The sequence below is a fragment of the Marmota flaviventris genome, chromosome 8 (assembly GCF_047511675.1).
Source record: "Marmota flaviventris isolate mMarFla1 chromosome 8, mMarFla1.hap1, whole genome shotgun sequence".
NCBI lineage: Eukaryota > Metazoa > Chordata > Mammalia > Rodentia > Sciuridae > Marmota > Marmota flaviventris.
Window position 1 is genome coordinate 53,858,890 of NC_092505.1, and position 212,580 is coordinate 54,071,469.

At 40.4% G+C, this 212,580-nt stretch overlaps 4 protein-coding genes, 2 long non-coding RNA genes, 1 other non-coding gene and 2 pseudogenes across 8 annotated transcripts; 2 read left to right on the forward strand and 7 right to left on the reverse strand.

Annotated features, from left to right (window-relative positions):
• The first annotated feature begins 14,763 nt into the window (after positions 1 to 14,763).
• LOC139706655 (palmitoyltransferase ZDHHC19-like) lies at positions 14,764 to 25,061 on the forward strand. Its single transcript, XM_071614899.1, is given in 9 exon segments — positions 14,764 to 14,942; positions 15,291 to 15,412; positions 15,958 to 16,097; positions 16,860 to 17,032; positions 17,483 to 17,590; positions 20,877 to 20,892; positions 20,970 to 21,037; positions 21,389 to 21,581; positions 24,948 to 25,061. Coding segments are annotated over 9 exon segments (1,113 nt in total).
• Positions 25,062 to 35,103: 10,042 nt separating this feature from the next.
• On the reverse strand, positions 35,104 to 100,836 carry Snx4 (sorting nexin 4). The gene is made up of 14 exons (XM_027936136.2): positions 100,652 to 100,836; positions 85,064 to 85,185; positions 80,666 to 80,801; positions 80,442 to 80,591; positions 74,125 to 74,172; positions 68,535 to 68,590; positions 60,697 to 60,769; positions 54,197 to 54,258; positions 49,904 to 49,969; positions 45,269 to 45,358; positions 43,382 to 43,481; positions 40,402 to 40,547; positions 38,288 to 38,402; positions 35,104 to 36,266 (listed from the first exon to the last, which is right to left on the reverse strand). Exons 1-14 carry the CDS (start codon positions 100,790 to 100,792, stop codon positions 36,219 to 36,221), a joined length of 1,353 nt encoding a protein of 450 aa, XP_027791937.1. The 5' UTR covers positions 100,793 to 100,836; the 3' UTR covers positions 35,104 to 36,218.
• Positions 72,634 to 72,740, reverse strand: LOC114093417 (U6 spliceosomal RNA). The gene has a single exon (XR_003582899.1). It is a non-coding gene; the product is annotated as a U6 spliceosomal RNA (small nuclear RNA).
• On the reverse strand, positions 81,883 to 83,049 carry LOC114093357 (poly(rC)-binding protein 2 pseudogene; annotated as a pseudogene).
• A 93-nt stretch (positions 100,837 to 100,929) lies between the features above and the next one.
• On the forward strand, positions 100,930 to 113,056 carry LOC139706715 (uncharacterized). 2 transcript variants are annotated; one of them, XR_011708345.1, is made up of 5 exons: positions 100,930 to 101,044; positions 104,858 to 105,007; positions 108,978 to 109,053; positions 111,851 to 111,923; positions 112,771 to 113,056. It is a non-coding gene; the product is annotated as an uncharacterized lncRNA (long non-coding RNA). The 2 variants fall into 2 exon arrangements; XR_011708344.1 differs by having other exon boundaries at positions 111,851 to 113,056.
• On the reverse strand, positions 106,676 to 106,882 carry LOC114093183 (guanine nucleotide-binding protein G(I)/G(S)/G(O) subunit gamma-5 pseudogene; annotated as a pseudogene).
• A 3,815-nt stretch (positions 113,057 to 116,871) lies between the features above and the next one.
• On the reverse strand, positions 116,872 to 127,167 carry LOC114093211 (palmitoyltransferase ZDHHC19-like). The gene is given in 8 exon segments (XM_027935918.2): positions 116,872 to 116,985; positions 120,350 to 120,542; positions 120,894 to 120,979; positions 124,367 to 124,437; positions 124,888 to 125,071; positions 125,834 to 125,973; positions 126,519 to 126,640; positions 126,989 to 127,167. Coding segments are annotated over 8 exon segments (1,089 nt in total).
• A 16,509-nt stretch (positions 127,168 to 143,676) lies between these two features.
• LOC139706656 (serine/threonine-protein kinase PAK 2-like) lies at positions 143,677 to 174,097 on the reverse strand. Its single transcript, XM_071614900.1, is given in 19 exon segments — positions 143,677 to 143,841; positions 144,269 to 144,406; positions 146,627 to 146,823; positions 148,541 to 148,640; positions 151,235 to 151,352; positions 152,694 to 152,806; positions 153,287 to 153,335; positions 154,868 to 154,931; positions 156,847 to 157,000; positions 158,570 to 158,674; positions 159,007 to 159,038; positions 161,187 to 161,334; positions 165,880 to 166,018; positions 166,372 to 166,442; positions 166,878 to 166,961; positions 171,751 to 171,867; positions 172,253 to 172,456; positions 173,221 to 173,360; positions 173,872 to 174,097. Coding segments are annotated over 19 exon segments (2,094 nt in total). The 5' UTR covers positions 173,906 to 174,097; the 3' UTR covers positions 143,677 to 143,754.
• A 9,703-nt stretch (positions 174,098 to 183,800) lies between these two features.
• LOC139706714 (uncharacterized) lies at positions 183,801 to 189,398 on the reverse strand. The gene is made up of 2 exons (XR_011708343.1): positions 188,657 to 189,398; positions 183,801 to 185,474 (listed from the first exon to the last, which is right to left on the reverse strand). It is a non-coding gene; the product is annotated as an uncharacterized lncRNA (long non-coding RNA).
• Between the last annotated feature and the right edge of the window lie 23,182 nt (positions 189,399 to 212,580).

Genomic DNA, 212,580 nt, shown 5'->3' on the forward strand with positions numbered 1-212,580 from the left:
TTTTCTGGATTCTTTAATTTTCAATCTGTATCTTTAGATTTTAAGCATATCTCTTGTAGACATGATTAGTTCTTGATTTTTTTTAACCCATTCTGATAATTCTGCCTTCTAACTGGGGTTTAATTCATTCTGTCCAATGTAATACTGATATATTTGGACTTAGGCCTCATAGTTTGCACTTTGTTTCCTGTTTGTATCATCTGACCTTTGCTCTTATTATTCCTTTTCTGTAATCTTAAATTTTAACCATCAACTTAGAGTTAATGTTTTTATTTAAAATGTAAAAAACTTCTAAGTCCATACTATTTTTTTATTTTTAATTTTTTTGGTACCAGGGGGGAACCCAGGGGCACTTAATTACTGAGCCACATCCCCAGCCCTTTTTTTTTTTTAAGTTTTTAGAGACAGGGTCTCAGTAGATTTCTTAGGGCCTTGCTAAGTTGCTGAAGCTGGCTTTGATACTCCTGCCTCAGCCTGAGTCACTGGGATTGCAGACACATGCCACCACACTCGCCCAGTCCATACTAACTTTAACCTCTTATTATATGCCACAGTTTTGACAAGAATTCCATTTCCATACCTGATAAATGCCACCATACAATGCTGTCATTTTTCTTTAAACTGTAGGATATTTTTTAAATGAATTAAGAGAAAAAGTGATAGTTTGAAACTATGATCCTGCATAATTTACATAGTTACCATTTCTGACACTCATATCTTTCTGAGGATCTGATCATCTACTGGTACCACTTCCTTTAGTCCAGAGACCTTCATTTAGTGTTTCTTGGAGTACAGGTCTGCTGGTGATGGGTTCGCCCAGCTTTATCAAAAATTGTCTCCATTTTCTCTTAATACTTTATATATGTATTTCAATATACAAAGTGTATGCACATATAAAGTATATACATATATACACACATAATATGTATTCATGTTAATGTAGTCATTTGGGTTTTTTTTTGGCTTGATATAGAATTCTGGTTTGAAAATTTTTCCTTTCAGCTCTTGTTTAAAAAAATAAACTTTTATTTTAGAACAGTTTTTATTTAAAGAAAAATTGCATGGATATAAAGACATAGTTCTCCTATGCTCTACACCCAGCTGGCCTTATTATGACACCTTTTGTTAGTATGGCACACTTATTCAAATTGATGAACCAGTATATTCTGGAAGAGATGATGGAGAAATCACCACTGAGGTCATTTATTTTTTCAAATTTTTCATAGAATTCACCAGCAAAGCCAAAGAAACCCGATGTTTTCTCTTTTAGAAGGTTGTTGGCTTTTCATTTATTTTCCTTAATAGAAACAAACCTGTTCACATTGTCTATTTCTCCTTGTGTGAGTTTGAGTAGTTTAGTTTTTCAAGTTAAATTATCAAATTTGTGGGCATAGAGTGGTTTGTAATAACTTTTCTATTGTTTTTAATTTTATTGATTTTTCCTTTTTTTTTTTTTTCTTTTTCCTTGCTTTAGGCTTAAATTGCTCTTTTGGCTTTGGCTTCTAAAAGCTAGATTACTGAGTTTAGCTCCCTCTTCTTTTGTCTGTGTCTTCAGTGCTATAAATTCCCCTAAGTGCACTAAATGCTTACACAGTTCATTGGATAAATTGTGTAATTTTGATAAATTGTAATTTCTTCTGTTTAAATCAAAATATTCAAAAATTACCCTTTAGACTATTTTTACTCATATGTTATTTACAAATGTATTATTGAATTCCCAAATATTTGGGGATTTTCAGTTCTCTTCTATTGGTGATTTTCAGATTAATTTCATTGTTATATAAGAAGATTTTTTTTTTAATTTCTAACCTCTTAAATTTATTGATGACTATTTTATGACACAGGACATGGTGTGCCTTTCTGAATTTTATGTAAACTTGAAAAGAATGTGTACTCTATTCCTTTGGGGTAGAGTATTTCTGAATTTCAATAAGATCAGGTTGATTGACAGTGCCATTCAGGGAACAATATCCTTATTGATTTTTTGCCTGCTTCATCTATCAAGCCCTGACAGAAGTGTTTGGAAGTTTCCAACTATAGTAGTGAATTTTCTCAATTTCTCCTTGAGTTATATCAGTTTTGGTGTCACATATTTAGATTTCTGTTGCTAAATGCTTACATATTTAGAATTCTGTGTCTTCTTGGAGTTTGTCCCTCTTTATCCCTGATAATTTTCCATATTCTGAAATGTACTTTATGTAAAATTAATATAGCTATTGCAGATTCCCATTGATTAGTTGGTATAGTGCATCTCTAATTGAATCTGGGTCTTCATAATCAAAGTAGCTTTCTTATAAACAATATATGGTGGAGTCTTGTTTCTTTATTCAGTTTGACACTTTTTGTTTTAATTGGCATATTTAGACTAGTCACATTTAAAGTGATTATTGGTAGAGCTGGAGTAGTATTTGTTGTATTTATAACTGCTTTCTCTATTTTACCTTTGTTCTTTACGTATTTTCCCATTTCTCTGGTTATATGAGCATTTTATATGATTTTGTTTTATCCCCTCTCTTAGAATATCAACTATCCTCCTTTATCAGACGTTTAGTGGTTGCCCCAGAGTTTGCAATGTACATCATAAGAATATAAGAACATCCTCAAATAATACTCCACCCTTTCACGTGTAGGGCAGGTACCCTATGATATTGCTCTCATTAATTTCACTTTTTCCTATGCTATAATCACCCAATATATGGTTACTGTTACTGCTCTAAACACATGGTTATCTTTTATATCAGGAATAAAATAAAGAAAAGATGGCATTTCACTTTTATTTCTTCTCCAGTGCTCTCCTTTTCTTTATGTAGATCCAGGGTTCTGATCTACATCATTTTTCTTCTCCTTGAAGAACTTGTTTGAACGTTTGCTCGGAGCAGGTTGCTGGTGATAAATTCCCTTTGTTTTTGTTTATGTGAGGAACTCTATTTCTGCTTCACTTTTGAAGAATAATTTCACAAGTCAGCTTTTGTATCACTGTGACCAAAATACCCAACAAGAAACAATTTAGAGGAGGAAAAATTTATTTTAGCTCACATTTTCAGAGGTTCAGTCCATGGTCAGCTGACTCCATAGTGCTGGGCTCAAGCTGAGTCAGAACATGAGGGCAGAAGGTGGCAGAGGAAAGCAGCTCAGAACATGACAGCCAGGAGAGAGAGAGAGAGAGAGAGAGAGAGAGAGAGAGAGAGAGAGAGAGCGCTTCAGTTCACCAGGAACAAAATACAAGCCCCAAAGGCATGCCCCTAGTTGACCCACCTGTCTACACATATCACTGGGTTAATCCTTAACAGTGGATTCATCTAATGATTAGGCTACCACTCTCACAATCCAACTGTTCCACCTTTGACATTCCTGCATGTCTCCCGCATGAGCTTTTGGGAGGACACACCATATCAAACCATGATACACTGGATAGAGGATTATAGGCTGGTGGGTTTTCCTTTCAACACTTCAAAATTTTACACAACTCTCTTTCTAGCACATTTTAGGAGAAGTCCACTAAGATTCTTATCTTGGCTCCTCTATGAGTAAGATTATCCATTTCTTTAAACACCATCTCTTTGGCTTTGATTTTCGGCAATTTGAAAGATGCTAGGTGTAGATTTTGGGTATTTGCCTTGTTTGATGTTCTCAGAACTCCCTGTATCTATTACTTCATAAAAGTTTTCCATCATTATTACTCGAAGTCTTTCCTCAACTCTGTTCTATTTTGCTTCTCCTCCTCCTATTCCAACTGCACGTGTGTTTATCTTTTGCAATTGCCCCGTTGTTCTTAAATTTTCTGTTTCAATTTTTCTTTTCTCATTGCAATTTTACCTAAGAAGTTTCTTCTAACCTACCTGCAAGTCCACTAATATTCTCCCCAGTCATGTCCAGGATACTGGTGAGCCCATCAAAGGTGTTAAGCATTCATCTTAGTCATTTTGATCTCCAGTCTTTCCTTTTTTTTCTTGTTTACCATTTCCATCATCAGCTTACATTATCTATCTTTTCTTTAATATTCTTGTTCAGCTATAACTCTCTATAACCCTTAGCATCTCAATCATAGTTGTTTCAGGTTCCCTATCTGATAATTCCCACAGCCTCATCATCTGAGGGTCTCTCATTCTAATGCTCGCTTTATGACCTTAGACTTTCTTTCTTCTTGCTTTTTAGTATGTATGCCTTATAATTATTTTTGATTGAAAGCTAGACATAGTGTACTGAATAATAGGAACTGAGGTAAATAGGCCATTTATTTGGTGAGATTTTGTGCTCATCTGTCTAGAAGTTCGGTCATGTTTAGTGTTTTCTGTCACCAAAGAGGCCAGAAACTTTCAGATTCCTAAAATGTGTTTATTTTCATTTCTTGCCCAGAAAGAATTTGTGTCTTCAACTCTTTCAGCTGTAATTCTCTAGAGTTGTGCTGGAGGCTTTTTGGTATAGTGGCACAGTAGAGAGGAAGGAAGGATTCTGTGGTCTATGATTAGATCATGGTGTTCAGTGAGCCTGCATTGCTGGAGTGTGACTTTCACTGTGTTTCCTCATTTTCCACCACCACTAGCACCTTGCATGAGACAAGAGCCTGGAGTAGGAGAAACACCTTCCCCCTCGAGGGACAAGGCTCTGGTGAAGTCCTTGTCCTTAGAGAGTAGGTTTCTGTTCTAGAGAATGGTTGCTCTTTTCACAATGGTTACCTTTCTCCAACCCCTGCCTGAGCCATGAGGGTGTCTTCATTGGCTCTTCAGCAAGAGAAGCTAGGTAAGGTTCCTGGAGGATGCCTGAGGGGCGGGGGCTCTCTAGTGCTGTGACCCAGGAGTTTCTCACTCTCACACTAATTTACCAGCAATTTATCCGAATTACCATTAGGTGTTCCTACCAGTTGATGGCTCCCGTGGCTTCTGCTTCAGGGGAACAGAGCTGTCCCATGACCCTGGATTCACCTCTTTCTCCAGGTTTCATGGTGGCAGTGTGCCCTGCTACCTCAGTTCCATGGTTGGGATGTAAAAGTTGCTGGTTTTCCATTTGTTCCTGTTATAAAGCTAGAAGTCACAACTTCCAAGCTCTTCACATGTTGGAACTGAAACCAGAAGTCTCTTTCAGCACTTTAAAGATCCCTCTCACTATCTTCTGACCTGTATGGCTTCTGGAAAAAATCCAACCATTATTATTTATATGTAATGTATCCTTTTTCTCTGGCTGCTTTCAAAAAATTTTGGTATTCAGTTTTTAGCCATTTGATTTGTATGCACTCAGGTCTGTTTTCTTTGTATATAGACTGTGTTGGGGGGCTATGTATATCTAGAATGTGTAAATTTATGTATTTTGCAAATTTTTGAACAAATCTCGTCCGTATTCTGTTAAATGTTCTTTTCCACTCCTGTTCCATTACATCTGTCTTCTCCTTCTGAGGTTAGGATTCCATGTATTTGGGGACTTTTGGATATAACCCTTCAGCTCACTAAGGCTCTGTTCATTTTATCCAAACATTTTCCTCTATGATGTTCATATCAGATGGTTTCTATTCTCTTCCTTCAACTTCACAGAACCTTTTCTCCTTTTTCTTTATTTTGAAACATCTCTGTCTTTGTGTGTTTACTATGTATTCAATCTTGAGTCATGTCTATGAGATTAGCGTGGAAGGTGAGCTGTATCTTTGATCCAATCATCTGTGATTCCTGAGAGGGAACAAATATATGCCTGACTCTTTAAAGAGGCTGGGCAGAGAGAGGCTCGGGAGTATGTGGAGGCTGGAGAACCAGGAGAGGCTCTCTCTAGGCTGGCCAGATGGGCCAGGTTGAATCAAAGAACATCTTCAAGCCAATGAGGATAATGCAGACCTCTAGACAAATGGGAGTCAGTGTTACAAACAACCAGCTGGTCACCGATGGTGGCAGCTTGAATACTTGTCTACCTGTTGTCCACAGCAGCTAGAATACATGTCCTGGTGTGTTTATGCCAGGGAAGTGCTTTGGATGAGAGTGAAATCCTATAAGGAATCCAAGGAGAATAGAAGAAATAAAGTTGACCTTATGATAGCTAGAAGCTAAAAGGTTTGTTCCTTCTAGTTATTATTATTTAGAATGTTCTCTCAATGGACTCTTTCCATACGCAGTAAGTCAGGAGAAACCTGGATGCCAACACTTTAACTTCTCAATGAAACCGCATCATGCTAACTGAATGATCAAAGTTCAACATTACCTGTACTGGACAACAGATGTTAAGTTTCCCAACCCCTACTCCATGAAATAAGTATCATCTGTCCAATTCTTGTAGAAAATGTTTTGCCTAAAACAGATCATGAGGAGGCAATCAGAAACATTCAAATTCTGCAAAACAACTATCCAGGACACTTCCACAATGTCAGTGTTGTATAAAAAACAAATGTCAGAAAACCATTATAGATTACAAGATTCTAAAGAAAAATGACAACAAAATGTAACATGTGATCCTTGATCATATCCTGTATATTTAAAAAATCCAGCTAAAATGGATTTAGGAAAATTTGAATATGGACTATATACCTGATAGTAGTTTCATATCAATATCAAATTTCCTCAAAGTGATATTAGTATGGTGGTACAAGATAATTACATAGCAAAATATTAAAATTGATGAATTTACCTGAATAATATATGGGTGTCATGCTAATCTTCATTTTTGCTTGACATCACATACATATAGAAAAGTATACAGATTATGGAGCACACAATATTGTACTGTTCTTGATTCTTTCCTATAGGATTGAACATTTTAACATAGCATTTTAGTGAAAAAAAAAAAAAAAAAAGCAGTGTTGAGAGGCAAAGTTCTGAGTTAGTTGCACATACCTAAGCACACAGACTCTAAAACTAATGTTGCTTCTACCAGATGGCTCTTCTACTTGGGGCAGTGCTCTGAGGTCAAGGTAAATTGCTTTCCCTCTTACTAGCCCTTGCCTCAAGCCTCAAAAATCTCTGGGAAGTAAAACATCACAGGTCCACTATGTCTTGTGAAAGCTTTCTACCATAGACAGAATTTTCCATAGTCAAGGAGAAGAGTTACACCTCTGATTGTTTACAGACTTGGAGATTTTCTTAGCCAGGTGTGTGTCCCTCCTGCACCCCACTGCCCTACCTGAGGGACAGGGATGGCAAATTTGCAGAGGCCAGGGAGCTCAAAAGCAATCCTGATTTCTTCCTTTTGAAAAGTCACATGTTGGAAGTTCTCTGGTGGGTTGAGATGACCAAGTGTGGGGTCAGCTGGCAGGAAAGCACCCCAAGTCGCTCCTTCCACCTCCCTACAAGCTCCCATAGAGAGGCCAGGAGAAGCAGCATATGCAGTCAGAAAACAAAAGGACCCCAGTCTTCCCCAAGCGTGGGCTCCCTGCACTGTTTGGTGTGAAAGACTGAGGGAAGCAGGGGGTCTCCTCAGGAAGGACCCTGTGGGTTTCTTCCTTCCTCTCTTTTGCCAGCACCAAGCTCCTAAAGGCAGAGAGAGCTGGAGAGAATTCTTGGGCAAACCCAGTGGGAAGTCCTGAAGGAAACAACATTTCCCATGAACTTGCCTGTGGGGTGGCATAGTGATTAGTTAGAACTTTACAAACAGATGCAGGCATATTTGTGTTCCAAACTGGTAAAGCAAGTTTTAGTGTAGCAGGGGTCAAAGTCATTTTCAAAGTCAAATGTTATCAGTCTATTCCCCATCTGCCAATCATACACCCATGCACACTTAAATCAAGGACATATGTTCAAATGCTCAGTTGCCTCCCTCCCTCCTCTCCCATCTCTCCATGCTTTGCCTTCCTCCCAGGTGGACAGGCAGTGGAAGTACTGACTGTGCCCAGTGAAAGATAGGAAGATGAGTCTCAAAGAACCTGGAGCTTGCTCTAATAACTTGGCTTCTCCTTCAAAGAGCCTTCTAAACTCCTCCACTCCTTTCCTCCCACTCAATGAGGAACAGTAGAGTTCAGATTCTGCATAAAATTCTTGTTCTATTAAAAGAAAAATCTGTCCTCTCTTATTCGTAAAGCAATCCAAGAGAAGGATTATGCATGTGCTTGAATTGGTTGGTTTTGAATCAGGTCTCTGAGTCAGGACAAACGTTTTAAGTGAAATCACACATTCAAATTTTGTATGTATAGGACAGTTTCACCTGGAAAAGTCAGAATGCTACTAAGAATATTTTTTTCCAACTTCAAAGTGGTGAAGTATTTGGAGGCCAGTACCCAGGGTTGTAATTCTGCCCTCAATTTCATTATTTCATTGTTTCATTTGAGCTTCTTTATTGCAATGTAAATATATGTATTTCAACATAGAAGATAATCCATCCAACAGTCCATCCCAGACAACAGCAAAATTGTATTCTTTTACTCTTGACAATATCTCTATAGCACTGACTAGAAAGGGTTTATGTTTACCCTGGGAAGAATATCAAAAGTAAAATGTTCTCAAAACTTTATACACTTAAGTTGGAGCTAAATAGCACAAGAGCTACCAACGTTCTTCCTGCGGCTAACATCATGGTTTCATTTTAAGACCAGGCACAGTATCTAGAAATAAATTTCAATACCCTGTTTGATGTTTTGCTGTAGGAAGGCTTAGTTGCATAATGGCAGGAAGACAGCCAAAGGCAGGTCCCTCTCTAACAACACTGCCTGCATTCCAGCTATGAGACTGCCCTGAGCAGCAGAGTGATAGAAGGGGATCTTGTCACTGCCCAAACCTCTTCCCATGCCAGGCTCCTTCAAGCAGGACCCTGAGGCAGCATATGTGGCCTGGATATATCAAAGGACCTTTCAAATGACCTGGAGCCCACATTGATCCTCCCACTGCCCACCCAGGACCTTAAACTGTCCCAGCTGTAACATCTGTGTGGAGGTGAGTGCTCCACCTCCCTGTCCAGTCACCAATCTATCCCTGGACACCTGGTCAGGACTAGGAAACTCACAGCATATGTGGGCCACAGGTGGGTATGAGACCATCTTCCCAGTCTCCTAAAAGTGGCTCCCAGACACTCTTGGTCACTTACATCTGTTATTGCCTCCAGTTCTGCACCTGTCCTGGGAGGCTGGCCTTGCTTGCACAGGTGCTGACATGCAAAGGGCATCCCCTCTGTGCTGAGCCTGGTGGAGTCAGGGGGAGGAAAGGCAGTGACTGTCCCCTCCCCTGGCTTGCTGATAGTAGATTCCCAGTCTTCAAGCTGACTGCTGCCCTGTCCTGGGGATCATTGCATGTCTTGGTCTGGGTGTCCCAGTTGGAGGGTTTCCTGGGTTCTGAGTGCGTTTGTCTGATGTGCCCACCCTGCTCGGGTTCACAAGGGCAGGCCGCTGGTTGGGCAAGAATGTTTTTTTCATCCTCATCCAGTATCTGAGAAAACGGAGGCCCAGAGTTGTTATATACTGCTCCAGGTGACACCAGGCAGGTCTTGTCTCTAAAGACCTCACTCGGGACAGGTGACCTGATGAGCCATGGGGTCCTAACTGTGCTCTAACCAAGGAAACATCAGGTTCTCCCTGAGATGGGAACCAGTGTGTAGGGCCAAGAGCAGGCAGCCTTGAGGGCTGCGTTGGAGGAGGCCTGAGCATTTAGGGGTGATGGAAGTCAGGTCAGATAGACCCTCGAGGTCTGCCTCTTCTCCCCTAGGAATTTGACCACCACTGTAGGCTGGTGAACAACAGCTTGGGGCATCTGAACATCTGGCTGTTCCTTCTGCTGCTTGTGTCCCTTTGTCTGTACCTGGGTGCCCTGCTGGTGATGTGAGTTGTCTTCCTTGTGCCCACCAGACAAAGCCTTGGACAAAGCCATGGCTATCCACACAGTCTCAAGGGCCCACACTGGGAACAGCAGTCCTACAGATTATTTATACATTCACCAATTGAAGGATTGTTCATTGTATCTAGTTTTTCCACAGTGTTTTTGTTTTGTTTTGTTTGTACCAGGGATTGAACCCAGGGGTGCTTAACCACTGAGCTGCATCCCTGATCCTTCTGCCCCCTTTATTGTTTCTTAAATGTCTTTTTTTTTCTTTTGAGTCATGATCTCATTGAATTACTTAGGAACTTGCTAATTTGCTGAGGCTGGCTTTGAACTTGCAATCCTCCAGTCTTAGCCTCCCAAATGTCTAGAATTTAGGCATGGGCCACTGTGCTTAGCTAGTTTTTCACAGCTATAAAGAAAGCTGCTACAAACATTGGTGTACAGGCATGCAAAATTAAGTTTTCATTTCTTTTGGGTAAATTCTTAGGGGTGGCATTGCTGAGTCATAAGATAAACTGTAGGTGGAACTTTGTAGAAAATTGCCAAATTTGTCTTTCAAAATCATTGCACCATTCCTAATTTCTACCAGCAAAGTATGAGAATTCCAGTTGTTCCACATGCTCACCAACATTTCACACTGTCATTTGTTCTTGTTTTGTTTTCTCTTTTTATTGTAGCCTTTCTAACAAATGAGTAGTGGCCTCTCATTTAAGGCTCTAAGTTGAGCAATGATGTTGAGCATATTTCATGTCTTCTTGCCCATTGGTAGGTCTTTGGCAAAGTGTTTGCTGCAATCTTTTTTTCTTTAAAAAAAAAGTTTTGTTTTCTTTCTTACTGAGTTTTAAGAGTTCTGTACACTGGGTTTTGCAAATCTTTTCATTCAATTTTCTTCATAGCATCTTCCAAGGAAGCAGAAGTTCTTAGTGGTGTTGTTTTTCCAGTTCTGGGGATTGAATCAGGGGTGCTCTGCCACTGAGTGTTTTTATTTATTCTACTTGGAAAATCATGTCCTCTGTGAGGAACAGTTTTATTACCTCCTTTCCAACATGTGTGTTTTTTATTTCTTTTTCTTTTTAATGTTGACTAGGAATGATAGGAGTGGGCATCTCTGCCATGAGATTCCTTTAGTATGGCAACCGCTTGACTAAAGGCTCTTTCAGGAAGACTGGTGGGCAGCATCAGTGGGGGAGGGCAAGCTGCAGACCCTGAGACGGCTGAACAGACAGAGGAGCCTGTCTGCTCATCACCTCCCATCCTTTTAGTCAGCACACACTACTGCCATATGTGGTTCCCTCCCACCTGTGACTCCTGTGCTTGGCCCTTATTCCTCAGCCCTATGGTCTGCCTGTCTCCTCCTCTCTCCAGCTTCTAGTATCATCATTGAGTTTGCCTTGCAGCTCTTCCCTCCCTCCATCCTGTGGTTCTTCTAGCCCCAGTTCAGGCCATAGGCTATCACCCTTCCTCCTCTGCTCAGAGTGAGGCCCTCCATGTCCAGGATCACTATTCTCAAGGGACCTAAATGTGGTCTGCCCTCTGGGATTCACCAATCAGGGCTCCTTTCCATTATTGGCAGCACCCATCTCAGGCACTGATCCCATGCTCCAATTTCTCCCTTTCTACTCTGCCCCCTGACTGCAACTCCTCCTGGAGTCACTTGCTTGTGATTGGTGGCAAGGACTCTGGAGCCAGACCTCATAAGTCCAAATCACAGCTCTACAACTGTCCAGCAGGGAGACCATGGGTAGCTACTTAGCCCCTGGTCAGTCAACTTCCCTATCTGTAAAACAGGGAATTGTGGGTTAATTCATGTAGACCACATAGAACAGTGGCTGTACCAGAAAGTGCCCTGGGTGCTGAATACAGACCACAATAAATGTTGATGAGGATGTGGGGGAAAAGGTACACTCATACACTGCTGGTGGGAGTGCAAATTGGTGCAACCCAATCTGGAAAGCAGTATGGAGATTCCTTAGAAAACTTGGAATAGAACCACCATTTGACCCAGCTATCCCTCTCCTAGGTCTATACCCAAAGGACTTAAAATCAGCATATTACAGAGACACAGCCACATCAATGTTTATAGCAGCTCAATTCACAATAGCTAAACTGTGGAAACAGCCTGGATGCCCGTCAATAGATGAATGGATAGAGAAACTGTGGTCTATGTACCTAATGGAATATTACTCAGCATTAAAAGAGAATAAAATTATGACATGTGCATGTAAATGAATAGAGTTAGAGAATATCATGCTAAATGAAGTAAGCCAATCCCCAAAATCCAAAGGCTGAATGTTCTCTCCGATAAGGAAAAATGGAGGAACTTTGATGGGGCAAAGGGGAGGCAGATGTGAGGAGGGGGCATGGGGGTAGGAAAGATTGTGGAATGAGATGGACATCATTACCCTAGGTACATGTATGAATGCACATATGGTGTGACGCTACATTGGATACAACCATAGAAATGTAAATTTGTGCTACGGTTGTGTACAATGAATTAAAATGCATGGTGCTGTCATATATACCTAATTAAAAATACCAAACAAAAAAAGAAACCCTAAGGCTAGCATGGTCTGCTCCAAAGCTCAATAGACCTGGTAGTTATGATTCTAGTACCACTCCTGACCTTTTTCCATGACCCAATGCATGTCATCCCTTCTTCCTGTGCTACAACAGAAATTGACATCAAATTTGGTGATAGACTGTGACCGAAACATTACTTCATTCTCAGTAGAAACACAACTGACCAAGAGAAATCTGAAAAAAATATTCAACATCACTAATCATTAGAGAAATGCACATTAAAATCATAATGGGATACCCTCTCACACCTATTAGAATGGCTATTATCAAAAAGACAAAAGAACCAGTGGCACATGCCTTCATCCCAGTAACTCAGGAGGCTGAGGCAAGAGGATTATAAATTCAAGGTAAACCTCAGCAACTTAGTGAGACCTGATGTCAAAATAAAATTAAAAAGGTCTCCAGATGGCTATCAGGGGGAAAGTCCCCCTGGGTTCAACCCCCATTATAAATAAAAGAAAAAGAAAGACAAAAGATATTAAGTACTGGTCAGGATGTGGAGAAAAGAGAATTCTTGTAGTATGTTCGGGGGAATGTAAATTAGTACAGTCATTATGGAAATCAGTATGGGAAGTTTCTTTAAAAATTAAAAATAGATGGGGCTGGGGATGTGGCTCAAGTGGTAGCACGCTTGCGTGGCATGCGTGCGGCCCGGGTTCGATCCTCAGCACCACATACAAACAAAGATGTTGTGTTCGCTGAAAACTAAAACAAATAAATAAATATTAAAATTCAAAAAAAAAAAAAAAAAAATAGAGGGGCTTGGGATGTGGCTCAAGCGGTAGCGTGCTCGCCTGGCATGCGTGCAGCCCAGGTTCGATCCTCAGCACCACATACAAACAAAGATGTTGTGCCCGCTGAAAACTAACTAAATAAATATTTTAAAATTCTCTCTCTCTCTCTATGTCTCTCTCTCTCTCTCTCTGTCTCTCACTCTCTCTTTAAAAAAAAAATTAAAAATCCAGCTCAGTTGGTAGAGTGCTTGCCTCGCATGGACAAGGCCCTGGGTTCAATCCCCAGCACCATAAAAAACAACAACAACAAAAACCTACCCTATGGTCCAGCCAATCTGTGGTGAATGGATACAGAAAATGTGGTTTAGAAATATAAGGGGACACTCTTTAGTCTTAAAAAAAAATAAGGAAATCCTGTCATTTATGACAAATGAATGAGGCCAAAGGACATTTTACTGGGGGAAATAAGCCACGCACAGGGCAACAATCACATGATCTCACCTACATGTGGAATCTATAAAAGTTGAACTCATAGAAACAGAGAGCAGAACGGTGACTGCCAGGGGCCCAGGAGTGGCTGGGCGGGGGATGGGGAAGATGCTGGTCCCAGGAGAACAAATTACACTTAGATGAGAGGGATGAGTTTAAGGGATCTATTGTGCAATATAATGACTACAGTTAATAATAACATACAACAGAATGATTACAGTTGATAATGTTATCTACACTAAAAATGACTCAGATTTTAAGGGTTCTCACCACAAATAATATGAAGTAATGTATATGTTAAAAAACTTGACTCAGACATTCTTCAATGTATACATGTTTCAAAATATGTTGTATGCCATAAATATGTACAAATTATTATTATTTTTTATTATCATCATCATCAGGGATTGAAACTAGGATTATTTAACCATTGAGTCACATCCCCAGCTCATTTTGAGAGAGAATTACGTCATAAAGCCCACCATGGAAGTGAGGGAAACTGGGAAGATATTTAGTTGGTAGATTTCTACCTCCTTCCCCAAACTGGAGCTCTGTTACAACAAAAAGGAAGAAGTGGAGCTAGGATGAGCAATGAGCACTGTTGACTCCAATTAGCACTGGGCCTGAAAGGGGAATAACCATCACCAAACTTCTCCCCATGCCATCTTCACGTATTTTATGGCCTCTGTATTAGCCTGCTTTCTGTTGCTCTAACAAAATACCCGAGAACAGATAATTTGTAAGGAGGTAAGGTTTATTTAACTCAGAATCCAAGATTTGGCAGCTCCTGCAAGTGATCTCTGGTGAGGGTGTTCACAACATGGTGAATGGCATCATGGTGGGAGGACATACAAGGAGTACAGAATGCATGGCCAGAAAACAGGGAGGGACCAATCTGGCTCTTTTTATAACAACCCCCTCTCACAGGAGCAAATGGGGGCCCATGAGAAGTCCATTACTCCCTTGAGAGGGCATCTTGCAGAGTGACTGAGTTACCTCCCACTAGGCCCACCTCTTTCAGGTTCTATCACCCCATCACTGAGGACCAACCCTCCAGCCTTTGAACCTTTGGGGACAAACCACATCACATCATCACAAGCTCCAACAAAGCTACCATCATAAGAGCAGGATGTCCCAGTCTACAACATGTGCGTATGTGGGGGTGGGGGAAGGTTGATCTCAGAAGTCACTGGAAGCAGCCAGAGCCCCCATTCCAGAACCTCTGTGATGTCACTTCTGTTGTCATGGCAGTCTGGGTGCCAACCCAGAAGAGTTCGTTGGTGGCTTCAGTCATGATCTCTTCACAGAGTATCACGCCCCCAAATGAACCTCCGATCGAATCCTCATGGCTGAAACCAAGCCTGTTTGCAGCTTTTAGTGCAATGCTTCTTATTACAATAAGTGGAATCTTTTTCGGCTTCCCGTGAGTCTCCCATGGAAGGTGTCAGTGTCTTAGACACAGAAGAGAAAATAGACAACGACAGTACAGAGGCAGGGAGGGAAGTGGAGAGAGAGGGTCAGCAGGAGAAGGAGGATATAGAGTTAGAGGGAGCCCAATGTGCAAGCACAGAGGTCTGGAGTGCCTGTCGCATTTAGGGAACTGTGAGAGACTGGTAATGCTGGTGGCATTTGGTGGAGTCTCCATGGTCTGTCTCTAACCTGGATATTTAGATCTGTCCTTAAGGCGAGTGAGTCCTACCTCAGGTGAACTAGGCCTCGTGGGGAGCTCTGGGTTTCCCCAGACTAGGTCTGAGTCTGGCTCTGGTTTCAGGTGCCGGTGGTTGGCTCAGCATGGGCAGTGGGAATTTGCTGTGGTTTCGGGCCTACTCTTTCTAGTGTCCTTCTGCAGCCTCATTTTCCTCAACGGGTCAGACCCAGGCATTTTACACAGAGGTAAGGCCTCAGACCCCTGGAGAAGGAGGTGCTACCCCAAGGGCTGATGCCTATAGGGGTGATTTCAAAAGTGCTAACCCCCGCTCAACCCCACCCCCCGCCCCCGTGGCCTCAGGATCCCTTCCCTCCATGTCATCATTACTTGGGCCCTGGCACTTCATTTCCCAAGCCACTGAAGTGTGAAAAAACAGAATCCTGGAGGTTTTCCAGATGCTTTAGAAGGGAGGACTGGGCAGGCTGGCAAGAGAGGCCAGCAGGCTCTTCCAAACCACGCAGTTCACTCCTCCTCTTTCCCATTTTACCCACCACTTCAAGCACTGATCACTATTCCAAAGGGGGAGCTCCATGTAGAGCTCCTGTGGCTGGACAGCCCTTTCTCTTTGACTGCCCACCCATCTGAGTGGTCAGCTTGCTCAACAGGGACCGGGATTCCCCTGCCCACCTCCTACCCACCTTCTTGATGCCCAATGATGCTATGGGGCTGCCCCAAGCAGTAGAGTGGTGGAAGGACCTCCTGCCACTGCCCAAATCTCTTCCCCTGCCAGGCTCCTTAGAAGAGGACCCCAACATTCAATACATAGCATGAGTGAACAATATGGCCTTCCGCCTGCAGTGGTGCTCAAAGTGTTCTTTCCATCGTCCACCCCGGAGCCACCACTGTCCCTTCTGTAATATCTGTGTGGAGGTAAGTACTCCTCCTTCCTGACCACTCACCAACCCATCCCAGGGCACCTGGCCAGGACCAGGAACCTCACATCATATGTGGTCCAGGGGTGGGTATGAGACCATCTTCCCACACTGCTACAAGTGGCTCTCAGCCACTCTTGGTCACTTATATATGTTATTGCCTCCAGTTTTGCACCTGTCCTGAAAGGCTCGCCTTGCTTGCACAGGTGCTAACATGCAAAGGGCACCATCTGTGCTAAGCCTGGTGGAGTCAAGGGGAGGAAAGGCAGTGACTGTCCCAACCCCTAGCTTGCTGATACTAGATACCCATAACTTTAGGCCAGCTGCTGCCCCGTTCTGGGTACCTTTGCCTGTCCACCTCTGGGTGTCCAATTGAGGGTTTCCTGGGTTCTGAGTGCTCTTCTCTCATGTGCACATCCTGCACGGGTTTCCAAGTACAGAAGGCTGGCTGGGCAAGGAATTCTTCTCATCCTTACCCAGTATCTGAAAAAATACAGCTTCAGAGTTTTTCTGTATCCTGCTCAAAGTGACACCAGGCAGGACTTGTCTCTAAAGACCTCACTCATGACAAATGACCTGATGAGCCATGGCGTCCTAACTGTGTTCTATCCATGGACGTGCTGGTTTCACCCTGGAGATGGGGGCTCACGTGCATGACCAAGAGCAGGAGGTCTAGGGGCTGGGTTGCGGGGGGGCCTCAAGATTTGGGGGTGTTGGGCTAAGCCAAATAGACCCTCAAGGTCTGCCTTCTCTCCCCTAGGACTTTGATCACCACTGCCTGTGGGTAAACAATTGTGTCGGTCAAAGAAATTTCCGCGTATTCGCGCTGCTGGTGGTGTCCCTGTGCCTTTATCTGGTTGTTGTTCTGGCTACCGTTTCGCTTTTCCTCATTCGTACAAGACACATGCCCTGGTCGCTGGACTCAGCCATGGCGTATCCACACAGTCCCAAGGGCCCATACTGGGAAGAGAATGGGTTGTGGGGAGGGGCGGACAGCCAAGGGGCAGGACAGCCAAGAGGCGGGGTTAACTGAGGGCAGGGCTGAGGTGTGAGCAGGGCTAAAGGGAGAAGCCACTTGGGAGGACCTGTGAAGGACAGGTTGAAGGCGAGTGGGGTCAGGTAGATGGGCCAGGTAGGATGGATTATGGAGTTAAGAATCTCGGGAGGCCAAGAAGTGGGGTAATAAAGGTTGAAAAGGGACAAGTGGGAGGACAGCATGGTGGGGTGAGGTTTCTCTTGGGTGTGCTGGATTAACTGTCCAGGCCAGGGAGGAACAAGTGGGTGGGCGGGGTAGCCGGGGCGGGGCTACTGAGGGCGTGTCGGTCGATGGGCGGGGCCAGGAGAGAACAGTTTGGCTGTTCTTCTTAGCTTGTGTGCGCACAGCATCACAGTAGCTGTACCGGTCTTGGTACTCCTGCTGCCTGTCATTCTGCTCCTGATGGTCCAGGCTGTGTCGGTGAGCAAGGTAAGCGAGTACTACAATACCAGACGGTGCGGAGGCATCTTGCATCTTTGGGCCTCAGGCACTTTCTGCTGATCTTCACTGCCCTTGGTCCTGATGGTGCCTCCTGAGTCCTTCCAGACCCACCCTTTAAGATGCAGCTCAGATCTTTCCTCCCCCTGGAGCTCAGTGGTCATTCTCCCTCCTGGGTGCATTGCATGGAGAGCCTGTTATTTGAGGGATGGGTACATCCTGCGCTTGTGTTGAGAAGAACCCTGCGATCAGTATAACACCAGCAGACGCCTAGGAAAACGCTTGAGACGGGGGTCGGTCCTGAGTGGTGTAGCAGCCTGGAAGAAACTGAGTTTGGCGAGGCCAGCATTGTAGAGGAAGGACGTGCCACTCTTCCTGTCCTAGGTGTGATTTTGCAAAGGTAGAAGACAGGAGGGTGTTGTCTGTGAGAGGCACACCTTTGCAAAAAGGCACAGAAACCCGAAAGTAGGATGTTAAGGAAATGAGGAGGAAACTATTCTAAATCAAACCCAAGGTGGCATGGGCAATGAAGTTGACCCCGTGGGAGTCAAGATTAAAAATCTCCTAAAAGTTGAGCGTGAAATTTAGTTTTGACAAAGTGGAAACCTGGGAGCCATGGTGGGATTAAAAAAAAAAACAAACTCATTTATTGAGGAATAAATTAAAACTGCAAAATTCACCATTTTAGTCTAGGATAAGGGATTTTGACAAATGGATACTGTCCTGCATTCTCCAGCATGATCAAGTTTAGGCAGTTTCTTTACTCCAGAATATCCTTTCATTCACCTGTTGTTGTCAGTCTCTCTCCCTATGTCCTTCTGGTTTTTCTTTTTTTCCAGGATCACATGTAAATGGAGTCATTGCCTTTTTTCTCTGGCTTTATTTATTTAGCACAATGTATTTGAGATTCATCCATCTTGTCGCTCATATCAGTATTTTATTTATTTTTATTGCTGTGTAGTAGCGTATGGATGCCCTACAGATTGTTTATACATTCACCAAACGAAGGATTTTTTACATTATATCTAGGTTTTGCCAGTATTTTTTTTTTCATACTAGAAATTGAAGCCGGGGATGTTTAATCTCTGAGCCACATTCCTAGCACCCCTTCCATTATGCTTTAAAATTTTATTTTTTTTTTAAATTTTGATACAGGGTCTCACTAAGTTGCTTAGTGCATCACTAAGTTGATTAGGCTGACTTTCAACTTGCCATCCTCTTGCTTCAGGCTCCCAAGCCTCTGGGATTACAGGTGTGGGCCACTATGCCCAGTTAGTTTGGGGTAGTTATAAATAAAGCTGCCCCAAACATTGATACACAGGCATGTGAACATAAGTTTTCATTTTTCTTAAATAAATTCTTAGGGGTGGCATTGCTGAGTCATAAGGTAAACACGTGTGGAACTTTGTAGGAAATTGCCAAGTTTGTCTTCCAAAACAACTGTAAGGTTCCTAAATTCTATCAGCAATGTTTGGGAGTTCCAGTTGCTTCACATCCTCACCAACATTTCACACTTTTTTTTTCAAATATCTTTTAGGTATCAGTTGACCTTTTATTTATTTATATGCAGTGCTAAGAATCGAATTCAGTGCCTCACACACACTAGGCAAGCATTCTACCACTGAGCCACAACCCCAGCCCCTCAAACTGTCCTTTGTTATTTTGTTTTGCCTTTTAATCATAACCTGTCTTATTAAATGAGTTGTAGTATTTCATTAAGGTTCCAGGTTGTGTTTTCCTAATGAGTAATGATGTTGAGCCTATTTTCATGTCTGTTTGGCCATCAGTAGGTCTTTGGTAAAGTGTTTAGTCCTGGCAGGGCACAGTGGCGCACACCTGTAATCCCAGCAGCTTGGGAGGCTGAGACAGGAGAATTCCGAGTTCAAAGCCAGCCTCAGCAAAGCGAGGCACTAAGCAACTCAGTGAGACCCTTTCTCTAATAAAATACAAAAAAATTGGACTGGGGATGTGGCTCAGTGGTTGAGTGCCCCTATATTCAATCCGTGGTACCCACTCCCCAAAAAGCGTTTACTCCAATCTTTTGCCCATTTGAAAAAACGGGTTGTTTTCTTATTGAGTTTTAAGAGTTTTCTACATGAGATTCAGATCTAGGTTTTGCAAATCTCTTCTTGCAATCGGTCACTTGTCATTCCATTTTCTTCATAGCATCTTCCCAAGAGCAGGAGTCCTTAGTGTTGTTTTTCTAGGACTAGGGGTTGAATCAGAGGTGCTCAACCACTGAGTTCTCCCCCAGCATTTTGTGGCTGTTGTACATTCTACATAGAAAATTGTCATCTGTGAAGAACAGTTTCATTACCTTCTTTCCAATCTGTGTATCTTTATTGCTTTTTCTTTTTAGTGTTGAATAGGAATGATAGGGGTGGGCATTTCTGCCATGGGATTCCTTTAGTATGGCAATCACTTGACTAATGGCTCTTTCAGGAAGACTGGTGGGCAGCATCAGTGGGGGAGGGGACGCTGCAGACCCCAAGACAGTGAACAGACAAAGGAGCCTCTCTGCTCATCACCTCCCATCCTTTTAGTCACCAGCCCACCACTGCCATATCTGGTCCCCCTCCCACCTGAGACTCTGTGCTTGGCCCTTATTCATCAGCCCTGTGGTCTGCCTTTACTTTGAGCTTGACCTTTACTGCTTTGTGTACTGAAGGCCTTCAGCCCAGATTTTCCTGGACCATGTGATTTTTGACTAGGAAACTATGATTGGGCCTCCCCACTGCCCCTGTCCTACCAGATAGTGAAATTCAATTAAGGCATAATTTTAGAAATAAATGAGAGGTGGGGAAATGAAGTGGGAGTGGGGTGGTGACATTGTTTTTGAGCAACTGAGCAGCACAAGGAAGAGTTTAAAAGGTATCTGAAAGAGGCTGGGGTTGTAGCTCAGTGGCAAAGAACTTGCCTAGCATGTGTGAGGCACTGAGTTCGATCCTCAGTACCCCATACAAATTAAAAAAATAATAAGGTCTATCAACAACTAAAAAATATTTTTAAAAAAAGGGGGGGGGGGTATATGGAAGGATGAGGTAAGAGGACAGGTGTAGCCAATGGAGACAGAACAAGGATCTTGCACAGGGAGGCACAAGATGATGAGGAGCCCTGAGAAGGCAGGAGAAGGGGGTGCAGTGTCAGCACTGTCTGGGGAGAGCTGCTCACAAGTGGGTCGAGGGAGGTCACTCTTCCTAGGAGCCTAGGAAGGCAGGAGGCCCTGGGTCATTCTTGGGCTCCCCTGCCCTTAGAATCTTGCTCCAGGCTTGGGTTGAGCCCTGGCTTAGTTGACTAACTTAGGAAGGATCACTGGGAGATGGCCTTGCCCAGTCCTGCTGTTTCTGAGCTCCTCTTCCCATCCCCATCTCCCTCCAGGGCAAATCATTCCGGAACAACAACCCCTTCGACCAGGGCTGTGCCAACAACTGGTATTTGACCATTTGTATGCCAGTGGGACCCAAGTGAGTTGGTTAACTGGGGGCTCAAGTGGTGGACCTGGGGCTGGTGGGAGTGGGGTGGGATAAAGCTGGGTCTTCTTCTCTGGTCCCTGACCCCAGCTCCCAGGCCCTGTCACCCATTGTCCTTTCCTTTGGGTTTTCTCCAGGGTACTTTGGGAGCCACTGGGAACGTCCCTATTCATTGCCCTTCTAGGTTCTTGCCCTAAGAAATGGGGTAGAGGGGAACTGCAGCCGGGATGAGACTCCTGGCTGGGAATCCTGGGCTCTGTGCTTTCCAAGCTGAGGGTGAGGGTGGTCAGGGGCACCAGGCCAAGGTGGGTAGTGACTCCCTGCATTTGGTCTGTCGCACCCCAGGTACATGTCTGCAGCTATTTGGATGCAGCAGGAGGAAGGCACGGAGTGGGACCCTGAGCAAGGGAACCCAGTGCACACACAGTTCTCGCCACAACATTCCCGTCAACACCGTCCCACAGAGCTCCCTGGGCCCACATCTCCAACACATAGGCAGGGCCCCCCAGGGAGTGGCGAGGCTGCAGCTTTACAGGAGGTGAGGAATAGTGGGTATGCATTGGGAGAGGGATGTCTGTGGGTCGCACATGTGTTGGGGGAGGCCCCTGAGGTCAGGCTGGCCCTGAAGCTGAAGCACATGGAGCTTAAGGAATGGAATTATGGACCTGAGTGTGCGGGGTCCAGGTTTCAGAGCACTCCCAGGTGTTGCTGAATAGACAAAGAGAAAAGACTGCACCACTAATTTGCTAGTTGGCCTTGGCCAGTCCCTTACCTTTCGAGGCCTCAGTTTCCTCAGTTATTAATGAGCACTGAGACTAGTAATCTATGTTTTAAAGGAGATTCTTTTTTGGGGGGGAGGGGGACAGGGAATTGAACTCAGGGCACTCGACCCCTGAGCCACATCCCCAGCCCTATTTTGTATTTTATTTAGAGACAGGTTCTCACTAAGTTGCTTAGTGCCTCAATTTGCTGAGGCTGGCTTTGAACTTGTGATCCTCCTGCCTCAGCCTCCCAGGCACTAGAATTATAGTCATGTGCCACTGCCTGGCTCTTTTTTTTTTTTTTTTTTTTAAATGGAAATTTGTACTTGAAATTCCATGTGAAACATATGAAGTGGAGCATTAGGAGTGCAATAGGGTAGATAACCCATGGTGCCCCCCACGGGCCCTTGCAGTACTTGAGGTACCAGCCCTCTCCTTTGTCCTGCCTCCTGGGGCCCAGGGCCATGACTGTGAACTGCAGGGTAGAGGCTAGAAAGAACCCCCATGTATTGACTTATGTGTTTAGATTTCCATCAGCCCGATGCCGCAGCAAAAAACCCACAGAGAAGGCTTGGCCTCCCATCCACGAGCCTCTCACTCACCCATTCACACTGCTGGATACCAGGATATCTGAACTTCACCTTCTGAGCCTCCATGTGGAGGCCTCTCGTAGCTGAGCCCTCAATCACTCCCCTACTGGGAGTGCTAAGACTTCCATTCCTGTTGTACATTTGTAAATAGTTTTTACTTCTTCCTATGGCTGCTCTGTCTGTTTGTTCTAGGTTTAGAGAAGCGGTGTTTCCTGGGGGTGTAGGGAGGCTCTGAGGGGTTCGAACAAAGCCCTGTTGGAAGGGAAGATCCTTGCTCTCTGGAGACCCAAGCTTGGGAACCAACATTGTCTAGCTCGTTGACCTTGAGCAAGACACTTAGCATTTCTCTCATCCTTAAAATGTGGCAACAGTAATAATCACAGTGACTGACCTGGCTGGCTTCCTGGCAAGGGCTGAAGATGAGAGGAGAGAAAACCCCCAGCTAGCACTGGAGAGAAAACCCCCAGCTAGCATCCCTGTCTGACTGCAGGGGGTGCCCGCTGCCCAGCCCTCTTGTGGGGGGTGAGCCAGCCTGAGGCAGTCTGGAGCCCCCTCCTGGCTGCCTCCTCCCCAGATGTGAAGGGTGGGGGCATTCATCCTGCATCTCTCCTGCAACTGTGTCCCACCCTGGTCCCTTCCTCCTGGGGTGCATCAGGTGCTGGTTCTGGTCCTGCCCCTGGGGTACACTCAGGTCTTTTGAGTCTGCAGGCCCCAGAGTGTGGGGCAGGGGGCACATCAAAACGGTGGGTATGTGGTATGTTAGTCTCCAGAGTGTGACCTTGGGACTGGGAATAATATCACCTTCATAGTAAGTTGTTGGAGGAGGAGGTGAGGTGTTTCATCTGGTGCACAGCAGGCAAGCAATGAATGCAGCTGGAATGATTTAGGGTTATTTTCTCCACTAGTTGGGCAACCTGACCATGTCAGAATTTAGAGAGTACTATTAGTGGTTGTGGGGCACTCTGAATTTGTATCAAGGACCCCATATCATCTTGCCACATGAAGCATCAGGACAGCCACAAACCATACTGCTTCTTTCCATACTTGTATCCGGGTGAAACCATCTTGTGTGATAAAGGTGGAGGCAAAAGGATGTCACCCAAGGGATCAGATACATGTCCCCTAGGGTGTGTGTGTGTGTGAGAGAGAGAGAGTATGCACATGTGTTGGTATGAGCTCATCCTCGGGGGTTTGTTCACCCAGCCCCTTATCCTTTCTGACCAACTTTAGGAGGTGGGTGACCTACGATGCAGGATGTGTCTCCAACTCTCCAGACTACAAAGTCCCACCACAAGACCGCTCTTCCCTCTTCCTTTCCTCCCCAACCTGTCCTGGGAAGCCCAGGCCCAGCCCCACCTGCCTGCCCTGGCTGGAACTCCAACTCTTCTCATCCCCTTTCCTTGTCCCAGTATCTATCCCCCTGGGCTCAAGTCCCTTTGGGGCTTAAGGCTTTTCTCAAATCTTATTCCTGCTCACTTCCTCTGTCTGGGAAGCCCAAGTTCATGGGCACATGGCAGAGAAGGAGGGGGAAGTCTTTTTGAGTCCCTGTGCCCAGGTTTTAGTGCCTGTGAACCTGTGTGTGCAGAAGGGATGGCTCAACCCTGCTGACCAACAGGGGGAAAGGCCGAGTGGGGAAGCCAGAGGCTCCCAAGCTCATTCCCAAAGGAGAGCCCTCCAGATAAACTGGATCTGGGTGAGGGAGGAGAGAGGTGGTCCAGGAGCCTGGGCCAAGGCCTGGATGTGCCTCATGGATACTGTCTGAATGGGAGAGTGCTGGGGAGAGTCCAGCTCCACGGGGGGCCAAGAAGGCCAGGCCCCAGTCTCTGGGGAGTTCATGTTGCCTCCTCCAGCCCCACTGGCTGTCCCCCTGCCATCCTGCCTATCCCCCTGCCATCCTGCCTGGTTCAGGTCTGCACTCATTGGCTCCTGCCTTCAGGTATACAGGGTCTCACTCAGTCTCAGGCAAGGGCCTTCCAAGTCCTAAGCTAGATGTGAGACATCTCCTTGACAATCTGGTCCTCAGTTTTCCCACTAGGGAAGGATGTAATTTCCCTCAGATTCTCAAAAGAGGACATGGCCTTTCCAAAGGCAAAGACTTCCTGCTCTGGGATGAAGATTTTATGTGTGTCCGCCCCCTGCCCCCAGCCTAGGATTCCTGGGATTTCCTTAAGAAAGACCCTTGGATCAGGCTCACTGCTTCTTGAGCGTTAAGTGGGACATAGAACATTCCTTCCTTTGATGTCCTCCACCATACCCTCTACCCTAAGCCTTGGGCCAGTCTTGTGACTCCTTGCTGCACCCCCTTCCCTTTTTGCCCCCTTCTTATTTCTGCTGAATGTGCCCTTGATTCTCAGATATTCCCCACCTAATCCTTGGCCTATGAATAAGGCAAGGGGTGTTATAGGGGGCCCAGTTATGGGGCCCACTGTCCACATACCCAGGAAACTCTGCCATCCCTGGGCCAGAGCCAAGAAATGGCCCCCACACCTGCAGGGCTACCAGGTGCCCACAAGCTCCTAGAACTGTAATGCCAGATTCGTGGGACCCCAATAGACCTCCAGGAGCCGAATCCAGTGCAATTACACAAGAGTCTTTATTGCAGGCTCGAGCCTGGACTCTCAACCGTTTCCAAAGCAGCGGTCCCGAGTAGTGAGTCCCAACCCTTAGTTCAGTGAGGATTTATAGGTTTTGGGGGGATACTCTATGCATCACAACATCACACAGCAAATCATTTTATACCGCGGGAAAATCAAACAATTCTTAACATTGATTAATACATTCACTGGCGGCAACAAGTTGGGTAAGGGTAGTTGGTGAGTTCAAATGGTGGATACATTTGAACTGATTGGTTTAGGCCGGGAGGGGTTGCAAGAGTGTATATGCCAAACTGCAGGGTGGCCTAATCATGTTATCAATCACCGAAACTACTGGGGGGTCACCTGACATTTCAGATATTTTTCCTGTCTCATGCTGATGGGTGGTTGCTAGGGGGGTCACTATGGGTCCTCACCTAGCATAACTGAGTCAGGGGCACCTAGTGCCGCAGATCCCTTCTGTTAAACAACTCAGCAGGGTGGATATGTGCCTAAGAGCCTTCTGTGGGTTTTTCCAAGGACAAGAGTCATGCCCCCTCCCTCTGGACAGGACTTGAGGTAGAAGCTGGTTTCTCAAAAATGGAGTCACATCAGTTTCTCAGAACCTGGGATGGAGAGCCTAGCATCTCCAGACCTTTCCTCTTGGGCCTCTTGGGAAGTCAGGGCATATAGGATGAGACTCAACCTAGTCACCCAGCTCTGCTGCCAACTAATGTGCCACAGGAGAATCTGTCTTCCCTTTGCTCAGACTTGGAGTCCTCAAGGTAATCACAGATACCACACTGAGGGTCACAGACTAAATCTTAAGTCTTTAGGGAGGGAAGGGACTCAGGGCTACCTCATCCAGCTGTCTGCCACCCCCAGTTTCACAGATGGGGCTCTGGGACCTGCAGAGGGAAGTGGTTGCCCAAGATGACCTGGTGGCATCAGCCTGATGGCTTTCTCCGGTTCCCAGGGGACCACTCCCATTCCTGCTTCCAGGGCCATTCCAGCAGGGGAAGGGCTTGGGCAGTGACCACAGGGCCCAACTCTCTAGGCAAACTTAGAGGTGGGCAGTGAAGTTCAGCACAGGGCTGTTTGCTGAGAAGGCAGCCAGTTTGAACCCCTCTCTAACCCTGCACTGTGCCCATAGTGCTCCTGCTGCCTCTGGCTCAGCCCTACCCTGCTCTGCCCTGACCGCCCCACCCAAGAAGGCCCTGCAAGTGGCTGAGGGTGAGGCAAGGCTAGGACCCCTGGGGCAGGGGAGCTGATTGTCTGAGGAAGTGGGTGTGTCCTGCCCTTTTTACACACTTTAGAATTCCTTTGTTCTCATGCCTTCTTTTCCCCACAACCTGCTTACTTGACCTAAAAGTTGGAGTGATCCAAGGGCCAGAAGGAAGCTGACCAGCAAGAAGGGAGCAGCCTAGGAGGCTTTCATTAACAGCCCCTACAACTCCCTGCAGGGAGGAACAATCCCTGGAGGCTGGTAACCTTGGCAACAGGTGGAAAAGGGGAAGTGCTCTAGAGGTATTAGCATTTTATTACTTTTCTTTTCAAACCAGCCCCCAACTTTCTGATCTGACCCGTTATTTATTACTTGCACTGTCCTTTTGCCCCCACCAACAACACTTTCTGAACATGTGTCCTATGAAGACAATGAAATTTGATTCCACGTGTACAGACCACTGATTACTTCAATTTTCCTTACCTCCAATCACCTCCCCCCCCCCACCTTAGACCTCCCTGCTTCTTTATCATAAATATCCCTAAACCTTATGGGGAGGGAGATCTGAGACTTGATCTGTCTTCTGGCTTGGCTGCCTCCTAAATAAACCTTTTCTCTTTTGCAAAACTGGTCATTTTGAGATAGTAATTTGAGAAGATAGGGAGACATACTAAGTGTCAAAAGAAGCACCATAAACCACTGAAATGTGAAAGGTTCCCTCCAACAGTTGCAACTTTGAGGGCAAAGTGCAAGTGAGGGTGTGAAATTGTGTAGCTCTACCCTGCCTCCACTTCTAGTCCAGCCCCTGTTAGACCACGACGCAAGAAAAGACCGCTGACTCCAATTAAAATCAAATTAAAGCAAGCTTATTATTTCGACCAGCCGGGCTGCCTTGCCCATCAAAATCGTGGGAGCCAAGGACAGTGGCGAGGCATCTTTGTGGCCCAGTTTTATAGCCCAAAACGTTACACAAAGGGGGGTTACAGATAACAATGTAAGGGTCCGGCGAACGTCGGAGGAAGAGACCACCAAGAGACCGCGGCTCATGCAACAGCAAAAGGGGTTTATTGAGGATCCAATCCAGCGCGCTGGGGCTCCGTGCTCACTCAGAAAGGAGAGCAGCCCAGAGCCCAGAGCAGGGGTTGTGCAATGCTTAAGTACACTTTTTGGGGAGGGCGGGGACTTTACATACATCACAGTCCTCTTTAACAAATCATCATACACCGCGGGAAAACCAAACAACAATTCCTAAACATGATTTGTTCATTCATTGGTGGGAACAGTTCGGGTGGGGGCGATAGGTCAGTTCTAAAGCAGGGTACACATTCAAACTGATTGGTTTAGGCCCTGCGATGCCTACGTGCAAGATCGCACAGGGCCCTAAGTTATTAAACAACCAGGCGGTCAGGGGGAATATTTACTGGGCAGTTCGAGTATTGTCTTAACAGCTACAGGAATTTCAGGTTTTGCGTGTAGCATAGGAACTTAACAATACCTGGTCCTTTACATTTTAACTCAGGCCTTGCAGCTTAGAAACTTTACAACGCCCAGTCTTTTACACTTTAACTTCAATTTCTTTTACCCTTACAACAACACTCTGAGGAGCATAACACAAGTTTACATTTTTGCTGGCCCCGGCATCAGAATTTATGGAGATCTTAGAGAATCAGAGAGGGTCGTTATCCGGCCAGGGAAGGCCAGAATTTATGAGGCGTCACTAAGGTTTAGGAAAGGGTTGTTATCTGGTCAGGGAAAACCAGACATGGGTGAGTTCAGGGCACAGGCAGGCATTCCAATCAGCTTTACAACATCAACTAATGGCCAGGCCATACAGACATCCTAATATTTTTACAGAAAACAGAAATGAATCCTTCATAACTTGTGACAAGCTGGCTTCTGATCTAATGAGAGAACTAGGCTAGGTATATCACCCCTAGCAATCCTCCCTCTGCAAATACTAACACCCCATACCAACAGGTTTCTGTCTGTCTCTCTGGAGATAGCCTGCTTTACCCCAAAGGGGTCTCTCTCTTAAGATAAGCCCCCATTCTTCCTTGAATATGTATCTACTTCATAAATAAACCTCTGTCTCTGCCTTTGACTGGTGCATGGTAAAATTCTTTTCTATCATGTCTGCAAGAACCCTGCTGGCCCTTGTAAGGGTAAAAGAAATTGAAGTTAAAGTGTAAAAGACCGGGCATTGTAAAGTTCCTAAGCTGCAAGGCCTGAGTTAAAAAGTGAAGGACTAGGTATTGTTAAGTTCCTATGCTACATGCAAAACCTGAAATTCCTGTAGCTGTTAAGACAATGCTTGGAACCGCCCAGTAAATATTTGTTGTTTAATAACTTAAGGGCCCTGTGCGATCTTGCACGTAGGCATTGCAGGGCCTGGACCAATCATTTTGAATGTAACCCCCTCCTTAGGAATGACCTATCACCCCCGCCTGACCTGTTCCCGCCAATGTATGTACTAATCAAGTCTAAGAATTGTTGTTTGACTTTCCCGCAGTGTATGATGATTTGTTAAAGGAGACTGTGATGTATGTAAAGTCCCCGCCCTCCCCAAGAAGTGTACTTAAGCAGTGCTCAGCCCCTGCTCTGGGCTCTGGGCTGTTCTCCCTTCTTGAGTGGGTACGGAGCCCCAGCATGCTGGAATGGATCCCCAATAAATAAACCCCCTTCTGCCAATTGCATGAGTGGTCTCTTGGTGGTCTCTTCCTCCGACGTTCGCTGGACCCTTACAGCCCTGAGTCAAGTTTCCCCTTTCTCTGGAAACTCCTCAGACCATTCTTCAGAGTAATATCTTCTCCTGTGACCGGTTCAGTGATTGGCATGCCATCTAAGGGAGGCGGGTGGCCAGGACCATGTCTAATTCAGTAACTGACTGTCATGGAGAAGAGATGTCTCCCAAGAAGGGTCCAAAGAGTTCCCAGAGGGAACTCAGGGCAGCAAAGAATTTCAGCATGAGTCTGGCAAAGGCAGAGACAAAGGTTTACTTAGAAAGTAGATACACATTTAAGGGAGAATGCCATCTGTCTCAGAGAGTGAGAAGCCCCTCCTTGAGTTGGAGGTCCAACATTTGTAGAAGGGCCATAGTCAGAGACAGGACTGGAGGTGGAGACAGGGTGGAGCTGCACAATTGTAAGCTCAGCTTTCCCTGAGTTTATGTATTTCCCTCATTTTACAAGGACACGAGCCAAGAGCCTGTCAAGATTTTAACACAGTGACTCCCACTGCTTGCCTTCCCCAAGCCTGTCTCTTTTGTCTAAAGAAAACAGAGACCAAGCTAGAATTCTCACAGGACCAAGCCCATGGGGAAAGGGCTGAGAAAGGAGTGCAGGTTTGGGGGTTGGGGAGGGAATACTGAGGAGATAGCTCTGGCTGTCTCCCTATTCATTCGTACCTACTCCCTTTCTTGCAGTTTTGGAGAGAATACAGGTATGGGGGGAAGGCTGCAAAAGGGGTGGGGGGAGGCTTTCTTTTCGCCCCAGTGGTATCTGAAGAGCCAAAGTGGGCAGCAGGCCAGAAGCTGACTCTCTTGCCTAGCTGACTTATTAAAATAAAACAACAGTTTTTATTATTTGATTGCTTGTTTTCTTTTGTCTGACTGTACCTACCCTCAATTTTGCCTAAACACACACACTGGCTCATTAATTTAGCAGGCATACGCTGAATACCCACCAGTGACAAGAGTAAGATATGACCCTGTGCTCATTGTTCACAGACCTAGAAAGGGAGATGGACACTTAAAGAGTTAGCAAAAAAGATGAAAAGTGCCAAAACAAGTAGGACTGTCTGTGAATGTATTAATCATACCTTTTTATTCTGCTTTTTGTTGTTGTTGTTGTAGTTTTAAATAAGGGACTGCTTCTTTGGGGTTAGCCAATTCCTGAAGACAGAAAAAAACTGCCTAAGGCTCACCTCTTATATGCATACCAACCACTCCAGGGCCTATACTCCTAACCTCTTCTTTTAGCAAGCTCTTAGTGTTCCCTTTACCTAATTGCCCCAGGGCCAGGTACCAGATTGCAATAGACACTCCTAAATGCTGCAGCCTGTTGGAGTTAGCCAAACCAAACAATTCAAAACTTAAGCTCCTTCACCCAGTCCGTCCCTTGGAAACCACAATAAAGGCTCTGACCTTGTTTTCTGACTGACCTGGTATTTCCCTGTGTGCTCCCCATTCACAGCCTGCAGTGCCTTCTGTTTGTAGGGATCAGTGGTATAAGTCCCTTCTTCCTTCATGACAGTACTTTCTTTGTCTATGTGACTTAACACACATTTCAAACAAATCCTGGGGTTGGGTATGATGGTGCATACCAGTAATCCCAGCAGCTCAGTAGGCTGAGACAGGAAAATAACAAGTTCAAAACCACCTTAGCAATTTAGCAAGACCCTGTCTCAAAATGAAAAATAAAAAAAAAAAGGCTGGGGATGTGACTCAATGATTAAGTGCCCTGGGCTCAATCCATGGTGTCAAAACAAACAAGGAAAAAAAAACAACAACCACCATTTCTGGTTACACTTAAAACAGTGAATGTACCTATATCTCCCCTACTATTTTATTTAGTATAAACAAACACAACTAGATAAGAGTTTGTTCCCCACATGAGTTCTGTTTTATCATTCTCAGAGCAAAGAGTCTACTTATTTGTTTATGAACTATCTTAGTATGCCTGGGATGCTAAAATAATAAACAATAAATTTACTCCTCACAGTTCTGGGGACTGGAAAATGTAAGGTCATGGTACCAGCTTTCCTGATTCATAAATAACTTCCTGCTGTGTCCTCACTTGCTGAAATGGGCAGATAAGCCCCCTTGGTTTATTTTGAAAAACACTATCCCATTTTTAAAGATAGTAATCTCTGGCAATAGGCATGCACTGTATACAGGTATATAGGGCTCTGCCCTCATGACTGCATCATCTTCCATAGGTCCCACTTCCTAATGCCATCACCTTGGAGGGTTAGAAATTCAACATATGAATTTGGGGGTTGGGAGTAGGGATACAAATATTCAGACCATAGTAAGAATTTTTGTTTAAGAAACTGGGTAGGGGCCTGGGGCTGTAGCTCAGAGGTAGAGCGCTTGCCTCACACGTGTGAGGCACTGGATTTGATCCTCAGCATCACATAAAAAATAAATTCATAAACAAAAATATTGTGTCCATCTACAACTAAAAAAACAAAAAAAGAAAGAGGGGCTGGGGATGTGGTTCAAGCAGTAGTGCACTCGCCTAGCATGCGCGCAGCCCTGGGTTCGATGCTCAGCACCACATACAAATAAAGATGTTGTGTCCGCCGGAAAAAAACTATAAAATAAATATTAAAAAATTCTCTCTCTCTCTCTCTCTCTCTCTCTTTAAAAAAAGAAAGAAACTGGGTGGGATTTGGAGGCGGTTGCTGGGGAAGTTTGAGGAATTAGGAATATCCCATATGTAATGAATTCTTAGTAAGTTTCAAACAAAAATCAGGTAGTCTGACATCTTCTGAATATCAAAGAAAACTATCCATTTCTAGAACTTCAATTGCCAGGCTCCTCTGTGTTTGCAAAGTATCTTTACAGTTAATCTGTCATTACTCACGTATGATAATAGTTGAGAGATGCTATAAGACTCACTTGGCTTGAAATACCTTGGCCAGTATGTAGTGGAGATTTCTTGGAAAGCTGGGAATGGAGCCACCATTTGACCCAGCTATTCCCCTTCTCGGTCTATTCCCTAAAGACCTAAAAAGAGCATGCTACAGGGACACTGCTACATCGATGTTCATAGCAGCACAATTCACAATAGCAAGACTGTGGAACCAACCTAGATGCCCTTCAATAGACGAATGGATAAAAAAAAATGTGGCATTTATACACAATGGAGTATTACTCTGCATTAAAAAATGACAAAATCATAGAATTTGCAGGGAAATGGATGGCATTAGAGCAGATTATGCTAAGTGAAGCTAGTCAATCCCTAAAATACAAATGCCAAATGTCTTCTTTGATATAAGGAGAGTAACTTATATAAGTAAGTAAGAACAGAGCAGGGACGAAGAGCATGAGAAGAAGATTAACATTAAACAGGGATGAGAGGTGGGAGGGAAAGGGAGAGAGAAGGGAAATTGCATGGAAATGGAAGGAGACCCTCAGGGTTATACAAAATTACATACAAGAGGAAGTGAGGGGAAAGGGAAAAATAATACAAGGGGGAGAAATGAATGACAGTAGAGGGGGTAGAGAGAGAAGAGGGGAGGGGAGGGGAGGGGAGGGGGGATAGTAGAGGATAGGAAAGGCAGCAGAATACAACAGACACTAGTATGGCAATATGTAAATCAATGGATGTGTAACTGATGTGATTCTGCAATCTGTATACGGGGTAAAAATGGGAGTTCATAACCCACTTGAATCAAAGTGTGAAATATATCAAGAACTATGTAATGTTTTGAACAACCAACAATAAAAATTTAAAAAAAAAAAGAATCTAAAGAATATTATAAGGATCTAAAAAGCCTCATACTCCTGTTACATAACTCTTGATATTTTCACTCCATCTCAAACTGGGTTTCATGTGTTTACTCTAAAGATGCTTGAATGTTAAGAATCCTTGGTTCTGGTTTTGAATGCTATGTTGTAATTTACCACTGACTCATTCATCTGTACTCAAGTTTTTGGATGTAAATTTAGGTTAAATATGACTTCAGTTAATTTTTTTAAAAATTTTAAATATTTTATTTTTAGTTGTAGTTGAACACAGTACCTTTGTTTCATTTATTTATTTTTATGTGGTGCCAAGGATTGAACCCAGGGCCTCCCATGTGGTAGGCAAGCGTGCTACTGCTGAGCCACAACCCCAGCCTATTTTAAAGGTTTAACTATAACATACCAACAGCAACACTAGTACATTCTCTAGATTAAATTCTCCTTTGTTATAAAGACTTACACTATTTTTTTTTTACTTTTAGTTTTGGTATCGGGGATTGAACTCAGGGGTACTCGCCCACAAAGCTACATCCCAGGTCCTATTTTTTATTTTTATTTATTTATTTTTTAATTAATTAATTTTACAGTAGAATGTATTTTGACATATAGTAAACAAATATTTTTTTTTAAAGAGAAAAGGAGAGAGAGAGAGACAGAATTTTTTTTTTTAAATATTCATTTTTTAGTTTTCGGCGGACACAACATCTTTGTTTTTATGTGGTGCTGAGGATGGAACCCGGGCCGCACGCATGCCAGGTGAGCGCACTACCGCTTGAGTCACACCCCCAGCCCACAAATATTTTTTTATTTTGTATTTCTCATTAGAAACAGGGTCTCACTGAGTTGCTTAGAACTTCATCATTGCTGAGGCTGGCTTTGAACGTCACTGGGATTACAGATGTGCATTACCGCATCCAGTCCCGCTTATACTAATTTAATGAGTCTTTTTTTTTTTTTTTTTTAGTGATTGCTTATATTTTTATATTTATCTTTGAGGACTAACTCCCTCGCTTTTTTAATAATTCATTTCAATTCCTGATTTTTAAATACTATAAAGTGTTATTGAAATAGCTTATTATTTTCTTTATACTTATCCTGGATACAAAAAATGGTTTTTATCATAAAATTCCTTCAAGAGTTCTTTTTATTTTTTAGTACTGGAAATTGAGCTTAGGGGAACTCGACCACTGAGCCACATCCCCTAACCTTTTTTTTGTATTTTATTTAGAAAAAGGGTCTCACTGAGTTGCTTAGTGCCCCACCGCTGCTGAGGCTGGCTTTGAACTCGCAATCCTCCTGTCACAGCCTCCCCAGCTGCTGGGATTAGCCAAGAATTCTTTTTAAAGGGGCTGGGATGGTGGCTCAGTGGTAAAGCACTTGCTTAGCATGTGTGAGGCACTGGGTTCCATTCTCAGCACCACATGTAAATAAATAAAAGTCCATCAACAACTGAAAAAAAAATTTTAAATTCTTAAAAAAAGAATTCTTTTTAAAGGAACAATATGCTATAAAATTAAACAATGATCAAAACCAACCAAGCATATTCCCAGTTAAATAAAGAAATAATCTTGTGTGTGTGTGTGTGTGTGTGTGTGTGTATGTGTATTAGAGAAGATAAAAAGAATGAAGTAGGAAAAGTATTCTGTTATTGTGTTTTTGATATGGGGCCTTGCTATATTGCTCAGGCTGGTCTCCAACTCCTGGGCTCAAGCAATCCTCCTGCCTTAGCCTCTAGAGTAGCTAAGGCTACAGGTGTATGCCACTGTACTCAGCTCTAATTTATCTTTTAAAAATATAGGTCAAATCAGGTCTGCTAACAGAAAAAAATCTAATACACTTTACGTTTAGTCTTAAGTTAGTTAGAAATGCTTAAACCCAGGACTTGTGTATGCTAGGAAAATAATGTACTACTGAGTTACATCCCTAGGTCCAGGCTTTTGATTTTTAAATGCCAAGTGGGAAGGTACGTCATTTCACTAGTCAAGAGATGATACAATTCAGTGGATTCAAAAGTATATACCTGCAGATGACTTTTGCTTCTACCAATTTTATTTAAAAAAGAGAAGTAAGCTGGGCATGATAATATAAATTTGTAATCCCAGAGTCTCAGGAGGCTGAGGCAGGAGGATTTAAAGTTTGAAGCAACTTAGCTGAGACCCTGTCTCAAAACAAAAAATAAAAAAGGTTGAATTTTGGGATGCTTTACATACATTAGTATGTAAAGCATCCCAAAATTCAATCCCCAGTACTGGGGAGGAAAAAACAAAATTTTTTTAAAATCAGATCTCATCACAGGATTTTTTTTTAAAAACAGCATTTGGGTATAAGACACATTTATACAATTAAATACTTTAAAGTATAACATGGCATATTATTTCCACAGATCATCACATATTAATGTATATGGATCATCTTTTTAAAATAACAAACAAACAAAAAACCTTTGAAACTCAGCACAATACTTCATTTATTTATTGTATAAGTTTGGCAACAGCACAAAAATCCAGCAACATTTTAAACATGTAAAAAAGTCAAATGTTGAATGGTATGGGGATTTTTTAAAACATCATTAGAAATAATGAGTACACATTTAAGATTCTGCAAAGCTACGAAAATGAGGGTGCTTGGCTTCTGAACATATACCACAAAACATACATAAAAAAAACAATATAATTTATCTTTACAAAAATTATAGCCAAGCAATAGAAACGAAGGCTGTTAATGATAAAGGTATGAGCTCATGTGTTGACCACATTTATCTTATACATGGAAATGCTACATCTTGTACCCTGAAATGCCATGTGCAGAGAGCCAAGCAAAGGAAATTGGGCTCATCACTGAGGTTAAGAATTGTTGAGAATACTACTACTCAATTAAAATTTTCTATATAGCAATTCCTGGACCAAAAGAATGTATTCCACTCTATATCTGAGAAGTTGAGACTTATTTGTTGGCAGTATAAAATTTCTGACCAGTATCAAAATTCTGGTAAAACACAAACTGAAGGCATTTTCTAGTGTATGATGTGTTACAGGGGCATCAACAAATGTGGAAGAAAAACCTAGATTTCACAATAAATTTCTGCTGAGCTTTGTCAAACCAAACAGCTCAACTATAAGGCAAGAGAAAATGCCCCCTTATGACAGGTTAGTGGGTCTCACCAAGTAAATATAGGAATTCAATCTTAGGAAAAGAACTTCCTGCATGAACAGATCTGAAAGAGTTGGCATTGAAAGGAGCGTCTAGAAATTAACTAACGCCTTAACATTCAATCATTGGTTCAGAAGCCTGATGAATAATCTGTTGGTATATATTATTAAATTAACTTTTTTTGGAATCAGCACCAGTCCCCAAAACCTCAAATTATAATATTTAATCTTGATTAAAATACATAATTTTTGTGCTATAGGAACACAACTATAATCAGTTAAAATAAAGCTGAACTGATTCAACTTATTGTATATTTTTAAGTATACAGGGTAGCAACTTAAATTTCTTTTATTTACTTGTGCTTTGTTTTGGGGCACTTTGATTGAAGAAAAAGTCATTTCATAGGATTACATCTTGCTAAAGCATTCCTTAGCATTGGTCCAAACTTGAATTCCCTTAAAAAAAAAAAAAAAAAAGTATCTTTAAAATGTGATTCTGGAAAGATTCTAAAATCCCACATATTTGGTTTAGTGGCATACTAAGTTTTGCTTTTTTAAGTTAACTAACAAGTCCAGTAAATAGCTAATATAAGGAAATATCTAATGCTTCTGAAAATGTAAGAGAATTTCTTAAATGAGCTTATCTCCAAAATAGAAAAAGAACTTCTGTAACTTGTAAATTGAGTTTTCAAGGTTCAACCATAAACTCTTACTCATGTCATGCTTATTATTTCTACTAGTAAACCAAACAAGTTTTCTGGCAGTTTTATTCAAAGTAATATTTAAACAAAAGTTTTATTATTGACAAAACTAATTTTTATAATTAAATAATTTAATGATTAAGTTAATTATTGACTAAAAACTGACTGTGTTCTAAATTATGAAATCCCTCTCATGGTTCTGGTACACTACTTAACACAAAGCTATAGATAATCCAAATATGCCTTAACAAAAAAAGCATGGTTATAAAGATATAATAGTAAAACCTAACTAAGAGATAAAAACAAAGGATTTTTTTTTCAATAAGATATCCTACAATAATTGATTTATGAGAGAGGAATGTTTTCTTCAATACTTAAGCATTAAAGTATATCAATATTCACCAAGGCTTCAAACAATAGAAAAAAAATTTAGTTTCATTCCTCCTTAATGGGATACAAAAGGCAAATAATAAAAACAAAACATCTTTAAAATGTCTCAGATTGGCTGGATAAGTAACTAGATATAATAGTATTCACTGTTAGAATAAGATAGATCTCATGTACTGTCAAAGTTAGATGTCCATCAGATATCAAATGAAAGAGAAAAACTATATGTATATAATACAAAAACTAATGTATATAATACAATCCTGTTTTTGCGTATATTTTCTTAAATAATTGTATATATATCCAAAAATATCTGGAAGAATACACATAAAGGGATTTGGGGGAGATAGGGGAGAATTTTTACCTAACATGCTTCTGAATTATTTGACATTTTTGCAATGGGCATGTGTTATTTTTATAATAATTAATTTTAAAACTCTATAAACTGAAAAATTGTTTTTTAAAGGCTTTAGCCTACTTCATTCAATAAACTGGACAGATTGCCAATGAAAAGATAGACAAAAAAACACTTAGAAGTTCTATTTACTTTTAAAATACTTCATTCAGTTTTTATTTCAGTTTATTACTACTACGACTCATCTGATTATATTCAAGTAACACTTGGATTATATTCAATTAACACTTTGAATAGCTGAAATTATAATGATGCCATATATATATACACACACACAAGTAAAATATATAAAATACAGACACTGATATTTATCCAAGAAAAACTGATGTTGATCTTGACTTGTGGCACTTAATTCTAAACAAAAGGACATTATTCATTTTCATATATAAAAATCTATTCTACTTAGGCAAGGAAATAAAACATGAGCCAGGCAAAGTGGCACACACCTGTCATCTCAGTGGCTTGGGAAGCTGAGGCAGGAGGATTGTGAGTTCAAAGCCAGCCTCAGCAAAAAATGAGACACTAAGCAACTCAGCAAGACCCTGTCTCTAAATAAAATACAAAATAGGGGTGGGGATGTGGCTCAGTGGTTGAGTGCCCCTGAGTTCAATCCCTGGTACCCCAAAAAAGAATAAAACAGAAAACATCCCTTCTTTTTTTTCTTTTGGTATTATTATTAGGAATGATATTTTACTGCACTGTCAAGAACATCATATAATCAAAGTTATACTGTCAGTACATATTTTCAGATACAAGTTATAAATGGGGCATATAGATTTGAGAGTTTATTTATAAAGTGGAAACACAATAACTGACCTTTTTAATTACAATCCTTCAAAATTAGGTAGAGAAAATTGGAAAAGTTTTAGAAAGGAAGAATGAAAAAAATATTTCTGGGGGCCAAACAAGAGAATTTATAGAAATGTGTAAGCACTTGTGAACGTATCCATTATTTTTGCAGAACTCAAACCTACCTTTTTACACATGCTGATCTGCATGACAGCATAACTTATGAGGGCCTCCTTTAGGTCACGGTTCTTTTGTTCTTTGAATCGTTCAATATCAGTCCACGCATTTTTCACAAATTCTCTGAAATAAAAGATAAAGTTATTAGTATTCTTAGTTAAATTAAATAGACATTGGATGGGATGTAGCTCAGTGATAGAGCACTTAACTGGTATACACAAAGTACTGTGTTCCATCTCCAGCACCACACAAAAAAAAATAATAATAAAATAAATAGACTGTACACTATAAATTCAACTAACCATTCTCTTCAGAGATGGTTTTTAATTGGCTACATCAAAACCAAAGCTATTGCTTGTATAAGACAGTTCTATTTTTCCTTTTCCTATAAATTACAGTGAGGGGAAAATGTCAGAGATATAACTCATCTACATTCTAATAACTACATTTTGTTCACAAATTATTCCTTTAAAACAGATGTAGGGGCTGGGGTTGTGGCTCAGTGGTAGAGTGCTTGCCTAGCACGCGCGAGGCCCTGGGTTTGATCCTCAACACCACATAAAAATAAATAAACAAAATAAAGGTATTGTGTAAAAAAACAGTTGTAAATTGGCTCCCTGAATCAGCTCACAAGTCCTACAGATGCCACAATGAAGTGCCTTCCTGGGTTCACTGGAAAAAATATACCTTTTTTTTTCTTCCACTGGAGACTAAACCTAGGGCATACTCATGCATGCTAGCCAAGAGCTTTACCACTGAGCTCCATCTGTAGTCCCACCACACATACTTTATTTTTGAGGCAGGGTCTCAATAAGTTGCCCAGGCTAGCCTTGAATTTGAAATCTTTCTAGCTCAGCCTCCTAAGTACTGGTATTATAAGTGTGTGCCACAGTGCTTGGCAAACATATACTCTTGAGATGGATTATGAAACACATTCAGCATGTACATGGTTTAAATAATGTCTAGGGTTTTAAAAATTCTAACTGTGTAGCCAGGTGCAGTGTCACACGCCTATAATCCCAGTGGCTTGGGAGGCAGCAGAAGCAGGAGGATTCCAAGTTCAAAGCCAGCCATCACAACTTAGCTAAGCTTAGGTAACTGAGTGAGACCCTGTCTCAAAATAAAAAGGGCTATGGGGCTGGGGTTGTGGCTCAAAGGTAGAGTGCTCACTTAGCATGCATGAAGCACTGGGTTCGATCCTCAGCACCACATAAAAATAAAATAAAGATATAGAAATAAAAAGGGCTAGGCATGTGACTCAGTAGTTAAGCACCCCTAGGTTCAATCCCCAGTACCAAAAATAAAAATAGTGCTGGGTACAGAGGTACACAGCTACCATCCAAGCTGTGTGGCCCAGGGGTTCATGACCATTTGGGCAACACAGTGAGACCCTGTCTGAAAAAAAATTTTAAATGCTCACAGGCACTTTCCTTTTCAGTTCAACTCATGAAAGTTCACTTTGACTTATTTGGTGTAAGCCAATAATACACTCTTGGACTGCCTTGGTACATTTTACTGACTGACTGTCAGATGAAAACAACAATAAAGAAAATGAACTAAACAGTGATAGCAGATCTGAGAACTGAATTTCTAGAAATATTTACAGATTAATTACATGAAAAGCACTATGCAAGGTATCGAAGAACAAAAAAATGTAAGACACAGTCCTTAACTTTGAAGTTATCCAGGGAGAGCTACACAGAACAACCAACCACCCAACACAGAACTGCCATGCTTCAACGTCAGGAATCAAGTGCTAAGATCGCCTGAGAAGATAAGGGAAGGCTTCACAGTGAAATAACCCTTAAGCTGGGTACTGAAGATGATCAGGCTTTTTGCTAAATGGGGCAAGAGGGCAGAGAGAATGTGCCAAGAATAGAAATTAGGAAGTCTACGAAAGTAATATTATGAACTTGAAACCCCATGTTTTCTTCCTTTTCCCCCCACACTAATATAAATGTTTCTATAACATGATTTTTTGATAACTTAAATTTCTTAGGAATGTAATGACTACATTTTAGAGGAACAGGCTATACCCAGAGGGGTCAATGAAGCTGGGAAATATTATTAAATAAATAAATAATCCAATGGTAGTCCAGGTTGAACTTCTCAGAATTTTTACCTGCCTTCCAAATTTTTAGACTTTAGCTGTTGTTCTCCTTCATTTATTTGTTCTTCTAACACCTTGATTCTGGCTTCTCTTTGCTCTGGAGTTTCTTGACCAAAGAGCTTGGTAGTCATTCCCTTCAAAGAGAATGTCCTCACAGTCTAAAAGAAAATAGAAACAGAAGAATAGATAGTGCGATATATATACCTGGTGGAATATTATTTAGCCTTAAAAAGGAAGGAAACTATCACATGTGCTACAACACAAATGAGCCTAGAGAACATTATGCTAAGTGAAATATGCCAGTCAAAGACAAATACTATGGGGCTGGGGTTGTGGCTCAGTGGCAGAATGCTTGCCTAGTATGTGTGAGGCTCTGGGTTCAATCCTTAGCACTGCATACGAAAATAAATAAAATAAAAGACAAATACTATATAATTCCACTTAAATTGATGTATCTAGAGTAGTCAAAATTATAGTGAAAGAAAGCAAATGTGGTTTCCAGGAATTACAGAGAAGTAGAAGAGGAGTTGATTAATGGGAACAGAGTTTTGCAAAATGAAAAGAGCTCTAGAGATGGGTTTGCACAACAATACGAAAATATTTAGTATTACTAAACTATACACTTTAAAAATGGTTAAGAATGATAAACTTGGGGCTGTGGTTATAGCTCAGTGGTAGAGCGCTTGCCTAGCATGTATGAGGCACTGGGTTTGATCCTTAGCACCACATAAAAATAAATAAAATAAAGGAATTTTGTCTATCTACAACTAAAAATGCATATAAAAATTGTAAATTTTATGTTATGTGTATTTCATAGCTCTCCACTCTCAGAAATAAAAAACACTGGCCATTTCTCCCTACTACTTTCGATAGAAGCACCATAATCTTTATAACCACAGGACTCCTAATATGATTTCTAATACCGGAATAATAAAGAATTGTCAAAAAGGAGGAAATTAGTGGCACAGATCTGTAATCCCAGCTACTAAGGAGGCTGAGGCAAGAGGATTACAAGTTCAAGGTCAGCCTGAGACTTGGCAAAACCCTCTCAAAAGAAAAAATAAAATTAAAAAGGGATATCTCAGTGGTAAAGTGCCTAGCATGCACAGACCCTGGGTTCCATCCCCAGTACCACATAAAATAAAAGATTACTCTGACAAAAATAAAACAAAACAAACAACAACAAAACAGATAAAATTCAACAAGCAACTATGCTTGGAAATAAACCAAACTAAAGAAATATATTTAAAATCTGCATATCTCACCCTGAAACTTAAGAATCTATTACTAGAACAGGATGCCTAAACCCAAGCATTACAGGGCAACCTCAAGCTTTGCTGTTTTACTATTTCCTTACTCACTGGAGTTTGTTAATGAAAGCACTTCCCGTCACATGAAGTAACAGAGAACCATGCTTACTGAAAATGTCTTGGGACTTCCTATGAGTTCAGGAATAAATCAAAGACCTAATCTAATGGCTTATGGTCAGAAATCTTTTCCTACACATATGTATTACTTTTCATAGATGTTACAAGTGAATAATCTATGTGAAAACCACTTTTAAAACTAAAGTACTAGGGGCTGGGAATGTGGCTCAAGTGGTAGTGCGCTCGCCCAACATGCGCTGGGCACTGGGTTTGATTCTCAGCACCACGTAGAAACAAAATAAAGATATTGTGTTCACCTAAAAAAATAAATATTAAACAAAAACCACTCAAGTACTAGTTAACCATGAAGTGACTGAGAAAACAGTGGCACTATCATTGCTTCACAAATACTTTCAAAATATGTCTCTCATCGTAGCAGCTAATGTATTTCAGTGAAGTAGCTGAACAGTACAGAGCTGATTATAAAAATGACCAAAGTATATGCAATTCGATATTGGGCCAGGTGTGGTGGCACATATCTATAATCCCAGCAACTCAGGAGGATTGAAAGTTGAAGGTCAGCTTTAACAACTTAAGGAGACCCTGTCTCAAAACAAAAAATAAAAAGGGCTGAGGATGTAGGTTAGTGAAAGAGTGCCCTGGGTTCAATTCCCAGTTTAAAAACAAAACACACACACACACGCACACACACACAGAAAAAGAAAAAAGATACAACATTTTCTTTACAAGTATGCATTGTAAGCATTAAAGAATAAAGTACACAAAAAGCTCCTTGTTAGGGGAGATAAATTGATTCTAATTGGATAAAATTTTTCAAAGTAAACTAAAACTTCTATAAAATACCTTTCCAAATTAAATTAAACCTGACCAATCCCCCCCCGCCCCCGCTTTTTTGGTACCAGGGATTGAATCCGGGGGTGCATTACCGCTGAACCACATCCCCAGCCCTTTTTATACTTTATTTAGAGACAGGGTCTGGCTGAGATACTTAGGGCCTCACTAAGTTGATGAGGCTGGCTTTGAACTTGTGATCCACCTGCCTCAGTCTCAAAAGCTGCTGGGATTACAGGTGTGTGCCACCATACCAGGCCTGACAAATTCTTATAATATCATACAGAACATGTTTTTTTTTTTTGGGGGGGGGGCGGGGGTGTACCAGGGATTGAACTCAGGCACTTGACTACTGAGCCACACCCCAACCCCTATTTTGTAATTTTATTTTATTTTATTTTTTTGATAGAGAATTGAACTCAGGGGCACTCGGCCACTGAGCCACATCCCCAGCCCTATTTTGAATCTTTATTTAGAGACAGGGCAACTTTATTTAGAGACAAGCAACTCACTGAGTTGCTTAGCGCCTCACCTTACAGAGATTGGCTTTGAACTTGTAATCCTCCTGTCTCAGACTCCCAAGACGCTGGGATCACAGGCGTGCACCACCGCACGGAGCCTGATATCTTCTTATATCAAGAAAACTAAATAATTAATACAGTTGCTTACAAATTATTCTGTAAAAGGTACAAGCATACTGTGTATTATAACTGTACCTGATTCCTCATGAGCCTTGCTATAATAATACCAAAGACCTAAAGAAAAATACTCACCCCAGTTGCAAGTTCTTCACACTGCTGCTTCTTGGAAGCTAGATCCTGGGCAGCCATCTCCAGGTCATACTGCATAAGTTCATGTTTCCTGCACACAGCCCTGGGGATGAAAATAGTGCTGCCATTTAACTTTTTCTGGCTTCTCCTTTAACATGTTAAGAAATTTTTTTTTTTTCAGGAGTGCAGGGAAGCATTCACAATTCCTTACTAGTTCTGACATTTACTAGAGGAAGAGAGAGAGTGAGAGAGAAAGAGATTCTAATACAGAAATGAACAACATCAAAATGTCAAGAATCCTCTTTCCCCCACTCCTACTATCCAGGCACAACTCATGTACAGCCTTCTAGAATTTCTTTTTTTTTGGTACCAGGGATTAAACCCATGGGTGATTAACCACTGAGTCACACCCCCAGCCCTTTTTTGTATTTTATTTAGAGATGGGGTCTCGCTGAGTTGCTGAGGGTCTCACTAAATTGCTGAGGCTGGCTTTGAACTTGAGATCCTCCTGCCTCAGCCTCTTGAGCTGCTGGGATTATAGGGGTGCGCCATCATGCCTGGCTTCCTTCTAGAATTTAGATAGGCATTTACAAAGTTCACACATTCCAAATGGTTCTACAACTTTTCTTACTTATATATGCCATGTCAATATACATTAATCATTATTTTTAGGAACTGCACAGAATCCACTGTATTCAGCAACTTTCTTTTCCTTGGTGACTTAAAGATACTTTGGTGAAACTGACTGCTACTGAAATCACTAAAGGAAAAAAGCTAACAATGTGCAAGTGTTTTAAACACAATTACTTAACAGTTATACTACTCTTCTGTTTTCCTAACAGAATTCTTATATTGCTTTTTTGCAATAGGGAAACTGATCAAAAGTCACCTCTTCCAGAAAAATGATTAATTTCCCTAAACTGAATAGAAAAAAAAAATACAGTAATTAAAAAAAAAAAAATCAAATAGGATTATCTAGCAGAGAATTCTGTTGCTTCCAAAGAAAATACCATAAAAACATGGGCTGGGGTTGTGGCTCAGTGGTAGAGCCCTCGCCTGGCATGTGCGAGGCCCTGGTTCAATCCTCAGTACCATAAATAAATAAACAAACAAACAAATAAATAAAATAAAGGTTATTGTGTCAATTACAACTAAAAAATATTTTTAAAAAATACCATAAAAACAGAAGCAATATCCTTGATATTAAAAAGTTTTAAAAGCTACTAAGCTAAGGGATACAAGTATGAGAAAAAATGCAGAATAAAAATGGCAATATACAGCTGGGGATGTGGCTCAAGCGGTAGCACGCTCGCCTGGCATGCGTGCGGCCCGGGTTCGATCCTCAGCACCACATACAAACAAAGATGTTGTGTCCGCCAAAAACTAAAAACTAACTAAATAAATAAATAAAAATTAAAAATGGCAATATACAACCCAGTGACAGTGCTACACAACACTCCATCTGTATTTTGCTCCCAATCTTCAAATTGGAGAAAGTAGAAAAAACAAATACGCCGATGAACATGCCTGAGACTGGCAGGTTTTATCGCTACGCAGTTTCAAGGACAGGCCTTCTCTTATAATTTTACACCTAGCACTCTGCAACACAGAGAATACAATAAGAACTCATTCACTATCTGAGGGAATGAATTTATTCATTTATTTATTTATTTTAGTTGTAGATGGACACAATACCTTTCTTTTTATGTGGTGCTGAGGATCAAACACCATGCCTCACACGTGATAGGCAAGCATTCCACCACTGACCTACAGCCCCAGTCCAAATTAATTCATTTAAAAAGCACCTTATTATCTGTACTCTACACAAACACAATGAAAGTATGAGGATCAATCACAGGACTGCATCTGGAACTTTCATTAATTACTCACCGTAGTGCTTCTGCATAAAAAAGGTATTCCTTTAACTGATCTGCATAATGTTCTTCATCTTCCAAAATATCATCAATAGAAGATGCATACCTGTTTTTAAAAACACTGCATTAAACGAGTAACTTTCACTGGGACACAAAGCATTAACATTCTAAAAAAGTGTTTTTCAAAGTATGATCCACAGACCACTGACTACCTGTCAGTGACAAATTAGGAAAAGTGAAAATTATCATAGGGGCTGGGGATGTGGCTCAAGCGGTAGCGCGCTAGCCTGGCATGCGTGCGGCCCGGGTTCGATCCTCAGCACCACATACAAACAAAGATGTTGTGTCCACCGAAAACTAAAAAATAAATATTAAAAAAATTCTCTCTCTCTCTCTCTCTCTCAAAAAAAGAACCATTTGTAAAAAAAAAAGAAAGAAAATTATCATTTAGAAACATTAATGGCAATTTGTAATTGGTATGCTAATTTTACTGAATTTTGCCAAACTACAAAGACTTAGAAATAAAACAAATAAAAAATAGTCCTTCTTAAAAAGAAAACCTGATCTACTGGAATCTTTTTTTTTTTTTTTTAATTTTTTAATCTTTTTTAGTTGTTGATGGACCTTTATTTATTTATTTGTATGTGGTGCTGAGAATCGAACCTAGTGCCTCACACATGCTAGGCAAGTGTTCTATCACTGAGCTAAAACTCCAGCCCTCTATTGGAATCTTTTGTTCAAAGAGATTATAAAATGGCTATAAAATCCATAAAAAGTATGAGTTTGGTATAATTGGTACACACGTTTTTGATTGCAACTATTTATAGTAATACCAAAAAGCTGCAAGAGGAAAAAGTAAATGAAAATAATAGAAAATAATAGAAATTGGGGCTGGGGCTTATTTCTGATCTCTTAATAACAATTTATAATTAAAATTTTATCAGAGTAATGTCTCACCTGCTGTTTTTATTTCTGATTACACTGTAAATTCTGCAAACACAAGGGCTATGTGTATATAGTGCTTCTCTGTCATTATAAGAGGCATCTTTCGAATTAATTCTAATCCCTTAGCATGAAAATAAAAAGTACATATAGTTTATGCTTCCAGGACTATTTCAGCTATACAAATAAACCACATTTACCAAAGTTGTAAAACAAAATAAAACTATGTTCAAGTTCATTTGAAAAGCAACATATTTGGGGGACTTATAAAAGCAGGTAACGTATATATTATGTAATTACAAACCTATATCTACAATTGTGAGGAATTTTATCTATGTAACTGACAAAGTCTTGATAACTACTGTTAAGAGCAGGAGAATCTTAGGGGCTAGCTCAGTGGTACAGTGCTTGTCACAAAGCCCTGGGTTTGATCCCCAGCAGAAGAAAAAAAGAAGAGCACTTGAAGAATTAAATAAATAAATAATTAAAAAGAGGAAAATCTGGCTTTAGTTCATAAATCTAAATCTATGCTTTTAGAAGAATTAATGTTAAGAAATGAACAAAAAAGGGGGACCCATAGGGCTGAGGGCTTGAAGATTAAAATTATAATGTAGGGATAATCTGTCATATCATATCCTCAGAGGAGAATAAATGGTAAAGACTTTAAGATATATATACTGAGAATAATTTTTAACATGTCAATAAATGATCCTGAATTCTTGCAAATACTGAAATGCTAAATTAACAGAATGCAGGAAAGCTTATGAAAAAAATAGCCAGTAAGCTTGAATATGGCCCTGAGGAAAGAAAGCCCTATTTATATAAAATATTTTTTTTGCCCCCACCATAGCTTTAAGATAGAAATGACTAAAACTATATGTAACTACAGTGTACAATGTGATGTTTTGATATAAGTACACACTGTGCCAGGATTAATTCAAGCTAATTAACATAGCAGTCACCTGACACACTTTTTTGTATGAAAAAATTTAAGATCTAGCCTCTCACACGCCAGGCAAGCGCTCTGCCACTGGGCTAAGGCCCCAGCCCACCCCCGGCTCTTTTACTTTTTATTTTGAGACAAGGTCTGGCTAAGTTGCCCAGGCTGATCTCCTACTAATCCTCCTCCTTGGTGGCCTGAGTCCTTGGAATTAAAGGCATGCACTGTTGACTCTAGCCCTTTGTAACAAATTGTAAATCTAGAGTTCAGTGGCATTAAATCCTTTCACATCACTATCAAGTATTCTGAACTTTTCATCTGTCCAACTGAAACTGTACTCCCCTCTCTTTTTTCCTTCCCCAAATGGACTTTTTTTTCCCCCCTGTATTGGGGACGGAGGGGACCCAAGGCCTCCCTAGCTGAGCTATATCCACAGGCCTTTTTATTTTATTTTCAGGTCTCACTAAGATGCTGAGGCTGGCCTTAAACTTGTGATCCTCCCGCTTCAGTCTACTGAGTAGCAGGGATTACAGCATGTACTCCTGGGCCCAGTTTGATATCTCTTTTGGTAAGCAGTAATTTCAAATTTTCATAAAGCCCAATTTAACATTATTTTTTTTTCTTTTAATGTCTCTTTAAGAGTCTTTGCTTATGCCAATGTGGCAACAAGATTCTCCAATATTTTCAACTAAAACCTAGAATTTTGGTTTTTAAACTTATATATATAATCCAAATTTAATTTGTATAAAATGTGATATATGTTTCAAGGTTCATGTCTCCCCACATAGACATCCAGTTTTTCTAGCATCATTATGTTGAAATGGTCTATAGAAGTATGGATCTAGGTTATATAGTTCAGTGGTAGAGTGTTTGCCTACCATGTGTGAAGCTCTGAGTTCCATCATCAGCACCAAAAAATAAATTTAAAAAAAAAATTGTGAATTTATTTCTGCAGTCAGTTGTGTTCTATTGCTCTGTTTATGCCAATACCCTACAATATAGCTTTATAGTAAATCTTAAAAATAGGTAATATATTCTAGTTTTTTTCTTTGTCAAAATTGTTTTGACTATTCTAGGTCCATAGAATTTCCATAGAAAAGTCACTGAAATTTTGACTAGGACCACAATTTGGGGAGAATGGATGTGTTAATCCATGAACATGATTATTTAGGTCTTCTTTAAGTTCTTCAGGCAATGTTTTATGTTCAGTGTAGAGGTCTTCCAACATCTTTCATTACATCAATCAATAAGTATTATGTTTTCATGCTATTATAAACCATATAGTTTTAAAATTTTTATTTTCTAATTGTGGTACCAGGGATTAAAACCAGGGGTGTTCTACAATGGAGCTATATACCCAGCACCCACTTTTTAAAAATTGTTCTTTTGAGACAGAGTCTCACTAAATTGCTGAATCCTGTCTTAAACTTGAAATCCTCCTGCCTCAGCCTCTGGAGTTGCTGGGATTACAGGTATGTACCACAGCGCCTGGCAAAACTATTGATTCTGATATATTAATCTGATATCCTGACCTATTAAAATTCAGTTTTTAGTTCCATAGGTTTTTGGTTGATTTATTGTGATTTTCTAAGTAAACAATCTTATTGTCTGCGAACAAAGAAAATTTTACTTTTTTCCAATATTTATGCTTTTTACTTAATTTTCTTGCCTCAATTCACTGAGTAGAACCTGCAGTAAAATGTTTATTAGGAATGGTGAGCACAGGAAACCATACCTTGTTCATGACCTTAGGAGAAAACGTCAGTATTTCACTCTTATTCATTTATTTATTCTGAGATAGGGTATCTCTATGTTGCCCACACTAGTTTCAAAACTCCTAGACTCAAGTGAGCTTTCCATTTCAGCCTCCTAAGTAGCTAGAACTATACCTAAGTACCACTGTGCCCACCTAATATAACACTAGACATGAATTTCAGACAGAAGAAATTCCCTTTTATTTCTAGTTTGATGAGAATTTTTATTATAAATGAGTGTTGAAATTTGTCAAATAAATATTTCTACATATATCAAAATGAGTATGCAGGTTTTTATCTTTATTCCTTTAATATATGAATGAGACTATTTTTTTTTTTTTTTGGCAGGGGTTGGGGAGAGACCAGGGATTGAACTCAGGGACACTCAACCACTGAGCCACATCCCCAGCTCTTTTTGTATCTTTTTTTAAAGACAGGGTCTCACTGAGTTGCTTAGTGCCTTGCTGTTGCTAAGGCTGGCTTTGAACCGGCAATCCTCCTGCCTCAGCCTCTTGTGCCACTGGAATTACAGGTATGCACCACCATGCCTAGCAAGACTAATTTTTTTTTTTAATATTTATTTTTTAGGTGTAGATGGACACAACACAATGCCTTTATTTTTTTATGTGGTGCTGAGGATCGAACCTGGGTCCTGCTCATGCTTGGCGAGCGCTCTACCACTGAGCCATAATCCCAGCCCATTTTTTTTTAAATTTATTTTTTAAGTTGTTGACGGACATTTATTTTATTCACTTATTTATATGTGGTGCTGAGAATCGAATCCAATTTCTCACACATGCAAGGTAAGTGTTTTACCACTGAGCTACAAGCCCAGCCCCACAAGACTAATTTTTAAATATTAAACTAATTGTGCATTTTGAGATTAAGTCAGATCTACACACACAAAACATAATATAAATTCCAGTAAACCTGATAAAAACAGAAGCCTAGAAGTCACTAACACTCCCCCACTCAAGTTCACCTCAGGTTTATGTTAAGTTCTCTAGGTACTCACACATCCATATGATGACCAGCACTCTGTAGCCCATCACCCATTTCTTTTTCTATGGCACTCCATTCACTGGAAGAAAGATAAAACCAGAAGCATCATGAACTAGAGACATGGAATATTATTAAATGGAATCCTTTACAAGATTCTTTTCTAGCTAGCTTTGAAATACTTTATAGTATCCATATTTGGATTTATTTTCTGTGACTCAAATATGCTGTTTTCCCCTTAAGTTTAATAATTAACTGTAAGTAAAGGCTTCAGAGTTGGTATCTGCTGCTTAAAGCAAGGTAAGTAACATAACAAAACAGCTTATACTTATAGGTAAAATTCTTTAATCCTAAAGATTTAAATCAATTGAGGAGTTTTTAAAAAAATGGGGTGTTACTTTTAACTACTTAATCGTCATCTCTGGGACATGTGTAGTTTTTTTTTTTTTTAGTTGTAGATGGACACAATACCTTTATTTTTTATTTTTATGTGGTGCTGGGGATCGAATTCAGTGCCTCACACATGCTAGGCAACACTCTACCACGGAACCAAAACCCTGGCCCAGTGTGTATTTTTAAATGCTCACTGGATGATATTGATGAACATGACATTGTTCTATAGCTAATAAAAAAAAGTACTGTACAGAAACATTAGGTGCATAGTAAAACTTTAGTAATAATTTGCATGCTGCATGAGAAGAAACACTGATCATTTTATTATTATTTCTGTGAAATATTTCTCATAAAAAATTCTTGTTATGAAACTTATATGTGATATTATAGTAAAGTGGAAAAACAAACCTATAATCCCAAATACATGTTGAGCACCTTTAATCTAAAAATCTAAAATGAAGGGGAGGAAGAGAAACAAATAAATAAAAATCGGAAACACTCCAACATTTGAAACTTCCGGAATGCTAACATGATGATGCAAATGGAAAACTGTATACATTACTTCATGTGGTAGGTCACAGTCAAAACACAGGTGTACTAAAAATATGGCATGATACTACCTTCAGACCATATGTAAAAGGTAAATATGAAACAAATTAATTTCGTGTTTAGATTTTGGTTCCATCCCCAAGATATATGATTATACATATGTGAAGATACCAAAATCCAAAACACTTCCAGTTCCAAGAATTTCAGGTAAGGGATACTTAATCTGTACTAAGATATGACATAATTTTAGTCCTTCTATGTTTTTATTTGTGTATTTTAATTTGGCTACAATTATATTGTATAAGCAATTTTGTGTTGTGTGTTTTCCCCATACCATTACATTTCCAACAATTTTTCTAAACACAGTTTCAAGTGGCAACCCACAATCTTTTCAACCATTTTCCTGCTCCTACAAGGCTGTTTGAGATTTTTGTTGTTGTTGTTAAAGAATGTATAATAAAAATGGTAAGAAACTGGGGTTGTAGCTCAGTGGTAGAACACTTGCCTAGCATGCATGAGGCACTGGGTTTGATCCTCAGCACCACATTAGATAAATAAAATAAAAAAGTAGGGCTGGGGTTGTGGCTCAGTGGTAGAGCGCTCACCTGGCATGTGCAAGGCCCTGGGTTGGATCCTCAGCACCACATATAAATAAAATAAAGGTATTGTGTCAGCTACAACTAAAAAATATTTAAAAATTAATAAAAATTAAAAAGTACTGTGTCCATCTACAACTAAAAAAATTTTTTTAAATGTTAAATACTGGAGCTGGGTTTGTGGCTCAGTGATAGAGTGCTTGCCTAGCATGTGTGAGGTACTGGGTTTGATCCTCGGCACCACATTAAAAAAAAAATAAGAATGATTAAAATATACATTTAAAAAAATGTTGAATACTGCTTTTTTTTTTTTTGTGGTATTGGGAATTGAACCCAGGGCATGTGAGGCAGGCACTCTACCAACTGAGCTATATCCCCAGTCCCAAATACTGCTACTCTTTTAATACGAAGTTTTTATATCATAATCTTGAAATATCAGATTGTATGCTTATACTACCAGAAGGAAAAAAAAATGGCTTTTAAATATCTATCTGTAGATCCAAAGCCACATTTCTATGCCCACAAGACAATTCTGCTTTAATGTACTTTTCTCACTTGAATCTTTTTTTGGTGGTGCTGAGAATCAAACCAAGTGCCTCACGCATATGAGGCAAACCCTCTACCACTGTGCTACAAACCTTTCATTTCAAATTCAACATATCTAAAACTTAGATTGATATTGTGAGATAATGCAATAAAGGTTAGAAGTGAAATAATTGGGTTATATGAGTCTTAACCGTGCTGGGGTTCTAGCTCAGTGGTAGAGCGCCTGACTTGCATGTGTGAGGCACTGGGTTCAATTCTCAGCACCGCATATAAACAAGTAAACAAAGGTCCATCAATAACTAATAAAATATATAAAAAAAAGAGTCTTAATCTAATCAGTGCATTAATTCTCTAATAGGGGTTAATTTGGTGTTAACTGTAGGCAAGTAGGGTGTAGCTGGACGACTTGGATCCCTGAGCTCCTTCCTGCCTTTGAGGTTTATATTTTGTAGTGGTAAAGAGAACTTGCTCACTCTTTCTCTCAGCTTTGTGGTACCATGTCCTAAGCTGCATTCCTCTACCACGCTTCCATCATGATGTTCTGCTTACCTTGGAACCACAGCAAAGTAGCTGGCTATCTATGGACTGAGACTTCTAAAATTATGAGCCCCCAATTAAACTTTTCTTCCTCCAATTGCTCTTATCAGGTCTTTTGGTCATAGCGATGAAAAACCTCACTGAAACACTACATCTTTTCAAGGAAAATAAAATCTGAGAGTTTGGGAAGACATCAAGTGCAACTAGCCGAATGTATACCATGGTGATCACATCAATGTAACCATTCAATCATGTTAATGGAAATAATGGACCATCCAGATGATTATCTACTGAATGTCCCATAGGTATTTATCTAATTTTTAGCATTTTGTTATTGGTACCACCTCAAGATGAACATAAAAGAATTTAATTCTTTTGATTCCTAAATAAGACTAAAACTTAGTGTGAGGAGGGCAAGACTTAGTTAAATTTTTTCTTATTCCTATTAAATAGTTTAGTGCTTGATAAATACTTAACATTTATAGTTGCAGGTAAAATGAACCAATTATGAACTAATACATTTGAGAAAAGAAATATTTACTAAGTTCTACATACAAACCTCTGGTAGGTATCAGAATGATCAAAATGAAGACTTTTCCCCTCAAGGTCTAGACCTTTGCTACTCAAACTGGTTTAGCAAAAAACTGGAAGTTTGCTAGAAACATAAAACCACAGGACTCACTCCAAATCTACTAAAGCAGAATGGGCATTTTACATTCTTGCCTCTCTAATACAAGTTCATCTATTAATTATAATAAATGTGCCACTTTTGAGATGGTCTGATCTTTTTTTAAAAAAATTTTGTTTTTTAGTTGTAGTTGGACACAATACCTTTATTTATTTATTTATTTATTTTTAATGCTCTGCTGAGGATTGAACCCAGGGCCTCACACGCACTGAACCACAACCCCAGCCCCTCAAGAGATCTTAATCGGCTGATTTTTATCTTTTTCAAATACTGAGTATTGAACCCAAAGGCACTCTTATCAATGAGCCACATCTCCAGCCCTTTCTTTTAATATTTTGTTTTGAGAAAGGGTCTTATTATATTTCCTAGGCTGGCCTCAAACTTGTAATCCTTTTGTTTCAACCTCCCAAGTAACTTGGATTACAGGTGTACAACACCATGCCCAGCCATCTGTTAGTTTTTAAATAACCACTGTTACCAGGCTTAACTGGAGTTATGGTTTGGAAATATAATAAAATCAGAAATGACTCATGTACCTAAATCTAAAAGCAATTGAGGAGGCTGAGTCAAAGGACCAGTCTCAGCAACTTAGTGAGGCCCTAAGCAACTTGGCAAGACCCTGTCTCAAAATGGCTCAACAGTTAAGAGCCCCTGGGTTCAATTCCCAGTACCAAAAACAAACCAAAAAAAGTTTATATTTTTACAATGCCAATAGCCTTTCTTCAATAAAATATGTCACACTGCTAGGTGTGGTGATGGATGTTTGTGATCCCAACAGTTTGGGAGGCTGAAGCAGGAGGATCAAAAATTCAAGGCCAGCCCCAGCAATTTAGCAAGAACCTGTTTCAAATAAAAAAGTTTTAATAAGGCCGGGGATATGACTCAGTGGTTAAGCAAAAAAAGGTCTACTTTCCAGACTCATAAAATCTTCAGATTTTACATCATAGATTTTTTTAGAAAAAGTATAACTGCTTATTTTAAATTTTTATATAATACTTACCTGAAAACTCGTCCATAATTCCCATGTACTTTATATACACCATAGAGTCGATCTGCTACTCTCTGAAACCAATATTTAACAGAAATTGCTATCAGGTCAAAGTTATACACAGTTCACTTTAATAAAAAAAAATCATCCTCAAAAAATCAAAAGCCCCCCCACAAAAAAACAACAAAAACTCTGTTTTGTATAATAAACTTGAAAAATAGAGAAAAAGAAACATATAATCTCAAAAAATCAATCATAAAAAACTCTAAAATAGAACTAGTGCTGCCCTACCATAATTATATTATGCCTCAGTAATTTATTTCTTTTTAATTTTTATTTTTTTGTTTCAGTTATAGATGGACCCAATACCTTTATTTTTTTTATTTTTATGTGGTGCTGAGGATTGAACCCAGTGCCTCATGTGTGCTAGGCAAGCGCTCTACCACTGAGCCACAACCCCAGCCCCTGCCTCAGTAATTCTTTATATTTGTATTGTATTGTATCTTTATATTTATATTGTGTAGTTTTTAATTGCTACCTTTAAATCTTCTATAGCAAGAGTGGTAATATTTTTATCTAGAAGGTTAACATTATTTTTAACAAATAACACTTGAAAGAGCTGCATAAAATTCCACTGAACAGTATATACAAACTTTCTTTTTTGGATAACCTTGTTGGGTATTTAGTTATCTGAATTTTTTTCAGAATTATAATGTTGTAATATGGGCTGGAGTAATGGTTCACTGGTAGAGCACTTGCCTGGCATGTGTGAGGCACAGGGTTGGAACCTCAGCGCCGCATCTAAATAAATAAAATAAAGGACCATTGACTACTAAAAATATTTTTTAAGATGTTGTAATAAGCATCTCTGAAAATAAGTGTTTTTCCTTTAGATTGTTTCCTTATGATAAAGTCCCCAAAGTGGAATCCTTAGGGAAACGAAATACATATGTTCAGTTCTACTGATCCACAGTTTTATACATAAATGCTGATATACTTCTATGAGGCTTTTGTCAAAAGATAACTTCCAACTGACAAACATATTAGATATTTTAATATCAACAGAATTACAATATAGATCACCAAGATGAAATGTACACTGCCTAGACAGTCACATAAATTTTACAAAAGACAAAACAAAATATCATGTGGTAAATGTTTCAGTTTATCATCTTCAAAAGTATTACACACATGAACTGGAAGACCAAATGGCAATCCTATATAAAATCCTAAAAAAAAAGTTTTGGTATATAGTTTCTTTTTTTTTTTTTTTTAATATTTATTTTTTGGTTTTCGGCGGACACAACATCTTCATTTGTATGTGGTGCTGAGGATCGAACCCGGGCCGCACGCATGCCAGGCGAGCGCGCTACCACTTGAGCCACATCCCCAGCCCCTATAGTTTCTAAATGTAAGTTCAGAGGATTAAGTGAGCTACTTGACTCCTTATTCAAACACAAGTAGTTTCAGAATTTAGTTATTAACTGTACAGCAGATCTTAACCATTTCAAGACTTCAGCTTAAAGTGAAAGAAACACCATTGTAAAATATAGGTGTAGGTGTTAAGAGGATCATAAAAGGTTTTGCTTCTGTACTTGGCCTGCTTTGAAGGACATACACCCACAGAGAAGGGGTCAACATGCTACAAGTCCACTGCTTATTTTTGTAAATCAAGTATTACTGCAATAGTCATGCTCACTCATGTTAGCACATCTATGGCTGCTTTCACAGCACAGCTGAAGAGATGTGATAAGGTGAAATAGCCAAGAAAGCCATAAATATTTACCAGCCTGTCTGCAAAATAAGTTTGCTGATCCCTACACTAGACTCAGCTTTCATGACAAAGCTCATACTCCTCATTCTACATGAAACACTTCGACATTGTCCTCAGATCTCAAAACTGATCTCTCTGAGATATCACATCCCAGTTTATTTTTTGGGTACTCTATATTGTTAAATCTGACTCTCTCCCTTCCCTTTTGAAGTGATTCCATCAGAAAGTAAGTTTGGGAAACACTGAGGTAATAAAGTAAAACAGGTTCTTTGCCTATAGGACTTTTCAGATTTTTTAAATTTTAAGATATATTTATTTGTAGATGGACATAATACCTTTATTTAATTTATTTATTTAAAATTTTTGTTTTAATTGTTGATGAACCTTCATTTTATTTATTTATATGTGGTGCTGAGAATTAAACCCAGTGTCTCACATGTGCTAGGCAAGCACTCTACCACTGAGCTACAACCCCAGCCCAACTTTTTACATCTTTAACATCATATATGAATAATGACTATACAAGACAGAGATGATTTGCTGTAGGGAACATCTTACAGTACTAATACTCCAAAGAATAAATGATAGATAATGCAATTTTACACCACTAACTTTTCTACATCTTTGCACTTTCAGACATTGAAGTATCTTCCTAAAAGCTGACAGTCATTCTGTCATTTCAAGATATTAAACATGGAAGAGAAAGAACTTTATAAATAGGTACTTTTAAGCAACCTAAGTAAGTGCACAGTGCAGATCCACAATAATGTTCAAAGAAAAATTTTGTGAATCCCAGGTGTGAATGGTTGTTTCTTAAAGTAAATCACTCCTGGAGCTGATGCAAAAGAAGGTTCTATCATGCAACTAGAGCTCTGTGTATACAGGTCCACAGGGTGTGACCCAAAGAGGAAAGTCTATCTACCTCAAAGATATGAGTGACCACTTATGTGGAAGCTACTCTACCCATGAACAAGGCAACAAACACTCTGCAGTTGTTATTGGACCAACAATGTTTCTGGTATGAATTCTTCAAAGATGGAAATAAATTGTTCTAGCCAACTAAAACATAAAGTGAATCTATAGATCATTAGGCATTAAGAAGATAAAACTAAGAAAAACTACAAACTTAAGACAAAAAAAATTATCAATTTTAGAGAAAAGGAAAGACAAAAATGTCCAAGAAGTAAAACATGAATGATTAAAACCTGAAACCGAACTGATTCAATGGTTGTTGATAATCAAAAAACTGGTGCTAGGGGAAATGATTTAATCCAGACTGCTCTTCAGATTAATTTTGTTGAAAAGTCTTTCTTTTAAAAAACTAATCATCAGAAAATTGTCAGGAGAGAAGTGACACATAGCAAATCCTGTGACAAAAGAAATATGACAGCTTCATCTGATTATCCTTCCTCAATTGGGAATACCTTCTTTGTCCTTCACTAAAGTTTAGTAGTAGGTGATTTAATATTCAAAAAGACAAAGCTTGGGGCTGGGATTGTGGCTAAGCGGTAGAACACTCCCCTAGCATGGGCGGGACCCGGGTTCGATTCTCAGCACCACATAAAAATAAAGACATTGTGTTGTATCCATCCACACTTAAAAAATAAATATTAAAAAAAAGACAAAGCTCTATGACATGTTAGTATATGATGTTACTTTAAAAATCTGAACACATATAGCTTTCTTCCCCCTTGATTCTCCTAAGAAGTTTAAGATTATGAAATTTATTTTTAAAAATTTATTTATTTATTTATTTATGCATTGCAATTCTTAATACACCTTTATACCACAATTTATCATATCTCTGATAAGGTATGTTGACCCAAAATTCGCATCTTCATATATGTATTTTGTATAATGATGAGAGTCTCCTTTCACCATCCATGCTATTCCCCTTCTCCCTCCTTTTCCCTCCCACCCCTATTCCTTATCTAGAGGTAATCTTCCTCACTTGCTCTCTCTCCCAAGATTATGAAATTTAAAGACTCCTGATACCTGCTGCCAAAACGGTTTCCAAAAGAGCTGTAACACTTTATATTTCCATCATCAGGAAGCATTTCAAAACATTAGATATTACCTTCTTTATAATTGGCTAAAAAGTAACATTAAATAGTATCTCAATGATTGTATCTTAAATTATGAAAATATTAGCAAAGTTAAACATCTCCCTCCCTTTTAAATTTGATTTCCCCTAAAGAGGTAGCACAGGGTAGCAAGAAATAAAAAACCTGGAGTCAGCCATATGCAAGTTCAACTTTGGAGAGTTTATTACAATACTCCAAGCCTCTGTATTTTATCTTCCTTTATGAGATGTGGAAATGACCTTCATCATTGACTTTATAAAGCTTAAATAATGTTTGTCAGGTTCTGGCAACAAGCAGATGACTCAATAGGTGTGAGTTCTCTTCTCTTATGCTACTTCAATTCACATCCTTGGTCAATATATTATTTGTCTAAATTCTGGTTCCATATGTATATTTACTGTGAGATATTGGGCAAGTTATTTAACTTCATTTGCCTCTTTCCTAATCTGTAAAATGGGAATAATAACAGTACTACCTTCCAAGGACTATTGGGAGAATTAAGTAAGGATATTATTATGCTTGAGTACCATGGCTTACGTACACAGTGATAAATGTTAGATATTGGTATTATTGTCCTTTTACTTTAGTTCATAAAGCACAGTTCTGACTTTTGCCTCCCAATTCTGTAAGGCATGTATTCAGGTAGCAAAAATTTAGTAGCTGCTATGCACCAGGCAGGTTTTATTCTCATTTTCCAGCAATGAGAACAAACTCTCAAAGGTTACTGGATTTGCCTACGGATACAGTAAATGGCAAAGACCAGTTTCAAATTCAGACCTTCTTAGTTCACGGTCAACTGACCTTTCTGGTTGTTCTATTTTGACTTCTTAAATATTTAACTCTGATCTATCTGTAACATATTTTTACCTGAGTTTCAAAAGATTTCTTGACCAAAAAAAGTAGTCAATAATTCTATTTTCTCTTCATCTATTACTAATTCATCTTCTATCTCATATACCATCAACACCTTCTTCTACACTTGACACTATGGCTCTTATGAAAAGGTCCTGGTGGTGCTTTCTGAATGGTGTGCAAGCTTCTGTCAGTGAAGGGCATTAATGTCCGTTTTTAACTTCATGTCATTTTTCTCTTATTGTCCATGTCTAAAAGTCCTTTCTCCAAATTTTGGAATACTGTGTTAAAACCTAAGCTATTTGGAAGGCATCATGTATTTTTCATTGATATTTCTCTCACTTATTAAAAAATCAAGTGCTGCCTTTCCTCTCAAGATCTCACACTGTCTTTCATGTCAATAGTTTCTGAAGCATGTTTTCTTAAAGTATAGGATAAATATATAAACCCAGAATTCTCTTACTTGCCTATTACAAACTCCTTGTGACAAAGTCACTTTGAAGGATCATATCACATATATATGACCAACCAGATCCTCTTGGTTAGTTAAAATTAAATATTTAAAAGCAACTTATTACTTTTTTTAGATCACATAAAATTGTCAGCCTACACATTTATATATTCATTCAGTATATTTTAAGTCTATGTGTCAGACAATATTCCAGGGATTTAGCAGTAAGAAAACAAAGTATCGGCTCTTATGGAATTCAAATACATTAGTGGGGAAAATCATTAACGATCATTAAAGTAATACAATGTCAGACAGTGTTGCCACAAGGACAATAGCAATAATAGAATGACAAGGAAATGATACTCTAAATGTTTTAACATTTGATCAGCCAATATGAGGATCTTCGGAAAGATATTCTGCCTTTAGTTTATTTTTCTATACTATTACAGAAACCTTTAAACATACAGAAAGTACAGAGTACAAAAGGATATAACTCCATTTCTCATAGAGAACAAAAGAATTTTCCTCCACTTTCTAACACTCAGCTTCAACAATTATGATATATATGATCAATCTAGTTTCATCTAAAAGTGCCCCCAACTCTCCACTCGTGAATCATCAGTGGACTCTGGTAAAGTAAATCCCAGACAATACATTTCATCTGAAGGGGAGTATAATCAGCACAGGATGACATCCTAGATCTGGTAACCACCCAGTCTCTTTCAAAGCCACTGACAGAATGAAGTTCTAAGATACCCTCTAGGTTACCCTAAGGACAAGAATGGATGACATAACATTTTCCAGGCATTTTAAAATACTGAAAAGCATTCTTCCCCATGTCTACTATAACCAAACTATATGGCTAAATACAATGATTATTCCTTAATTTCTAGTTTCTTTGTCATGGCGAACTACTGTCCCAATAAATGTATTTAGTAGAATTTAAGAGCCCAGACACAGGATAGTCTAACATCCATAAACTATTATATATATAAACCATATATATACTAGCCCTGACCTTCAAGAGGGGGGAAAAATACCTGGAAGCATAATTATATTATTATATATACATCTAAAATTCTACACTTAATTATATTCAACATGCACTGAAATGACAGGCCTTTTGACAAGATGTCAAAACAACTATACTATTCGAGGGCTGAAATTCTTCAAGTTGTTAATGACAGAAAACATTTTGCATTTCTTTAAAAAATGCAGCTTGCATAATGAATATACTACATAGGAATGTAAAAATCAGTTATTCATCAGAAATACCACCTATAACTTAAAAGATGATGATTAAATGACAAGGATCTTCCTTATAAATGGAAAAAGCTCTAGGTCCACTTACAGCTCTGACTCGAAGAAGATGTGAGATGACCGACTGTAGTTCATCACTGTAGTGTTTCAGTTCAGTAAATCTCCTAAAACAGGAAATAAATAAAACATCATTCTTCTCATGAAAACAAGCAGTCTAAGGCTGAAATATAAAATGGCAGTTCCTAAGAATAATAAAACTGGTTCTATATAACCATATATATACTAGCCCTGAACACTTACATAATAATATAAATACAAAAACTCTACAGTTAAATAACACTTTCTTTTGACAGTTTGAAAGCCAAGAAAAGATGCCATACTTTAGAATTTACATCAAGGGGTTGAGATTAAATTCGTCAGTAGAAAAAATAACTTAAAAAAAAAAAAGCAAAATATTTATGGTGATTAAAAAAAAAAAATCTTAAGACTTAACCATAGGGACTGGGGTTGTAGCTCAGTGGTAGAGCACTTGCCTGGCATGAGAGAGGCACTGGGTTCAATCCCCAGCACCACATAAAAAATAAATAAATAAAATAAAATAAAGGTATTGTGTCCGTCTACGACTAAAAAAAATTTGAAAAAAAGATAAGTAACCATAAATTGTGGTCTCTAATATCAAGCTTAAAATGCTTCTCAGTAACCCTTGTTTCCTTATTCTATTATCAGACATTCTCCATAAAGATCTGAAACTCTTTGATATACCACTTGTCACTTTCCAAACAACCAAGCTTCATAGATAAACTAGACATCATCAGATGGAACAGCTCCCACCTTCACCTCCTGCCAACTTTTTGAGAAAACTTTCTCAAATCTACATCAATTTTTCCTTTCATCTAGAATCTCTTCCTATCCTGCACTTGAGATTCTACTTCAGCTTGAAACAGGAAATGTTCCTATTTCCCAACTTCCTCTCTCTAGCACCGCTTTCTTCTCCTTAGCATGCCAATTAACTCAGATCTTCTTGGATTAAAATAAACACACACTCCTTGACCACACACCCAACTATTAACACCCTCTCAACATACACTGCTTTCTAGGTGAACTCTCAGCAAGCATCTCCCTAGCAATAACCACTACTTCCCTTCCCATTTACTTCTTGGTCTGTTAGAATATGGCTTTTCCGGGCTGGGGATGTGGCTCAAGCGGTAGCGCGCTCGCCTGGCATGTGTGCGGCCCAGGTTCGATCCTCAGCACCACATACAAACAAAGATGTTGTGTCCGCCGAAAACTAAAAAATAAATATTAAAAAAAAAAAACTCTCTCTCTCTGTCTCTCTCACTCTCTCTTTAAAAAAAAAAAAAAGAATATGGCTTTTCCCTTTAAAACTATAATATTCTTCACAAAGTCAACATGTATTGTCATGTTGTCAAAATTCAATGAAGCATTTCAGTCCCCTCTTACTTGATTCTCTTGGTCATATAACAACTGATATTACCTTCATCTTGAAAATTTGTTCCCTTGACAGCATTGCCATTTCCTCATGATTTTCCTCTTACTCCTGAAGTTTTTACTGTAGTACTCACTCTCTTTCACCCCTCTCTAACATCTTCAACTTCAGTGTGTGAAGAATTTCTAAAATGTATCTAAATTTATGTTGAGGTATTTTAGTTGGAGTGAGTATTACAACTGTACACTCAGGACTTGCTCTCACTTAGAGATCTGAGTTTATAACAAACCACCACTGGATTCAGATGCTGGTGACCCCTTATTTTGGAAAACACCCTTATGGTGTTGGCATTCTTTAGGGTCAAGCGCTAGGTTCTTAGCCATCTTCCACTCAATCTTTCAATCTACATATTTTTTTACATGACTTGTAATTCACTATGATCAACATACTGTTATATTCCAATTTCTTTTTTTAAAAAAACTTTATTTATTAGTTTATCTTTTTATGTGGTGCTGAGGATCGAACCTAGTGCCTCACACATGCTAGGCAAGGGCTCTACCACTGAGCCACAACCCCAACCACTAAATTCTAATTTCTATCTCCAGTCCAAATCTGTCTTCTACACATCTATTAAGCCAATTGATTAGCAGACCTGTTTGTACCTGCTTATACTGCTTATATGTCCAAAGCTCAACCTATTTTTTCCTATATCCTCAACTCTCTTCTATGTTCTAAAAGAGTGAGACCTGGGTTTCTTTCCCTCTGCTTCACCCAGGTTTTTACTAATCACCCAGTCTGTTAATTATACCTCCTAAATACTGTTCAAATCCACTCATATTGCTCTATTTTTTCCTGCCAATAACCTAGATTCAAATTAGCATCATCACTTCTCATCTGGAATTCTCATACTATCCTCCTGATTGGGATCCTAGGCTTCTCATAAACCACTCTGCTTGGATGGTAGTCCTAGAGTCCAAACCTACATACTCCTCCGCCTTTTAGCAGGTTTCTTTCTGCTGCAAAGATCAGCCATGATCCTGAAACAAAGCCCAAACTCCTTAATGTGGCTTTTCACTAACCTTGTGCATACAGTTAACTGTGGTTCATCTAAAAAAAGAGGCAGCCAGCAAAGTTAAGGATATTAGACAACACACTTCCACCACTTTTAACTTCTCTCAAGGCAGTGTACTTCAGCTAAGAAAATAATCCAAGAATAAAAGAGCTAGCAAGTTTGGGATTACAGGCTTGCACTATGGCACCTAGCTACACTTGCTTGCACTATGGCACCTAGTCTCTCTGAAATAGCCAGCTAGCCAGAGAGGGAAGTAACAGCATCATCAAGGGATCATATTGCAAGAAAGTCAGGGTTAAAATGTTGGTGACAGGGATAAAAATGTTGGTGACAGGGATGAAATGTGCATCTTTGGAAAAATCTCTCATTGGGAAATCAGAAGACCTAAAGTGAAAACTGAAAAATCCACTGACTTTAGATAACACTGTGTATTTAAGAAATAAAGGAATGGGCCAGGCACAGCTGCTTGGGGAGGCTCAGACAAAAGGATCCAAAGTTCAAGGCCAGCTCAAGAACTTAGATTTTGTCTCAAAATAAAAGATGAGAAGGGCTGGAGATGTAGCTCAGTGGTAGAGTGACAGACACTGGCCCTAACTCCAATACTGCTAGAAGAAAAAAGGAAAAAGAAATGAATTTCACAGAAAAGAGAGTTTAAGTTCTTTGCCAAAGTCAAAATTTAGCAGTGTCTGCTAGACTCTTCTACCCTAAATGATTAGCTGTTCTCAGAGAAAAATTAAGGAGTAAAAAGCATATATAATAATGTCAAAATGCTGTAATTTCCTTGGAAAGGAAGGAGTTAACAAAGAGTCCAGACTGGGGAGATGATGATATAAAACTTCCCTCCCAAAACACTAAATGTCTAAAATCCCTACCTGTAAGGCATGTAAAAATCAACAAGTAAATGCAGATTCTAGTAAGACTGTAAGTTTGAGGTTGTCTACACTTAATGTACCTCAAAGCCTCAACTAACCTTAGTTTCTCTTCTCTTCAAAACAGTTCCACCACAACTATAGGCTCTATATTTCCCTTTATTCTCCAAAGTCTGCTTTTACTTGCTTGTAGTCATCTCCCCATCTAAGCCTGGACAGGTGTCTCAAACAAATCTCATTCATTACTCAAGATTCACCTTAGAAATAACCTCCATCAAGGCTTTTTCTGAACACCACTCTTCAATTTCAAAGTTAGATGGTATAAATACAGTGCGGAGTCTAACTTGTCTACTTCATATTGCTTTCATATTTTCATATGGCTTTCATTTTTTCCACCCTACTCTACTGAAAGTACATCAAACCATACAGATTTTCTTACACGTCTTTACAACTTATACCATCAACTATTACATAAATCCCCAAAGAAAATGAACTCAATGAATTCTGAAAGTCTGAGTGACTATGAAAAACAATAAATTTGTCAGTCTCCTCCCACTTTTCCAGTTTCTGCACTTCCAGGTCCTGCCTTGCTGCCTATCTGTGGGAGTTCCTAATATGGTACCTTGAACCCCTTGAAAACTCACTAGATAAATTTCTTCCTGTATCCATCCTTCTTGCTCTCAAACTCAGCATAGGAAAGTGATCTATTCTGACAGTTTGAAACTCAAGGAATAAACCAAGCAAATTTTAACCTTAATTATGTTACTGCATGGCCTGGCTTTTTTTCTTTTGTGGTGGTGCTGGGGATTGAACCCAAGGCCTTGTGCATGCTATTTAAGTTTTCTACCACTGAGCTACATCCCCATCCTTTGGCTTTCTTCTAAAAGAAGAAAACTAATTTTATAAATTATTTCATTGGGGTCATATGGATTTTCTTTTATTAATTTTTAGCCAAGAAAAACTGGCAACTAAAGCTATAGTCAATGAAATTTCTACTGGGCATGGTAGCACATGACATGAGAGGTTACACTGCTTCTACAATAAACAGTAGATTTTTAAAACTATGTAAGCTGGGAATGGTGTCACATGCCTGTAATTCTAGCAACTAGGCAGGCTGAGATAGGAGGATCACTAGTTTGTGGCCAGCCTTAGAGATTCTGTGAGGCCCTGAGCAACTTAGTGAGACCCTATCTCAAAATAATAAATGAATAAATAATTAAAGGATGAATGAATACATAAATGGGTTGGGGATGTGGCTTACTGGTTAAGCACTCCTGCCCTGGGTTCAATCCCTGGTACCTAAATAAATAAACTAATTAATTAAACCAAAAAAAAACCTATATAAATGACATGTTACTTCTTTCATCTGGTTTGTCTGTCATCTGGATTTTGTTTTAATGGGTTTAGGTTATTTTCAACACAATATAAGAAACTCTAGAAGTGGACATAAAAATAAAACTTGGCCAGGAGCAGTGGCACATGCCTGTAATTCCAGCAGCTTGGGAGGCTAAGGCAGGAGGATTTTAAGTTCAAAGCCGGCCTCAGCAATGTAGTCAGGCCCTGAACAACTTAGTAAGACACTGTCTCAAAAACTAAAACAGGCTGGGGATGTGGCTCAGTGTTAAGCACCACTTGGTTCAATCCCCAGTACCAAAAACAGAAAAAACAAAAACAAACAAAAAAACTTGGATGCACTTCTTTATGCAATTGATGCAATCCAAGACACTGAGCTCTTAAGTCCACATACAAGTAGAAGGCCCCAGGTTCTCCTTCTCACTTTTCCTAACAATCTTGTTTGCGGAAACACAAACATGCAGGAAACAAGTACTAAAGAATCATTTTGGAAATAACTCTGTGAAACAATCATTCTGGTGTTCTAGATTTTATGAAAGGATAGAATAAAACTGTTTTGAAGACATATACTCTTCTAACAATAGCACCAATGATAATCTACTGTGTCAACTAGACCTAGAAAAGATATCTATATATTAAGAATGGTTATAACAACTACTGGGGTTGTGGTTCAGTGTTGGAGTGATTGCCTAGCATCAGTGAGGCACTGGGTTCAACTGTCAGCACCATATTGAAAAATAAATAAACTAAAGTCATTATATCCAACTACAGCTAAAGATATTTTTTTTAAAAAAGAATGGTTATAACAATAACTGATGTAGACAATTCTCCTATCTAGGATTTGAGGCCAATAAATTTTATTACTAATACACTGATTTTACACTTTAACAATATAGGAGCAAAAACTGCCTTGATAATACTGGTCATATTACATTTAAAATTCTACGTACAAAAGAGTAAAATTTAGCAATTCAGGTAACCTCAAAAAGAGAGAAGGGCTGGGTGCAGTATAGCACGCCTATAATCCCAATGGCTCGGGAGGCTGAGGCTGGAGGATCATGAGTTCAAGGCCAGCCTCAGCAAAAAGTGAGGCTCTAAATAACTCAGTGTAGACCCTGTCTCTAAATAAAATACAAAAAATAGGGCTGGGAATGTGGCTCAGTGGTCGAGTGCCTCAGAATTCAATCCCTGAAACACCCCCCAAAAAAAGAGAGAGACAGAAGGGATTGGGGTTATGGCTCAGTGGTAGAGCACTTGCCTAGCACATGTGAAGCACTGGGTTCGATCCTCAGCACCTCATAAAAAATAAACCATTAAAGTTTAGAAAATACTAATCAAAATATTAATATTATACTAACAAACAAGAAATAATATCAGCTACATGATTTTCTAATGAATGTACATCCACCAAACGTAGCTTAAGTTTTCCAAAACTTTTTTTTTTTGGGGGGGGGGGTGATTTATAATTTTAGTTCTTCGTTAAGAGGATACTTCTTATATACCATGCAAGTATTAAAAACTTCAGGGAACATTAAATGCATATTATTAAATCAAATAGGTCAATTTCAAATATGACATAAACATGCTGAAAAACAAAAATTATGAAAACTGTAAAAAGATCAATGGAGGCTCATGCTAGAGAAATAAAAGGAAGAACAGGGGTTGCACAGAGAATTTTCAAGACAATAAAACTATTTTGTATGATACTATAGTAGTGTCATCCCAAACTCCTAAAATGTATAACAGCAAATATACAACAGCAAATGTGAATCTTCACGTAAATGATGACTTCCAGTAATAATGCTGTGTCAATGTAGATTCATTTACTGTAATAAACATAGTTCTCTGGTGAGGGGGAGGTGCTGAGGATGTGCTTTCTGCTCAATTTTGCTGTAAATCTAAAATTGTTCTAAAAAATAAAAGTTTTATTAATTATTATTTTATTTATTTATTTATTTTTGGTACTGGGGATTAAACGCAGAGGCACTTAATCACTGAGCCACATCCCCAGCCCTATTTTGTATTTTATTAGAGACAAGGTCTCACTGAGTTGCTCAGCACCTCACTAAGTTGCTGAGGCTGGCTTTGAACTCACAATCTTCCTGCCTCAGCCTCCACAGTCACTGGGATTACAGGTGTATGCAACAACACAAGTTTTATTTTTAAATAAAGCAAAATAAAACAAAAAAACCTTCAGTGGTTACCACAACTTCCTAGTTACTAAAACTTTAAAAATATTTTTTTTAGGGCAAGAATGTGTAACACTAGAATATGTGATGCCATGAGTTCAAACCACAGCACTGCAAAAAATAATAATAATATTCATTTATATTTTATATTCAAAATTCATATTAAAAACCAGAGGCATTACTGTTAATGTCATGGTTTATAAAGCTGCATGACATATCATCAAAAAATGCAAAAAGACTTTTGCATATTTTTGATAAGAATTTATACTACAGGGAAATTAAAGCTGAAGGACTCTAAAGAAATTCTAACAGACTTCATAAACTTGGTTGCTGTAAATGGAAAGGCCTCATCTGTCTAGGCGTTTCTAACTGAAAAGCTCCTATAACTGAACCAAACTGCCAGGTAAAGGACCATATAATGAAGATCTTGAAATACCCACAAAATTTAGAGAATGAGCCAAACCAAAACCAAATCTAGGTCTTATCCTAAGAAGTCATTTCTGAATACACTGATTTCCTTTAATGTAGGAATACACTTACAAACTGATATTAATAAAGTCAAGTATTTATCAAATGAAAATCTGCATAAAATTATGCTAAAATGCATTTATCTATCAAATTTTCTTGGCATACAGTAGGTATTTTATTTTTAAATATACAACATAATTTTTTAAGCTCTGCATATTTGACAAGCAAAGTCATACAAAGAAAAATTATGAAATTAAAATCACTTTCATCATTTTTTGATACCTTCAACATTTAATAAATCTTTCTAGGAAAAAAGCAGTGGTTTAATTTTTTTAAACTTCAGTTATTTATAAGCTTAAATCCAATTAAGATACCAAATTTCAAAATCAGTTTTAGACTTAAAAAGAAATTTGTGAAGTACCACTAAGAATATTTGGCAAATGAAGTGCATACATTCAGAAATGAAAAATTAAATAGACGGATAGGCACCATTCAAAACAACATTTAATTGTTATTAAAACAAAACCTTACTTGTCTGGGTTTTTCACTCTGAATGTTGCATTAAGCGCTTTTAACCTGGAGTCTGCCTGGAAAAAATAATTTGTTCACTTAATACAATTACATTTCAGGGTATAAAATTCAAACAGTTTTACTTTCCCTTTAGAATTAGATGCTAAATACAGTTTTCTTCATATTAAATGTTGTAAACACATTAAGCATACCTAAAACAACAGCTTGGTAGTTACTTTTGAGAACACTTCAGAAACATAATAAATTAGACTAAGTACATGGTATTCAGTGATTCCAAAGTAAAACAAATGTAAACAATATATTAGTAGGCATACAGCTCTATATGACTACAAATCAGAATAAGTCATGTGAAAAAACTCATTATAGCTTTACACTAAGCCAAGAAAAGAAATGATCTGCATATGTAAAGTAAATAAAACTACCAAGGGTAGTTCTCAGATGGAATACAAAGGAACCTTGGGACTTCACACTATAATCATCAGTATTTAAGGAAAAGAAATACCTGTAATTAAATTAATACTGTAAGACGTAAAACAAGCTAGCGGAAAATATTATAAGACAACATATCTAGCCTGGTGTGGGTGCACATGCCTTTAATCCCAGCCACTTTGGAGGCTGGGGCAGGTGACCACCAAGTTCAAAGTCAGCCTTAGCAATTTAGGGACACTGTCTCAAAATAAATTTGAAAAGGCCCGAGGATGTAGCTCAGTGGTAAAGCACTCCTAGGTACAATCCCCATACCAAAAAACAGACAAAACATCTTTTTCACATCTTTATTTATTTCTAGATTAACTGCTCTCAAAGGAGACAGAGATAAACACTAAATAATAAGTTCATTGCATGAAATGAATTCTTTTTTAGGATTTTTAAAAATTTGTTCTAATTAGTTATACATGACAATATGAAATGTATCCTTAACATCTCCAAATCCTATCCTAAATTCTCACTTTTAAAAAAGAAAGGAAAAAGAAAGTCAAATACTTTTCTGTCCAAGATATAGAAACTACAGCATTCATCGTAAAAGATAGCTGTATTAGGAATCATTTTCAAATTATGGTTTGGTTTTGAAGACCTCAACAGTTTGATAATTTTGTTATTTCAACTTACAACTCACAACTACAAATACTCTCAATTAACAAAACAAATGAAGAAAGCAATTCAAAAATATTATTAGGGCTTCCCAGATTACTTGACTAAGAAAATAAAAACAAATGCAACAAATATGTCACTCAAAAACTCATCCTGCTGGAGCTCCAGACCCCCCAAAATTCACAGCTACCTGAAGAATATAAAATATAACACCGAGCGCAATGGCACATTCCTATAATCCCAGAGGCTCAGGATGCTAAGGCTGGAGGATCACCAGTTAAAAGCCAGTCTCAGCAATAGTGAGGTGCTAAGCAACTCAATGAGAACCTGTCTCTAAATAAAATACAAAATAGGCCTGGGTCTGTGGTTGAGTCCCCTGAGTTCAAGCCCAACTACCCGCTGCCCCCCCGCAAAAAAGAATATAAATATTTGGTGTGATTCAGAATGATCTCATTTTCCCAGAAATAGAGCTTTCCCTTACCAATCCTTTTTGCATGCATTAATTACATAAAGAATAAGCAAAAAGAGAGGAAATAACAGGGACTGTAATTAAGAAGGTCTTTAAGTCAAATAAGCCTAAACTTGGATTTAGGTTTCATCACTTATAATCATGTGACACTAGGGAAGTCACCTTCTAGAGTTCCTCATCCAAAAAATGGGAATACTGAATAACTTCAAAGGTACTAAGGCAATACTGAGCAAAATAAAATACAGTATCAGCCTATATGCTTATAAAACCAGCATACATGCTTACTATGTGCTAAGTACTGTATTAAACACATAGTAAGTATATATGCTGATGATATTCAGGTAAAAACTTTCTGAAAAGTTTTTTTTTTTTTTTTTAAACCATTTTAGATAGTTTTTCTAAAATTATTGGCTGAGGGTATAGCTCAGTGCCAGAGTACACACTTTGTATATTCAAGGACTCAGATTTGCTCCCTAGCACCAAAATATTTTAAAAATTACTCACAAAATAAAAGCATGTTCCTAAAAAGTCTTTTCAATCACCTTAGAGCAAGAGTTGCCAAGTTTTAGACCAACAAGAATCAGTATGTATGGGATAAAACTCAGGATTGACTATTTTGAACAAACAATCCCAACAACTGAGAAGCACACAGTGTATTAACAGTACAATTAACTGAATTAACAGTACAAAGCAAGCATAATTTCACTTTTTCTTGAGGCCTATAAACAACTACTAGCAAACCCATTTTTCATGCACTGAGACCCTGGAGGCTAAAATGATATGTGAAGATTTGGCCTCATGCCCAATGTACCTACACTGTGCATCTGACCCTCGTACACTTGTTACCTCCTTTTCTGGTATCAGACTCAGTTGTCATTGTCACTATTGTCACAATGTGCTCATCTTCACTATTACTTAACTTTAGTAAATTTTCTGCCAAAATATTTGTAGTCTGTAAAATAGCCCAATCTATCTGAACTATAATAAAATAAGTAAATTCTGAGAGAACCAAAGTATTTCTAAAAGCATGGAAGTAAGCTATGTTACACCCATTTGAATATTCAAAAAAGTCAGATTTGCTTAAATATTGGCTTCCAATTGTGATTAAATTGTCATCAAACACATGATCTCCAGATAAGGAAAACATGACTTTACATCTATATATACACATACACCTACGTATGTACAGGGAGAACCTCATTTGTATGAATGCATGTACATATTCATGTATGTGAGGTTGCCCCTAAAGAGCCCATGTCCTTGATGGAAGAAGAAAAGACGTCAGAAATGTCCATAACAAAATAAGGAATAGAAGACGACAGGTGGGTTTCTGAATTCTCTCCATAAAGGTTATTTCTAGTCTTTACTTCATTGAAAGACTGACTTTATGAATTATTAATACTATATATTAAGCACTACCTTTCAAATACTTTAAACCCAAAGGTCTAAACCATACCCAAGCTTTAAACCACAGGTTACCCAAATAGAAAACATTATATCAAAATATTTAAACAGCAAGCACACATAAGATTCATGGCACGCTATGTAAATAGTACAGTCTATAATAATAGAGAAATTCAGGTATTTTTCCAAGGTCTCCAAAGTTACAACCAAACACTGGGTTCAAGGACAAACCACAGATAATTAAGAGACTAAACTGGTGACAAATCAATGACTAAATTTTAAAATTTTGTATTATATAAAGGCAATTCATCAAAACAACTGTATTTTAGGTTTTTTACACTTTTTATTAGTTTCTAACATATCTTGGATTATTTTTCAGAAGACACTATTAAATTAAAGAATGATTTTCTAAGTTTCAAGTTATTTCAAGTCCTTGCCTAAACTAAATTCCATCACTCCCTCTGAGCATTATAAAGTAATGAGTTTCAATCAAGAAAACTGTAATTTTTTAATGTATAACTGCCAACAAAATACTTATAAATTAAAATCTAATCATGCAAAATTAGAAACTTGATTACATTTTCTCTATATGAAAATAATTTTCTAGTTAATTTTGTGCTATTCAACTACCTGTATACCAATGCATAAAGATCTGGGTGGTATTTTTTTAAATGAATGAATATATTTTGTTCTTCTTATGGGATACACTATAATGACTTTTGGTACTACATTATCCTGTGAATAATTTATCAATTTATATGCTATATACAGGTTGAGTATCTTTTTCTGTTTTTTTTTTTTTGCAAGCAGTAGAATTTTATTTAAAAATTTATAACATAAAGCCAGGTATGGTGGTGCATGCCTGTAATCCCAGAGGCTCAGGAAGCTGAGACAGGAGGATCACAAGTTTAAGGCCAGCCTCAGCAACTTAGCAAGGTCCTAAGCAACTAAGCAAAACCTGTCTCAAAACATAAACAGGGATGGGGAGGTGGCTCAGTAGTTAAGCACCCCTGGGTTCAATCCCTGGTACAAAAAAAAAAAAAAAAATTATAACATAGAATATTGCTTCCATAAAATGTAAAGAAACTTATCCAGAATTCGTTGTCAACATTTATACAGTGTCACTTCAATTATATAAAAACCATGGAATGCTTCATGAATTAATATATCATCCTTAGGCAGGGGCCATGCTAATCTTCTCTGTATTATTTCAATTTTAGCATGTATGCTGCCAAAATGAGCATCGGGTTGAATATCTCTTATCTGAAATGCTTGGGACCAAAAGTCTAGATTTTGGAGTTTTTTGAGATGTTGGAATATTTTTCATAGACTACTGGTTGAACATCCCTCATCTCAAAATACAAACTAGCCAAGTGTGGTGACTCACGCCTATAATCCCAGTGGCTTGGGAGGCTGAGGCAGGAGGATTGTGATTCAAAGCCAGCCTCAGCAAAAGCGAGGCACTAAGCAACTCAGTGAGACCCTGTCTCTAAATAAAAATACAAAAGAGGGCTAGGGAGTGGCTCAGTGGTTGAGTGCCCCTGGGTTAAATCCCCAGTACCAAAAAAAATTAATAATAATAATCCAAACTATTCCTAAATCCAAAACATATTGAGTGGGCATCAGTCAAATGGATTTTTTTTTTAAAGAATTTTTTTTTTTAATATTTATTTTTTAGTTTTCGGCGGACACAGCATCTTTGTTTGTATGTAGTGCTGAGGATCGAACCCGGGCCGCACGCATGCCAGGCTAGCGTGCTACCGCTTGAGATACATCCCCAGCCCCTCAAATGGATTTTGAAGCATTTCAGATTTCAGACTACTTTGAATTTCAGATTTTCAGATTACGAATGTGCAATCTGAATTATGTAAATTTATATTATATATCTACTTACCTTAGTAGGTTACAAGAGACAGACTTTTAAAAGCTTTTAACTTACAATAGATTTCTTTGGGGAAAGATTTGGAGAGCAGAGTAGATTAGGGTAGCCATCTCACCACAATACTCCTCAATTTTCAGATAACAATCTCATTTCAAAACATTAATTCTAATGATTAAACTTGAAAAAAACTGTATGAAAACTAAATATGCATTTATCACTTAAGAGATGCTCTTTCAAAATGATACCTATATCGGTTTCAAACTGGCCACCATGTCCCAACTGACAGAAGCAGCATGACCAAAAACTCATCTTTTAGTTTACTCATGTGGAAAAATCCAAGCTAGACTCTTGAGAAGTACCATTCACTGGTAATAGTGATCAATTGTCGGAGGCAGGGGTGCATGTGGAAATGGTCAGGAAAGAGGAAAGAAAAAGATGTAAAAGTATGTTTATACTGTGGGGGAAAAATTTTATAGCCTGTATTTCGATTACTGCTTCAAAATGTTCTTATCTAATAAAATTAAATTAATAAATTTGACCATTATAGTCCAACTAGTAACAAAAATTACATAAATCAAAAGTGAATTGTGGTGTTTTTTTTGAAAAGCTTATCAATGATATTAGATGCAAAGATGATTTCTGACATTTATTCATTCAAAAAATTAACCCAGTACCCATTAAGAGTATAGCATTGTGCTAGAAACTGTAAAGAAATACGGCAAATTACTTCATACAAATATACTTACTTTCAGCTGAAACCCAGTTTCATTCACAGTTTCCTTCCAGTTACCTTCCTAAAAATTAAAGTTAATTTTAGAAACCATTACTGCAAAGCAAAACAATACATAAAAAAAAAAAATCCAAAATAATTCAGTATTATTTTGTTCTTATTTCAAGGGAAATGGTAGAGAAAAGTTTACAAAAACTCTTTCATTATAAAATTAAACATAAGGGACTGGAGTTGTAGCTCAATGGTAGAGCGCTTGCCTAGCATGTGTCAGGCACTGGGTTCGATCCACAGTACCACATAAAACTAAATAAATAAAATAAAGGTATTGTGTCCATCTACAACTAAAACAAAATTTTTTAATTAAACATATAGTTCAGATTTCAAAAGATAAAACAGAATTTGGACCCAAGATTTTAGAGATTAGGGCTTCAAAAACTGATGACTAATTTTGATATCATTTAAGTGATACCAAAAGTATATCTTCAATTAAGTATAAAAATGCTAACCAAGCTGGGCATAGTGGCACACGCCTGTAATCCCAGCGGCTGGGGAGGCTGAGAGAGGAGAATCTCGAGTTCAAAGCCAGCCTCAGCAATCACAAGACACTAAGCAACTCAGTGAGACCCTGTCACTAAATAAAATACAAAAATAGGGCTGGGATGTGGCTCAGTGATTGAGTATCCGTGAGTTCATTCCCTGGTGCAAAAAAAAAAAAAAAAAAAGCTAACCAAAAAAATACTGCAATTGAATAATAAACAATTCAATAAATCCAAACCCAACCCAATAAATTGCACATAAAAAACCTGCTCCAAAAACATCCTTAAAAATAAGCATTATAACCATATACTTTGTATACAACCAGAGATATGAAAAATTGTGCTCTTTATGTGTAATATGAATTGTAATGCATTCTGTTGTCATTTATTTCTAAAAATCAAATAAAAATTGGGGAAAAAATAAGCATTATAATCAAGTGTGGTGTCTCAAACCTTTTTTTTCCCAGTGATTCTGAAGGCTGAGAGAGGAGGACTGCGTTTGAATTTAGCCTCAGCAAATTTATTGAGACCCCAAGCAACTTAGGAAAATTCTGTTTCAAAATAAACAATAACAAGAGCTGGCTCACGCCTATAATCCTAGTGGCTTAGGCTGCTGAGGCAGGATTGCAGGTTCGAAGCCAGCCTCAGGAACTTACTGAGGCTCTAAACAACTTAGTAAGACCTTGCTTCAAAATAAAAAATAAAAAGGGCTGGCGATGTGGCTCAGTGGTTATGTATCCTTGTGTTTAATACCTCATACCCAAATAAAAAAAAGAGCTGGGGTGTGCCTCAGTGATCAGGCACCCCTGGGTTCCATCCCCAGTACAAATAAATAAATGAATAAATAAGCATTCTAGGTGGTGCACACCTGTAATCTCAGCAACTCGAAAGGCTAACGTGCAGGGGTGTGTGTGTGTGTGTGTGTGTGTGTTCAAGATAGTGGAATAAGAAGGGGTCATGTTCCTGGCTGCTCCATAGTGAAACCAAGAAAGCAAACAGGCAGCTTCCCAGCAAAGTGGGTGAACAACAACAACAAAAAGCAGGGGGACTTTACTGGAATTTAAAACTAGACATTCAAAGCAGACTGGGGACACAGGAAGTTGGATATAATAAAATAAGGAAGAAATCCCTAGAGGCATAGTCGCTGCAGCAACTGAGCCAAAAGCACCAGCCACAGTTGTGGAGGGATAAGGAAATTAAAGGAACCCGCATTTTGGGGAGGCTTGAGGCATGTACAGAGCATTTAGAGATCAAGAGCACTGCCCAGCAAACCTGAAAGATGTGCCGCACAATATCTGTGAGCGGAGAAAGAAGCCACCATCTTTCCAGAAGGAGTGTAGAAGACAAAGGAAGCCACTGCGGGGCTCACACCTGAGAGGGCCCATTCTTGGCAAAACGGAGTTTGGCCCAAAATACAGGCCTGGTAAACATACACTTCACAAAATAGAGTGTGCTTAAGTGACCAAGAGAAAAATCAAACGTGGAGAGAGTTTGACAAAGTGGACAACTGGTTGTGAAAACCTACTTGGCTCTATCCCTCCTTCTCCAATCTGACTGTTCACAGGACCTGCTGAGACAGATGCATCTGGCTGGGAACTTGGAAGGGCAGAGGCAGGAGAGATTCTCTTCTCTGGAGACTGAACTTGAGAGGAAATGTGGGGTCCGCAGGTGATGTAGGGGACTAAAAATTGGGTCCCCCAAAACACAAGTAGAATCCAGGGGAGATCCCTAGGGTACAGTGTTCGAGCGTGGACCTGCAAGTGCTGGGTGCTAGAGGTGCTGATTTAAAATCTCCAGAACAACTGGCAATCAGCAAAGAGCCTGGAACCCACCTAAACCTAAACCCTGCCTCCAGGAACTCCACCTACTGGATTACATCTCTCATTCTAGCAATAAAGAGGGTGGAGCATCAGCTCCAGATTATCCCACCTAAAACTGCTGACAAGAGAAGCTGAAAATCTTTTGAACTCCAATGGAAAGAATTTTTTAAATTTTCATCAAGATCTTTTTTTTTTTTTTTTTAATTCTTTTTCTGTTTAATTGTGACCTTAATGGTACATGGACATTTATACATATTCATATTTGGCTTTTTTTCCCCTCACTTCTAGCATTTTTGAAGCCAGCAATTTTTCATGGATTGGTTTTTTGTGAACCAGGACATTTGATTAGTATATTTTAGTTTTGTTTTATATTATTTTTATTTTCAATTTTTAAAAAAACATTTTACTTTATGTTTTTTTCTCCTGTTTCCCTTGATTCTCTTTTCCTCTGTTATCAGCCAATATCTATTGTTCTCCTTCACTCTTCCTTTAATTTTTTACTTCTTCTTCTCTCTTCCTCATAATCATCACATCCTATATCACTTCTGTCCTTTTCCCTGTTCACCATTTGAAATTATAAACCCTTTTGCAAATTCGCTGTTTTTATGGTAGGCAATAGCTGTTCATCATTTCTGTTTATTGTGATAATTAACATTGTAGATGTCATAGCAGGAATTATTTGGTTTAATGCTGTATATTGTTTGCATTGGTTGTTGTTATCATTTGTCTCCCCCTAAATGGTGAGGTACTGGAAACCTTTAGGGACATTATAAGTCCACAGGGTAGAAACTCTACTGCCTCAGATCCATACTGTTAAAGGGTAGACACACAAAAAACATTAAAAAGCAAGGGAACAAATCACCCCAAACAAGCCAAAATACTCCAGAACAGAATCCATTGACACACAGTGGAAGAAATGTCAGAGAGAGATTAGAATGTACATAGTTAAATTGATCTGCAAAGTAAAGGGCAGAATAAAAAATGAAACCAGAAAGAAACTACAGGAAGTGAAAGATCACTTCAATAAAGAAGCAGAGATGGGGGGCTGGGGATGTGGCTCAAGCAGTAGCGCGCTAGCCTGGCATGCGTGCGGCCCGGGTTCGATCCTCAGCACCACATACAAACAAAGATGTTGTGTCCGCCGAAAAACTAAAAAATAAATATTAAAATTCTCTCTCTCTCTCTCTCTCTCTCTCTCTCTAAAAAAAAAAGAAGAAGCAGAGATGGGGTGGGGGATGGGGGCAGAAATCCTTGAAATGAAGGAAACAATAGATCAAATTAAAAATTCAATAGAAAGCATTATAAACAGACTAGACCACTTGGAAGACAGAACCTCAGGCAATGAAGACAAAACATAAAATCTTGAAAACAGAGTTGACCATGGAGAGATAGATGTTAAGAAATCATGAATAGAACTTTCAAGAACTACAGGATAACATCAAAAGACCAAATTTGAGATTTATTGAGATAGATGAAGATGTGGAGATATAAACCAAAGGAATGCACAAATCTTTTCAATGAAAAAATATCAGAAAAATTTCCCAAACCTAAAGAATGAATAGAAAATCAAATACAAGAGGCTTACAGGACCCAAACCAAGCCATGTTATAATAAAAATGCCTAGCATACAGAATAAGGATAGAATTTTAAAGGCTACAAGAGAAAAATATCAGAATACATATAGGGGGAAACCAATTCAGATCTCAGCTGATTTCACAACCCAGACCCTCAAAGCTATGAGGTCCTTAGTATAACATATGCCAAGCTCTGAAAGAAAATGAATGCCAACCAAGAATCCTATATCCAGCAAAATTAAGCTTCAGATTTGAAGATGAAATAAAAATCTTCTATGATAAACTAAAGAATTTGCAACAGAAAGCCTACACTACAGAATATTTTCAACAAAATATTCCATGAAGATGAAATGAAAAAAAAAAAAAGTGAAACTGGCAAAGTGAGGAGCTACACTAAAGGAATAGTTAATCAAAGGAGAAACTAATTCAAATTAAAAACTAGTAATGAACCCAAATGACCAGGAATATAAATCATATCTCAATAATAACCTTGAACATTAATGGCCTAAAGTCATTAATCAAAAGACTGGCAGACTGGATTAAAAAACAAGACCTAACAACATGCTATCTCCAAAAGACTCATCTCATAGGCAAACACATCCACAGACCAAAGGTGAAAGGATGGGGGAAAACATATCACTCACATGGATCGTGTAAATCAGCAGGGATTTCTATCCTCAAATCAGATAAAGTAGACTTCAAGCCAAAGTTAATCAGAAGGGACAAAGAAGGCCATTTCATGCTGCGTGAGGGAATTATAGATCAATAATACATAACAACCATACATATTTATGCCCCAAACAATAGAGCATCTACATACATCAAACCCTTCTCAATTTCAAGAATCAAACAGACCACAGCACAATAATACTGGGTAACTTTAGCATGCCTCTATCACCACTGGATAGATCCTGCAATAACTACATAAAGCTATAGAAGTAAAAAATACACTGACCCAGCAGCTCAGGAAGCTAAGACAGGAGGATCAAGAGTTCAAAGCTAGACTTAACAACAGCAAGGCGCTAAGCAACTCAGTGAGACCCTGTCTCTAAATAAAATACAAAATGGGGCTGGGGATGTGGCTCAGTGGCCAAGTGTCCCTGAATTCAATCCCTGGTATCAAAACAAACAAACAAACAAACCATTTGATAATTTAGACTTAACAGATATATATAGAATATTTCATCCATTAATGACTGAATACATATTCTTCTCAGTAGCACACAGATCCTTCTCTAATATAGAGCACGTTATGTAAGCTATCACATAAGTTGGCATACAATTGTAATATTACCTTAGTATATTTTCAGCATCTGTAGCGTTATTTTGATAGCTCCCTCTCCATTGATGTTAATTTTTGTGTTCTTGCTTTTTCTTGATTATACTCGTTTATGTTTTATCAACTTTTAGCTGTATTATTTCTTCTCTATTTCATATATTTCTGCTCCTACTCTTATTTTTTCTTTCCTATTACATAATTTGAAAATAATTTGTTATTCTATTCTTTCTAATACAAATACTTTAAGTTATAAATGTTCATCTGAGTACTGTTCCATCCCAGAGATCCTGATATTTTAAGCTTTGATTATCACTTAGTTCAAAGCACTTTTTAATTACTTTTCTTGTGCTTTCTTCCTTGACCTCTGAGATAAGCATGCCATTTAATTTTGAAATAGTTGACATGTGGGGTGAGGTGTATATCTATATATCTTAAGGTTTAATAAATCATTCAAGAAATACAGTTTGCATGATTTCAAATTAAAAACAACTTGTAGAAATGCTTTCTATATTGATTGTACTGGTTGCATACATGTCAAAATTGATCAATTGCATACTTAAAATATGTACATTTTATTGTACTTTAATTTTATCTCAATAAAGCTATAGGGAAAAAAAAGAGAGGCTAAGGAGAATTACAAGTTTGAGGTCAGCCTCAGCACTTAGCAAGACCCTAAGCAACACAGGGAGACCCCGTATCAAAATAAAAAATAAAAAAATAAAAAAAGGCCTGAAGGTATAGCTCAGTGGTGAAATGTCCCTGGGTTCAATTTCTGTACCAAAATAAAAGCATTCTACAGTTTAGCTGGCTGAGTTGGTGCATGCCTGTAAGCCCAGCTATTTGGGAGGCTGGGGAAAGATGATCACAAGTTCAAGGCCAGCTCCTGTAATTCATTGAGACTCTGATTCAAAACATGTTTTTATTAAAAAGGTCTGGGGATGAAGCTCATTGATAGTGTTCTCACCTATCATGTGCAAAGCCCTGGGTTCAATCCCTAGAACCACCAAAAAAGAAAAAAGAAATAAACATTCTACATGTTTTAAATAGGTGCATTATAATTTTACATATTAGTGGAATTTGTCATTAAAAAAAACATAAGTCAAATGAACATTTTAAAAAGATACCTGTGTTAAAAACAAATAGAAGATTTTGTCTCTACAAAGGATAGGATGTGAAGCAACTCTTAAGAGAAAGTTTTCTAAACCAATCCGTCGTCTTTCCACAAAATCCGGATCCATGTTGTCAGCAGAGAGTTTATGCCAAACAAATTCTGCCTAGGTAAATAAAACAATCATTAAGAAGAGTCTCAATGTATAGTACTTTTAACTACTGCCATCTTGCTTCTTACCCGTTTTTCTGGTAGAGGTGGCACAACAATATGTGGATAGTAAACTAAAAGGTAGTTTCTCAACAACTCAAACTCACTATATCTCCTCCACAGTGAGTCTGTTAGGACACTCTGACCATCAGCATGTTCAACTGACCTGAAAGGAATCAAAAAACATTTTTATTACTTTATAAAAATACATACACATAATCAAAACATCCTCTAAAAAGTATACCTCTAAGTACTATTTGCTTCTATTTCCTAACTGCTTTTCAACCAGGCATTGAGGAAAGAACTTTCATGTATTTTTTCACTAATTTATTCAACCTGGTGAAACAGGGATTTACTATCCTCATTCTACAGATGAGGAAGCAGCTGCACATATGTGCCCTGCTTATAATCACAAGGATCTGTGGGTAGAGCACTCAGATCCACCTGATACCAAGCCCTTACTCCTAAGCACTTTGTTTCCTGTTATAGAAAAATGATTTGAACCTAATAATTGTATTAGGAATATTCTGAAAGCCTCAATCTATCTCATAATTGGTTTTACAGTATGATAAAAGTCAGGCTCAGCTAGCTAGTCTATTAAGAAGAAAGTAATTTTAACTTCACTATTGTCCAATGAGATGACAACATTCACAACAAAGACCAAGACCCACAAAACCTCAATTCAGGTTATAAATGAATTAAATGAATCTGAGTATCAAGAGATATGCACAAGAGTAAAATATTAATTAGTTGTGAAAGTGTGCGGAAGAGAAGTTATAAAAATTCATCAATACTCATCTTCAATTATAATTATAAAGAGCTGGCAGAAAATGCCATGTGTCATCTATATACAGTTCAACTTATATTTGGGAGAAAGGGTAAAATCATATAAAGGACATTTTAAAGTATTTTGACTATTGAAAAGTCTCCCAATGCAAGCACTGTTATAAACCATCAATCTTTTAAACCTTCTTATTTTCTTTTTTTTTTTTAATTTTTTTGAAAAATTCCTATTACAGAACTAAACTGAAATTATTAATAGTTCACTCTTACATTTCCATGACAAACAGAAAAATTCATGAGCCAAAAAAAAAGGGAGAAGCTTATAAAACTAAATATAGATCTCAGCATTAACAGCTGAACAGAAAAAGGAATTAAAAGGCTTTAATTAAAAAATCATGAGTGGAAGATAAAGTGTGTAGAAACTGAAAATTTACAAACTATTTAAAACCTGGAATCGCTGACTGTTCGGAAACTATGCAGATGGATTATGGGTGTTGGTGAACAGCAGAAAGGGATTATGGATGAATCTGCATTGTTCTAGCTGCTTCCCATGCCACCCGTCTCCGAGGAAAGCCTGACTTTGATTAAATACTGAGCCAGGTTAATGCTGGCAGCAGATCCAGTGACAGTAACCTGTCTATCAGTGGATCCTTCCACTGGGTTCACAATTTTGATCTGTGCCAGACATCTGACGGATCTCATTGATTTTGGTGCCTTGACGCCAGATTATGCAGCCAATCAAGTCGTTTGGAATGGTGAGTTCATGAGAAGTAGTCTGAGCAGATGAATCCAAACCTGCACTGAATCCAGTATTACCATGCGTCATAGGAAAACGAGACTGTTGCATTGCCAACTGGTGCAGCTTGGTCAAACCTGGCTGTGGAATGGCATATTGTCCTTGAATGGTATAGGACTCTATAGAGGTGGTTGAGGAACATGGGCAGGGTGGTGTGAAGAAAGCTCGTACTGTCGCTGCCTGTGCTGTACCTGTCCTGACCTCCTACAAAGATGACTGGAGAACTTGATGGCTTGGGCAGGTATGGGATGGTCACACCCTTCGGGGTAGGGACTCCAAAATGACCGCACAGATCTGTTTGACACACTCAATGATGGATTGCAGAATGCCAGCAATAGTGATGGCCCACTCAGTTGAATTGGGGAGCATATCCCCTGCCACCTGGATTTGAACCCCTGTACTCTCTCATATTTCCTTAATCTTGCAGCCACCATTACCAATAAGAGAGCCACACTAGCAGGGACCACCAGCCTCAGAATGACCAGGTCTACTGGCAACTACTGGTCATAGAGCTGCTAATGTCCTCTTCCAGTTTGTCAATGATCATTGCAAAGGCTTTGAAGATGGCATTAGCAGGTCCAGCCAAAGTGATAATTCTCTTGGGGACAATTCCCTTCTAAGAGATTGATGCATGTACCACTCTCCTCGAGCATCTTCTCAACTGATTCTCCTTTCTTTCCGATGATACTGCCAACTTCCTTTCCATGTATAAGTAGGCAAATGGTGGTGACATTTAATCCACTTTCAATAACACCGGTGTCCATGTCGAGCAGTGTTATGGGGAGCTGGACTTCGAGTGGTCAAGTCTTTGGTCACTGGTCTGGGTGAAAGCCAAAAACTGGTGGGCCGGGTGTAGGAGGAAGAGGAGGAAAGAGGAAATGGGGGGCGGCAGTGGCAGAGGGCACAGGCTGCAGCTGCTCTGGCTGCTGCTTCTGCTGATCTGGGAAGACCTTCTCATTTTCTAAGTATTTGCTTGACAATAATTTATTTGTCCTCCAAGAAATACACATATGCCACAATGTGCATAAAGACCCTGAGGCTACATCAGTTTCAGAAATAAGTAAAATTTGAAAACATATTTATCTCACTCTATGCTCAGAAAAATAGTTATTAAGTTTTTGGTTTTGTCTTTTTGAGACAGGGTCTTGCTATGTTGCCCAGGAGGACCTCGAATTCCTGGACCCAAAGCAATCTTCCTGCCTCAGCCTCCTGAATAGCTGGGACTACAGGTATGTACCACCACATCTGGCAATAGTTGCTTGCTTTTATTATTTATATATTAAGTTAACCACTAAATCTATTTAATTATGCATTAATAAAAAGAAAACAAAATATGAAATACAAAAGTGTACAAATGGCTTCTGTGGAAAAATATGGAACTATTAAAGCAAAACTCATCTTAAAGAGTTGACCTAAGCATTAGCTATAACAAACAACCATTCCAATCCAGGAAGCCAGGTAGGGTGGCACAGGCCTATAATTCCAGTGAATTTAGGAGATTAAAGCAGAGGGATCACAAGGTCAATGCCAGCCTGAGAAACTTAGTGAGACCTGCCTCAAAACAATTAAAAAAGGCCTGGGATATACAGCTCAGAGGTAGAGTGCTTGCCCAGCTTAAAGAAGGCCACAGGTCATCCCCAGCACACACACACACACAAAAACACATCAGAAACAAACAAAAAACCCCCACAAAACACAAGATAAAACAACAAAAAATTAATACAAACAGATTTCTAACCCTAGCTGAAGAAATATTTGGGTTAATCTCAAGTTTCAAACTAGCTACCAACAAAACCTACATCTTACACTGGGCACAATGGTGCATGTCTGTAATCCCAGGGATTCCAGAAGCTAAGGCAGGAAGACTGCAAGTTCCAGGCCAGTCTCAAAAATATAGTAAGGCCCTAAGCAACTTAGTGAGACCCTGTCTCAAAAATAAAACTAAGCCAGGCACGGGGCACATCTGTAATTCCAGCAGCTTGGGAGGCTGAGACAGAAGGATCACAAGTTTAAAGCCAGCCTCAGCAAAAAGTAGGGCACTAAGCAACCCAGTGAGACCCTGTCTGTAAATAAAATACAAAATCGGGCTGGGGATGTGGCTCAGTGAATGGTCAAGTACCCTCTGAGTTCAATCCCTGGCACCCCCTCCCCCCAAAAAAGCTGGGGATATAACTCAATGGGAAATCATTCCTGGGTTCAATATCTTGCTAATAAATAAAGCCTATAACCAGCACACCTACAAGGTAGGTAGAAAACCTGCATAACAAAAAAGAAAAAAAAAAGGAGCCAAGTGTGTTGTATGTCTGTGATCCCAGCAACTTGGGAGGCTTAGGAGGATTGCAAGTCTAAGACCAGCCTTGGCAACTTAGTGAGACCCTAATAAGAGCTTAGCGAGACCCTGTCTCAAAAAATAAAAATTTTTTAAAAAGGGGTGGGGTTGGGGATATGGCTCAGTTGTTAAGTGACCCTGGGTTCAATCCCCAGTACCTCCCCCAATAATGGTCATTTAAAGCAGGATCTATTCAGTGCAAAATGCCAAAACATAGGTAGGACTTCAGTGGACCCCCCAAACTACCCCATTTATCCAATCATGGAATGATTATTCAATAATACCTATACTATCTGTACATCTCCTATACCATCAAGGCCTTAGGTTCAATCCTTAGAACCAAAAAAAACAAAACAAAACAAAAAAATCTTCCTACAAACAGGAACACACACAAAAACTTCAAAGGGAATTAAAAACCAGTGACTTTATCCTTACTCAATCTTATTCCACCAAACTTTAAACTAAAGCTACCAGAAAAAAAGCTTCCTATCTAAACTTAAGTCTAATTCTTATCACCAACCTTGTTTCAATGAGGTAAGCTGTATATGTTTCTTGCATGTTCATGGCATTTCTTCCAGTTCGCTTTTCAGCCTCTGAAACACTGATTTCTATCTTCTTTAATCCAAAATTATTTTCTGTCATCTGGACAAAATGCAACAACAAAAAAACTTTAAGATGTTATTGAAAAGCCCACAGCTAATTTAATAAAACTCATCATTGGGGGCTGGGGATACAGCTCAGTTGGTCGAGTGCTCGCCTGGCATGCGCAAGGCCCTGGGTTCAATCCCCAGCACCACAAAACAAACAAACAAACAAAAACAAAAAATCATTGGTACATATTTCTAGATAATTTGTTATATTCCTTAAGTTGTTAGGGATTGCTAAATGACAGCATCAAATGACAAGTACTTTTTATCAACATATCATAATACATTAACTTTTTCAGAGGTATCTAAATGGGTACCATACATTTATTAAAATTCAGACATTTCCTTTAAGTGGCCAAAAATAAGTCTATATACAAAAGTATAAGAAAACATCTTAAAGACACATATACAGAAGATTCTAGGAAGATAGTAGAACTGGAAGCACCAGGAATCTATCTTCCCATCTAGACAACAAATACACTGGAAGACTGTGATATAAATATTTGGGAACTCTGGAGTCTGAAGAAAGCTTACAACTTCCAGAGGAAGGCTTGGATAACAAAGTATAGTTAATTAAGATCAATTTCAGGTCTGTGCACATTGGTAGTGACCCAATCCACACCCTAGCCCTGTGGAAGACAGCTGTGCAGTGTTACCTAGAGTGGCTTGCATACAGCTTACAGGAATCAAGGTGGGCAAAAACACATCATGTCCTCTACTGTTGGTTGCCTCTTCTAATTAGACAGACACAAAAAAGTGGTGGCCACTGTTATTGAACATTCTCATACTGTTACAAGCCTCCCTCTGGCTTAAGTGACTTTTGTGGGGGACCCTTTATTTCTCCCCTCCATTTTTCTCTCTCTTAAAAGCTAAATATTAAAACACCTGGAAATTCAAAAACAACTGGATATTGTGGAAAATTAGAAAGTGACCACAAATATGCAGGGAAAGGATCAGGCTCTGAAAAAAAACCTATCAAGATTTTCAATTTACATATCAGACTGATCTTTGGCACATAGTCTATAAGGAAAAAAAAAAACCCTCAAAATAATAACAAGTAACAGCAAACTCTGTGGTAGGAGAATATGACTTCCAGAGATACCACATTTTTAGATTCAAAGGTCCTGTTTTCAACACACAGAAAAAAAAAAAAAAATCACAAGGCATACAAAGAACAGTAAAGTAAAGCAGGGAATGTAGCTCAGTTGTAGAATGTTTGCCTAGGATGCACAAGGCACTGGGTTCAATTCCCAGTACCATCAAAAAAAAAAAAAAAAAAAAAAATTGCAGTGGCACACACCTCTAATCCCAGTGGCTTGGGAGGCTGAGGTAGGAGGATCACAAGTTCAAAGCCAGCCTCAGCAAAAGCAAGGCACTAAGCAACTCAATGAGACCCCCCCCCCCAAAATAAAATGCAAAACAAACAAACAAAGGCTGGGGATGTGGCTCAGTAGTTGAGTGCCCCTGAGTATAATCCCTGGTACCAAAACAAAAGAAAACAAAAAACAAAGAACCAGAAAGTACAGCCCATTCAAAGGAAAAATAAATGAATAAATACACAGAAGCTACTTCTGAAAAGACCTGGTAGTGTATCTACTAGATAAAGACTTTAAAAAACTACCTTAAAGATGTTCAAAGAAGAAAGAAAGATGTGGAGAAAGTCAAGAAAATGATGTGGTCCTTCCACACCATAGTTTAAGTGTTGCCTCATATTGTAAACACAATGCAAATATCAGTACAGACAGACAAACAAACAAAAAACAATAAGTTTTGCTGAAGCTGAAAAGTACTCGAACTGACATAAAAATTCCCTAGAGATATTCAAACGCAGATTTGAGTGAGTACATAAAGAAATCAGCAACCTGGAAGACAGGAAAATAAAAATTATCAAGTTCAAGGCAAAGAAGGAAGGAAGGAGGGAGGAAAAGAGGGAGAGAGGAAGGGAGGGAAGGAGGGGAGGGAAGGAAGGAAGGAAGGAAGGAAGGAAAGAAGACTGAAGTGAACAGTGTCCAAAGGAATACTGTGGCAAATCCCAGGAGAGACAGGAGAAAGAAAGAGGCATAAAGAATATCAGAAGATGGGCTGGGGTTATGGCTCAGTGGTAGCGCACTTGCCTGGCATGTGTGAGGAACTGGGTTCGATTCTCAGCACCACATAAAAATAAATAAAATAAAGGTCTACCAACAACTAAAAGATATTAAAAAAAAAAGAAGAAGAAGAAGAGGGGCTGGGGTTGTGGCTCAGTGGTACAGCACTTGCCTTGCATGTGTGAAGCCCTGGGTTTGAGTCTCAGCACTATATATAAATAAAATAAAGGTCCATTTACAACTAAAATACATATATATTTTAAAAAAGAATATCAGAAGAAATGACTGAAAACTTTACAAATTTGATAAAAGACATAAATATAAACAAGAAGCTCAACAAACTCCAAATAAAATGAGTCCATTGGGGCACATTTTAATCAAACTTTTCCAAGAGAAGACAGATTCCTGAAAGTAACAAGAAACAAACAACTCATTACATACAAGGGATTCTCTATAGGATTACAGCAGGCTTCTCATCAGAAACTCCAAAGGTTTTCTCCACGTGGTCCGTCCACACCATAGTTTAAGTGTTGCCTCATATTGTACATTTTGGGGAAAGCCTTGGGTGTGAATCAATGCAAACGTGGAGTAGATATTTTTCTATCATGTAAGAGTAGGTATTTTTTATGCATTGAAGGTTGATTTAAAGAAGAAGAAGAAAAGAAACTCTGGAAGCTAGCCAGACGTGATGGTACATGCCTGTAATCCCAGCTACTCAGGAGGAAGGCAAGAGGATCACAAGTTCAAGGTCAACCTGGCAGCTTAGCAGTCCATCTCAAATAAAGTGTTAAAAAGGAGATGGGGACGTATTCAGTGGTGGAGTCCTTGCCTAGTCTGTGCAAAGCAATAGGTTTAATAAGCAGTACTCAGAAAGAAAAAAAATTCTGGTTTAAAGGACAGTGAGTGTTCACAGTGCTAAACAAACCTGTCAAACAATAATCCTATACCTGGCAAAAATATCCAATAAAGATGTAGGAACAAAGACAGTCTCAAACAAAAACTGAGGGAGCCAGGCATGGTGGTGCACACCTCTAACTCCAGCAACTTGGGAAGCTAAGGCGGGAGGAAAGCAAGTTCAAGGTCAACCTTAGCAACTTAGCCAGGCCACAAGCAACTTAGTGAGATCATGTCTCAAAATTAAAAATAAAAAGGTCTAGGGATATAGCTCAGTGGTAAAGCATCCCTGGATTGAATTCCTGGTTTAAACAAAAAACAAAAAACAACAACCTAGGGAGTTTTTAGATTTGCCCCATAAGAAATGCCCAAAGAAGGTCTGGGGTTGTGGCTCAGCAGTAGAGTGCTTGCCTCCCATGTGGGAGAACCTGGGTTCCATCCTCAGCACCACATAAAAATAAATAAATGAAATAAAAGTATTGTGTCCAACTACAACTAAAAATATTTAAAAAAAAAAAAAAAAAGAAAAGAAAAGAAAAAGAAATGCCCAAAGAAGATCTGCAAGGTGAAATTGAAAGGCACTTGACAGCAATTCAAAGCTATATGAAGGAAAACAGATCTCAATGAAAAGTAAGTACACAGACAATCACAAAACTAATATTACTGTAAAAGCAGATTATAAACTCCACTTTTTTTGTTGTTTATTTGTTTTCTTCATGATTTATCACTGGTTCCATCCCTAGCCCTTACAATATTTTGAGATAGTAAGTTGCTAAGTGGCTGATGCTGGACATGAATTTGAGATCCCCACCCACCCCCTGCCAAGTCTCCCAAGTTGCTCAAATTGCAGGCATTCGCCACTACAGCTGGTAAGAAAGATTCATGGTAGAATCATTTTGGAAAACAGTGACAGCTTCTTAAAAAATTAAATATAAACTTACACATATGATCAGCAATTACACTCCTACCAATCTACCCAAGAGAAATGAAAACACATATCCACACAAAATTTGTAATGGCTAAAAATTAAAACAATCCCAATGTCCATAAAATGGTGAGTAAACAAAATGTGAAAGATCCAATCAAATATTCTCCAGCAATAAAAAGAAACTACTAATACACTGTACAACATATGAAATTCAAAAACATTATGTGGTCTAAGAAGCCAAACTCAAATGACAACAGATTGAAAAATTCCAATTATATGACTGAGGATGGGAAGTGAGATGATTAAACTCTAAGGGGGAGAGAACTTGTTTGGAAAAATAGAAATGTTCTAAAACTTGTGATGATGGTTTCACAACTCTGTAAACTTACTGAAAAAGACTGAATTATACATTTACAATAAGTGAATTTTATGGGATATAAATTATACCTCAATAAGTGGTTAGAAAACAAAATAAAATCCACTAGCTTATACTGATATAAATACACAAATATAAAGTTTGAGATGGAATGAGACATTTTCATAATTTCCAAGCTTGTCTCCATAAAATTAAACACAAAAGAAAAGAGTATCTTTACAATCAGGAAAACAATAATGTTCAAAGTATTCAAACTAAGTAAACTGAAATCCTGTGCAAAGTAAAAAAAAAAAAAATCTAATTATAACACAGTTATCACTTTAGTGAAAATTTCTGCCAAAGATGCACAACCTGGACCTAATAATGAGGACAATTCTGCAAAACTGGTCTCTACTCTTCAAAAAGGTCAAGGTCATAAAAGTAAAAACTGAGGAACTCTTCGAGATTGGAGGAGACCAAAGAATTTAGCTACAACTAAATTCAATAAAGACTCTGCACTGAAGCATTTAACCCTGAAGAACATTATTGGTACAACTAGAGACACAAATAGAGTCTGAGGATTAGATAATACTCATTTATCAATGTTTTTTTCCTGATTTTGAAGGTAGTGTTATGGTAAGGTAGGAGAATATCTGTGTCCCTGAAATACATAAGCAGATGAGAACAGGCAACATTCATGTTGGCAACCTGATTTCAAATAGTTCAGCAAAAAAGGTTCTTTGTACTGTACTTACTCATAAATTTGAGATTTTTTTTAAAATTTGAAATGGTTATACATAATATAAATAACTTTGTTAAAGTTATGTATTGGGGAGGAAAAAGGATACATACCTTCCAAATTACTGGTGAAGATAAAACAAAAGAAATTATGGTCTATAAAGGAAAACCCCAAAATAGAAACCAAAGTAAGAAAGTATAAAATATGACAGAACAAAAACAAAATAAAGTCAGTTAGGATTTAAAACATAACCCAAGGCTAGGCACCTGTAATCCCAGCAGTTTAGGAGTTAAGACAGGAGGATCACAAATGCAAAGCCAGCCTCAGCAAAAGCAAGGTGCTAAGCAACTCAGTGAGACCCTGAATCTCTAAATAATATATGAAATAGGGCTGGGATGTGGCTCAGTGGTCGAGTGCCCCTAAGTTCAATCCCCAGTATACACACCCCCCCCCCCAAAAAAAAACACAACCCAAAGCATTAAAATTATAAAGTCACTAGGGTTGTGACTCAATAACAGTGCTTGTCTTGCCAGAATTTGAATACCATCGCTGCTACATATTAGCTGTGTAACTCTGGGCAAATTGTCAAACCTCTCTCTGCCTCAGTTTCCTCATTTGTAAAATGGAAACAACAGTACCTAAAATGAACTGAATGTTATGTCCCTCAAAACTCCTATGCTGAAATCCTAACCCCCAAAATAATGGTATTAAGAAGTAAGGTCTTTGGGATTTTATTATGGCAGTACAAACAAAGACAGTACCTAACTCAACAGTCACTGAGAACATTTAATGAGTCTATGTATGAAAAGAGTTTTGAAAGTTGCCTGGCATGTAGCTCCATATTACCAATTAGTCAATATTTGCTTAAGTTTTTCTTTTTTCTTTCTTTTTTTTTTTTTTTTTTTTTTGGTACAGGGGCACTTGAACACAGAGCTACATCCCCAATCCTTTTTCCTTCTGAGACAGGTTCTCACTGGGTTACTGAGGGTCTTGCTAAATTGCCAAGGCAGTTCTCAAACTTGCGACCCTCCCTGCCACAGCCTCCCAAGGCCCTGGGATTATAGGTATGTGTCATCATACCTGGTAAGTTTAAGTTTTTCTGATAATAAAAATAAATACAAGCTCAATATACAAAACCTGCAAATTGTAGTAAATATTTAAATAAACAGAGCTGGGTATGGTGGCACACATCCATAATCCCAGCTATTTGGAAGGCTGAGCAGATCTCAAGTTTGAGGCCAGCCTGGGCAACTAAACAAGACCCTGTCTCAAATAAAAAATACAAAGGGCTGAGAATGTAGCTCAGTGATAGTTCATCCCTGTGTTTAGTCCCTGGCACCATAAAAAAAAAAAAAAAGAAAAAAGAAAAAAACCCAAAACAAAACTGAGTCACCTTCAAAAACATCGGAAAATCATCACTGAGCTAGAAAATAACTTTTAAAAAGTTTCTTGAGCTGGGCATGATGGCACCCACCTATAATCCCAGCAGCTTGGGAGGCTGAAGCAGGAGGATCACAAGTTCAAAGCCAGCCTCAGCAACTTAGGAAGGTCCTAAGCAACTAAATGAGAGCTTATCTGAAAATGAAAGAAAAAACAGAAAAAAGAAAAAAAAAAAAAAAAAGAACTGTGGATGTGGATCAGTAATTAAACACCATTCAACCCGTGGTAGAAAAAAAATAATAAATTCAATAAAATAAAAATTTCCTGAGTATGATTTAATCATCTGCTGCTTAGCTTGCTTAACTGATATATTCTATAACTCTGCATGTGAGCTTTCTGTTACTTAAAAGAAGAAAAGGGGGGCTGGGGTTGTGGCTCATTGGTACTGCGCTTGCCTCAAATGTGTAAGGCATTGGGTTCGATTCTCAGCACCACATATAAATTAAAAAAAACCATGAAGGTCCATCAACAACTGATATAAATAAAAATTAAAAAAAAAAAAAAAAAAGGAAAGGTTTCTGGGGCTGGGGATATAGCTCAGTTGGTAGTGTCCACCTTACATGCACAAGGCCCTAGATTCAATCCCAGCACTACCAAAAAAAAGAGGAAATGTTTCTTCTAGTTCACAGTTTTGGAAGTTCTAGTCCCTGTAGCAAGGCAGCACACCATAGATGAAAGTGCACAAAGGAACAAAACTGCGTAATAGCAGCAAGAAAGCAAAGAGAAAGAAGAGGGCTAAGATCTCAATATCCCCTTCAAGGGCATGTCCTTAATGACTCAACTTTATTTCACTAGGCCCCATCTCCACCAGCTGCCAGTAGTGCCACAGGCTGGGGAACAAGCATTTAACACATAACCCCACCCCGAAAATGTTGGGTCCAAACTACAGCACTATGCCTATAAATTTTCTGCCCTCTTTTTGTATTATCCTCACCCTCAGAATACCTCAAACCTATTTATAGTTCTGGTCTACTCAGTTCTCTGCTATCAGTCAGAGAAGGTGCTAATTGTGCACTGGAATTTTTAAGTACTGTGCTCCATGAGCACTTGCAGGCTTAAAAAATTCACTTACGAATTCCTCAGGCAATGGTTCTCCTCTGGCAAATTCCATAAGCCCAACCCTGCCTCTTAACTGTCAATTCAATGGAATCTTCCAGTCTGGAGGAGTATTCTCCTATTCCCTTGCTCTTTCCAATCCCTTCTGCTAGAGCTAATTACTACTTTCTTAGAGATTAGATTCCCCTCTCATTTTTTCCATTTTCCAAGTTATTTTAAGTAAAACTGACTATACTTTCAAAACTAAATGTACTCTTCCAAAAAAAAAAAAATAAAATAAATGTACTCTTCCTCACAGGGAAATGTACAAAAGGAAATGACAGGAGATTTCTAATTAAACAATGGAAAAGAAAAGGATTTAAGACTCACACAAGGAAAAGAATACAGAAAAAGCCACAGCAGAGTTTCAAGAATGATGATTGCTGAGACAGAAGACCAGAAGTCTCATGACTCCTAGGCAGTGTCACCCTTTGGAACATGGTGATTGTCCAATCTGCAAAGTCAAAAATAAGGCTGATACAGCAAACTTCTGGCCACTGAACACTCAGAAAGTTTTGTAAATAGATCAACATATCTTCTATAGCCTCTATTTCCTTCTCTAAATTGCAACTTAAGCATAACTACACTAAAAACCTTAAAACACAGTACTGGAACAACTTACAAGACTAATTTAAAGTTTCCTTCCTTCCTATCTTCCTTCCCTCTGTCCTTCCTTCCTTTTTAAAGAAACAAAATGGCTTAATGGAAACAGCACTAATTTAATTCCAGTCAAGCTACTAACAAGCTTCTAACTTTGGCCAAACTACTCTCTGAGCTTCTGATTCCTCACTTTCCTATATTTTGGGGGTAATTTTGAGAATTTAGTGGAAAGTAGAGCCCCACTCTACAGAACCCTCATAAATAAAAAATCCAACTTCCCTTTTCTACTCAGCCCACAGTCCTATCAATAACAATAGCCCAAGGCTAAAAAGCTATTGAAATTCTGCTCAACTAGAGACAGATTAAATGGAATAGAGGATGAAAAAGAGGAAAGAGTTTAGATAACCCTTAAAGTTTCTGGTTTTTTTGAAAGGGGATTGAATAAATGAGTGTTTAAACAGATAATATAAAATTTCTGTCCAAATGTCTTATGGTTTGTTTTTTTATTCTTCCCTCTCCATACTAGAGATTGAACACAGGGGCACTTTACCACTGAGCTACATCCCCAGTCTTTTTTTTACTTTTTGAGACAGAATCTTGCTAAGTTGCTGGGGCTAGCTCAAATTTGAACCTCTGTCCTCAGACTCTGGAGTGGCTTAATGATATGTACCACTATGCCCATCTGGCTTGTACTTCTTTATGAATCACTAAATTAAAGAGCTATTTTAGGAACCCCCATAAGTTAGGGTCACCAATGGATGGCTTCTTGTTACATATATTTTCAAACATTTTTCAAAAATGTCAGGAAATAATACATAAGTACAATGTCTTTTATAGGATAGCATCTCTGTACTTTCAAAAATAAACAGTTTTATTTAATTAATAAAAAAATGCAGAGGCTAGGGCTGGGGATCAGTGTAGAGCACTCACCTAGCAAGTGTGAGGCACTGGGTTCGATTCTCATCACCACATAAAAATAAAATAATAAAATATAAAGATATTGTGCCCACCTATAACTAAAAAATAAATATAAAAAATGCATTATTAAAGTTTTTTATTTTGGGGGGGTACCAGGGATTAAATTCAGGAGCACTCAACCACTAAGCCACACCCCCTGTCTTATTTTTTATATTTATTTATAGACAGAGTCTCACTGAGTTGTTCAATGCTTCACTTTTTGCTATGACTGGCTCTGAACTCGCAATCCTCCTGTCTCAGCCTCCGGAGCTGCTGGGCAGTCACCACAGTGTCCAGCTAAGTTATTTATTTTTAGTGTATTAATTTTTATTGACACATACTATTTGTACATATTTATGAGGTACCATGTGGTGTTTAGATTCAGATATACATTGCTTTATATCACTTTTAGTTCTCAGGGGGTTTTGTTTGGTGGTATGGGGGTTGAACCCAGGGATGCTATGCCACTGAGGTACACCCCCAGCCCTTTGTGTTTTTTATTTGAGACAGGTCTCAGTTACCCAGGCTGGTCTTGAACTTTAGATTTTCCCATCTCAGAATCCCAAAGAGTTGGAATTACAGGCTGTATGCCAATACACCTGTCTTGTGTCTGTGTGTGTGTGTGTGTGTGTGTCTGCCAACTCATTCTCTACCACTGAGCTATATCCTCAGTCCTATGATTGAGGAAGAGAGAAGAAATAGAATAGGTAGAAAGGAAATTAACAGGGAAAGGAAAAGAAACTAACTTTAAATCTACAAAGTTCCACGAACACCCTCAACTTTCCTCAAGTCTGTTTTCTACCAGGCCTAAATTCTTAAAAAGCCCTTGAAATTTAGATTTTTGTGAGTACACATGATTAATGTCAACTACATTGTTGGTATTTTAAAAAGTTACTACTACCATGAACTTCCTTTCTTTAGATTAAATGAAGCCTAGGAAAAATACTGTTAGAGACTTGTCATCAGAGTATTTCCAAACATTAATTGATAACTGACTGGATGACAACAATCTGGAGATCCTGAAAAAAACCAGACCACTATGGCCCACCTGTGCTCTATGATTAAGAGATCTGAGCTCACAAGGATAATGTCACACATACACATGAACTTCCCATGATCACTATTTAGGGAGAGCCCAGGTCCCCAAATGTGCATCTCACTCTAAATTACCTATACTCTTTCTCCCTTGCTTGCTTTCTTAAGTAATTTCTTTGCTTTCTTAAACAAATCTTCTTCTTGTTTTGTTTTGTTTTTTTTCTTTAAAAGTTTGTGCCTCCTTTGGGACCAGGATTGTAGCTCAGCATTACGGAGCTTGCCTAACACATATGAGGTACTGGGTTCAATCCTCAGCACCACATAAAAATAAATAAAGAAAATAAAGTTATTTAAAAAAAAAAAAAGTTTGTGCCTCTTTTTTTAAAATTTTATTTATTTATTTATTTTTGCATTACAATTCTTAATACAACATTATATCATAATTTATCATATCTCTGATTATATATAAGGTATGTTGACACCAAATTCACATCTTCATAGTTTGTGCCTCCTTTGATGCAACCTGAAATTCCTCTCTATAGTATAAGTCAAGAATCTGAAAGGGGCCAGGAGCAGAAGTGTACACCCATTATCCCAGCCACTCAGAGGCTAAAGCAGGCAGATTGTGAGTTCAAAAGCAGTCTCAGCAACTTAGCAAAGCCCTAAGCAACTCAGTGAGATCCTGTCTCTAAATAAAATACAAAAAAGGCTGGCAATGTGGCTCAATAGTTAAGTGCCCCTGAGTTCAATCCCTGGTACCAAAATCATCATTATCATCATCTGACAGAAGTGAGTGAGTTGGGGTCCCCCTTCTCCCTCTCCCTTCTTCAAGACCTCCTCAGACCCCTTCTCTGGTGACATAATCACTTCTTTTTTTTTTTTTTTAATATTTTCTTAGTTGTCAATGGACTTTATTTATTTATTTATATGTGGTGTTGGGAATTGAACACAGTGCCTTACACATGCTAGGCAAGTGCTCTACCACTGACCCACTGTCCCACAGCCCCAGGCCAATAATCACTTCTTAGTTAACCCAGATAGTCTTTATGTTCTATACTATGATTTTATGTTAAATATTGACAACTTCTCATAAAATAATTAATAAAAATTTGTCATAATCAAAATTTAAGTGTCCATGATACAAAAAGAGGCATAGGGCTAAATAAGGGGGTTTGATCCCCAGCATCATAAAAATAGAGGCAGAGACAGAAAGAGAGAAATAACCACAAGATTGAAAAACTATTTTATAGTTTTTCTCATATTTAAATGAGATCCTGACTACCCCACAAATAATTCTAAAATTATTATTTTATCTTAGGAGAAGATACAATGTAAACTTAATATTGAAACTCAATATAATAAGAAAGGTTGGGGATGTAGCTCAGTGGTAGAGAACCTGCCTAGAATGCTCAAGGCCCTTGGTTCAATCCCCAGTCTCAAAATACTAAGCACTGGTAAAGATATCAGGCACTACTAATGGGAGTATAAACTGTACAAGCACTTTGGAAAATAATCTGGTACTACCTACTAGGGTTGAGCATCTTACCCTACAATCAATCCTGCAATTCCACTCCTAAATTTATACTAGACTTTTGGATATAATACAATAAACGATATATAGGAGGAAGTTCATGGTAGTAGTAACTTTTTAAAATACCAAAAATTTCATTATTCCAATGTCCATAAGAAGAGATAAATTAACTGTGGAACACCTATAAAATGGCATACTACAGAGCTACAAACATAAACAAAGTAAGCCACATTTTAGAGGAATCCTCAAAGAAAGGATGCCATTGAAAAAAATGTTCTGTTTATGTAAAATTTAAAATCTGGTAAAACTAAACAACGCACTGTTTAGAGAAAAATATGGTAACATTATAAGGAAAGCAAAAGAATTATTAATACAAGATGCAGAATACTGGTTACCTCTATGATGGTAATCCAGGAGAGCATGTGGGGACTTCAAAAGAATTGTTTTGTGAAAGCTGGTTTGCATTACTAACATACTTCACAATAAAAATGATTAAACAAAAATAGAAAAATTAAGTCACAGGTGAGAACCCGCACAAAAATTATTTAAAAACTACTACTAATTATTTAAGCATTACAGAATACACACACTTTTCTCATATTTAAATGAGATCCTGACTACTCCACAAATAATTCTAAAATTATTATTTTATCTTAGGAGAAGAAAAAATGTAAACTTAATATTAAAACTCAATAAAAAGGGTTGGGGATGTAGCTCAGTGGTAGAGAGCCTGCCTAGAATGCTCAAGGCCCTTGGTTCAATCCCCAGTACCATATACACAAGAACATTGAAAAACAAAATAAACAAAAACCAATTCAACCATAATAAAACAACGTAATTAAAACAATGGGCACACTTCATTCTGGGTTTCATCACCAAAAACTAAAAGGATAAACAATCTTAATAGACATCTCACCAAATAAGTCATACAGATGGCAAATAAGCATTTGAAAAGATGCTGCACATCATCTGTCATGAGAATGCAAATTAAAACAAAGAAGTAAGGGGCTGGGGTTGTGGATCAGCAGTAGAGTGCTCGCCTGGTGCATGCAAGGCCCTGGGTTTGATTCTCAGCACCACATAAAATAAATAAATAAAAATAAAGGCATTGTGTACAACTAAAAGAAATAAATATTAAAAAAACAAAGAGGTACTACTATACACATATTAAAATGTTCTAAATCTAGAACACGGACAATATCAAATGCTAGCAAGGATGTGTAGCAAGAAGAACTCTCATTAATTGCTGGTGGGAGAACAAATTGGTACAGGCACTTTGGAAGACAGTTTGTAATTTTTTTCTTATAAAAAAATTCTTATCTTTTTGTTGGGGGGGGATGGCCTGCTGAGGACTGAACCCAGAGGCACTTTACCACTGAGTTACATTCCCAATCTTTTTTTTTTTTTTTTTTTTTTTTAATATTTATTTTTTAGTTATCGGCGGATACAACATGTTTGTTTTGTATGTGGTGCTGAGGATCGAACCCGGGCCGCACACATGCCAGTCGAGCGTGCTACCACTTGAGCCACATCCCCAGCCCCCAATCTTTTTTATATTTTATTTTTTTAAACTGTTTTTGTTTTATATATATGTACATATTTTTTTAACTTGTTCATGGACCTTTATTTTATTTATTTATATGCAATGCTGAGAATCAAACCATGTGCCTCACACATGCTAGTCAAGCGGTCTACCACTGAGCTACAATCCCAGCCATTATGTTTCATTTTGAGACAGGGTCTCACTAAGTTGCTGAGTTGGTCTCAACTTAGGATCCTCCTGCCTCAACCTCCCAAGTAGCTGGGACTAGAGGCATGAGCACCCGGCTACATTCTTATCTATGATACAGCAATGGTACACCTAGGTATTTACCTAACAGAGTTGAAAATGCCACACCAAAACCTGCACATGTACGTACTTATAGTAGCTTTATTCATAAATGCCCAAACTTGGAAGGTCCCAAGATATCCTTCAATAAACAGACGGATAAACTGTGGTACATCTGAACAACAGAATATTATTTGGAGCTAAAAAGAAATGAGCTATCAAATAATGAAAAGACATGAAGGAACCTTAAAAGCACACGATTGTATGAAAGAAGTCTCAGAGAGACTAGGTACTGTATGATTACAAAGACAGGGCATTCTGGAAAAGGCAAAAATTATAGAAACATTAAAAAAATGAATAAATAAATAGTTGTCACCGAACAGGAATAGGGTGGGGAGAAAGGAAAAACCAGGTAGGATAGAAAAACTGTTCACCACAGTGAAAATAGTTTGTATGATACTATAATGGTGGATACGTGTCATCATGAAATTTTTTGAATGCTCAGCATGAACAGTGAACCCTGTTGTAAACATGGACTGGGTGATGATGATCAATGTTACCGTGTACCCTCTGATGGAAGGTGTTCACAATGCACCAGGCTATATGTGAGGACAGGGAGTACTGGGAAATCTCTGCATTTCCCTCTCCACTTTGTTGTGAACCTAAAACTGTTCTTTAAATTTTTTATTTATTTATTTATTTATTTATTTTATTTTTGAGAGAGAGAGAGAGAGAGTTTTTGATATTTATTTTTTGGTTTTCGGCGGATACAACATTTTTGTTTGTATGTGGTGCTGAGGATCGAACCTGGGCCGCACGCGTGCCAGGCGAGTGCGATACCGCTTGAGCCACATCCCCAGCCCTAAAACTGTTCTTTAAAAAATTAATTTTTATAACTTAAAAGTACATTGAAAAAAGTCTTCATGCTACTATGGCTTGTTATTTTCTTAAGCAGGCAAAACCTTCAACTCCTGTACTTAAGACTCTAATTACCTGATCTCTAAACTTGAAGTTAAGAGTCTTCCTAGTTACATTTAGCAAACAACTTTTGACTTTTCCTTATCCATTAATCTTAAGAACAGGCAGTTTCATATTAGCACTAACACGTGTTGGGGTGAGGGGGTGCGAAGAAACAAAATGACTGGATGAGCAGTGCACACTGAAGGAGACTGGGCAGGAAGGTCTAACAGGAAGCACTGTACTGAATTGCTGAAGTCCTTCTATTTAACGTGGTGTACAAACCTTGCATTACAAGTGCAGACACTTTGGAATGAAATCACTTACAAATATAAGATGTTACATTTTCACACAAGTGAAAATCACTAATTATCCAAAGGGATTCAGATAAGTCTCCAATAGAAAATGACACCTTACCCCAAGTAAAGAAATTAGAGCCGAACAAGTAGTTCAAAAAATATTTCATCTGCACCTTACCTAGAACCTTGCACTTTCTTCAGTTTGCACCCAGCCAACCCCTCTTTATTGCTCGGACTTGCTGCTCACTCTAGTTTGGCGTTCCCTTCCTTCTCGAATACCGCTGTCCATCGCTCACAGTGCCCCCATTAAATAGCCATCTTCCCAGCAAAACCCTTGTCAGACTGCATGAAAATCAGCGATGCACTTTCTGGACCAGACATCAGGTGCAGCGACCACTGAAAGCTGCCGCTCCTCCAGCCTCGCAGGCAGGACTGGTCCCCGCACCCACAGCCCCACAGCCCCGCAGCCCCGCAGCCGCGCCTCCGAAGCCCTCCCGTCGGTCGCCGTGCTCTTGACGTTCGCTCCCCACCCACAGCCCCTGCTTTACACGAAGAGCCTCCCCCTCACACACACCCAGTGCTGCACCTGCGGCCTCTGCTGCCCAGCCGCTCCCCGCGACCCCGGGGCCTCCCAGGCCGAGCCCACCCGCACAGCCCAGCCTAGCCCACTAGGCCCGGACCCAGGCCTCGAGGCCTCCGCCGCCCCTTCTCCTCACCGTGTCAGCTTCGGAGCCCTCTTCCCGGGCCCTTTCGGCTTCCTCACCGGCCACAGCCTCCAGCCCAGCGTCGGGACGACCCAGCGGCTCCAGGGGCGCAGGTTTCAGCTGCCTCTCGGGGTCCGGCGGTGCCTGCTCCATAGCTGCGTTCAGCGCGGCGAGCCCAGTGCCGCTGCGCCTGCGCCGCTGCCCGGCCCGCAGCCGCCCCGCCCCTCGGCTCAGCTCCTGCGGCTGAGACCGCGAGGGCTGGGGAAGGCGGGGCTGCGGCTGCGGCTAGGGCGTGGGGAAAAGGCTGGTCTCCGGAGGACCTGGTCAGCTACTAACTCTGGTTCCCGAAATCTGGAGAAACTGGTAGAGCGAGAGAAGGAGGGAAAGGGCGAGCACAAGGAGTAGGTATGAGGACCATTTAGATTCATGATCATCTAAAGAAAATGTGAAACTCAGAAGAAATTGGAGACCGCAGCCGGACCCACTAGGCCTCTGCTTTGCCTGCCATTATTGGTTCTCTTTTCTCTCGCCGAGATCCGGGCGGCATAAATTAATAGCTCTCGACAGGTTGAGTAATCGGTTCAGCAAAAGGCAACACTTGTAGTGTTGTGAGGAAAGTGAGGCTTTTGGCTGAAACAGGATTTCAGTTCCCTTGTTGTTTAAGGCTTAAACACAAAAGTATTAGAGATCTCTGATAATTTTCGACAAATGTCTCTTGTTTGAGTCCCTGATCTTACTTCTTGGACAAGCATTCACTATGGTATCTTGTGGAGATGTTCACTAGCTGTAGCTGACAGTGGTACTTTGAGGTACCTCAAAGTACTTTCTGTACAAGGTCTGGTCTCCGTTTTTTCAAGGCCGGGAACTGATCTTCCTGCCCAGTGAGTTAAAGTTGTGACACTCAATTTTTTCTTCTGGAATGCTCCCCTGTCTCTGGGCTGGTGACAAATTTCCATGCATCCCTAAAACTTGTCAGTTTATGAGTAAACCTATTATGATCTTTCTCTTGTTATTTTACACTTTTTATTTATGTTTCCATCTCCCCCAGCTAGACTTGGCTTTTTTTTTTTTTTTTTTTTTTGTGTGTGTGTGTGTGTGTGTGTGTGTGTGGTGCTGGGGATTAAACCCAGGGCCTGGTGCATTCGAGGGAAGCACTGTAGCACTTTACCAACTGAGTTATGTCCCCAGCCCTAGACTTTGGACGCTTTTAAGGAAAGACCCTCTCCTCTCTTTCCCAAACCTAGGATATTTACAAAGATAGTTAAAGGAATTTTATCCACTTATTACAGATTAGTCATGCCAGGTAAATGTTCAGAAAATTGTGTGTGTTTGTATGTGTTACTGAGGATTAAACCCCAGTGGTGCTCTACCACTGAACTACATCCCCAGCCCTTTTTATTTTTCATTTTGAGTCTGGGTCTTGCTAAGGTGCCTCCAACTTGTCATCTCCCTGCCTCAGTCTTCGTTGCTGGGATTACAGGCCTGTACCACCCATCATACCTGGCCAAGAAAACATTTTTAAATCAGGAGACTATGAGTTTATCACAGAAGGATATCTTTCCAGGAACATATTAGTATTCATTATCGTGTGCCCTTTGCTCAATTTTGAGATATCCAGAAAATTCGATCCTAAAGCTATCAGGATAATTGCTGTGAGCTGGTGAGGTATGTATCTCACCCCTCCGTGAGTGGTGAGTGAGAACAAAGGAAAAGGCTCCAGACTCTGCAAAGAAGTCAGTGAGGGGAGACCGTCATATTGCTTTAAAAAAAAAAAAAGAAAAAAGTAAAACCAATCAGGTACATTGGTTTCTCTTTCATGCCTCCTTTTTTTTATGTGTATGAAAAAAAAAAATTCTTTTCACGTCTGCCTTCAATATACATTTTAAATTGTTTTTCTGGACACAGTTTTGTTCCTGTATCTTCTTAAGAGAGATCCTTGAGAAAAAATTTTTTGAAAAATCTAGTCTCAGCCAATCATTGCAGGACATGTCTCCTCATCCCCACTACTCAAGAGGCTGAGGCAGGAAGATGGCAAATTTGATGCCAGCTTGGGCAACTCAGGGGGACCCTGTCTAAAAACCAAGGGGGATTGGCTGGGTATGGTGCTCATTAGTAGAGCACTTGCCTAGCATGTGAAAGCCCCTATTTCAATCCCCTGTACCAAAAAATGGGGTACTTGAAGAGGCTAATATCAAGGCAAAAAGGATGCAATGATCATTTCCCCCTAATTTATGTACATATAATTGTGGGAGAATTAGATAAGCACTGATAATATTTATTATGTATCCTCTTAAATATCATACATTTGGGGCTGAAGTTGTAGCTCAGTGGATGAGCACTTGCCTGCCATGTGTGAGGCACTGGGTTTGACCCTCAGCACTACATTAAAATAAAATAAATAAATGAGCACAATGGTGCATGCCTGTAATCCCAGAGGCTCAAGAGGCTGAGGGAGGAGGATCACCAGTTCAAAGCCAGTCTCAGCAAAAAACGAGGCGCTAAGCAAATTCAATGAGACCCTGTCTCTGAACAAAATACAAAAAAGGCTGGTGATGTGGCTCAGTAGTTGAATGCCCCTGAGTTCAATTCCCCAGTACCCAAACAAATAAATATGTCCACCTACAACTAAAAAAAAAAAAGTTTTTAAAGATTAAATTACATTAGGGCTGGGGTTGTGGCTCAGTGGTAGAACGCTCGCCCGCATGTGGAAGGCCCTGGGTTCGATCCTCAGCACCACATAAAAATAAATAAAGATATTGAGTCCGAATACAACTAAAAAAATAAATATTTTTTTAAAAAAGATTAAATTATATTAAAAAATCATACATATACATGATAAAACCGGGATCACAGCTGGGCATGGTAATACACAACTGTAATCCCAGCGACTCAAGTGGCTGAGGCAGGAGGATCCCAAGTTCCAGGCCAGGCTCAGGAATTGATTGAGACCCAGTCTCAAAACAAAAAGGGCTGGGGATGTAGCTCACTGATAGAGCACTCCTGAGTTCAATCTCCAATACTGCGAAGAAAAAGGATTACATATAATGTTATTTAATTTAAAAAATTTTTTGTTGTTGTTGTAGATGGACACAATACCTTTTTTTTTTTTTTATGTGATGCTGAGGATCAAACCCAGTGCCTCACACGTGCAAGGCATACCCTCTACCACTCAGCCACAACCCCAGCCACCTCCCCGATATAATTTTATAATTTATTTCTATAGAATACCTTTCTGTGTAACTAAATATATACGTGTGTGTGTGTGTGTGTGTGTGTGCATGCGCATGCGTGCAGTGCTAGAGATCAAAACCAGGGCCTCGCATATGCTAAGTAAGCACTCTATTCCTGAGCTATATCCCCAGCCTTTATTTGTATGTGTGTGTGGTACTGGGGATTGAACCCCAGACCTATTGTATCCTAGGCAAGGGACACATCACTGAGCTACATCCCAGACTCTTTTTTACTTTTTATTAAGACAGGGTCTTGCTAAGTTGCTAAGGCTAGCCTTCAACTTGGGATAGTCTTGTCTCAGCCTCCTGAGTTTAGGCATATGCCACTGTCCTGGCCCAGAACTTTTTAAAATAAAATCAACCCCACAGCATTGTCATCTGATAATAACAAAAAGGTAACAAAAACAATATGAAAAAAATGTTTCCCCCAAATATATATATATATATAGATAGATAGATAGATAGATACAGCTGTAGTTGGACACGATATCTTTCTTTATTTTTATGTGGTACTGAGGATCAAACCCAGTGCCTCACATGTGTAAGGCGGGTGCTTTACCACTGAGCTACAGTCCTAGCCTTTCAGTTATCATTTCTAGTTGGAGACACTTTGTGACAGAATAATATTATCTCTTTCTGGGGGGAGGGGTACTGGGGATTGAACTCATGACACTTGACCACTGAGCCATATCCCCAGACCTATTTGGTATTTTATTTTAGAGACAGGGTCTCACTGAGTTGCTTAGCACCTTGCTTTTACTGAGGCTGGCTTTGAATCTGAGATCCTCCTGTCTTAGCCTCCCAAGCTACAGGGATTACAGGCAGGCGCCACTGTACCCAGCCCAATATATCTTCTTTTAGCATGATCCAACCCAGTTGTTTTCTTGACTGTTTTAAAATAAATCTGTTCTGCATCATCTGATACAAAGCTCATGTACTCATCAAAACCAATGATACAGCCCTTATCATTATATTCATTTGCTCATAGAACCACCCCTGAAATTGGCACCTATTTTGCAAGCATCTGAAGAAGAAGTTGATGGGCTGCACCATTGCCTTCTATGCTTTTGGCCCGACCATACCTGTGGTGGAATCTCTGACAGACCACTCTCACTGCTACTACCTCAGAAAGCCACTTGTGAGTAAATATATTTCTGCAGGATCTCTTAACGGCTACATAAAAATCTATAACAAAATTATTATAATTTATATTATGATTTATTTAATTCTCTGTAGTAATTTCAAGCTTTACACTTTACTTTTACACTGTGGTGATCTTCCTTCTATCTAACAAACATCTTTGTGTACCGAACCACTTGTTTCTTTAAAGGATTTGGGAGATCCCTATGCTGTGGATCAAATCCAGAGCCTCACATGAGCTAGGCAATTGCTCCACCACTGAATGACACCATTGGACCAGAATGGAGAGATTTTACTGGGAAATTTTATTCAAGCTCTGATAGATAGTACCTAATGAAATGTTGCTGTATGACAAAATAATGGGTTTCTAGAAAATGATTATTTGTACCCACCAGATACACTTATGATGCCAGCCATCAGATTTACAGATTTACTCTGGGGTTGTTGATAAGCTAATACATTGCTTTTTTTCCCCAAGTAAAAAACTGGAATCTATTTATTTATTTTTATTAGTAAAATTATACATAATACTGGGATTCATTATACCATATTCTTGCATGCATATAATTTGATCAGTCTCATGTCCCAGCTAACATATTCTTTTTTTTGGTACTGGGAATTGAACCCAGGGGTGCTTAGCCACTGAGCAACATCCCCAGCATGTTTTTGTATTTTTTTAGAGACATAGTCTCACTGAGTTTCTTAGGGCCTCACTAAGTTGCTAAGGCTGGCTTTGAACCTGCAATTCTCCTGCCTCATCCTCCAAAGCCACTGGGATCACAGGTGCCACCACACCTGTCTAACATATTATTTTGGGGTGAGGGGAGGTGGTATCTTGAACTTTTCTTTTGTTTTCAATGCTGGGAATTGAACCCAGGGCCTCATGCAAGCAACCGATTTATCACTGAGGTACATCCCCAGCCCTTGAGCATTATTTTTAATAGGTCTATCTTTTGGACATGACCTGATGGCTGGGTATCATGAGAAATACAGTATTTTATGTGTCTGGAACTTTAACTATATTTTCATTCAAAATTCCTGGAGGACAGGAGTTTTGCAGAGTAATGAACTGGCTCTGGTCATATTCAACAAGATGAGACAACCAGCAAATAAGGGAAAGACCTAAGATTGAAATCCGGATTTATAGTACACCAGGATTCAATATCTGGGTTATGTGGCTTCTCTGCAAGAGGAAGAAGAAAGTTTTTTTTTTTTTAATACTAAGTATTTTGAGCCAGGTGCAGTGGCACGTGCCTGTAATCCTAGCAGCCGGGGAGACTGACAGGAGAATCGAGAGTTCAAAGCCAGCCTCAGCAAAAGCAAGGCACTAAACAACTCAGTGAGATCCTGTCTCTAAATAAAACACAAAATAGGGCTAGGGATGTGGCTCAGTGGTTGAATGCCCTTGAGTTCAATCCCCGGTACCAAAAAATAAATAAATAAATATTTTATTGTATGTTGCTGCCAGTGTATATAAAATAATTACCCTTGTGAAATAGAAATTCATGAAAATTCAGAGAGGTAGATGTTAAGGATTGACAAAAGTACAAGATTATATTATGGTACATGTGTTACAGGGAAATTTTTTTGTACAGGTTTCAAATTAAGCTCTCTTGAATATTCACTGGTTCTTGAGCAGTGGGTTTGGGAAACCTCAGAAAGATGACTACAAAAAGAAATAGACTTTCTGGGGTCTGAAGGAACTTGTACATGAAGATACTCCAGTCAGTAGGGGATCATGGTAAGCATTCTGCAGACAAAATTTTTTCAGGTCTGCAACTGCCTGGGAAACCTTCACGTGGTTGATTCCGGCCTCCAGCCAGAGCTGCTGAACCACCTTCTTCATAGTGTCAATGCTGGAGGAACCAGGCATGGTGCATTCGAGGGCCAGGTGACTCTTCTGTCAGAGGGTCCACAGGTCACCGTCAGCTGGGCCAGACAACTGGGCAGCGTGCAGCAGAGAAGATTCTTTTTTTTGGGCCAGACAACTGGGCAGCGTGCAGCAGAGAAGATTCTTTTTTTTGGGCGGGGGGCTGTGGATTGATCTCAGGGGCACTTGACCACTGAGTCACATCCCCAGCCCTTTTTTGTATTTTCTTTAGAGACAGGGTCTCACGAGTTGCTTAGCTCCTCGCCATTGCTGAGGCTGGCTTTGAACTCACGATCCTCCTGTCTCAGACTCCCGAGCCACTGGGATTACTGGCGTGCACCACTGTGATTGGCTAGAAAAGAGATTCTTATAGAAAAAGAGATAAATAATTGCCAGGAATTAAGGGCTGATTCTTTTTGTTGTTGTTGTTCTATTCTACATGGCAGTAGAATGCATTTTGACACAACATACATAAATGGAGTATTACTTCTCATTCACCTGGTTAAGGGCTGATTGTTTATCTGAAAATCCAGAAAGAGAAGCATGTCTCCTGGGAGCATGAAAGCAATCACTCCAGTGTAGTTGAAGTCTGGGAAAGCCCAAGGCTAACTTCATGGAGACCCCATACTTCTGACACAGAAGGCAAAAGATAACCCAGTACAGCCTGATGAGGGCCTAAGAGTAAATGGGAAGTCTCAACTGGTTCTAAGGATGAGTCACTGTCTATGGGGACACATTCCCCACTGAGCTAACAGAAGGAAAGTCAGTTCCTTGTATCTAAATAGCATGTTTTAGGTTTCCATTTTGTTGTGAATTCAATGAACAAATATTTGTTCAGCTCCTATGTTAGCCTGGGAACTCCATGAAATACCTATTTTCTGTTCCCCATTGTCCAGGTTCTTATAGCTGTCTGGCCAGCTACATGAGGACTGTGATGATCACTTTCTCCTTCTTCTGAAACTACACCCTTGTATTTCCTCCTTTACCAGTAACCGCCCCCCCACCCAGCCCATCTCTCTTTTAGTATCAATGTGAATGACATTTGTCTTTCTTCACAGTGCAATATCTAATTCCCCTCTTCCGTTACCACCATATTCTTTTTTGAAATTTTTCTTATTGTGTGAAAGCTTTATTGGAACAATTCTTAGTATCTTCCATTGCAGCCTTCCATCTTGGGAGTTGAAGACCCTTCTTTTATCTCCTTTGGGTTAATTATTTCAAACAGGTAATTTAGACCATTAAACTCCCAGGAATTTGAATCTTGGATCAGAAGGGATGCTGGAGGTGGGGCTAATGGCAATTCTAGGGCCAGATTATTCATGAACCTGTGGATTTGTGCCAGCTCCCTGGAACTGCCTTGATTCTGCAATTTGCCGCACGCCAGATAACTTCCTTAATTCTATGAACTCCTGATACCCTTCCAGGAATTTCTCTATTTGCTTTGTATAACTAGAGTTGGTCCCTGTTCTATGCAAATCACAGCTGGAACTGATGCAGTAAAGCTTCTATTCATTCAACTGAACATGCAATAAATTTTATTGAACACCTATCCTGCCCCAGTCAGTCTCAGTGTCTGCCAAAGTGATTATCCAAACTGATTTGTGGCAATATGTCCAAGGAAAAGATTGGAATTCAGTTTGTTGATCAGTTTTGTGTCACTGTGACAAAATACTTGAGATATACAACTAGTAAGGAGAAAATATTTATATTTGGGTTATAGTTCCAGAGGTTTCATTCCATGGTTAGCTGATTCTGTTGCTTTTAGGCCTATAGTGGGGCAGAACATCACTGCGGGAGCATGTGGTAGACCAAAGCTATTGACCTCGTGGTGCCTAGGAAGCAAAGGAGAGTTTGCTTTTATAACAAAGCCTCTCACTCAAAACCCAGTAAACTCTGAACCATAAATGAATGAATGCATTGTTGAAGTCAGAGCCCTCATGATTTAATCAGTTCTCAAAGACCCCCATCTTTGAACACTGCTGCATTGGGGACCAACTCTTCAACACTTGAGCTTTGGAGGTCATCTAAGAATACCCAGAATTAGCAGAATTAAACCCTAAGCTGATATTTCTTTTTTAAAAAAATGTTTATTTCTTAGTTTTAGGTGGACACAATACCTTCATTTTACATTTATGTGGTGCTGAAGATGGAACCCGGTGCCTTCTGCATGCTAGGTGAGCGCTCTACCACTGAGCCACAACCCCAGCCCTCTAAGCTGATATTTCTTGAGAAACATCCCCAAATTTCTATGTCAAGCTAGTTACTAGAAATCTTCAACAGCTGCAAATCATCAAAGAGAGACATTTCTCCCCTGCCAGATAACTTAAATTACCCTTTGATAGAGGCTATAACTAGGCAATTTATACCAAATAGAGTGGGAGGAAACCCAGGTTATTGGCGAAGGTATTTCTTTTTTTTTTTTAAATTTTTTATTGTTGGTTGTTCTAAACGTTACATAGTTCTTGATATATCATATTTCACACTTTGATTCAAGTGGGTTATGAGCTCCCATTTTTACCCCATATACAGATTGCAGAATCACATCAGTTACACATCCATTGATTTACATATTGCCATACTAGTGTCTGTTGTGTTCTGCTGCCTTTCCTATCCTCTACTATCCCCCCTTCCCTCCCCTCCCCTCCCCTCTTCTCTCTCTGCCCCCTCTACTGTCATTCATTTCTCCCCCTTGTATTATTTTTCCCTTTCCCCTCACTTCCTCTTGTATGTACTTTTGTATAACCCTGAGGGTCTCCTTCCATTTCCATGCAATTTCCCTTCTCTCTCCCTTTCCCTCCCACCTCTCATCCCTGTTTAATGTTAATCTTCTTCTCATGCTCTTCGTCCCTACTCTGTTCTTAGTTACTCTCCTTATATCAAAGAAGACATTTGGCATTTGTTTTTTAGGGATTGGCTAGCTTCACTTAGCATAATCTGCTCTAATGCCATCCATTTCCCTGCAAATTCTATGATTTTGTCATTTTTTAATGCAGAGTAATACTCCATTGTGTATAAATGCCACATTTTTTTTTATCCATTCGTCTATTGAAGGGCATCTAGGTTGGTTCCACAGTCTTGCTATTGTGAATTGTGCTGCTATGAACATCGATGTAGCAGTGTCCCTGTAGCATGCTCTTTTTAGGTCTTTAGGGAATAGACCGAGAAGGGGAATAGCTGGGTCAAATGGTGGCTCCATTCCCAGCTTTCCAAGAAATCTCCACTACATACTGGCCAAGGTATTTCAAGCCAAGTGAGTCTTATAGCATCTCTCAACTATTATCATACGTGAGTAATGACAGATTAACTGTAAAGATACTTTGCAAACACAGAGGAGCCTGGCAATTGAAGTTCTAGAAATGGATAGTTTTCTTTGATATTCAGAAGATGTCAGACTACCTGATTTTTGTTTGAAACTTACTAAGAATTCATTACATATGGGATATTCCTAATTCCTCAAACTTCCCCAGCAACCGCCTCCAAATCCCACCCAGTTTCTTTCTTTTTTTAAAGAGAGAGAGAGAGAGAGAATTTTTTAATATTTATTTTATAGTTTTTTTCCGGCGGACACAACATCTTTATTTGTATGTGGTGCTGAGCATCGAACCCAGGGCTGCGCGCATGCTAGGCGAGTGCACTACTGCTTGAGCCACATCCCCAGCCCCTCTTTCTTTTTTTGTTTTTTTAGTTGTAGATGGACACAATATTTTTGTTTATGAATTTATTTTTTATGTGATGCCGAGGATCAAATCCAGTGCCTCACACGTGTGAGGCAAGCGCTCTACCTCTGAGCTACAGCCCCAGGCCCCTACCCAGTTTCTTAAACAAAAATTCTTACTATGGTCTGAATATTTGTATCCCTACTCCCAACCCCCAAATTCATATGTTGAATTTCTAACCCTCCAAGGTGATGGCATTAGGAAGTGGGACCTATGGAAGATGATGAAGTCATGAGGGCAGAGCCCTATATACCTGTATACAGTGCATGCCTATTGCCAGAGATTACTATCTTTAAAAATGGGATAGTGTTTTTCAAAATAAACCAAGGGGGCTTATCTGCCCATTTCAGCAAGTGAGGACACAGCAGGAAGTTATTTATGAATCAGGAAAGCTGGTACCATGACCTTACATTTTCCAGTCCCCAGAACTGTGAGGAGTAAATTTATTGTTTATTATTTTAGCATCCCAGGCATACTAAGATAGTTCATAAACAAATAAGTAGACTCTTTGCTCTGAGAATGATAAAACAGAACTCATGTGGGGAACAAACTCTTATCTAGTTGTGTTTGTTTATACTAAATAAAATAGTAGGGGAGATATAGGTACATTCACTGTTTTAAGTGTAACCAGAAATGGTGGTTGTTGTTTTTTTTTTCCTTGTTTGTTTTGACACCATGGATTGAGCCCAGGGCACTTAATCATTGAGTCACATCCCCAGCCTTTTTTTTATTTTTCATTTTGAGACAGGGTCTTGCTAAATTGCTAAGGTGGCTTTGAACTTGTTATTTTCCTGTCTCAGCCTACTGAGCTGCTGGGATTACTGGTATGCACCATCATACCCAACCCCAGGATTTGTTTGAAATGTGTGTTAAGTCACATAGACAAAGAAAGTACTGTCATGAAGGAAGAAGGGACTTATACCACTGATCCCTACAAACAGAAGGCACTGCAGGCTGTGAATGGGGAGCACACAGGGAAATACCAGGTCAGTCAGAAAACAAGGTCAGAGCCTTTATTGTGGTTTCCAAGGGACGGACTGGGTGAAGGAGCTTAAGTTTTGAATTGTTTGGTTTGGCTAACTCCAACAGGCTGCAGCATTTAGGAGTGTCTATTGCAATCTGGTACCTGGCCCTGGGGCAATTAGGTAAAGGGAACACTAAGAGCTTGCTAAAAGAAGAGGTTAGGAGTATAGGCCCTGGAGTGGTTGGTATGCATATAAGAGGTGAGCCTTAGGCAGTTTTTTTCTGTCTTCAGGAATTGGCTAACCCCAAAGAAGCAGTCCCTTATTTAAAACTACAACAACAACAACAAAAAGCAGAATAAAAAGGTATGATTAATACATTCACAGACAGTCCTACTTGTTTTGGCACTTTTCATCTTTTTTGCTAACTCTTTAAGTGTCCATCTCCCTTTCTAGGTCTGTGAACAATGAGCACAGGGTCATATCTTACTCTTGTCACTGGTGGGTATTCAGCGTATGCCTGCTAAATTAATGAGCCAGTGTGTGTGTTTAGGCAAAATTGAGGGTAGGTACAGTCAGACAAAAGAAAACAAGCAATCAAATAATAAAAACTGTTGTTTTATTTTAATAAGTCAGCTAGGCAAGAGAGTCAGCTTCTGGCCTGCTGCCCACTTTGGCTCTTCAGATACCACTGGGGCGAAAAGAAAGCCTCCCCCCACCCCTTTTGCAGCCTTCCCCCCATACCTGTATTCTCTCCAAAACTGCAAGAAAGGGAGTAGGTACGAATGAATAGGGAGACAGCCAGAGCTATCTCCTCAGTATTCCCTCCCCAACCCCCAAACCTGCACTCCTTTCTCAGCCCTTTCCCCATGGGCTTGGTCCTGTGAGAATTCTAGCTTGGTCTCTGTTTTCTTTAGACAAAAGAGACAGGCTTGGGGAAGGCAAGCAGTGGGAGTCACTGTGTTAAAATCTTGACAGGCTCTTGGCTCGTGTCCTTGTAAAATGAGGGAAATACATAAACTCAGGGAAAGCTGAGCTTACAATTGTGCAGCTCCACCCTGTCTCCACCTCCAGTCCTGTCTCTGACTATGGCCCTTCTACAAATGTTGGACCTCCAACTCAAGGAGGGGCTTCTCACTCTCTGAGACAGATGGCATTCTCCCTTAAATGTGTATCTACTTTCTAAGTAAACCTTTGTCTCTGCCTTTGCCAGACTCATGCTGAAATTCTTTGCTGCCCTGAGTTCCCTCTGGGAACTCTTTGGACCCTTCTTGGGAGACATCTCTTCTCCATGACAGTCAGTTACTGAATTAGACATGGTCCTGGCCACCCGCCTCCCTTAGATGGCATGCCAATCACTGAACCGGTCACAGGAGAAGATATTACTCTGAAGAATGGTCTGAGGAGTTTCCAGAGAAAGGGGAAACTTGACTCAGGGCTGTAAGGGTCCAGCGAACGTCGGAGGAAGAGACCACCAAGAGACCACTCATGCAATTGGCAGAAGGGGGTTTATTTATTGGGGATCCATTCCAGCATGCTGGGGCTCCGTACCCACTCAAGAAGGGAGAACAGCCCAGAGCCCAGAGCAGGGGCTGAGCACTGCTTAAGTACACTTCTTGGGGAGGGCGGGGACTTTACATACATCACAGTCTCCTTTAACAAATCATCATACACCGCGGGAAAGTCAAACAACAATTCTTAGACTTGATTAGTACATACATTGGCGGGAACAGGTCAGGCGGGGGTGATAGGTCATTCCTAAGGAGGGGGTTACATTCAAAATGATTGGTCCAGGCCCTGCAATGCCTACGTGCAAGATCGCACAGGGCCCTTAAGTTATTAAACAACAAATATTTACTGGGCGGTTCCAAGCATTGTCTTAACAGCTACAGGAATTTCAGGTTTTGCATGTAGCATAGGAACTTAACAATACCTAGTCCTTCACTTTTTAACTCAGGCCTTGCAGCTTAGGAACTTTACAATGCCCGGTCTTTTACACTTTAACTTCAATTTCTTTTACCCTTACAAGGGCCAGCAGGGTTCTTGCAGACATGATAGAAAAGAATTTTACCATGCACCAGTCAAAGGCAGAGACAGAGGTTTATTTATGAAGTAGATACATATTCAAGGAAGAATGGGGGCTTATCTTAAGAGAGAGACCCCTTTGGGGTAAAGCAGGCTATCTCCAGAGAGACAGACAGAAACCTGTTGGTATGGGGTGTTAGTATTTGCAGAGGGAGGATTGCTAGGGGTGATATACCTAGCCTAGTTCTCTCATTAGATCAGAAGCCAGCTTGTCACAAGTTATGAAGGATTCATTTCTGTTTTCTGTAAAAATATTAGGATGTCTGTATGGCCTGGCCATTAGTTGATGTTGTAAAGCTGATTGGAATGCCTGCCTGTGCCCTGAACTCACCCATGTCTGGTTTTCCCTGACCAGATAACAACCCTTTCCTAAACCTTAGTGACGCCTCATAAATTCTGGCCTTCCCTGGCCGGATAACGACCCTCTCTGATTCTCTAAGATCTCCATAAATTCTGATGCCGGGGCCAGCAAAAATGTAAACTTGTGTTATGCTCCTCAGAGTGTTGTTGTAAGGGTAAAAGAAATTGAAGTTAAAGTGTAAAAGACTGGGCGTTGTAAAGTTTCTAAGCTGCAAGGCCTGAGTTAAAATGTAAAGGACCAGGTATTGTTAAGTTCCTATGCTACACGCAAAACCTGAAATTCCTGTAGCTGTTAAGACAATACTCGAACTGCCCAGTAAATATTCCCCCTGACCGCCTGGTTGTTTAATAACTTAGGGCCCTGTGCGATCTTGCACGTAGGCATCGCAGGGCCTAAACCAATCAGTTTGAATGTGTACCCTGCTTTAGAACTGACCTATCGCCCCCACCCGAACTGTTCCCACCAATGAATGAACAAATCATGTTTAGGAATTGTTGTTTGGTTTTCCCGCGGTGTATGATGATTTGTTAAAGAGGACTGTGATGTATGTAAAGTCCCCGCCCTCCCCAAAAAGTGTACTTAAGCATTGCACAACCCCTGCTCTGGGCTCTGGGCTGCTCTCCTTTCTGAGTGAGCACGGAGCCCCAGCGCGCTGGATTGGATCCTCAATAAACCCCTTTTGCTGTTGCATGAGCCGCGGTCTCTTGGTGGTCTCTTCCTCCGACGTTCGCCGGACCCTTACATTGTTATCTGTAACCCCCCTTTGTGTAACGTTTTGGGCTATAAAACTGGGCCACAAAGATGCCTCGCCACTGTCCTTGGCTCCCACGATTTTGATGGGCAAGGCAGCCCGGCTGGTCGAAATAATAAGCTTGCTTTAATTTGATTTTAATTGGAGTCAGCGGTCTTTTCTTGCGTCGTGGTCTAACAGGGGCTGGACTAGAAGTGGAGGCAGGGTAGAGCTACACAATTTCACACCCTCACTTGCACTTTGCCCTCAAAGTTGCAACTGTTGGAGGGAACCTTTCACATTTCAGTGGTTTATGGTGCTTCTTTTGACACTTAGTATGTCTCCCTATCTTCTCAAATTACTATCTCAAAATGACCAGTTTTGCAAAAGAGAAAAGGTTTATTTAGGAGGCAGCCAAGCCAGAAGACAGATCAAGTCTCAGATCTCCCTCCCCATAAGGTTTAGGGATATTTATGATAAAGAAGCAGGGAGGTCTAAGGTGGGGGGGGGGAGGTGATTGGAGGTAAGGAAAATTGAAGTAATCAGTGGTCTGTACACGTGGAATCAAATTTCATTGTCTTCATAGGACACATGTTCAGAAAGTGTTGTTGGTGGGGGCAAAAGGACAGTGCAAGTAATAAATAACGGGTCAGATCAGAAAGTTGGGGGCTGGTTTGAAAAGAAAAGTAATAAAATGCTAATACCTCTAGAGCACTTCCCCTTTTCCACCTGTTGCCAAGGTTACCAGCCTCCAGGGATTGTTCCTCCCTGCAGGGAGTTGTAGGGGCTGTTAATGAAAGCCTCCTAGGCTGCTCCCTTCTTGCTGGTCAGCTTCCTTCTGGCCCTTGGATCACTCCAACTTTTAGGTCAAGTAAGCAGGTTGTGGGGAAAAGAAGGCATGAGAACAAAGGAATTCTAAAGTGTGTAAAAAGGGCAGGACACACCCACTTCCTCAGACAATCAGCTCCCCTGCCCCAGGGGTCCTAGCCTTGCCTCACCCTCAGCCACTTGCAGGGCCTTCTTGGGTGGGGCGGTCAGGGCAGAGCAGGGTAGGGCTGAGCCAGAGGCAGCAGGAGCACTATGGGCACAGTGCAGGGTTAGAGAGGGGTTCAAACTGGCTGCCTTCTCAGCAAACAGCCCTGTGCTGAACTTCACTGCCCACCTCTAAGTTTGCCTAGAGAGTTGGGCCCTGTGGTCACTGCCCAAGCCCTTCCCCTGCTGGAATGGCCCTGGAAGCAGGAATGGGAGTGGTCCCCTGGGAACCGGAGAAAGCCATCAGGCTGATGCCACCAGGTCATCTTGGGCAACCACTTCCCTCTGCAGGTCCCAAAGCCCCATCTGTGAAACTGGGGGTGGCAGACAGCTGGATGAGGTAGCCCTGAGTCCCTTCCCTCCCTAAAGACTTAAGATTTAGTCTGTGACCCTCAGTGTGGTATCTGTGATTACCTTGAGGACTCCAAGTCTGAGCAAAGGGAAGACAGATTCTCCTGTGGCACATTAGTTGGCAGCAGAGCTGGGTGACTAGGTTGAGTCTCATCCTATATGCCCTGACTTCCCAAGAGGCCCAAGAGGAAAGGTCTGGAGATGCTAGGCTCTCCATCCCAGGTTCTGAGAAACTGATGTGACTCCATTTTTGAGAAACCAGCTTCTACCTCAAGTCCTGTCCAGAGGGAGGGGGCATGACTCTTGTCCTTGGAAAAACCCACAGAAGGCTCTTAGGCACATATCCACCCTGCTGAGTTGTTTAACAGAAGGGATCTGCGGCACTAGGTGCCCCTGACTCAGTTATGCTAGGTGAGGACCCATAGTGACCCCCCTAGCAACCACCCATCAGCATGAGACAGGAAAAATATCTGAAATGTCAGGTGACCCCCCCAGTAGTTTCGGTGATTGATAACATGATTAGGCCACCCTGCAGTTTGGCATATACACTCTTGCAACCCCTCCCGGCCTAAACCAATCAGTTCAAATGTATCCACCATTTGAACTCACCAACTACCCTTACCCAACTTGTTGCCGCCAGTGAATGTATTAATCAATGTTAAGAATTGTTTGATTTTCCCGCGGTATAAAATGATTTGCTGTGTGATGTTGTGATGCATAGAGTATCCCCCCAAAACCTATAAATCCTCACTGAACTAAGGGTTGGGACTCACTACTCGGGACCGCTGCTTTGGAAACGGTTGAGAGTCCAGGCTCGAGCCTGCAATAAAGACTCTTGTGTAATTGCACTGGATTCGGCTCCTGGAGGTCTATTGGGGTCCCACGAATCTGGCATTACAGTTCTAGGAGCTTGTGGGCACCTGGTAGCCCTGCAGGTGTGGGGGCCATTTCTTGGCTCTGGCCCAGGGATGGCAGAGTTTCCTGGGTATGTGGACAGTGGGCCCCATAACTGGGCCCCCTATAACACCCCTTGCCTTATTCATAGGCCAAGGATTAGGTGGGGAATATCTGAGAATCAAGGGCACATTCAGCAGAAATAAGAAGGGGGCAAAAAGGGACGGGGGTGCAGCAAGGAGTCACAAGACTGGCCCAAGGCTTAGGGTAGAGGGTATGGTGGAGGACATCAAAGGAAGGAATGTTCTATGTCCCACTTAACGCTCAAGAAGCAGTGAGCCTGATCCAAGGGTCTTTCTTAAGGAAATCCCAGGAATCCTAGGCTGGGGGCAGGGGGCGGACACACATAAAATCTTCATCCCAGAGCAGGAAGTCTTTGCCTTTGGAAAGGCCATGTCCTCTTTTGAGAATCTGAGGGAAATTACATCCTTCCCTAGTGGGAAAACTGAGGACCAGATTGTCAAGGAGATGTCTCACATCTAGCTTAGGACTTGGAAGGCCCTTGCCTGAGACTGAGTGAGACCCTGTATACCTGAAGGCAGGAGCCAATGAGTGCAGACCTGAACCAGGCAGGATGGCAGGGGGATAGGCAGGATGGCAGGGGGACAGCCAGTGGGGCTGGAGGAGGCAACATGAACTCCCCAGAGACTGGGGCCTGGCCTTCTTGGCCCCCCGTGGAGCTGGACTCTCCCCAGCACTCTCCCATTCAGACAGTATCCATGAGGCACATCCAGGCCTTGGCCCAGGCTCCTGGACCACCTCTCTCCTCCCTCACCCAGATCCAGTTTATCTGGAGGGCTCTCCTTTGGGAATGAGCTTGGGAGCCTCTGGCTTCCCCACTCGGCCTTTCCCCCTGTTGGTCAGCAGGGTTGAGCCATCCCTTCTGCACACACAGGTTCACAGGCACTAAAACCTGGGCACAGGGACTCAAAAAGACTTCCCCCTCCTTCTCTGCCATGTGCCCATGAACTTGGGCTTCCCAGACAGAGGAAGTGAGCAGGAATAAGATTTGAGAAAAGCCTTAAGCCCCAAAGGGACTTGAGCCCAGGGGGATAGATACTGGGACAAGGAAAGGGGATGAGAAGAGTTGGAGTTCCAGCCAGGGCAGGCAGGTGGGGCTGGGCCTGGGCTTCCCAGGACAGGTTGGGGAGGAAAGGAAGAGGGAAGAGCAGTCTTGTGGTGGGACTTTGTAGTCTGGAGAGTTGGAGACACATCCTGCATCGTAGGTCACCCACCTCCTAAAGTTGGTCAGAAAGGATAAGGGGCTGGGTGAACAAACCCCCGAGGATGAGCTCATACCAACACATGTGCATACTCTCTCTCTCTCACACACACACACACCCTAGGGGACATGTATCTGATCCCTTGGGTGACATCCTTTTGCCTCCACCTTTATCACACAAGATGGTTTCACCCGGATACAAGTATGGAAAGAAGCAGTATGGTTTGTGGCTGTCCTGATGCTTCATGTGGCAAGATGATATGGGGTCCTTGATACAAATTCAGAGTGCCCCACAACCACTAATAGTACTCTCTAAATTCTGACATGGTCAGGTTGCCCAACTAGTGGAGAAAATAACCCTAAATCATTCCAGCTGCATTCATTGCTTGCCTGCTGTGCACCAGATGAAACACCTCACCTCCTCCTCCAACAACTTACTATGAAGGTGATATTATTCCCAGTCCCAAGGTCACACTCTGGAGACTAACATACCACATACCCACCGTTTTGATGTGCCCCCTGCCCCACACTCTGGGGCCTGCAGACTCAAAAGACCTGAGTGTACCCCAGGGGCAGGACCAGAACCAGCACCTGATGCACCCCAGGAGGAAGGGACCAGGGTGGGACACAGTTGCAGGAGAGATGCAGGATGAATGCCCCCACCCTTCACATCTGGGGAGGAGGCAGCCAGGAGGGGGCTCCAGACTGCCTCAGGCTGGCTCACCCCCCACAAGAGGGCTGGGCAGCGGGCACCCCCTGCAGTCAGACAGGGATGCTAGCTGGGGGTTTTCTCTCCAGTGCTAGCTGGGGGTTTTCTCTCCTCTCATCTTCAGCCCTTGCCAGGAAGCCAGCCAGGTCAGTCACTGTGATTATTACTGTTGCCACATTTTAAGGATGAGAGAAATGCTAAGTGTCTTGCTCAAGGTCAACGAGCTAGACAATGTTGGTTCCCAAGCTTGGGTCTCCAGAGAGCAAGGATCTTCCCTTCCAACAGGGCTTTGTTCGAACCCCTCAGAGCCTCCCTACACCCCCAGGAAACACCGCTTCTCTAAACCTAGAACAAACAGACAGAGCAGCCATAGGAAGAAGTAAAAACTATTTACAAATGTACAACAGGAATGGAAGTCTTAGTACTCCCAGTAGGGGAATGATTGAGGGCTCAGCTACGAGAGGCCTCCACATGGAGGCTCAGAAGGTGAAGTTCAGATATCCTGGTATCCAGCAGTGTGAATGGGTGAGTGAGAGGCTCGTGGATGGGAGGCCAAGCCTTCTCTGTGGGTTTTTTGCTGCGGCATCGGGCTGATGGAAATCTAAACACATAAGTCAATACATGGGGGTTCTTTCTAGCCTCTACCCTGCAGTTCACAGTCATGGCCCTGGGCCCCAGGAGGCAGGACAAAGGAGAGGGCTGGTACCTCAAGTACTGCAAGGGCCCGTGGGGGGCACCATGGGTTATCTACCCTATTGCACTCCTAATGCTCCACTTCATATGTTTCACATGGAATTTCAAGTACAAATTTCCATTTAAAAAAAAAAAAAAAAAAGAGCCAGGCAGTGGCACATGACTATAATTCTAGTGCCTGGGAGGCTGAGGCAGGAGGATCACAAGTTCAAAGCCAGCCTCAGCAAATTGAGGCACTAAGCAACTTAGTGAGAACCTGTCTCTAAATAAAATACAAAATAGGGCTGGGGATGTGGCTCAGGGGTCGAGTGCCCTGAGTTCAATTCCCTGTCCCCCTCCCCCCCAAAAAAGAATCTCCTTTAAAACATAGATTACTAGTCTCAGTGCTCATTAATAACTGAGGAAACTGAGGCCTCGAAAGGTAAGGGACTGGCCAAGGCCAACTAGCAAATTAGTGGTGCAGTCTTTTCTCTTTGTCTATTCAGCAACACCTGGGAGTGCTCTGAAACCTGGACCCCGCACACTCAGGTCCATAATTCCATTCCTTAAGCTCCATGTGCTTCAGCTTCAGGGCCAGCCTGACCTCAGGGGCCTCCCCCAACACATGTGCGACCCACAGACATCCCTCTCCCAATGCATACCCACTATTCCTCACCTCCTGTAAAGCTGCAGCCTCGCCACTCCCTGGGGGGCCCTGCCTATGTGTTGGAGATGTGGGCCCAGGGAGCTCTGTGGGACGGTGTTGACGGGAATGTTGTGGCGAGAACTGTGTGTGCACTGGGTTCCCTTGCTCAGGGTCCCACTCCATGCCTTCCTCCTGCTGCATCCAAATAGCTGCAGACATGTACCTGGGGTGCGACAGACCAAATGCAGGGAGTCACTACCCACCTTGGCCTGGTGCCCCTGACCACCCTCACCCTCAGCTTGGAAAGCACAGAGCCCAGGATTCCCAGCCAGGAGTCTCATCCCGGCTGCAGTTCCCCTCTACCCCATTTCTTAGGGCAAGAACCTAGAAGGGCAATGAATAGGGACGTTCCCAGTGGCTCCCAAAGTACCCTGGAGAAAACCCAAAGGAAAGGACAATGGGTGACAGGGCCTGGGAGCTGGGGTCAGGGACCAGAGAAGAAGACCCAGCTTTATCCCACCCCACTCCCACCAGCCCCAGGTCCACCACTTGAGCCCCCAGTTAACCAACTCACTTGGGTCCCACTGGCATACAAATGGTCAAATACCAGTTGTTGGCACAGCCCTGGTCGAAGGGGTTGTTGTTCCGGAATGATTTGCCCTGGAGGGAGATGGGGATGGGAAGAGGAGCTCAGAAACAGCAGGACTGGGCAAGGCCATCTCCCAGTGATCCTTCCTAAGTTAGTCAACTAAGCCAGGGCTCAACCCAAGCCTGGAGCAAGATTCTAAGGGCAGGGGAGCCCAAGAATGACCCAGGGCCTCCTGCCTTCCTAGGCTCCTAGGAAGAGTGACCTCCCTCGACCCACTTGTGAGCAGCTCTCCCCAGACAGTGCTGACACTGCACCCCCTTCTCCTGCCTTCTCAGGGCTCCTCATCATCTTGTGCCTCCCTGTGCAAGATCCTTGTTCTGTCTCCATTGGCTACACCTGTCCTCTTACCTCATCCTTCCATATACCCCCCCCCCTTTTTTTAAAAATATTTTTTAGTTGTTGATAGACCTTATTATTTTTTTAATTTGTATGGGGTACTGAGGATCGAACTCAGTGCCTCACACATGCTAGGCAAGTTCTTTGCCACTGAGCTACAACCCCAGCCTCTTTCAGATACCTTTTAAACTCTTCCTTGTGCTGCTCAGTTGCTCAAAAACAATGTCACCACCCCACTCCCACTTCATTTCCCCACCTCTCATTTATTTCTAAAATTATGCCTTAATTGAATTTCACTATCTGGTAGGACAGGGGCAGTGGGGAGGCCCAATCATAGTTTCCTAGTCAAAAATCACATGGTCCAGGAAAATCTGGGCTGAAGGCCTTCAGTACACAAAGCAGTAAAGGTCAAGCTCAAAGTAAAGGCAGACCACAGGGCTGATGAATAAGGGCCAAGCACAGAGTCTCAGGTGGGAGGGGGACCAGATATGGCAGTGGTGGGCTGGTGACTAAAAGGATGGGAGGTGATGAGCAGAGAGGCTCCTTTGTCTGTTCACTGTCTTGGGGTCTGCAGCGTCCCCTCCCCCACTGATGCTGCCCACCAGTCTTCCTGAAAGAGCCATTAGTCAAGTGATTGCCATACTAAAGGAATCCCATGGCAGAAATGCCCACCCCTATCATTCCTATTCAACACTAAAAAGAAAAAGCAATAAAGATACACAGATTGGAAAGAAGGTAATGAAACTGTTCTTCACAGATGACAATTTTCTATGTAGAATGTACAACAGCCACAAAATGCTGGGGGAGAACTCAGTGGTTGAGCACCTCTGATTCAACCCCTAGTCCTAGAAAAACAACACTAAGGACTCCTGCTCTTGGGAAGATGCTATGAAGAAAATGGAATGACAAGTGACCGATTGCAAGAAGAGATTTGCAAAACCTAGATCTGAATCTCATGTAGAAAACTCTTAAAACTCAATAAGAAAACAACCCGTTTTTTCAAATGGGCAAAAGATTGGAGTAAACGCTTTTTGGGGAGTGGGTACCACGGATTGAATATAGGGGCACTCAACCACTGAGCCACATCCCCAGTCCAATTTTTTTGTATTTTATTAGAGAAAGGGTCTCACTGAGTTGCTTAGTGCCTCGCTTTGCTGAGGCTGGCTTTGAACTCGGAATTCTCCTGTCTCAGCCTCCCAAGCTGCTGGGATTACAGGTGTGCGCCACTGTGCCCTGCCAGGACTAAACACTTTACCAAAGACCTACTGATGGCCAAACAGACATGAAAATAGGCTCAACATCATTACTCATTAGGAAAACACAACCTGGAACCTTAATGAAATACTACAACTCATTTAATAAGACAGGTTATGATTAAAAGGCAAAACAAAATAACAAAGGACAGTTTGAGGGGCTGGGGTTGTGGCTCAGTGGTAGAATGCTTGCCTAGTGTGTGTGAGGCACTGAATTCGATTCTTAGCACTGCATATAAATAAATAAAAGGTCAACTGATACCTAAAAGATATTTGAAAAAAAAAGTGTGAAATGTTGGTGAGGATGTGAAGCAACTGGAACTCCCAAACATTGCTGATAGAATTTAGGAACCTTACAGTTGTTTTGGAAGACAAACTTGGCAATTTCCTACAAAGTTCCACACGTGTTTACCTTATGACTCAGCAATGCCACCCCTAAGAATTTATTTAAGAAAAATGAAAACTTATGTTCACATGCCTGTGTATCAATGTTTGGGGCAGCTTTATTTATAACTACCCCAAACTAACTGGGCATAGTGGCCCACACCTGTAATCCCAGAGGCTTGGGAGCCTGAAGCAAGAGGATGGCAAGTTGAAAGTCAGCCTAATCAACTTAGTGATGCACTAAGCAACTTAGTGAGACCCTGTATCAAAATTTAAAAAAAAAATAAAATTTTAAAGCATAATGGAAGGGGTGCTAGGAATGTGGCTCAGAGATTAAACATCCCCGGCTTCAATTTCTAGTATGAAAAAAAAAAATACTGGCAAAACCTAGATATAATGTAAAAAATCCTTCGTTTGGTGAATGTATAAACAATCTGTAGGGCATCCATACGCTACTACACAGCAATAAAAATAAATAAAATACTGATATGAGCGACAAGATGGATGAATCTCAAATACATTGTGCTAAATAAATAAAGCCAGAGAAAAAAGGCAATGACTCCATTTACATGTGATCCTGGAAAAAAAGAAAAACCAGAAGGACATAGGGAGAGAGACTGACAACAACAGGTGAATGAAAGGATATTCTGGAGTAAAGAAACTGCCTAAACTTGATCATGCTGGAGAATGCAGGACAGTATCCATTTGTCAAAATCCCTTATCCTAGACTAAAATGGTGAATTTTGCAGTTTTAATTTATTCCTCAATAAATGAGTTTGTTTTTTTTTTTAATCCCACCATGGCTCCCAGGTTTCCACTTTGTCAAAACTAAATTTCACGCTCAACTTTTAGGAGATTTTTAATCTTGACTCCCACGGGGTCAACTTCATTGCCCATGCCACCTTGGGTTTGATTTAGAATAGTTTCCTCCTCATTTCCTTAACATCCTACTTTCGGGTTTCTGTGCCTTTTTGCAAAGGTGTGCCTCTCACAGACAACACCCTCCTGTCTTCTACCTTTGCAAAATCACACCTAGGACAGGAAGAGTGGCACGTCCTTCCTCTACAATGCTGGCCTCGCCAAACTCAGTTTCTTCCAGGCTGCTACACCACTCAGGACCGACCCCCGTCTCAAGCGTTTTCCTAGGCGTCTGCTGGTGTTATACTGATCGCAGGGTTCTTCTCAACACAAGCGCAGGATGTACCCATCCCTCAAATAACAGGCTCTCCATGCAATGCACCCAGGAGGGAGAATGACCACTGAGCTCCAGGGGGAGGAAAGATCTGAGCTGCATCTTAAAGGGTGGGTCTGGAAGGACTCAGGAGGCACCATCAGGACCAAGGGCAGTGAAGATCAGCAGAAAGTGCCTGAGGCCCAAAGATGCAAGATGCCTCCGCACCGTCTGGTATTGCAGTACTCGCTTACCTTGCTCACCGACACAGCCTGGACCATCAGGAGCAGAATGACAGGCAGCAGGAGTACCAAGACCGGTACAGCTACTGTGATGCTGTGCGCACACAAGCTAAGAAGAACAGCCAAACTGTTCTCTCCTGGCCCCGCCCATCGACCGACACGCCCTCAGTAGCCCCGCCCCGGCTACCCCGCCCACCCACTTGTTCCTCCCTGGCCTGGACGGTTAATCCAGCACACCCAAGAGAAACCTCACCCCACCATGCTGTCCTCCCACTTGTCCCTTTTCAACCTTTATTACCCCACTTCTTGGCCTCCCGAGATTCTTAACTCCATAATCCATCCTACCTGGCCCATCTACCTGACCCCACTCGCCTTCAACCTGTCCTTCACAGGTCCTCCCAAGTGGCTTCTCCCTTTAGCCCTGCTCACACCTCAGCCCTGCCCTCAGTTAACCCCGCCTCTTGGCTGTCCTGCCCCTTGGCTGTCCGTCCCTCCCCACAACCCATTCTCTTCCCAGTATGGGCCCTTGGGACTGTGTGGATATGCCATGGCTGAGTCCAGCGACCAGGGCATGTGTCTTGTACGAATGAGGAAAAGCAAAATGGTAGCCAGAAGAACAACCAGATAAAGGCACAGGGACACCACCAGCAGCACGAATACGCGGAAATTTCTTTGACCGACACAATTGTTTACCCACAGGCAGTGGTGATCAAAGTCCTAGGGGAGAGAAGGCAGACCTTGAGGGTCTATTTGGCTTAGCCCAACACCCCCAAATCTTGAGGCCCCCCCGCAACCCAGCCCCTAGACCTCCTGCTCTTGGTCATGCACGTGAGCCCCCATCTCCAGGGTGAAACCAGCACGTCCATGGATAGAACACAGTTAGGACGCCATGGCTCATCAGGTCATTTGTCATGAGTGAGGTCTTTAGAGACAAGTCCTGCCTGGTGTCACTTTGAGCAGGATACAGAAAAACTCTGAAGCTGTATTTTTTCAGATACTGGGTAAGGATGAGAAGAATTCCTTGCCCAGCCAGCCTTCTGTACTTGGAAACCCGTGCAGGATGTGCACATGAGAGAAGAGCACTCAGAACCCAGGAAACCCTCAATTGGACACCCAGAGGTGGACAGGCAAAGGTACCCAGAACGGGGCAGCAGCTGGCCTAAAGTTATGGGTATCTAGTATCAGCAAGCTAGGGGTTGGGACAGTCACTGCCTTTCCTCCCCTTGACTCCACCAGGCTTAGCACAGATGGTGCCCTTTGCATGTTAGCACCTGTGCAAGCAAGGCGAGCCTTTCAGGACAGGTGCAAAACTGGAGGCAATAACATATATAAGTGACCAAGAGTGGCTGAGAGCCACTTGTAGCAGTGTGGGAAGATGGTCTCATACCCACCCCTGGACCACATATGATGTGAGGTTCCTGGTCCTGGCCAGGTGCCCTGGGATGGGTTGGTGAGTGGTCAGGAAGGAGGAGTACTTACCTCCACACAGATATTACAGAAGGGACAGTGGTGGCTCCGGGGTGGACGATGGAAAGAACACTTTGAGCACCACTGCAGGCGGAAGGCCATATTGTTCACTCATGCTATGTATTGAATGTTGGGGTCCTCTTCTAAGGAGCCTGGCAGGGGAAGAGATTTGGGCAGTGGCAGGAGGTCCTTCCACCACTCTACTGCTTGGGGCAGCCCCATAGCATCATTGGGCATCAAGAAGGTGGGTAGGAGGTGGGCAGGGGAATCCCGGTCCCTGTTGAGCAAGCTGACCACTCAGATGGGTGGGCAGTCAAAGAGAAAGGGCTGTCCAGCCACAGGAGCTCTACATGGAGCTCCCCCTTTGGAATAGTGATCAGTGCTTGAAGTGGTGGGTAAAATGGGAAAGAGGAGGAGTGAACTGCGTGGTTTGGAAGAGCCTGCTGGCCTCTCTTGCCAGCCTGCCCAGTCCTCCCTTCTAAAGCATCTGGAAAACCTCCAGGATTCTGTTTTTTCACACTTCAGTGGCTTGGGAAATGAAGTGCCAGGGCCCAAGTAATGATGACATGGAGGGAAGGGATCCTGAGGCCACGGGGGCGGGGGGTGGGGTTGAGCGGGGGTTAGCACTTTTGAAATCACCCCTATAGGCATCAGCCCTTGGGGTAGCACCTCCTTCTCCAGGGGTCTGAGGCCTTACCTCTGTGTAAAATGCCTGGGTCTGACCCGTTGAGGAAAATGAGGCTGCAGAAGGACACTAGAAAGAGTAGGCCCGAAACCACAGCAAATTCCCACTGCCCATGCTGAGCCAACCACCGGCACCTGAAACCAGAGCCAGACTCAGACCTAGTCTGGGGAAACCCAGAGCTCCCCACGAGGCCTAGTTCACCTGAGGTAGGACTCACTCGCCTTAAGGACAGATCTAAATATCCAGGTTAGAGACAGACCATGGAGACTCCACCAAATGCCACCAGCATTACCAGTCTCTCACAGTTCCCTAAATGCGACAGGCACTCCAGACCTCTGTGCTTGCACATTGGGCTCCCTCTAACTCTATATCCTCCTTCTCCTGCTGACCCTCTCTCTCCACTTCCCTCCCTGCCTCTGTACTGTCGTTGTCTATTTTCTCTTCTGTGTCTAAGACACTGACACCTTCCATGGGAGACTCACGGGAAGCCGAAAAAGATGCCACTTATTGTAATAAGAAGCATTGCACTAAAAGCTGCAAACAGGCTTGGTTTCAGCCATGAGGATTCGATCGGAGGTTCATTTGGGGGCGTGATACTCTGTGAAGAGATCATGACTGAAGCCACCAACGAACTCTTCTGGGTTGGCACCCAGACTGCCATGACAACAGAAGTGACATCACAGAGGTTCTGGAATGGGGGCTCTGGCTGCTTCCAGTGACTTCTGAGATCAACCTTCCCCCACCCCCACATACGCACATGTTGTAGACTGGGACATCCTGCTCTTATGATGGTAGCTTTGTTGGAGCTTGTGATGATGTGATGTGGTTTGTCCCCAAAGGTTCAAAGGCTGGAGGGTTGGTCCTCAGTGATGGGGTGATAGAACCTGAAAGAGGTGGGCCTAGTGGGAGGTAACTCAGTCACTCTGCAAGATGCCCTCTCAAGGGAGTAATGGACTTCTCATGGGCCCCCATTTGCTCCTGTGAGAGGGGGTTGTTATAAAAAGAGCCAGATTGGTCCCTCCCTGTTTTCTGGCCATGCATTCTGTACTCCTTGTATGTCCTCCCACCATGATGCCATTCACCATGTTGTGAACACCCTCACCAGAGATCACTTGCAGGAGCTGCCAAATCTTGGATTCTGAGTTAAATAAACCTTACCTCCTTACAAATTATCTGTTCTCGGGTATTTTGTTAGAGCAACAGAAAGCAGGCTAATACAGAGGCCATAAAATACGTGAAGATGGCATGGGGAGAAGTTTGGTGATGGTTATTCCCCTTTCAGGCCCAGTGCTAATTGGAGTCAACAGTGCTCATTGCTCATCCTAGCTCCACTTCTTCCTTTTTGTTGTAACAGAGCTCCAGTTTGGGGAAGGAGGTAGAAATCTACCAACTAAATATCTTCCCAGTTTCCCTCACTTCCATGGTGGGCTTTATGACGTAATTCTCTCTCAAAATGAGCTGGGGATGTGACTCAATGGTTAAATAATCCTAGTTTCAATCCCTGATGATGATGATAATAAAAAATAATAATAATTTGTACATATTTATGGCATACAACATATTTTGAAACATGTATACATTGAAGAATGTCTGAGTCAAGTTTTTTAACATATACATTACTTCATATTATTTGTGGTGAGAACCCTTAAAATCTGAGTCATTTTTAGTGTAGATAACATTATCAACTGTAATCATTCTGTTGTATGTTATTATTAACTGTAGTCATTATATTGCACAATAGATCCCTTAAACTCATCCCTCTCATCTAAGTGTAATTTGTTCTCCTGGGACCAGCATCTTCCCCATCCCCCGCCCAGCCACTCCTGGGCCCCTGGCAGTCACCGTTCTGCTCTCTGTTTCTATGAGTTCAACTTTTATAGATTCCACATGTAGGTGAGATCATGTGATTGTTGCCCTGTGCGTGGCTTATTTCCCCCAGTAAAATGTCCTTTGGCCTCATTCATTTGTCATAAATGACAGGATTTCCTTATTTTTTTTTAAGACTAAAGAGTGTCCCCTTATATTTCTAAACCACATTTTCTGTATCCATTCACCACAGATTGGCTGGACCATAGGGTAGGTTTTTGTTGTTGTTGTTTTTTATGGTGCTGGGGATTGAACCCAGGGCCTTGTCCATGCGAGGCAAGCACTCTACCAACTGAGCTGGATTTTTAATTTTTTTTTTAAAGAGAGAGTGAGAGACAGAGAGAGAGAGAGAGAGACATAGAGAGAGAGAGAGAATTTTAAAATATTTATTTAGTTAGTTTTCAGCGGGCACAACATCTTTGTTTGTATGTGGTGCTGAGGATCGAACCTGGGCTGCACGCATGCCAGGCGAGCACGCTACCGCTTGAGCCACATCCCAAGCCCCTCTATTTTTTTTTTTTTTGAATTTTAATATTTATTTATTTGTTTTAGTTTTCAGCGAACACAACATCTTTGTTTGTATGTGGTGCTGAGGATCGAACCCGGGCCGCACGCATGCCACGCAAGCGTGCTACCACTTGAGCCACATCCCCAGCCCCATCTATTTTTAATTTTTAAAGAAACTTCCCATACTGATTTCCATAATGACTGTACTAATTTACATTCCCCCGAACATACTACAAGAATTCTCATTTCTCCACATCCTGACCAGTACTTAATATCTTTTGTCTTTCTTTTTCTTTTATTTATAATGGGGGTTGAACCCAGGGGGACTTTCCCCCTGATAGCCATCTGGAGACCTTTTTAATTTTATTTTGACATCAGGTATCACTAAGTTGCTGAGGTTTACCTTGAATTTATAATCCTCTTGCCTCAGCCTCCTGAGTTACTGGGATGAAGGCATGTGCCACTGGTTCTTTTGTCTTTTTGATAATAGCCATTCTAATAGGTGTGAGAGGGTATCCCATTATGATTTTAATGTGCATTTCTCTAATGATTAGTGATGTTGAATATTTTTTTCAGATTTCTCTTGGTCAGTTGTGTTTCTACTGAGAATGAAGTGATGTTTCGGTCACAGTCTATCACCAAATTTGATGTCAATTTCTGTTGTAGCACAGGAAGAAGGGATGACATGCATTGGGTCATGGAAAAAGGTCAGGAGTGGTACTAGAATCATAACTACCAGGTATATTGAGCTTTGGAGCAGACCATGCTAGCCTTAGGGTTTCTTTTTTTGTTTGGTATTTTAAATTAGGTATATATGACAGCACCATGCATTTTAATTCATTGTACACAACCGTAGCACAAATTTACATTTCTATGGTTGTATCCAATGTAGCGTCACACCATATGTGCATTCATACATGTACCTAGGGTAATGATGTCCATCTCATTCCACAATCTTTCCTACCCCCATGCCCCCTCCTCACATCTGCCTTCCCTTTGCCCCATCAAAGTTCCTCCATTTTTCCTTATCGGAGAGAACATTCAGCCTTTGGATTTTGGGGATTGGCTTACTTCATTTAGCATGATATTCTCTAACTCTATTCATTTACATGCACATGTCATAATTTTATTCTCTTTTAATGCTGAGTAATATTCCATTAGGTACATAGACCACAGTTTCTCTATCCATTCATCTATTGACGGGCATCCAGGCTGTTTCCACAGTTTAGCTATTGTGAATTGAGCTGCTATAAACATTGATGTGGCTGTGTCTCTGTAATATGCTGATTTTAAGTCCTTTGGGTATAGACCTAGGAGAGGGATAGCTGGGTCAAATGGTGGTTCTATTCCAAGTTTTCTAAGGAATCTCCATACTGCTTTCCAGATTGGGTTGCACCAATTTGCACTCCCACCAGCAGTGTATGAGTGTACCTTTTCCCCCACATCCTCATCAACATTTATTGTGGTCTGTATTCAGCACCCAGGGCACTTTCTGGTACAGCCACTGTTCTATGTGGTCTACATGAATTAACCCACAATTCCCTGTTTTACAGATAGGGAAGTTGACTGACCAGGGGCTAAGTAGCTACCCATGGTCTCCCTGCTGGACAGTTGTAGAGCTGTGATTTGGACTTATGAGGTCTGGCTCCAGAGTCCTTGCCACCAATCACAAGCAAGTGACTCCAGGAGGAGTTGCAGTCAGGGGGCAGAGTAGAAAGGGAGAAATTGGAGCATGGGATCAGTGCCTGAGATGGGTGCTGCCAATAATGGAAAGGAGCCCTGATTGGTGAATCCCAGAGGGCAGACCACATTTAGGTCCCTTGAGAATAGTGATCCTGGACATGGAGGGCCTCACTCTGAGCAGAGGAGGAAGGGTGATAGCCTATGGCCTGAACTGGGGCTAGAAGAACCACAGGATGGAGGGAGGGAAGAGCTGCAAGGCAAACTCAATGATGATACTAGAAGCTGGAGAGAGGAGGAGACAGGCAGACCATAGGGCTGAGGAATAAGGGCCAAGCACAGGAGTCACAGGTGGGAGGGAACCACATATGGCAGTAGTGTGTGCTGACTAAAAGGATGGGAGGTGATGAGCAGACAGGCTCCTCTGTCTGTTCAGCCGTCTCAGGGTCTGCAGCTTGCCCTCCCCCACTGATGCTGCCCACCAGTCTTCCTGAAAGAGCCTTTAGTCAAGCGGTTGCCATACTAAAGGAATCTCATGGCAGAGATGCCCACTCCTATCATTCCTAGTCAACATTAAAAAGAAAAAGAAATAAAAAACACACATGTTGGAAAGGAGGTAATAAAACTGTTCCTCACAGAGGACATGATTTTCCAAGTAGAATAAATAAAAACACTCAGTGGCAGAGCACCCCTGATTCAATCCCCAGAACTGGAAAAACAACACCACTAAGAACTTCTGCTTCCTTGGAAGATGCTATGAAGAAAATTGAATGAAAAGATTTGCAAAACCCAGTGTACAGAACTCTTAAAACTCAGTAAGAAAGAAAACAAAACTTTTTTTTTAAAGAAAAAAAGATTGCAGCAAACACTTTGCCAAAGACCTACCAATGGGCAAGAAGACATGAAATATGCTCAACATCATTGCTCAACTTAGAGCCTTAAATGAGAGGCCACTACTCATTTGTTAGAAAGGCTACAATAAAAAGAGAAAACAAAACAAGAACAAATGACAGTGTGAAATGTTGGTGAGCATGTGGAACAACTGGAATTCTCATACTTTGCTGGTAGAAATTAGGAATGGTGCAATGATTTTGAAAGACAAATTTGGCAATTTTCTACAAAGTTCCACCTACAGTTTATCTTATGACTCAGCAATGCCACCCCTAAGAATTTACCCAAAAGAAATGAAAACTTAATTTTGCATGCCTGTACACCAATGTTTGTAGCAGCTTTCTTTATAGCTGTGAAAAACTAGCTAAGCACAGTGGCCCATGCCTAAATTCTAGACATTTGGGAGGCTAAGACTGGAGGATTGCAAGTTCAAAGCCAGCCTCAGCAAATTAGCAAGTTCCTAAGTAATTCAATGAGATCATGACTCAAAAGAAAAAAAAAAGACATTTAAGAAACAATAAAGGGGGCAGAAGGATCAGGGATGCAGCTCAGTGGTTAAGCACCCCTGGGTTCAATCCCTGGTACAAACAAAACAAAACAAAAACACTGTGGAAAAACTAGATACAATGAACAATCCTTCAATTGGTGAATGTATAAATAATCTGTAGGACTGCTGTTCCCAGTGTGGGCCCTTGAGACTGTGTGGATAGCCATGGCTTTGTCCAAGGCTTTGTCTGGTGGGCACAAGGAAGACAACTCACATCACCAGCAGGGCACCCAGGTACAGACAAAGGGACACAAGCAGCAGAAGGAACAGCCAGATGTTCAGATGCCCCAAGCTGTTGTTCACCAGCCTACAGTGGTGGTCAAATTCCTAGGGGAGAAGAGGCAGACCTCGAGGGTCTATCTGACCTGACTTCCATCACCCCTAAATGCTCAGGCCTCCTCCAACGCAGCCCTCAAGGCTGCCTGCTCTTGGCCCTACACACTGGTTCCCATCTCAGGGAGAACCTGATGTTTCCTTGGTTAGAGCACAGTTAGGACCCCATGGCTCATCAGGTCACCTGTCCCGAGTGAGGTCTTTAGAGACAAGACCTGCCTGGTGTCACCTGGAGCAGTATATAACAACTCTGGGCCTCCGTTTTCTCAGATACTGGATGAGGATGAAAAAAACATTCTTGCCCAACCAGCGGCCTGCCCTTGTGAACCCGAGCAGGGTGGGCACATCAGACAAACGCACTCAGAACCCAGGAAACCCTCCAACTGGGACACCCAGACCAAGACATGCAATGATCCCCAGGACAGGGCAGCAGTCAGCTTGAAGACTGGGAATCTACTATCAGCAAGCCAGGGGAGGGGACAGTCACTGCCTTTCCTCCCCCTGACTCCACCAGGCTCAGCACAGAGGGGATGCCCTTTGCATGTCAGCACCTGTGCAAGCAAGGCCAGCCTCCCAGGACAGGTGCAGAACTGGAGGCAATAACAGATGTAAGTGACCAAGAGTGTCTGGGAGCCACTTTTAGGAGACTGGGAAGATGGTCTCATACCCACCTGTGGCCCACATATGCTGTGAGTTTCCTAGTCCTGACCAGGTGTCCAGGGATAGATTGGTGACTGGACAGGGAGGTGGAGCACTCACCTCCACACAGATGTTACAGCTGGGACAGTTTAAGGTCCTGGGTGGGCAGTGGGAGGATCAATGTGGGCTCCAGGTCATTTGAAAGGTCCTTTGATATATCCAGGCCACATATGCTGCCTCAGGGTCCTGCTTGAAGGAGCCTGGCATGGGAAGAGGTTTGGGCAGTGACAAGATCCCCTTCTATCACTCTGCTGCTCAGGGCAGTCTCATAGCTGGAATGCAGGCAGTGTTGTTAGAGAGGGACCTGCCTTTGGCTGTCTTCCTGCCATTATGCAACTAAGCCTTCCTACAGCAAAACATCAAACAGGGTATTGAAATTTATTTCTAGATACTGTGCCTGGTCTTAAAATGAAACCATGATGTTAGCCGCAGGAAGAACGTTGGTAGCTCTTGTGCTATTTAGCTCCAACTTAAGTGTATAAAGTTTTGAGAACATTTTACTTTTGATATTCTTCCCAGGGTAAACATAAACCCTTTCTAGTCAGTGCTATAGAGATATTGTCAAGAGTAAAAGAATACAATTTTGCTGTTGTCTGGGATGGACTGTTGGATGGATTATCTTCTATGTTGAAATACATATATTTACATTGCAATAAAGAAGCTCAAATGAAACAATGAAATAATGAAATTGAGGGCAGAATTACAACCCTGGGTACTGGCCTCCAAATACTTCACCACTTTGAAGTTGGAAAAAAATATTCTTAGTAGCATTCTGACTTTTCCAGGTGAAACTGTCCTATACATACAAAATTTGAATGTGTGATTTCACTTAAAACGTTTGTCCTGACTCAGAGACCTGATTCAAAACCAACCAATTCAAGCACATGCATAATCCTTCTCTTGGATTGCTTTACGAATAAGAGAGGACAGATTTTTCTTTTAATAGAACAAGAATTTTATGCAGAATCTGAACTCTACTGTTCCTCATTGAGTGGGAGGAAAGGAGTGGAGGAGTTTAGAAGGCTCTTTGAAGGAGAAGCCAAGTTATTAGAGCAAGCTCCAGGTTCTTTGAGACTCCTCTTCCTGTCTTTCACTGGGCACAGTCAGTACTTCCACTGCCTGTCCACCTGGGAGGAAGGCAAAGCATGGAGAGATGGGAGAGGAGGGAGGGAGGCAACTGAGCATTTGAACATATGTCCTTGATTTAAGTGTGCATGGGTGTATGATTGGCAGATGGGGAATAGACTGATAACATTTGACTTTGAAAATGACTTTGACCCCTGCTACACTAAAACTTGCTTTACCAGTTTGGAACACAAATATGCCCGCATCTGTTTGTAAAGTTCTAACTAATCACTATGCCACCCCACAGGCAAGTTCATGGGAAATGTTGTTTCCTTCAGGACTTCCCACTGGGTTTGCCCAAGAATTCTCTCCAGCTCTCTCTGCCTTTAGGAGCTTGGTGCTGGCAAAAGAGAGGAAGGAAGAAACCCACAGGGTCCTTCCTGAGGAGACCCCCTGCTTCCCTCAGTCTTTCACACCAAACAGTGCAGGGAGCCCACGCTTGGGGAAGACTGGGGTCCTTTTGTTTTCTGACTGCATATGCTGCTTCTCCTGGCCTCTCTATGGGAGCTTGTAGGGAGGTGGAAGGAGCGACTTGGGGTGCTTTCCTGCCAGCTGACCCCACACTTGGTCATCTCAACCCACCAGAGAACTTCCAACATGTGACTTTTCAAAAGGAAGAAATCAGGATTGCTTTTGAGCTCCCTGGCCTCTGCAAATTTGCCATCCCTGTCCCTCAGGTAGGGCAGTGGGGTGCAGGAGGGACACACACCTGGCTAAGAAAATCTCCAAGTCTGTAAACAATCAGAGGTGTAACTCTTCTCCTTGACTATGGAAAATTCTGTCTATGGTAGAAAGCTTTCACAAGACATAGTGGACCTGTGATGTTTTACTGTTTTACTTCCCAGAGATTTTTGAGGCTTGAGGCAAGGGCTAGTAAGAGGGAAAGCAATTTACCTTGACCTCAGAGCACTGCCCCAAGTAGAAGAGCCATCTGGTAGAAGCAACATTAGTTTTAGAGTCTGTGTGCTTAGGTATGTGCAACTAACTCAGAACTTTGCCTCTCAACACTGCTTTTTTTTTTTTTTTCACTAAAATGCTATGTTAAAATGTTCAATCCTATAGGAAAGAATCAAGAACAGTACAATATTGTGTGCTCCATAATCTGTATACTTTTCTATATGTATGTGATGTCAAGCAAAAATGAAGATTAGCATGACACCCATATATTATTCAGGTAAATTCATCAATTTTAATATTTTGCTATGTAATTATCTTGTACCACCATACTAATATCACTTTGAGGAAATTTGATATTGATATGAAACTACTATCAGGTATATAGTCCATATTCAAATTTTCCTAAATCCATTTTAGCTGGATTTTTTAAATATACAGGATATGATCAAGGATCACATGTTACATTTTGTTGTCATTTTTCTTTAGAATCTTGTAATCTATAATGGTTTTCTGACATTTGTTTTTTATACAACACTGACATTGTGGAAGTGTCCTGGATAGTTGTTTTGCAGAATTTGAATGTTTCTGATTGCCTCCTCATGATCTGTTTTAGGCAAAACATTTTCTACAAGAATTGGACAGATGATACTTATTTCATGGAGTAGGGGTTGGGAAACTTAACATCTGTTGTCCAGTACAGGTAATGTTGAACTTTGATCATTCAGTTAGCATGATGCTGTTTCATTGAGAAGTTAAAGTGTTGGCATCCAGGTTTCTCCTGACTTACTGCGTATGGAAAGAGTCCATTGAGAGAACATTCTAAATAATAATAACTAGAAGGAACAAACCTTTTAGCTTCTAGCTATCATAAGGTCAACTTTATTTCTTCTATTCTCCTTGGATTCCTTATAGGATTTCACTCTCATCCAAAGCACTTCCCTGGCATAAACACACCAGGACATGTATTCTAGCTGCTGTGGACAACAGGTAGACAAGTATTCAAGCTGCCACCATCGGTGACCAGCTGGTTGTTTGTAACACTGACTCCCATTTGTCTAGAGGTCTGCATTATCCTCATTGGCTTGAAGATGTTCTTTGATTCAACCTGGCCCATCTGGCCAGCCTAGAGAGAGCCTCTCCTGGTTCTCCAGCCTCCACATACTCCCGAGCCTCTCTCTGCCCAGCCTCTTTAAAGAGTCAGGCATATATTTGTTCCCTCTCAGGAATCACAGATGATTGGATCAAAGATACAGCTCACCTTCCACGCTAATCTCATAGACATGACTCAAGATTGAATACATAGTAAACACACAAAGACAGAGATGTTTCAAAATAAAGAAAAAGGAGAAAAGGTTCTGTGAAGTTGAAGGAAGAGAATAGAAACCATCTGATATGAACATCATAGAGGAAAATGTTTGGATAAAATGAACAGAGCCTTAGTGAGCTGAAGGGTTATATCCAAAAGTCCCCAAATACATGGAATCCTAACCTCAGAAGGAGAAGACAGATGTAATGGAACAGGAGTGGAAAAGAACATTTAACAGAATACGGACGAGATTTGTTCAAAAATTTGCAAAATACATAAATTTACACATTCTAGATATACATAGCCCCCCAACACAGTCTATATACAAAGAAAACAGACCTGAGTGCATACAAATCAAATGGCTAAAAACTGAATACCAAAATTTTTTGAAAGCAGCCAGAGAAAAAGGATACATTACATATAAATAATAATGGTTGGATTTTTTCCAGAAGCCATACAGGTCAGAAGATAGTGAGAGGGATCTTTAAAGTGCTGAAAGAGACTTCTGGTTTCAGTTCCAACATGTGAAGAGCTTGGAAGTTGTGACTTCTAGCTTTATAACAGGAACAAATGGAAAACCAGCAACTTTTACATCCCAACCATGGAACTGAGGTAGCAGGGCACACTGCCACCATGAAACCTGGAGAAAGAGGTGAATCCAGGGTCATGGGACAGCTCTGTTCCCCTGAAGCAGAAGCCACGGGAGCCATCAACTGGTAGGAACACCTAATGGTAATTCGGATAAATTGCTGGTAAATTAGTGTGAGAGTGAGAAACTCCTGGGTCACAGCACTAGAGAGCCCCCGCCCCTCAGGCATCCTCCAGGAACCTTACCTAGCTTCTCTTGCTGAAGAGCCAATGAAGATACCCTCATGGCTCAGGCAGGGGTTGGAGAAAGGTAACCATTGTGAAAAGAGCAACCATTCTCTAGAACAGAAACCTACTCTCTAAGGACAAGGACTTCACCAGAGCCTTGTCCCTCGAGGGGGAAGGTGTTTCTCCTACTCCAGGCTCTTGTCTCATGCAAGGTGCTAGTGGTGGTGGAAAATGAGGAAACACAGTGAAAGTCACACTCCAGCAATGCAGGCTCACTGAACACCATGATCTAATCATAGACCACAGAATCCTTCCTTCCTCTCTACTGTGCCACTATACCAAAAAGCCTCCAGCACAACTCTAGAGAATTACAGCTGAAAGAGTTGAAGACACAAATTCTTTCTGGGCAAGAAATGAAAATAAACACATTTTAGGAATCTGAAAGTTTCTGGCCTCTTTGGTGACAGAAAACACTAAACATGACCGAACTTCTAGACAGATGAGCACAAAATCTCACCAAATAAATGGCCTATTTACCTCAGTTCCTATTATTCAGTACACTATGTCTAGCTTTCAATCAAAAATAATTATAAGGCATACATACTAAAAAGCAAGAAGAAAGAAAGTCTAAGGTCATAAAGCGAGCATTAGAATGAGAGACCCTCAGATGATGAGGCTGTGGGAATTATCAGATAGGGAACCTGAAACAACTATGATTGAGATGCTAAGGGTTATAGAGAGTTATAGCTGAACAAGAATATTAAAGAAAAGATAGATAATGTAAGCTGATGATGGAAATGGTAAACAAGAAAAAAAAGGAAAGACTGGAGATCAAAATGACTAAGATGAATGCTTAACACCTTTGATGGGCTCACCAGTATCCTGGACATGACTGGGGAGAATATTAGTGGACTTGCAGGTAGGTTAGAAGAAACTTCTTAGGTAAAATTGCAATGAGAAAAGAAAAATTGAAACAGAAAATTTAAGAACAACGGGGCAATTGCAAAAGATAAACACACGTGCAGTTGGAATAGGAGGAGGAGAAGCAAAATAGAACAGAGTTGAGGAAAGACTTCGAGTAATAATGATGGAAAACTTTTATGAAGTAATAGATACAGGGAGTTCTGAGAACATCAAACAAGGCAAATACCCAAAATCTACACCTAGCATCTTTCAAATTGCCGAAAATCAAAGCCAAAGAGATGGTGTTTAAAGAAATGGATAATCTTACTCATAGAGGAGCCAAGATAAGAATCTTAGTGGACTTCTCCTAAAATGTGCTAGAAAGAGAGTTGTGTAAAATTTTGAAGTGTTGAAAGGAAAACCCACCAGCCTATAATCCTCTATCCAGTGTATCATGGTTTGATATGGTGTGTCCTCCCAAAAGCTCATGCGGGAGACATGCAGGAATGTCAAAGGTGGAACAGTTGGATTGTGAGAGTGGTAGCCTAATCATTAGATGAATCCACTGTTAAGGATTAACCCAGTGATATGTGTAGACAGGTGGGTCAGTAACTAGGGGCATGCCTTTGGGGCTTGTATTTTGTTCCTGGTGAACTGAAGCGCTCTCTCTCTCTCTCTCTCTCTCTCTCTCTCTCTCTCTCTCTCCTGGCTGTCATGTTCTGAGCTGCTTTCCTCTGCCACCTTCTGCCCTCATGTTCTGACTCAGCTTGAGCCCAGCACTATGGAGTCAGCTGACCATGGACTGAACCTCTGAAAATGTGAGCTAAAATAAATTTTTCCTCCTCTAAATTGTTTCTTGTTGGGTATTTTGGTCACAGTGATACAAAAGCTGACTTGTGAAATTATTCTTCAAAAGTGAAGCAGAAATAGAGTTCCTCACATAAACAAAAACAAAGGGAATTTATCACCAGCAACCTGCTCCGAGCAAACGTTCAAACAAGTTCTTCAAGGAGAAGAAAAATGATGTAGATCAGAATCCTGGATCTACATAAAGAAAAGGAGAGCACTGGAGAAGAAATAAAAGTGAAATGCCATCTTTTCTTTATTTTATTCCTGATATAAAAGATAACCATGTGTTTAGAGCAGTAACAGTAACCATATATTGGGTGATTATAGCATAGGAAAAAGTGAAATTAATGAGAGCAATATCATAGGGTACCTGCCCTACACGTGAAAGGGTGGAGTATTATTTGAGGATGTTCTTATATTCTTATGATGTACATTGCAAACTCTGGGGCAACCACTAAACGTCTGATAAAGGAGGATAGTTGATATTCTAAGAGAGGGGATAAAACAAAATCATATAAAATGCTCATATAACCAGAGAAATGGGAAAATACGTAAAGAACAAAGGTAAAATAGAGAAAGCAGTTATAAATACAACAAATACTACTCCAACTCTACCAATAATCACTTTAAATGTGACTAGTCTAAATATGCCAATTAAAACAAAAAGTGTCAAACTGAATAAAGAAACAAGACTCCACCATATATTGTTTATAAGAAAGCTACTTTGATTATGAAGACCCAGATTCAATTAGAGATGCACTATACCAACTAATCAATGGGAATCTGCAATAGCTATATTAATTTTACATAAAGTACATTTCAGAATATGGAAAATTATCAGGGATAAAGAGGGACAAACTCCAAGAAGACACAGAATTCTAAATATGTAAGCATTTAGCAACAGAAATCTAAATATGTGACACCAAAACTGATATAACTCAAGGAGAAATTGAGAAAATTCACTACTATAGTTGGAAACTTCCAAACACTTCTGTCAGGGCTTGATAGATGAAGCAGGCAAAAAATCAATAAGGATATTGTTCCCTGAATGGCACTGTCAATCAACCTGATCTTATTGAAATTCAGAAATACTCTACCCCAAAGGAATAGAGTACACATTCTTTTCAAGTTTACATAAAATTCAGAAAGGCACACCATGTCCTGTGTCATAAAATAGTCATCAATAAATTTAAGAGGTTAGAAATTAAAAAAAAAATCTTCTTATATAACAATGAAATTAATCTGAAAATCACCAATAGAAGAGAACTGAAAATCCCCAAATATTTGGGAATTCAATAATACATTTGTAAATAACATATGAGTAAAAATAGTCTAAAGGGTAATTTTTGAATATTTTGATTTAAACAGAAGAAATTACAATTTATCAAAATTACACAATTTATCCAATGAACTGTGTAAGCATTTAGTGCACTTAGGGGAATTTATAGCACTGAAGACACAGACAAAAGAAGAGGGAGCTAAACTCAGTAATCTAGCTTTTAGAAGCCAAAGCCAAAAGAGCAATTTAAGCCTAAAGCAAGGAAAAAGAAAAAAAAAAAAAAAGGAAAAATCAATAAAATTAAAAACAATAGAAAAGTTATTACAAACCACTCTATGCCCACAAATTTGATAATTTAACTTGAAAAACTAAACTACTCAAACTCACACAAGGAGAAATAGACAATGTGAACAGGTTTGTTTCTATTAAGGAAAATAAATGAAAAGCCAACAACCTTCTAAAAGAGAAAACATCGGGTTTCTTTGGCTTTGCTGGTGAATTCTATGAAAAATTTGAAAAAATAAATGACCTCAATGGTGATTTCTCCATCATCTCTTCCAGAATATACTGGTTCATCAATTTGAATAAGTGTGCCATACTAACAAAAGGTGTCATAATAAGGCCAGCTGGGTGTAGAGCATAGGAGAACTATGTCTTTATATCCATGCAATTTTTCTTTAAATAAAAACTGTTCTAAAATAAAAGTTTATTTTTTTAAACAAGAGCTGAAAGGAAAAATTTTCAAACCAGAATTCTATATCAAGCCAAAAAAAACCCAAATGACTACATTAACATGAATACATATTATGTGTGTATATATGTATATACTTTATATGTGCATACACTTTGTATATTGAAATACATATATAAAGTATTAAGAGAAAATGGAGACAATTTTTGATAAAGCTGGGCGAACCCATCACCAGCAGACCTGTACTCCAAGAAACACTAAATGAAGGTCTCTGGACTAAAGGAAGTGGTACCAGTAGATGATCAGATCCTCAGAAAGATATGAGTGTCAGAAATGGTAACTATGTAAATTATGCAGGATCATAGTTTCAAACTATCACTTTTTCTCTTAATTCATTTAAAAAATATCCTACAGTTTAAAGAAAAATGACAGCATTGTATGGTGGCATTTATCAGGTATGGAAATGGAATTCTTGTCAAAACTGTGGCATATAATAAGAGGTTAAAGTTAGTATGGACTGGGCGAGTGTGGTGGCATGTGTCTGCAATCCCAGTGACTCAGGCTGAGGCAGGAGTATCAAAGCCAGCTTCAGCAACTTAGCAAGGCCCTAAGAAATCTACTGAGACCCTGTCTCTAAAAACTTAAAAAAAAAAAAGGGCTGGGGATGTGGCTCAGTAATTAAGTGCCCCTGGGTTCCCCCCTGGTACCAAAAAAATTAAAAATAAAAAAATAGTATGGACTTAGAAGTTTTTTACATTTTAAATAAAAACATTAACTCTAAGTTGATGGTTAAAATTTAAGATTACAGAAAAGGAATAATAAGAGCAAAGGTCAGATGATACAAACAGGAAACAAAGTGCAAACTATGAGGCCTAAGTCCAAATATATCAGTATTACATTGGACAGAATGAATTAAACCCCAGTTAGAAGGCAGAATTATCAGAATGGGTTAAAAAAAATCAAGAACTAATCATGTCTACAAGAGATATGCTTAAAATCTAAAGATACAGATTGAAAATTAAAGAATCCAGAAAATGATAATGCAAAAATAAAGAACGAAAAGTTGGAACTGCTGTATTAATATCAGATAAAATAAACTGCAAAAGTATTACCATAAATAGAAATCCCGAAGAAAGATACGACAATAATTAATGCTCCTGAACCCAGTAACAGAGCTTCAAAATATATAAAGCAAAAATCAACAGAATGAAAGGAAGAAACAGTTACCAACCATCGTGGGAGATTTTGATACCTGTCTCTCAGTAAATACATAAAATGGGCAAAAACATTAATAAACACATAGAAGGTTGGAGCAACAGTATCAAATACCTCAGCCTAACTGACTTTATAGAATACAACACCCAACAACTACAGAACTCCCCTTCCCTTTAAGGGCACTTCATACTTTCATTGAAACAGATCATATTCTGGGCCATAAAACAATATTCCTTACCAATGAATTGGATGGATTCAAACTCAGAAGCTTCTTCTCAGCAAAGGGAATGATCAATAATGTGAAGAGAGAGCCCACAGAGTGGCAGAACATCTTTACTACACGTACATCAGATAGAGCACTAAATTCCAGGATATATAAAGATCTCAAAAATCTTAACACCCCAAAACCAAATAACCCAATCAATAAACAGACTAAGGAACTGAGCAGACAATTCTCAGAAGAGGGACGTTCATCAACAAATATGTGAAAAATGTTCAACATCTCTAGCAGATGAAGAAAGTCAGAAAGTTTGTGTTGCAGAGATGAATAAATGTATATATTTATGAAAAAAAAAACATCTCTGGCAATTAGAGGAATACAAATCAAAACTACTCTCAGATTTCATCTCACTTCAGTCAGAATGGCAATTATCAAGAAGACAAGCAAAAATAAAAGTTGGTGAGGATGTGGGGGAAAAGACACACTCATAGATTGCTGGTGGGACTGGAAACTGATGTAACCATCATGGAAAGCAGTATGGAGATTTCCTAAGAAAACTTGGGATGGAACCACCATTTGACCCAGTTATCCCACTTCTCAGTCTATTTCCAATGGACTTAAAATCAGCATACTACAGTGACGCAGCCACATCAATGCTATAAAGTAGCTAAACTCACAAGAGTTATACTATGGAACCATCCTAGGTGTCTTCAACAGATGAACGGATAAAGAAAATGTGGTCAATATGTGCACAATGGAATATTACTCAGTTTTAAAGAAGAACAAAGTGATGGTATCTGCCAGTAAATGAGTGGAAGTGGAGAATATCATACTAAGCAAAATAGGCCAATTCCAAAAACCAAAATCTAAATGTTTTCTCTGATATATTGACACTAATTCACAATAAGGAGAGTGGCTATGGAAGAATAAAGTTACTTTGGATTAGGCAGAGGGGAGGGAAAGGAGGGGAGCCAGGTATGGGGTGGGAAGAAGAGTAGACATTATTACCCCAGGTGCATGTGTGACCACATGACTGATGTGATTCTACATCCAGTACAACCAGAAAAATGAGAAGCTATACTCCATTTGTGTATGATGTGTCAAAGTGCCTCCTACTGCCATGTATAACTAATTAGAACAAATAAAAGAAAAAAAAAAAAAGAATGGTGGCAGCCAGGGGGTGGAGGAGGAGGAATGGGAGTTCTTACTTACATGGTGGCAGAGCTTCTGTTTGGAGGGACAAAACTGTTCTGGAAACAGAAGGTTGTACAATATTGTGAGTGTAATTAATGCCTCTGAGTTGTCCACTTAACATGGCTAAAATGGCAAATTTTATGATACAAGTCTTTTAAAACAATGAACACTTTAATTATTAAATTTTTAACATTTTCTTTTCCAGAAAATCAAAAGAGTAGGATGACATTTCAGTAGTTTTTCTGGAGAACCTCCTTGGCCGCCAAGATGTATGGCGTTAAACTTGTGAGTGGTTTCGCCATATTCAGGAATGGGTGCTGCCAAAGAGAGGAAACAAAAAGTGCATAATTTAGAAGCAAAACATGTTCTTTCAACTAAGGCCTGAAGACTACTTATGAATACAATTGACTTAAACAACCCATATTTTAATACCTGCCCAAACCTCTCATAATCACAACCATAACTTTCATAAATTATTTTGAAAACAGTTGTTTTTAATTGTTCTAAAGATCGACAGTTAAACAGCCCATTAATACACTCACACCAGCACCAAATGGACACAATATTGGATAATACACAAAAACAAAATATCTCGAAATTAAACTTTTACTCCTGGCAGATGAAACCCTAAAATGTAGCAGCTGCCTTATTGGTAGTGATCAATGAACAGTGAAATGAAAACTTTCTGTTGGTTATTCAAAAAGAGTCAATATTTCCCCCAAGTCACATCATTTCCAAATTTACCTCTAGTAATTCCTTGGCTGAACCTCTCTTGTCCACCTCCACTTCAAGACATTTATTCAAGAAGTCCAGGAATGCCGGGGAAACTTTTTGCGTGTTTGCAAGTCCTGGCGCTCCATTGGTGGCAATGAGGTGTAAGGCCTAAAAATAGAACAACATCTGTGACATTCTTTTTATGGGGGGGGGGGTGTGGAATACTGAGGGTTGAACCCAGAGTGGCTTTACCTGTGAGCTACATCCCTAACCCTTCTTTTTAATTTTTGAGATAGGGTCTCACCAAATTATTGAGGCTGGCCTTAAACTTGTGTTCCTCCCTCTTTAGCCTCCCCAGTCACTGGGATTACAGGTGTGCAACCATTGGGTATAGCATTTATGACATTTTTAAGGTAGCTCAACAAGTTATAATGTAATTTATCAAGTTTATGGAACTGTGTGTGTGTGTGTGTGTGTGTGTGTGTGTGTGTGTGTGTGGTGTTGGAACCCAGGGCCTTGTGCATGCTGGGAAAGCACTCTACCACTGAACAACATTGCCAGCCCCTCTGAATTCTGCAAAGACAATCACTATAAATACTACAGTGAGTAAAATGAGGTTATCATTATCTCTTCCTGCTTGAATTTTGTATCCTCCCTCCTTCCCTTCCTTTATTGTTTCTTCTCCTCCTCCTCCTGCTTAGACTTCCCTCCTTTCCTTCTTCACTCCTTTCTTTGTCCCCTGCCCTGCCCTTTCTTTGTAGGGATGGTGCAGGATTTGAGCCCAGGAATATGCTAGGCAAATAAGTGCTTTACCACTGAGCTATACACCAGCCCTCTTGTCATTTATTTGCAGACAGGGTATCTCTAAGTTGCCCAGGCAGGCTCCAACTTGAGATCCTCCTGCCTGAGCCTCTCCAGAAGATGAGATTACAGGTGTGTGCCCCCAGGCCTGGCAGCTTCATCTTTTCTGGGTTGAAGTACAAATGCAATACATTTGCTTAAAGAAAACAAAATCAACAACAACAAAAACCCCACCTGGGGTGCATAAAAGTATATAGAAAGATGGTGACAATCCTACGACCCATGTGGACTATCTTGTTAAACCTTCGCAAGCTTTTTAAAAGTCACATTTCAAAACAATTTGGATCTACTGAAACTCTCTTCCTTCAAAAGCTATATGCCAGCTTCATCATTCCTGAGAACTGACCATAAAAACATTCTAATGGCTAAACTGAATGGTGCCTTAATATGGGTATTTTCATAATTTAACCAGTCCCCTTTAGAAAATCTTTGTATTCTTTAATTTTTATTATTACCTTTAAGTTTCTAGAAATGAAATTATTTCTAATAATGGATTTTTTTGTATAACCACAGAGACCCTCGCTGAGTTGCCTGTGAGACAGGAGGAACACTTTAAGGGATCTCACTGACTTTCTTCAAAACAGAAAAGACAAACTGCAAATGCTTTTTCCAAATGCATACTGGATCTTAAAATGTGGATCCTGAAATGTTCCCATGTTGGCCCCTCATTTTCTTGTTATTGATATCTTGCATCACAGTGCAATATACTTACTACAATGATAACTATGTGTATACATATCTATATATTAATACACTTTTGTTGTTTTTTGGCAGTGCTGGGCCTTGAACCCAGGGGACTCATGCATGCTGGGCAAGCACTCTACCACAAATGAACAAATACGGATATACTGACACTTGATATTAGAGTTACTCTTTGTATTGTATTATATAATTCTGTGGGTTTTGAAAAATGAATAATGTCATGTGTCTACCCTTATAACATCATACTGAATACATTCCACTGTGCCTGGCCAACAATTCCAATTTTCCCACATTCTCACCAGCACTGATTATTGTCTGACATTCGGTGTAAAGGGGTGTCCTGTGGTTCTGATTTGGATTTCCTTAATTACTAATGGTATTGGGCCACATATGATAAAGCTTTTTCAGAGGAGTCATCTTGCTTTCCTCTTTTCTGGACCTTGGGGATCAGAGGCTGAAGTTCAAAGTGGATAACCTGGTTTCTATATCCAGGGTACTTAAATGGGTAAGAAAAGTACCTTCACTGTGTAGAGAGAGGCACATACCTAGGAGACTTCAACTATGTAGAAAGGTGAGTCCATGCTTACTTACACCCCAAACAGGAAACCATACAGCGAATAACAAACACCTACACTCTTTAGCTAACACGGTCAGCTCTGTAACTCAGAAGCAGTGTGACTTGTAGATACAAAGTAAGGGCAGAGGTTAGATTTTATCAAGATTTGATCCTAAATTCTTGGCCAATGAACAACACAAGGAAGTTCCAACTACACTTTAAGGGAAAGTATTGTTCTTGCAGTGAAGCTGGTGTTACACTGGTCTTACCTGTATGGGATATTCTTTCATGTATGGAGGCTCTCCTTCCAGCATCTCAATGGCCATGATCCCTAGTGACCAGATGTCGATTTTAGGGCCATAAGCTTTCCCCAGCACCATTTCTGGTGCCATCCAGTAGGGTGTTCCAAGCATGCCAGTGCATGTATTCTGCTCAGGGGTGAGATGAGCACAAAACCCAAAGTTGTCTAAGAAACAAAAACAAAACATCTAGAGTTAATAGCTTCCAGATATGGTTTTGTAAAAGAGTTCACCTCAGATGACATAATTGCATTTGGACTATTTTATTTAAAGAATTTAATAATAAAGTCGTCCAGACTGAGATTAGAATATTTTGGTGATGTTATATACTGCCACTTTTTGCTGCTTCTTCCTACAAAAGAGTGCAAATTATTAGGTGGGCTTTTGTTCTCAATAATACATTTTATCCTAAAAATTTTAGTAAAACTGAAGGAGGTTTATTTAAGAGATCCTTCCATATTAGTGCATTTATCTGCCTCATTTTAAAAACTATAATATATTATGGTGTATTAACACAGCAAATTACCATCTCTTCACTGTTTGATATTGAAGACAGTTTTAGTTTTTCTTTACCATGTTGCATAGAATATCCTTTTACTAATTGTGGTGCTTATATTTAGTAATTCTATAGGAGTGAATACTGAAAAGAGCAACTGTTAGGTAAAATAATATTTACAATAAAAAGGAGTGTTTATAAAAGCCAGGTACCATTCAAGCACCTTGTAAAAATATCTAATCCTCATGATAACCCTATGAAATAGGTAAGTTTAAAAGGTAAGTTTAAAAAATTTGTTCTGGGTAATTTCCTTTTTTTAAATTTTTATTCTTTTTGATGGTGCTTAACTACTGAGCCACATCCCCACGCTTTTCAAATATTTTATTTTGAGACAGGGTCTCACACTAAGTTGCTTTAGGACCTTGCTAAATTGCTGAGGCTGGCTTTGAACTTGTGATCCTCCTGCCTCAGCCTCCAAACCACTGTAGTACAGGTGTGCTCCACTAATCCCAGCCCCAGGTATGCTTACTATTTAAATTATTCCACTAATCCCAGCCCCAGATATGCTTACTATTTAAATTATTATGACATATATGTTTTTAGTTAATTCACTCTAAGATTATTCATCTAGTAAGTGGCAGAGTCACCACAAAACATGATCCAAAAAGTCTAATTCCATTTTCATATGTCTCCACCAACAATGTATATGATTATCTATTCCCAACTTGCCCACTAAGATAATTTAAAGGTAGAATCTTTTATTTTGATGACATGATTGAGTAACTTTTACAGGATGTACTTTAATAGCTCTGCTTGACTCCTCCAGAGGGCATGGCAGGAAACCAGAGATCACTTTGTTTTGCATGACTCTGCTGTGTCTCCTTCTGAAGAACATTAGAAAAGTAGGATGTCTTCCTTGTCATCCTTGAGGTCAGGGTCATACAGCCCTCTCCTGAAAAGGCTATCCTGAGTAAAACTCAGAGAATGCTGAAGAGTACCATGAGAAAAACTAACAGATGGCGGAAACAAATGCAAATTGATCTCTAAGGCAGCATCCACACTAGCACAGGCCCAGGCACTGCTTCTTAGTCCTTTACATGTTTAACCTCCAAAAAAATCCTGAGATTGGTTCTATTATCTTCCTCAGTGAATAAATGAGAAAAGACACACAAAGAGATTAACTTGCCCAAAATTACTGTGCAAGTAGTGGCACCTCTGCTATTTAAACCCAGTTCAGTTCCCAGCTCATAGTCTTTACCACTAGATTCTAGCCCCCTCTTCCATATTTTAATTTTCAAAAATATTAACAAAGGGTTTTTTTAATTTAAAAGGGAGGAAAGCATAATAGAAAATAAACAATGAATGCTTTTCCTTCACTTGTTACTCACCAAGTTTGACGGATCCTTCCATCCCCAAAAGTATGTTGTCGCTTTTGATGTTGCGGTGAATCACATCATTGGCATGTAAAAACTCCAATGCCTGTAAGCACTGAACACAAGAAGACACGTATCAATGAAACAGTCCTGGAAAGTTCCATTCACTAGCTCACACAGAGTCATTATAGCAGTAGTTGTGGCCTGAGCACTGTTTGTAGTCTTCAGCCAAAGACCCTGCAATACTTAACATTTATAAAGAAAAACATCCCTCATATGCAAAGTTCTGAAGACATAATACCTTAATTAATAAGAAGATACCCTCCCACACTCTGATCTCAACTAGAGGCATTATTAAATAATGTCTTACTAAGCCCTTTTTTTTTCCCCAGTGATTTTTTTTTTAAGACAAGGCTTTTCTATGTTGCCCAGGCTGGCCTCAAACAATCCTCCTGCCTCAGCTTCCTGTGCAGCTAAGACTGCAGACACCTGCCTTGTGCCCAACTCATCCACCACTGATTATTTTCCTTTTCTTTCTTTTTTTTTCTTTTTCAGTGCTGTGAATCAAACCCAGCGCACTATGTATGCTAGGCAAACTGAGCTACATCCCCTGTCTCTACCATGGATTTTTAAAACTTATGGTCTCTTATAAAATGAAGGATATGTCCATATAATATCTAGGCCTTTTCAGGTTTAAATGCCTAGTAGTACACAGCACTTGGTAAACGAGCCTAAATTCTTTAGAAATTATTTCCACAGTAGAGGATAAACTTGTGGTTATTTGCACTTGAAACCTAAGGTACTCAGAAGTCTCATCATTGTGAGCCACTAAGAGAAGCAGGCAAGATGGAGGGTGGTCTGGTTGCATTGAGGGGGGTCGTCAATATAATGTTCTGTCCTCTTCATTTCTTCTCTGGTAGATTTTAGGTCAAGCTATCTCCACAGCCTGACACCAACCAGGAAAATATATGGCTAGGGGTAGAGTTCAGTGTAAAGCCCAGCATGTTTGAGGTCCTAGGTCTGATCCCCAGAGCCGAAACAAAGAAACAAAATAACCACCACAATTAAAAACAAATAAATAAAATAATGTTATTGTGTCCATCTACAATTAAAAATATTTTTTTAAAGTGAAGATAAATTACCCCCTTCCTTAAATACTAGAATAAAGTGAGATTTAAAAAATTCTTTGCCCCATGGTTTTTGAATACAAAATTCACTTGGGAAAAGTGAGTTGTATTTTTATTCTCATTCCCATCAGAGTAGAACAACAAAGTCTGTACATTATTTGTAACTAGTAAAAATACCATTCCAAATATTGTACTATTATACAAAGAAAAACCATATAAATGGTATTTTCATGTTATATTTTCCAGACATTTAATCAGATTCTTGAAAAGAATAAAGCCAGAGAAAAATACTTATACAAAAAGTAGAAATAAACTAGTCACAAGTTAAAATTTTGGGCACATAAAAGAAACCCCAAGTGAATGCAGTTAGAACAACTCCTAAAGTAGACTTTATATCAACTATGAAAAAATTGAGAAAAACAAAGTATTAATGGATAAATTCTTAAGTTTTAATTAGTTTTTTAAGTAACCAAATATACTCTGTTAAGAAATATTATATTCACTATGTTTTACACCATAGTCCCTCATAAACTTTAATAATTTTGTCATTTATGACAATGATCCTGTGGCATCAAGACAAAGTAGAATCAGTTTCAGTGACAATAAGCAAATAATTATCCCAAGTCCCCTCTATAGAACAAGTTATGGAGAGACAGATGGAACTTGTTTTGGGCTTATACTTAGGCAATTTGGAAAACTTTACTAGCTTAAGCAAAAAGAAATTCATTAAAAAATATAAAGAAACCACCAGTTCCTTCACCTTCCGTGAGCTCGATAAAGCCAGAGGCTGACTTACTGATATTAAAGATAAATGTGCCTTGTTTGTCTGTAACAGTTCTAGTTCCCAATTTATTTTGGGAAGGGGGTGCAAGTAGGGGTGGGTGCCAGAAAAGGGACACTGGAGATTTAATCCGGAGAGACTTTACCACTGAGTGACATCTCCAGCCCTTTTTACATTTTAATTTGAGACCCGGTCTCACTAAGTTGCTTAGGGCCTCCCTATATTGCTGAGGTTGGCCTTGAACTTGCAAATCCTCCTGTCTCAGCCTCCTGAGTCAGTGGGATTACAGACATGCACCACCACACCTGGCTGAGTGGTATATTTTTAAAAGCACCCTACTTTGTTCTCAAAAGTGCACTGTCTAGATGATAAACTATTGTGATGGCTATAAGGAGATTGCAGGTGAATTTAGTTCTTCAAAGACCCTAACCAGGCATGCGTGTAACCCCAGCTACACCAGAGGTGGAAGTAGGAGGATCACAAGTTTGAGGCCAAGCTAGGCAACTTTTGAGATTGTCTCTAAATAAATAAATAAGTAAATAGGACTGGAGATGTAGCTCAGTGGTGGAGCACCCCTGGATTCAATCCCCAATTTGGCAAAGGAATAAAAAAGGGCCTAAACCCCATTCCTAAGGTATCCCTACACATGAAGGCCTGAAATGCTCATCTGAGATGAAACAGTATGGGATAACTTGCAGAGGATGTGTACAACCAAAATTCCCTGTGCAGAACAACTTTCCTTTAATTCATCTCTTGCTGACCACACATCACCCTGCTTTATCTCAAAGAAAGCAAACTCACCTCTCTGCACACAGCAGCAATCTGTGCCTCATCCATGCAGGTTTCGGTTACAACATCAGTGAGTGGCCCGCCCTCAAGGTACTCAGTCACTAAAAACAAGTCATCTCCGACCAGGTAACTAGAAACAGAACATACAAAACATACCTTTTATTTTTTTAAACATATGACACTCTTTGTTCAAGAGTTCAAATATTAAGCGTCATATTAATAAAACTACAGAGCTGATAGTTTGAGAGCTAAGAAGAAAACTGGAAAGTTACTATGTAATAGCACAAAAAAGTCCAAGGGCCATTATGATATTCATTATGATTTTTAAGTCATAGTTGGCCCATAATAGTAGTCTCGGTGTATAGTTTGGAGTTTTCCAACCAAAATAACCCTTTCACATAGGGATTATTGGTCTTGTTTTACAGATACAGAGACAGAGGCTTGGAGAGGTTGAAGGAACTCATCTAAGATCACATAGAAAGTGACAGAATCAGCATCTGAAGTCAAGTTCTAATGATTCCAACTCCTATGGCTTATCTTAACCAGCATTCCATGCTGACTTGAAATATTATTTTAAAAAGCAGAGAAATGTACCTAAAAATTTATTTCCATGAATGCAGACCTCCAGACCCCATGATTAGGGCTAAAGTCTCAAAATATATTATCATCTCTCCATCCTAAACAAATTTATATGTGGAAGAAAATCACCTTGTAACCATAATGCAATCACCAGTATCATTTTTTACTAGTCATCTTTCATTCATATATTTGAAAACTTTTTTAAAATATTGAATAATATACTTAATTTTCCATTCCATCTTTTTTTAAAAAAAAAAAAAAACATCAATTGCTAATCTATACTAGCTTTTTATTTTTTGGTGTAGGGTACCAGGGATTAAACTCAGAGGCACTCAATCACTGAGCCACATCTCCAGCCCTATTTTGTATTTTATTTAGAGACAGGGTCTCCTTCAATTGCTTAGTGCCTCACTGTTGTTGTTGAACTCACAATCCTCCTGCCTCAGCCTCCCTAGTCACTGAGATTACAGGTGTGCACCACGGCACTTGGCCTACATGAGCCAAAAGATAAACATATACAATTTGCCATGAAGAACAGCATTTGAAATAAAACTGATGCAAATGTTTAAGAATTGTCTGCTGATCAGCTCTGTGGGTTAAGACATGAATCCCATTTGACCATTTCTTAATGTTTTAGCTTCTGTTCATTTGCATGAATATACACATCATCAGCAATGTGCTTCATTTAGATGCCTGCTCTCACTTGCCAAGTAGTATCCTTGTGGCAAAAGCACCTTCTAACTTGGAGTAGGCTAGTTTCACCTCTCCTCTTTCTCTTTTAAGTTTACTTCTCACTATTGACACTTCAAAGTGGCTATCCTTCATGGAACCACCAGACTATAAATTTCCATATTTTTATCCTAATGTTTAAAAGAACTTCAAACGTATTTACCTGTCCAAGAAGTGAATTATGTTGGGGTTCTTTAGTTCTTTCATCACCAAAAGTTCATTAAGGATCAGTTCCTTATGTGAGTGTTTCTTTAAGTCAATCTGTTTAATCATAACCTATAATGGAAACAGAATTGAAAAAAATGGTTTTCCTAGTTCTCTTAGAAAGTAACAAACACCAACCAGTCACTAATTTATAGTAACACATGATATTACATAGTGAGATTATAGCTGACAAAAAATTAATATTTTCACTTGCACACTGACTATGCTCAGTGTTTTATACTACCTGAACCCTAAATATGTTCAGATTTATCTTGAAGTTGATTAACCAACCTAAGATCAGTCCAGTGCCAGGAATTAACCCTCTTTTCACTCCAACCTGGGAAAACATTTTTTTAAAATATTTGCTTATTTATGACATAATTCCTTCTTTGTTCACCCTCATGTGAGAATGGCTATAAAATTATATAGATTAATTCTTGCAACATATATCCAACTAAAAAGTATATTCCTATTGATTATGCTGAGCTTTATCTAGTTTTTCTCCTAAACAAAAAGCTAATAGAACATCTAGAAGTATGAAAAAGTTGCTACCTTTTTCCCCAGAGCCACATCAATAGCAATAAAAACCGTACCAGAAAACCTAGGGGAAACAAGACACAGTCAGAATTCAGATTTTTAAATCACTGCCATTTATAATAGCCAAGGACTTTACCCTTCTCACGGTTAATTTTTAGATTTAGCATCTTAAAAACAGGAAAAGGAAAGGGAAAAGAGGAGGTAATCTTGTAGCTAAAACTTTGATTTGCAATATTTCAGACCTACAAAAATATAGGGGAAAAGATAAAGAAAAGAGTGAATAACAGACACTCATTCTGACAGCTCCCTGCTTAAGAAACAAACAACTGCACCTGGAAGTTTCTGGTGTGCCCTTGCCTGCAGCGTTCTCCCTCCACCTCAGGGAACCTGCATTGGGTGTTCATCCTGTATTTGATGTGCGACTTTCTAAGTGCTTTCCTATACTTTCAATTATGAAGTTGTTTAGGTATTTCTCCTCAATTTGCTTTTAAAAATTCATCTGACTGGCATGGTGGCACACACCTGTAAAGAGGCTTGAGAAGTAAACTAGTTCAGTGGTGAAGCACCTCTGGGTTCAATCCCCAGGACCACAAATAAACTAATATAATTCACCTGGATTTCTGATACCTATCCACATACATAGGCATGATTCTTATTCACTCATTATTAATTATTCAACATATTATCATGTTCAAAATATTCAGTTGATTTTCAATTTTTTGTTAGCATTAAAATCAGTGCTGAACTGAATTTAGTTGTTAAAAAAGAAATTAAGGATGTTTCCAAAAATTCTCATTCTAAATCCTACTAATTCTCTCTAAGTTCATAGAACATTTTCTAGAGATTAGTAACAATAAAAATTCAAGATGCTCATTTGCTCTAAAGCAATACAGGAAAGAGCTTAGCATAGTTTAAAAACAAATTACTGAACAAAATCAGAGTGGCAGACTCAAAGATCAATACTCAATAATAGGATTCAAAAACATTTTGGGTATTTATTTATTTATTTAGTACTGGGATTGAACCCCAGGGGTACCTTAGCACTGAGCTAACTCCCCAGTCCTTTTTATCTTAGGTTTTAACTAAATTGCTGAGGCTGGCTGAAAACTTGCCATCCTCCTAACTCAGCCTCCTGAGTTGCTGGGATTATAGGTGTGCACCAGCAAGCCCAGATCAATGTGTGGGTTTTTGCTTTGCTTTGCTTTGCTTTGCTTTTGTTTTGCAATGCCAGGGATGGAAGCCAAGACCTCATGTAATTCAGACACATGCTCTACACTGAACTTCATACCCAGCCCCAAGTTAAGAGATTTTATGGCCTATAATCCTGCAATAAAGTTGGCTTTTAAACATGTCATGGGCAACTTTTCCATCTAATAACCCCTTACATCTATGAGAAATAACATTCAAGAAGAAACAATGATGTAAAGTCATTGTTAACATGTAGGGTTTTTGAACAATTGCATTATGTATTTACACAATAAGGTACCACTCATAGAATATAGTGAGTTCTTATGTTGGTGTGGGGGAGGGAGGAGAGCTTATGTTGAATACCCAGTAAGTAGTGAATATTATAACAATACAATCATAAACACTTACTTTTGTCCAATTTTTTCATATCTTGTATATTTTGTTTTAGGGTCACCGATGCTCACCATAGTTCCTATTTTAAACAAAAACAACATTGAAAGTTCAGTCAAGCATTTTAAAAACAAATTAATTTTACTATCACCATTCCTTTTAATAAACTCTACTGATTTTCAAACACATCAAGTTTCAACAATAAATGGTTCCAAACAAAACACTGAAGAAACTTAAGAAAAGCAAAAGTGTGTTCGAAACAAGAAGACACATACTCTCCATTAGGTTGGGACTCCTAATCAATCACTTTCTCAAACATCATGACATTTCAGAACAATTGAATGTTCTAGTCTGCACATGCTTGAAATCCCAAATAACCAGGAGCTGAGGCAAAAGAATCACAAGCTGGAGACCAGTCTTGGAAACTCAGTGAGACCCTGTCTCCAAACAAAAAAAAAAATGAAATGGATTGGGGTGTAGCTCAGTGGTAAAGCACCCCTAGGTTCAAAAACAAACAACAACTTGGCAATTCATGGGAAATTCTGCACTCTACTTTTCTTCCTCACTGCATGTATTATACACTAATGATAAATTATGAAACAACTATCAGTAATAATAAATGAATGATAGCCAAATGAATAATCCTAACTGACTTTTCTGACTATTCTAGGATATCTTTTTTCAATATATTTAGGAAATCACCTCCTACTACAGACATTACTCTACTATGGAATAATCATATATCTGTTTTAGCAATGTTCAAAGTAATGACCAAGAAATGGTAAAATTAGGAGGTTGGATATAAAACCCTAGTGTGAATTCTGATGACCAGTAAAGTCAAAATGTAAGAAAATCACATTAAAAATTCACTTACTCAATATAAAAGAAGACAGGGCCATGTCAAGGAAACTCACATAAATAATCTTATGTAGGTAATTCAATCTCAAGTTAGCTACTAAGATTCAAGCCAAGAAGCTAAGGGCATAAAGACAGGGGATGTGATAACTAAAGGTCACAAATGAATAGTCACACCTAAACTAATTTAGTTTATTTTTTAAAGCAGCAGCCCTATATACAAATATCTCTAGGATGTCACAGTTAAAGCAGTTTTATATTGGAAAATACTGAGGAATCCAGAACAAATAAACGTTGAATACGTAAGTGCTTATAACACCCACCTCTAAAGTATTTTTCCTTGAGCTTTTACATCACATTGTTCTTTATAACTATAGTTAGTGGGGGCTTGTAATCAGACATTATTGTTACCTCCTTCCTGGAACTGTTTACATTATTTATAATGCTTGATTCAGGCCACTGATATTAAGTGATTTTAAAGAGACATGGAAAACATGTTTTTCCTTTAAATATATTTTATGACTAAATATTTCTATTTTGAAAAGCTATAGGTCTGGACAAATATATACAAACCTCCTTTGATAAGGTTTCCAACTGTGTCCATGTTCATACCCTTTACATTTGGCTCATAGGAAATAGTATTGCTCCTGAAGGGACTGACTTCACTATCAATGCATAATATATTTCAAATGCAATAACAAAAAAATGAATAATATTTTGCCTTCACTTTTTGGGGGTGGTACTGGCGGTAGAATCCAGGGGCACTTTACCTCTGAGCTATGTGCCCAGCCCTTTATATCTTATTTTGAGACACAGTCTCACTAAGTTACCCAGACTGACCTTGAACTTGAAATCTTCTGCCTCAATCTCCTAAATTGCTGGGATTATAGTCATGTGCCACCATGCCCAGCTCACTACATTTGAACTGAAGCCATTACTTCTATAAGAAACAGTTTTTCTGCCTTAGCTAAAATAAATGGTATATATTTCAATTCAACTGGGTTTTTTTTGCAGTGCTGTGGAAGGCTTGAGGGCCTTACATACACCAGGCAAGTGCTCTGCTACTGAGCTCTATCCCAGACTTGGGGCAAATGTTTTAAGAAATGTTAACTCATAAATAATATGAAAAGTAGATAACATACTTATTTTCGCCACAATCTCCTCATTGGTCCAATTTGTGTTCTTTTTCTGTTTTTTTGAAGACTTGGCACCACTGCTGACAGTCGCGTCACCAAGAGGTGCAGGAAGAGCATCAGATATAGACTGTGTGGAAATATGCAGAGATATGGTTCATGACTGAGATTTGAAAAAAAAATATTTTCAGGTATTCTTACTGGAACACTATTCAGAGAGTTCCTTAATTTTTAACCAAAACTAAGTTATTTTTTCTTGTTGTTCTAAGGAATGCCATGCTTTCAGACTTAGAAAAAAACATGTAGTGAAAAAAATGTGAAACATTTTTCTTTGCCATAGCATGAATGTATTTAAAAGTGTAACTAGCAGCTGGATGCAGCAGTGCATGCCTGTAATCCCAGCAACTGAGAGACTGAGACAGGAGGATTCCAAGTTCAAAACCAGCCTCAACAACTTAGCGAGACCCTGTCTCAAAATAAAAAATAATGAAGAGGGCTGGTAATGTGGCTCAGTGGTTAAGTGTCCCTGGATTCAATCCAAAGGGCCAAAAAAAAAAAAAAAAAAAAATATATATATATATATATATATATATATATCTAGCAAAATAGCAGGCCTATGAATAAAATTTCTATGTGCCCAGATCCAAAATAGTATAACAGGGTCTAGGGGTGTAGCTCGGTGGTAGGGTGCTTTCTTAGCATGTGTGAAGTCCTGGGTTGGAGCCTCAGCACCACAGAAAAAATAACTACATAAAACAAATGTATTGTGTCCATCTACAACTAAAAATATTTTTTAAAGTTAAAAAAAATATAATAGTAAAACAACATAGCAGCACACTTTAAAACTAATGTTTTTCATAAAAAGAGAAAATGCAAAAGACTAGAAATCTTGACGATGAAATAACTAGTCTCCACAAAACATTTTACACAAATATAATGCCTACTCTCCCTCTTTCACTTCAAGGAGCCAGTTGTAAGACGAATATAGAAAACACAGCCATCTGTCATGAGATGGGAATCCAATGGCAGTCCTCCCAGCCACCTCATCACAGTCCAGCCCCCTTAGTACTTCTCTCCCTGGCTCCATCTGAGCTCATTACTGTTGAAATTCTCCTCAGCTGGGGAGGAATTTCACTCTCAACTGTATTTAGAATGCCATCAAGGCTTTGAGAGAAATGTCAAAATGGGAAATAAAATACATAATCTGGGGAAGAGGAAAGATCTAAGTTTTAGGTAAAAGAGTTACCCACATTATGAAACAGAGAAAAAAACAGGGAAATAGGGGGCTGGGGATGTGGCTCAAGGGGTAGCGTGCTCGCCTGGCGTGCATGCGGCCCGGGTTCAATCCTCAGCACCACATACGAACAAAGATGTTGTGTCCACCAAAAGCTACAAAATAAATATTAAAAAATTCTCTAAAAAACAACAACAACAACAAAAACAGAGAAATAGATGACCTTTCTGGAAAAGGGGGCAAAACATGGAAAGAAGAAATCTAGTGAGTTATGTATTCTAACCTTTAAAGAAGCCATAGATTTTTATTTTTCAAAAAAGTGGTTTGTGATGAGTACTCTTTAGGTAAAAATTTTAATTTATTCTTAAATTAATTTTCTCATAGTAAAATATTTTAAACCTGAAGGCTTTTTGAAATTATCTCTGAAAGTCAAACACAAACAGCTGTTTCTTGAAACACACATGCACAGATGTGCACACCAGGTTATTAGTCACTCACTGGTCTTGTATGATCAGGTCGTGGGGCTGTGAAAGGCTGCACCCCTCCATCACCATCATCTTCCTCCATTACTATAGCTGATGTTTCCGGCCCCTTGGTGTTCAGCTGTGTTCAGGAGCAAAGGAAGACAAGCCAGGAACAGTCAAAGATTAAAATGTGACCAGGTCTCTTTTTTTTAAACAAACTTTAAGAAGTTATTTTTTCCATAGCTAATTTTTAAATGATTAAAACACACTGGTTCCAATATAATCAATTAAAAAGTAAAGGTGATTTTCTGAAATATGGAAAATTAAATAAACATATATGATAAACATTCTTGAGTACTAGTTAGAAACATTAAATACTTCTTTACCTCTTATTTTAGAAAGTAAAATAAAAACAGATTTGTTTTGGTAACCTTAATTAGAACAAGAACTATAAGAAATAAGTCAACTTACTGCTGGTGTTCCAGAAGGGAAGCAATCCTTCTCTGAAAATGAAAGAGAAAGGAATGTTAACAATTCACCAGAGAAAACTCTTCTATGACAAAAAGAAAAATAATATAAAAGAGGAGCAAGTGAAATGTCTTAAAACTGATTTCATTTTGACTACTCTAGAAATATGATAGTAATAGGAACATAAAAATAATAATTTATATAAGACTCAGCTACTAATTCTATAATCTTAATGAAACCTTAAAAATACATTTTGAAAAACCTGAATTGATCATTCAAATGATTGAATTTCATGGTATGTAAATTATACTTCAATCAAGTTATTAAAATGTAATGGAGTCCTGGCCTGGTAATTCCATGCCTATAATCCAAGTGGCTCAAGAGGCAGAGACAGAAGGATCTTGAGTTCAAAGCCAGCCTCAGCAATTTAGTTGGTGCTTAGAAACTCAATTCGACCCTGCCTCTAAATAAAATACAAAATAGAGCTGGGGATGTGCCGCAGTCTGGCTGGGCACAATCAGGAGCCACTTGTCAAAAGAAACTAACTTTATTTTTAGAACCACACACGCCAAACAAAACAGCCTCTCAGGAAAAACCCTCAGAGCCTCAACTGCCACCACCGGCTTTCCACAAGCCTCTCTCTCCCCTACAAGCTTCTCTCCACCTCCCACAATCCTCCTGCTCTTGAGGCCGATTGGCTGGGTCATGTGGGCGGAGCCAAAAAAGTCCCCCAATGAGCAGCTCCGTGGTCTGAAAGGGCAGGGAAACAGCCCAATGAGCATCACTGCAGAGGAGCCAATCAGCTAGATGTTGCTGGGGCCTCTGTGAGCCAATCATCAGCCGGCAGCTGGAAGTTTGCTGGCAGCTGGAAGTTTGCTGGGGCCCCTTCGGCTGTGGCTCTCAACAGGGATGTGGTTCAGGAGTTGAGTGCCCCTGGGTTCAATCCCCTGTACCCCGCCCCCACCAAAGTGTAATGAAAACCATACCCATCAAGCTGTATTAAAATAAAACATTCCTTGTTTAAGATACTTTCTCCAGAGAATTGCCTACCAAGGAGCAAAAGGATATAAAGCCACCAAACATGGCAACTGGGAAAAGAATTATTTTTGAGATGTTTTGTTTCTTTTTAAAATGCAACTTACTATTGACACAGAAGTTCTAGGTAAAAGTCTAACCTTTTCCTAAGGATACCAGGTAAGATATTTATAGAAAAAGTCAAGATTAGTATTACTTGCAAAGAAGTCTACTTCTTTTGTGAACATAGCCTTTATCTCTGTGATGATGTAAACATATTAAATACAATTAATCCAAATCAGATATGATTTTTGCATAATTACATTATTTTTAAAAACTAGATATATGACTTTAGAGACAGAGAAACATGTTAAATAAAAATTATATCCTGGGGGAGTAATGGGCAAAATCTACACTGAGGGAAACAGGACAAATGATTTTGCATCTTTTAAAGTACAGTGCAAAGAGGAGAAAGCAGGAGAACCAGCGTGGGGAAGGGGAGTCTAACTAAATCTCCAAAGACATTCCAGGGATCGCTCAACCAACTGCACCACGTGGACTTCATTCTGATGCTGCCTTACACAAGCTGTTTTTAAAAATCCAGTATATTCCAATTCTTACCCACTTAGATTCTAATTCTGAGGAATAAATCCTTTGAGTTATAATGTTTATTTTTATGTATTTGCATGTAATTTTTGAGTAGAAACTACTTTTTATTTCAAGGTCTGTGCATTTATAAAGCAAAAATTCCTTCTATGCCACTGACAATAAACATATCTCTACATTAAACATGTCTAGAAATCCACACTTTTTTCTTCTAAACTGATAATCATTTAAAGCCGTTGAGGAGGAAAAAACCCAAAGTAAATGTAACAATATGGAACAAGTGCGAATCCCACTAACATGTTGAATTATAATGTATAAGAAATATGGAAAAAAATGTAACAGATCCGATTCCATTTCTAACAAAATTATGAGATCAATGAAATCCTCAGTCTCCAGATGATGTTCAAGAGCCATCCGGACAGTTGACAAAAGGAGTATCTATGTAGGAGAAAGTAGGAACAATACAGTTTAGCCTTTTATTTTTCCAGAAATGATCTTTTTATCTATCAGTGCTTCATAAGTTTCCATGGGATTCAGTCTTTTACCACTGTCTGATTTCTCACCAGGAGGAGCCAATCTGAGATTTTTCTGTTTCAAGGTGCTGGCGTTAAAATACTTGATGACACCCTGCACAGCTAGAGGATGCTCTGTTGGCTTTCCTTTGAGGACCCTGAAGGTTTGTGGCAACTGAGCCCGCTGCTCTGGCATGCCCTAACAAAGAGAAATTCAGACATGAGTTGTGGTTTGAATTGCTCTAATACTATCAATTTTCAGACATAAATATCAACATACATAAAACAAACCCATACACATAATTTTAGATTTGACTAAATTCTAAATGGTCTAGTTTACTAAAACTCTACTTTTCCGTATTTATTTTGGAAATCAACAGGAAAGATCCAAACAGAGGAATGGAATGGAGTGCTGGGTTTGTTTGGGGAGAGGGACAGAAGTGTCAAACCTGTATTTTCTCCTGTTCATCACCCACCAGAGTAGCTCCTAATTGAAAAGGTTTAAGCCAAGAGCAAAAGTCAGGGACAGCAAACAGGAAGAAGGATGCTTGCTTATGTCTGGTTCTGCTCTAGGCTTTAGACAGAGAACACAGGGCGGCAGGCCCATTCCAACTTCAGCACTTCAGGGAATACAAATGTAGGGTTTTGAAACCAAGAACCCACTTTATACAGTGTTTACTGTTTCAGATCTTTTTAGGCGGGGAGGAGGAGGAGTACCAGGGGTTGAATTCAGGGGCACTCAACCCCTCAGCCATACCCTCAGCCTTTTTATTTTTTGAGACAGGGTCTCACTAAATTCCTTAGTTCTTCGCTTAGTTGCTGAGTCTGGCTTTGAACTTTCAAACCTCCTAAATCAGCCTCACAAGCTTCTGGGATTATAGTCATGCTCCACTGAACCCAGCAATACATTACAGTTTTTTTCCCCTAAATCCATTTAAAATAATCTAGTAGTACATTACATGATCATGCCATATTTTTAATCATTTTACTACTAATGATATTTGAGTTGATTTTTTGCTACATTTTGCTATCTAAATAATGGCACAAAACCCTTAATTTATGCTGTTCTATGGTTCCCCAAGGACACACATGCTAAAAATTACATTTCTGGGTTAAAAGGTATATATGTGAAAGTAACATATTCATTTGTGATTTGGGATATATACATAAAGATTTTTTTTTAATTATTTTGTTTTTTATTGTTTTTTTTGGTGTTTGGGATTAAACCCAGGGCCTCAAGCTGCTAAGCTTAACCTGCTAAACACTACCACAAGTTACCTCTAGTCCCAAGATCTTAATGATATGGAGTCAAATTGGCTTGTTTCCTCCCCCATCTCCTGTACTGGGGACTGAATCCAGAGGTGCTTTAACACTGAGCTTCATCCCCGGTCCCCCCACCTTTTTGCAAATTTGGGACAAGAGTCTTGTTAAGACCCCAACACCTGCATCAAACCTGTGATCATCCTACCACATCCTGGAGCCTCTGGGATTACAGGGGTGAACAAAGTGCTTGGTTCCACAAATTATGATGATGATGATGATGCTGGGGTTTTTTTGTTTGTTTGTTTTTTGAGACATAAGGTCTCACCATTTTCCTCAGGCCCATCTCAAACTCATGGACTCAGTGATCTTTGTGTATCAGTCTGCTTAGCACCTGGAACTATAGGCATGTGCCACCAAGCCCAGATTTCATTTTTATTCTTTTAAAAAAATATTTAGTTGTAGATGGACACAATACCTTTATTTTATTTATTTTTATGTGGTGCTAAGGCTCTAACCCAGGGCTTCATGCCTGCTAGGCAAGCGCTCTACCACTGAGCCACAACCCCAGCCCAATGTTTTTATTCTTTAATTTGTTTTTGGAAGTACTAGGTATTGAAGCCAGGAACATTATACCACTGAGCTACATTCCCAGCCCTTTTTACTTTGAGTTAGGGTCTTGCTAAACTACCCAGTGCCGCAGTCTGGCTGGGCACAAAATAATCGAGCAGCCACACAGCCTTGTAGGTTCAAAACAGGAACTCCTTTATTCTCAGCACTCCCACGAACACCAAGCATGCGCCCCCCACCCCCCACCCCAACCACCACAACCGGAAATCCCTCCTCCGGAAAATCCCTCCTCCAGCACTTTCCCCACCAATGGGAACTCTCTGGGAATCCCCTGGAGAACTCCAAAGTAGCAGGCTGAGGCAGAGAGCAGGGGTCTAATATGCAATTGAATACACAGCTTAACATAACCATTATCATCTTAATGGCTTGCTGCCATCCCCTCTCAACCACTCTGTTCTGGCAAAAATGCCATGCTTCATTCCAACTCAGCTATGGCTCTCAGCAGCCCAGGCTGGTCTCAAACTTATGATATTTCTTCCTCAGCCTCCTGAGCTGCTGGGATGATAGGCAGACGTCACTATGCCCAGTCATCTTAAATTGCTTTTTTTTTTTTTTATTCTGGGTTTCCTATCACATGTAAAATGTCTTATCAATATGAGATTGTACAGCCAAGTGTGGTGGCATGTACCTGTAGTCCCCCATGCTCAGAAACAGGAGCAGGAGAATCACTGGAGCCCACACATTTGAGACCAGTGTGAGCATCAGAGGAAGCCCCACCACACACCCAAAGAAAATGGAAAAAAAGATAAATGTGGGGTGCTCCAATAACTAACAGGGAGAAAATAACCCAAATTTAAATGTGAGGTCTCTGGTGTGGCTCAATGGTAGAGCTCTTGCCTAGCATGCTTAAGGACACGAGTTTTTATGCTTATTCATATTAGCCCCAAAGAAAAATCTAAAATCTCCAAATCCTTCTCTATAATGAAATATATATATATATTTGTGTGTGTGTATCTATATCTGTGTGTGTGTGTGTGTGTGTGTGTGTGTGTACACATTTTCCCCCAGCACTGGGGGGTTGAGCCCAAGGACATCCTACCACTTAGCTTTATCCCTAGCCCTTCTTATTTTGAGATACAGTCTTGCTAAATTGCAGAGGCTGGCCTAAAGCTGCCTCAGTTCCTGAGTTGCTGGAATTAGTCATGTGCCACCAAACCCAGTTTACAATCCCTTTTCTAGCCAGTCCAGTGGTGCACACACCTGCCTTCCAGCACTCAGCACACTGACATAGGAGGTTTGCTTGACCTCAGAAGTTCAAGACTGGCCTGGCCAACATACTGGGAACTCCACCTCAAACAAACAGAAAACCCACAAAACAGATGGTCAATTTTTCTTTCCTTTTCCACATCTGAGGATTGAAAACAGGGGTGTGTTACCATTGACCAACATCCCCAGCACTTTTTTTTTTTTTTGATACAAACAATTCTCTTTAAGTTACTGATTCTTGACTTATGATCCTCCTGCCTCAGTCTCTTGAGTAGGTGGGCTTATAGATGGGCACCCCTGTACCCAACTCTATTATCAGTTTTCAAGTATGCAGTAAATTAACTGCAACAACCATATTGACCATTATATCTCCGAAACTTACTCATGTTTAACTGAAACTTTGTAATTTCTGACTAATCTACTAGCCTATTAATACTAATAATAAACAAGTTCCCTTCCAATTTTATGGAATCGGTTCAGGTGCACTTGGTATTATCCAGGCTGGTGGGTATTCTCCGTCTCCAGCCCTTGCCAGGAAGCCAGCCAGGTCAGTCACTGTGATTATTACTGTTGCTGAATGTCTTGCCCAAGGGCAAAGAGTCAGGCTTGAGTCTCCAGAGAGCAAGGATCTTCCCTTCCAGGAGGGCTCTGTCCCAGCCCCTCAGAGCCTCCACCCAACACCAGGAAACACACTTCCCTGAACCTAGGACACATAGGCACAGCTGCCATAGGAAGCAGCAAAAAATATGTGTATATTACAGGCGTGGGGGTCTTGGCACTCTCAAAAGGGGAGTGAGGTCTCAGGCACAAGAGACCCCCACATGGGGCTCAGGAGATGAACTTCTGGTGCGTGTCCTGGCATTGCTGGGTGTGAAGGGAGAATGGGAGGCCAAGCCTCCCTTGGAAGCCTCCCAATGCACCACTGGGCTGATGAGAAGCTAAACACAGAGTCAGTACATGGGGGATCTCCCTACCCTCCACCCCACAGCTCACAGTCAAGTCCCAGGGTGCCTAGAGGCAGGACGAGGGAGAGGGCTGGCACCACATCACTGCAAGGGCACATAGGGGGCACTGTGCGTTACCCACCCCACTGTACACCTAATGCTCCACTCCAAATGTTTCACATCATACGTCAAATAAAAATTTCCATTAAAAAAGAAGCTGGGGTTGCTGGGGTTGTGGCTCAGGGGTAGAGTGCTTGTCTAGCATGCATGAGGAACTAGGTTCAACCCCCGACACCACATAAAAATAAACAAATAAATATATATGTCCATCTACAACAGATATATACATATGTACACACACAAATAAACACACATATAAAAGAAACAGAATTTTCTTTAAAACATAAACCACTGGACTAGTCTGAGTCCTCATTAATAGCTGAGGAAACTGGGAACCAAAAAAGTAAGGACTGGCCCAAAGCCAATCAGAAAGTTAGTGTTTCAGTCTTTTCTCTTTCTCTATCCAGGGACACCTGGGTGTGCTCTGAAGCCCTGTGACCTGGACCCTGTACCCTCCAGGTCCATAATCCCACTCCTTATGCTCCAAGTGCTTCAGCTTCAGGGCCAGCCCGACATCGGGGGCTTCCCCCAACACATGTGCAACCACATTTCCCATGGTTCAAAGCACACCTGATACTCCTTACCTTCTGTACAGGTGCAGACTTGCCACTCCTTGGGGGGGCCTGAGTGGCAGACCTGGGCCAAAGGGGGTCTTTAAGGTGTTCTGTTGGCCCCCAGTTGGTCCCCTGGTCCGCCTGAAGGAAGACTGCCTCGGACATGTACCTGGGAAGCAACAGGCCAAATGCAAGGAGTCACTACCCACCTTGGCCTGGTCTCCCTGACCACTCTCACCCCTCAGCTGGGAAAGCACAGAGCCCAGGGCCCTCATCCAGGAGCCTTATCCAGGCTGCCATTCCCCTTGAGCACATTTCTTGGGGCAAGAACCTACAACACCAAGGAAGAGTGAAATTCCCAGAAACTCCCAGAGTGCCCTGGAGAACACCCCAAAGGAAAGGAACAGGGAGTGTTAAGGCCTGGGAGCTGGAGACAGGGACCAGGGAAATAGACCCAGCTTCACCCCACCCCCCGCACCAGCCCCAGGGTCCAGCACTTGAGCCCTTGGTTGACCAACTCACTTGGGTCCCAAAGGTGCACGTAGTGCGATATAACAGTTTCTTGGGCAGCCCTCATTGAATGTGTTGTCATGCTGGAGGGAGATGAGGAAGGGAAGAGAAGCTCAGAATCAGCAGGACTGAGCAAGGCCATCTTCCAGGGACCCTCGCTAAGTTAGTCAGTTAAGCCAGGGCTCAACCTGGGCCTGTGGCCAGGCTCTAGGTACAGGGGTGCCCAAGAGTGACCCAGGGCCTCCTGCCTTCCCAGGCTCCTAGGAAGAGTGACCTCCCTTGACCCACTTGTGAGTAGCTCTCCCCAGACAGTGCTGACCCAGCACCCACCTCTCCTGCCTTCTCAGGGCTCCTCAACCCCTAGTGCTTCCCTTTGCAGGATCCTTGCTCTGTCTCCATTGGCCACACCTGTCCTCTCACCTCATCCTTCCAGGTACCTTTTAAGATCTGTCTCGTGCTGTTCTGCTCAACTGATCCAAAGATGGTGTCACCACCCAGCTCCCACTTGACTCTCTTACCTCTCGATTTTCTAAAAATCTACCTTCATTGAGTTTCACTATCTGGGAGACCAGTGGCAACAGGGGATGCCCAGACATATTTCCCTAGTGAAAAATCAGAATTTCCAGGAAAATCTGAGCTGAAGACCTTCAGTACACAAAGCAGGAAAGGTCAAGCTCAAAGGTCATGTCCTTCCCAGGACACTGACTGGCTTCTCCTCTCTCCCTTATTCTACTTTCTCTTTCCCCTGAGTTCATCCCTCAGCCTCGACCCCTCCTCCTTCCAGACCAGGTTGAGTTTCACCCCAACTTCATGAGCTTTAGGTACCAAATACTCTGTTATAATGGAAAGTGGCCCAGCAGCACCTCTATCCACCCCAAGTCTCTGATGGACTACGCATGAAGACTTTCATCTTCAACACTCTTCTCCACCAGAGGAAAGACGACTCCACATCAGAACAGCTCTGGAATATGTCCAAAAAGCAACTCGAATCATTGTCCTCTATGAGGTTCTGCCTCCTTTAAGGTGTTCACAGCACTTAAGAAATGAGTATACCACCAGGTGCAGTGGCACACACCTGTAATCCCAGGGAATTGGGATTCTGAGGTGGGAGGATCGCAAGTTCAAGGCCAGCCTCAACAACTTAGCAAGGCCCTCAACAATTTAGTGACACCTTATCTCAAAACAAAATAGAGCAAGGATTAGGGATGCAGCTTTGGTGGTAAAGCAACCCTGGGTTCAATCCCCAGTATCAGAAGAAATAAATTAATTAATAGCAGAGCATTAAAAAATTACAGAATCTTTAAACTTAGAGAAAGAATATTTGATTAGATATATATCATGTATAGAAAATATTGATTGTACATAAAGTATAGAAAATGCTTAAGGAATGATAATTAATCAGTTTCTAAGAACTGAGAGGTAAATGTGAATACCTTCCTCCCCCCACATGGAACCCTATCACACACAACTAGAATCCAACAGCTCTGAGGCACCCAGACCAGCCTCTCTCACTGGCTCCACTCCTGGGGCTCCTGCTCCAATTCTGTGTCTCAAACACCCTCACACTCCACAGGACAAAATCCAGAGGCATCTTCTTCTTGCCCCATCTTCTGCCCAACTTCCTGCTGCCTCTCCTTCTTCCCCTTATCCTGGGGGGTCAGGGCACCAGGCTTCTCTCTGTTCCTTTCCTCTTTCCTTCTATCCCCAAATGTTGGTTCTTCTGTTTGTTGGTTCACTCATTGATTCAGATGTCTTTTCTCTGTGTTCTGGGGATTGAAGAATTCAGGGCCTTGCACATGCTAAGCACACACTCTACCACTGAGATGCACCTCCATCAGAAATATTTCAGGGCATCAAAAATGCTTCTGTCCAACCAGGCATGGTGGCACACACCTGTAATCCCAGTGACTTGGGAAACTAACAAGGTTTGAGACCAGCCTCAGCAACTTAGTGAGACCCTGATTCACAATAAAAAGTAGCAGGGACTGGGGATGTAGCTCAGTGGTAAAGTGCCCCTGGGTTCAATACCGAATAGCAAAAAAACAAACCCCCGTCACTGCACTGGGGATGGAAAGCACCCTGCAAACAGCATGGCCAGCCTACTTTCAGTGGTGAGGGCAGCTGCAACCTGAGGTCCTGAGCACCATGGGGAGTGGAAAGGGAAGAGCAGAGAGAGAGTATCATGGGAACCATGTAGGCAACCCAGCTCACAGCACCCAGGTACATGCAGAGGAGAAGCCCAGAGAGTTAAGTGCTGAGACAGCAACTTCTGGTTTCAGAGGCTGTGTCTAGACCAGAAAGAGTAGTCTGAAGATGTCTGCTGAATTTGGCCATTAATGAGAGCATCATCCTGACAGCAAGGGCTGGGCTGACCTGGGCCAGGAAGTGAAGCGGGAGCTAGTGAACAAGCTCAACTCTGTCAGGAAATAAGGCCCAGAAGGTACAACAGGTGGAGTGGAGGCCTGGGATGTTAAGGCTGGGACTTGTATGACTTTTAATCTGAGCACAAACATGTGTAGATGAACATGGGAAGGAATGGTAGTGATGTAACAGCAGCACACAGGGCACTCTCTGGTACCAGCCACTGTTCTATGTGGTTTACATGAATTAACCCACAATTCCCTGTTTTTCAGATAGGGAAATTGAGTGACCAGGGGCTGAGTAGCATACCCCAGGTCTCCCTGCTAGTCAGTTCTAGAGCTGTGATTTGAACTTATGTGGTCCTCACCAGAGTCTTTGCCACCAACCACCAAGCAAATGATTCTAGGAGGAGTTGCAGTCATGGAATGGAGTATGGTGGGAGTGAAAGTTGGAGCATGGGATCAGTGCCTGAAATTAGTGCTGCCAAGAATAGAAAGGAGCCCTGTCTGGTGAATCTTAGAGTGCAGACCACATTTAGGTCCCTTGAGACTTGGGGATCCTGGACTTGGAGGGACTCACTCTGAGCAGAGGAGGAAGGGCGATGGCCTATGGCCTGACCTGGGGCTGGAAGAACCACAGGATGGAGGGAGGGAACAGGCTGCCAGGCAAACTCAATGATGACACTAGAAGCTGGAGAGAGGAGGAGACAGGCAGACCACAGGGCTGAGGAATAAGGGCCAAGCACAGGAGTCACAGGGGGGAGGGAACCACATATGGCAGTGGTGGGTGGTGACTAAAAGGATGGGAGGTGATGAGCAGACAGGCTCCTCTGTCTGTTCAGCTGTCTCAGGGTCTGCAGCTTCCCCTCCCCCACTGATGCTGCCCACCAGTCTTCCTGAAAGAGACTTTAGTCAAGTGATTGCCATACTAAAGGAAACACAGGGAAAAGATGCCCACTCCTATCACTCCTAGTGGATGCTCAAAGAAAAAGCAATGAAGACAAAGATGGGGAAGAAAGCAACGAAACTGTTCCTCACCGAGGACATGAGGCTCCATTCAGAGTGAACAACAACGAATGCTGGGGAAGAAGCTCAGTGGTCGAGCACCCCTGATTCAATCCTCAGTGCTGGAAAAACAGCAACACTAAGGGCTCCTGCTCTTTGGAAGATGCTATGAAGAAAATGAAATGACAAGCCATGAATTGCAAGAAAAGATTTGCAACACATAGATCTGAATCCAGTATAGAGAACTCCTGAAACTCAATAAGAAAACAACACAGTTTTTTTTTTAAATGGACAAAAGATTGGAGCAAACACTTCACCAACAATATACCCATGGCTGATAAGACATGAAATATGCTCAACATTATTAGTCATTAGGAAAATACAGAGTGGAGCCCTAATGAGATACCACTACTCATTTATTAGACAGGCTACAATTTGAAAACAAAAAAGAATAGTAACCAATGACAGTGTCAAATGCTAGTGAGGATGTGGAGCAACTGGAATTCTCATTCATTGCTGGTACAAAATAGAAACAGTAGAGTTGTTTTCTAAAACGTCCCACGTGTTTATCTTATGACTCAGCAATGCTACCCTTAACAATTTACCCAACAGAAATGAAAACTTATGTCCACATGTCTATGCATCAATGGTGGTTGTAGCAGCTTTATTTATAACTGCCTGAAACTGGTTGGGCACAGTTCCCCATGACTTTAATGGCTTGAGAGGCTAAGGCAAGAGGGTGGCAAGTTCAAAGCCTCAGAAACTGAGTAACTTAGCAAGGCCGTAAGCAACTTAGTAAGACCCTTTCTCAAAATTTTAAAAATTTTTCAAAAAGAAAACATAAGGGTGCTGGGGGTGGGGGTGGGTGAGGCTGGGATTGTTGCTCAGTGGTAAAGCACCTCTGGGTTCAATCCCTGGTACAAAAACAAAACAAAATAAACCAACAAAAATACTGCCAAAACCTAGGTGCAAAGTAAAAATCCTTCAATTGATGAATGTATAAATAATTCTGTAGGGAAATACAATAGTACACAGAAACAAAAGACAATAAACTACTGATGTGAGCAACTACATAGATGAATCTCAAATGTGTCGTGCTCAGTGAATGAAGCCAGCCTAGAAAGCCCACAACACCATTTATGCATGATTCTGGAAAGAGAAAAACCACAAGGACTCAGGGAGACAAAATGACAACAAGAGATGAAAGGATTTTCCGGTGTAATGAAACTGCTTAACCTTGATCTTGGTGGAGAGCACACAACGTCATTCGTCAAAATCCCTAACTATAGACTAAAAAAGGGTGAATTTTACTGTTTGTAATTACCCCTCAATGAATGACATTTTCACAAAATTTTACCATGGCTCCCAGGTTTCCACTTCTTCCAAAGGAAATTCCATGCTTGGCTTTCTGGGCCTTTCTAATCTTGACCCCCATGGGGTCAACCTCATTGCCTATGTCACCTTGTGCTTGAACTAGGATCCATTTCTTCATCATTCTGTTAACACCCTACTTTCAGATTTCTGTGCCTTTCCGCAACATTGTACCTCTCACAGTCAATGCCCTCCTGTCTGCCTCTCCAAAAGCACACCTAGGACACAGAGAGTGGCATGTTCTCCTCTACAGTGTGGGCTTCGCCAAACTCCCAGTCTCTTCCAGTCGGCTACACCACTCAGGACTGACCCCTCGCTCAGAGTGTTCCTGGTGTCTCCCGGTGTTATTCTGATAGCAGGTTGTTTATCAACACAAGTGCATGATGTACTTACTCACCTCTACACCCATCCCTCAAATAACCGCCACCTAGCACACCCAGCACACAGTAGGCTTTCAATGCAATGCACCCAGGAGGGAGAATGGCCACCAAGCTCCAGGGTATAGAAATATCTGAGCTGCATCTTCAGAGGTGGGTCTGGAAGGACTCATGAGGCACCATCAAGGCCAAGGACAGTGGAGAAAGCCACAAAGTGTCTAATTGAAGAGGTGCAAGATGCCTCCACACAGCCAAGGGCACACGCACTCACCACTTACCTGGTCCTCATAGGGTCGCCTGGCGGTACCCACCGCCACTGCCTTGATGAACAATTGCAGGATGAGTGGGACCAGGAGGGCCCCAGCGGGTACAGCCACGAGGATGCTGTGCACAGGCTAAGAAGGGAAGCCATGGAAGAGCTCCTCCCTGGCCCCGCCTGTCGACCCCACTGCTCCCTCCCTCCCTCCCGCCCCAGCTAGCACCGCCCACCGCTCTCCCTCCCTGGACTGGACAGTTAGTCCACTACACCCAAGGGAAACCTCCCTCCACCACACTGTCCTCCCACCTGTCCCTTTTCAACTTTCATTACCCTACTCTGTGGGCCCCTAGATTCTTAACTCCACAGGCATCCTACCCCGCCCATGTCCCTGACCCCACTGGCCTTCCACCTGTCCTTCACAGGTCCTCCCCAGTGACTTCTCCCTCTAGCCCTGCCCATGTCAGCCCCTCCCCTGTCACCCTGACCCTCCTGGGCTGTTTGCCCCTCCCTCCCCACCACACAAGCTCTTCCCAGTGTGGGCCCTTGGGTGGATACGTCATGATTTTGTCCAAAAACGCCATGTTCCTCCTGCGTATGATGAAAACCACGCAGGTGGCCAGCATGGTATCCAGATAGAGGCACAGGGACACGAGGAGTAGCAGGTAGAGCCGGATGTTTCGGTGCCCCACACAGTTATTCACCCACCTGCAATAGTGGTCGAACTCCTAGGGGAGAGGAGGCAGGTCAGAGGGTCCATCTGGAATGGCCTCCATCACCCCCTAATCCTGAGGCCTCCCCTAACGCAGCCCTCTAGGCCGCCTGCTCTTGACCTTACATAAGGGTTCCCATCTCAGCGAGAACCTGGCATTTCCATGGTTAGAGCACAGTTAGGACCCCATGGCTCATCAGGTCACCTGTCCTGAGTGAGGTCTTTAGAGACAAGACCTGCCTGGTGTCACTTGGACCAGGATATAACAACTCTGGGCCTCCGTTTTCTCAGATACTGGATGAGGATGAAAAAAACACCCTTGCCCTACCGGCCATCTGTACTTGTGAACCCGAGCAGGGTGGGCACATCAGACACATGCACTCAGAACCAGGAAACCCTCCAACTGGGACACCCAGACCAAGACAGGCAATGATCCCCAGGACAGGGCAGCAGTCAGCCTAAAGGGCTGGGGATCTAGTATCAGTAAGCCAGGGGAGGGGACAGTCACTGCCTTTCCTCCCCCTGACTCCACCAGGCTCAGCACAGAGGGGATGCCCTTTGCATATCAGCACCTGTGCAAGCAAGGCCAGCCTCGCTGGACAGGTGTAGAACTGGAGGCAATAACAGATGCAAGTGACCCTGAGTGGCAGAGAGCCACTTGAAGCACTCTGGGAACATGGTCTGATACCCCCACCTGGCCCACTCATGATGTGAGGTTCCTGGTCCTGGCCAGGTGCCTGGAGATAGGTTGGTGAGTGGACAGGGAGGAGGAGCACTCACCTCCACACAGATGTCACACCTTTTGCAGTGGAAGGTTCGGGGCAGGCAGTGAAAATAACAGGTGGGACACCACGGCATGTGGTATAACCTGCCATTCACTCGTGCCATGTAGGGAGCCTCAGGGTCCTGCTCGAAGGCACCTGGCAGGGGGAGAGGTGTGGGCAGTGGAGGAGGCCCTTGTATCACTCTGATGCTCGGGGCAGCCCCATAGCATCACTGGGCATCAAGAAGGTGGGGAGGAGGAGGGCAGGGGAACCCCGGTCCCTGTTGAGCAAGCTGACCACTCAGATGGGCGGCAGTCAGAGAGAAGGGCTGTCCAGCCACAGGAGCTCTACATGGAGCTCCCCCTTTGGAATAGTGATCAGTGCTTGGAGTCGGGTGTGAAATGGGAAGGAGGAAGGGTGAACTGTGTGGTTGGAAGAGCCTGCTGCCTCTCTTGCCCGGTCCTCCCTTCTAAAGCAACTGCAAAACCTCCAGGATTCTGTTTTTCACACTTCAGTGGCTTGGGAAATGAAGTGCCAGGGCCCAAGTAATAAGGACAGGGTAAGAGGGGATCCTGAGGCCACAGGTGGGGTCAGCCCTTTACAAATGACCTCTGTAGGCACCAGCCTTGGGGTGCCACCTCCCTCTCCCAGGAGTCTGAGGCCTTACCTCTGTGTAAGGTGCCTGGGTCCGAAAAATTCATGCCAATGAGGCTGTACAAACTCAGGAGGCAGAGAAGTCCGGAGACCACTGGGTAGGCCCACTCTCCATCTTGCGCCAGTGCTCGGGCTCTGAAACCAGAGCCAGACTCAGTTCTAGTCGGGGGCAACCCGGAGCCCCCATGAGGCCCAGCTTACCTGAGGTCAGACCCACACACCTTAAGGACAGATCTGAATATCCAGGCTAGAGACAGACCCCATTCCCTCCACCAAATGTCACCAGTATTACCAGCCTCCCACAGTCCCCCCAAAGCCTCAGGCTCCCCACATCTCTGTGCTTCCCACTAAATATCCTCCTTCCCCTCCTGGCCTCCCTCCACCTCCCTGCCTCTGCACTCTCACTGTCTATTTCCCTTCTGTCTCTTGGTGAGAACCCGACAGCTGGCCCGGAGACTCACGGAAACGTAAAGAACACAGCACTTAGAGAGACCAGGGCTGCCACTGTGAAACAAGCCCAAAGGCTTGAGAATAGCCAGGATCTGGCTGGGGGTGGGGGTGGGGACAATAAATCGTTTGATGCAGTCATGCTGCGATGCCTGCTCTCAAACAAATGAGAGCCAACCGCTCCTTCTCCTGGGTTGGCACCCAGAGTACCATGACTACAAGTGTGACATCAGAGAGGTTCCGGAATGGGGGCTCTGGCTGCTTCCTGTGCCCACTGATATCAACCTTCCCCTGCCCTCACATACACACTTATAGACGGGGACATCCTGCTCTTACAATGTGGCTTTGTTGGAGCTTGTGAGGATGGATGTAGTTTATCCCCCAAAGGTTCATAGGCTGGAGGCTAGGTCCTCGGTGCGGCAGTGTTGAGGGGGTAGAACCTGCAAGAGGTGGGGCCTAGTGGGAGGTAATTTGGCCACTGGGGATGAAGCCCTTGGAAGGGAGTAATGAACTTCTCATGGGTCCCTGTTAGTTCCTGTGAGAGGGGGTGTTATAAAGAGAACAAGACTCATCCTCCCCACTTTCTGGCCATTCAGTCTCTACCCCTTGCATGTCCTCCCACCATGATGCCATTCACCATGTTGTGATCACTCTCACCAAAGATCAGTCTCAGGGGCTGCCAAATGTTGGACTCTGTGCTAAATAAACCTCATCTCTTTATAAAGTACCCATTCTTGTGTATTTTGTTAGAGCAACAGAAAGCAGCTAATACAGAGACCATGTCATATGGTTTATGGGGAGAAGTTTGGTGATGGTTAGTTATCCCCCTTTCAGGCCCAGTGCTAATGGAAGTAGGCTGTGCTCCTCGCTTATCCTAGCTCCACGTCTTCCTTTTTGTTGTAACAGAGCTCCAGTTTGGGGAGGAGGTAGCAATCTACCAAGTAAATACCTTCCCAGTTTTCCTCACTTCCAGGGTGGGCTTTATGACACAATTCTGGTTAAACAGAGGCATGCAAGGGGCTGGGATTTTGGCTCAGCGGTAGAGCGCTCGCCTAGCACGGGCGGAACTCGGGTTCGATCCTCAGCACCACATAAAAATAAAGGCATTGTATTGTGTTCATCTACACCTAAAAAATAAATATTAAAAAAAAAAGACACGTGCAAATGTCTATGGAGGATTTCTGGGAAAGCTTTTGCCTTTTCAATCAAAGAGAAAATGATGCAGTTGGTAGAGCTCTGCCCCCCTTCTTTCTTTCTTGAAGCTAGACCTGCTGCCTGGGTGCTGCTTGGGACCCTGTAAGCAATAAGCCATGCTACCCAGACACAACTTGTGACATGGTTGAGTTCCTGTCCTATCCCTCAACAGCCTCCCCCTGAGCTGTGTATTATAAAGTAACTGGGTTTCTGTTATACTGACATGTGAGATTTTATTGGCCACTCAGCACCTGAAACCCTCTGTGTTTAGTGAATTCTTCCCACCATAAGTCTTGGTGAGGGGCAGAAACCATTTTCCCATCTCAATTGGAGCTGAAATTGGCCAAACACTTGTGGCTTCTCTGGCCTGTGATCCATGTGACATCAATTTCACTCTAGAACTGCTGCCACCGACTGAGAAGTCTGTGCTGAGATGCAGCAACTGCACATATGGAGTCCCCCCCCCCCCTTTTTTTGGACTGGGGATTGAACCTAGGGGCAACTAGGTATATCCCCAGCCCTTTTTATTTTGAGACAGGTTCTCAGGAAGTTGCTGAGGCTGGCTTTGATCTTAGGATCCTCTTGCCTCAGTCCTCCAAGTTTCTGGATTTATAGGCATACATCACTGTTCCTAGCCAAGGAAATTAAATTGATTAAACATCGATCAGGGCTGGGCGCGATGGCACATGCCTGAAATCCCAATGGCTCAGGAGGCTAAGGCGGGAAGATGGCGAGTTCAAAGACAGCCTCAGCAATGGTGAGGTGCTAAGCAACTCGGTGAGATCCTATCTCTAAATAAAATACAAAATAGGGCTGGTGGGCTGGGGTTGTAGTAGTAGAGCGCTTGCCTTGCATGTGTGAGGCACTGGGTTCAATTTTCAGCACCACATAAAATAAATAAATAAAGGTATTGTGTTTATCTACAATTAAAAAACAAAACAAAACAAAAATGATTTAAAAAAAAATAAGGCTGGGGATGTGGCATGGTGGATGAGTGCCCCTGAGTTCAATCCCTAGTGCCAGAAAAAAAAAAATAGATCAGGTCTGATGGCATTGAGAAGGGGCAAAAAGTCAGTGTAGGTAATGAATAATTGGGTCAGGAAGCTGGGGCTGATTCAAAAGGAAAGAAAAATGCTAATACCTCCAGAGCACTTCCCCTTCCTCTAAGTGTTGTTATGGTTACCTGCCTCCAGGGAATTATTCCTCCCTGCAGGGAGTTGTAGGGGTTGTTATGAATGCCTCCTGGGCTCTCCCGTCCTGTTGGCACCCTGGATGGCTTCCTTCCCACCCTTGGATCACTCCACCTTTTGGGTCAGGTGGGCAGGATGGGGGAGGAGAAGGCACAAGAACAAAGAAATTTTAAAATGTATAAAAGGGGCAGGACACTCCCACTTCTTGGGACACCCAGCTCTGATGCCCCTTCTTCCTCTCAGGAGAAGTCTATCTCTGTTCAATCCTTTAAATAAAACTTGCATTCCATCCTTGCCTCTCTGTTTCTCAGGTATTCAATCTTCACACTGGGGAGAGGACACTAGGCCCTGATTCTCATCCCTGTTATCCCTGTCTTAGCATGATCTGAGGGTGCAGTTTGGGGCCTTGTAATACAAAGAAGTCATCCATTGGATACTTGCACCAGCCCAAGTGATGGATCAGTGGTTTCACCTGGTTTGAGCCAGGTTGCCTGGAAAACAGTGCAGCCAACCATTACCATCATGCCCCATACCTTAGAGGTGGTAGCCTTTCTACAACAAGGCTAGTGGGAGTCTAATCATATGTTGCTTCCTTTGTGACCTCTAAAATTGGGGATTTTTTAAGTCTACTAAAAGGAAGTGAAGCTAAGGTATGCTGGTTTCATCATCTCTCTCCTCCCCTGATTAGAGAAGAAAGCTCAACCAGCAGAAGCGTGAGTCAGCTGCATAATTTAGAAACCACCATCTTCATCCCGGGGGTGGTGGGGATCGTGTGGGGATGGGAGTGGAGGGTGACCTATTCCCTTATAAATAAGTCAAAATAGGGTATTAGTTGAGAGACCCTCAAAGCTGCCCCCCTGCATTTCAGATGTGGAGAGAGAAGCCCAGAGAGACAGTTAAACCTCACAGTCACTATTAACTTGTTGGTGGAAGACCATGGTTGAGACAAAGCTCTAAGTCCCAAACTCCAATTGAGAGACAGAAAGCACCTGACTCCTGAAGGTCCCCCAGCCAGCAAAGCTCCTAGGGTAGGCATATCCTTTCCTGGAGGGATGGAGGAAGAGGAGTTTGTTTCCTGCTTGGGGAAGGATGAGGTCTGCCCAGGAATGTCTTCCTGACACCTGCTAGGGAACTCTGCCTCATGACTATATGTGCAACTGTCCTTGAACTGGGGGCAGGGAAAGATCCCTGCTGTGCAGTAGTTCCTAGGCAGAGAGGGAGGTGAATTGGTGCAGTGGGAGGCAGAAGCACAAAGGAGTGCTCACAACGGTGGAGGAGCAAAGTCTTTTTGCTTGGGATTACTGGGAAAGGGAAGGAAAGCCTAGGCTTTTGATCAAGAATCAGGAGATTGCTTGCAGAAAGGCGGGGATGAGTTTTCTACCTAGAACTGCACAGTCTAAAAAGGGGCTGCCTCATTCAGAGAATGTGAGAAGTTCAGCATGCAGCTAACCCAGGCTTCCTGGGAGGAGGGGAGTGAGCACTCTGTTCAAAAGGGGAAATTTGGGCTGAATGCAGTGAGTCTTGTAAACCTTAACTAGAATTTGGCTTCTATCCCAAGGGAAACCAAGAACCATTGGAAGTTTTAAGCTCATAACCCTGATCTGTTCAACAAGGAATTGCCCTTCAAGCAGGTGGTGGGAGAAAGTAAAGAAGGGGAAACTCTGGTAATGGCAGTATTTTTATTTTTTGCTGTCTGCCACATGTATGCATGCTCATGTGGTAGAGGGGTATTAACATACCACACTGTTAATGTTTTGAGAAGGGAATGAAGGGTGAACTCAAAGGTAAGCTTTCATTTGTTACTTTTTTTTTTTTTTTTTTGTACTGGGATTGAACCCAGATGTATTCCACCACTGAGATACATCCCCAGTTATTTTTATTTTTTTTGAGACAGGACCTTGTTAAGTTGCTAAGGCAGGCTTTGAACTTGCAATCCACGTGCCTTAGCCTCCTGAGTTACTCGGATTACAGGCATGCACCACTGTGCCCAGCAAGATCCTTGAAACTAGGAGCCAAAGAACAGATTTTCCTCCCAGAAAGAGCATAGCCCTATCCATACTTCATTTCATTTTCTTTGGCTTCCAAAATTGTGAGGGAATAGATTTCTGTTGTTTTAAGCCACTCAGTTTGTGGTGGTTTGTTATTGATAGACCCAACCTGATCTTTTCTTAAAATTGGGCATCTCGCCACAAAACCATGAAAAGATAATTTCGGCTTTACTATAAATTACTGCAAATTCTGAACCTACTTGGAATGCCTGCCCGTGCCCTGAACTCACCCATGTCTGGTTTTCCCTGACCAGATAACAACCCTTTCCTAAACCTTAGTGACGCCTCATAAATTCTGGCCTTCCCTGGCCGGATAACGACCCTCTCTGAGTCTCTAAGATCTCCATAAATTCTGATGCCGGGGCCAGCAAAAATGTAAACTTGTGTTATGCTCCTCAGAGTGTTGTTATCTGTAACCCCCCTTTGTGTAACTTTTTGGGCTATAAAACTGGTCCACAAAGAAGTCTCGCCGCTGTCCTTGGCTCCCACAATTTTGATGGGCAAGGCAGCCCGGCCGGTCGAAATAATAAGCTTGCTTTAATTTGATTTTAATTGGAGTCAGTGGTCTTTTCTTGCATCCTGGTCTAACAGTTATAGCAACTTTAGAAGACAATACAAGCCAAGTGCAGTGATGCACACCTATGATCCTAGCCAAGTGGGAGGCTAAGAGAGGAGGATGGCAAATTCTAGGCCAGCCTCACAATTTAGTGAGCCCCGGTCTCAAAATAAATAATAAAAAGGACTGGGGATGCAGCTCAGTGATAAAGTGCCCCTGGGTTCAATCCCCAGTACCAATAAAATAAAATAAAACAAAATAATAAAATAAAAATAAAGAAGAAAAAAATGTGGTTTCCTGGAAATAGAATAGGGATGGCAAGAGGGGAGAGGTGGAAGGAGAGATGTCAAAAGGCAAGAGTAAACTTTTGAAGATAAATATTCTCATTATTATGATCGTGGTGAAAACAATCATGGGTGAAAATATGCCAAATTGAAAACATGTCAAATTGAGTACCTAAAAATGCATTTATTTTAATTCCACTATGTATTAATAAAGCCATTAAAAAGACATACGTGGTCTTAAACAAGACTCTTCTTGCAACATTGTCTTTTCCAAGTAGCCCACCTAACACTGACATACAGTGTGTTCTCAAGAGACTGCTCATGAGACAAAACTGTATTAGAAGAAGAACAGCCAAATAAACTTAAAAAAGATTATGGTGCTCAAAACTTGAAGCACTGTTATGTGCAACATAAGCCATCCATCCTGTCTTGTATGAATAGTCAGTACCAAGACCAATAGTGAGACAGATTTTGGTTCGAAGAACTTTCTTGTCAGTGATGTCCACAGATAAAATAGCTGTTGGAGCAGCTGATGAGAGGCTGTCTAGAGATGGTAGGGTAGATGCCTCTTGGCCTCTTTTCTCTGTTGGACCCTATTTTCCTTATCTTCCTAATTTCTGCTTCTACTCACCCTCTTAACATTCTGTTGGAGCATGTACTTTAATAGCTTCCAGAAAAACTGGAGTAAAACATTTAAAAATTTTACATGGAAGAGTCATTGTTTGGATAAAATTCTAGGCAAATGGGAGATAGTGCTCTTTTGCCTTTTAGCTCTTAGTGGAGTTATCAAGAAGTAGTGTCACTGGTTTTAGAATTTCGTCTTTATTCTTAGTGTTACGAAATTTCACAATGACGTGCTTTTGTTGGGCTTTGATTTTTCCTTTCACATGAAGGTATATGCAGCATTTTCAGTTGGATTCATGCCATTTTTCTGGGAAATTAAAAAAAACAAAACAAAAAAACTTCCATTCTGTTGCTTTTTCTTACTGCAACCCCCTCAGTTCTCTCCTATTTCCTATTTTCAATCTTTTGTCCTTTTGTTCTACTTGTGGAGATCTTTTTCTTATTCCCCAGGGGGAGTGCCACTAAAGTTTGAACAGCGATTATTGATTTTCCAATTTAATTTGTTGCAAACATCAAATAAAAACCTGGGAAAATGCTTTAATAGCTAAGCATTTCTTTTGCAGGATTTTATACTGCTAGAATTCATATATATATATATATATATATATATATATATATATATTTAAAAAAATTACAGTTGTAATAGGGAAGAGAGGTGGGAGGGAAAAAGAGGGAGAAGGGGAGTTGCATGGAAGATGGAAGGAGAACCTCATTGTTACACAGAATACATATATGATGTTGTGATGAGAAAAAGAAAAAAAAGTGTGTCACATTAGATTGGATAGAGAGATTGGGAGAGGAGGGGAAGAGTAGGGGGGATAGGAAGGGCAGATTGATGTATGTACATTCCATGTATGTATTATATGTCAAAATACATTCTGCTGTCATGTATGACTAAAAAAAATAAAAATAAATCGTATGGTTAAAAAAAAATTAGTTGTAGATGGACAGAATGCCTTTATTTTATGTGGTGCTAAGGATCAAACCCAGTGTCTCACACATGCTAGGAAAGCGCTCTGCCATTGAGTTATAGCCCCAGCCCTAGAATTTATATTTTATTAGAATTTTCATATATATGAGGTGTGTCAGTTAGTTCCCTCTACCCCCAACCCCCGCCCATGCTGGGTGCTGAGTCACATCCCCAGCCATTGTTATTGTTCATTTTGAGACAGGGTATTGATAAGTCCCTTAGGACCTCACTAAATTGCAGAGGCTGGTTTCAAACTTGTTATCCTCCTGCCTCAGCCCTCCCAGTTGCTAGGATTACAGGTGAGTTCCCCGGATGTCTTCTTTATTCCTAATCTGGTAATAATTTATTTTCCCACTATCCCTGGTAAATCCCAACTCAATGTTCTATTCAATACAATTAGTAGCTATAAAAGGTCCTTCCAAAGTAGCTCCTAAAGTAATCACCAATATTCCTTTCTCTGGGGGAACACGGAACAGAAGTTAGCCCTCATGTAAAGGCAGTATATTTAGCAAAATTTTAGGCTTATTTAATAATTTCTAAGAATTAATCTGTATCAGGTAGTTATCCAAGTCCCAGATGTTTATAGTAGAAGGAAAGTATAAGTGCTAGAATTAAGGGGCGAGGGATTCAATGCTTTTTTTCCCTCCCAATCTTGGTGAAAATCAGGTATTAGAGGTAATGGGGTAATGGTGGCTATAGCTTGCAGAGTTCAGTGAATCCATATGTATATGCCATGTCTCACTGAGTACACAATCTTAAATTAACATTGGGGGCTTAAAAACAATGTATTAAAAATCCAATTAATTGGAAAATGACCTTGGGACTTAAATACAAATATTTCACAAAAGGTACAGGTTGATAAGTATTATAAAAATGGTAAATAAACAAAAGCAAAGAAATGGCTGCAACATTATATTACTCAGGCTTGGAATTTTTTTTTTTTTTTTTTTTTTGGTGGTACTAGGGATTGAACCCAGGTGTGTTCTACCCCAAAGCTACATTCCCACCAGACCCATTTTTTTTTTTTTTTTTTAAGACATGGTCTCACTAAGTTAACCAGGCTGGCCTCAAACTCGTGATAATCCTACCTCAGTCTACAAATTTGCTGGGACTACAGGCATGTGCCACCACACCTGGCTCAGTCTAGTCTTGGACTTCTTAATACAACTTCTATTCACCAGAGGGAAGTGTACATTTAAAATTTGGCCCAAAAGAAAGAGACTCAAATATGTAACACTCTATATAAAGTTCTGTTTTCCTGGCTAAACAATAACAAGGTGAAGATACATAATCCAAACCAAATTCCTAGCTCTTTTTTTTTTCCTTCTTCTTCTTCTTTTTTTGGTGGTGCTGGAGATCGAACCCAGAGCCTTGTGCATGTAAGGCAAGCACTTTACCAACTGAGTTATATCCCCAGCCCCTTCGAGCTCTTTTGAGGGGAATAAACTGCAGCTTCTGGAAGCAGATATTGCTTCTTCTTCACTCTGGGACCTCCCTGGCTGTAGGAGAGCAAAGGGATGTCAAGATAGGGATAAGGTAAACAATTGTCATCAAGTAGTACTCAGTCATTGCTCTTAAAGAATTTGGCCCAATAACAGGGAGAGACTACAATTACTCTTAAGTGTATAATTTCTTAAAGTGTTTAAAAACTTGTTTTCAATAATTCTTAAAAAGGCTCAACAATCCAAAGAAATAAATGGGCACTTGAATGGTTCAAACAACAAAACAAAAAGCTCTGGCTTCACATTTTATATCCTTGATCCAGTACATTTGAACGTAAAACATTTCCTATTTATTTATTTATTTTTGGTACTGGGCATTGAATCCAGGGGCATTTAACCACTGAGGCACATCCCCATCCCTTTTTTAATTTTTAAATTTTTAAAAATTTTTTAGTTGTTGATAGCCCTTTCTTTCTGTTTTTTTTTTTTTTTTTTTTTTCAATTTATATGTGTTGCTGAGAATCAAACCTAGTGCTTCACACATGCTAGGCAAGTGCGCTACCGCTAACCACAGCCCCAGCCCCACCTCCGGCCCTTTTTATAACTTTTTAAAAAATATTTATTTATTTATTTTTTGTTGTAGTTAAACACAATACCTTTATTTTATTTATTTATATGTGGTGCTGAGGATTGAACCCAGGGCCTCATAGGTGCTAGGCGAGTGCTCCACCACTGAGCCACAACCCCAGCCTCCCCATCTCCAGCCCTTTTAAATATTTTATTTAGAGACAGATTTTTGCTGAGTTGCTTAGTACCTCACTAACTTGCTAGAGTTGGCTTTGAACTCACAATCCTCCTGCCTCAGCCTCCCAAGCTGCTGGTATTATAGGCATGGGCCATTGTGCTCAGCAAACACTTTAGTTTTTTATATAGGGTCTCACTAAGTTGCCAAGTGAGGCTCACTTCAAACTTGTGATCCTTCTGCCTCAGCCTCCTGAGCTACTAGGAATAGACATAAGCAAATCGGCTAAACATTTTAATTTTTCATTAAATTACTCGCTAAGTTGGAGATTCCTGAAGGTAAGGATTTAAAGAGAAAAACTGATGGTTCCCCGATGAGCAGGGCAATAATTCTACTAAATAAAATTTCCCTTTTCTTTCTATTCATAAAACAGACAAATGCATCATTGCTCTCTACTTTTTTATTATTTTTCAATTTTCTCAACACATGAACTGTAGCTCACTTTGAGAGTTTTCAGTGCATTTCACAGCAAAAATGAAAGGGAATCATTAAAATGGTGTACAATTTACAATTTGTTGAAAAAATTGTTTTGTAATTTTCATCCTACTATCACCTCTCCAACAGAACACAATTTATCAGAGCACAAAGCTTATTAAACTTCTTATGATGATGCAACAGACACAGCCATCTACCATGGCTGATGAATAACAGGTACATATTATGCACACTGATTGGAAGACCACATCAGAAGAAACAGAGTAAGGCACCACTCTTGGAAAATTAAGGTAGCTTGCAGTAACAAGTGCTGAGCACCATAAGCAGGTACTCAATAAATACTTGACTGAATGATGAAAACCATAATTAGAGCTATTCTTTTAATTGCCAGCAATTCTTCAACCTCAATAAAATACTGATTTTAAAAAAGATTTGTACCTGAATACAACTTCCTGATATCTTTTTATTTCATACTTTCCTCAGCATTTAAGTTTACTTGAAAATAAAATAAAACCATACATTCCATGTGTTCAGTCACATATACATGTATAACTGAATTACTGACAAATACAAATAGTCATTTGTTTTAACTTTTGAATGAACAGAGGTAAGATAAGCAAACTTATTCAGAGGGATAGTACATAATACTGAATATTAACCTACAAATGAAAAAAAGATAAGGAAAAAAGTAACAGTTTTATTTTTCAATATTTGCTATTTTCTTTAATGCCTTAGTTCTTAAAAGGCCAAAATCTCATCATATTGACATGAACACATTTAAAAAATTGTCTCTCAAGTGTAATATTTAATAAAACTAGATATTGAAAAATGTTCTGAAATTTTTCAAGTCAAGGTTGTTTTCAAGTATATTAAAATGCTCAGAAGAAAAAATTCTCCATGGTTATAATTCTAATCAATTTATAAATATTCTTTTTAAAAGAGTTCCAACAGAGGTGGATAAAGGATAAGTTCCTCAGACACAGGCACACAGTCTTTTTGAAGAAAAAGAATGCCTTGTTACTACAATCTGGTGATTTTTTTTTTTTTAAATAACACTGATTTCAGGCACAATGGCTGAATCCACTTCTGGGTCATGTTCTTCCTCCTCTTGGTTGGTTTATAAGAGTAGTAAATACTTCAGTTATGGATAGAAAGCAAAACACAAACTCTGGAAGACACTTCACTTTTCACTATAAAGAAATCAAAGTCACTGAGTCCTCACTGTTGTGTGTATCCGCTGCCCCTATGCAAAAATAGGTATTCAAACAGCTTTAAGGACCAGGAACTAGATGAAAGATTAATCATCTAAAATTCAGGTAAAAGGTTTTAAGATGGTATTGCTCACATCACATGAACAGGTTGGTGAGAGGTCCCTCGTGTTTCTTTAACACTTTGGTCTTGCTGCAGTATAATAGTGCCCAAGTAGGCATATTCATGTTCAGTTAGTTTCCATCTGTGCAATCAGGAAGCAGGTCACTCAGTGCAATGAATCCAGTCCGGGAAGGTTGAGGGTAAACAGAGAAGAACCTCATTTGGTCAAGTCTTAAGAGAGCATGTGTCACTCTGCTGCTTGTGCTGTTGAAATTACCTTCCAAAGGGGTTTGTGATAAACCCAGCCATCTCCCTGAAATAAGGAGAAGGGGAAGAACAATTCAGCTAATATTTTCAAAATTAAAACCAAAACTAGAACTACATCGTCACTGAAATGGAGTTCTATTTTCTCATTTAATAAGACAACGTTTTGTGAAGTAATAAAGCGTCTGTGCTTAAGATGTCAGTTTAGCTAGAATTGTGTGAGATCTAGTACAGGAGAACCTAGGTTGTGACCTATGGACAATTTTTTTTTTTTTTTAGGAGTCATGTGCAGCAATTCTGCCATTTTTGCCAACATCCTACAGATTGAGGCTCTCTCAATTATGGGCCACTGGTGGATCACAAAGAAATGTCATGAAGGTATTAGCTGTTTTCCTATCTGGCATCTATACTACCCAAATGTTGTTTTTTGGTTCTTTCTGACTTTTTGGGGTCCTATGAATAGGATACTGGAAGGAGACAGAGTCAAAGAGTGAACTAAAAATGGGAGAAGAGTAAAGTGAAGAAAGAAGAGCTATAGTGAATGTATGCTTTGGCTCACTGGGTAAGAACTTAGCAGAGTTAAGATCAGGGTAGCGAAGATCATAGTTCATTGTTTATAGGACTAGGCAGAGTCAGATGTGAACCTATGTCTATACCCCTGTGTGTCCTTCAATTTATTTGTATTTATTTATTTATTTTAATAGGAGCCAACTCAATTTTATTTACGAAGTAAGACTAGTTTCAAACTGCTCATGGGAGAGGGCTGAGGCAGTATTCTACAAACAGAAAGTAATAGAATCCAAAATACAAACATTTACAAATTAGGAAGTGAAAAATAAATTTTCCTTAATGTAGTAAAAATAATACTTTGATTTGGAGCTAGGGGCACTTATTCCACAAAAATACTTTATGATACATGGTTACTCTGAGATACGCAACTCCATCCTGGCCCTTAGGAATCTTTCTCATATCCTTTGTGTGTTCTACCAATTAATTGCAACAACAAATATTTATAGTTCCAGGTATTGCTGTAGGTGCTTTGGATTCAACAGAGAACAAAAATGGACAACACATTTCTGTCCTCTGGAAGCTTACATTTGTCTGAGATACAGAAAACAAACAACCATTTAATAAATTATGTGAAATGTTTGTTATTAAAATAAAAGAAGGAGTAAGAGAAATCTGGCATGTCCCATCATGCTAGGAATTAGATGAACTTCATAAGTCACAAAGGATGATTTTAGTAACAAATGAAAGCAACTGCAAGGTGATCTGCAGTGCAAAATTCATGATAAACTATGTGAGTACAAAGTGCTGTTGCTTCACAGTGGTCTCAGCTACCAAAAAATCACCCTGAAAAACTGTGTTTAAGGTTGAGCATGGTGGAACACACCTGTAACCCCAGCAGCTCCAGAGGCTGCCACCGGATGATCATGAGTTCAAGGTCAGCATCAGCAACTCAATGAGGTCCTAAGCAACTCATCGAGACTCTGCCTTTTGGATTGTAAAGAACTTTCCTAGGATCTAACTACTAATATTTCTGGTGTATTGGCCAGAACGTGATGACGGTGCTGGTCTTGAGAGACCTGTGTGGCGGGTGGTTCACGCTGAAGTCTGTTGTGCCCCTAAGACCAAACAGGACGGCTCCACCAGAGAATTCTGGGATCTCCTTCACCTAGAGAGCCTGCGCTGGATAGAGCAGCTTCCAGCACCCAGACTCTCTGGAGAGTGGGACAAAATTCCTGTGTAGTCTCTGGAAAAGGTAAGGTCCCGGGACCCAGGATTACAGAAAGGCCTGTCCCTAAGGACAGAATGAGAGACTGATCACCTCCCAGGGCCACCTGTCAATTTATTTGTATTTTTAAAAATATTTTTTATGTATTTACTCTATTTACCTTCTTCCAAAAAATCATTTAAGGATGGCAATTATTTGGCTCATGTGACAAGGATTCCTTCCTTAACCAAACTAGTCAGGCTCCTTTGAGTTGTCTTCTTGAGTAAGCCTCAATCCTTGACCTACTGAGCCCAGTTTTAGCAAAGAATCCTGAGGACCAATTTACTGAAAATACACCACCCTTGATATCCAATTAAGCCTTCCCACTTCACTCTCAAAAATAAATAAGTACCTCTTAATAATTTTCCATCCATCCCTTCACCCCAACTAACTCAAATTCCCCACTTGTTACTACTGTTTTCAAAACTGAGTGCAATCTATCTTCTACTGCACTAATCTTTAAATATATATATATATATATATATATATATATATATATATATATATATATATATATTAGTTGTAGACATACCCAATACCGTTATTTTATTTATTTATTTTTATGTGGTGCTGAGGATTGAACCCAGTGCCTTATACATGTAAGGCAAATGCTCTACCAACTGAGCTACTTGAATAAAGTCTTCCTTCCTGTCACAGTAATTTCTCCTTCACAATAGCAACCACAAGGTTGTTAATTAAATCACCTGGTGGATAAATCGTAATTCATGTTGTTCCAAAAAGATGTCAGCTAATCACATTATAGAATGTTAGATTTAGAAGAGAAGACATGCTGTCTGATCACTTCACTTTATAGATGAAGAAATGGAGGCTATGGGAAGCTAAATGAATTGCCCAACTTCACCTAGGAAGGGACAGAGCTCTTTTCAGTATGTCCTCAAAGGCTGTGCCTTCAAATGCCTGCCCTTGTACACATTTTCTTTTTTGATCTTTACAATGTGCTTATTTACTCACATTTTATAGCTGGGGAAACTTAGCTTAGAAAAGGCAAATGAACTATCCAAGGTACATTCTAGGGTCAAACTTAGCATATATACTACCTATTTGTGTTACATACAGGAAATTTGAAACATTCACTTAAGAAGATAAAACCAATAGATTCTAATGGGAAGTGTTTAATAGCAAATGGGGAAAAAATGGAAGATCCATCTATCTATCTATATCTCTCTATTTTATCTCTCTATTCTATCTATCTATCTATTTATCTCAGAGGGAGAGTAGAGGGACATTAATTTTTAAAAATAAAATGTATAAGTTATGGCTCAGTGGTAGAGCACTTGCCTGGCATGTGTGAGGCCCTGGGTTCAATCCTCAGCACCACATATTAGTAAACAAATTAATAAAATAAAATTTATAAGTGATAGCAATTCAACAAAGCCTGGTAAGCCAAAGTTCTAAGCAGAGATATGAATTTTAGCCTGAATTCCTATAGAACATACCTCTTTAATAAAATATTTGGTTTTCCAAGGTGTGCCTGTTTCAGTACGGTGCCTTTCTTCTGTCCTCTGCCGTTCTTCCAGTGTTCGTTTATGCTCTGTGGCCTTATCAATTTCAGATTCCCTCAGAGAGTCTGTCACATTTTTCCATAATCGCCTAAAATCCAAAAACTGTATATTTCACATTTGTTTTTTAAAAGATAATTAAATAGGGTGATAGCCTCAAAATTACAATGATTTCTAAAAATTGCATTTGCTAAATCAGATCTGCAAATTTATGCCTATGAATTACCACAGTACTGACACTATGGCCCTAAGGTTGATATTCAGGTTGCTTTTGCTTCTTTTAAAATTAAAAATAATTTTCTTTCTTTCCTCTCTTCTTTTCTTTCTTTTTGGTACTGTGGTCTAAGTTGCTGGAGTTGGCTTTGAATTTACAATCCTCCTTCCTTAGCCTCCTGAGCTGCTGAGATTATAGGGGTGCACCAGTATGCCTGGCCCATTTGTATTTTTGAACATGATGAAATAACAGGACTGGTTTTCAGTATTGCACAAAAGTCAGTGTTGCACAGTGGTCTTTGAGAGAAGCAAACTAATGAGGGGAATCCTATGAGTGCTTCAACTTATTGCCTAGAGAATTTACAGGCCATAGGGAGGGAGAAGTTGAAACCTTAAGCAAATGAAAAATACCAGAACAATTCTTTCAGGGAAGAATAGTCTGTTCAACAAATGGTGCTGGGACAACTGGACATGCATGCAAACAGCTGAACTCATTAGATCCTTATATCACACCACTGATAGAAATTAACTCAAAGAGGATTGTAGACTTCAATGTAAGGCTTTTAACATTAAAACACCAAAGAGAAGCTTATAGGAGAAAATCTTTGAGACTTCAAGAGATTTCTTAGGTACAATACCAAAACCACAATTCATAAAACCCAATGATAATACTACCTTATCAAAAGTAAAAACTTATATTGAAAAAAACACAATAAAAAAAATGCTGAATGCAGTGGTGCATGCCTGTAATCCCGCAGCTCAGGCGGGTGAGGCAGGAGGATTGAAATTTAGAGGCTTCAACAACTTAGTGAGATACTAAGCAACTTAGAGAGACCCTGTCTCAAAATATGTGGCTCATGAAGTGCCCCTGGGTTCAATCTCACCCACCAGTCACATACAAAAAAGAAGAGTAGGAGACTAGGAAAAAAGTTGTAGAATACATATACAATAAAGAATTTTAATCTAGAATTTACACAGATCTCCTACAACCCCAAAGGAAGACAGACAATTCAATAGAAAAAATGGGTAAAATATATATAAACACATTTCATAATGAAGAGAGATAGCTAACAAGCCCTTGAAAATATGGTCAATACCATTCATTAATATAAATTAAAACCATTTTTATTTCATACCACTAGAATGGGTATAAGAAATAATACAGCCCGGTGCAGTGGCGCACACCTGTAATCCCAGAGGTTCAGGAGGCTGAGCCAGGAGGATTGCAAGTTTAAAGCCAGCCTCAGCAACAGTGAGGCGTAAGCAACTCAGTGAGACACTGTCTCTAAATAAAATACAAAATAGGTTTAGGGATGTGACTCAGTAGTGAATGAGTGCCCCTGAGATCAATCCCCAGGACCCAAACAAACAAACAACCCCCCAACAAACCAAATAATACAGACTCTATTAGCATAGATATGGAGAAATTAGAACCTTAATACATTGCTGGTAGGAATGTAAAATGGTATAGTTATTTTGGAAAACAGTTTGGCAGTTTTTCCAACATTTAAACATAAAACTACCATACAACCCAGCAACTGTACGTGTAGTATTTATCCAAGAAAACAAAGTGTATTCACACAAATTTGTACAAAGTTTTCACAACAATATTATTCATCACAGCTTAAAACTGGAAATGTCTATCAACTGCTGAATAGATATGTAAAAGATAATATATCCACACAATGGGATACACATAGTTTAGCAATAAAAAGGAGTGAACTGATACATGCTTTACATCACAGATAACCCTCAAAAATATTACGCTAAAGAAAGAAGGCAGAGCATAATAGATGGCATACTGATTATAGGATTCTATTTATAGAAAATATATAGAAAACACAAATTTACAGAGATAGAAAGTAGATTAGTGATTACATGGATCTGGGGATAAGAATGAAGTTAACTGTAAATGGATGAGAAGTACCTTAAGGTAGGAGGAAAAGATTATAAAAATGATTATGGTAATGATTGTAACACCCAGGAAAGTTACCAATACAGTTGAATCTATAATGAAACAGGTTAATAAATTTATAAAACATATCTTTATATATGAAGTTGTGTTTTTAAAAAATGTGGAAATACATATCTTTATATATAAAGTTGTGTTTTTTAAAAAAATGTGGAAATTTTAATGTCAAAGTACATTTCAAAGTAAGGACTACTACTGACAGAAGAACATTTTATAATGATCAAGGATCAATACATCAAGAATACAAACCAATTATCAATGTGTATACCCCTAACAACAGGGTTGTAACTTGCAGAACTGCAAGGAAAAATATTTAATAATAATTGGAATTCCAATAACTGATCTCAGTTGATAGAATAAATTACAGTAAGGATATAGAGAACATGAAAATTACTGCAAATTTGCTTGACCTAAGTAACATTAATAGGACACTCACCCAATATCAACAGAAAGCACATTTGTGTCAAGTACACATGAAACTGTTACCAAGATAGAAAACATTCAGGGTCATAAAACAAATCTAAGGGGCTGGGGGTTATGGCTTAGTGGTAGAGTGCTTGCCTAGGATGTGCAGGTTCGATCCTCAGCACCACATAAAAATAAATAAAGATACTTAAAAAAAAATCTAAAGGATTAAAAACAAATTTAAAGTATTAAATCATACAAAGTACATTTGTTATGGTTTGGATGTGAGATATCCCCCAAAGCTCACATGTAAGACAATGCAAGAAGGTTCAGTGGAAAAATTACTATGTTGTGAGAATCTTAACTCAATCAGTGATTAATTAATCCCTTGATAGGGATTCACTGAGTGGTAAACTGAAGGGCTAGGGTGTGGACGGAGGAGGTGGGAATTGGGGGCATGTCTTTAGGGTATATATTTGTATCTGGCAAGTAGGGTCCTCTCTACTTCCTAATCATGTGAGCTGCTTCCCTCTGCCACACTATTCTGCCATGATGTTCAGCCTCACCTTGAGCCTTGAAGAATGAAACTGGCCTTCTATGGACTAAGACCTCTGAAACTGTGAGCCCTCATATAAACATTTCCTCTGCTACAACTGTGTTAGTTATAGTGGTGAAATAGCTGACTAAAACAACATTCTTTGACCAAAATGAAATTAACTTAGAAATGAATAATGAAAAGATTTCTGGAAAACCTCCAAGTATTTGGAAATTATCAATAATATTTTAAAATAATTTCATAAGTCAAAAAAAATTTTTTTAAAAAAAGGACCTGGGGATATAGCTCAGTGTAGAGGACTTGCCTAAAGTATGTAAGGCCCTAGAATCAATCCCCAGCACTGCAAAAAATCAGTCTATCAATCACTCATGAGGGAAACCAGAAAATATTTCAAAATGAAAACATCAAAACTTGTAGAATATAAATAAAATAAATAAAACAGTCCTTAGAGGAAAATATATAGCATTAAATGTTTAAGAAAGAAAAATTAAAATGAAAACCAACCCAAGGGTTAAACTCTGGCCTTTTAGTACATAAATTTTTAACTTAACATAACAAGATCCAACTGTTTACTTATTATCTATTTGTGTCTGTTGTTTTCATGCTGCAACATCAGAGTTGAATATTTGTGGCAGAAGCATCTTCCCCATCCCCTGCCCAGCCACTCCTGGGCCCCTGGCAGTCACCGTTCTGCTCTCTGTTTCTATGAGTTCAACTTTTATAGATTCCACATGTAGGTGAGATCATGTGATTGTTGCCCTGTGCGTGGCTATTTCCCCCAATAAAATGTCCTTTGGCCTCATTCATTTGTCATAAATGACAGGATATCCTTATTTTTTTTAAAGACTAAAGAGTATCCCCTTATATTTCTAAACCACATTTTCTGTATCCATCCATCCACAGATTGGCTGGACCATAGGGTAGGTTTTTGTTGTTGTTGTTGTTTTATGGTGCTGGGGATTGAACCCAGGGCCTTGTCCATGCAAGGCAAGCACTCTACCAACTGAGCTCTATTTTTAATTTTTTTTTTTTTAAGAGAGAGTGAGAGACAGAGAGAGAGAGAGAGAGAGAGAGAGAGAAGGAGTGAGAGAGAATTTGTTAATATTTATTTATTTATTTTAGTTTTCAGCGGGCACAACATCTTTGTTTGTATGTGGTGCTGAGGATCGAACCTGGGCTTCACGCATGCCAGGCAAGCGCGCTACCACTTGAGCCACATCCCCAGCCCCTCTATTTTTTTTTTTGAATTTTAATATTTATTTATTTGTTTTAGTTTTCAGCAGACACAACATCCTTGTTTGTATGTGGTGCTGAGGATCGAACCTGGGCTTCACGCATGCCAGGCAAGCGCGCTACCACTTGAGCCACATCCCCAGCCCCATCTATTTTTTTTTTAATTTTTTATTGTTGGTTGTTCAAAACATTACAAATTTCTTGACATATCGTATTCCACACTTTGATTCAAGTGGGTTATGAACTCCCACCTTCACCCCATACACAGATTGCAGAATCACATCAGTTACACATCCATTGATTTACATATTGCCATACTAGTGTCTGTTGTGCTCCACTGCCTTTCCCATCCTCCTCCCTCCCCCCTCCCCACCTCTCCCCTCCCCTCCCCTCCTCTCTGTCTACCCCCTCCACTGTATAACCCTGAAGGTCTCCTTCCATTTCCATGCAATTTCCCTTCTCTCTCCCTTTCCCTCCCACCTCTCATCCCTGTTAAATGTTAATCTTCTTCTCCTGCTCTTCATCCCTACTCTGATCTTAGTTACTCTCCTTATATCAAAGAAGACATTTGGCATTTGTTTTTTAGGGATTGGCTAGCTTCACTTAGCATAATCTGCTCTAATGCCATCCATTTCCCTGCAAATTCTATGATTTTGTCATTTTTTAATGCAGAGTCATACTCCATTGTGTATAAATGCCACATTTTTTTCATCCATTCATCTATTGAAGGGCATCTAGGTTGGTTCCACAGTCTTGCTATTGTGAATTGTGCTGCTATGAACATCGATGTAGCAGTGTCCCTGTAGCATGCTCTTTTTAGGTCTTTAGGGAATAGACCAAGAAGGGGAATAGCTGGGTCAAATGGTGGCTCCATTCCCAGCTTTCCAAGAAATCTCCATACTGCTTTCCAAATTGGCTGCACCAATCTGCAGTCCCACCAGCAATGTACAAGTGTACCCTTTTCCCCACATCCTCGCCAGCACTTGTTGTTGTTTGACTTCATAATTGCCGCAGTCTGGCTGGGCACAATCAGGAGCCACTTGTCAAAAGAAACTAACTTTATTTTTAGAACCAAACACGCCAAACAAACAGCCTCTCAGGAAAAACCCCTCAGAGCCTCAACTGCCACCACCGGCTTTCCACAAGCCTGTCTCTCCCCCCACAAGCTTCTCTCCACCTCCCACAATCCTCCTGCTCTTGAGGCCGATTGGCTGGGTCACGTGGGCAGAGCCAAAAAGTCCCCCAATGAGCAGCTCCGTGGTCTGAAAGGGCAGGGAAACAGTCCAATGAGCATCACCGCAGAGGAGCCAATCAGCTAGATGTTGCTGGGGCCGAGGAGCCAATCAGCTAGATGTTGCTGGGGCCGCTGTGAGCCAATCATCAGCCGGCAGCTAGATTGCTGGCAGCTGGAAGTTTGCTGGGGCCCCTTCGCCTGTGGCTCTCAACATCTCCCCCTCTCTGTTTAAACAACAAGCATGTGGCTTAGGGACCGTGCCTGTTAGGCAGTCCAATTCAACATATGGTCCTTACCCGTCATCGGATGAACTGACCTCTAGGCGTCAGCCTCCTGTCTTAGGTTGGTACCACTGCAATTGGATCATACCCGTCACTGACTACCGGTCCAGCATACAGCTATACTTGTGGATAGGCCTTTGCACCAGTGGGGGGGTGAGGTTCTTTGCCTCACCTCTGTTGGCCCCCAAATTTTAGACCATCACTAGTAGAGGAGGATGCAAAATGCCATGACATTAAGCCAATTGAGGGCTCCTTTGAAAAATTGTACCACCGGTGACATCATCAGCAAAAATACCCCAACACTACCACAAGTCGCTGCACCAACAGATAGTTCAAAATGCATACAGGTGAGCTCACAATGTGTCCAGGCAAGTTCTGCAAGCAGTTCAGTGATGGCTATTGTAGAAGGTGTAGATTGGTTTTATCTTTGACTTCACCAGCACTGGGATGAAGATAGGAATTCTGGCAATAATGGCTAAAGAAAAAATTATGTAACATTACAGAAGGCACTAAAAGAAAACAATTTTCTTAACAGTTTACATTGTCTTCACCGGCACTGGGATGAAGATAGGAATTCTGGCAATAATGGCTAAAGAAAAAATTATGTAACATTACAGAAGGCACTAAAAGAAAACAATTTTCTTAACAGTTTACATTGTCTTCACCGGCACTGGGATGAAGATAGGAATTCTGGCAATAATGGCTAAAGAAAAAATTATGTAACATTACAGAAGGCACTAAAAGAAAACAATTTTCTTAACAGTTTACATTGTCTTCACCGGCACTGGGATGAAGATAGGAATTCTGGCAATAATGGCTAAAGAAAAAATTATGTAACATTACAGAAGGCACTAAAAGAAAACAATTTTCTTAACAATTTACATTATCTTTAAGAGAATTATTAAATATAATGAAAAGGAAAGGTGAAAGTAAACAAACAGATCTGTTAACCTTCTTTTTTGTTTACATATTAAAACAATCCTCAACAGTTGTTTACCCAATTTAAATTAAACCATATAAATCACGTGAAACAAAAAAAAATATTTGGATCCATATTATCATGAGCGCTCATCATATATGATATATGGACATTCAAACATATAACACAAAACACAAGTGTGCACACATAACATAATACATACAACACATAACATTATAGTAAAGGCCTTATAACTTTTTACAGGTGAAATCTCCATTGCAATGTTTAAAAACTCTATAGTCAAAAAATAGAACTGATCAGCAAAACATTAACCTAGGTCTGTATGAGCTCAAAAAACAAAATAGAACTTCATGATATGGCAAAGGGCAATAATAAAATAGATATTGAAAAAAGCATCCTGGTTCTGTTGCAGATGTAAGAATAGCCAAACTGGAGTTTTGGATATCAGTTGTTATGGATTTGAGCCAAATCATCTTCTTTTTGGTCTGTAGAAATCGCTTTAGTTAATCTTTCTGGAATCCAAATCGGCTGCTGTTCTCCCTGTGGAAACACATAAACAGACCCCCGACTCCAGACAATCACTGGGTCAGGACCTTGGTTAATCTCTCTGGAATCCAAATCGGCTGCTGTTCTCCCTGTGGAAACACACAAACAGACCCCCGACTCCAGACAATTACTGGGTCAGGACCTTTCCATTGTCCTGTTAGAATATCCTTCCAAAGTACCTTGGGCTTATGTACATTTTTTGGACACATATGCCTTTCCGCAGCACTAAGTCCTGATGAATCCAAATTTAAAAAGTTTAGAGTAAAAAGGGTTATTTTAAGTTTATCTTTGGGGAATATATACCCCTTCCCAATTCCTTCTTTTTGCTTTAATAAGTACATTTTAATAGTTTGATGAGCTCTTTCAACTATGCCTTGTCCCTGTGGATTGTATGGGATTCCTGTTATATGAGTAATGCCAAATGTTGAGCAAAATTGTTTAAAAGAGGTAGAAGTATAACCAGGGGCATTATCTGTTTTTAACTGTTTTGGAACACCCACAGTGGCAAAATTTTGTAAGCAATGAGCTATAACATCTTTAGTTTTTTCTCCGGCATGAAGGGAGCCCATCAAAAATCCAGAAGAAGTATCAACTGTAACATGCAAATATTTTAATTTTCCAAATTCTGGCAAGTGTGTGACGTCCATCTGCCAAATATGGTTAGGTATCAATCCTCTAGGATTGACTCCAAGATTAACTTGTGGTAAAAAGGTCACACAATTTTGACATTGTTTTATTATTTGTCTAGCTTGTTCCTTAGTTATTTTAAAACGCTTTTGTAAAGTATTAGCATTGACATGGAACTTTTTATGAAAATTGATAGCTTCTTCTAGTGTAGAGAAAATATGTATGTCATGTGTAGTTTTATCTGCTAAATCATTGCCCAAACTAAGGGCTCCAGGCAATCCTGTATGTGCCCTGATATGTCCTATAAAGAATGGATCTTTTCTGTCCCAGATTAGACTTTGTATAGTGGAAAGCAAAGAGAAAACAGTAGAAGAAGGGGAAATCCTACCAGCATCTTCAAGAGATACTATAGCATTAACTACATACTGACTATCAGAAAATAAATTAAATACAGAATCTTTAAACATCACAAAAGCTTGTAAAACTGCATTAAGCTCTACCTTTTGAGCTGATTGTTTGGGTACTAAAAATGTAAAAGTTTGATCAGGGGTAACTACTGCTGCTGTACCATTATTTGACCCATCAGTGAATATATTTGGAGCATTCATGATAGGTGTTTTTCTTGTCATTTTTGGAAAAATTACAGGATGCAATGACCAAAAAGACAATAAAGGATTAGATGGTAAGTGGTTATCAAATGAAACATTAGATTTGCACATGATTATTGCCCAAGTATTTAACTCATTAGCTAACTCATCAATTTGATTCATAGTATATGGAGTAATAATTTTATTGGGAGAAATTCCAAACACTCCCTTTGCTGCTTTTATTCCTTTGAGTATTAATTGTCCTACAGCCTCAGGATACCTAGTAAGAATAGTGTTAGGAGAATAAGATAAATGTATCCATAATAATGGACCTTCTTGCCAAAATACTCCTGTAGGAATATTTTTTGTTGGTAGTACAATAAATAATAAAGGCAAACTTATATCAATTCTATCCAAATGCATATTTTCCATATATGTTTCAATGATTTTTAATGCCTTTCTTGCTTCAGGCGTTAACATTCGGGGTGAATTTGGATCTGATGGACCTTTTAGGATATCAAATAAAGGTCCCAACTCTCCTGTTGGTATACCTAAATAAGGCCTTATCCAATTTATGTCTCCTAATAACTTTTGAAAGTCATTAAGTGATTTGAGTTGATCTACTCGTATTTGAATTTTTGGTGGACGGACCATGGTTGAGGATAATAGAACTCCTAAATAATTAATTGGAAAATTTAATTGTACTTTATCTATTGCTATCTCTAGATTATAATTTTTTAATAAGTTTGTAAGTGTGGCATAACATTCTAGCAATGTGTTTTTATCTTTGTGTGCTAATAATACATCATCCATATAGTGAAATATTTGTAGTTCAGAATTTTGATTTCTAAGTGGCTGGATTGCTTTGTTAACATAAATTTGACACATAGTTGGGCTGTTAACCATCCCTTGAGGGAGTACTTTCCATTCATATCTCTGATCAGGACCTTCATGATTCAGTGCAGGGATAGTAAATGCAAAACGTGGACTATCCTCAGGATGAATTGGAATTGAAAAAAAAACAATCTTTAATATCTATAACTAAAACATACCAGGTTTTTGGCAAAGCAGACAACTGAGGAATCCCTGATTGAGCAGGTCCCATAATAACCATCTCATTATTAATGGCTCTTAAATCTTGCAATAATCTCCATTTACCAGATTTCTTTTTGATGACAAAAATGGGAGTATTATGGGGAGATACAGAAGGTTGTATATGTCCTTCTGCTAATTGTTGTTTGACCAGGTCATGGGCTGCTTGTATCTTTTCTTTAGTCAGGGGCCACTGAGGAACCCATACTGGTCTTTCTGATTTCCAAGTAATTTTTATTGTCTCAGTGGCCCTTTCTGAAAATCCAACCCATGTCTGTCTGTTCCTTGATCTATTTGTATTGGTGCTGCTATACCTTGTTCTTGTTTTTCTAATCTTTTTCCTTTCCTAAAACCTTGTCTAGTCATAATAGTGGGTGCATTTTGGTTGATGTTATTTGTTAATGTCAAACCTAATTGATCTAGGACATCTCGTCCCCATAAATTTACGGGAAGATGATCCAATACATATGGCTGTATAGTTCCTTCACATCCTTCAGGATCCTTCCAATCTAATACCATTGCACTTCTATGGGGATTAGTCGCCACTCCTAGGCCTCGAAGCGTTTGAGTGGCTTGTTGTAATGGCCAATGTTTTGGCCATTCTTGACGAGAGATGATGCTAAGGTCTGCACCTGTATCCAGTAGCCCATTAAATTCATGTCCTTGAATATTTAGTTTTAGCATGGGGCGAGAATCTAAATTTAAAGAAAGCATAGCCCAATCTACACCTGTGGAACCTAATCCCTTGGAACCTCTTTCTACAGTACGACTGGAAAATTTATCATGTAGGCTGGGTATTATTAGTAACTGTGCTATTCTATCTCCTGGTGAAATTACTGATATACCCTTTGGAGAACTGGCTATAATTTTTATTTCACCTTCATAATCGGGATCAATTACCCCAGGACTTATCATAAGTCCTTTTAGAGTAGAAGAGCTGCGTCCCAATAATAAGCCTACTGTTCCTTTGGGAAGAGGTCCTTTCACCCCTGTGGGAATGATTTGAACTCCCATCTCTGGAGTTAGTACTGCTCTGGCGGAGGCGCAGATGTCCAACCCTGCGCTCCCTCTGGTTTGTCTGATGAGGGATCTGATGGACAATGTGTCCTGGGCACTACCCTGATGGGGTTGCTGGGTTCCTCCAGTGCTCCGTATATTTGTGGTTTTGGGCCCCGGAGCATTGGGCCCCCTTGTCCATTTTTTGGCAATGGAGCCTGATGCCTTTCTCCACGATATCGTGGATAAACACCTGGTCCTTGTTCATTTTTTGATAATGGAGTACCCTCTATGGTGGTTTGAGAACGGCATTCATTAGCCCAATGTCTCCCTCTACGGCATCGTGGGCAAATACCTGGTATTCTACTCCTTGGATACCTAGTTTTGTTAAACCCTCCTCCAATGGGGCAATTCCTTTTAAAATGTCCTGTTTGTTCACAATTGTAGCATGTTCTTGGCCTGGCATCTAAAGCCTGTTTTACTGCAGCTGCCACAATTTGCCCTTGTTCATTAATGTCTCTGGCATCTAAAGCCTGTTTTACTGCAGCTGCCACGACTTGCTCTTGTTCATTAATGTCTCTACATAATTTAATATATGTGTTTAAATCTTCATGTTTCCATGGTCTAATGATATCTCTGCACCAACGATTCGCTTGCTCATAAGCCAGGTGTTTTAGTAATGGCATTGCTTGTTCTGTATTCCCAAAAACTCTGGTAGCTGTTTGAATAAGCCTATCTACAAATTCAGCATAAGGTTCATTAGCTCCTTGTATTACCTTAGATAATTGACCTTGTAAACCTCCATGTCCTTGTAAAGTCTTCCATGCCTTAATTGCATCTGCAGCAATTTGTGCGTATACGCCAGGATCATATGCCATTTGTTGCTGCTGATCCTCATAAGGTCCCTTTCCTAACAACATATCTAGATTTCTCTGAGGATAACCAGCTGCTGCATTTCGCCTAGCCGTCTCCTTGCAAAATTCCTCATTGGCAACCTTCCATAACAGGTATTGTCCTCCATTTAGCACAGCTTTACACATATTAGCCCAATCTGCTGGCGTCATGTTCAAGTTGTTAATGGATTCGACCAAGCTTACAGTGAAGGGTGCTTGAGGACCATAGGTTGTTACAGCCTCTTTTAGCTGCTTCACTGTTTTGAAATTTAAAACTTGGTAAAATCGCTGCCCTCCTGCCTCAAATACAGGGCATGTTAATATTTGAGATCTTGTCTCAGGATCCCAACTATCAACTGCGGGGGTTGGGGACCTCCCAGCATATGGAGGTGGCCTTGTTAGTTGGACACTTACGTCCTCTGGTGATAGAAAGGTGTTAGTAGCAGTCTCCTGTAGAGGTGGTGCTGTTGGTTGGACACTTACACCCTCTGGTGATAGAAAGGTGTTAGTAGCAATCTCCTGTTGTAACTTTCCCCCTGATGGCTTTTTCTGTTTTACACTTTCTTTCTCTGTCTGACTAACTTGAGAGGCCTTCTCTTTTACTTGAATCTTTTCCTCTGTCTGACTAACTTGAGAGACCTTCTCTTTTACTTGAATCATTATGTCTTCTCCTTCCTCTACCATTGTCTGAACTGAAGGCTTTGGACTAAGCAAACAAGATACGAACGTCCACAATGGCAATGTGCCAACTGGCAGAGTCCCTGGGCTTTTCTTTTCTATTCTTTTTAAATCTTCACCATGATGGTTCCATTGTGATATATTTAACAACTCCTCCTTAAAAAGCCATGGGCTACATTTTTGTATTATATCAACGTATGCCCTGACTGTTCTTGATTTTACTGAGATGCCTCCTTCCTCTAACAATTTACTTAACACTCTTTCAGTTTGTTTTTTACTAATTTCTGATCCCGTATTTCTACTATAATACAACCCAACAAGATGACGCCAAACAAAACCGAGACAGAATGAGATAAAAAGGGAACAACAAAAAGTCATTATAGCCTTTCTATCCTCCTGACATGTGCATCCGTCCTTTCTCCCTATCTGTTCCTCAGACGTAAATAGTTTTTCCTCAGATGTGAGCGGTTTTTCTTCCGTCTCACTCATCTCCAGGGACAGGCAACTTAAAACAAAAGTGAAACAAAATAACAAAAGAAGAATCTTAAAATGGCTACCCATCCTCTCGCCCTGCCCTCAGGGGCGAGCAGTTTCACTTACCCTCAGTCGCTCCCCGTACGGGCCACCAAATGCCGCAGTCTGGCTGGGCACAATCAGGAGCCACTTGTCAAAAGAAACTAACTTTATTTTTAGAACCAAACACGCCAAACAAACAGCCTCTCAGGAAAAACCCCTCAGAGCCTCAACTGCCACCACCGGCTTTCCACAAGCCTGTCTCTCCCCCCACAAGCTTCTCTCCACCTCCCACAATCCTCCTGCTCTTGAGGCCGATTGGCTGGGTCACGTGGGCAGAGCCAAAAAGTCCCCCAATGAGCAGCTCCGTGGTCTGAAAGGGCAGGGAAACAGTCCAATGAGCATCACCGCAGAGGAGCCAATCAGCTAGATGTTGCTGGGGCCGAGGAGCCAATCAGCTAGATGTTGCTGGGGCCGCTGTGAGCCAATCATCAGCCGGCAGCTAGATTGCTGGCAGCTGGAAGTTTGCTGGGGCCCCTTCGGCTGTGGCTCTCAACACATAATGGCTGCCAATCTTACTGGAGTGAGATGGTATCTTAGGGTGGTTTTGATTTGCATTTCTCTGACAGCTAGAGATGGTGAGCATTTTTTCATGTACTTGTTGATTGACTGTATGTCCTCCTCTGAGAAGTGTCTGTTCAGGTCCTTGGCCCATTTGTTGATTGGGTTGTTTGTTCTCTTATTGTCTAATTTTTTGAGTTCTTTGTATACTCTGGATATTAGGGCTCTATCTGAAGTGTGAGGAGTAAAGATTTGTTCCCAGGGTGTAGGCTCCCTATTTACCTCTCTTATTGTTTCTTTTGCTGAGAAAAAACTTTTTAGTTTGAGTAAGTCCCATTTGTTGATTCTAGTTATTAACTTTTGTGCTATGGGTGTCCTATTGAGGAATTTGGAGCCCGACCCCACCGAATGTAGATCGTAGCCAACTTTTTCTTCTATCAGACGGCGTGTCTCTGATTTGATATCAAGCTCCTTGATCCATTTTGAATTAACTTTTGTGCATGGCGAGAGAAATGGATTCAGTTTCATTTTGTTGCATATGGATTTCCAGTTTTCCCAGCACCATTTGTTGAAGATGCTATCCTTCCTCCATTGCATGCTTTTAGCCCCTTTATCAAATATAAGATAGTTGTAGTTTTGTGGATTGGTTTCTGTGTCCTCTATTCTGTACCATTTGTCAACCCGCCTGTTTTGGTACCAGTACCATGCTGTTTTTGTTACTATTGCTCTGTAGTATAGTTTGAAGTCTGGTATCGCTATACCGCCTGATTCACACTTCCTGCTTAGCATTGTTTTTGCTATTCTAGGTCTTTTATTTTTCCATATGAATTTCATGATTGCTTTCTCTATTTCTACAAGAAATGTCGTTGGGATTTTGATTGGCATTGCATTAATCCTATAGAGAACTTTTGGTAATATCGCCATTTCGATGATGTTAGTTCTGCCTATCCATGAACAGGGTATATTTTTCCATCTTCTAAGATCTTCTTCTATTTCTCTCTTTAGGGTTCTGTAGTTTTCATTGTATAAGTCTTTTACCTCTTTTGTTAGGTTGATTCCCAAGTATTTTATTTTTTTTGAAGATATTGTGAATGGAGTGGTTGTCCTCATTTCCATTTCAGAGGATTTGTCGCTGATATACAGGAATGCCTTTGATTTATGCGTGTTGATTTTATATCCTGCCACTTTGCTGAATTCATTTATTAGCTCTAATAGTTTCTTTGTAGAGCCTTTTGGGTCTGCTAGGTATAGAATCATATCATCTGCAAATAGTGATAATTTAAGTTCTTCTTTTCCTATTTTTATGCCTTTAATTTCTTTCGTCTGTCTAATTGCTCTGGCCAGTGTTTCGAGAACTATGTTGAACAGAAGTGGAGAGAGAGGGCATCCCTGTCTTGTTCCAGATTTTAGAGGGAATGCCTTCAGTTTTTCTCCATTCAGAATGATGCTAGCCTGAGGCTTAGCATAGATTGCTTTTACAATATTGAGGTATGTTCCTGTTATCCCTAGTTTTTCTAGAGTTTTGAACATAAAGGGATGCTGTACTTTGTCAAATGCTTTTTCCGCATCTATCTAGATGATCATATGGTTCTTATTTTTAAGTCTATTGATGTGGTGAATAACATTTATTGATTTCCGTATATTGAACCAGCCTTGCATCCCAGGGATGAATCCTACTTGATCATGGTGCACAATTTTTTTGATATGTTTTTGTATCCGATTCGCCAGAATTTTATTGAGGATTTTTGCATCTAGGTTCATTAGAGATATTGGTCTGTAGTTTTCTTTCTTTGAAGTGTCTTTGTCTGGTTTAGGTATCAGGGTGATATTGGCCTCATAGAATGAATTTGGAAGTTCTCCCTCTTTTTCTATTTCTTGAAGTAGTTTGAAAAGTATTGGTATTAGTTCTTCTTTAAAGGTTTTGTAAAATTCTGCTGTATACCCATCCGGTCCTGGGCTTTTCTTAGTTGGTAGTCTTTTTATGATTTCTTCTATTTCCTCAATTGATATTGGTCTGTTTAGGTTGTCTACATCCTCCTGACTCAATCTGGGCAGATTATATGACTTAAGAAATTTATCTATGCCTTCACTATCTTCTAATTTATTGGAGTATAAGGATTCAAAATAGTTTTTGATTATCTTCTGTATTTCGGAAGTGTCTGTTGTGATATTGCCTTTTTCATCCCGTATGCTAGTAATTTGAGTTCTCTCTCTTCTTCTCTTTGCTAGCATCGCTAAGGGTCTGTCGATTTTGTTTATTTTTTCAAAGAACCAACTTTTAGTTTTGTCAATTTTTTCAATTGTTTCTTTTGTTTCGATTTCATTAATTTCAGCTCTGATTTTAATTATTTCTTGCCTTCTACTTCTTTTGCTGTTGTTTTGCTCTTCTTTTTCAAGGATTTTGAGATGAAGTATGAGATTATTTATTTGTTGGTTTTTTCTTTTTTTAAGGAATGAACTCCAAGCAATGAATTTTCCTCTTAGAACTGCTTTCAATGTGTCCCATAGATTCCGATATGTTGTGTCTGTGTTTTCATTTATCTCTAAGAATTTTTTAATTTCCTCCTTGATGTCTTCTATAACCCATTGATCATTCAGTAACCTATTGTTCATTCTCCAAGTGATGTATGCTTTTTCCTTCCTTCTTTTATCGTTGATTTTCAGTTTCATTCCATTATGATCAGATAAGATGCATGGTATTATCTCTACTCCTTTATGTTGTCTAAGAGTTGCCCTGTGACATAATATATGATCTATTTTTGAGAAGGATCCATGTGCTGCTGAGAAAAAAGTATAACTGCTTGATGTTGGGTGGTATACTCTATATATGTCAATTAAGTCTAGGTTATTAATTGTGTTATTGAGTTCTATAGTTTCCTTATTCAATTTTTGTTTGGAAGATCTGTCCAGTGGCAAGAGAGGTGTGTTGAAGTCTTCCATGATTATGGTATGGTGGTCTATTAGACTCTTGAACTTGAGAACAGTTTGTTTGATGAACATAGCTGCACCATTGTTTGGGGCATAAATATTTATGATTGTTATGTCTTGTTGGTGTATGGTTCCCTTAAGCAGTATGTAGTGTCCCTCTTTATCCCTTTTGATTAACTTTGGCTTGAAATCTATTTTATTTGATATGAGTATGGACACTCCTGCTTGTTTCCGAAGTCCATATGAGTGATATGATTTTTCCCAACCTTTCACCTTCAGCCTATGTATGTCTTTTCCTATCAAATGCGTCTCCTGTAGGCAGCATATTGTTGGGTCTTGTTTTGTGATCCATTCTACTAGTCTGTGTCTCTTAATTGGTGAGTTTAAGCCATTAACATTTAGGGTTATTATTGAGATATGGGTTGTTCTTCCAGCCATATTTGTTTATTTCTGTTACTAAACATGGTTTGTTTTCCTCTTTGATTATTTTCCCCCCCTTTACTGTCCTACCTCCCACTGTTGGTTTTCATTGTTAGTTTCCATTTCCTCTTCCTGTAATGTTTTGCCGAGGATGTGTTGAAGAGATGGTTTTCTAGCTGCGAATTCTTTAAACTTTTGTTTATCGTGGAAGGTTTTAATTTCATCTTCCATCCTGAAGCTTAATTTCGCTGGATACACAATTCTTGGTTGGAACCCATTTTCTTTCAGTGTTTGAAATATGTTATTCCAGGATCTTCTAGCTTTCAGAGTCTGTGTTGAAAGATCAGCTGTTATCCTGATTGTCTTACCCCTAAATGTAATCTGCTTCCTTTCTCTTGTAGCTTTTAAAATTCTCTCCTTATTCTGTATGTTGGGCATCTTCATTATAATGTGTCTAGGTGTGGATCTCTTATGATTTTGCACATTCGGCGTCCTGTAGGCTTCTAGGATTTGGGATTCTGTCTCATTCTTCAAGTCTGGGAAGTTTTCTCGTATTATTTCATTGAATAGATTGCTCATTCCTTTGGTTTGGACCTCTATACCTTCCTGTATCCCAATGACTCTTAAGTTTGGTCTCTTTATGTTATCCCGTATTTCTTGGATGGTCTGCTCATGGTTTCTTAACAGTCTTGCTGAGCTGTCTATGTTCTTTTCAAGTCGAAATACTTTGTCTTCATTGTCTGATGTTCTATCTTCTAAGTGTTCTACCCTGCTGGTAGTATTCTCAATTGAGTTTTTAAGTTGGTTTATTGCTTCCTGCATTTCTAGGATTTCTGTTTGTTTGTTTTTTATAACCTCTATCTCCCTGTATAGTTGATCTTTTGCTTCCTGGATTTGTTTATGTAATTCATTGTCGAAGTGATCTATCATTGTCTGATTTTGCTGTCTAATGTCTTCCTTGAGACTCCAGATCATCTGAAGCATGTATATCCTGAATTCTTTATCTGACATTCCATCTGCAGCAGCTATTACCTCTTCTAAAGTTGAGTTGACCTGCATTGCTTGTGGTCCTTTCTTTCCTTGTCTTTTCATACTGCTCGCATTTCTTTCTGCTTGGTGAAACTGTTGTGTTTTTAAAATTTTCCCCCTATATATTTATATTGCTCTTGTATAGTTGAAAAGTCTCCCTTGCAGGGGCGGGCGGCGGCTGTGCTCCTCCTCCAATTGGGGTGATCTGTCTACCACGCTGACGGGCCACTGGGCCTGTTCTGCCGGTCGGTCGCAGGTCTGCCTGCCTTGCAGGCGTGGGCGGCGGGTCTGCTCTGCCCTTACTCCAATTGGGGTGACGTGACTACCACGCCGGCGGGCCGCTGGGCCTGTTCCGGGCGTGGGCGGCGGCTCTGCTCTGCCCCTACTCCAATTGGGGTGACGTGTCTACCACGCCGGCAGGCCGCTGGGCCTGATCCGCCAGTCGGTCGCGTGTCTGCCTACCTTGCGGGCGCGGGTGGCGGCTTTGCTCTGCCCCTACTCCAATTGGGGCGATGTGACTACCACGCCGGTGGGCTGCTGGGCCTGTTCCGGGCGCAGGCGGCGGCTCTGCTCTGCCCCTCTGGCTTGATGACAAAGTGAGAGAGACTCGGGTGTTTGTGACTCACTTTCTTTACCATGAGACCAACTGTTTCTGTCGCCGCTGGTATCGATGAAGTTCTCTCCTCTGCCGCTTTCTGATGACATCAGATCTCTGCCATGTTGGTATCCCATGCGAATGGCAGCATTTTGTTCCCTTTGCCAGGTGACCAAAGCAACGGGTGAGTCCTGACCGGCCCTCACAAGCCCCGTCTCAATCCTGTTGCCACTGCCTATGAAGGCTCGGTTGGTATTTACCTCCACAGTATTCAGCAGGACCCGGACCGAGAAGCAGTTTCCTCGGGTTCTTTAGCCCTGGGCCAGAGCAGTTCCCGGAGCCGGAATTCGGCCGTTCCGGGCTCGGTATATGTTCTGATAGGAGCAGGCTCCCAGAAGCAGTTTCTGCGGGTTCTTTATCTCTGAACCTGAGTAATTTGTCTGCGAGACGCAGGCAAATGGCAGCCTGAAATTACCTGTTCTATGGCTGAATGAGCTGCGATCAGTCGAAAACAGGGATGGTGACGTCAGCTCTCCAAGATGATGGCCGCTGGCTTCCTCTGTGGTCTGACCGGTGTGGAGAACCGAATTGGACCGCTTCCTTCCCCCGTCTCAAACCCAGAATTCAGCACTGAGCACAGTGATTGCACAGCTGGCAGGAGCCCGCAGAATCCGCAGCGCTGTATCTTTGTTTCCCAGCGCGCGCCGCAGACTCTAGCCGCGGGGCGATTTGCTGAATAAGCAGCGTGACCCTCCGTGCGGACAAATCGCTCGCGTTTGAGCCCCCGTAGCTGATCCTCGTGCGATGGAAATCCTTCCTCTAGGTTTTGGAGCACCCCAATTTTGCTGGAAATTCCTAACAAGATAGCTTTTAGCCGTTCTAACTCGTCATTCTCCCGCACAGTGACGTGGTACAGGGGGTGATGCACTCCCTTCGCCGCCATCTTTATATTCTTATGTATACTCTTCTATGGGTATATTTACTGAAACACTAGAAAGTTTTCCCTAAGAAAAGAATTAGAAATTTCTTTCAAGGTTGAGTAAACCAGAGAAATAAACAAGTAAAAGACTAAATCAGTAATTGTATTTGCTTCCTAAATTATGTAGCTTAAAATATTTATGTATTTGAAAAAAAAGAAACCAGAGAAAAATTTTTAAATCTAAGTGAGAAGAAATATTCAAGATAAATGTAAAAATCAATTATATTGAAAACTTATTAGCAAGTATTACAAAGCCAAAAGTTGGTTCTTTGAGGTTAGTAAAGTTAAACCCCTAACAAAACTGTAAAAAAAAAAAAAATAGTAAAGCACAAATCACCTATATTAGGAATGAAATAGAAGACGGTATTATAGCTCTTACAAGACATTGAAAGGATAATGAGGAAATATTATAAACAACTTTAAGCCAATAAATTAGATGAAATCAGCAAGTTCCTTAAAAAGCAGATCTTACTATGCTTTATTTCACCATATAATCATCACCATCACATAATTGTCATACCCTGTTTTTTCAGTCCAAAAACTGGTTTATAACCTTTCATCATATAATTGTTGCATAGTGTAGTTCTGTTCTTCACAGTGCTTAACAGGTGAACAGCAGCAATATATTCACAGCAGTGTTGTGTGAATGCACGTTGGTCTTCTCGTGCACTATGAGCCATAAGCCTAGAATTCGCGGTGCGTGCCACATCAATATATATCCAAAAGCTGATTTGTGTGGTTTCTATAGAGCACTGCAATACTAGAGGTAAACACATTAAACACATCTTATGAGTGGCACTGAGTACAGCACATCAAATAATAAAACCAATGATAGTGCCACAGAATCTTTAGACAGAGAAGATTAAATTTTTAAGTCCATACTTTATTTTCTCAAATGCAATGTTTCAACTGTAATGAACAAATTAATGACAACTAATCTTTAATTTTGTTTTTTCCAGACTAGAAAAATGTTTGCTAAACTGTCATGCAGACATGATAAAGAGTTGATTTGGAGTATCCAGTCTTAATGTATATTCATGCATCCTAATCTTACATAAGACAGTAGAGAAATAAATGGTTAACCACATAATGGTTGCACCCCACTTTTTTGCCAAAAAATTTTGGCATAAAAATCTATGACAATTCTGCAGTGAAATACAATACAATAACTTATATAGGATGAAATAGAAAATCTCATAGTCATATAACAAGGAAATTTATTATTAAAAATCTTTCTACAAAGAAAATTCCAGGTCCAGATGGCTTCATTGGTGAGTTCTGTCAAGCATTTAAGAAAGGAAAAGGAGTGTTCACAAAAATTTGGAAAATAAAAATATGAATGGTTGCTAGCTGACAGCAAAATTGTAGGAGCTGAAATTTAAGTGCCTGAAGCTGAGGATACTAATGAGAAGCTGGTTTTCCCAAGAAAATCCCAGAAAGACTCAGAAATTGGAGGAAACAGGTGTACTGGCAAGAAGTGTGGGGTCAAAGTGTGAGGTTGGGTGAAACTCTGTGCAGAGTGATTAGATGGACCAGGTTCCCGCTCTTTCATCATGTGCACATTACTGTGGATTTTCACACTAGTAAAGGTTCCAGGAAAAAGTTAAAATACAAAAAATTGCCTTCAGAATAGCATCAGCCCCTCCCGCCCCTCCAGTGCTGGAGATTAAACCAGGTTTTTGCATATCCCAGGTAAACGCTGTACCTCTGAGCAACATCCCCGCCCACAGCAGGCTTTCTAACACCAAAATGTCTTAGCTTCCATAAAAGAATAATCTGACTGCCAAACTATCAATTAGGTATGAGGCAGAACAAAGATATTTTTAGATATGCAATTTCAAAAAATTCTCTTCCTATGCACTCTTTCTCAAGAAGTTACTAGAGGATGTGTTTCACCAAAATAGGAAAGTAAACCAAAACTCAGGAAGAGCTGAGATACAGAGAGTAGGCATTCCAACACAGGAGGTGAAAGGTATGCCCAGATATGGTGAAGAGTCGTCCCAGAGGGCAGCCAGAAGCGGAAGCCAGAGGAAGATGGCTCAGTGGCCACATCCCTTGGGTTCAGTCCCTGGACCATAAATAAATAAATTTGGCATTACTTACCATTTGGAATTGCCTACACCTTACCCACCCAATCCCGACATGTACATGACTATACATTACTATTTATATGTGTGTGTGTGTATATATATATAATTTTTTATGACTATATTTTTGTTTGTTCTAATGGTAAATCTATCAAATATAGAGCAAAACATTCAGACTCCAAAATGACAGTTTCTTGTCAGGAGAACCAAGTGTTAGGCATGAAATTCAGAGCCCTACACAAGCTAAGAGGCAATATTTGAGCCCACTGAGGTTGGTGTGAACCAGTATGGACACGAGCATTTCATTCCCTGTCTTGGCTGCTTGGCTTACTCTCTGCTTCTGAACTTCCAGGTCAGAAAGAAATTGATTGAGATTTCCTCTAAAAGGACGTAATTGTAAGAATACTTTAATATTGTGTAATCAAGTTTGTGATGTCCAGAGAAATAAAATGAAGATTCTATCAGGAGTCACGTTTTAGTCAGCTTTTTTACTGCTGTGACCAAAAGACCTAAAAAGAACAATTTTAGAGGAGGAAAAGTTTATTTGGCACTCACAGTTCAGAGTCTCAGTCCATAGATGACCTACTCCATTCTTTGGGGCCTGAGGCAGAACATCATGGTGGAAGAGTGTGGTAGAGGAAAGCACTTCAGGACATGACCACCAGGAAGCAGAGAGAGAGCTCCATTCACCAAGAACAAATTATATATGCCAAATACACACCTTCCAATGACCCACCTTCTCCAACCATACCATACCTGCCTTCAGTTTTTACTCAGTTAATCCCTATTAAGGGATTAATGTACTGGTTAGGTTAAGCTTCTTATTACCCAATCATTTCATCTCTAAGCTTTCTTACATTGTCTCACACAGGAGCTTGTGGGAGACACCTGATTTCTAAACCATAACAGCAAGAAAATAATGTGTCCCAGAAGAGCTAAACTTTAAGAGAACAAGGAAAGGAATGAGCAAATAGGTGTGTTTTCTTGTTAAGAGTGGTAAAGACCAAATTATCCATTCCCCTAAAATCAACTACTGATATTTGCTACTGAGCATAATAAATTTATGGCTATTTAGTTAGCATAATTAATTAGATGTTGGGGATTGATTTCATTGATGACATTAATGGAATTCAAATTTTGAAGGTATTAATATCAGTGGGATCCTAGTATTTTTAAGATGTCAACACTACCCAGCACAGTCCACAGATTCAATACAATCCCTATAAAAATCTAATGACATTCTTTGCAGAAATAGAAAAACCTTTTCTGAAAATCATATAGAATCTCAAGGAACCCTACACAGCCAAAACAACCTTGGAAAAGAACAAAACTGGAGGACTCAGATTTACTGATTTCAAAATACTACAAAGCCAATGGTGGCGGCACATGCTTGTGATCCCAGCTACTCCAGAGAGGAGGCAGAAGGATTGCAAATTTGAGGACAGCCTGGGCAACTCAGTGAGACCCTGGAATGTAGCTCAGTGGTAGAGCACTTGTCTAGAATGGTGTGAGGCCCTGAGTTTAGTCCCCAGTACAAACAAAACCTTTCTACAAAGCTACACGCTACACTAATATGGTGTTGGCAGAACAATCTTATAAGACATGGAATAGAATCGAGCCCAGAAACAAACCCTCATATCTTTGACCAAATGATTTTCCACAAGGGTGGCAAGACCATGCAATGAGAAGAGGATAGCCTTTTTCTCTCTCTTTGAGGCAGGGTCTTGCTGAGGCTGGCTTCCAACTTGCTATCCTCCTGCTTCAACCTCCCAAGTAGCTGAGATCACAGGCATGTGCCACTGCCTGCAATGTGTGACCATGTGCCCAGCATGAAGGGCAGTTCACAGTCTTTAAAAAAAAAAATAGTGCTGGGAAAACTGGATATCCACATGCAAAGAAAAAAGTTGGATCCCCACGGGGATGGTTAATTTTATGTGTCAACTTGGCTAAGCGATGCCCAGATTGCTACTAAAACATTATTTCTAGGTGTATCTCTGAAGGTGTTTCCAGAATAGATTAGCACCCACTTATTGGGTCTTCAAAATTGGACTAAATTATACACCACTGGCTTTCTGGTAGCTTACAGATGCAGACCATGGGACTTCTTGGCCTTCATAATCACAGGAACCAATTCCCATAATGAATTTCCTCTACATATCTATACTATATTCTGTGGTTTCTCTTTAGAGAAACCTTTACATGCTTCTATAATGCCATATGCAAAAAATAACTAAAAATGGATCAAAGATCAAAAAATGCCCCAAAGATCTATGTGTAAGACTAAAACTATAAAACTCTTAGGAGAAAATGTTAGGCAGAGCCTTATAGACTTAGATTTGGCAATGATTTGGATAAGACACAAAAGGAACAGGCAACAAAAGAAAAAAATAGTTTATGAAAATTTTAAAAATTCACTCATCAAAGGATAACAGGAACACAGTAAAAAGGCAATCCATAGAATGGAATAAAATATTCCCAAATCATAAGTCTGAGAAG

Bases quoted from the DNA above. Each gene is read 5' to 3' on its own strand.
- Snx4 (XM_027936136.2), bottom strand. From the start codon at position 100,792: ATGGAGCAGGCACCGCCGGACCCCGAGAGGCAGCTGAAACCTGCGCCC. The intron at 60,770-68,534 runs GTAAGGTTTTGT...TTCCTGTTTTAG, and splicing joins AGAGTGAAAAACCCAGACAA to GAGATTTACTGAACTGAAAC. The intron at 54,259-60,696 runs GTAAGTGGACCT...TATTGGTTTCAG, and splicing joins ATCTTCTTCGAGTCAGAGCT to AGAGTAGCAGATCGACTCTA.